The sequence below is a fragment of the Zonotrichia leucophrys genome, chromosome 7 (assembly GCF_028769735.1).
Source record: "Zonotrichia leucophrys gambelii isolate GWCS_2022_RI chromosome 7, RI_Zleu_2.0, whole genome shotgun sequence".
Taxonomy (NCBI): domain Eukaryota; kingdom Metazoa; phylum Chordata; class Aves; order Passeriformes; family Passerellidae; genus Zonotrichia; species Zonotrichia leucophrys.
This window is the reverse complement of record NC_088177.1, coordinates 781,987-1,050,667: the sequence shown is the minus strand read 5'-3', so window position 1 is coordinate 1,050,667 and position 268,681 is coordinate 781,987. Positions and strand designations below refer to the sequence as shown.

The window sequence follows — 268,681 nt, the reverse complement described above, 5'->3', positions numbered from 1 at the left end:
AAAGTTACAGTTATAGTGTATTTATATTTACAATTTATATATATTTATATTTATACTTATATTTATAGTTGCATTAACGCTTATTTTATACTTAATCTGTCCATAACATCACCATATTAAACATTTATTGGAAATGGAAAGAAGCTTTACAGTGTTAAAAAAATCAGGAATGTTCTGGAATCCTAAGTGTGCTTAGGATTGATCTCTCCTGGTATTATTTATATTTATAATTATTTTACATATACATTCATTTTATATTTAATCTGTCCATAATATCATCATATCAAACAATTGCTGGAAAAGGAAAAAAGTTTTACACGAGTTGAAAACTCTGAGAATTCCACTTTTTACCTAAATAAATGATGATATTTCCTGCCATAAGCTCCTAAACACCTCAATCCCTCCCCACACCTCCTCAGCCCAAACCTGTGCTAATTTTTAATTGCTTGGCTGCTCCTGCATTTTAAATCAGCCTCCAGAAATGTTCCCATTAACGTTCCCAGGATTTATTTCCGTGGACAGCAAGTTTGGGGCTGTGGAGAACACAGAGGCCCTCAGTAAATCTCATTTTGCAGGGGATGATGCACATTTTAATGATCTGTAATTCTCTGGAATGGCTGGGGCTGGCCGGGTCACTTATTCCAGGAAAAACTCCTGAGAGGAGAGATTCCATCAAAGCCTGGCTCTTCCTTGGCTCCACCCAGACAATAACACAAGAACAAACAGATTTCCCCACTAATTCCTCGCTGCCGTAAATTCCAGGAGGAATCCGTGAGGATTTATCGTGGAGGAGCTCCAGGATCAGGTTTGGCTGCAGCTCCTGGAAGAAGAAACCTGGATCTGGGTTTTCATTTTGTTTATCTCAGTTCTAAATGAGAGAGAGAAAATGAAATTTTAACTAAAACTAAAATTAAAATTAACGTTAAAATTCAAACAAAAATGAGAATGAGAATGAAAATAATTGAAAATGAAAATGAAAATGAAAATGAAAATGAAAATGAAAATGAAAATGAAAATTTGTTGGACAGGGCTCGGAGCACCCGGGGATAGTGGAAGGTGTCCCTTGGTCAGAATGGGATGGATTTTAAGGTCCCTTCCAACCCGAACCAGCCTGAAATTCCAGGAGAAAAGCCCTAAAATTTAATTCTCCTGGAAGTTTCACGTGCTGCCCACCTAAAGTGCAGCTTCATTAAAAGGAGTGATTAATTACAGCTCTGATTTTACCTAATTAGAACTCTGATTTAACCTAATTATTGCCGGATTTTACATTTTAATGCAGCTCAAAACCCCTTTAAAAAATTCCAATGAGTTCCTTAGAGATGGGGATGGTTCTCCCATCCCTGTGGGAATCTCCTGCCCGTTCCATGCAGTCCAATTGTTGGGATGAGATTAAAATAAAACCTAAATTAAAATTAAAATTAATCCTTATTAAAAGGATTCTTAAACACTGATAAAAGTGGGGGAAAGTGGCCACAACCATCCTGACCAGGCTTTTTGCAGGAAAAGTTTGGAATTTTCTGGAGCAGATGCTGCTGGTGATCTTTTCACACCTGGTGGCTCAGTGACAGTCGCCTGCTGGGATCCAATTCTCCCAGAAATCAACATTTATATGGGTTTTATCATGGAAATGAATCATTTTGAAGTGGGAATGGATTGTAAAGTTCCTCACGGATTTGTTTTGCAACACATCCACGAGAAACTTTACAATCCATTCCCACTTCAAAATTAAAATTAAAATTAAGATTAAAATTAAAATTAAAATCAAATCAATTTTCTGACAAATCCAGCGTGAGTTGTTGCAGTTAATAAGGCACGAAGGTGATTATATCCCATAAAATGGTGGAATTGTTGACGCTGGAAAAGCCCCCCAAGGTCACCAATTCCAACCTGTAACCAATCCCAACCACCCTAGTGCCACATCCAGGAATTCCCAAAATTCCTGGATCTCTCCACTGCCTCCCAGGCTCCAGGTGCTTGAGAGCTGTGGCTGCAGGGCGTGGAAGCTGGATGGAGAATTTGGAATTCTGGAATCTCCACCCATTGGAGCAGAGCATGGATCACCTCCCCAGCAATGGGGAGATCCATCATGGCCAGAGCTGGGAGATTCCCAAATCAGGACTTGTGGTAGATGGGAATGGAAGAATTCCCACATCCTGGAGAATTTGGGGGTGGAGTGTGTGTGTTTGTTGGGATTGTTGTGTCTGGTTTCATTGGGAAAGAGGATTGGATCACCTTTCCAGCAATGGGGAGATCCATCATGGCCAGAGCTGGGAGATTCCCAAATTTGGGGCTTGTGGTAGATGGGAATGGGAGAATTCCCATATCCCAGAGGATTTGGGGGTGGAATGTGTGTTTTGTTGGGATTGTTGTGTCTGGTTTCATTGGGAAAGAGGAATCTGCACCTTGGGAACGGAGTAATTCCCACATCCTGGAGAATTTGGGGGTGGAGTGTGTGTGTTTGTTGGGATTGTTGTGTCTGGTTTCATTGGGAAAGAGGAATGGATCACCTTCCCAGCAATGGGGAGATCCATCATGGCCAGAGCTGGGAGATTCCCAAATCAGGACTTGTGGTGGCTGGGAATGCAAGAATTCCCATATCCCAGAGGATTTGGGGGTGGAATGTGTGTTTTGTTGGGATTGTTGTGTCTGGTTTCATTGGGAAAGAGGAATGGATCACCTCTCCAGCAATGGGGAGATCCATCATGGCCAGAGTCAGGAAATTCCCAAATTTGGGACTTGTGGTAGATGGGAATGGGGGAATTCCCACATCCCGGAGAGTCTGGGGTTGGAGTGTGTGTTTGTTGGGATTGTTGTGTCTGGTTTCATTGGGAAAGGGGAATCTGCACCTTGGAGAACGCTGGGATTCACTCTCCAAGGAATATTCACTGCTATGGGCTGCAGCTGTGGGTGAAGGAGCCTGGAGAAAGTTCCCAGGTCTCTCCTGATGTCCAGGGCACTTGGAAAAGAGCTCCATTGACATCCCTGCAGAACTGTGGGATTCCCTGGAGCACAAACGGGTGCTTGGGCAGCCCAGCAGGGATCCAGCTCCATGCTTCCATGGATTTGCCATCCTTGGAGCAGCTCAAAGGACACCGGTGGGAAAGGATTGGGATGCTCCTGGCAGAACTCATCCCATCACATTCCTTACATTTCCTGGAGAGATCTCATCCCCTCTTCCCAACACACATTTCCCATCCTCTCCCAAGCTCTCAGGAGGACTCTGAGCGTGGAGGGGGTGTGTGGGGACATCCCAGCCTCAGCATTCCCAGGAATGGCAGCAGGCTCTGTGCTCCCTCTGCTCTGAAACCGGTGGGGGATTCAGGCAGAGCTGCCAATGGAGCAGGGACAAATGCAGGATAATCCCAGCGCTGATGAATATCCACCAATATCCCTCCCAAAGTGGTTTAGCCACAAATTAGGAGCCTCTGCTACCAAGTGAGAGCGCTCCCAGCCAAATCTGGGCTTTATTGGAAGATTATCCAAAGAATCAAAGGGATTCTGCCTGGCCTGTGGTTAACAGTTCATGTCTGGAGCAGCAGAGTCGCCTGGAGAGCGGGGCTGGGAATGGAGCACCCCTTTCTGGGCATCATTTCTTTGGGATTCCCCAAATAAACCCTTGATTCCAGCCAGGAACAGCAATTCCAAGCAGCTCCAAGGGCAGTGGTGGCATTTGGGATGGGTTTATGGCGCTTTTTCGCAGGCAGCAGAACATCTGTGGCTCCCTCTGTCCCTGCTGCTCCTTGAGCTCCACTCATCACCCTCAGCCTGGCACAAAGGAACTTTTGGAGCCATTCCCCAAGTTTTCTAAACTTTAGGAGCAGGGAAATAACGAAAATCCTGGCAGGTGCCAACTTCATTGGAGGATTTGTGCATCCTGTGGAGATGAAGGTGGGGGAGCAACCCTGAGGTGTTCAAACCCTTGGGATCTCCACACTTCTGTTCCAGGAGTATGGAACCTGGGGTTGCTGGGGATGAGCCTCCTCCAGCTGCTCCATCCCCAGGGAATTTCACAGGGATCCAAAACATTGGATTTATGGAGGAGCCTCAATGCTGCTTTTGATTCCAGAGGCAAGGAAGGACAAACCCAGCAGGGAAGTGACCTCTGTCACTCCCACACTGAGTCTGAACCCTTCCCTGATGGGAAATTCTTGGAATTATATCCACAGAGTGCAGTCTGGCTGGAGGGCACACGGCTGAACTCCAAGGATTTTGGCTGATGGGGTGTGGATGCCCTAAGGAAGTTTTTGAGGGATGTTTGTGGGCACTTCCAGGTTCTCCCATTGGATAATTCCAGCCTGGGAATTGTGGGCTTAAATATTCTCAGATGGACATTGGGAAAACTGATGGTTCACCCAGGGCTCCTGTCCCAAGGTGGGAATTGATCATTCTGAGATGGAATTTCGCTTCCAGCCATGGTGGTGGGAATGGCTGTTTGTCCATCACTGTTTGACCATGGAGCCATGGAATTGTTTGGGCTGCAAAAGACCTTTGGGATCATCGAGTCCAACCCAGCACCACCATGGTCACCACTGCCCCTTGTCCCCAAGTGCCACATCCACAGGTTTGGAACAATTCCAGGGATGGGAATTGTGCAGAGCTGGAAAACCCTTTCCATGAAGGAATTTCCCCAATATCCAGCTAAACCTCCCACAGCTGAGGCCGTTCCCTGGGAGCAGAGCCCAACACCTGCAGCTGTCCCCTCCTGGAAGGGAATGATGGAATGAGAGGCTCCCTCCTGATCCCCCTTTTTTCTAGGATAAGCTCCCCAGTTCCCTCAGGAAAATCAAACCCAGCAGAGCCCAGGCATGGAGCAGGCTGTGCTCCCATTTCCAATCCATCCTTACAGAGAATTCCCTGGAATTCCCAGTGCTCCTTGTGCCTGCCCCCAGGAGCTGTTTCCCAATCCAAGGTCCTGCTGCTGTCCTGTTGGAATTCAGGACATCCCTCTGGCTGTGCTGGAGTGCCAGGACCCTGCCAGGGGGCCCACAGACCCTGGCACAGAGCCCAACACACCTGTGGGTTTGATTATGACCCGTGGAGCAAATCACCAACCTTGTAGGAAGAATTACAAGCCACAACAGTTTAAGCAGAATGATAGTGGATTTGTCACAGGGTAAAAAATAGATTTTTGAGGTTTTTAGAGTGGGGTTTCAGGGGACAAGATGGAGGAATCTGGGCGTGTCCAGCCTTTCTCCTTCTTCTTCTTGGCCTCCATCTCCTGCTGTGATGGTGGCACTTTGGGATTGGTTTAGAGCAGAAGCTCAGTGTCTAACACAGGTGATGGGTATTGGGCAGTAATTGTAAATATTGCACAGGTAGTTTTTAGTATAAACAGATAACAGCACCCTGGGGCAGGCAGAGTGCCTCTGTCTGTGCTGCTGAGCAGAGCTGGGCTGGGCAGGAGAAAGAATTTTATAGATAAGGAACAATGAACAACCTTGAGAGCGAGAGCTGAAGAGCTCTGACTCCTTCTTGGAGCCAGGCTGGGAAAAGAGAATTTCTGACACATCTGGGGTCACTGTGAGCAGCAGAGATCCCTAGAGATCCCCGTGTGTGCCCTCCATCCTTGTCCCTCCCCGGGCCAGCTCCCCACCATCCCGTGGTGTTTCCCATTGCGTGTCCCGGGGTGACAGAACAAATCTCGCCCAGATGTGCAGCGTCCTGGCCTGCCGGGATTGCGGCTCTGCCAGATGTTGTGGCACATCCCAGGGCAGCAGAGCAGCTCCTCCCCTGGGATCAGCCCAGGATCGAGGGAAGGGAGCTGCTCCCACCAGGAAAGGGGGCTCGGGGCTCTCTGCACCCCGGCTTTGGGGCAGGACAAACACCCAACACAATTAGCGCCGGGCTGTTAATGAGCAGGGAGGGATCAGGGATGGGAAGGGATGGATGGGCTCTGGCAGCTCCAGCTCCTTGGAGCAGCCTCCACATCCCAGAGCCCATCCAGGGATCCATGTGGAGTTCAATGTATCTGCATTAATAGGATATTTTGGAATGTGATACATCTGTTTTAACAGGATATTCTGGAATTTCATATATCTGTATTAATAGGATATTTTGGAATGTGATAGATCTGTTTTAACAGGATATTCTGGAATTTCATGTATCTGTATTAATAGGATATTTTGGAATGTGATACATCTGTTTTAACAGGATATTCTGGAATTTCATATATCTGTATTAATAGGATATTTTGGAATTTGACATAGCGGCTTTAACAGGATATTTTGGAATTTATTCTGTATTAATGTGACATTTTGGGTTAAGTTCCCCTGTTAAATAAGAAATTTTCAATGCCTTTGCAATCAGTGGATGTCCAGTTAGAACCTGACTCCCTGCCTGGATCTTGCTTTGGAATCCCTGGGAATCCCAGGATTGTTAGGGTTGGAAAAGACCTCCAGGCTGACCTTTGGAAAACACCATGGGAAACAGAGCTGATGGAAAATCCACCCCGCAATTCCCAACTTGGAGCCAGCCTGGCACAGCTGCTGATCCAATCCAAGTAGTTTGTCCCAATTCCCAGTAGCCAAATCCCAAACTGGGAAGCCGTGCCTCAATCTGTGATGAGGCCATGGGGTGGGATCATCCCCCATGGGTGGGATCATTTTCCATCGGGTGGGATCATTCCCCATGGGTGGCGTCATTCCCTATGGTTGGGATGAGTCCCCCACGAGAGGGATAATTCTCCATGGTTGGGATCATTCCCAATGGATGGGATCATCCCCATGGTTGGGATCATTCCCCTGTGGATGGGATCATTCCCCCATGGATGGGATAATTTTGCATGGGATCATCCCCATGGGGTGCGATCATTCCCTATGGGATGGATCATGGCTGGGATCATTCCCCCAGGAGTGGGATCATTTCCTGTGGGTGGGATCATTCCCCCATGGATGGGATAATTTTGCATGGGATCATCCCCATGGGGTGCGATCATTCCCTATGGGATGGATCATGGCTGAGGTCATTCCCTCATGAGTGGGATCATTTTCTGTGGGTGGGATCATTCCCCCATGGATGGGATAATTTTCCATGGGGTGCAATCCTTCCCCATGGGTGGGATCATTCCCCATGGATGGGATCATTCTCCATGGGTGAGATTGCTCTTCATGGATGGGACCATTCCCCCATGGCTGGGATCATTCCCCCATAGGGTGGGATCATTCCCCCATGGATGGGATCATTCCCCCATGGATGGGATGAGTCTCCCATGAGTGGGATAATTTTCCATGGGTGGGATCGTTCCCCCATGGCTGGGATAATTTTGCATGGGGTGGAATCATCCCCTATGGGATGGATCATGGCTGAGATCATTCCCCCAGGAATGGGATCATTTCCTGTGGGTGGGATCATTCCCCCATGGATGGGATCATCCCCCATGGATGGGATATTTCCATGGTGCTATTCCCATGGGTGGAATCATTCCCCATGGATGGGATCATTCTCCATGGGTGAGATTGCTCTTCATGGATGGGACCATTCCCCCATGTCTGGGATCATTCCCCCATAGGGTGGGATCATTCTCCCATGAGCAGGATCATTCCCCCATGGATGGGATCATTCCCCCATGGATGGGATATTTGCATGTCTCCCCAGGAAGTGGGATCATTCCTATGGATGGTCGGTGGGATCATTCCCCCATGGATGGGATCATCCCCCATGGATGGGATAATTTTCCATGGGGTGCAATCATTCCCCATGGGTGGGATCATTCCCCATGGATGGGATCATTCCCCCATGGGGTGCAATCATTCCCCCAGGAATGGGATCATTTCCTGTGGGTGGGATCATTCCCCCATGGATGGGATCATCCCCCATGGATGGGATAATTTTCCATGGGGTGGGAGCATCCCCATGGGATCCCTGTGGGAAGGGAATGTTTTCTCTGCTCTCAGCACTCGTGCAAACCCAGCAGGGAAGGATTTCCTGGGCTCCGTGGGATGACGTAAGGATATCCTTGATCCCAGAAAGGATCTTTGCGCTCGGATCAGCTTAGCGCGACTTATTTTCCATCTGTGGCCTTTTTCACTGCTGGGCTTAACGAGCCATTAGGGCTGGCCCTCATTCCTGCTCCTCCTTCCAGGCCGCTCCAGGGATGTCTGGGAGCAGCACAGGGAGCTGCTGGGCTGAATTCCTCAATAAAACCTCGGGATCTGCCGCCTCCTTGGAGCTGCTCCCGCCCCTGATCCGTGAGGAACGTCCCGGTGGGCTTTGGGCCACCCAGCAGGAATCGCTGGCCTTGACCAAAGCCCAGAGCAGCTCTGAGGGAATTACTGAGGCCTTGGGAATGCTCTGGGGCATTTGAGACTCGGAGAATTTCAGGCAAAACTTCCCAAAATCAGCTCCGGGGTCTCAGAGGGCTGGAATGAGCCTGGAGGAGCCCCCAAGGGCTGGAGCCCCTCTGGAGCCGGGCTGGGAGAGCTGGGAATGTTCCCTGGAGAGGGGAAGGATCCAGGCAGAGCTGGGATGAATTCAACTTTTTTAATATTCATTTTTGAAATGAATTTTTTATATTCAATTGTATCTGAATATGGCAGTAGAACAGCAAAGTCCTGCTATAACTGCAGCTTTGGATTGTTGTGGCAATAAAAAAATAATCAAAATCAAAAGAATCAAAATAAATAAAAATATCAAAAAAGCAAATGTAATAAATAAAATAAAATAGGAACAAATAGTAGTGGCAGTAATAATAAAAATATAATAAAAAGAAGAAAAACATAATAAAGATAAAAATAAAAATAATTAATTTATAATTGATTTATAGTAAAGATACTATAGTTATATATTATACAAAATATATAAATATAAGAAAATATAAATATAGAAAAAGTTTGTATAATATAAATTATTTAAAATATAAATATAAAAATAAATATAATAAAGTAAATATAGATATATGCAAAGTAAATATAATAAATATAATAGATTAATAATAATTAAAGCAATAATGCTTAAAAGAATATACTAAATAATATATAAATATTTTAAAAAATAGTATTTAGGAATAACCCCATCCCCTGCTGTCCTGCCAGCTTTTAGGGAACAGGCTGGGGGATGAGCAGCTGCACCTGGTAGTAACTGCCTGGGTATAAATGAGGTTGGAGGGGGATTATGGCCCTGTGGGAAGGAGGGCCAATTCCAATTCCTGTGGAATTTGGCCTTCAGGAGCTGCAAAGGTAAAGCTGTGCTTCTGCTTTTGGACGTGTTTATGTTTATTGGACGTTAATTTTATTTATTGGGTATTTGTGGGCATTAATTGGCAAATGATCAGCTTGGAACGTATGGTGGATTTGAAGTGAGGTGTGAGGAAAGCAGGATGGGAGGAAGCCGCCCAGAGGGGTTTGTATTTTGGATTTTTTGTGAGATGAATGTGTGGGAGCACCCAAATCTTTGGGACACGCCCAGTTTAGCCTCTCTTTTCCAAAGTAATTCTGTCCTGGGCCTCCTTTCTTTGTGTTTCTGCATTAAACTCTGCCCACCAAGCTCTGGGAGCAGTTTTTAACTCCCTGCTGAGGATGGGAATTATCATTTGAGGTGGTTCCTGCCCTTTTTATCAATTCAATCAGAATTTGGTGACTTGGTCTGCCTTTGGGGGGCCCAGACGTGATGACATTTATTGATATTTATTGGATATTTATGGACATTTGACCATTCCTATATTGGGAACATGATCAGTTTGTGTGGGGGCCTGAATATATGTTGTATTGTAAGATCTGTGTGTGTCAATGTGGGGCCTGAATATATGTTGTATTGTAAGACCTGTGTGGGTCCGAGTTGCTCCAAACGAGCTGCAGCTGCAGGGCCCTTAGTTGGGCAGCAGCTGTAGCTCGTGAAGGTAACTGAGATAAACAGGGGTGGGTCAAGAGCCCAGGAGGAGCCCCTGAGAAGACAGGAAGGGCTGAGCTGCAGAGAATGGAGAAGAGCCCCAGCAGAGAGGCGAGAACAACACTGCAGTGAGGATTACAACTGGTGCCCCGTGTGATGAAGAACATGCAGTCACTCATCGAAAGAAGGTATGGAATCCCCCGGACAGCCGAGAGCTGTGGCAGCCTGAGAGCTGGGACTTTGGAATATCAGCCAGAGAGCTGGGACTATAGAAGATAGGACAGCTGAGAGCTGTGGCAGCCTGAGAGCTGGGACTGTATAGGGTATGCAATATTCTATGATGTATCTAGGACAGCTGAGAGCTGGGACTGTATGCATATTGTAATTGTATAATTGTTAAAGAAAGGGGGGAATGTAATGGGGGCCTAAATTTAATGTTGTATATTGTTAAGATCTGTGTGGTGTAATGTGGGGGCCTGAATATATGTTGTATTGTAAGACTGTGTGGGTCTGAGTTGCTCCAAACGAGCTGCAGCTGCAGGGTCCTTGGTTGGGCAGCAGCTGTAGCTCGTGAAGGTAACTGAGATAAATAGGGGTGGGTCGAGAGCCCAAGAGGAGCCCCTGAGAAGACAGGAAGGACTGAGCTGCAGAGAATGGAGAAGAGCCCCAGCAGAGAGGCAAGAACAACACTGCAGTGAAGATTACAACAAGTTTGGAGCACACACTGGGTGAAAAATGAGATTTGAGGAAAGCAGGATGGGAAGAATGCACCAAGAGGGGTTTGTATTTTGGGATAAATGTTTGTATTGTGAGATAAATGCGTGGTAGCACCCAAATCCTCGGGACATGCCCGGGTTACTCCCCACTGATCCCGGGAATTCTGAGCCCATGGATTGAGCTGTTTGCAGAGGTTTCCCATGAGGTTGAACTGGTTTGTCTCCACCCCACCCGTGGCATTTCTGAGGTGCTCTGCAGTTTCCATGGAGGATTCCTTTCCACTCCCTGCAGCACTCTGAAGATTGATGCCAGGTAATTAACGGGCAGATAACGAGGCAAGATTAATTGGGAATGCAGATGAAGCCCATTAGGGATGGAGTTTGTGCTGCTGTCACACAGTGAAATTTCCCTTTTTGTCCTCCCTCACAAGCTGTACCCGTGCAGAGGTGGAAAAGGAGGTTTGATGTTCCAAAAGATAAAACTGGGATTAATTCCACTCTGCTCCAGGCTGGGGGGTCCTTAATGGAAGAGTTCACTGGGAACTATGAAATTGTTCCTGGGAAAATCATAAAGTTGTCATGGGAAATTGGGAATTTATATCTGAGTGTGCTGCCAGTGCACAGGAATGTTGTTTTAATAACAGCATGGCCAAATCACTGGGATTTTCCAGGTTTGCTGGGTCCTGATTGAACTAATCCTGATTCCATGGGTTCCCTGCATTTGCTCTGTTGGATCAGTCCAGCATTTGGTGGAATTCCAGACTGGTTTGGGTGGGAAGGGACCTTAAATCCCACCCCATTCCATCCCCAGGGACGCCTTTCCCATCCCAGGGTGCTCCAGCCTGGCCTTGGGCACTGCCAGGGATCCAGGGGCTGCTCTGGCAATCCCAGCCCAGCCAGGAATTCCCAATTCCCAATGTCCCATCCATCCCTGCCCTCTGGCACTGGGAGCCATTCCCTGGCTCCTGTCCCTCCATCCCTTGTCCCCAGCCCCTCTCAGCTCTCCTGGATCCTTCCCTAAATGTTTTCCTGCATTCCTGAAAATACCCCAGCTGATTCCTGGCTGTTATTTTATTTTTTCCCATTATCTCCCATAACAATGAATCCCTGACATTTATCCTTCCTCTGCTGGAACACAAAGCAGCCCCACTTCAAAAACCAGGGAGGGAACGTGAGCAGGAGAGGATGGGAGAGGATCTGTGGGTGGTTTGTGCTCGCAGGGAAAGGTGAAATATGGATTTGGCTGAAGGTCAGGGAGGAGATTTCAGGGACTTCCTGGGTTTAAAATTGTGTTTTTTCCACATGGGAATGAAAATGGATTGAGATGATAAAATCCAGGATGCTTTGCTGTTGGTGGCTCAGGAAAATGGACACTTGGGCCTTCCCAAAGCTGCTTCCTGAGTGCCAAAAATCCTGGATATGAACACAGGATTGCCAAAAATCCCTGGATACCTGGATATGAACACAGGATTGCTAAAAATCCCTGGATATGAACACAGGAGAGGAGAGGGGGCACAATCCATGGGGAAATCTGGGTCCAGGACAAGGGGAGGAGAGCTGGGAATGGGGTTATTCCCAAATCTCTCTGCAGAGCTGGGAATGGGGTTATTCCCAAATCTCCTTTCCAGAGCTGGGAATAGGGTTATTCCTAAATCTCTCTGCAGAGCTGGGAATGGGGTTATTCCCAAATCTCCTTTCCAGAGCTGGGAATAGGGTTATTCCTAAATCTCTCTGCAGAGCTGGGAATGGGGTTATTCCCAAATCTCCTCTTCCCCAGAGCTGGGAATGGAGTTATTCCCAAACCTCCTCTCAAGAGCTGGGAGTGGGTTTATTCCCAAATCTCCTCTCCAGAGCTGGGAATGTGGGGTTGTTCCCAAATCTCCTCCAGAGTGGAATGTGGGGTTGTTCCAAATCCTCCTCTCCAGAGCTGGGAATTTGGTTTTCCCAAATCTCCTCTCCAGAGCTGGGAATGTGGGGTTGTTCCCAAATCTCTTCAGAGCTGGGAGTGCGTTTATTCCCAAATCTCCTCTCCAGAGCTGGGAATGTGGGGTTGTTCCCAAATCTCCTCTCCAGAGCTGGGAATGTGGGGTTGTTCCCAAACCTCCTCCCAAGAGCTGGGAGTGGGTTTATTCCCAAATCTCCTCTCCAGATGTTTATTCACTCCCAAGGGAAGCAGGAGGGAGGTGTGTAGGAGGTTTTGTTTAGTCACAAAACACGGCAAAAAAAATGATGGATTTGTGCAAAATCCATAAGAGCGAAAAAATATCCATTCCTGAGGGAGAGTCCTTTTCCTTAACACCTGGCTGTGTAAAATCCCTACAAATTCCAGGCTCCTTGAGCCGCCCCAAGTTGTCATTCCTCCCTCTGGTGCCCCTGCTCTCACCTGCTCTGATTTCCAGCCTCATCTCCCACCTGCTGGGAGCTGAATTGTTGGGAGGTTTAAATTCCAAAGGTTCAGCTCTGCTGGCTCCCATCTGTGCTGTCACTCACACCCTTAATTAGCTCCCAATTAAAATTGCTCTGGGTCTGCAGGGTCCAGAGCCTTTTCCTGAGCTGATTCTGAGCCCGAGTGGCTCAGCTGAGAGGAGGGGATGGATTTGGGGATGGATTTGAGGATTTTGGGGCTCTTTTTCAAGTTTGATCCCACAAAAATGAAGGATTTGGGATTCCTTTTCAACAGCAGGAGTGCCAGAGTTGGAGTGGGCACTTTTCCTTCTGTTTGGCAAGGAAAACTGCAATTCCAGGAGCCCAGAGAGGGAAAATGAGGCTCTGGGGTTATCCCAAGAAAAACTCAGCCAAGCCCTTAACCCTGCCCACTGAGAATGGGATTATTCAGGCAGGAATAGCTGAATATTCCAAGATCCAGCTGCCAGCAGAAGGATTTGGGCCTCAGGTCAATTAAAAGGATTTGTCTTTTTCACCTTCTCTGCTGCATCTGCTGGAGCCAGGAGCTGGCAAAACTGGAGGAGTTTAGGCAGGAAAATTGTCTTTTTTTCCTCCAGTTTTGTCTCCAGGGGGAGATGCCCAAATGTTTGCAGCACCAGGAACGGGGAGAGAGAGACAAAGCTGTAAATAGATGAATTTGGGGTTTGCTTGAGTGGCCAGGCAGTGCCAGAACATCCCAAGCCCCTTCCCTGGGATATCCTGGGGGGAACAGCTTAAATGGGAAGAGCAGGGATGGATTTGTTATCCCACAGATCCCCCCTGCTCTCAGCAGGGCCCTCGTGGCTGCTGCTGTTAAATGGAAGATGCTGTGGGATATTGGAGGCAGGGTTGGCTGCAGGGGGTGGAGGAGCCGTCAGTTCCCCTTTGCAGAGATGGATGGGGCTTTTGGGGAGCTGGGGCTGCATCCTGGGGTGTTTGCAGCCGCTGCAATGATTCCTGCGAGGTGATGAGGGGAGGGACAGCAGGGCTGGGGTTTGCCTTGGGAGGAGGCCAAAAAGGAGAAAATTTGGCTGCAGGCATCAAATCCATCACGGGCAGTGAAGGGGAGGCAGCGCAGCTCAGAGCTGTGCTCCATGGAATAGCAGGAGAAATCCTTGCTCACAAAAAAGGGGGAATTGATCCAGGGCTGCAGGGGATCCTGGGCTGGTCACATCCTCTGAAATCCCTGTTCCAACAAATCCCACTCTTTTCCCACGCTGTTTTCCCAAAATCCTGGAGCAGCTGATCCCTGCTTTGGGGTGAAATCCTGGAGCAGCTGATCCCTGCTTTGGGGTGAGATCCTGGAGCAGCTGATCCCTGCTTTGGGTGGAATCCTGGAGCAGGTGATCCTGCTTTGGGGTGAATCCTGGAGCAGCTGATCCCTGCTTTGGGGTGAGATCCTGGAGCAGCTGATCCCTGCTTTGGGGTGAAATCCTGGAGCAGCTGATCCCTGCTTTGGGGTGAGATCCTGGAGCAGCTGATCCCTGCTTTGGGGTGAGATCCTGGAGCAGCTGATCCCTGCTTTGGGGTGAGATCCTGGAGCAGCTGATCCCTGCTTTGGGGTGAAATCTGGGAGCAGCTGATCCCTGCTTTGGGGTGAGATCCTGGGATTAGCTGATCCCTGCTTTGGGGTGAAATCCTGGAGCAGCTGATCCCTGCTTTGGGGTGAGACCCTGGAGCAGCTGATCCCTGCTTTGGGGTGAGATCCTGGAGTAGCTGATCCTGCTTTGGGTGAGACCCTGGAGCCGCTGATCCCTGCTTTGGGGTGAGACCCTGGAGCAGCTGATCCCTGCTTTGGGGTGAAACCCTGGAGCAGCTGATCCCTGCTTTGGGGTGAAATCCTGGAGCAGCTGATCCCTGCTTTGGGGTGAGATCCTGGAGCAGCTGATCCCTGCTTTGGGGTGACATGAAGGGAAGGATTTTCCAGCTCCTTGTCCTCATTCCTGCTCCCATTCTCCCCATTCCATGGGTGTCCCTCACCCAGCCCAAAGCCCAAAGGCCTCCCGCTCCTGGAGGAAAGCAATGACATTTTATTCCCACCTGGAAACAGCCAGAGTGGGAGAAATGGAGCATAAAATATCCCTCAGCAGGTGGCAATGGAGAAATGAGACAAAACACAGAATAAGCACGGAGCTGCTGCTTGTTTTCTCTTTTTTTTTCCCTTTCTTTTTCTTTCCCAGAAGGGGAAAATGATTCAGGAGGTAATTTGGGATGGATGCTCGGAGCCTCGGTGGTGTCAATTTTCCAGGGCTGAGGGATGTGCCTCTGAATCCTCCCCCTCAGTGGGGAGCCAGCAGCTCTCACTCTCAGATTTTTTATTTTAATGAGCACATGGAAGCCAGCCCAGACGGGCTGGAATCAGGATATTCCCTGAAGATTTTCCCTCTAAACCCTGCTCAGGAGCTGGAAAAATCCGGGTGGAGGTGTCTGCTCAGGGAATTCCTGCTCAGAGCTTGGGAATGGGGTGGGGAAGAAGCAGTGGGGGCTGTTGGATATTGATAATTAAATAAATCTTGGGAGTTTTAGTGGTCAGTGTCCTTTTCCCAATATTCCTGCTGGGATTTGTTTTCCTCTGTCCTTGAGGAGCCCTGGGAAGCACCAAAGAGCCCTGGGAGCAGGTGAGGAAATGAGATTCCTCCTCTCCCAGCAGAAACTGCCAGGATGGAATAGAAATGTTGGGAGTTGAGTTGATCCCTGCATGAATGAATCCCAAATTCCAAGCTCTGCCCGGTGTCCTTTGGATTTGAAGCTGAATTCCGTGGGCCAACAGAATCCTGCTGGATTTTCCCTGCTGGAGTTCAAGGACAACACTGCCGGGCACAGGATGGGATTGTTGGGGTGTTTTGGGTGATTTGGGATGATTTCTTTAGGATTTCTCTGGAATTAAAGTCTGTAAGGAAGTTGTTACTGGTGAGAAATTGCTGCTTTTATCCTGGTATTGCAAAAAACCTGGATCTTTACGGAAATGGGGAATAATTTGTCTTAATGAAACCATCCTTGTGTCTGCTGGGGCTTTCACCTGGGAATTCCCAGGGATGAACAGACCATGGAAACAAAGGATTGTTCCCAGGGAATAATGGGAATTCTGCAGTTCCCTCTGCCTGCTCCTGCAGCTTCCCAGGAATCCTTTGGGCACTTTTTGGGAGCAATAAACCAGGATTTGGATCCAAGGAACAATAAACAGGAGCAGGGCTGACGTAGGAATTCTGGCTGGGATGGGGCTTTATTGGGATTTCTGTTTGATATAAAAACATGAGACAGGAATGTCCCTGCTGGGAAATCCCTGCTGGAAGTTCCCACCTGGATGTGGGTCTGCCCAGGGAGCATTTTGGGGAATTGGGGGTGCACAGAGCAGGGAAAACACTCTGGAAAATTCCAGGAATACAATGATGGATTTTGTGCTCCATGCACTCAGAGAAGCCTTTGCCACTCCAGCTGCATTTATTCCCATTTTTCACTTCCATCATCTCCACTGACAGGAAGTTTCCCAAGTTAATTGGATTCTTCAGCAGATTTTTGGGTATTTTTTTTCCCTCCCAGGGAAAAAAAAAAAAAGGCAGCAAATTGATCTTCCCCCACTGCCCTGAAGATGCAGAGCTTTGAAATGAAATCCGAGGTGGAATTTATTTTATGACAAAACAGGAGATGAAAAACAAATAGCAGGAATAAGCCATGAATTTTTCATGGGCAGTGGAATGTTCTGGGTGATCCCCTGGGGCAGCTCAGGGTGGGAGGGAGGGCTGGAGCCTTCCCCATCCCCAGGGATTCCTGCAGGAACTCTGTCCTGGGCAATCCCAAATGTGGGGATGAGCCCCAGCCCTCAGAATCCCACATTTCAATCCAAATATTTGTGCCAAGCCTGGAATTTTTTGCTTTAATATCCCAACCATTCCATGATCAATAACTCCCCCACCCCTCCCTCTGATTAAAAGGAATGCTGAATAAAACACTGGGAATGCTGGTGGCTTTATGGATCTCTGATTCTGTAATTAAGTGTCTGTTTGGCTGAGATAACTGCAATTAATCCAATTAATATTCTGGAGTGGAATCTTTTCAGAGATAAGAAAATTTAAATGTAAGGAAAGGTTTTCCAACTGTGAGAAGTGAGACCTTGCACTGATTCCCAGAGCATCTCCTGCATCCCTGGAAGTGCCCAAGGCCAGGTTGGAGCACTGGGACAGTGGAAGGGGTGGAATTCATGGTCAGAACCATTTCACTCCCATTTTTTCTGGCCCTAATCCCAGGCTTCATTCCCAGGTGTGTGAGGAGGTGAAGGGAGGGATGGGGCAGCTGTTCCAGCTGTTCCTCCTGCCCAAAGTCATCCTCTTCCTCCCTGGAGCTCCTGCTGGGTCCGATCCCTCTGAATGCCCTGGAAAAATGAAATATTTGGCCTTGGGATGGGCAGGGGTGCTGGGTTCCCAGTGCTGGGTGTGCAGGGGATTTGGGATTGTGCCCTGTGGGGCTGGGACAGCATTCCTGCCTTTCCTGGTGCTCGGAGCTGCGCCAGGGACTGTCCCCAGGGTGAAGGATGGAGGGAATGGTGCCAGGGTGGCACAGACGTTTTTTATCAAAAATCCTTTTCTCCTGAGAAGCTGGGAAGTTTCAGCTTCTCCATGTTTTGCTGCTTTGGAATGTGATTTGGAGAATTATTTACCCAACACGTGATATTATTTTTACCTGATGACCAATGGCAGCCACCTCTGTCGAGGCTGTGAGCAGCCACAGGATTTTATTATCATTCCATTCCTTTCCTTTGCTGGCCTTCTGATGAAATCCTTTTCTTCTATTCTTTTAGTATAGTTTTAATATAGAATTTTCATGTAATATAATATTATATATATAATATGATATATAATATAATATGATATATTATACATAATATGATATTATAGAATAGAATAGAGAATATAGAATATATAATAGAATATAGAATATATAATAGAATATATATTATAATAATCAATCAGCCTTCTGAAACATGGAGTCAAGACCCTCCTCTCTTCCCTCATCCTGGGACCCCTGTGTACACCCCCACACCAGGGAATGCTTAAAAACCCAGGAATGCCAGGAAAGCAGGGAAAAGCTGAAGGCCCAGCAGGCCCCGAGCTGCCAGGCCAGGCTCAAAATCAGCATTTGCAGCTCCATTTGTGTCCAAAATGCAGCTCTGCTCCCTTCTGGAGCTGTTATCCTGGAATGGAGCTGCCTCCTCTGCTCCTGGGTTGGATTTGTGGGGTGCCCAGGTGAAGGAAGGAATGATGACTCTGACTGCATGTTCTCAAAAAACTAATTTGTTATTTTTGATAATTTATATTTATTATGAATTCTGATTTTATAATATTTGTTATGATACTATGTTATATAAAAGAATGTTAAACTAATAATAAAGAATATTAAACTATACTAAAGAATGCAGAAAGGATACAGACAGAAGTCTAAAAAGATAATAATGAAAACTCTGATCCTTTCCAGAGTCTTGACACAGCTTGGCACTGATTGGCCAATAAGTTAAAACAATTCACATGAAACCAATCAAACATTGACCAGTTGGTTAACAATCTCCAGCCACATTCCAAAGCAGCAAAACACAGGAGAAGCAAATCAGATAATATTGTTTTCCTTTTTCTCTGAGGCTTCTCATCTTCCTAGGACAAAAATACTGAGCAAAGAGATTTTTCAGAAAACGTGAATATGGCACTCCTGGGTTTTGTGGGGGTGACTGAGGCTGCCCATGAATTATTGGGCTCTGGCTGTGGGGCTGCAGGGTTGGACATGGATCCTGCCTCCCTCCCTCCTTCCCTGCCAGCTGGGAATGCTGCATTCCCAAAGTTCTCCAGCCCTGCAGGGACCCCCAAGCTGTGGGAATGTGGCACTGGGAGGGACATGGGGCAGTGCTGCCAATGGTTGGGCTCCATCCTGGGGGGCTTTTCCAGCCTTGATGGTTTTACATTTGATTCCATGGATGCCATGGAATTCTATCCCTTGTCCTGGTTCCCATCACACCATGGAACTCCATCCCTTGTCCTAGTTGCCATCATTCCATGGAATTCCATTCCTTATCCTAGTGGCTGTCAGGCAATGGAACTCCATTCTTTGTCCTGGTGGCTGTCACATCATCTAATTCCATTCCTTGTCCTGGTTGCCATCAGACCATGGAATTCCTTTCCTTGTCCTGGTGGCTGTCACACCATGGAATCCCATTCCTTGTCCTGGTGGCTGTCACATCATCTAATTCCATTCCTTGTCCTGGCTGCTGGCCTGCCATGGAATTCCATCCCTTGTCCTGGTGGCTGTCACACCATGGAATCCCATTCCTTGTCCTGGTTACCATCATTCCATGGAATTCCATTCCTTGTCCTGGTTGCCATCATACCATGGAATTCCATCCCTTGTCCTTGTTGCCATCACACCATGGAATTCCATTCCTTGTCCTGGTTCCCATCACACCATGGAATCCCATTCCTTGTCCTGATTGCCATCACACCATGGAATCCCATTCCTTGTCCTGTTTACCATCAGACCATGGGATTCCATTCCTTGTCCTGGTGGCTGTCACATCATCTAATTCCATTCCTTGTCCTGGCTGCTGGCCTGCCATGGAATTCCATCCCTTGTCCTGGTGGCTGTCACACCATGGAATTCTATCCCTTGTCCTGGTGGCTGTCACATCATCTAATTCCATTCCTTGTCCTGGCTGCTGCCTGCCATGGAATTCTATCCCTTGTCCTGGTGGCTGTCACACCATGGAATCCCATTCCTTGTCCTGGTTACCATCAGACCATGGAATTCCATTCCTTGATGCAGGCCTGCCATGGGATTTCATTCCTTGTCCTGGTTGCCATCAGACCATGGAATTCCATTCCTTGTCCTGGTTACTATTATACCATGGAATCCCATTCCTTGTCCTGATTGCCATCACACCATGGAATCCCATTCCTTGTCCTGGTTACCATCATACCATGGAATTCCATTCCTTGTCCTGGTTGCCATCACACCATGGAATTCCATTCCTTGTCCTGGTTCCCATCAGACCATGGAATTCCATTCCTTGTCCTGTTTACCATCAGACCATGGAATTCCATTCCTTGATGCAGGCCTGCCATGGGATTTCATTCCTTGTCCTGGTTCCCATCACACCATGGAATTCCATCCCTTGTCCTGGTTGCCATCACACCATGGAATTCCACCCCTTGTCCTGGTTCCCATCACACCATGGAATTCCATCCCTTATCCCTGGGTGTTTCTAACTCCCCTTTCCCTGTTTTCTCCACCGTGGCTGAGGTTCCTCCTGGCTGCCTGGGGAGCCTGGAGCAGCCCTGAGGCAAAGCCGCTTCCCTGAGCTGTAAATGCCAAATAATTCCTGTGAAACATTCCCTGAGTGCTTTGGAAGGGCTGAGGAAAAATCCCTGAAGGATGTGGGATGGAGATTTCTGGCTTTGAAGGTGTCAGAGGAGTCAATCCAGGATTGAGTTTGGGTTTAAATGTGCCTGGCTGCCCATAACTGGTGACAGCCTGGGAAATGAATGTTCAGCAGAAGCCCATGGAGGAGTTTTAGTGGCATTTCAGTGCTGGCTCTGCTATTTTGTGGTGATTTGTTGGACTTGAAGAGCTCAAGGATCACCCCAGCATTTAAACAGGACAGGGTGAACGTTCCATGGGGGGAATGTGTGGGAATGCCACTAAAAGGCAAATCCCTCCAGGAAGGGAAAAGTTCCAAGGTGCACAGAGTGATTTGAAATGAATCCATTTTTTCAGCAAGAAAAAGTCAAATTATAAACCAGAAAACAAACCCTGGTTCTGTTTACTCCCTCCCAAAGCAATAAAGCACTCAGAACAAAAAAGCTGCTTATGACAGCACCTCCCATCCTGCCTTTTCTGCTCCCAGATGGAAATTCTGGAGTGGCAGGAATAAATCTCCATGTCCAGGCCTCTCCCAGCAGGGCAATTCCAGAGGAGCCGCAGCTCTCACAGCGCGCTGGGGGCTCTTGCTGCTCGCTGCAATATTGAGTTGTATTTACACATTTTTCTGTGTTTTCTCAGCAGTGGAAGTGCTAAAGCTCCACAGTAAATCAAACCCTGGCAGTGCAGTGAGAGCTGCCTGTCCTGCTGTTGGTTTTGCTCCCAGGATCCTCTTCCAGAGCATGTGGAGAAAAATTCATTTCAAACCCAAGCTGTGCTTGCTCTGCCTCCTTTTAGAGAGCTGGGAAGGAAATGGGGATTTATCCAAAATAAATCTCCTTTTGTGCTCTGCAGATCTCTTGGAAAACGCTCCTGGCTCAAATGTGGGTTTGGTTTTGTTGGAAGTGGGAATTCAGGGCAGAAATTCAGCTCTCAGGTGGGGAAAGAAGAGGGATGGGGAAGCTCTGCCCTCAGAGAAGCACCAGAAATCACTCAGGGTTGGGTAAAAGGCCAGTTCAGGACAGGAGTTGGTGGGGTCTGGTCTGGACATGGAGTTTTTGTAAATCCCAGAATCCCAGGGAACTGGAATCCCATTTAGAGGCACTCTAGCCATGAGGTGAAAGTTGGGAATGTGGGCAAGGAGTGGAGAGCAGCTCTTCCTGCCCTGGGCCTGGATTTTCCTGGGCCACAAACCCACAGAAAGAGGAAAAAGATGTGGCTTTGGGATTCATGGAATGAATAGCTGGGGTTGGAAAAGATGTTAAAGGTGATGCCATTCCACCCTGCCTGTTGCCTTCTGATCCAAGGCAGGCGGCCTGGTTTCAGGAAACAGCACGGCGACCCCCTTCCCCAGGGTCGCTCGGGCCTAAGAAACACGCGGACACCAATATGGTGGAGGATCAAAGGCCTTTATTCTCTCTTCCCGTGGGGTTTTATAGTCTAGGGGGCTTCTACGTCAGGTGAGGGTCTGTCCTTACCATCTATGGTTAGTAGGGGATGGAAAATTACCGGAATCCGGTTCAGGGGGCTGCATTCCTATGTTAATTTTCTTATCTAAGGGGGCAGGGGCCCTGTCTTCCCGTAACATCACGAGATCTTCCGAACGCCAGGCCCTATCTGCTACACCTGCCATGGCAGGGCATTCCCACTGTACCAGGTGCTCCAGCCTGGCTTGGGCACTTCCAGGGATCCAGGGCAGCTCCAACTTCGCTGGCAGAACATTTGGGCCCTTCCCTGGATGTTTAGGCTGTAACAATTCCCTTGGTCTGGCTCTTCCTGCTGCTCTGGCCGGCAATCATGGCAAAGTCTGCTCAAGGAGAAGTTTGTGTCTCACAGCCCTCCCTGCCCTCGAGGCGCCGCTTCCTCCTCAGCTCAGACAGCTCCAATAAAGCAAATTTCTCTCGTTATCATCTCCCTCTCCTTCCTCTGCCTGCCCTTTGTGCCTCGGCTGACAGTGTTTGAAGGATTTATTCCGACCTCTGGGAGTGCTGCCAGGTCTGAGCAGCTTTTTGTGGGCAGATGCTTCACCTGTCTGTGTGTCTGGGCAGCCTCCTGCTGCTGATCCCAGATTGGCCCTGGACTGGAGAATTACAGTGAAAGGCAAGATATCTGAAGTGTTTTTTAAAAGCACATCCCAATCCTTTCTCCACGTAAGCCTAAGGGTGGTGTGGTTCCTATTTTAGTCCTGGTTTAATGCCCTTTCTCCTCATAAAGCCAGGCTGGATCTTATCCCTGAAATCTGATTTGTGCCGTGGGCTGGGAGGCAGGAAAAGCATTTTCCAGAGCTGATTGTGTTTTATGAGGCTGTGGAGTTGTGTAACCCTCAGTCCAATAAAGCCATGGATGAGAGATGGACACAAATCCCTTTTCCATGTTAAGCCTCAGAACTGGGATTCAGTGGAGCAGGAATGGGGGTTAAATGTGGGATTGAATCACATTCCAACACCTTTGGGGCTCCTCAGCTCCAGGCCCCCAAATTCGGTGTAATTTGGGGCTTTTGGGTCCTATTGCCCCATTCCAGCAGGGCATTGAGCACGGAAAAGGAATTAAGCTCATCCTGGAAAAGCCTGAGGGCTGCAGGTGGAGGGGGATGTTGGGATTTGGCCGATTTCCCACCCCTAAGGAAGTGAAACTGGGAATGTGGGCAGTGTTTGTGGGCAAGGAGTGCAGAGAGGCCCTTCCTGCCCTGGGGCCTGGATTTTCCTGGGCCAAAACCCAGAGGGAGAGAGAGAAATGTGGGTTTGGGATTCATGGAATGTGAGAATAAGGTTGGAAAAGATGTTAAAGATTATCCCATTCCACCCTGCCATGGCAGGGGCACCTTCCCCATCCCAGGGTGCTCCAGCCTGGCCTTGGGCACTGCCAGGGATCCAGGGGCTGCTCTGGCAATCCCAGCCCAGGCAGGAATTCCCAATTCCCAATGTCCCATCCATCCCTGCCCTCTGGCACTGGGAGCCATTCCCTGGCTCCTGTCCCTCCATCCCTGTCCCCAGCCCCTCTCAGCTCTCCTGGAGCCCCTTCAGGCCCTGGAATGTTCTGGAAGCTCTGCCTGGATCCTTCCCTCTCCAAGGGAACATTCCCAGCTCTGCCAGCCTGGCTCCAGCCCTGGAGTTAAAGGGTTCTGTGGGATACAGATGCAGGTCTGGCTGCAAGTCCCAAATCTCCTGAATCCCATTTTTAGAGCTCTCCCCTGTTCAAACCCACTGGTGGCTGCTCCCCAAAAATCTGAAGGTCACCCTTTGTGGCAGAATCCTCTTTTCCCAAAAACATTTTGTCCCAAATCAGGTGCTTTGATGGAGAGCTTTGACAGCTGGGCTGGTTTTTAGGGAAGCATCCCCTTGCTCCTGGGTGAACACATCCCATTTCCTCCTGGGACTTTGGCTTCCACTGCCCAGAGAAATTTGGTTCAGTCACGGGGTTAAATCAAAATGAATCCAAAATAGAATGGAAGCCTTCCTTTTATTCCAACAAGTACTGGGATGATTTAAAGGAGAAAAGGAGGATTTTGGAAAGCTTCTCCTGCAGAAGAATGTTGGCCAGATAAACAGCAGCAATTAGTGCTTAATGAGGACACAGAGTCCCAACAGTTTAAGTCTACACTCCCACATTTATTTTTCCAACAAAGTGCATCCAGATCAAATAAAAAACAGCACAAAATTCATCTGTGCAGGGTTTTTTTCCCACTCCTAAACCAAATGAATAATTTGCATTTAAATCCAGCACTTCCATGCAGTGTTTTGTTCCTAAATTATTGAAATATTAATTATCCCTCTAATACCTCGTTGTTTATATTATTTAAGTTTTATAGAGGTGGTTGTTGTTGTTTTTCGTGCTGTTGGACAGGTGGGAACTGAGGCACTGAGCTAAAATCAGAGATTTCTGGCAGTTCCCAGCAGTTTTTGGTGTGGGATCCTCCCACAGCTTGGATGTGCAATTCCAGGTTGGATACTGCTGCTGGTCGTGACAATTGAAATTAAGCCTTCAAAAGAAATTGGCAGGAATTAGATTAAAAATTGGGAAAGTCATCCAAATATTTCCCCAAGTATGATAAGAGTTTGGCTTTATTATAAAATGAAATTAGGCTTGAAGTGCAGCACAAAAGCTGAGCTTAAAATAACCCCATTTGTTTTCTCCAGCTGCTAAACTGCTGCTTAGGCCCAAATTGTTTCCATTAAGGAAATATTCATGGAACCATGTTGTTCTTTAAATGGGAATTTTCCTTGAGGAGAAATTCCAGTAAAATGAGAAAATACTGATGGGAAAAAGGGGAATATGTGGGAAGTGATGGGGAGTAAAAAAAAATCAGTGAAAAGTGGGAATATTGAGAGTGCAAATAATGAATTTTCCCCCATATGCAGAGGCTGAGGAACTTCCCAGGTTTCCATGGATAAACCTCTCCCAAATTCCAGACAGAAACAAGTGGAGCCAAGGTAAATCCTGTTTATTTTTGGGAATGTTGGAGCTGGGAGAAGCCACTCCTGGAGTTCCTTCAGCTGTGACTTCATTGGTGTTCGAGTAAATGCAAAGGTTTTGTAAAAATACAATTTATTCTGAAAGTGCTGGGGTTGGCTGAAATGTCAGGAAAACAGGGTGGGAAGGAGGTGGGAGAGGGAAAATTTCCTGGAATTTTGGGCAGGAATTGTTCCTGGGAAGGTGCAGCTCCTGCCTGGGGTGGGCCTGGAACCCTCAGCCTGTCTTTCCTGTGGGAGAAGTGAAAATAATCCAATATAAATTTAACTTTAATATATAATTCCATATAAATAATGAATAATTCAATATAAATTTAACTTTTCCCAAGATTTCTGTGGCTGGTTTTGTCCTGCTGCAGTCCTGGGGTTTGTGTGGAAGTAAATGAGAGGGAATTCAGCTGTTCCAGGATTCCTGTTGGTGTTTTTGCTGGTTTTGCAGAGCAAGGCTCTGACATTTCAGTGAGACCAGAGGGGCAGCTGCAATTCCCAGTTTTAATGGGAAAGGTGAGGATTTTACATCCATTGGGATTCAATTGGGTTTTTCCCCCTTTTTTTCCCCTCGGATCAGGAGCAAACAAAGACCTTGGCCCGCCTTGGTGGCATTTTTCATTTTTTATTCCTTTTAAAACACAACTCCAGCAGTGCCAGCAAAACCATTCCAGGGAATTGATTGGTTTTCCCTGCAATGTGTAAACTCCTGAATTTGGAGTCTTTTTTCAAATTATCTTCTATGTTTTTTTCAGCCAGCCGTGCTCATTATTGATTTTATTTGCTGCTTTTTGCTGTAGAGTTGGAGTTTTAAAATCCCAAACCTGTCAAGGCATGAATCCATCCTGGAAAAGCAGCTTGGGAGCAGCAGAGGGATGAATCCCACTGGGCAAAAAAAGGTGGAATGATTGAAAATATGGGGGAAAAGCCCAAGCCAGGCTGTGGATGAGTCTGTTCTGCTTTTCCCTGCCAGGCTGGGGCCTCTTTTTATTAATTTCCACGTCTCAAATTCTACTCAAGGAGTAACTCAGGAGTAGGAGAGCCAGGGGTGCTCTCTGATCCTTCAGATGCCTTGGGAATTGTTGGATTTCAGGCCAGGAATGTTTTGCTTTCCCACAAAATCCCACCTTGGGGATCCAGGGAATACCAAAATCCATTGGAAGGTGATAACAGCTGAGAGCTGAAGCATTTCCCACCCAAATCTGGGTGATTTCCATGGAATTTGGTCACTTTTGGGTGCTGAGGTGCCTCTGAAATCCTAAATAAGCTCCAGCAGTTTTCCTTAAGGAAGGAGAGGGTTGGAGAATTGGGTGTGAGAAAAGGGTGGTGGTGGATTTCACCAAATTCCAGCGGCTTTTGGAATTGTGTTTTCCTCACACTGATTCCATCCCTGGCATGAAATGAGAGTGGGAACGTGGTGCAGGCACAGGAGTGTTGGGTGAGATGAGGCTTCACAGGAGAAGGATAAGGCAATTTAGAGTAAACCTGAGTGCTTAAAAATACAATAAATTTAAGGGATTACCAACAATTCCAAGAGGAATTTCCTTCCCAACCCCAAATTCTTGGGGGCAGCTGAGGAAAGGACAAAACCCCCAGCCCTGGGGGAGCTCAGAGCAGAATTTCCTGCAGTCTCTGTGGGGTTTTGGGGACAAAGGGAGGTGGGTGAGGGGTTCAGTGTTGGGTAATTTGGTTTTTTAAATAAAAGCAGGCACTGAGTGAGAGAGCAGGGATGTGACAGGAGAGTGGCCTGGAAAAACGAGCTGCCCTGGGGCAGTGTTGGGAGCTGATGGATTTTTGGTGTGGAATTTCAAGGCAGCAGGGCAGGGAAAGCTGTGTGCCCCTGATCCCGCAGGGATCTGCTGGGACACTGGAATTCTGTCAAATATTCCAGCACAAAGCCCATTTCTCGTATCTTTCAGGCTGGGATCAGGCTGTGGGAGCGGGGAGGAGCCGGGGTGTTTGTGCTGCACCGCTGGATGCCGCAGTTACATAACCCTGGGTTCTCTCTGCTCCAGAATCGATTGTCCTGGGCAGCGGGGACAGCACGGGGCAGTGCTGTGTCACACGGCATCAGGGCACGCCTCGATGAGCTCCGGGCCATCCATCCATCCATCCATCCATCCATCCATCCATCCATCCATCCATCCATCCCCTCGGATCCATCCATCCCCTTGGGATCCATCCCATCCCCAGGATCCATCCATCCCTCGGATCCATCCATCCCCTTGGATCCATCCCATCCCCAGGATCCATCCATCCCCTCTGATCTATCCATCCATCTCCTCCTGATCCATCCATTCCATCCCTGCCTGATCCATCCATCCCCCTCATATCCAACCATCCCCCTCAGGATCCATCCATCCATCCATCCATCCATCCCCTCGGATCCATCCATCCCCTTGGGATCCATCCCATCCCCCAGGATCCATCCATCCCCTCGGATCTATCCATCCATTCCCTCCCAATCCATCCCCTCAGATCCATCCATCCCCTCGGATCTATCCGTCCATCCCCTCCTGATCCATCCCCTCGGATCCATCCATCCCCTCGGATCTATCCATCCATTCCCTCCCAATCCATCCCCTCAGATCCGTCCATCCCATCCCTGCCTGATCCATCCATCCCCCTCATATCCAACCATCCCCCTCAGGATCCATCCATCCCATCCGCTCCTGATCCATCCCCTCAGGATCCATCCCATCTCCTCCCAATCCATCCATCCCCTCCTGATCCATTCCCTCTTGATCCATCCCCAAGGATCCATGAATCCCCTCCTGATCCTGATCCATCCCCCTCAGATCAATGAATCCCATCCCCCTCAGATCCTTCCATTCCCTGTTGATCCATCCCATCCCCCTCCTGATCCTGATCCCCTCAGGATCCGATCCATCATTCCCTCCCAATCCATCCCCTCGAATCCATCCATCCATCCATCCATCCATCCATCCATCCATCCATCCATCCATCCATCCGTCCATCCATCCATCCCCTCCTGATCAATGAATTTCATCCACTCGGATGCATGGATCCCATCCTCTCAGATCCATCCCATCTCGTCCTGACCAATCCCCTTGGATCCATCCATCCCCTCCTCTCCTGATAGATCCCATCCACTCTGTTCCATCCCCTCCTGATCCATCCCCCTCAGGATCTGATCCATCCATTCCCTCCTGGTCCATCCCATCCCCCTCGGATCCATCCATCCCCTCCTGATCTATGAATCTCACCCCCTTGGATCCATGGATCCCATACCTTCAGATCCATCCCATCTCCCTCAGGATCCATCCTCTCGGATCCATCTCATCCCCTGAGATTCATCCATCTCATCCTGACTGATCCCCTTGGATCCATCCCCTCCCCTCCTGATAGATTCCTTCCTTCCATCCATCCATCCATCCATCCATCCATCCATCCATCCATCCATCCATCCATCCATCCATCCATCCATCCATCCATCCCTTCCCTGGGATCCATTCCCTCCTGATCTATCTCCTGGATCCATCCCATCCCCTCGGGATCTCCGTTGGGATCCATCCCCTCCCCTCAGAATCCATCCCATCCCCCTTGGGATCCATCCCATCTCCTCGGATCCATTCAACCCTTCCTGATCTATCCCTCCCCTCCTATCCCTCCCCTCCTGATCCCTCCCCTCGCCCCCAGGGATGGGCAGAGGCTCCCCCTGAGCAGCTGCTGCAGCTCACAAAGGATGGGAAGGTTTTCCTGAGCTTTTCCAAGGGAAGGATGCTGTAAAGAGGAATTCAAATGGTTCATGGGGATGATGTTGGGAAGGGCTCTGTCCCTGCTCTGCAGCCAGGCTGGGAGAGCTGGGAATGTTCTCCTGGAGAAGGGAAGGATCCAGGGAGAGCTCAGAGCCCCTGGCAGGGCCTGATGCCATCCCATCCCATGGGCAGGGACACCTTCCCCATCCCAGGGTGCCCCAGCCTGGCCTTGGGCACTGCCAGGGATCCAGGGGCTGCTCTGGCAATCCCAGCCCAGGCAGGAATTCCCAATTCCCAATGTCCCATCCATCCCTGCCCTCTGGCACTGGGAGCCATTCCCTGGCTCCTGTCCCTCCATCCCTGTCCCCAGTCCCTCTCTCAGCTCTCCCTGGATGGATTTGATCATTCCCAAAATCCTGAGCACAGCTCTCATGAATTAAAATGAGATTTTCCCCCTATTTTCATAGGATACGAAAAGCCAGGCCAGTCCCTGTTTTGTCATGATTAATCCAAGGGTATGCAGGAAAATTTCCCAAAAATGGGATATTGAAGCCCTTCCCACCCTGAGAACAGCTCCCAGAAATTTGCCTTCCCTGGGAATGCTGCACAGCCACCTCCTGCTCCCTGTTCTTGGAGGGTCCCTTTTCCTTTTGGATCAGAATTGTTCAACATCCATTAAAAAAAATTAAATTTAAATATGCAAATCACTTGCTGAAAGGTAAATATTCCCCTAGCCGTTATTCCCTGTGTGGCAGGAATGGGATATTTTTAAACCAAAGGAAATATGTTTGGGAAAAGCTCCATATGTTAATGAGAGCTGATTGGTTCCCAACTTAATTAGGGATGGGAGCAGGGGAGCCTGAGTGACATCTGTTACTTCCTTCTGTAACTCCTGATATTTTCCATGGATGTCATTCCAGGAGAAGCTCATTCCTGAGGCCTTTCTTCACAGAGAAATGTTTGGATTAAAAATTAATAACAGGGTTGGCTCCTTTGGGCAAATATTGGAATATCTGAGATTTTTCTGGGTTTGTGTTCGGGGTGTCCATCCAGGTTTGTTTTTCATGGAGTGTCCCAAGGGGAGAAATGTCATCCCGAAAATTGGATTTAATGCCAGGATCTGTTCTGCTGCAGGGGTTTAACCTCCCTCTATCAGGCTGGACAACGCACACTCAGATTCCATGGAATTATGGGATGGTTTGGGGTGGAAAGGACCTTAAATCCCATTTATTTCCCATCCCATCCATGGGCAGGGACACCTCTCACCATCCCAGCTCCTCCAGCCTGGCCTTGGGCACTGCCAGGGATGCAGGGGCAGCCCCAGCTGCTCTGGGAATTCCCAATTCCCAATGTCCCATCCATCCCTGCCCAGTGGGAGCCATTCCCTGGCTCCTGTCCATTATCCTGGAGGATTCCCCAGCCTAAACCATTCCTCAGCTCCATGAAACCACAATAAATCCTCCTGATTTTGGAGTGATGAACTCCCTGAGCTCCCAGTGGGGCTGGAATTGCCTGAAACTGGAGGTGGCATGGGAGATCCATGCTTTGGAACAACATTTTCCCTCTCTCCCCTTCATTTCCATCGGGATACAAAGGGATGGCTGGAGTGGAGCTGCTCAAATGAGATCCCAGCTGGAAAATTTGGCACTGGGAGAATTTCTCCCACTTGGTCTGCATACATTAAACCCAAGAGTAGCTGGGATGTTCCCATGGAACATTTACAACTCTGTGTCTACAACTCCGTGCACATTAACATTCCTTTCCTAAGTGAGCCTTCCTCATTGGACAAAATAATTCCAGTTGGAAAAAAAAAAAAGAATTTATAGGAGTGTAGAGCTGGGAATCTGCACCCAAAGATTCAGGGCTTCCCCAAATCCCTGCTTTCTTCCAGGAATTTTTGGCAGAGCCCAACCTCCCTCAGATGGGAGGACAAATCTCTGGAAGAGAAATTTTTGTGCTGGAGAAAAATCTTGGAGTTGAAGAGAAATCCTTGATTTTTCACTAACCCATCCTTTTAGAATGTTTAATTTGCAGGGAATTTTTGCTGGTTTATTTTTAGGGAAAGAAGATGGTTAAAGCCAACCTCCCCTTATTCAGTGGGATGTGCATTTGGGATAAAAACTTGTTTTACTCCAAGATTTAAGATCCAGTGTTAAGTTTCTGGAGTTTAAGCTTTTGGAGTTTTTCCTCCTCCTCCTCCTTTTGGAGTTCTTCCTCCTCCTTTTGGAGTTTTTCTCCCATTTTTTGGTGCCCAGTGTTCCCTGGTTGTGCCCAAACCCAGAGCTGGCAGGGCTGCCATCGCTGTGTGTATCCCACACCATGGAATGGTTTTTGGGAATGATTTCTGTCCAAAGGCCCAGCTCACAGCTCAGGGACTTTCAGGAGCTCATTTCCATTGGAATAGTGGGTTTGGGATGGGGAATTCACGGAATATTATCTGTGAGGGAGGAAGGTCTGGCTGGAAGTGGGGAGCAGCCTCTCCCTCTGCTCCATCTGCAGCATTCCTGTTTCCTCTGCTGCCATTCCTGCTTTGTGCAGGAAAAGCTGAGCCTGGCTGGATCCCAGACTTCCATCAGGTGAAATTCCCGGGAGGAATGAGGCAGGAGCAGCTCTCAGCTCCTGCATCCACCTGGCAGCAGCTCCACAGGAGGGGAAGGGGCAGCGTTGGAAGGGGCTGGAACCAGGAGCCTGGGAAAGGGATTTGGGGATGAGGAGCCTGGGAAAGGCTGGGGCCAGGGATTCAAGGATTCAGGGATGAGGAGCCTGGGAAAAGCTGGGCCCAGGGATTTAGGGATGAGAACCTGGGAAAGGCTGGGCCCAGGGATTCAGGGATTTAGGGATGAGAACCTGGGAAAGGCTGGGCCCAGGGATTCAGGGATTTAGGGATGAGAACCTGGGAAAGGCTGGTCCCAGGGATTTAGGGATGAGAACCTGGGAAAGGCTGGGCCCAGGGATTTAGGGATGAGGACCTGGGAAAGGCTGGGCCCAGGGATTTAGGGATGAGAACCTGGGAAAGGCTGGGCCCAGGGATTTAGGGATGAGAACCTGGGAAAGGCTGGGCCCAGGGATTCAGGGATTTAGGGATGAGAACCTGGGAAAGGCTGGGCCCAGGGATTTAGGGATTTAGGGATGAGAACCTGGGAAAGGCTGGGCCCAGGGATTTAGGGATGAGAACCTGGGAAAGGCTGGGCCCAGGGATTCAGGGATTTAGGGATGAGGAGCCTGGGAAAAGCTGGGCCCAGGGATTCAGGGATGAGAACCTGGGAAAGGCTGGGCCCAGGGATTTAGGGATGAGAACCTGGGAAAGGCTGGGCCCAGGGATTTAGGGATGAGGAGCCTTGGAAAAGCTGGGCCTAGGGATTCAGGGATGAGAACTTGGAAAAGGCTGGTCGCAGGGATTTAGGGATTCAGGGATGAGAACCTAGAAAAGGCTTGTTTCAGGGATTTAGGGATAAGAACCTGGGAAAGGCTGGTCCCAGGGATTCAGGGATGAGAACCTGGGAAAGGCTGGGCCCAGGGATTTAGGGATGAGAACCTGGGAAAGGCTGGTCCCAGGGATTCAGGGATGAGAACCTGGGAAAGGCTGGGCCCAGGGATTTAGGGATGAGGAGCCTTTGCAGAGTTGATCCCAAACCACCTTGGACCTGGTTTTAGCTCCTGGTGCCACCTGGGAACTGCAGCAGGAGGGATCTCAGGGATTCCTTAAAGCAGGAATTGTGCTGCAGATTCCAGGGATGCTCCTGGAAATGCCTTTTTGGTGGGAAAGAGGCTGAGGACAGTTGGGATGTCCCAGCCCTGGTGTGACACAGCCCGGGAAAATATTGGGAAAATTCCTGCATGGAAAAGGCTGGGAGGTGGAGTTCCCATTCCTGGAGGGATTTAAAGCCCCGTGGATGTGGCACTTGGGGACCTTGGCAGGCCAAGGATTGGATTTGACAGCATTAGAGATATTTTCCAAGTTTTCAAACTCAATGAAAAGTGGGAACAAGGGCAGCAGACAGGTCAGGAACTGCTGATTCCCTCTGGGTTTGGAGCCATTAGGAAACGTGTTCAAAATGCAGCAGGAGCTGAATCCCAAACATGAAAATGGCACCTGAGTGGAAAAAATATTTCAGTTTTTCTTTTTATTTTGCTTTTTTCTATGGTTTTGTTTGTTTGGTTTAATCAGAAGAAGCTCACTCAGGCTCAGGGAAGGGAGTCCAAGTCCTTCCCATGGTTACAATCACCAAGGAAACCACTCTGGTGGTATCCAGGGCTGGAATTTCGGTTTTCCAGTTTTGTGCCTCTTGGAGAACTGATTAGAAGAAGGAAAACTCCTCCAGGCTTCATGGATTGCTCAATTCCTCATAGTTTTATATCCCTTTATCCCAGAGTTTCCCCATTCCTCCAGGGCTCCTTGGAGCTGCTGCTTTTCCTCTCTCAAATTACAGCCAAATTTTAAAATATGGATGGACATACTGGAAAGGCAGGAATTAAGGAATTCTCAGTATCCCAAATGTTTTCCAGCCATCTCAGTTATTTCCTAAAAGAATCATTTATTTTAAAGTTTTCTTGGAATCTTTATTTCAAAGTCAGTCGCTCCAAATTTCCAGAGCTTGAAATATTTTCCCAAGTCAAGCAGATCGTGGAAGATAATTGGAATCTATGGAAAAATGAGTAGATTTTGTGGAAAAGCAGATTTCTGAGCCAGGGAAAGTGTTGGGATGTGGTGCAAAACTGCAAGCAGCAGCTTTCCAGTTGTCCCAGTAAACTTTGGGATGCCTGGATCTGTTATTTGTGCCAACCCTTAATTTTCCCAAATACATTTCTTGAGGAAATCTTCCAGACCCAAAACCTTGGGAGAGCTGAGGGAATACTGATCCAAGCACTTTTGAAAGCCAGGAAATGAGGAGCAGAATTGGAGAATCACAGAAGGATTTGGGTTGGGAAAACCCTCTGAGGGCGTGGGATCCCAAAATTCCCAGCCCTTCCCCGGCCCAATCCGTGCCACATCCACGTGGATTTGAAATCCCTGCAGGAATGGGAGGCACTGGGCAGCTGGATGCAGGGGATGGAGCCTCAGGGGTGATTTTCCTGCTCCTTTGGCAGAGTTTGGGAATTACAATTGGAATTCCAGGGGTGGGATTGCCCTGGATGGAGATCCTGCTTCTCCAGCCTGGAATCCCAAGGGATTGGATCAGGTGAAGATTCTCTCCTTGGGCACTCCCTGCCTGCTGCAGGGCAGGAAAGCAGGGAGGAATTAGGGCAAGGAGTCAGGGAATCCCTGGAAGTTGAGGCTTCCAGAGAAACAGGGAATTCCAGCCTGGATGGGGACTCAGAACCTGAGAGGCTCCTGAAGTTAAAGCCGAGCTCAGAGTTAACCCTGGCTGCAGGTGTCCCTCTGCTTCCCAAAAATCTGCATTTGGGACGGGATTCCTGGGAATTTCAGGTGTTTTTCCCAAGGTGAATCCCCAATCCCAGAGGCAGCTGCACCCCTGGATTTTTGGGAATCAATCCCTTCCCAAAGGAGGCCGGGCTGGAGCTGGGAGAGCTCAGGGACAGCAGAACTTGGATTTGGAGGCTTCTCCAAACAATCCCTTTGCCATTCCCACCCTGTCCCTGTGCGGATGGGCTGTGCACCTGGATCCAGCATTTCTCGTGGGTGGGTTTTGTGTGGGAGAAGACAATTCTGGATAATTATCCCAGAGAAGTTGGAGGCCACGCTCCGTCTCCCTTCTCCTCCCTTGAAATGAGCCTTTCCTGAGCACACAGAATTTTCCCAACACAAACACTTCATCCCTGCTTATCAGACAGAAAATGCTGCAGAAATCACATTACACCCAGCAGAAAGCAGGGATTGGCCCTTTCTCCCTCGCAGATGGATTTGGGCTATTGTTCATTTTTCTCCTGTCATAAAATCTTCCATCCTTTATTTTCCCTTTATGTCCCGGACAGTTCCTAATCCCCTGCTGAAGCCTGGATGGCAGGAGGTGATTTTCCAGTTTAAAATGAGATGGAAGCAAAGCCTCTGGCTCTGCAAACCTCTCACTTTTCCTTTATTTCCATTTATTTCCCTCCATTTCAGGGGCAAACCTCTTTGTTTTCCCTTTTCCCATTTATTTCAAGTGCAAACCTCCCAATTTTCCTTTATTTTCCTTTTTTTTTTTTTTTTTCCCTTTATTGATGGTACAAATATCCTTGTTTTCTTTTTTCCCTTTATTTTCCAGTAAAAACCTCCTGGAAGGGAATTCCAGCCCTGGCACAGCCCTCAGAGGTGGAATCCCCATCCCTGGGAGTGTTCCCAGCCCTGTGGAGGTGGCACTTGGGGACAGGGTTAACGGGGATGGTTCATGGCTCGCTCAGGTCTTTCCCAACCCAAACAATTCCGTGGTTTCATATCAAGTCCCCCATGAATTCCCATGAATTCCCAGACCTTTTCCCTGTTCCACAGCCCAGAGCTGCTGTTCCAGGTCTCCCCAAGCCTTTAATCCAATTAATGCCCCAGCTCCTCCAGGGCACCACAGAGCTCCCTGGAAGCTTTGAGCTCCTTTTACAGCAAAGTTCATCATTTTTCCCGAAACCCTCACTTTAATTAATGTCTGGGTTTTCCTGCTGCGTCCAAGGATGACCAATGTCAGGGCTCATTAGCTAATTCCTGCTGGCCTCCATTTCCCAATAGCATCCTCTTATTTCCCAAGGGAATTCATTTCCCACTTCAAGGCTGTCCCATGGATTTGCTTTGTTCCAGCTGTAATTCCTGTGACAAAATGGGCCTGGGAGAAGATGCTGTTGGTAAAATTTCACCTTGGAGGACTCCTGGAATTTTGGGGTGAGAAAAACCAACCCTTAATTCCAACAGGTGTCCAAGAGTTCAGAATAATTCCTGCAACAACCTTTGGCTCCACAGTTTGGAATTAAAATTGGAAAAGAGAAAAAAGGGGTGGGAAGTGCATGGAATGTGCAAAGAGAATTAAGATGATTCTTGGCTCCCCCTCTGCTGATATTCCAAAGGGGTTTGACCCATGGAATTAGGGATTATTTGCTGCTGGGATCCCACATTCCACACTCCTTTCCATTTCTCTGGAAATCAACGTTTTTATTTAGTAGATTTATTTCTTCATAACTTTTCCAGATTCCTGGGGATTTTTATTGATGTTCCTCTCCCTTCCCAGTTCATTGGGGATTTGGAGCTTCCATTATCCAGGGCTAGGAATCCATCATTAATTCCAGGGCATATTCACAAGTACAGCCCCAAACACCCCTGAGAATTTCTGTGTCAGGGTTTAATCCACGTTTGCATTTTTCCCACTGTGAAATCATCCCTACATTCCTCTTGGATCCAATATCCATGGGTGAATCCTCATCTTCAGCTCCTTGGATGTTGCTGGAGACAGGGAGAAGTCCCCACTCCATCTCCTTCATCCTGACTCCATCTCCTTCATCAATTTCCTTTATTTCCATCTCTCCCATTCCCATTCCATCTCCTCTATCCCTGCTCCATCTCTTTCATCCTGATTCCATTTATTTCATCCCTATTCCATCTCCTTCATCCCCACTCCACCTCCTTCATCCTGATTCCATTTCCTTTATTCCCATCTCTTCTTTTACCACCCTGTCTCCTCCATCCCTATTCCATCTCCTTCATCCTCACTCCATTTATTTTGTCCTGATTCCATCTCCTTCATCCATTTCCTTCATTTCCATCTCTTCCATTCCCATTCCATCTCCTCCATCCCTGCTCCATCTCCTCCATCCTCACTCCATCTCCATATCCTCCATCCCCACTTCATCTCCTTCATCCTGGTTCCTTTTATTTCATCCTGATTCCATCTCCTCCATCCTGGCTCCATTTCCTTTATTTCCATCTCCTCCATTCTCACTCCATCTCTTCCATCCCTATTCCATCTCCTTCATCTCCTCCATCCTGACTTCATTTCCATCTCTTCCATCCTGACTCCTTTTATTTCATCCTGATTCCATCTCCTCCATCCTGACTCCATTCCCTTCATTTCCATCTCTTCTATTCCCTTTCCATCTCCTTCACCCTGACTCCTTTTATTTCATCCTGATTCCATCTCCTCCATCCTGGCTCCATTTCCTTTATTTCCATCTCCTCCATTCCCTTTCCATCTCCTCCATCCCAATTCCATTTATTTCATCCTGCTTCCACCTCCTCCATCCCCATCCCCATCTCCCTCCCTGGTTTCTCCAGCCAGGCTCCCTGGAGACACTTCCCAAACAGCAGCAAGGAGTGGGGAAGTGAAACCCTCCAGATTGTGATGGAATAACAGCCAGGACAGTGATGGATTGCTGCGTGTGTTTGTCATATCAGGTGCTCCTGGCACTGTTTTTCCACGGGCTAAAAATACATCCCATAACTGTGGAATAGGTCCCAAGCTGCCCGTGGCTGATTTGATGGATCTGCTCAGCCCTGGAAAGCTCCAACTTCCCTCAGCTTCCATCTTCAGTGGAAGTGTCTGGGCCCCAGCAATAAAAAATATTGGATTTTTGGCATGAAATAATAAAGGTGTCTATAAAAAAAAAAAAAAAAAACAGATCCCAGTAAATGCATCAGTGATCATTTTGATAAATCATGGAATTATGGAGTGGTTTGGGATGGAAGGGATTTTCAAACCATCCCATTCCACTGTCCCAGGGTGCCCCAATGTCCAGCCTGGCCTTGGGCACTGCCAGGGATCCAGGGGCTGCTCTGGCAATCCCAGCCCAGCCAGGAATTCCCAATTCCCAGTGTCCCACCCATCCCTGCCCTCTGGCACTGGGAGCCATTCCCTGGCTCCTGTCCCTCCATCCCTGTCCCCAGCCCCTCTCAGCTCTCCTGGAGCCCCTTCAGGCCCTGGAATGTTCTGGAAGCTCTCCCTGGATCCTTCCCTTCTCCAGGGGAACATTCCCAGCGCTCCCATATTCCAGAGGGAAGAAATTCCATATCCACCAATATTCCTTGGGCTGGAACTCAGTTCAGCAAAGGGAGAAGATGCTGTTGTTCGAATTTCACCTTGGAAGACTCAGGGAATTTTGTGATGAGAGAAACCAACCCTTAATTCCAACATTCCCCTGAACACTTCAAAATAATTCCTGCACCAACCCTTTCACTCCAGAGCTTGGGAATTACAGTTCCAGGCTCAGGGGCTGGGAGTTGCCTGCAGAAATTTGGTTCCAAAATTCCGATTTTGGAACAGCAGCTCCAACCCTTAATTCCGGAGCTGGCCCTGCTGGGCTGTGCCCCGGGGCTGGAGCGTTGTTCCCGCTGGGATCAATGGGAGCCGATCCATCCATGGGCACAAACATGAGAGCTCCTTAATGATCGTTAATGGGCTCCCGCTAATGAGGGACAGCTGAAAATCGGGATTTTTAAAGCAGGTCCCCAGCTGAACAGTGGGATTTTTAGGAGGGGTTATCTTCTGAATACTGGGATTTTTAAAGTGTGTTCCCCGCTGATTATTGGGATTTTTAGAGGAGGATCCCAGCTGATTATTGGGATATTTAGAGGAGGATCCCGAGCTGAATATGAGGAATTTTATAGTGGTGAATATTTTTCAGGTGATTATTGGGACTTTTAGAGGGATTCCTATTTGAATATTGGGACTTTTAGAGGGGGACCCCAGCTGAATATGAGGAATTTTATAGTGGTGAATATTTTGCAGCTGAATATTGGGATTTTTAGAAGGATTCCCAGCTGAATATTGGGATATTTAGAAGAGGATCCCGAGCTGAATATGAGGAATTTTATAGTGGTGAATATTTTGCAGGTGAATATTGGGATATGTAGAGGGATTCCCATCTGAATATTGGGATTTTTAGCGGGGGATCCAACCAAATACCAGGAATTTTACAGGGGCATCCCAGCTGAGTATCAGGAATTTTATAGTGGTGAATATTTTGCACGTGAATATTGGGATTTTTAGATGGATTCTCAGCTGAATATTGGGATATTTAGAGGGATTCTCATCTGAATATTGGGGTTTTTGGGGAACATCCTTTCATTAAGAGTTGCCAGCCCCAGGGCTGCAGGATCCAGGAACGGATTCCATTTGGAATAATAAATATTAAGGCAAACCAGGAAGCTGGAGCTGCTCTGTCCCTACAAAGATTTCACTTTTTAGCTCCAAATGAACTCCGGGTGCAGATTTTCCCTCATTACAGCCGAGCTGCTTTAAAAATCGTTGGGAATGTGGCCTGAACATGGAATTGGAATTAACCCCCTCGCTCCCGGTGTGGCTGAGCAGCCAAAGCGCTCCTTCCCCTCTGGGGCTGGATGAGGATTCCCAAAAAGAGGTGGGAGGCAGAGGATGAAAATCCCAAAGCCATTACCTGGAGGGCTCCGGGGCTGTCCAGAGGTGCTGGAAACTCCAGAAGTGATTTTAATGAATTTTAATGAATTTTAATGAATTTTAATGAATTTTAATGAATTTCTCCCGGCTGAGATCTCAGCCCAGCCTCTCCAGAGGGGCTCTGGGAGCACCTCCAGGATTGTCCAGGGATGGGTGCACAGCACTTTGGGGCTGGAAGGGGGAAATCCATCCTTGTTCTCCCATCCTGCATTCCTGGGGAAAGCAGGGGCAGCGGCTGGCCCCAAGATCCAGGCAGGATTTGGGGGCGTTTATTCCCAGCAAAGGATTTTTCTGGGATTTTCCAGCTGGAATACGAGCGCTGAGGGTGTGTGGCCTTGAGCTCTGTGCTGGAGCTGCTGGCACTGGGATTTAATCCATGGGGATGATGTCATGGCTGTGGAGACAGGAATTAGGAATTCAGGGAGCCTGGGGTGAGAGCATTCCAACCCCGGCTCCAGCAAAGTCACGCTGGAGTCTCGCATTGCTGGACTCCAGGAGAATTCCAAGTATTCCATCGGGGACCTGCCCTCCTTGGGAATTTTTGGGTGTTGTTCACCCCCAAAAAAGCCCTAAAAAATCCAAAATTTGTCAATCCCACAGATTCTTCCTGCAGCTTTCCAGGTGTTTTCCTAAAAATGGTGGGAGCAGCTGGAAAATCTCGGTTCCCCATGAGGTTCCTGCTCCTCCATCACCCCAAAAATGTGGGATTGAGGTGGTCCCAGAGTCTGAGAGGTTTTTCCTCGCCCTCCCTCTCCCAGCCCATGCTCAGGTTATAATATCCCATCTGTTCTCCAATTCCCAAATCCCATGGATGCACTGGATGTGTCCCAGCATCCCCACATCACCCCGCAGGAAAAACCCTTTCCCCAACACATCCCTGCCTAAAATGAGGAATATTTTTAGGGATTAGAGCCACAAACACTGGATTAGAGCGGGGGCACCAGGCAAGGAGAGATCTTGGATTGAGGCTGAAAATTCCACAATTTTAGGTCAGAACCAGGAGTTTGCCTTGGCTTGGAATTCCGGTGTCGGGAATTAAGGTTAATTAAAATGTGTTCCACTCTAAGCCTTCCCTGTAATTAGTGAAGGATTCCTGATGTATTAACTGCCAAAAAGTGCCCAAGCATTCCAGGATTCGGGAATGCTCGTGTTCTCCACCACACCACAAAGCATTCCAGTTCAACAGCTGCAAATGCTTCGGAGTGACTGAAACCTCTCCATTATTTCTCCCTCTTCCTGTGCTATCCTAAAATTCCCCTTTTCCCAACGTTCCTCCGGCACTGAAGGGTAAAAAAAGGGGAATTTTGGGTTCATCTCTGCAGCCTGGGGAACACGTCAGCTCTGTGATTCCCGACCCGGGGTGTGTTTGTTCCCGGGAGAACAGGCAGATCTGTTCTTTGTCCTGCCCTGAATGCGGCTGGAAATGAGGGATCGCTGCCGAGATTCCTGCCGGGCGCGGGGAATTGATTCCATGGGGATGCTCTGCTCTGCCTCAGCCTCTCCCACGAGCGCCTCTGGCAGCTCCGGCTTTTTCCACCCCTTCCAGCCCAGCTGTAAATGGATTTCACCTTCCCCATCCCCGCTTTAAACTCCCGATAACCTCTCCTAGGGGCGCCCATTAAATCTCGGCAGCTCGGCCATCTCCAGCCCCGGGATAAACCAGGAAGCTCCAAAAGCTTCCAGCACTAAAAACCACGGACAATCAATATTTCCCGGCAGGAATTTGGGTGTCGGGAGAGCGATTTTCCCGCAGGTTGTCGGAGCCTCTGTGTGCCCATCCCGCTGCCGGGATTCCCGGGAAGCGCCTGTGGGAGCACGGGTTTATCCAGGAGCCAGCGGAGCCCCCGGGAATGGGAGAAACAGCTCGGGAAGATCCCTGGGGAGGGAACGGACGGTGAAATCCAAATCCCGTGGGAGCAGCGGCTTCTCCCTGCCTGGGATGTGCCCGCGCCAAGTCACCTGTTGGTCCGGCTTGTGGCTGGGATAATAAAACCTGGGTTTGTGCTTTCCCAGAGCCAGAATTGCCGCTGTATTCCCGGGCAGCGGGATCCCGCCGGGCTGGGCTGGGTGCTTTCCCCGGGTACAGGGGCAGGAACGCAATTCCCGCATCTCCCGGCGCGCAGGGATGCGGGTCCCGCGCTCGGCCAGCCCCGGGGGCCGGGAAAGCGCTGGAAAAGGGCTGGGAAAGGGCTGGAAAAACGCTGGGAAAGGGAAGATGTAGCCCGGCTGGACGGGAAATCCCGGCCGGACGGGCCGCGGGGGCTCAGGGACAGATTCATCCCGGCCGCATCCCGGGACTGGCGGGTGGGAGGGAAGGGAAGGGGAAAGGGAAGGGGAAGGGATGGAGGCGGACGGAATAAGGAGCCCAGACCTGTTGCCATCAGAGCACGCTTTACTTCGGCAGCCGCGGGCGGCGGGACCGGACCGGGCCGGGATGGGCCGGGATGGGCGGCTCCGGCCACCCCGAGCATCTCCCGACCTCCGGCACGCCGGCATCCATTCGCCTGGGGTTTCTGAGTAGGAAAAGCTCCGGGCGGACCCCGCGTGTCCGCGGGAGGGCTGCGGACGGTCAGTCAGTCCGGCGGTCGGTCAGTCCGGCTGTCGGTCCGTCGGTCAGTCCGGCGGGCAGCCCGGGCTCGGCGCCGCGGTCAGTACGGCCCCACCACCACCGCCTCCACCTCCTTGGACGGGCGGCGCTCCTTGACCAGAAAGTTGATCATGCCCTCGGACTTGATGAGGAGGTTGCAGCCGAGGAAGAAGATGCCGAACACCACGGTGAGGGCCAGCACGCACATGACGGCGATCTGCACCACGCGCATGATGTACAGGCTGCGCTCGTCGGCCGCCGCGCCGCTGCCGTCGGTCACCACGGAGGCGGCGGTGCAGCAGCGCAGCGCCCGCTCCAGCTCCAGCGCCGCGCCCCCGGCCCCCGCCAGCAGCCCCGCCGCCGCCGCCGAGGAGCCGTTCGGGGCCGCCGGCATTGCCAGGGATCCGTTCAGTCCTGCCGGAGCCCCCAGGGATCCGCTCAGCCCCGCCGGGAGCCCCGCCGAGGAGCCGTTCATCCCTGCCGGCAGCCCCGCCGCCGCCGCCGCCGCATGCAGGCGGCCCGAGCCGGGCCGGGCGGAGCCGTGCCGAGCCCAGGCGAGCCCAGCCTGGCCGCTCCGCGCTGCCCCGCGCCCGCGGAGCCGCCGCGCTGCCCGCCCGGCACCGCCCGCTCCGCTCCTGCTCCGCCCCGGGAGGGACCGGGATGGGCCGGGAGGGAGGGAAAGGATGGAGGGGAGGGGGATTGGGATGGAGATAGGGAGGGACGGGAGAGGGGTTGGGATGGAGATAGGGAGGGAGGGGATAGGGAGGGAGGGGCAGAAGGGAGGGGAGAGGGGGTGGAGTGGAGTGAGGGAGAGAGGGAGGAAAGGAGGGCTTGGATGGGGAGGGAGGAAGAGAGGGAGCGGAGAAGATTTGAGGATGGAGGAAGGGGAAAGGGGAAGGGTTTGGATGGGGAGGGAGGAGGAGAAGGGAGGGGAAAGGGTTTGGGGCGGGAGGGGGAAAAGGGAGGAGAGGGATGGGAAAGGGTCAGGGAGGGGATTTGGGGTGACAGAGGAGGGGTCGGCGTGGGAAGAGGAGCGGCTTTGTGGGGAATGTTTGGGAATCGGGATGGCGGGTCAGGAAAATGGGGAGGACGGCGTTTTTGGGAAGAGAGTCCGGCATGGCAAAGGGTCGGGAGGGGAGCGGGTTCGGGGAGGAGGGAGGGGGCGTGGGCAAGTGTGGGGGCCTGAATATATGTTGTATTGTAAGATCTGTGTGTGTCAATGTGGGGCCTGAATATATGTTGTATTGTAAGACCTGTGTGGGTCCGAGTTGCTCCAAACGAGCTGCAGCTGCAGGGTCCTTGGTTGGGCAGCAGCTGTAGCTCGTGAAGGTAACTGAGATAAATAGGGGTGGGTCGAGAGCCCAGGAGGAGCCCCTGAGAAGACAGGAAGGACTGAGCTGCAGAGAATGGAGAAGAGCCCCAGCAGAGAGGCAAGAACAACGCTGCAGTGAGGATTACAACAGGCAAGGGGCTGGGAGGGGCTCTGGGTGTGCGAAGGGAGGATTTGGGGGTCAGGAGAATGGGATTGGGGCTTGCAGGGCTGCAATGGGGCTGGGGGGGATGTGAGGGACGTTTGGGGCATGGGTTTTGGTGGGAGATGTTCTGAGGGGAATGAGGAGGGGGATTCGGGGGAATGGGGGGATTTGGAGGAATGGAGGGACTTGGGGCAATGGGGGGATTTGGGGGAATGGAGGGATTTGGGGCAATGGGGGAACAGGATTTTTGCCCGTGGGATTTGTGCTGGGTTTGGGCAAAGGGGTTTCAGGGATGGACTTTCCTGAGAGAGGGGCCTTTGGGAAGTGGCTCTGAGGGAATGGGATTGGGAGTGCTTTTAGGGGAACTCGCAGGGAGCAGATTTTGTAGGATTTCTCAGTGGGTTTTAGCCGCAGTGAGCTCTGGGCTGTGCACTCCCAGGGAAGTGGGAGTGGGTTTTTTTTTTTTTGAGAAAACACATTTTGGAGAAGTTTCTGTGCCCAGGGGTGCAGGGCCAGTCCTGGGAGCCGCGGGAAGAGCCAGAGCAGCCCTTTGGGGCCCTGTGGGCTGGGGTGGTGGAACCCCCATTCCCAAAGTTCCCCCAGCTCTGTTTTCATGGCAGATCCAGCTCAGAACGTTTTGGAGCCCTCCTGTGTGTTGCCTTCTGATCCAAGGCAGGCGGCCCATTTCCCAGGGCCGCTCGGGCCTAAGAAACACGCGGACACCAATGTGGTGGAGGATCAAAGGCCTTTATTCTCTCTTCCCGTGGGGTTTTATAGTCTAGGGGGCTTCTACGTCAGGTGGGGGTCTGTCCTTACCATCTATGGTTAGTAGGGATGGAAAGTTACCTGGGCAAGTGGAAAATTACTGGAATCCGGTTCAGGGGGCTGCATTCCTATGTTAATTTTCTTATCTAAGGGGGCAGGGGCCCTGTCTTCCCGTAACATCACGAGATCTTCCGAACGCCAGGCCCTATCTGCTACACCCGTGTGCGTGGGGTGGTGCCAGAGGAGCGGTGCCAGCCCCGGGACCCCTGGATCCCACTGCCCATCCCTGCCCAGCCGCCCCAGCACCCCAGGGACCCAAATTCCCTGGGAATCCCAAACGCCTGGGAATTGCTGGGAATTCTCGTCCCACTCCGCTCAGGGTATTGCCCAGCCTGGGGCTGCCCCGGGCCAGTTTCCCACGGGTGATTTTGGAGGTTTGGGAAGAGCTGGAGGCTCCAGCAGCTGCCGACAGCAGAGCCGTGGGCTGGGCGTGTATCCCGGCACTGCAGCTCCCTGGCACTCCCAGGGATGGGCAGCGCGGCCAGGCCCAGCTCTGAGCTCCGGCCCAGCCGTGACTTGGAGATTTCCTGGAGGAGAGCGAGGATGCGGAGCTGCAGCTGCAGCCGAGTTTAACCCTGTGCTGTCCTTCCCGAGTGGAGATGGGACCATCCCAAACTGTGCCAGGGATCTGTGTGGGATCATCCCAAAGAGCCCCAGGGATCTGTGTGTGGAGTTGGGATCATCCCAAACAGCCCCAGGGATCAGTGTGGGATCATCCCAAACAGCCCCAGGGATCTGTGTGGGATCATCCCAAACAGCCCCAGGGATCTGTGTGTGGGGTTGGGATCATCCCAAACAGCCCCAGGGATTTGTGTGTGGAATTGGGATCATCCCAAACAGCCCCAGGGATCTCTGTATGGGGATGGGATCATCCCAAACAGCCCCAGGGATTTGTGTGTGGAATTGGGATCGTCCCAGACAGCTTCAGGAATCCATGTGGGATCAGAGGGGCTGGGACAATCCCTGCCCCCTGGGGCACCTGAGGATTTCCTGGTATGCTGCTCATGGGAATGACCCGGTGGAGAAGCCAAGGCCTGGAGAAAGGATGTTTTGTTTTCCAAACCCCTTCCAGCTGATTCATCCTGCTGTGGTGGCTTGGGGTGGCATTTGGGCCTCGGTGCTGGGGGGCTTTTCCAACAAAGGCATTCCGTGATTCTGCCATGAACTGGATGGTGGATGCCACCTGTGCCCCTGTCCTGCCCCCTGCACCTTTAGGGGTGACAGTCCCTTGTGGGGTCCCCTCAGTGCCGAGATCCCCCCAGCAGCAGGGCCGTGCTGGCCCTGCCTCGCTCCCTCATCCAGTGGGAACATTCTGTTTTCCTGCAGGAAGGAGAAGATGGGATTGGTTCTAAGGAGCCAAGGGAGGGCTGGCAGCTCCCGCAGCCAGGGGAAAAGCTGGAAGAGCTCTTGGAGCTCCACACCATTCCCCTTTGCAGCGTGGCTCTCTCCCTTCTCAGCAGGCACGTGGCTCAAGCTCTGTCCTTGAGCTCTTCACCTCCAGCTCTTGGCAACTCCATGGGAAAATGCTTCCCATCCCGGAGTTATGGCAGGAACAATCCCATCCCTCAATTAGAACAGGAACAATCCCATTCCAAAGTTATAGCAGGAACAATCCCATCCCAGAGTTATGGCAGGAAAAATCCCATCCCGGAGTTATGGCAGGAACAATCCCATCCCGGAGTTATGGCAGGAACAATCCCATCCCAGAGTTATGGCAGGAACAATCCCATCCCTCAATTAGAACAGGAACAATCCCATTCCAAAGTTATAGCAGGAACAATCCCATCCCAGAGTTATGGCAGGAAAAATCCCGTCCTCAATTAGGACAGGAACAATCCCTAAGTTATGGAAGGAATAATCCCATCCCTTAATTAGGACAGGAATAATCCCATCCCTAAATTAAGAGAGGAAAAATTGGAGGCAATAAGGCTCCTGTTCCCTCCCTGTCCCACACATCCCTGTCCCATTCCCACATCCCTGTCCCATTCCCACATTCCTGTCCCACACATCCCTGTCCCATTCCCACATCCCTGTCCCATTCCCACATCCCGGTCCTGTTCCCCCATCCCTGTCCCACACATCCCGGTCCTGTTTCCCCCATCCCGGTCCCGTTTCCCCCATCCCGGTCCCGTTTCCCCCATCCCGGTCCCGTTTCCCCCATCCCGGTCCCGTTTCCCACATCCCGGTCCTGTTCCCCCATCCCTGTCCCACACATCCCGGTCCTGTTTCCTGACTCCCGGAATGCGGAGCGGGATTGCCGGGAGAGCAGTGACACCTAGTGACACTCGGGATACCGGGATGGCGGGGTACCGGGATCCAGGCACCGGGACACGGGAATGAGCCCGGGAACGGGACGGGCACAGCCGCGGGCTCCGGGCAGCCCCTTCCCCGCCGCTCCCCTTTCCCAAGGGCACAAATCCCATTCCCGAAATCCCGGCAGCACCGGCCTGGCTCGCTGTCACTGCAGAGCTCTGCTGCCTTCCTTGGGCTGCAGATTCCTGGGAATTCCACGGCTGGAATCACAGACCATGGAAGGGTTTGGGACCGGGAGAACCTTAAATCCCATCCCATTGCAGCCTTTCCATGGACAGGGTACCTGCCACCATCCCAGGCTGGCAGGGAGCTCCTGCAGCCACCACACCTCCCTGTGGGGTAACCCTGGGAATCCCAGTGCCTGAAAAACCCTGGGGAGATCCACAGGGAAAATTTAGGACCCTGGCAGCTTTGATTTTTTTTTTTCCCTGTTTTTTCCCCTACATTTTCACTTCAGTTGTGATTGGAATTTGTTCCGTTCGAGCAGGGCAATGCATACAAAATTAGGGAAAGGATTGTGCTGGGATCCCTTTCATCCCAGGATCCATCTGGGAATCCACACTGCCAGCAGGGCCCACATCCCACTCCAGGATCCTCCTTTATGGGATGTAAAAAATCCCTGCTTGCTTCTGCTCAAGTGGGATAAGCAGGAATGAAAGGGTGGAGAACAATCCCATGGACAGGTGGGATGAGGAGCTGCTGAGTGACCCCAGAGGCCACGGAGATGTTCCAAGGCTGGGAGAGCTGGGAATGTTCCCCTGGAGAAGGGAAGGATGCAGGAAAACCTCAGAGCCCCTGGCAGGGCCTGAAGGGGCTCCAGGAGAGCTGAGAGGGGCTGGGGACAGGGATGGAGGGACAGGAGCCAGGGAATGGCTCCCAGTGCCAGAGGGCAGGGATGGATGGGACACTGGGAATTGTTGGGAATTGTTGGGAATTCCTGGCTGGGAGGGTGGGCAGGCCCTGGCACAGAGAAGCTCTGGAGCGAGTCCTGAGGAGGCCACGGAGAAGCTCCAAGAACTGGGGATTCTCTCTGGGGACAAAATGCAGCAAAATAATTGTTCCAAAATCTCCTTTTCTTACCCCTCCCTGCCTTCTCCCCATGGTGCCTCCCAAATCCTGATGCTGGGCCAGAGCAGCACATGGAATTGTGGATGATGGCTGGAGAAGGGAAGGCTCCAGGCAGAGCTCAGAGCCCCTGGCAGGGCCTGAAGGGGCTCCAGGAGAGCTGAGAGGGGCTGGGGACAGGGATGGAGGGACAGGAGCCAGGGAATGGCTCCCAGTGCCAGAGGGCAGGGATGGATGGGACACTGGGAATTGGGAATTCCTGGCTGGGCTGGGATTGCCAGAGCAGCTCTGTGCCCTTGGCAGTTCCAGGAAGGATCCTTGGGAATGCAATCCTGGTCTGGTCACTGTTATCAGTTTGCTACCAACAAATCCCCATTAGTATCAGACATCCAATCAATAGGGATTTTTGAAACTTCCCATAAGTTTGGGATCATGGGATAATGTAGGAAACTCTGGTCACATTCCCAGAGCAGCAGTGACAGGGTTTTATATAAAGAACAGCTACAATTCCAGTTAAAAAACAATTAAATGCATCAGCTGGTGCCATCCCCTCCTTTTCCCAGGGATGGAGCAATTTTCCCAGGGAATGGAACAGTTTTCCCAGGAAATCATGCCCATCCACGTTTACCATGGATAAGGAATGGGGGAGTGGCTTTATTGGAGTATTTGAAGAGGATGGAGAGGGCTCTTCCTGTGGGATTTGGGAGTGAAATCCCAGCTCCAGGTGCAGGGATCAGCCCTTGGCAGCCCTGGATATCAGATCCAGGTGTCCTGGGTGGGGAAGGGCCTTGGCAAAAGGGGAAAATGAGGCTGGGGGGGGTTGAGCCTGGCTCAGACAAAACAGAGCTCGGAGTTCGGCCTGGCCTTGCTGCCTGGCCCAGGAGATCTGGGGCTGAATTCCTCTCCTGGAATGCAGTGGGAAAGGAAAAGGAAAGGAAAAGGAAAGGAAAAGGAAGGGAAAGGGAAAGGAAAAGGTAAGGGAAAGGGAAAGGAAAAGGTAAGGGAAAGGAAAAGGAAAGGAAAAGGAAAGGAAAAGGAAGGGAAAGGTAAGGAAAGGAAAAGGAAAGGGAAAGGAAAAGGAAGGGAAGGGAAAGGAAAGGGAAAGGTAAGGTAAGGAAAGGAAATTTCAAGGAAAAGGAAATTTCAGGGAAAGGAAATTTCAAGGAAAAGGAAATTTCAGGGAAAGGAAATTTCAAGGAAAAGGAAATTTCAGGGAAAGGAAATTTCAAGGAAAAGGAAATTTCAGGGAAAGGAAATTTCAAGGAAAGGAAATTTCAAGGAAAGGAAATTTCAAGGAAAGAAAAGGAAATTTCAAGGAAAGGAAATTTCAAGGAAAGGAAATTTCAAGGAAAAGAAATTTCAAGGAAAGGAAAGGAAATTTCAAGGAAAGGAAATTTCAAGGAAAGGAAATTTCAAGGAAAGGAAATTTCAAGGAAAGGAAATTTCAAGGAAAGAAAAGGAAATTTCAAGGAAAAGAAATTTCAAGGAAAGGAAAGGAAATTTCAAGGAAAGGAAAAGAAATTTCAAGGAAAAGAAATTTCAAGGAAAGGAAAGGAAATTTCAAGGAAAAGAAATTTCAAGGAAAGGAAAAGAAAATTCAAGGAAAGGAAATTTCAAGGAAAGGAAATTTCAAGGAAAGGAAAGGAAATTTCAAGGAAAGGAAATTTCAAGGAAAGGAAATTTCAAGGAAAAGAAATTTCAAGGAAAGGAAAGGAAATTTCAAGGAAAGGAAAGGAAATTTCAAGGAAAGGAAAGGAAATTTCAAGGAAAGGAAATTTCAAGGAAAGGAAAGGAAATTTCAAGGAAAGGAAATTTCAAGGAAATTTCAAGGAAAGGAAATTTCAAGGAAAGGAAATTTCAAGGAAAGGAAATTTCAAGGAAAGGAAATTTCAAGGAAAGGAAATTTCAAGGAAAGGAAATTTCAAGGAAAGGAAATTTCAAGGAAAGGAAATTTCAAGGAAATTTCAAGGAAAGGAAAAGGAAAGGAAATTTCAAGGAAAGGGAAAGGAAAGGAAATTTCAAGGAAAGGGAAAGGAAAGGAAATTTCAAGGAAAGGAAATTTCAAGGAAATGGAAATTTCAAGGAAATGGAAATTTCAAGGAAATGGAAATTTCAAGGAAAGGAAATTTCAGGGAAAGGAAATTTCAAGGAAAAGGAAATTTCAGGGAAAGGAAATTTCAAGGAAAAGGAAATTTCAGGGAAAGGAAATTTCAAGGAAAAGGAAATTTCAGGGAAAGGAAATTTCAGGGAAAGGAAATTTCAAGGAAAAGGAAATTTCAGGGAAAGGAAATTTCAGGGAAAGGAAATTTCAAGGAAAAGGAAATTTCAGGGAAAGGAAATTTCAAGGAAAAGGAAATTTCAGGGAAAGGAAATTTCAAGGAAAAGGAAATTTCAGGGAAAGGAAATTTCAAGGGAAAGGAAATTTCAGGGAAAGGAAATTTCAAGGGAAAGGAAATTTCAGGGAAAGGAAATTTCAAGGAAAAGGAAATTTCAGGGAAAGGAAATTTCAAGGAAAAGGAAATTTCAGGGAAAGGAAATTTCAAGGAAAAGGAAATTTCAGGGAAAGGAAATTTCAAGGAAAAGGAAATTTCAGGGAAAGGAAATTTCAAGGAAAAGGAAATTTCAGGGAAAGGAAATTTCAAGGAAAAGGAAATTTCAGGGAAAGGAAATTTCAAGGAAAAGGAAATTTCAGGGAAAGGAAATTTCAAGGAAAAGGAAATTTCAGGGAAAGGAAATTTCAAGGAAAAGGAAATTTCAGGGAAAGGAAATTTCAAGGAAAAGGAAAGGAAGGGTAAGGTAAGGAAAGGTGGGATCCAGGGGTTTTAGATGAATTCCATGTTGGATTGGGGTGGGAGAGGCTCCTCAGGAGGGGTTCCAGGGCTGATCCAGGCCCTTCTCCAGGAGGGAGCTGCTGGTGCTCCCCAAATCCAGCAAAACCTCCCGGGGTTTTTGGGAGCAGTTGGATTTTCAGCTCTTTGAGCAGGGAATTCCACGAATCCTCTGGAGCGCTGCTCCATGCTGGGGATTTCCCCAATTTCCTGCCTTTATTCCCAGAGTTTTCTTGGAAAAAGGGGATAGTGGTGGCTCCAGAGGGAAATCAGGGAATGCAGGAACCTCCTTGAGTGCAAACCTGGCTCTTTTCCACCTCTTTTCCACACATTCAGAACATTTAAATGAAAGTTAAAATGTGCAAAGGATATTTCCCTGTGATTATTTTTTTCCCTGTGATTTTTTTTCCCTGTGATTTTTTTTTCCCTGTGATTTTTTTTTTCCTGTGATTTTTTTTTTCCTGTGATTTTTTTTTTCCTGTGATTTTTTTTTCCTGTGATTTTTTTTTTTCCTGTGATTTTATTTTCCTGTGATTTTATTTTTCCTGTAAATTTTATTTTTTCCTGTAAATTTTATTTTTCCCTGTAAATTTTAATTTTTCCTATTTTTTTTCCTTTTTAAATTTTAATTTTTCTTTTGCTGTATTTTCATTTTTTAAATTTTTCAACTCTCTAGCTGGGATGGGAAGTTCTCTTTGGGAGAGAGGAGGAAAATATTCTAAGGAAATATGAGGGGAAGGGGAGGAGCCTTTCCAGGCCTTGGACATCTCCTTCCCTCTCCCGATTTTCTCCTGCTTTCCTTTGTTGGGGATTGGCCAGGGATTCACTGAGATCTGAAAAATGAAGAAATCCTAAATCCTGGAATTATGTTGGAGCCTGGCACGTGGGAATCTGGAATTCGAAGAAAAGCTCTGGGACTGCCAGGCTTAAAATTTAGCATTTATAAATAGCATTTTTAATTAGCATTTTCCAGCTAATTTCAGAGTTTATTGTTCTCTCCTTGCTGATTCCAAAAGCTCCATGGATTTTTGTTGCACACAATTAAAAGAGATTTTTTTTTTTTTGGGAATATTTTTTTTTTCCTGTTTCCTGGAAGTTTTTCATTCCAGCAAAACTTGGATTTTTGGTTTCTGTACAAAACCCATTCCCAGTCTCTAAAGATCCAAGGCTTTTTTAGGAGGGAATTTCTTTTCCCAACTAAAACTTTTCTTTTTCCTTGCTGGAAAACCCAGGAATTTAAATATTCCTTTGTTTCCAGGCACAGGAGTGGTGTCCTGGTTCTCACCTCCAAAATCCTGGAATGCTCTGGAAGGGCCCTCCCAGCTCAGCCCATTTCAGGATTTTTCCATTATTAAAACAGAAGGATTTTCCTGCTGGGACTGGGATCAAAACCACCATTCCACCATGGAATTCTGCTGGTCTGCCCAAAGGCAGGGCAAAAACTCGGAGGAATTTTTCAGGATGTGCTGAGGAGAGAAAGAGGCCCCTAAATAATTTATTAAATATTTTAATTAGTGAAAAATGCCTTTATTGCTTGTTTTATAAGGGGGAAAAAAGATTTTATTATTAATTTTAAAAGGGAGAAATGCTTTTATTGCTTATTTTACAAAGGGAGAAAAAAACCTTTTATGAGTTACTTTATGAAGAAAAAAAGGATTTATTCCTTATTTTATTAAGGAAAAAATGCTTTTATTCCCTATTTTACAAAGGGAAAAATGCATTTATTGCCGACTTTATAAAGGAGAAAATCCTTTTATGACTTATTTTATAAGGAAAAAATTATTTTATTACTTGTTTTATAAGGAAAAATGCTTTTATTGCTTATTTTATACACAAAATGCTTTTATTGCTTATTTTATAAGGAAGAAAATGTTTCTATTACTTAACATTTAAGGGGAAAATGGTTTTTATTGCTTATTTCTTATGGCGGAGATATTTTAATTAATTACTTTTTTAAGGAGAACATTTTTTTTAATCGCTTCTGTTTTTGGACGAGGAGAAAAATCCAAAGTGTCAGGAGGTTTCTTGTGTCAAATAATTTCTGTTTGTGTGTTTGGTGTTCATGAAAAAATGTAACAACACTATTATTATTATTAATGTTATTTTTAATGTTATTATTATTGTTATTATTGTTATTTAATAATAATAATAATAATATTTAATTCCCAAGAACCAAGCGTGGGGAGTCTGGAATTTCTGGCACTGCTGGTCAGACAGGAGAGGAAGAGGAGGGCACGGATCCCTGGAAAACCTGACTAGATCCAGGCTGGGAGCTCTGGGAATGTTCCCCTGGAGAAGGGAAGGATCCAGGGAGAGCTTCCAGAACATTCCAGGGCCTGAAGGGGCTCCAGGAGAGCTGAGAGGGATTGGGGACAAGGGATGGAGGGACAGGAGCCAGGGAATGGCTCCCAGTGCCAGAGGGCAGGGATGGGTGGGACATTGGGAATTGGGAATTCCTGCCTGGCCTGGGATTCCCAAAAGCTCCAGTCTGGGCAGTCTTTGCCCCGTTTCTCCTGCACAGAGGGACGAGCAGCTTTTAGCGTTTGGTTTGCTTTCCCTGAGAGCGAATTTCCCTGCAATAAAAAGTCAGGGAACTCCACCCAGATGCCGGCAGGAGAGCTGGAGCCCCTGGGCCTGAGGGCTGGGAATCCGGAATGGCCCCGGGGGATGGGAGCGGCCCTGGGCACGGAAACCTGCTCTGGTGCGGGCCTGGAATCAACAGATGTGCTCCAGCGCCCGTGCCTGCTTCCCCTGCTCCCCTCGGCCCCTCCAGCCTAACCCTGCTCCCTCAGCACCTCATTCCACAATTCCCAATCCCCTCACAACCCCAGCCTTCCCCTGCTCCCTCAGCACCTCATCATCCCCCATTCCCCCATCCCCTCACAACCCCAGCCTTCCCCTGCTCCCTCAGGACTCCGTCCCACATTCCCAATCCCCTCACAACCCCAGCCTTCCCCTGCTCCCTCAGCACCTCATCATCCCCCATTCCCCCATCCCCTCACCATCCCAGCCTTCCCCGTCTCTCCTCAGCGCCCCATCCCACATTCCCTAATCCCCTCAGCATCCCAGCCTTCCCCATCTCTCCTCAGCGCCCCATTCCACGTCCTCCGATCCCCTGCTCTTCTCACCTCTCCCTCCCGCATCCCTCTGCTCTCCTCCTCACCCCTTCCCACACTGTCCCACCCCCCTCAGCATCCCAACCTTCCCCCGATCCCCTCGGCCCTGATCCCCTCTCCATCCCCGCCGCCTCCTCTCCCTCCCCATCCCCGCCTCTCCCTCCCTCCCGCGCCGCCTCCGCCCCTTCCCTCCGTGCGCGATTCGTGAGGCCGGAGCCGCCCCCGGCACCTGCCCGGCCCTCCCTCGCCATCCCTCCCTCCTCCTCCTCCTCATCCTCTCCCATCGCTCCCCGCTGCCCCCGGGCCCAGCTGCAGCATCGCGGGAGCCGCGGCCATTGCGGCCGAGGCGGGGCCGCTCCCGCTCTGCCCCGGCCATGAGGAGGAGGAGGAGGGCGGCGGCTCCGCGCTGAGCCCCCCGCGGGCCGAGCTGAGCCCCCGCCGGAGGCTGAGAGCCCCTGGATGCCGCTGAGCCCCCCCAGGACTGGCGGGGCTGAACCCCCGGACACTGCTGAGCCCCTGGACTGGAGCTGCTGAACGTCCCCGGACACTGCTGAGACCCTCCAGGATCCTGCTGATCTCCCGGACACTGCTGAGACCCCCAGGATCCTGCTGACCCCTCGGAGTGAGGGGGCTGAGCACCCCCGGACACTACTGAGCCCCCCAGGATCCTGCTGACCCCCCGGACTGACGGGGCTGAGCACTCCCGGCCACTGCTGAGACCCCCACGGACGCTGCTGAACCCCGAGACTGGAGGTGCCGGATCCCTCAGGACAGTGCTGAGACCTCCCCGGACTGACGGGGCTGAGCCCCTCGGACACTGCCGAGACCCCTCAGGATCCTGCTGACCCCTCGGAGTGAGGGGGCCGAGACCCCCAGGATCCTGCTGACCCCTCGGAGTGAGGGGGCCGAGACCCCTCAGGATCCTGCTGACCCCACGGACTGACGGGGCTGAGCCCCTCGGACACTGCCGAGACCCCTCAGGATCCTGCTGACCCCTCGGAGTGAGGAGGCCGAGACCCCTCAGGATCCTGCTGACCCCTCGGAGTGAGGGGGCCGAGACCCCTCAGGATCCTGCTGACCCCTCGGAGTGAGGGGGCCGAGACCCCTCAGGATCCTGCTGACCCCTCGGAGTGAGGAGGCCGAGACCCCTCAGGATCCTGCTGACCCCTCGGAGTGAGGGGGCCGAGACCCCCAGGATCCTGCTGACCCCACGGACTGACGGGGCTGAGCCCCTCGGACACTGCTGAGCCCCCCGGACGCTGCTGAGCCCTTCAGGATCCTGCTGACCCCTCGGACTCTCCGGGCTGAGCCCACCCCGGACACTGCCGCAGGTGAGGCCGGGGAGGTCCGTGCCGGGCTCCCCTCGCTCCTTCAGCCCCGGCTCCGTTATCCCTCGGGATCTCCCGGCTCCGCTCCCCCCGCTGTCCCTGATCGCGGCTTTCCCGGGAGCTTTGGTTAATCCGGGCTCAGCCGGGCTGGGCCGGCGGTGTGCGAGCCGCCCTGAGGCAGCCCCGGCGCCGGGCTCTGCTCGGCAGCTCCCCGAGGAAGGGCCGTGAGGGAGCGTCCAAATATTCCTGGAAAACCGCGCGGGGGCTGCCTATGGTATGGAGCGGCGGGTTATCCATTGCACCCCTGGGTTTTCCTGCGCTTAGGGATGTCAGGGCTCCCTGCAATAACGTTGTGGGTTCTGGATTTCACCCCTAGGTTTCCCTGGAATTCTGCTTTGGGCTGCCAGGATTCCATGGAATAGCGCTCAGGGCTGTGGATTTCAGCTGTGGGTTTCCCTGGAATGATGTTTTGGACTGACAGATTTCCCTGGAATAGCAGTTTGGATTGTCAGGATTCCCTGGAATAGCGCTCAGGGCTGTGGATTTCAGCTGTGGGTTTCCCTGGAATGATGTTTTGGACTGTCAGGTTTCCCTGCAATAGCAGTTTGGGCTGTCGATTTCAGCTGTAGGTTTCCCTGGAATCGCGTTTGGGGCTGTCAGGTTTCCCTGGAATGATTTTTTGAGGTACCAGGATTCCCTGGAATGATGTTTTGGACTGCTGGGATTCCCTGGAACCGCGTTTGGGGCTGTCAGGTTTCCCTGGAATGATTTTTTGAGGTACCAGGATTCCCTGGAATGATGTTTTGGACTGCTGGGATTCCCTGGAACCGCATTTGAGGCTGTCAGGTTTCCCTGGAATGATGTTTTGGACTGCTAGGATTTCTCTGGAATGATGTTTTGGGCTGTCAGGTTTCCCTGGAATGATGTTTTGGACTGCTAGGATTTCTCTGGAATGATGTTTTGGGCTGCTAGGATTTCTCTGGAATGATGTTTTGGGCTGTCAGGTTTCCCTGGAATGATGTTTTGGGCTGCTAGGATTTCTCTGGAATGATGTTTTGGGCTGTCAGGTTTCCCTGGAATGATGTTTTGGGCTGCTAGGATTTCTCTGGAATGATGTTTTGGGCTGTCAGGTTTCCCTGGAATGATGTTTTGGACTGCTAGGATTTCTCTGGAATGATGTTTTGGGCTGTCAGGTTTCCCTGGAATGATGTTCGGGCTGGCATTCCCAGCCGCAGGTTTCCCTGGCTGCTTCCCGGTTTTCCCGGTGGTTCCTCCCAGTGCTCGCACAGAGAGAGATGCCGGGATGATTCCAATTCTATTCCATTTAAATTCCACTTAAATTCCTCCCGCGTGGACCTAAGATAGGAACAGCCCGCACTGCTGGGAATGGGATTTGGCTCGGCTGTTAACAGCTGGGATTTTCCCAGAAAATCCTAAAGTTGGGATGCCAGCTGCTTTCTCAGGAATCGGGGAAAAGCCCCTTCCGAGCTGACGGAAAATCGAGTTTATTTTCCATTTATTTTCAATTTTTTTTGTTAGAAATTGAATCGGTCTGAATGGATAAAGAGAAAATAACTGGTAAAAGCTGTTTTTAGTCGGAAAATAAGGGCTGGAATTTACTTGGGCGCTGGGAATGGGGGGAGGAAAGATTAACGAGAGATTAAAGCACGCCGGGAGTGATGGAGGCAAAGATTATTTTAACTCTTGGTGGCTGCTGGGCTTGGAGGGGGAGATGAGGCCTTAAAACTTGAGGTTTTAAGGGTTTTTTTGGAGTTTTTAGGTTATATTTAGGTGGGTTTTTTCGGTTATATTTAGGTGGGTTTTTTGGTATTTTTAAAATTTTCCTCTTGTGCTGCGCATTTGGTGTTTTGTGTTATCAATGAAACCACGCTTTAGGAAAATAGCGGTATAAAAATCTATTTTTCTTGTGTAAAAATCTAATTTTTTTGAGTAAGCCCCTCCTTTTTTGGGTAAAAATCTGTTTTTCTTGTGTAAAAAAACTCTTTTTTTTTTAAGTAAAACTCTCCTTTAATTGTGTAAAAAACCTGCTTTACTTGTGCAAAAAAAAGTGATATTATTATTTAAAAATCTCCTTTTCTTGTGCAAAAAAGGTGGTTTTCTTGTCTAAAAACCTGCTTTACTTGTGCAAAAAAAAGTGATATTATTATTTAAAAGTCTCCTTTTCTTGTGCAAAAAAAGGTGGTTTTCTTGTCTAAAAACCTGCTTTACTTGTGCAAAAAAAAGTGATATTATTATTTAAAAGTCTCCTTGTGCAAAAAAGGTGTTTTCTTGTCTAAAAACCTGCTTTACTTGTGCAAAAAAAAGTGATATTATTATTTAAAAATCTGCCTTCCTTATGCAAAAAAAAAGTGATATTATAGTTCAAAAATCTGTGGGTTTTTTTGGGTCAAAATCTGCTTTTCTTATGTAAAAAGCTGCTTTTTTGAAGGAAAAATTTGCTTTTTTTTCTTTTTTTTTTCCCCAATTCAAGCCGGGAGGGGAGGGGCACGATCCCACACACGGCTCTGGGGTTTTCTGGCTCTTCCCACCTTCTTCCCACCTGCTCCAGAAACAGCTCCTGGTTTTTGGGAGTGGGAGCTGCCAGAGCTCTCCCCATTCCGTAGGAAATTTGGGAATGTGTGGAATGGGATGGGGTTCCTTCCCCCTCGTGTTTTAATGGGGGTTTGGGTTTGCAGGAATCAAACCCAGCTGTGGCTGACAGGAAAATTGTGGCTCATGGAGGAAATTTGGGAATTGCCTGCAAAGAAGGAATTGGGAATCTCTCCTTTATATTTTTTTTTATGTTAGGAAATTCCAGAGGGTTTTGTCCTTCAGGTGAATCCAAGGAAAACTTTGCCTGGGAATGTGGGAGATTGAGCTCCGTGTGCCTGCACCTTTATGGACACGGGAAAATAGGTTTGGGGTTTTTATTGTTTTGTTTTGAAATCCCACAGAGTGAGAGCCGATCAATCCCAACAAATCTTCCCTCAGAGAGCGGGAGATGGGGCAGGAATGAGCCAGGGATGGACAGAGGAGATCCCAGGCCTTTTGTGAGGATGGGTTTGGAGTGGGAGCCAGTGGGATTTAAACAATTTCTTGGTTGTCACGGGGGGCTTTTGGTGCTCAGAGGTTTGGGTTCTCTCCTGATCTGTTGGGTGGGAAAAACAGAGGGAATTCTGCTTGGGAACTGGGAGGGAATTCAGCTCTGTGGGGCCATCCTGTGCTCCATGGCTTCCTCAGATCCCAGAATGGTGGAATGTCAGGGCTGCAAGGGACCCCCAGGATCACTGATGCACCCCTGGCCTGACTTTCCTGCAGCTCCTGCAGCCTCAGGAATGTGCATTCCCTGATTTCCCTGCTCCTTGGGCTCTCTGCAGCGTTTCCTTGGGCTGGAGGAGCTGGAAAACTCCTGCAGGGTGGATGTGCCCGATGCAGAATTGCCAGCTTTCCCCTCTGATAAATTAAAGGGTTATTTCTCACAGCTGTGCCCAGAAAGCTTTGGGCTCACGGTGGGGTGTGAATGGTGTGAATGGCCCTCGTGGCAAACAGGAGATCCTTGTGCTGGAGGAGCTGGAGAGCTCCTGCAGGGTGGATGTGCCCGATGCAGAATTCCCAGCTTTCCCCTCTGATAAGGTAAATGTGGGGGCCTGAATATATGTTGTATTGTAAGATGTGTGTGTGTCAATGTGGGGCCTGAATATATGTTGTATTGTAAGATCTGTGTGGGTCCGAGTTGCTCCAAACGAGCTGCAGCTGCAGGGTCCTTGGTTGGGCAGCAGCTGTAGCTCGTGAAGGTAACTGAGATAAATAGGGGTGGGTTGAGAGCCCAGGAGGAGCCCCTGAGAAGACAGGAAGGACTGAGCTGCAGAGAATGGAGAAGAGCCCCAGCAGAGAGGCGAGAACAACACTGCAGTGAGGATTACAACAGGTAAAGGGTTATTTCTCACAGCTGTCCCCAGAAAGCTTTGGGCTCACGGTGGGGTGTGAATGGCAAACAGGAGATCCTTGTGCTGGAGAGCTCCTGCAGGGGGATGTGCCGAGCTGTCAGTGCCACTCTGCCTTCCCTGGAATGTGGGAGCTCTCCCAGCCCTGCAATGGGAACAAACAGAGGCAGCTGATCAGCCTCGAGGAGGCTCCTCCACAGGGAGAAATCCTGGGAGAGGTGGAGGTTTGGGAGTGGGAGATGCCAGGACTGCCTGGGAATGAGGAATTTGGGAAGGCGGTGAGCAAAGTGCTGCAATTTGCTGTTCTGGGTGGGCTGTGTTTGAGGGAAAAATCTGCAAAAAGCAGTGGGAGCAGGATTTGAGCGTTTAACATACAGGAAAAGGGGTTGCCCTCCAATGGTTGGGAGTTAATTCCCAAAATTTTGATTGTTCCAGAGGATCTGTGGCTGCTCCATCCCTGGACGTGTCCAGGGCTGGGTTGGATGGGGCTTGGAGCACCCTGGGATAAAAGAAAAGCTGTTCCTGCCCATGGATTAATATCCCTTCCCAATCAAACCATTCCATGGTTCTGCAATATTCCATTAAGATTTAGGGGCTTTAAAATCTTTATTTGAATTATCTGCAGCTTTTCAGTGCTTTGCAGCAGCACAGCCCCAGGACTTAGAAGGAGGGAATCAAGCCAGGTGAGCTCTTCCCAAATTTCCCACCTTGTGGCTCTGGAGCTGCTGGGGATGTGGGAGGATGGAATGGGGGGAGCCTGGAATTGTGTGGCTGTGCCTGAACCAGGCCCCCCAAAGGTTTTCCTCCCGAGGTCTGGGATGAGAGGAATTAATGAGGCTTTTCCACTTCAATTCCTGAGTCACAGGAATGAATTCCCAAGGGAAGAATGGGGCTATTAATAAATTTCAGGAGAGAGGAGAGGCAGAAAAAACGGAATTCTTAAAACACAAAACACTGCATGGCTCTGACTAAAGGTACCTGATTGCTTTTTTTCCCTTCCTCCCTCCCCATTTTTATTCCTTGCTAAATGTGCAAGAGCTTTCCTGGATTGATCTTGGAGTTTGACAGTTCTGCCATTAAAAGTTCTTCCTTATCCATGAATTAATGAGCTGCTCATGGAATTAAATGATGGTTTTTGGAGGGTGTGTTTTATATTCAGGTTTGCTTAGATCAGTGTAGCCCTAAGATCCAATTTTAAATTGGAAAGGGGGAGTTTCAAACCTTCCTGGCTGAATTTTTTTTGTGGTGAATCCCAGGACAGCTGTGAGAAATAATCCTGTAATTTATCAGAGGAGAAAGCTGGGAATTCTGCATCAGGATTCTGCTTTTCTTAGGTGGAAAAATGTATTTGTGAGTGATTTAATTCCCGCTTGGGAATTTCTCCTGGTGGGCTTCCCGAGCCCTGTGTGGCTCTGCCTGAGCAGGGCAGTCCTGGAAGCCTCAAACCCTTCTTGCTGTGGGGTTTTGGGGAGGTTTTCCCCCCAAATCTCCTAAAAATTCCATGAAAAATTCCAATTCTGCTGCTGTGGGCTGAGTGCTCATGAGCAGGAGCATCCCTGAGTGTCAGGTGCTGCTTTAGATTTGCCAGCAGGGATTGAAACCTGGATGAGCTGCTTCCAAACCTCTGGAATTCTGCTCTCTGGGATCCATAGCTGCAGGGATTGAAACCTGGGTGAGCTGATCCCAAACCTCTGGAATTCTGCTCTCTGGGATCCATAGCTGCAGGGATTGAAACCTGGACGAGCTGCTTCCAAACCTCTGGAATTCTGCTCTCTGGGATCCATAGCTGCAGGGTTTGAAACCTGGATTAAGGTGCTTCCCAAACCTCTGGAATTCTGCTCTCTGGGATCCATAGCTGCAGGGATTGAAACCTGGATTAAGGTGCTTCCAAACCTCTGGAATTCTGCTCTCTGGGATCCACAGCTGCAGGGATTGAAACCTGGATTAAGGTGCTTCCAAACCTCTGGAATTCTGCTCTCTGGGATCCATCGCTGCAGGGATGGAAACCTGGGTGAGCTGCTTCCAAACCTCTGGAATTCTGCTCTCTGGGATCCATAGCTGCAGGGATTGAAACCTGGGTGAGCTGATCCCAAACCTCTGGAATTCTGCTCTCTGGGATCCATAGCTGCAGGGATTGAAACCTGGATTAAGGTGCTTCCAAACCTCTGGAATTCTGCTCTCTGGGATCCATAGCTGCAGGGATTGAAACCTGGATGAGCTGCTTCCAAACCTCTGGAATTCTGCTCTCTGGGATCCATAGCTGCAGGGATTGAAACCTGGGTGAGCTGATCCCAAACCTCTGGAATTCTGCTCTCTGGGATCCATAGCTGCAGGGATGGAAACCTGGATTAAGGTGCTTCCCAAACCTCTGGAATTCTGCTCTCTGGGATCCATAGCTGCAGGGATTGAAACCTGGATGAGCTGCTCCCAAACCTCTGGAATTCTGCTCTCTGGGATCCATAGCTGCAGGGATTGAAACCTGGGTGAGCTGATCCCAAACCTCTGGAATTCTGCTCTCTGGGATCCATAGCTGCAGGGATTGAAACCTGGATGAGCTGCTCCCAAACCTCTGGAATTCTGCTCTCTGGGATCCATAGCTGCAGGGATTGAAACCTGGACGAGCTGATCCCAAACCTCTGGAATTCTGCTCTCTGGGATCCTTGGCAGAGCAGTGTCCGAGGCCATCCCAAGGATCCCATTCCTGCTTCCAGCCCAGATCCTTGCTGTGGGTGAGGTGGGAGGTGCTGGATTTGGGCTCTCAGTGGGTGTGAAGGCCCCTCGTGGCAAACAGGAGATTCCCTGGAAAGCTGACAGTGGAAGGGCAGGAATTCACCTCTGGAGTGGGAGCAGCAGTGGTTCCATCCATTCCCCATCCCCGGGATGTGCCTGCGCTCTGCAGGCTCACAAGGAAAATAAAGCTCAGCCAAGGCACTTTCCCAGCCTGTCCTTGGGTGATTTCCCCCTCCACGCTTGCAGAGGGATGTCAGGAGAGGAGCAGGAGTTCTGCTCTCCAGGGAATTGGGATAATTCCGGTGTTCCTGCAGGTAGGTTTGATTCTGTGTTTCACCAGAGCAGCAGCACAAACAGGAGCAGATTCCCAGGGATGTTCTGGGTTCCATTTCCATGGCTGAGCTGCAGACAGAGCCCTGCTGGGCTCTCATCCCCTGGGAAAGCCAGGCTGGGTTTTGGGATGATTTTACTTCTCTTCCTCCATCGTTTTGCTGTGAGCAGGGGACAGGAGGTGTGCTGGTCATTCTGCTGTGGGAATGGGCTCCTGGAGGAGCTGGGAGCCCCTTGGAGCAGGGAAACAAATCCCTGAGAGCGATCCCAAAGCTCCTGCAGCCTGGGAGGCTGGCCTGGGCTCCCCAGCTGCCCATCCTGCATCTGCTGGCCAGCTCACCCAGGTTTCCATCCCTGCAGCTATGGATCCCAGAGAGCAGAACTCCAGAGGTTTGGAAGCAGCTCATTCAGGTTTCAATCCCTGCAGCTATGGATCCCAGAGAGCACAGCCTGGTACCCAGGGCAGCATCCCTCTGTTGCCAGGCAACGGCTGGGATGTGCAGCTGGCTGGGGCTGCTGCAGATGTGGCCACATCTGGCAGGGGAGCAGGGAAATCCCTGTCCCATCCTGAGCCTGCTCCTGTCCCACACCTCGGGTTAAGCTGAGCTTTACCAGGCCCAGCTCATGGAATCCCTCCTTAGGGCTTAGCGTGGCATTAAAAGCAGTTTTGACTGGTAAAATGTTCAGCTCTGGTTTAGGTTTCATTCCTAAATTAGGTTTCATTCCATGGCAATGGGAATATGCAGGTTGGGAGCAATGCTTCCCTAGTAATAGTTGTGTCCTTGTATCCAAGCTCAGGGATGTGGGCACAGGTTTGGTGTTCCTGGGAATGCAGGTGGCCAAGGAAAGTTGGAGTCTTGCAGGTCTGTGGGGTCACACTGGGGTCAGAGCAGTTCTGATGTTAATTAACAAAGCTTTAATCACACGCCCAGGATGCAGCTGAATTCTGGAATTCCAACCTTGCTGAATCAAAGAGCTGGGTGAGAAACTGGTGCACTCCTCTGCTTTTCTCTGGGATTTTCTGTGGGAATTTCCATGGCCAGGTTATTCCTGTCCTGCTGAGGATTAGGACACTTCATCCGTGATGAGCCTGAGGGGTGCCAGGGGATTAAGGAGCAGCTCAGGGCTCAGCTGAGCCGGATTTACTGCAAGTGCCCATTTGGGAATGAAGGGCTCTGACCTGCTGGAATGAGGCCAGAAGGGCTGGGAGAGCTGGGAATGTTCCCCTGGAGAAGGGAAGGATGCAGGAAAACCTCAGAGCCCTTTGCAGGGCCTGAAGGGGCTCCAGGAGAGCTGAGAGGGGCTGGGGACAAGGGATGGAGGGACAGGAGCCAGGGAATGGCTCCCAGTGCCAGAGGGCAGGGATGGGTGGGACACTGGGAATTGGGAATTCCTGGCTGGGCTGGGATTGCCAGACAATAATTTTTTTGAGCTGTATTTTTGGGGACTTTTGCTGTATCCATGTTTATTTTACCTTGCGGGGTTATTGGGAAAGGGAATGAAGAGGTTTGCAGGGAGCAATGATGGATTCTGTGTCTCTGAGCCTCCAAAAATTCAATATTGGTCATTCTGGGCATGGCCTGGCTGTGGGGATAACCAGGGGCTGGGGGAGAAAATCCTGAGCAACTGGTTTATATCCACAGAAAATTGAGATTTTTAATCCAGGGAAAAGGCAAGTCAAGGATTGGAGTCTGGAATTGCCATCCACTTGGATTTGCAGCCTCCGTAATTCCCCCCCAGCACTGTGTGGGGTCAGTCCCAGGAAATGCTGGCAGGTTCCTCAGTTTGTCTCCTGCTTCCTACCCCAATTCCTGCTTTTCCTGCTGCCAGCCCTGCAGGGTTTGGGGCAGGAATTTCCCTTGCTGCAGGATAATGGGGTAAAATTCAGTTTATTCCAGGAAGAGGCAGCTCAGAACCTCTGGATTTTTCCCTTCCTCCTCCTCCTGCAAACCTTCTTAGGCTGAATTTCAGTTACAATAAATCTTATTTTGGGGAACATTCTTCCTTTTGGAGGTTTGGAGGAGGGGATTTTATGGAATCACAGAATCCTGGGATGTTTTGGGTAGAAGTGACCTTAAAGCTCATCCCCTTCCATGGACAGGGAATCCTTCCCCTATCCCAGATTGCTCCAGGCCCTTCCAGCCTTGGGCACATCCCAGGATGGAGCATCCACACTTTTGTTGGGAAATTTGGTTTTTTCTTCCTCATTTTTTTTTTTCCTATAATGAAACTGTTCCCCGTGACCACTGTGGAAATGGATTGTGTTACCCTGGAACAGCAATTCCTGGAATTTTAAATCAGTGTCCTGGGAATCCCTCAGCAGGAAGAGCCATTGGTTGGTATTTAGGACAGATGGAAATTGTTATTAATGAGGAGTCCATGCAGAAATGCTGCAAGAATAATTAAATAAATCATTTATTTAAATTATTTAAATCACTCCAGGTCTTCCATCCCTTTGGCTCAGATGGAAATGAATTAAAATGGGATGGAAAATGGAAAGATCCCACTTGGGAATGAGGAGCTGAGGTGGGGAGGATAAGGAAGTTAAAATGTGCATAAAACTGAGGAGGGATTTTTAATTATAAGAAATTTCTTTATGTTTTAAGAAATATGGAAAAATGATGGGATTTTCTTCTCTTTTTCTATTCCAGGCACTTGGAGAATTGTGCAGTGGTTCAGTGCTGAGGGAATTCTGTGGGAGCATGGCTGGAGCAGGACACGGAGTGTGGGCACGGAATGCAGGCAGTGATGGTGAGTGGGGGTCATTAATTACAGAGCCCTAATTACTGATTGCAGCCACAGGGGGGGAGAGCATGGTGTTCTGGAATGGTTTGGGTGGGAAGGGACCTGAAATCCCATTTGTCCCATCCACCCAGGGACACCTCCCACTGTCCCAGGGCACTGCCAGGGATCCAGGGGCTGCTCTGGCAATCCCAGCCCAGCCAGGAATTCCCAGTTCCCAATGTCCCATCCATCCCTGCCCTCTGGCACTGGGAGCCATTCCCTGGCTCCTGTCCCTCCATCCCTGTCCCCAGCCCCTCTCAGCTCTCCTGGAGCCCCTTCAGGCCCTGCCAGGGGCTCTGAGCTCTGCCTGGAGCCTTCCCTTCTCCAGCCATCATCCACAATTCCATGTGCTGCTCTGGCCCAGCATCAGGATTTGGGAGACACCATGGGGAGAAGGCAGGGAGGGGTAAGAAAAGGAGATTTTGGAACAATTATTTTGCTGCATTTTGTCCCCAGAGAGAATCTCCAGTTCTTGGAGCTTCTCCGTGGCCTCCTCAGGACTCGCTCCAGAGCTTCTCTGTGCCAGGGCCTGCCCACCCTCCCAGCCTGGAATTCCCAATTCCCAACAATTCCCAGTGTCCCATCCATCCCTGCCCTCTGGCACTGGGAGCCATTCCCTGGCTCCTGTCCCTCCATCCCTGTCCCCAGCCCCTCTCAGCTCTCCTGGAGCCCCTTCAGGCCCTGCCAGGGGCTCTGAGGTTTTCCTGCATCCTTCCCTTCTCCAGGGGAACATTCCCAGCTCTCCCAGCCCTGCTCCACCCTTTGGAGAACTGGGTGTGGAGGCCTCACCTCTAGCTTTGTTTTCCAAACTCCCTAATTCAGTCAGGAGCCCAAACCCACCCTGGATCAGTGACTCTGGTGCCTTTTCCAAGGCATCTTTGGTGCTCACCGGGTGGAGCCTGAAACATTTTGGCAGGATAAAAATTCAAATATTGAGAAATCTAAAATCATATATTTGAGGAAAACTAACATTTCAGTGTCAAGCAGTGTTGAATAAAAGCATGAATATCCACGAATCCATGAGAACCTGCTGTTTCTGTGTGCCTGCAGTGGGCTGCTGCTCCCTGCCTGCCTGGCAGCTCCGTGCCGCGGCGCTGTGACCCCGCTGCGCTCCCGCAGGCTGCCAGCAGCCATGAGGAGGTTTGGCTACTGCCGGGTGGTGCTGGCCACCTCGCTGCTCTGGGTGCTGCTGGACGTGTTCCTGCTGCTCTACTTCAGCGAGTGCAACAAGTGTGAGGACAGCAAGGAGCGCTCCCTGCTGCCCGCCCTGCGCGGTGAGTGCTGCTCCTGGCAGGGCTTGCGGGGGTTTGGCTGGCACAGACATCTTTTATGGAAAACCCTTTCCTTAGGATTGTTCCTCCTGAGAAGCTGAGAGGCCTCAGGAACAAAATGCAAACAATGGTTATCTGCTGCTGTGGGATGCAACAGGTGCATCTGGGATTGGTCAGTGTTGGTTGTTTTTAATTAATGGCCAATCACAGTCAGCTGTCTGCACTGTCTCGGTCAGCTACAAGCTTTCCTTTCTATTCTTAGCCAGCCTTCTGATGAAATCCTTTCTTCTATTCTTTTAGTATAGTTCTAATGTAATATATATCATAAAATAATCAATCAGCCTTCTGAAACATGGAGTCAGATCCTCATCTCTTCCCTCATCCTGGGACCCCTGTAAGCACTGTCACATTTCGCCTCACATTTGTGTCTCAGAATTGCTCTTCCCAGCAGAGGAAATGTCTTTATAGAGCACCACACAGCACAAAGTACCACGACTCCATCAGAAGGGTGCAAGAGACATTTATTACAGTGACATGTTGCTTTTATACTTTTTCAAGATATCCGCATTTACTTAACAAACACATTCACTGCCCATTGGTTACAAGAAAGAAACAAAGTTCTCAGTAGGTGACCAAGGAGCCATGCCATTCTGTGAGCCAGCTGGAGTCCCTGCCTCTTAACTTTCTCTCCTTCATCACATCTCCATGGTGACAACCTTGGTGTCTTCCTCAGGAGAGATATGGGGCTTTCCTTATCTTCAGTAGGAATTTGCTGGCTCACAAGAGCAGCACAGAATGCCTTTCCTACAAGGAAATCCCAGGATCTGCAGGATTTAGTGCTGCTTTGGTGTTGTCTGAGTTTGTGTTTTATGGGATGATTGGGGTTAAAATGGACCTTAAGTCCCATTCCATAGGCAGGGACACCTCCCACTAGCCCAGGCTGCTCCAAGCTCTGTCCAGTCTGGCTTGGGACATTCCAGGGATCCAGGGGCAGCCACAGCTTCTCTGAGAAACTGAGGCTGCCCCTGGATCCATGGAAGTGTCCAAGGCCAGCTTGGATGGGGCTTGGAGCAGCCTGGGATAGTGGCAGGGAATGAATCTGGGAGTTCAATCATCTTGGAATAAAACTGGATGTTCTTGGATGCAGAGAGAGATAAAAGCTCCCATGGCAGGTAGGATGGGGGTTGGATTTCCAGCATTCCTTGTGGAAAACCAGAAGCTCCCCCAAGGATAAATCCAGTTCCCAGGAGCTCACAGCACCTTTTGCCGTTTGGTTTCCCAGCCGTTATTTCCCGGAACCAGGAGGGCCCGGGGGAGATGGGCAGGGCCGTGCTCATCCCCAAGGAGGAGCAGGAGAAGATGAAGGAGCTGTTCAAGATCAACCAGTTCAACCTGCTGGCCAGCGACCGCATCGCGCTGAACCGCAGCCTGCCCGACGTGCGGCTCGACGGGTGAGGGGCTGGAATGGGCTGGGAATGGGGGCTGGGACCCCAGCCTGGGCTGGGAATGGGGGCTGGGACCCCATCCTGGACTGGAAATGGGGGCTGGGACCCCAGACTGAGCTGGGAATGGGGGCTGGGACCCCAGACTGAGCTGGGAATGGGGGCTGGGACCCCATCCTGGGGGGGAGTGGGGGCTTGTACCCCATCCTGGGTTGGGAATGGGGGCTGGGACCCCAGACTGAGCTGGGAATGGGGCTGGGACCCCAGACTGAGCTGGGAATGGGGGCTGGGACCCCATCCTGGGTTGGGAATGGGGGCTGGGACCCCATCCTGGGTTGGGAATGGGGGCTGGGACCCCAGACTGAGCTGGGAATGGGGGCTGGGACCCCAGACTGAGCTGGGAATGGGGGCTGGAACCCATCCTGGGTTGGGAATGGGGCTGGGACCCATCCTGGGTTGGGAATGGGGCTGGGACCCCATCCTGGGCTGGCACCGGGGCTGGGATCCCAGACTGGGCTGGGAATGGGGGCTGGGACCCCAGACTGGGCTGGGAATGGGGGCTGGGACCCCAGACTGAGCTGGGAATGGGGGCTGGGACCCCAGACTGGGCTGGGAATGGGGCTGGAGCCCCAGCCTGGGCTGGGAATGGGGGCTGGGACCCCAGACTGAGCTGGGAATGGGGGCTGGGACCCCAGCCTGGGCTGGGAATGGAGGCTGGGACTCAGCCTGGGAATGAGGGGCTGGGGGCTGAAATCCCATCCCAGGAATGCCAGGGATTGAGATGGGCTGAGGGCTTGAATCCCATCCTGGGAATCATGGGGATTGGGATGGGATGGAGACAGAAATCCCATCCATCCCGGCCCTGCTGTGGCAGGGACACCTCCCACCATCCCAGGCTGCTCCAGCCTGGCCTGGGCACTGCCAGGGATCCAGGGGCTGCTCTGGCAATCCCAGCCCAGCCAGGAATTCCCAATTCCCAATGTCCCACCCATCCCTGCCCTCTGGCACTGGGAGCCATTCCCTGGCTCCTGTCCCTCCATCCCTGTCCCCAGCCCCTCTCAGCTCTCCTGGAGCCCCTTCAGGCCCTGCCAGGGGCTCTGAGCTCTGCTGGATCCTTCCCTTCTCCAGGGGAACATTCCCAGCTCTGCCAGCCTGGCTCCAGGCTCAGTGGGATTCTGTGGGAATGGGATTTCTCCTCAGGACCCCAGGAATTCCCCATCCCGTTGCTGTATCCAAGCAGGACTGGCTCCCCTTGCATCCCTGCCCTGGGACTGATGGTTTAATTCCAGCTGATCCGTGGGATCTCACACACAGAATTTCATTTCGTTCCCTTTCCATCCTGGGTTTTCTGTCAGGGAATGTCCCTGGATTTCCAGTGTCCTGTTGGAAATGGCCAAGCTGGAGATTTCAATCAGAGCCAGCTCTAATTAGGAGCTATTGATAGACCTTAAACCCAGCTTAACTCACCAGGGAAATGCCTCATTTCATTCCCAAGGATTTTCTCCAGCGAGGGAAGAAATCCATCCTCAATCTTTTCTGGATGAGTGAGGCTGCAAGTGCCATGCCATGGATTGCTGGAGCATCCTAATTGGATTTTCTCCTGGAGATTGCAGCTGGAATTGGCTCCTGGGTGTGTTCAGGGCTTGGGAACATCCAGGGCTGAGCAGAAACATTGGGATTTCTGGAACAGCTGCCAGGGTTAAACATGGAGCTGGAGTTTTGTGGGGATTCTCCAAAGGAAAAAACACTGGGATGTGATCCTGGGTGGGGCAAAGGGCTTGGGGTGGAGCAGTGGCAATGGATGTGTGGGAAAACTCCTTTTAATTGGGAAAATCCTTCCCTCAGATCCATGTTTCAGGGCAGGAATTCTTGATTGGGTTTTGATTGTTATTCCTGAAATTCAGCCCTTAGGGGAGGGAAAACTGGTTTATTTTGGGATAGCCACACTTGATGCATTTGTTCTGCACCAGGACCTGTTGGATTGGAGGTTTTTCCAGCTCTCAGTTGTGGTGGATAAAAAATTCCATCCTCAGAGAGTGGGGAGATGCTGGCAGAACATTCCAGCAAAGCTGAGGCTGCCCCGGATCCCTGGCAGTGCCCAAGGCCAGGCTGGAGCAGCTGGGACAGAGGGAAGGGTCCCTGCCCATTGCAGGACTGGGATTTCAGGTCCTTCCATCCCACCCCATCCCTGATCCCATGGGTGAGTGATGGCATTCCTGTCACTCCGTGGAATATCCCTGGAATGTTTTCCATGGGCGTGGACGCCCTGGGATTGTTGCAGCTCTCCTTTATCCTGAGAACATGTGAACGTTTCCCTTGCAGAAGCACAGTCCTTGTTCTCCACCCCGTGTTTTCCACGTGGGCTGCAGCTGCCTTTGGAGCAGCCGTTTGCATGGGAGATATAATTGGAAAAGAGGAGCTGTCAGCTCCTTAATTAGTGTGAAAATCATGGAAAACAGATTTTCCTCCCTGGCAGCCTCGGAGGGGCCCCCAAGACATCCCTGGATGGAGGAGAAAACAGATTTTATTTAAGGAAAATTGTTCCAAAGGGGATTTTTTATTTCTTTTATCCCAGGTTTCAAGGGGCTTGGAATTGCAGGAAATGCTGGAACAGTTTGGTTAAAATCCCAGATATACTCAGGGTTATTTTGCAGGGATTTTTTTTCCAAGGGTGAATTTTCAGGCTGCCTTGGAAGGGCCCTCACCTCCTTCCCATGGGATCATCTCTTAGAGAATCTGCAGGGAATCTGGGATCCCACTTTTACCACAGACCTCTGGAAATGGGGTTTGGGAGGGGGATTTGAAGGCTTTGGTGTGCATGGATTAACTTTGAAAATCCATGGCTGTTTCCCATTTTTAAAGGATGTGCAGGTGCCCCACATGGCTGGTTTTCCCAGAAATACCCTCAACAATGGAATGGTGCTTGGTTCAGCTGGCAGGGTTTGTCCTTGAGTGGGAACTTTGGGAAGGCAGGCAGGGTTTCAGCATTCCTGGTGGATCAGTCCTGGGTTGTCCGGTTTTCGGCTGTTTGGATGGCCTGGAAAGGCCCGGGGTGGCCTTGGGGCAGCCGCGTATCAAAGGACGAGAAGAGGCTTCAGTTCTTTTCTCGGTCTCGGTGTTTATTAATTGTTTATCTAAAAGATTTTCTCTCGGCCCGACAGAGCTCTGCTCAGCAGCCAGCCATGAGCACACTCCCTGCCCTCCGGGCGGTCACCTATCTTTATACCCATGTTACGTGACAATATTTATCATTTTTCCCCAATACCTTTATTCTTATTGCCGGGTGCACTTTTAGTAATGACCAATCCCAAAGTGCCACCATCACCACAGAAGATGGAGGAGAAGAAGAAGAAGAAGAAGAAGAAGGACAGGACACGCCCCAATTCCTCCATCTTACTTCTCTAAACCCCCCTGTACAGAAATCCTAAACCCTGTGTTTCACCCTCTAATTAACTGATCCCTTCACCATTCACCCCGGTGAAACCCTCCTGTCCTCATACAGGTGTCGTCTCCTGTGTAGGATCAAAGTGCAGCCACCAGACACTTCTGGAACATTCCAGGACTCCCGAGCCCCCTAAGGGTGCTCTCGGTGACACCTCAGTCCTGAGGTGCTGAGATCCCACACTGGATCATCTCTGCCTTTCCTTGGCAGCTCATCCCAGGCCATTCCAGTTGCTCCAGACCTCCCTGGAGCCAGATCCACCTGGGAATGGCTGTACCTGGAATTCCTGGTTAAACAGCTCAGGGCTGGAATCGGATCCCTGCGGTGGAGCCTGGTCCCTGCTGGGAATGTCAGGAATGGGAGAGTGGGATGAGCCCCTTCTCCAGCTTGTGCCATGCTCAGAACAGCTGGAACGCCAATTTCTGGGTCTCCAGTTTGTTTCTTAATTCATCCCATCAGCTTGAAATGTGGCAGGTTCCTCTTGGAGCAGAGCCGTGGCTGCTTCCAGGGCACTTTTCCATCCTGCCTCGGCCTCAGAGCAGTTGGAATTCCAGTCTCTGGATCTCCCCTTTACCTGCTTAATTTATTTCTATAATTTTGAACCACCTGGATGTGGAAGCTGCCCCTTGAAGAGGTGCCATGGCTGCTTCCAGGCCCCTTTTCCATCCTGCCTCGGAGAAGTTGGAATTCAAGTCTTTGGATCTCCACTTTGCTCATTTAATTAATTCCTATAATTTTGTACCACCTGGATGTGAAACCCTCCCCATTGGAGCAGAGCCATGGCTGCTTCCAGGGCCGTTTTCTGCCTCTGAGCCACTGGAATTCCAATCTCTGCATCTCCACTTTGCCCCTTTAATTAATTCCTATAATTTTGTACCACAGGGATATGGAAGCTCCCCCTTGGATCAGTACCACGTCTGCTTCCAGGGCCCTTTTCCATCCTGCCTCAGAGCCACTGGGATTCCAGTCTCTGGACCTCCACTTTGCCTGCTTAATTTTCCTATAGTTTTGAACCACCTGGATCTGGAAGCTGCCCCTTGAAGGGGTGCAATGGCTGCTTCCAGGGCCCTTTTCCATCCTGCCTCAGAGCCACTGGGATTCCAGTCTCTGGGATTTTGCCCCCATCATTCCCTGGGAGTGGCAGCAGTGCCCTGGTGCCTCCCAAACCCCTTTTCCATGCCGGGAAGGCCCGGATCCCCTGCAGGCTGTCCCAGCTGCGGCCTGACCCCTTTCCCTGTTGGCTGGGTGTTTTGGGCAGGTGCAAGAGCAAGGTGTACCCGGAGGAGCTGCCCAACACCAGCGTGGTGATCGTGTTCCACAACGAGGCGTGGAGCACGCTGCTCAGGACCATCCACAGCGTGCTGGAGCGCTCCCCGCCGCGCCTGCTGGCCGAGATCCTGCTGGTGGACGATGCCAGCGAGAGAGGTGGGGCTGCCGCTGCCCTCCCCGTCCCACAGCCCATCCCAGCCCCTCCTCCTGCCCCTCAGGGACGGCTCAGAGTGGGGGTCCCACCCTGCTCATCCCGGCAGCGGTGGGTTCTGGAGGGGGGTGGAAAAAATTCGTGGAATCCGGGATGGTTTGGCTTGGAGGAGACCTTTAAAGGGCACCTAATGCAGCCCCTCACCATGGCAGGGACACCTCCCACCATCCCAGTTGGGATGCCACGAATGGGATGGGCTGGGATGCCCAGTTGGGCACTGCCACGGCTGCTCTGGGAATGCCATCCCAGCCAGGAATTCCCAATTCCCAGTGTCCCATCCATCCCTGCCCTCTGGCACTGGGAGCCATTCCCTGGCTCCTGTCCCTCCATCCCTGTCCCCACCTCATCATCCCTGAGCCCCTTCAGGCCTGCCAGGCTCTGAGCTCTGCTGGAGCTTCCTCCCACTCATCCACAATTCCATTGCTGCTCTGTCCAGCATCAGGATTGGAGGCACCATGGGGAAAGCAGGAGGGTAAGAAGAATTTGGAACAATTATTGCTGCATTTGTCCCCAGAGAGAATCTCCATGCTTGAGCTTCTCCGTGCTCCTCAGGACTCGCTCCAGAGCTTCTCTGTGCGGCTGCCCCCCTCCCAGCCAGAATCCCGTTCCCAACAATTCCATGTCCATCCATCCTGCCCTGGCACGGGAGCCATTCCCTGCTCCTGTCCCTCCATCCTGTCCCAGTCCTCTCAGCTCTCCTGGAAGGGGGTCTGAGGGGTGGAAAAATTCGTGGAATCCAGGATGGTTTGGCTTGGAGGAGACCTTTAAAGGGCACCTAATCCAGCCCCTCACCATGGCAGGGACACCTCCCACCATCCCAGTTGTCCAACCTGGCCTTGGGCACTGCCACGGCTGCTCTGGGAATGCCATCCCAGCCAGGAATTCCCAATGTCCCACCCATCCCTGCCCTCTGGCACTGGGAGCCATTCCCTGGCTCCTGTCCCTCCATCCCTGTCCCCAGCCCCTCTCAGCTCTCCTGGAGCCCCTCCAGGCCCTGGATCAGATCCAGCTCAGTTAATTTGATGTTCCTGGAAAGGTCAATCCTTTCCTTCCTGTCTCTCCACCCTCCTCATTCCATGTTATTCCATTTCCTGAATATCCCCACTAAATAATGTCCATAGAATCCCAGAATGGTTTGGCTTGGAAGGGACCATCTCATTCCAACTCTGCCTTTATTGCTCCTCTTTGTGCTTAATTTCCTTCATTCTTCACTTTTTTTTTTGCCTTTTCATTCCTGTTTTGACCCCAGACTTTAAAAAGCAAACTCTGCCTGTGGAACTGGGACTCCCCGGAAAAGGAATCCCATCGAGTTCCTTAAATGGAGTCAATGGGATGAGAAAGGATCCTGGAGCAGCCCAATGGGTGCTGATGGCAAACTCAACCCTGCAGCCACTCCATCCTTCAGTTCTGCCCCATGGAGCATTAATTGAACCCTAATTACTCTCTGAATTTCCCTGCTCATTAAGTGGCTTAATAATTCCCTGTGCCAGAAGGTGGAGGAGGATTTGAACCAAGTAATTCCCATTTTTCCTAAAAGCATGCAAAGAGCTCTAATGGGGAAATCAATCAAAAAAATTATTTTTTTTTTTTTTAATTGAACCGGCAGCAAATTGCCCAAAGTGTCTTTATTATGTGGTTGCTGGTTCATTCCAAGGACCTGATTGTGCTTTATTTAAAATTTCTGAGATATTATCCTGGAATCAGGGCATGCTTTGGCTTGGAAGGGACCTTAAAGCCCATCCCCAGGAGATGCCCAAGTGGGGAGGTTCTGTGAGCTCCAATAGGGAAATCAATCAAAAAAATTCTTTTTTTTTTTTTTTTAATTGAACTGGCAGCAAATTGCCCAAAGTATCTTTATTATGTGGTTGCTGGTTCATTCCAAGGACCTGATTGTGCTTTATTTAAAATTCCTGAGATATTATCCTGGAATCAGGGCATGCTTTGGCTTGGAAGGGCCCTTAAAGCCCATCCCCAGGAGATGCTCCAAGCAGGGAGGTTCTGTGAGCTCCAATGGGGAAATCAATCAAAAAAATTCTTTTTTTCTTTTTAATTGAACCGGCAGCAAATTGCTCAAAGTGTCTTTATTATGTGGTTGCTGGTTCATTCCATGGACCTGATTGTGCTTTCTTTAAAATTCCTGAGATATTATCCTGGAATCAAAGGGCTTGGAAGGGCCCTTAAAGCCCATCCCCAGGAGATGCTCCAAGCAGGGAGGTTCTGTGAGCTCCAATGGGGAAATCAATCAAAAAAAATTCTTTTTTTTTTTTTTTAATTGAACCGGCAGCAAATTGCCCAAAGTGTCTTTATTATGTGGTTGCTGGTTCATTCCAAGGACCTGATTGTGCTTTATTTAAAATTTCTGAGATATTATCCTGGAATCAAAGGGCTTGGAAGGGACCTCAAAGCCCATCCCCAGGAGATGCTCCAAGCAGGGAGGTTCTGTGACCACCTTGGAATAAAACCTCCCTAAAAAAAAAATCCCATTTTCCTTCTGTTCCGCCCAATTCTGGCAGAGTTTTTGAAGGCCTCCCTGGAGAACTACGTGAGGAAGCTGGAGGTGCCCGTGCGGATCCTGCGGATGGAGCAGAGGTCGGGGCTGATCCGGGCCCGGCTCCGGGGGGCAGCGGCTGCCAAGGGCCAGGTGCTCACGTTCCTGGATGCCCATTGTGAGTGCACCCTGGGCTGGCTGGAGCCCCTGCTGGCCAGGATCAAGGAGGACAGGTGAGCAATTCCCGGCTCCAGAGGCAGGGATCTGCTCCAGGCCCTTCCCTGCTGCTCAACAATGGGAATTTCAAGGATTCGCTGAGCTGGAGTGAAGATAACGTTGAATATTTTCTGAATTCGCTGCTGTTTGAATCAGAATCTCATTCCTGAATAAATGTGGGAGCAGCTTTCCCAAGGTCTGGATCTCTCCCATTCAAAGGAAGCTTTCTCCCTGTTTTTTACCAGGAAAAACTTCTCTCTCTGGCCCCCTGAACTCAAGGAAATTTGCACCCTTTTTATTCCTTCTCTTTTCTTCTTTTCCCTTTTTTTCACCCTTTTCCCCATTTTTTTTTCCTTCTCCCCTCTTTTTCTCCCCTCTTCCCTCCTTTTTTCCTTCTTCCCCTGCTTTCCCCCCTTTTTCCGCTTCCTTCTTTCCCTTCATTTCCCTCTTGCCCTTGATTTTCTGCATTATTCTCCTTTTCCTTTTCCCCCTTTCCTCCCTTTCCCCTTCTTCCTTTTTCTTCCTTGTTTTCCCTTTCCCCCCTTTTTTCCCTCCCTCCCCTACCTTTACTCTGTTTTCCCTCTCCTTTCCCTCTTTTCTTACCCTTTCCCTCTTTTTCCCCTCCTATTTTCCCCCTTTCTTTTCCCTCCTTCTTCCTCTCCCTTCCTCTTCCCCCCCTCTTTTCCCTTTCTGCCTCAGTTTATTTCCCCCCTTTTTCTTCCCCTTTTTCTTCTTTTCTTCCCCCACCTTTTCCTCCCATTCCTCCCTCTTTCCCACCTTTTTCCTTCTCTTTTTCCCTCCTATTTTCCCCCTTTTTTCCCTCTTTTCCCCTTCTCCCTCATTTTAGTTCCCCCTTTTTCTCCCTCTTTTCCTTCTTTTCTCCCCCTTTTCCCCCATTCCTCCCCCTTTCCCTTCTCTTTTCCCCTTCTCTTTTTTTCCCCTTCTCTTTTTTTCCCCTTCTCTTTTTTTCCCCTTCTCTTTTTTTCCCCTTCTCTTTTTTTCCCCTTCTCTTTTTTTCCCTTCTCTTTTTTCCCTTCTCTTTTTTTCCCTTCTCTTTTTTTCCCCTTCTCTTTTTTTCCCCTTCTCTTTTTTTCCCCTTCTCTTTTTCCCCTTCCTTCTCTTTTTCCCCTTCCTTCTCTTTTTCCCTTCTCTTTTTCCCCTTCCTTCTCTTTTTCCCCTTCCTTCTCTTTTTCCCCTTCCTTCTCTTTTTCCCCTTCCTTCTCTTTTTCCCCTTCTCTTTTTTCCCCTCTCCCTCATTTTTCTCCCCCCTTTTTTCTCCCCCCTTTTTTCTCCCCCCTTTTTTTCCCCTTTTTTCTCCCCCCTTTTTTCTCCCCCCTTTTTCTCCCCCCTTTTTTCTTCCCCCCTTTTTTCTCCCCCCTTTTTTCTCCCCCCTTTTTTCTCCCCCCTTTTTTCTCCCCCCTTTTTTCTCCCCCCTTTTTTCTCCCCCTTTTTTCTCCCCCCTTTTTTCTCCCCCCTTTTTTCTCCCCCCTTTTTTCTCCCCCCTTTTTCTTTTCCTCCCATTCCTCCCCCTCTTCCACCTTTTCCTTCCCTCTTTTCCCCTTCTCCCCCATTTTATACCCCCTTTTTCTCCCCTCTCTTTCCCCTTTCTCCCCCTTCCCTCCCTCCCTGCCCCAACACCCCCATAACCCCAAATTCCCATTGTTTTTCCCCCAGGAAAACCGTGGTGTGTCCCATCATCGACGTGATCAGCGACGACACCTTCGAGTACATGGCGGGCTCGGACATGACCTACGGGGGCTTCAACTGGAAGCTGAATTTCCGCTGGTACCCCGTGCCCCAGAGGGAGATGGAGCGCAGGAAGGGCGACAGGACCCTGCCCGTCAGGTCAGTGCTGCTTTTCTCCCAAAAATCCCCCCAGATCCCAAAATTCCACTGCAGGATCACAGGCAGGGAGAGCCCGGCGTGTCCTCGCTGCCCCAAGCTCGGGCCAACCCCATCCCGTCCTCTTCCAGTGGATTCCAAAGGATTCCAAAGATTTAGGGGGTCCAAAGATGGAGGAATTCCAAGGATTCCTGCCTGTTCAGCTCCCTCTGGTAATTTGCTGCAAACAGATTTTTAGTCCCAGCAGATATTCCAAAGGATTTTGAGCGTTATCGAGCTTTGAAGCCCAGTGATTTGCACTTAACCCCATCCCATCCTCTTCCAAAGGTTCAGGAATTCCAAGGATTCCTGCCTGCTCAGCTCCCTCTGTTAATTTGCTGCAAACAGATTTTTATTCCCATTTTTTTGGAATTTAAGGCAGATGTTCCAATGGATTTCTGAGCATTATCGAGCTTTGAACCCCAGTGATTTGCACTTAACCCCATCCCATCCTCTTCCCAATGTTCAGGAATTCCAAAGATTCCTGCCTGTTCAGCTCCCTCTGTTAATTTGCTGCAAACAGATTTTTATTCCCATTTTTTTTGGAATTTATGGCAGATATTCCAATGGATTTTGACCATTATAGAGTTTTGTACCCCAGTGATTTGCACTTAACCCCATCCCATCCTCTTCCAAATGTTCAGGAATTCCAAAGATTCCTGCTTGTTCTGTTCCCTCTGTTAAATTCTGAAAAAATGGGAATAAAAATCTGTTTGCGGCAAATTAAGGCAGATATTCCCAAGTATTTCTGAGCATTTTTGAGCTTTGATTTGCACTTATTCCTATGCCATCCTCTTCCCAATGTTCAGGAATTCCCAAGGTTTCTGCCTGTAGATCTCCCTTTGTTACTTTGCTGTTAATGGATTTTTATTCCTGGGTTTTTTTTGGGATTTAAGGCAAATATTCCAAAGGATTTCTGAGCATTTTTGAGCTTTGAACCCCAGTGATTTGCACTTAACCCCATCCCATCCTCTTCCTCTTCCAAAGGTTCAGGAATTCCAAAGATTCCTGCCTGTTCAGCTCCCTCTGTTAATTTGCTGCAAACAGATTTTTATTCCCATTTTTTTTGGAATTTAAGGCAGATATTCCAATGGATTTCTGAGCATTATCGAGCTTTGAACCCCAGTGATTTGCACTTAACCCCATCCCATCCTCTTCCAATGTTCAGGAATTCCCAAGGTTTCTGCCTGTAGATCTCCCTTTGTTACTTTGCTGTTAATGGATTTTTATTCCTGGTTTTTTTTGGGATTTAAGGCAAATATTCCAAAGGATTTCTGAGCATTTTTGAGCTTTGAACCTCATTGATTTGCACTTAACCTGATCCTGTCCCCTTCCACTTCCAAAGGTTCAGGAATTCCAAAGATTCCTGCCTGCTCAGCTCCCTCTGTTAATTTGCTGCAAACAGATTTTTATTCCCATTTTTTTTGGAATTTAAGGCAGATATTCCAAAGGATTTCTGAGCATTTTTGAGCTTTGATTTGCACTTACTCCCATGCCATCCTCTTCCCAACGTCCAGGAATTCCAAAGATTCCTGCCTGCTCAGCTCCCTCTGTTAATTTGCTGCAAACAGATTTTTATTCCCATTTTTTTGGAATTTATGGCAGATATTCCAATGGATTTTGACCATTATAGAGTTTTGTACCCCAGTGATTTGCACTTTACCCCATCCTGTCCTTTTCCAAATGTTCAGGAATTCCAAAGATTCCTGCTTGTTCAGTTCCCTCTGTTAAATTCTGAAAAAATGGGAATAAAAATCTGTTTGCGGCAAATTAAGGCAGATATTCCCAAGTATTTCTGAGCATTTTTGAGCTTTGATTTGCACTTAACCCCATCCCATCCTCTTCCAAAGGTTCAGGAATTCCCAAGATTTCTGCCTGTAGATCTCCCTTTGTTACTTTGCTGTTAATGGATTTTTATTCCTGGGTTTTTTTTGGGATTTAAGGCAAATATTCCAAAGGATTTCTGAGCGTTATCGAGCTTTGAACCCCAGTGATTTGCACTTAACCCCATCCCATCCTCTTCCAAAGGTTCAGGAATTCCAAAGATTCCTGCCTGTTCAGCTCCCTCTGTTAATTTGCTGCAAACAGATTTTTATTCCCATTTTTTTGGAATTTATGGCAGATATTCCAATGGATTTTGACCATTATAGAGTTTTGTACCCCAGTGATTTGCACTTTACCCCATCCCATCCTCTTCCCAATGTTCAGGAATTCCAAAGATTTCTGCCTGTTCAGCTCCCTCTGTTAATTTGCTGCAAATGCATTTTATTCCTGTTTTTTGGGATTTAAATGCCCTTTTTTTTTTTTGGAATTTAGGGCAGATATTCTAAAGGATTTTTGAGCACTTTTGAGCTTTGAACCCCAGTGATTTGCACTTAAATTCCTGGTTTATTGCTTGGAAAATGGGATTGATAACGGAGCACCCTGAGGGAAAAATGATCCGAGAGTGTGTCCTGACCTCTTCCATTTAATTGCTGGAATCACAGAGTGGAACAAAACCTCTTCCAAAATTGCAAATGGAGCTGAAAAGGGAACAAATGGAATAAATTCCTGGCCATGGGATGTTTGCTCAGCTCCAACAGCTGCTGGGGCTTCCTGCAAAATTCCAAAAGAGACCAAAAATGGTTCCTGAGTGGATGGAATGGATTGAAATGTGGGAAAGGGGAAGAATTCCAAGCCTGCAGGTGGAGGAGGGGGCAGCTCAGGGATCAGTCCAGGCAAGGGAGGGATGGAAGGGCAGGAAAAACCTTCCAAAATTGCTTTCAAAATTCCCATTTCTGTCCCTGATTGTCCTGGCCAGGCTGGAATATTGGGGAAGGGTGGATTTGGGGTTTATTCCCAGGATTTGGGGTTTATTCCCAGGATTTGGGGTTTATTCCCAGGAAAAGCCAGCAGGCCCTGCCTGTCAGAGCCAAGGGAATTGTTTTCCTCCTGCTCCAAAATCTCCTTTCCAGGCCAGCAGCTCTTGATTAAAGCTCAGGTGTGCATGGAAATTGGGAAAATGAATTATCCTAACGAGCTGCAGGGCCTTGCTGAGCTCCATCCATCCATCCTGATTTCCTTGCCTTGAAATGGAGCTGGGCTCAAAATTAATCCCAGCTCGCACACTGAATTGACTCTTAAAATTGATAAGGCAAAAAAAAATGGAGTTTTTCAAATTAATTTCCTTTTTCCCATCAGTTTGTGGCTGGAGTTTTGGGGGATTCTCTGGATAAAATGGGAGTTGGGAAGCGAAGGGGGCAGAGGGACAAATGTCACCTGTGCCACAGTTGTCACAAAAAGCTGAGGGTGAAAGGTTGGTGCTTTAGGCTGGATTAAGTCCAAAATCTCAGGTTTTAGTCCAGGAATTTCAGTCTTTGGTGTCAGGGCATTTCCAGGGTTGGCACAGCCCAGTTTTGTGATATTTCCATGCTTTTCCCTCAGTTTTCAAAGCTGAAGGCACTCCAGTCTGGAATTAGAAATACTAAAAATATGGATTGTGGTCCAGGAAATGTTTTGTATAAATTAGGGATTGAGAGGGAAAATATAGAATCAAATCCTAGGAAAAAGGCAGGATCAAAAAATAGGAAGAAAGCCAAGATTAAATATCAGGAATGTGTCAGGACCATGGAATTTCCTGAGCTGGAAGGGAAAGGACCATCAATCCAACCCCTGCCCCTGCAAGACATCCCCAAAATCCTCACCCCGTGCCTGGAAATATTTTCCAAATGCTCCTGGAACTCTGGATATTATAAATACTTATTATCTTGATATTATATTAATATCTTGATTATGAGTAATTAAACCTGGAGTTGATTGCAGTTAATTAAGCCTGCCTGGGTGATGAACAGCAGGGAGTGATGTTGATCCTGGTGGATCAGATAGACCCACAGTGGGATTTTGTGCTGCTGGGATTGATGTTGATCCTGGTGCCAACCCTTTATTCCCAGATAGACCCACAGAGGTCTGGTTTAGGGGATTTTGTGCTGCTGGAGCCCTTCCTAGGACAGGATTCCTTGGGAAAAGCAGGATGAGGTGATGCCACGAGGAGCTCCAGGGCTGGAATCCCTTTGCCATCCCTCTTCCTCTCCCATCATGAAATCCTGGCCTGATCTCTGGCTTGGCTGGGGTGCAGCAAACCTGGGATTGCTCCCGTGTTTTCTGTGCAGGAATGGGAATCCTGAGTCGATCACAGCAATTCCCAGGAGCTGTCTGGTGATTCTGCAGGGAAAAGATGCAGAACTGAGGAAAAAATTAATTATTACAGTTTAAAAAACACTTGGAGGCCTTTGATCTTCCCGATATTTTGGTGGAGGGGATTTTCCAAGGAAAGCTCTGCAGGTCTGGTTGTGTCCCATTAAATTCACATCCCAGGGAGCAGCCCTGCCTGCTGCATTCCCTTATCCCGGAGCTGGGCTGGGGATCAGGGCAGGAGTCACTGAATTTTCCAGAGTGAAACTCAGCTGAAACTCCCAGGTTTGTCAGGGAGGGATTTGGGAAGTGTTTGGTTTCAGAAAGCAGAGAACGTTTGGGGTCCTTTGGAAGAATCCAGGTCTGTGGGTCCAGTTCAGTTTTACCCTTCTGAACTTGCTTAAGGCTCATTCTGGGAAAAATGGGGAATTTTGTATGGAGCAAAGAGTGTCTGCACCCAGGGAAGAAAGAAGGAGGAATGAGAATGTTGGGATTGGGATGGACCTGAAATCCCATCCCATTTCACCCAGGGACACTCCCACCATCCCAGGCTGCTCCAGTCCCAATGTCCAGCTCTGGGAATCCCAGCCCAGCCAGGAATTCCTTCCCAAAATCCCACCCAAATCTCCACTTTCCTACTGGGAGCCATTCCCTGGCTCCTGTCCCTCCATCCCTTGTCCCCAGTCCCTCCCAGCTCTCCTGGAGCCCCTTCAGGCCCTGGAATGTGCTGGAAGCTCTCCCTGTGTCCTTCCCTTCTCCAGGGGAACATTCCCAGCGCTCCCAGCCCGGCTCCAGCCCTGCAGCAGCTCCAGAGCCTCCTCCCAGGGGTCACTGCCCCAAATCCCACAGGTTTGGGGCTGCTGGGATGGGCTGAGCCCCCAAACCCCTTTGGCTGTGCTGGGACATCTCAGAGGAAAGCTGGGATTTGGGATCTCAGAGGAGAGCTGGGATTTGGGATTGAGGTGTTGGGATCTCAGAGGAAAGCTGGGATTTGGGATTGAGGTGTTGGGATCTCAGAGCAGAGCTGGATTTGGGATTGAGGTGTTGGGATCTCAGAGGAAAGCTGGATTTGGGATTGAGGTGTTGGGATCTCAGAGCAGAGCTGGATTTGGGATTGAGGTGTTGGGATCTCAGAGGAAAGCTGGGATTTGGGATTGAGGTGTTGGGATCTCAGAGGAAAGCTGGGATTTGGGATTGAGGTGTTGGGATCTCAGAGGAAAGCTGGATTTGGGATTGAGGTGTTGGGATCTCAGAGAGAGCTGGGATTTGGGATTGAGGTGTTGGGATCTCAAAGGAAAGCTGGATTTGGGATTGAGGTGTTGGGATCTCAAAGGAAAGATGGATTTGGGATTGAGGTGTTGGGATCTCAGAGAGAGCTGGATTTGGGATTGAGGTGTTGGGATCTCAGAGCAGAGCTGGGATTTGGGATTGAGGTGTTGGGATCTCAGAGGAAAGCTGGGATTTGGGATTGAGGTGTTGGGATCTCAGAGCAGAGCTGGGATTTGGGATTGAGGTGTTGGGATCTCAAAGGAAAGCCGGGATTTGGGATTGAGGTGTTGGGATCTCAGAGGAGAGCTGGGATTTGGGATTGAGGTGTTGAGATCTCAGAGAGAGCTGGGATTTGGGATTGAGGTGTTGGGATCTCAGAGGAAAGCTGGATTTGGGATTGAGGTGTTGGGATCTCAGAGAGAGCTGGGATTTGGGATTGCGGTGTTGGGATCTCAGAGGAAAGCTGGATTTGGGATTGAGGTGTTGGGATCTCAAAGGAAAGCTGGGATTTGGGATTGAGGTGTTGGGATCTCAAAGGAAAGCTGGATTTGGGATTGAGGTGTTGGGATCTCAGAGGAGAGCTGGGATTTGGGATTGAGGTGTTGGAATCTCAAAGGAAAGATGGGATTTGGGATTGAGGTGTTGGGATCTCAGAGGAAAGGTGGGATTTGGGATTGAGGTGTTGGGATCTCAGAGGAAAACTGGATTTGGGATTGAGGTGTTGGGATCTCAGAGCAGAGCTGGGATTTGGGATTGAGGTGTTGGGATCTCAGAGCAGAGCTGGATTTGGGATTGAGGTGTTGGGATCTCAGTGCAGAGCTGGATTTGGGATTGAGGTGTTGGGATCTCAGAGGAAAGCTGGGATTTGGGATTGAGGTGTTGGGATCTCAGAGCAGAGCTGGGATTTGGGATTGAGGTGTTGGGATCTCAAAGGAAAGATGGGATTTGGGATTGAGGTGTTGGGATCTCAGAGCAGAGCTGGGATTTGGGATTGAGGTGTTGGGATCTCAGAGGAGAGCTGGGATTTGGGATTGAGGTGTTGGGATCTCAGAGAGAGCTGGGATTTGGGATTGAGGTGTTGGGATCTCAGAGGAGAGCTGGGATTTGGGATTGAGGTGTTGGGATCTCAAAGGAAAGATGGATTTGGGATTGAGCTGTTGGGATCTCAGAGCAGAGCTGGATTTGGGATTGAGGTGTTGGGATCTCAAAGGAAAGATGGATTTGGGATTGAGGTGTTGGGATCTCAGAGCAGAGCTGGGATTTGGGATTGAGGTTTTCCTTCCCAGCAGCTGGGCTGGGCATTCCATGGCATTTCCATTTCCAGGGACATTCAGCCATCCCCTGGGATTGCCTGGCTGTAAGGATTTTTAATCCTTTTAGCTGAGATTTTTCCTGCTCCTTTGATGCATTTTGGGCTCCCTCTGAGGCAAAGCCCAGCCAGGAAACTCCTCCCAAATCCATTCCCGATTGGATTTGAGCTGCTGCTCACTCAGGATGCCCAAATCCCACCCAATTTACCCTCACGATTCCCCTGAAATAATCCATGGAAATGGGAGCAACCCCGGAGTGTGGCTGTGGATTCTGGAGAAGAACAGGAAAATCCAATCAGATTTTTCTTTATTTCTCCCTGGCGTGTGGCTGGGCCCAAGCTCCATGGATTTTGGGGAAAAGCAGGAAAAATCCAATCAAAATTTTCTTTATTGCTCCTTGGAGTGTAGCTGAGCTCAAGGCTCCATGGATTTTGGGGAAGAGCAGGGAAATCCAGTCAAAATTCTCTTTTCATAGCTCCTGTTTGTTTTCCATAGAATTGCTGTGTGGTGAAATGTCCTGTAAATTCCACAGTGTCCTTCAAAAGTTTTTTTTTCCCCATTTAACTCCTGCCAAGCATTCCTGATTGGATTTGGGCTGCTGCTCACTCAGGAGGCCCAAATCCCACCAATTTACCCCCATAATTCTCCTAAAATAATCCATGGAAATGGGAGCAACCCCGGAGTGTGGCTGGGCTGAGCTCTGTGGATTTTGGGGAAGAGCAGGGAAATCCAGTTTAAATTGTATTTATTTTTCCTTGGGGTGTGGCTGGGCCTGAGATCCATGGATTTTGGGGAAGAGCAGGGAAAATCCAGTTAAAACTCTCCTTTTCTAGTTGTTTTCAGTAGAATTCCTGTGTAGTGAAATGTGCTGTCAATTCCAGAGCATCCTTTAAAAGGTCTTTTTTCTTTTTTCTTTTCTCTTTCCTTTCTCCCTTTTTTTATTCCTTTTCTTTTCTGTTTTCCTTTGTTTTTTTCCTGTTTGTTTCCCACCCAGGACCCCAACCATGGCTGGTGGCCTGTTTTCTATTGACAGGAGCTACTTTGAAGAGATAGGAACTTACGATGCAGGAATGGATATCTGGGGTGGCGAGAATCTTGAAATGTCCTTTAGGGTAATTCCTCTTTTCCTTCCTTTTCTTTTCCCCCCACTCCCAAAAAAAATTATCCCCCATTTGTGCTGTCATTCCTTCAGGGAGCTCCTGCTTTAGCTGGCCTGCAAGTCATGATTTGTCATTGTTCAATAAATAATTAAAAGATGGAATTTTTGAAATTTGGGGGAACCTCGTTGGGGTGTTTTGGGATTTTTTTGCTGCATGGAATATTTTAGTATTGAGGGTTTTATCCCTCCAAAATTCCATATATTTTGGTCATTCCTTCATGGAAGAAACGAGGTGCCCAGTGGAAATTTGATATGAATTGATGTTAAAAAATAAAATTAAAAATAAGTTTTGAGATGTTTTGGGAATGGTGACCTCATGCACTTGCAAGTTCCAGCTGGAATTCTGGGTCTGTGCCAGGGAAATTGCTCTCCTGCAGAAAATGCTGCTGTTCCTGCTGGGGTAGGGCTGAGCCACAGCTCAGGGAAATGCATCCACGCACTGCCCTTGGGATGGAAAAGTGGGAAATTGAGGAATGGTTGGAAGGGATGGTGGGAATGGCTCTGGACTCCTGGGATGTGTCCCAGTTTCTGGGCTCAGTGCTGGGAGTGACCCCCAGGACCCCTCTGGTGCCCCAGCACACCCTGGCAATGCCTTTCCCCCTTTTCCTGTCTGTTCCATTCATCCAGGAATGTTTTCCCTGCCAGGGAAACCCCTTTGAAGTTTTTTAGGGAACAGATTTTTCCAGGCAACACCAGCTGGGAATTTGAAAGCTTTCCCAGGCCATTCCTCTGAACTTTAATTGTTCCCTTTGCAGGAAAATCAAAGGGTTCAGTTCCCCTCCTGAGCCTGGATGCTTCCAATGAGGAGATTCCCACATTTTTGGCTGCTTTAAATCCTAAAATTCCTCCTAGGATGTTCCAAGGAACAGGAATTCTTTTCCTTGGTTTTCCATGTTCTAGAGGAGATCCCTGGAGTGCCAGGCACTGTTAAACCATTCCAAATGTGCCTTTCCACCCTAAACCAGTGAATTAATGGGGTCAGGGGTAGGGAATAAATTGGGATACTGCCGTGGGAAATTCAGGGAATCACCTGGTGCTGTTTATTGGGATTAATTAGAGCCTCTGGAATTAAAGCCAACTGAAAATCCGGGAATATTATGTGAGACTTTATCAGGGACATCAAATCCCAGCTGAGGGAACAAATCCATGGGAAATGGAGGGCCAGGAGAGCTGAAGGATCAGGGAGGTTCCTCCAGCTCCAGAGCTGCCTTTTTCCCGTGGGATTTGGGAATTTCTCTTGTCAGGAAAACTCTGGGAGCAATTCCTGCTGTGGGATGGGAGTGAGGCACAGGAGTGTTCCTGTTCTTACACCCAGGATTTTATCCCAAAGGCTGGGAGGAGATTTGGGACTGGTTCAGAATAATAAAAATAAATCCCAAAAATCGAAATCCCAAAAAATAAACCCTCCCTCCCATACTTTGTGAATTCCTGAATCCTCATAAATGTTATCCAGTGCCTTTGCTTTCCCTGGATCGCGTCTGTCTCATCTGCATCCAGCTCCAACATTGTCCCAAAGAATCATTAAGAGAATTTCCAGCTTTTTTGCTCTCAGGGGCATTTCCAGGAGGAGCATCCATGGGGTATAATTTGATTATTTTGGGAAAATCCATGTTTTTTTCTTTTAGCTGCTTCTTGTTGGTGATGGGTCTTTAATGACTCCTGTTAGGAATGTCTTTTAATTAGAGAAAAATAATGACAATTCCTGGCAGGAATCTCTTACAGCTCCAGGGGTTTGCTTTAGTCAAGGAAAACCTGATTTATTACTAAATTTTACTTTTATTTATGGAAGTACTGAAATGTTTAGTTTCCTGTTAAATTCTCCAAGTGGTTTTATCCTGCTTGGAGAATGCCCTGAAAACTTGAAGCTCTGAGAGGATTTCCTACAGGAATTAAAAATGATCTGTCCATCAGAAAAAAAAACAATTCCTATGAGATTATTCCTTAGGATTCCTTAGGTTGGGAAAGGGAATGTGAGCTCTGGGTGGCGTAGGATGGGGTTTATTTGGGATTTCTGGCACTGCTGGAAGTGCAGGGAAAAGGGGATTTCTCTGGATTTTCCTGCTGGAGCAGCCTGGGACAGTGGGAGTGTCCCTGGGTGGATGGGATAAATGGGATTTAATGCCCTTCCAACCCAAACTATTCCAGAATTCCTGACTCCCTGGGGTCACCACAGCAAGGGATGAATGGAATGCATCCCGTGTGCTGTGAGGGGAGCAGATCCCTGAAACCCCACAATTCTTAGGCAGGATGGGAACTTTTGGGAAGCAGTCACGTTCCCAGGGAATGTCCCAAGAAGGTGGCTTTGTTGGGATTTCAAAAATATTGAAAAAATATTGAAAAAATATTCCTTTTCCTGAGAAGAGGGTGCAGGTTCCCCCACATCCCATCCCAGCTGGCACAGGGAGCAGATTGCTCCAGGAGAGCCAAAAATGGGCTGGAAAAGTGTCCAGGAGCAGAGATTTTTAAAAGTGGCGCTGTGGGAGGAATTCCCTGCCAGCTGGAATGGGAAAGCAGCAGGGGAATGCTGGGATTTGGGATGGAGGGTTCCTCAAATTGTGTGTCCAGTTATTCCCAGATTGCTCCAGGAGCACATCCATGCTGAATATTTGGGATTTACTCCCAAATATTATATTTGTGTATATATATTTGTGTGTATTTGGGGTTTTTCCCAGATTTCTCCGGGAACACATCCTTGGTGTATATTTGGGATTTATTCCACACTCACAGGTTGGATGGGAATGCATCCTGGAGTTTATTGGGGGTTATTCCATGGATTTTTTTAGGGTTATTCCATGGTATTATTTGGGATTATTCCATGAGAGCATCCCTGGAGTTTATTTGGAGTTATTTGATGGAATTATTTGGGGTTATTCTGTGCTCCCAGGTTGCTCCATGAGCACATGCTAGGTGAATATTTGGGATTTATTCCCTGGGGTATATTTGGGGTTATTCCATGGAGTTATTTGGGATTATTCCATGGGGTTATTTGGGGTTATTCCATGGAATTATTTGGGGTTATTCCATGCTCCCATGTTGCTCCATGAGGACATGCAAGGTGAATATTTGGGATTTATTCCATGGAGTTATTTGGGGTTATTCTGTGCTCCCAGGTTGCTCCATGAGCACATGCAAGGTGAATATTTGGGATTTATTCCTTGGGGTATATTTGGGGGTATTCCATGAAATTTTTTGGGATTATTCCATGAGCACATCCCTGGAGTTTATTTGGGGTTAATCTCTGAAGTTATTTGGGGTTATTCCATGGAATTATTTGGGGTTGTTCCATGACCACATACCTGGAGTTTATTTGGGGTTATTCCATGCTCCCAGGTTGCTCCATGAGCACATGCTAGGTGAATATTTGGGATTTATTCCCTGGTGTATATTTGGGGTTATTCCATGGAGTTATTTGGGGTTATTCCATGGAGTTATTTGGGGTTATTCCATGGAGTTATTTGGGGTTATTCCATGGAGTTATTTGGGGTTATTCCATGGAGTTATTTGGGGTTATTCCATGGAGTTATTTGGGGTTATTCCATGCTCCCATGTTGCTCCATGAGCACATGCAAGGTGAATATTTGGGATTTATTCCTTGGGGTATATTTGGGGTTATTCCATGAAATTTTTTGGGATTATTCCATGAGCACATCCCTGGAGTTTATTTGGGGTTATTCCTGCTCCCAGGTTGCTCCATGAGCATATACTAGGTGAATATTTGGGATTTATTCCCTGGTGTATATTTGGGGTTATTCCATGGAGTTATTTGGGGTTATTCCATGGAGTTATTTGGGGTTATTCCATGGAGTTATTTGGGTTTTATTCCCTGGTGTATATTTGGGGTTATTCCATGGAGTTATTTGGGGTTATTCCATGGAGTTATTTGGGGTTGTTCCATGCTCCCAGGTTGCTCCCTAGGCACATCCCAGGTGTGTATTTGGGATTTTTCCATGTTCCCTCTGGAGTTCCTTGGCACCCCTGATCCCAAAGTTCCCCCAAGTCCCTGAGCAGATAACACAGGGATGTTTCACTGCTGATCCCACAGATCCCATCCCTCCTCATTCCAGTGGAATTCTGGAAATGGAGGGAGCCCTAATTAGCTAAATCTGCCTTGGTTGCCATGGGAACTCAGGTCTGTGTCAAGGAGCTTTAATTCCAAGATTGCACCAGAGCTCCTGTTTAAAACTCCCCAAAAACTCAGAGATTTAGCACCAGGAGGAGCCTGGAAGTAAAAGAATTGCAATAAAATAATTGAAGTGAAAAGTTGACATAATTAAAATATTTGAAATAAATAATGGAAATTTTAAAATGGAAAGAAATATTTGAAATAAGTGAAATTTTAAAATGGAAAGAAATATTTGAAGTAATGGAAATTTTAAAATGGAAAGAAATATTTGAAATAAATAATGGAAATTTTAAAATGGAAAGAAATATTTGAAATAAGTAATGGAAATTTGAAAATGGAAAGAAATATTTGAAATGAGTAATGGAAATTTGAAAATGGAAAGAAATATTTGAAATGAGTAATGGAAATTTGAAAATGGAAAGAAATATTTGAAATGAGTAATGGAAATTTGAAAATGGAAAGAAATATTTGAAATAAGTAATGGAAATTTTAAAATGGAAAGAAATATTTGAAATAAGTAATGGAAATTTTAAAATGGAAAGAAATATTTGAAATAAGTAATGGAAATTTTAAAATGGAAAGAAATATTTGAAATAAGTAATGGAAATTTTAAAATGGAAAGAAATAGTTGAAATAAATAATTGAAATTTTAAAATGGAAAGAAATAGTTGAAATAATTGAAATTTTAAAATGGAAAGAAATAGTTGAAATAAGTAATGGAAATTTTAAAGCGGAAAGAAATATTTGAAATAAGTAATGGAAATTTTAAAATGGAAAGAAATAGTTGAAATAAATAATTGAAATTTTAAAATGGAAAGAAATAGTTGAAATAATTGAAATTTTAAAATGGAAAGAAATAGTTGAAATAAGTAATGGAAATTTTAAAATGGAAAGAAATATTTGAAATAAGTAATGGAAATTTTAAAGCGGAAAGAAATATTTGAAATAAATAATGGAAATTTTAAAATGGAAAGAAATATTTGAAATAATTGAAATTTGAAAATGGAAAGAAATATTTGAAAGAAGTAATTGAAATTTTAAAATGGAAAGAAATATTTGAAATAAGTAATGGAAATTTTAAAATGGAAAGAAATATTTGAAATAATTGAAATTTTAAAATGGAAAGAAATATTTGAAAGAAGTAATGGAAATTTGAAAATGGAAAGAAATATTTGAAAGAAGTAATGGAAATTTGAAAATGGAAAGAAATATTTGAAAGGAGTAATGGAAATTTGAAAATGGAAAGAAATATTTGAAAGGAGTAATGGAAATTTGAAAATGGAAAGAAATATTTGAAAGGAGTAATGGAAATTTTAAAATGGAAAGAAATATTTGAAAGGAGTAATGGAAATTTTAAAATGGAAAGAAATATTTGAAAGGAGTAATGGAAATTTTAAAATGGAAAGAAATATTTGAAAGGAGTAATGGAAATTTTAAAATGGAAAGAAATATTTGAAAGGAGTAATGGAAATTTTAAAATGGAAAGAAATATTTGAAAGGAGTAATGGAAATTTTAAAATGGAAAGAAATATTTGAAAGGAGTAATGGAAATTTTAAAATGGAAAGAAATATTTGAAAGGAGTAATGGAAATTTTAAAATGGAAAGAAATATTTGAAATAAATAATTGGAAAAAAAACAGAATTAAAATAATTGAAGTAGATAATTGAAGCAATTAAGATGGAGGACAAGAAGAAGAAGAAGGACAGGACACCCAGATTCCTCCATCTTGCCTCTTGAACCCCCATTCTAAAACCCCAAAATTCTACTTTTTCACCCAGTGACAAATTCACTGTCACTCCACTCAAACCCTTGTGGCTGGTAACTCCTCACACAAAGTTGGTGATGTTTCCATGGGCTAAAATCAAGGCACAGGTATTTGTGACTCTGTGCCCAGGTCTCTGAGCTGCTGGAACCCCCATTTTAAATTCCCAAAATTCTACTTTTTCACCCAGTGACAAATTCAGTCATTCTGCTCAAACTTTTGTGGCTTGTAGGTCCTCACACAAAGTTGGTGATGGGTTAAAAGTTGTTTCCATGGGTTAAAATTCAAGGCACAGGTGTCTGTGACTCCATGCCAAGGCCTCTGAGCTGCTGGAACCCCCATTCTAAACACCCCAAAATTCTACTTTTTCACACTGTGACAAATTCACTGTCACTCCACTCAAACCCTTGTGGCTGGTAACTCCTCACACAAAGTTGGGAATTGTTTCCATGGGTTAAAATCAAAGCCCCAGGTGTTTGTGACTCTGTGCCCAGGTCTGTGAGCTGCTGGAACCCCCATTCTAAAAACCCCAAAATTCTACTTTTTCACCCTGTGACAAATTCAGTCATTCTACTCAAACTTTTGTGGCTTGTATGTCCTCACACAAAGTTGGTGATGGGTTAAAAGTTGTTTCCATGGGTTAAAATCCAAGGCACAGGTGTCTTTGACTCCATGCCAAGGCCTCTGAGTTGCTGGAACCCCCATTCTAAATCCCCAAAATTCTGCTTTTTCACCCTGTGACAAATTCACTGTCACTCCACTCAAACCCTTGTGGCTGGTAGCTCCTCACACATAGTTGGTGATGTTTCCATGGGCTAAAATCCAAGGCCACAGGTGTTTGTGACTCCGTGCCCAGGTCTGTGAGCTGCTGGAACCCCTGTTCTAAACACCCCAAAATTCTACTTTTTCACCCTGTGACAAATTCACTATCGTTCTACTCAAACCCTCGTGGCTGGTAACTCCTCACGCAAAGTCGGTGATGTTTCCATGGGTTAAAATCAAAGCCACAGGTGTTTGTGACTCCATGCCAAGGCCTCTGAGATGCTGGAACCCCCATTCTAAATCCCCAAAATTCTACTTTTTTCACCCTGTGACAAATTCACTATCATTCTACTCAAACCCTTGTGGCTGGTAACTCCTCACACAAAGTTGGTAATGGGTTAAAAGTTGTTTCCATGGGTTAAAATCAAAGCCACAGCTGTTTGTGACTCCGTGCTAAGGTCTCTGAGCTGCTGGAACCCCCATTCTAAATTCCCAAAATTCTACTTTTTCACCCTGTGACAAATTCACTGTCACTCTACACAAACCCTTGTGGCTGGTAGCTTCTCACACAAAGTTGGTGATGTTTCCATGGGCTAAAATCCAAGGCACAGGTGTCTGTGACTCCATGCCCAGGTCTCTGAGCTGCTGGAACCCCCATTCTAAATCCCCAAAATTCTGCTTTTTCACCCTGTGACAAATTCACTGTCACTTCACTCCAACTCTTGTGGCTGGTAGCTCCTCACACAAAGTCGGTGATGTTTCCATGGGTTAAAATCAAGGCACAGGTGTCTGTGACTCCATGCCCAGGCCTGTGAGCCCCTGCCAGGCCTGGAGCCCTCCAGGGCAGCCAGAGGGATGTCCTGGGTCCCAGCCGGTGTCCTGCAGGTTGGCCCCGTTGCCGTTGCAGATCTGGCAGTGTGGGGGCTCCCTGGAGATCGTCACCTGCTCCCACGTGGGACACGTCTTCCGCAAGGCCACCCCCTACACCTTCCCGGGGGGCACCGGCCACGTCATCAACAAGAACAACCGCAGGCTGGCCGAGGTGTGGATGGACGAGTTCAAGGATTTCTTCTACATCATCTCCCCAGGTACGCCTGGGTTTGGGGTGTTCTGGAGGTCCCGAGTGCTTCCTGGAAAAGGGAGATGGGAATGGGAGGTGTCCTGGAGTTGGTTGGGTTGGAAAAGTTCTCTGAGGTCTTTGAGTCCAACAGCAGCACTGCCCCATGTCCCCAGTGCCACATCCACAGGGCTGTGAAATCCCTGCAGGGATGGGGGCTCCACCTGAGCACCTTTTCCTGCAGGAATTGCCCCAAAATCCCCCCTGAGCTGCCCTGGGCCGGCCTGAGGCCGCTCCCTCTGCTCCTGTCCCTGTTCCCTGGGAGCAGAGCCCGACCCGCCCGGCTGTGCCCTCCTGGCAGGGAATTGCAGAGAGGGAAAAGATCCCTGGGGATCCTCCTGTGCTCCAGGTGAGCCCTGCCCGGCTCCCTCAGGGATTGTGCGGCCCCTGCCCGGCTCCCTCAGGGATTGTGCAGCCCCTGCCCGGCTCCCTCAGGGATTGTGCGGCCCCTGCCCGGCTCCCTCAGGGATTCTCCAGCCCCTGCCCGGCTCCCTCAGGGATTGTGCAGGCCCTGCCCGGCTCCCTTCCCTTCCCTGGACACGCTCCAGCCCCTGATCTCTTCCCAAGTTATTAATATCTGCATTAATTAATAGATAAAATATAATGAGGTTGTTCCCCAGCATTGAGAAGCAAATGGACGAGAGAGGGAAATAAAATGAACGTTTTCATGGAAGTTCTCCATAAAAAGATGTAGGAAATCACAGATTTTTTTTTTGTTTAATAGGGCATTCCTAAATATAAAAAGATATTTTAAAATATTTTTAATCTGCTTTTTGATCCTTTTCCCTTCCTATTAATGAGGAAAATGGGGATCTCTGGATAATTCTCTGGGAGAACAAAGGAATTTGCCTGTTGGTAATGAGGGCTCTGTTGTCTGGCACAGCCTCATCCCCCAGCTCCTCTGGGAGCTGATTCATCCCGTTCCTGAGCTGAGATCCCAGGAGAGAGGAGCCAGGGGCTGCTCCCAGTGGGAAACAGAATTCTCAGCATAACGAGGGGCACACCTCACAATTACATCCCAAATTAAACGTCTGGAGAGATCCGCTTCCCTGGGAAAACAGAATTCTGCTGGAGGAGAGCTCAGCTCTCATTTTTGGGATATTGAGCCTATTTTTAATTGGTGCCTTCTCCTGTTTTTGTGTGGATAACAGGAAAATCTTTATTTGTGATGAGATGAGTCAGGAGCCAGAGTTTTTAATAAAGCCAAGCTGGGTTTACGAAAACCATTCCAGGGGTGGTGAAGGTGGATTGTGAAGATGTTTGGAAAGATGATGGAAAACCATGAAGGGGAGCTGGGGTGACTCTGGGATTTTCCCCAAATATTTGATGGGCTGTTCTGTCCCCATTGCAGGGGTGGTGAAGGTGGATTATGGAGATGTTTCCATCAGGAAAGCCCTGCAGTGGATTTGGGGGTGGCTCTGGGATTTTCCCCAAATGTTTGATGGGCTGTTCTGTCCCCATTGCAGGGGTGGTGAAGGTGGATTATGGAGATATTTCTGTGAGGAAAGCCGTAGAGTGGAGCTGAGGTGGTTCCAGGATTTTCCCCAAACTGGGATGTCTGATGGGCTGTTCTGTCCCCATTGCAGGGGTGGTGAAGGTGGATTCTGGAGATGTTTCCTTCAGGAAGGCCCTGCAGGGGAGCTGGGGCAGCTCTGGGATTTTCCCCAAACGTTTGATGGGCTGTTCTGTCCCCATTGCAGGGGTGGTGAAGGTGGATTATGGAGATGTTTCCTTCAGGAAGGCCCTGCAGGGGAGCTGGGGCAGCTCTGGGATTTTCCCCAAACTGGGATGTTTGATGGGCTCTTCTCTTGCCATTCTAGGAGTGGTGAAGGTGGATTATGGAGATGTTTCCATCAGGAAAGCCCTGCAGTGGATCTGGAGATGGCTCTGGGATTTTCCCCAAATGTTTGATGGGCTGTTCTGTCCCCATTGCAGGGGTGGATTATGGAGATATTTCTGTGAGGAAAGCCGCACAGTGGAGCTGAGGTGGTTCCAGGATTTTCCCCAAACTGGGATGTCTGATGGGCTGTTCTGTCCCCATTCCAGGGCTGGTGAAGGTGGATTATGGAGATGTTTCCATCAGGGAAGCCCCCCAGTGGATCTGGGGGTGACTCTGGGATTTTCCCCAAACGTTTGATGGGCTGTTCTCTCCCCATTCCAGGGCTGGTGAAGGTGGATTGTGGAGATGTTTCTGTGAGGAAAGCTGTAGAGTGGAGCTGAGGTGGTTCCAGGATTTTCCCCAAACTGGGATGTCTGATGGGCTCTTCTGTCCCCATTCCAGGGCTGGTGAAGGTGGATTATGGAGACGTTTCTGTGAGGAAGGCCCTGCAGGGGAGCTGGGGCAGCTCTGGGATTTTCCCCAAACTGGGATGTTTGATGGGCTCTTCTCTTGCCATTCTAGGAGTGGTGAAGGTGGATTATGGAGATGTTTCCTTCAGGGAAGCCCTGCAGTGGATCTGGGGGTGACTCTGGGATTTTCCCCAAACGTTTGATGGGCTGTTCTGTCCCCATTGCAGGGGTGGATTATGGAGATGTTTCTGTGAGGAAAGCCGCACAGTGGAGCTGAGGTGGTTCCAGGATTTTCCCCAAACTGGGATGTCTGATGGGCTGTTCTGTCCCCGTTGCAGGGGTGGTGAAGGTGGATTATGGAGACGTTTCTGTGAGGAAGGCCCTGCGGGAGAGGCTGGGCTGCAAACCCTTCTCCTGGTACCTGGAGAACGTGTACCCCGACTCGCAGATCCCGCGGCGCTACTACTCCCTGGGAGAGGTATGGGATTCACTGCCGGGAGGGGATGGGATGGGAATGGAGGACAAGGGGAGGGCAGGAAAGAAAGGAAAGCAGGAATTGCAGGAAACCAGGAAGTGAAGCACACCAGGAATCGCGGCAAAACCAGGAGTGGAGGAAACCAGGAATGAAAGGAAATCAATCTGTGCAGGAAAACAGGAATTAGAGAAAATCAATCCATGCAGGAAACCAGGAGTAGAAGAAACCAGGAATTAAAGGAAATCAATCTGTGCAGGAAACCAGGAAGGAAAGGAAATCAATCCGTGCAGGAAACCAGGAATTAAAGGAAATAAATCTGTGCAGGAAACCAGGAAGGAAAGGAAATCAATCCGTGCAGGAAACCAGGAATTAAAGGAAATAAATCTGTGCAGGAAACCAGGAAGGAAAGGAAATCAATCTGTGCAGGAAACCAGGAATTAAAGGAAATCAATCCATGCAAGAAACCAGGAATGAAAGGAAATCAATCCGTGCAGGAAACCAGGAGTGGAGGAAACCAGGAATTAGAGAAAATCAATCCATGCAAGAAACCAGGAATGAAAGGAAATCAATCCGTGCAGGAAACCAGGAATTAGAGAAAATCAATCCGTGCAAGAAACCAGGAATTAAAGGAAATCAATCCGTGCAGGAAACCAGGAATTAAAGGAAATCAATCCGTGCAGGAAACCAGGAATTAGAGAAAATCAATCCATGCAAGAAACCAGGACTGAAAGGAAATAAATCCATGCAGGAAACCAGGAATGAAAGGAAATCAATCCATGCAAGAAACCAGGAATTAAAGGAAATCAATCCGTGCAGGAAACCCGGAAGGAAAGGAAATCAATCTGTGCAGGAAACCAGGAATTAAAGGAAATCAATCCGTGCAAGAAACCAGGAATTAAAGGAAATCAATCCGTGCAGGAAACCAGGAATGAAAGGAAATCAATCCGTGCAGGAAACCAGGAATTAGAGAAAATCAATCCGTGCAAGAAACCAGGAATTAAAGGAAATCAATCCATGCGGGAAACCAGGAATTAGAGAAAATCAATCCGTGCAAGAAACCAGGAATTAAAGGAGATCAATCCGTGCAAGAAACCAGGAATTAGAGAAAATCAATCCGTGCAAGAAACCAGGAATTAAAGGAGATCAATCCGTGCAAGAAACCAGGAATTAAAGGAGATCAATCCGTGCAAGAAACCAGGAATTAGAGAAAATCAATCCGTGCAAGAAACCAGGAATTAAAGGAGATCAATCCGTGCAAGAAACCAGGAATTAGAGAAAATCAATCCATGCAAGAAACCAGGAATTGGAGAAAATCAATCCGTGCAGGAAACCAGGAATTGGAGAAAATCAATCCGTGCAAGAAACCAGGAATTGGAGAAAATCAATCCGTGCAGGAAACCAGGAATTGGAGAAAATCAATCCGTGCAGGAAACCAGGAATTGGAGAAAATCAATCCGTGCAAGAAACCAGGAATTGGAGAAAATCAATCCGTGCAGGAAACCAGGAATTAGAGAAAATCAATCCATGCAGGAAACCAGGAATTAAAGGAAATAAATCCATGCAGGAAACCAGGAATGAAAGGAAATCAGTCCGTGCAGGAAACCAGGAATGAAAGGAAGTCAATCCATGCAGGAAACCAGGAATTAGAGAAAATCAATCCATGCAAGAAACCAGGAATTAAAGGAAATCAATCCGTGCAGGAAACCAGGAATTAGAGAAAATCAATCCATGCAAGAAACCAGGAATGAAAGGAAATCGATCCATGCAGGTAACCAGGAGTATAAGAAACCAGGAATTAAAGGAAATCAATCCGTGCAGGAAACCAGGAATGAAAGGAAATCAGTCCATGCAGGAAACCAGGAATTAGAGAAAATCAATCCATGCAAGAAACCAGGAATTAAAGGAAATAAATCCATGCAGGAAACCCGGAGTGGAGGAAACCAGGAATGAAAGGAAATCAATCTGTGCAGGAAAACAGGAAGGGAAGGAAATCAATCTGTGCAGGAAAACAGGAGTGGAGGAAACCAGGAATTAGAGAAAATCAATCCATGCAGGAAACCAGAAATGAAAGGAAATCAATCTGTGCAGGAAACCAGGTGCAGAGGAAACCAGCAATAGAGGAAACCAGGAATGAAAGGAAATCAATCCGTGCAGGAAACCAGGAATGAAAGGAAATCAATCTGTGCAGGAAACCAGGAATGAAAGGAAGTTAATTAGTGCAGGAAAACAGGAGTGGAGGAAACCAGGAATGAAAGGAAATCAATCTGTGCAGGAAAACAGGAGTGGAGGAAACCAGGAATGAAAGGAAATCAATCTGTGCAGGAAAACAGGAGTGGAGGAAACCAGGAATTAAAGGAAATCAATCCGTGCAGGAAACCAGGAGTAGAAGAAACCAGGAATGAAAGGAAATCAATCCGTGCAGGAAACCAGGAATTTGAGGAAACCAGGAATTAAAGGAAATCAATCTGTGCAGGAAACCAGGAATGAAAGGAAGTTAATTAGTGCAGGAAAACAGGAGTGGAGGAAACCAGGAATTAAAGGAAACCAGGAATTAAAGGAAATCTATCTGTGCAGGAAAACAGGAGTGGAGGAAACCAGGAAGGAAAGGAAACCAATCTGTGCAGGAAACCCTCCATGGGTCACACAAACCAGTAAGTAAAGCAAGAACTGCAAACCAGTAAGGGAAGGAAACCAGTACAAGGAAGTAGGAAGTCTAGGAAAGCAGGAGAACCAAGAAATAAAGGAAACCAGTAAGAACTGGAAACCAGTAAGCAAAGGAAACCAGTAACTACAACAAACCAACAAGTAAAGAAAACCAGTAAATCCAGGACACCAAGAAGGGCAGCAAACCAGTAAGGAAAGGAAACCAGTAACTACAGCAAACCAGTAGTACTGGAAACCAGTAAGTAAAAGAAATCAGCAGTGCAGGAAATAAAGGGAAACGGGAGTACAGGAAATCAGTGAGTAAAGGAAAAACCAGTAGTAGAGGAAACCAGTAAGAACTGGAAACCTGTTAGTAAGGAATACCAGTCGGTACCAAAAACCAGCAATTGCAGGAATCCAGTAAATACCACAAACCAGTAAGGACAGAAACCAGTAAGTGCAGTGAACCAGGGGGTGTCCAGAGCCAGTGGATCCATTCCCAAGGGGCTGAGGTGGCTTTGGGGCCAAGACTCAGGTCCTGGAGTTCCTTTCTTATCTCTTTTTTTCTCTTGATTCCATTTTTTAAAGTCCTTTTTAAGGAGAAGTTGCTGTTCCAAACATATTCCCTCTCTTTAAAAATCTCCCTTTAAATCAAGTGTCTATTCCAAATGTTCACCAGAAAAATTTGTCTCCCAAGTGGAGCAGGAGATTGGAAAAGTGAAGTTTGGGATTAATATTTTGACACAATGAATATGCAGCCCTTGGGGGAAACCTTCCATCATCATTAATTGCTTAGAAAGAGACTAGAAATGGCTTTTTTTTTATTATTTTTTAAAGAAATGTTTGTTCACTGAGTGTTTTCCAGCCTGGAGCTGAGGGTCAAGGACATTCCTGGTGATCACCAGGAGCTGGAATTCCTTTCAAATCCAACAAACTCACAGTTAAAAATATTACATTGAGTTGTACCTACACTGCCTTTTAAATGCTCCGGAATGGGTTGATTTGAGATGATGGAATAACAATCAAAGGATTTGGTGATGGAATAACAATCCTGGAATAACACTCTGAGGAACAAATGGCTTTTTTTTTTTTTTTGACATCCCAGGGAAGTGATTTCCCACTGAAATTTGCCATTGTAGGCAGGAATAAAAGGCACTGGAGGATTCAGGGTTTAATCCTGCCAAAATAAAGGGAAATGGGGGTTTCCAGCAAGGAAAGGACTTGTCTAGGGAATGTCAAATAAAGTGGGATTGTGGCGCGTTGTCAGGCTGGAAAATGGGATGAGAAAGGCAGAAAGGAGTGATTAAAACACCTGATGTGTGCAGGGTGGCCTCAGTTCCCATGGAAACAGCGGCTCCGGCAGGAGCTGGGAATTCCAGCCCTGCCTGGTGCTCCCGTGCAGCAGGAAAAGGGAATTGCAGCCTCAAAGCCCAGGGAGCAGCGGAGAAATGGGGGATTTTTAAGGCATTGGAAGGGCGTTTTTTGGACGTTTCCTGTCGGATCTCAGGATCTCAGTCCTGAGGTGCCACCGAGACCACCTTGGGGGGCTCGGGAGTCCTGGAATGTTCCAGAAGTGTCTGGTGGCTGGACTTTGATCCTACACAGGAGACGACACCTGTATGAGGACAGGAGGGTTTCACCGGGGTGAATGGTGAAGGGATCAGTTAATTAGAGGGTGAGACACAGGGTTTAGGATTTCTGTACAGGGGGGTTTAGAGAAGTAAGATGGAGGAATTGGGGCGTGTCCTGTCCTCCTTCTTCTTCTTCTTCTCCTCCATCTTCTGTGGTGATGGTGGCACTTTGGGATTGGTCATTACTGAAAGTGCACCCAGCAATAAGGGTGAAAGGTATTGGGGAAAAATGATAAATATTGTACACGTAACAATGGGTATAAAGATAGGTGACTGCCCGGAGGGCAGCACAGTGTGCTCATGGCTGGCTGCTGAGCAGAGCTCTGTCGGGCCGAGAGAAAATCTTTTAGATAAACAATTAATAAACATAAAAACCGAAAGAAGAACTGAAGCCTCTTCTCGTCCTTTGATACGCGGGCTGCCCCAAGGCCACCCCGGGCCTTTCCAGGCCCCTCAAACAGCCGAGAAACCCGGACAGTTTCCCTGCCTTGCAGAAGAGATTTGGGCAGGATTTGATGCATCCAGGCTGGAGCAGCATCATTAGCCCATAAATGAGCCTTAAATCCTGCCCTGGATGGCTCCTCCTGGGCTCAAAGCCAAGGAAAAATGGTGTAAATGAAAGGTGAGCAGCACCAGGCCTCAAAGTGCATTTCCCAAGTGGATGTTTTGTTGTTTTCTGGGAGAAACAGGGAGAAAATGAATGGAGATTCTGACAGATTTGGGATAATCATCCTGAATTCCCTCATGGCTTGACATGGAATAATGAGAGGTGTCCCTGGCCATGGATGAGCTTTGGGGCCACTTCCAGCCCAGACCATTCCCTGATTATTTGGGAATGGGATCTGTTCACAGATTGCAACTTTCTGCACAGATCTGGCAGGTCCAGGAAATATTTTAAGGAATATTTCCCCTCTTTCCTTTCTCCAGATCAGGAATGTTGAAACCAACCAGTGCTTGGACAACATGGGCCGCAAGGAGAACGAAAAAGTGGGATTTTTCAACTGCCATGGCATGGGAGGGAACCAGGTAAACAAAACCAAGGAAAAGTGGCTTTATTTGTCCAAGAATTCCTTTGGAATATTTTAAATATCTCTTTCAATTCTTTTTTAGATTTTGTGTGAAGGTAATATCAAAATAATCAATGAAAATTCCAAAATACTTTCAGTTTCGAGCTGAAGGATTTTAAGAGGACTCAGCCATTTTTTTGCAATGTCAGCTCCAGATTTTGGGGGAATATTGGTGCACATCCAGTGAATATATTTAATAGAATCCTGTTTATATATATTTAATATATATTTATATATATATATATTATAGTGAATATATTTAATAGAATCCTGCTGTCATTTAATAATAATTTTAACATTCTTTAACATGAACATTCATTAACATGAACTTTAGGAAATGCGATCAGGAATTTGAATTTATTTTTGTAAAAATGAAATGGGCAGGAATCTCCATGAATGTGGCTGGGTCTATCTGTTCTGAATGTGTGCAGGAAAATAAATATCCAGGATATTAATGGAAATTATTTAATGGAATTCCAGTAGTGGGAGCCTGGGGAGTTCCATTCAGAGGGGTGGAAAGGGAGTAGAAAAGGGGATGGAATTCCTGGTCTTGTGACCAACAACACTGGGTTAATTAGGACAAAATTTGCATATTCCAGTGGATATTCAAATTAGCATGGCTGCTCCAGATGAGGTTTGGGATGTAAATTATAATTAAGGGACTTTTAAGCATATTTTAAATTACCTGTATTTTAATTAATTAGAATTTATTATTTATGTGCAGAATTTTCCAGGGGTGGTGCCAGCCTGGCACGGTCACAATTCCCTGGTAGCTCTGGTGTTGCAGACACCTGCTCCTGGCCACATTCCTGCTGGGAAAGGCTGGGATGCTCCACGTGCCCATCCCTGATTTATCCCGGAGCTTCATCCCAGCTCCTGCCATCTCCTCCATCCTCACTGGAGCTTGGCCTCGTTTCCCTGCTTTTTGGCTGGGAAAAGCTTTCCCTTCCCCTGAATTCCCATGGATTTTTCCAAGGGAAAACCTTTCCCTTAGTTCCTATGGATTTCTCTAGTGGAAAACCTTTCCATTTCCCTGAATTCCCACTGATTTCTCCAGTGGAAAACCTGTCTATTTCCCTGAATTCCCACTGATTTCTCCAATAGAGAACCTTTCCCTTCCCTGAATTCCCACTGATTTCTCCAGTGGAAAACCTGTCTATTTCCCTGAATTCCCACTGATTTCTCCAGTGGAAAACCTGTCCATTTCCCTGAATTTCCACTGATTTCTCCAGTGGAAAACCTTTCCCTTAGTTCCTATGGATTTCTCTAGTGGTAAACCTTTCCCTTCCCCTGAATTCCCATGGATTTCTCCAGTGGAAAACCTTTCCCTTCTCCTGAATGGGAAAACCTTTTTTTTCCCCTGAATTCCCATGGATTTCTCCAGTGGAAAACCTTTCCCTGAATTCCCATGGATTTCTCCAAGGGAGAACCTTTCCCTTCCCCTGAATTCCCATGGATTCCTCCAGTGGAAAACCCTTCGCTGAATTCCCATGGATTTCTCCAGGAGAAAACCTTTCCCTTCCCTGAATTTATGTTGAAAACCTTTCTTTCCCTGAGTGGGAAAAGATTTCCCTTCCCCTGAATTCCCATGGATTTCTCCAGTGGAAAACCTTTCCCTTCCCCTGAATTCCCATGGATTTCTCCAGTGGAAAACCTTTCCCTTCCCCTGAATTCTCATGGATTTCTCCAGTGGAGAACCTTCCCTGAATTCCCATGGATTTCTCCAAGGGAGAACCTTTCCCTTCACATTAATTCCCATGGATTCCTCCAGTGGAAAACCTTTCCCTTCCTTTGAATGGGAAAACCTTTTTTTTCCCCTGAATTCCCATGGATTTCTCCAAGGGAGAACCTTTCCCTTCCCCTGAATTCCCATGGGTTTCTCCAGGAGAAAACCTTTCCCTGAATTCCCATGGATTTCTCCAATAGAGAACCTTTCCCTTCCCCTGAATTCCCGTGGATTTCTCCAGTGGAAAACCTTTCCCTTAGTTCCTATGGATTTCTCTAGTGGTAAACCTTTCCCTTCCCCTGAATTCCCATGGATTTCTCCAGTGGAAAACCTTTCCCTTCCCCTGAATGGGAAAACCTTTTTTTTCCCCTGAATTCCCATGGATTTCTCCAATAGAGAACCTTTCCCTTCCCCTGAATTCCCATGGATTTCTCCAGGGAGAACCTTCCCTGAATTCCCATGGATTTCTCCAAGGGAGAACCTTTCCCTTCCCCTGAATTCCCATGGATTTCTCCAGTGCAAAACCTTTCCCTTCCCCTGAATTCCCATGGGTTTCTCCAGGAGAAAACCTTTCCCTTCCCCTGAATTCCCATGGATTTCTCCAGGAGAAAACCTTTCCCTTCCCCTGAATTCCCATTGATTTCTCCAAGGGAAAACCTTTCCCTTAGTTCCTATGGATTTCTCCAGTGGAAAACCTTTCCATTTCCCTGAATTCTGGTGGATTCCTCCAGTGGAAAACCTTTCCCTTCCCCTGAATGGGAAAACCTTTTTTTTCCCCTGAATTCCCATGGATTTCTCCAAGGGAGAACCTTTCCCTTCCCCTGAATTCCCATGGATTTCTCCAAGAGAGAACCTTTCCCTTCCCCTGAATTCCCGTGGGTTTCTCCGATGAAAGGCTCCAGCTCCGCAGCCCGGGGTCCCTCCCAGGGCCGGGGTTGGTTCCCAGCCCTTTCCCAGCCCTTTCCCAGCCCTTTCCCAGCCCTTTCCCAGCCCTTTCCCAGCCCCGCTGTGTTCCAGGTGTTCTCCTACACGGCGGACAAGGAGATCCGCACGGACGACCTGTGCCTGGACGTGTCGCGGCTCAACGGCCCCGTCCTCATGCTCAAGTGCCACCACCTGAGGGGCAACCAGCTCTGGGAGTACGATGCTGAGGTACCCCGGGCCTGGGGGGTGGTTCTGGCACAATCCCAGCAGCCCTGAGGCTGGAAAAGCATTCCAGGGTCATGGTGTGCCAGCTGTGCCCACCCTGTGCCCAGCCCTGAATTCCTGGGACACCTCCAGGGATGGGCACTGCAAACCCCCCTGGGCAGCTCCAATCCCATGGGGAAATTCCTGCTGCTGGCCACACACACACCAAGGTTCCAATTCCAAGCCAGTTTCTGGGGAAATCCTCCTGGGATTTGCCCAATTCCATGTTTCCATCTCGCTTTAAGCGATTCCCACAGGGATTTCCGTTCACACCGAGTGCCACCTCCAGGGATGGGCACTCCAAACCTCCCTGGGCAGCCCCTGCCAAGGCCTGAGCCCCCTTTCTGTGCTATTGGTGAGGTTCCCCAGATGGAAGAGGAAAGCATGAATCCAACTCCATGTTGTTAGAAGGCAGATTTATTATTTTATGTTACTATATTATATAAAAGAATGCTGTACTAAAACGATACAAAAAGAACACAGAAAGGATACAGACAGAAGGCTAAAAAGATAACAATGAAAATTCATGACTCTCTCCAGAGCCCTGACACAGCTGGGCTCTGAAGAGAGTAATGAATTTTCATTATAATAAATAATGAAATGGCCAATAAATAAAAACAATGGCCAATAAATAAAAACAACTCACATGAAACCAATCAAACATTGACCAGCTGGTAAGCAATGTCCAAACCACATTCCAAAGCAGCAGAACACAGGAGAAGCAAATCAGACAATTATTGCAAAAAAAAAAAAATTGTTTGCATTTTTCTCTGAGGCTGCTCAGCTTCCCAGGGGCAAAGCCCTGGGCAAAGAGATTTTTCCAGAAAATATCACAGTGACACCCTTTCCATGGGGAAATTCCTGCTGGTGTCCACCCCGAGGCTGGAAAAGCCCTCCCAGGTCATCAGGACCGAGCTGTGCCCCATCCCCACCTTGCACTAATTTTTATAAAATCTAGTATTTTTCCCATAGAATTTTCATATAATTTAATATAATTTTTCCTATCAATTTTTCATTCAGGAATTCCTTGGGCACCTCCACCCTTCCTGCCTGGAAGGCTGGAATTCTTCCAATAAAATACAGGGAATGTGCTGGTTTTTCCCTTAAATTGAGCAGAATTTCCCAGGAATGGTGTAAAACCCAGCTCGGCCATGAGATGGAGCTCCTAAAACAGGAATACTCCGTGTTTTTATGGCATCTCCAAGGATTGGCTGCTTGTTCTCCTGGAAAACATCCCATTGCATTCCCTGTCCCTGGATTTATTGGGCAAAGCTTTTTATTGCCAATTTTCCTTGGAATATTCAGATTTCAGCTGCCGATTTTCCCTTTCATTTCATTATTGTCATTATTATATATTTGTTCCTGTATTATTAACCTCCAAACATTCCTAATATCCAGGACTTTTTTCCCCAAGAAAACAACCAGTTGTGATATTCCATTTTTTTTTTTTCCAAGAGAAACAATTGCAGGATATTTCCTGAATCCCTTGTATTCATTAATTTGATTTTCCAGTGGAATTACACTGACTTTTCCTTACCTTTGCTTGTTCAGGCATTGCATGGAGGGATTTTGGAGGGATTTTGGGATGATTCCCGTTGTGACATCTGGGGAAACCTCTGGATGTGGAGAGGGATGAGATCCCTCGGGGTTTATTCCAAGGCTGCCAGAGCCCCAGGAATGTTTGCACAACGCTCTGAGGGACAGGATGGGATTGTTGGTGTATCCTGGCAGGGCCAGGGTTGGGATCAGTGATCCCTGTGGATCCCTCCCCGCTCAGAATTCCATGATTTTTTTCCTGGATATTTGCCGCTGTTTGTCCCCGGTTGTGATGTCTCCCTGCAAAGTTGTGGAATTTCCATCCAGGGAGAGCTGAGGGGCTGCACAAAAAATGTTCCTTGGATCACTGACTCCGCTTTCCTTCTGTGTTCCCTTCCCCTCAGTATTTTGGGAAATGGGAGTATAGCTTTGAGGTAAGTCTGGTGCAATCCCTGTGCCAAATCCCAATCCCTGGAATAGCTCCTGTGGCAGTGCCCTCACCCAGTGCTTCCCCATAGCTGCTGCTCCAATTTCCAGAGCTTCCCTCTCCCTGAGCCAGCCTGGGAGAAGTTTTTGGGATATTTCTAGGAAAACCCCATCTGTGGATCTTCCCAATGGGGAAGGGCAATCCAAGCATAGGGAGAACGGGATTGGGAGCCACACTCTGGATCATGGGAATGCTCTCAAGAGCAAGGCAGAAGTTTTGGGATATTTCTAGGAAAACCCCATCTGTGGATCTTCCCAATGGGGAATGGCAATCCAAGCATAGGGAGAACGGGATTGGGAGCCACAATCTGGATGGTGGGCATGCTCTCAAGAGCAAGGTGGAAGTTTGGGGATATTTTTATCCAATAGAAGGATGGATAGAAATATCCCAAATATGTGGATCTGTGGATCTTCCCAGCAGGGATTTACAGCAATCCGAAGATAGGGAGAATGAGCCACAATCCACTCTGGTTCATGGGAATGCTCTCCAGAGCAAGGCGGAAGTTTTGGGATATTTCTAGGAAAACCCCATCTCTGCCTGGATCTTCCTAATGGGGAATGGCAATCCAATAGTAGGAAGAACAGGACTGGGAGCCACAATGTGGATCACGAGAATGCTCTCAAGAGCAAGGTGGAAGTTTTGGGATATTTCTAGGAAAACCCCATCTGTGGATCTTCCTAATGGGGAATTGCAGCAATCCAAGAGTAGGAAGAACGGGATTTGGAGCCACACTCTGGATCATGGGAATGCTCTCCAGAGCAGGAGGAAGTTCGGGGATATTTCTAGGAAAACCCCCTCTGTGGATCTTCCCAATGGGGAATGGCAATCCAGGCATAGGGAGAACGGGATTTGGAGCCACACTCTGGATCGTGGACATGCTGTCAATAGCAAGGTGGAAGTTTGGGGATATTTCTAGGAAAACCCCATCTCTGCCTCGATCTTCCCAATGGGGAATTGCAGCAATCTGAGAGTAGGGAGAACAGGACTGGGAGCCACAATGTGGATCACGAGAATGCTCTCAAGAGCAAGGTGGAAGTTTGGGGATATTTCTAGGAAAACCCCATCTGTGGATCTTCCCAATGGGGAATGGCAATCCAAGCATAGGGAGAACGGGATTGGGAGCCACACTCTGGATCATGGGAATGCTCTTAAGAGCAAGGTGGAAGTTCTGGGATATTTCTAACCCCATCTGTGGATCTTCCCAATGGGGAATAGTAATCCACAGGTAGGGAGAACGAGATTGGGAGCCACAGTCTGGATCATGGGAATGCTCTCAATAGCAAGGCAGAAGTTTTTGGGATATTTCTAGGAAAACCCCATCTCTGCCTCGATCTTCCCAATGGGGAATTGCAGCAATCTGAGGGTAGGGAGAACAGGACTGGGAGCCACACTCTGGATCATGGGAATGCTCTCAAGAGCAAGGCGGAAGTTTTGGGGTATTTCTCGGAAAACCCCATCTGTGGATCTTCCCAATGGGGAATGGCAATCCAAGCATAGGGAGAACAGGATTTGGAGCCACACTCTGGATCATGGGAATGCTCTCAATAGCAAGGCAGAAGTTTTGGGGATATTTCTAGGAAAACCCCATCTCTGCCTGGATCTTCCTAATGGGGAATAGCAATCCACGGGTAGGAAGAACAGGACTGGGAGCCACAATGTGGATCACGAGAATGCTCTTAAGAGCAAGGTGGAAGTTCTGGGATATTTCTAGGAAAGCCCCATCTGTGGATCTTCCCAATGGGGAATGGCAATCCAATAGTAGGAAGAACAGGATTTGGAGCCACACTCTGGATCATGGGAATGCTCTCAATAGCAAGGCAGAAGTTTTGGGATATTTCTAGGAAAACCCCATCTGTGGATCTTCCCAATGGGGAATGGCAATCCAAGCGTAGGGAGAACGGGATTGGGAGCCACACTCTGGTCATGGGAATGCTCTTAAGAGCAAGGTGGAAGTTCTGGGATATTTCTAGGAAAGCCCCATCTGTGGATCTTCCCAATGGGGAATAGCAATCCAATAGTAGGAAGAACAGGATTTGGAGCCACACTCTGGATCATGGGAATGCTCTCAAGAGCAAGGCAGAAGTTTTTGGGATATTTCTAGGAAAACCCCATCTGTGGATCTTCCCAATGGGGAATGGCAATCCAAGCATAGGGAGAACGGGATTGGGAGCCACACTCTGGATCATGGGAATGCTCTCCAGAGCAGGGAGGAAGTTTGGGGGGTATTTCTTGGAAAATCCCATCTCTGCCTGGATCTTCCTAATGGGGAATAGCAATCCAATAGTAGGAAGAACAGGATTTGGAGCCACACTCTGGATCATGGGAATGCTCTCAAGAGCAAGGTGGAAGTTTTGGGATATTTCTAACACCATCTGCGGATCTTCCCAATGGGGAATGGCAATCCAAGCGTAGGGAGAACGGGATTGGGAGCCACACTCTGGATCATGGGAATGCTCTCAGAGCAGGGAGCAGATTTTGTGTGCGATTCAACCCCAGCCCACGAACCCCCTCCGCCCATCCCCGTCTGTCCCCATCCCGCTCTCCATGAACGATTCCCGGTTTTCCGCGCCATTCCCGCTTTTCCAGAGGCACACGTTCCTGCACATCATCACGCAGTCGTGCCTGACGCTGGGCAGGCTGGAGGACGGCTCGCAGGGCCCCACGGTGGAGGCCTGCGACGGGAGCCCCCTGCAGACCTGGATTCTCAGGAATTACTCCCGCCTGGAAGTCTTTAGGAAGGTTTACTCCAGCCCCACGGATTACTTCCTGTAGGGGCATCGGGACTGGGAGCGGAGCTGGGATGGGGTAAGGAATTGCCAGGGAATCTTCCTGCCCCGGGCTCTGCCGAGTTTCTGTCTTGTTTTACTTTGGGGTGGAGTTTTTGTATTTTTGGAAATTTTTTTGGCGGTTTTGCGAATGTTCATTTTTTCATGGAATTCGTAGATCTTCGTGGAATGCTTCAGGGAATTTTACGAGAATTTTTGAAACACTTTTTCACACAGTTTTCATTATTCCCTGAAATTTTCCCTGACGTTTTCCATGAAATTTTCTATGAAATTTTCATGGATCTTTTGTAGATTTTTCATAGCATTTTCTAGCAATTTTTCAGAGAATTTTCTAGCAATTTTTCATAGATTTTTCATACAACTATTTCATAAAATTTTCATACAATTATTTCATAAAAGTTTCATACAATTATTTCATAAAAGTTTCATACAATTATTTCATAAAAGTTTCATACAATTATTTCATAAAATTTTCATACAAATATTTCATAAATTTTTCGTACAAATATTTCATAAATTTTTCGTACAATTATTTCATAAAATTTTCGTACAATTATTTCATAAAATTTTCGTACAATTATTTCATAAAATTTTCGTACAATTATTTCATAAAATTTTCGTACAATTATTTCATAAAATTTTCGTACAAATATTTCATAAAATTTTCGTACAATTATTTCATAAAATTTTCGTACAATTATTTCATAAAATTTTCGTACAATTATTTCATAAAATTTTCGTACAATTATTTCATAAAATTTTCGTACAATTATGTCATAAAATTTTCGTACAATTGTCATAAAATTTTCGTACAATTATTTCATAAAATTTTCGTACAAATATTTCATAAAATTTTCGTACAATTATTTCATAAAATTTTCGTACAATTATTTCATAAAATTTTCGTACAAATATTTCATAAATTTTTCGTACAATTGTCATAAAATTTTCGTACAATTATGTCATAAAATTTTCGTACAAATATGTCATAAATTTTTCGTACAATTATTTCATAAATTTTTCGTACAATTATTTCATAAACTTTTCGTACAAATATTTCATAAACTTTTCGTACAGTTATTTAATAGAATTTTTCATGGAATTTCCACAGAATGTTGATTTAATTTTTGGTAGAATTTTAATAGAATTTTGATCAAATTTTTATGAAATCTAATATTTTTCCCATAGAATTTTCATATAATTTAATAGATTTCTTCATATCAATTTTTTTCTATAAAACAAGACAGAAGTTTATTTTATAGCTGTAGGATAGAACAGATGTTTAGTGTTAGCTCTTAGTTTTTAATAATTATTAGTTACTAGTAATTATTAGTCTTACTAGTTGTTAGTTTTAATTAATTTTGGATGAATTAAACTCCCTTGATCTCTTGCTGTCACAATGATTGTTCCAATCTGCAGGAGCTGAAGATTTGGTTTCTATTCCCAGACATAAAAATTATTCCAGTTGCAAAATATTTTCTCAAAAAGGTTCCACTTTTCCTAGGATTTTCCATGGATTTTTCCTAGAATTTTCCTAGAATTTGTTATTTTTTATAGATTTTTTTTTTCCCTTGTACTTTTCATGGAATTCTTCCCATTTAGTGAAACAGCACAAGGAGATGGGTGGTAGGAAAACCAAATTCCTTGTTGGAATTTCCCACCAGTTTAGTTGGAACACTAGAAAAAAGTCTTTCTTTATATCTACATATATTTAATATTATATATATGGATGTGTATTTATTTTGTAATTTTTATTTCTATATAAAATTAAAAAATATAAAACTATAATAGTTATAAATTTACACTCATAAATACCCATATTTTTATTATGTAATATATAAGCATTATGCTATATTTTTCAGTAAATATAATATTACATAGAAATATTATAAATAATGAACATAAATGGTGTTTATGAGCCCTGAGAGCATCAGACTCTTGTGAAAATAATTCCTGATTTCCCTTCGGTTAGGAGTATTATTATATTATTTTATTTTAATTTATATTTTATATTCTCATCTGCTATTATTAGTATATTATTTTATATATCTCATATTTTATACTATTCTAGATTATATTATTTAATCTATTTTTAGTCCCTTAAATTTTGTATTCTGTATTATTTTTTATATTTGTTTATATTGCACATAACATATTATAGTAATCTATATTATTTAACGTATTATTTTTATATTATCTATAATCTCATCTTTTATATTAATTTTTTTCCTATAATTTATTTATTTTATAATTTTTTAATATTATATCAATATTTATCCTCCTGGGTGAGCCCAAGACCTCAAGCAGCTCCCACATTCCAGCCCCTCTATCCTGAGGAGATCCCAAGGTTTGACATCAGCCTGGGCTGTTTGGGATGAATTTTGGGATTAATTCCTCCTTTCCTGAGGGCTCCAGGATTTTCCTGCCCGTCCTGGTTTTCCCTGTTTATTCCCTTGCCATAAAACCGGGCTCTGCTGCAGTGGATGATCTGCAGACAGGATTTCCACCCTGAAATTCCCCATTCCCAGGGATCTTGGGAGAGCTGGGAATGTTCCCCTGGAGAAGGGAAGGAGCCAGGGAGAGCTTCCAGAACATTCCAGGGCCTGGAGGGGCACCAGGAGAGCTGAGAGGGGCTGGGGACAGGGATGGAGGGACAGGAGCCAGGGAATGGCTCCCAGTGCCAGAGGGCAGGGATGGGTGGGACACTGGGAATTGTTGGGAATTGGGAATTCCAGGCTGGGATGGGTGGGCAGGCCCTGGCACAGAGAAGCTCTGGAGCGAGTCCTGAGGAGGCCACGGAGAAGCTCCAAGCACTGGGGATTCTCTCTGGGGACAAAATGCAGCAAAATAATTGTTCCAAAATCTCCTTTTCTTACCCCTCCCTGCCTTCTCCCCATGGTGCCTCCCAAATCCTGATGCTGGGCCAGAGCAGCACATGGAATTGTGGATGATGGCTGGAGAAGGGAAGGCTCCAGGCAGAGCTCAGAGCCCCTGGCAGGGCCTGAAGGGGCTCCAGGAGAGCTGAGAGGGGCTGGGGACAGGGATGGAGGGACAGGAGCCAGGGAATGGCTCCCAGTGCCAGAGGGCAGGGATGGATGGGACATTGGGAATTGGGAATTCCTGCCTGGGAGGGTGGGCAGGCCCTGGCACAATCCCAGGGAATGGTGGTGGGAATGCTCCCGGCTCAGCTGGGACTGAACCTCTCTGGTGTTGTTTAAGGACAGAATTTCCTGTTGAACTTTCTGGGATTTCTGCGGGAATTTGTTCTCCCTGTGGAACAGGTGGTGTTTTGTTCCTTCCAATACATTTTGTGTCCTCCTAATTCTCCCATCCCTCAGAAATGTGGGATCACAGGAGGTGTCCCAAGGAGGAAACAGCAGCATATCCATGGAATACTGAGCAAATCCATTCCCATCAGCAACAAAAAATCCCCGCTCTGGTCCCAAACATTCCACATGTCCATGGCCGTGGAGACCAAACTCCTCCATCCAGCAGCTGTGCCTTGGAAATACAAGATTTCCTTGGAGTTCTCTTCCCTTTGCTGAGGGTTTGTTGGCTCAGCAGAGGGAGGAGCAGGGTGGTGGGGCTGTCCTGGAGCTCCAGCAGGTTTGCTCCAGTGACCAAACCAGGCTGAAATGCCAGAAAATTGCAATTTCCAGGGTGGAATTCTGTGGTGGTGCTCACAGGGGTCCCAGGATGAGGGGAGAGATGAGGATCTGACTCCATGTTTCAGAAGGATGATTGATTATTTTATGATATATATTACATTAAAACTATACTAAAAGAATAGAAGAAAGGATTTCATCAGAAGGTTTGCAAGGAATAGAAAGGAATGGAATGATTGTGACTGACCAGAGAGTCTGAGCCAGCTGACTGTGATTGGCCATTAATTAGAAACAACCAACACTGACCAATCCCAGATGCACCTGTTGCATCCCACAGCAGCAGATAATCATTGGTTGCATTTTGTTCCTGAGGCTTCTCAGGAGAAAAAAATCCTGGCAAAGGGATTTTTCAGAGAATATCGCGGCTACAGGATTCCAGCGGAACGCTGTGTTCTCAGCAGGAATTCTCTGTCCCCCCTTGCAGAAGCTCACCCTGAGGCACCTGAACAGCAACCAGTGCCTGGCGGAGCCGTCGGACGAGGACCGGCTGGTGCCCACCGTGCGCGACTGCGGCGGCGGCCGCGCCCAGCAGTGGCTGCTGCGCAACATGACCCTGCCGGCGTGATCCCGCCGAGCCCCGCTGCTCCCGGGGAGCCCGCGGAGCCCGGCCCGCTCCCGGCCCCGCAGAGCCACCCCCAGCTGGGGCTCCTGCTGCCGCCGGGCCCTTGGGCTCCTCCGGGGATCCAGGTGATCCAGGAGCGGCTGGTACTGACAGCAGCGGGCTCCAGGCTCCAGAGGCAGCGGCTGACCCTGGAGAAGGTGGGATAAGGAGGAGTTGCATTCACTCCTGAGATTCCAGAGGCACCTTGGAGAGGTTGGGATATGGAGGTGTCACTGTCGCCCCAGAGATTCCAGAGGCACCATCTGACCTTGGAGAAGCTGGGATAGGGAGATTTCATTGTCACCCCAGGGATTCCAGAGGCACCTTGGAGAAGTTGGGATATGGAGGTGTCACTGTCGCCCCAGAGATTCCAGAGGCACATCTGACCTTGGAGAAGTTGGGATATGGAGGTGTTGCTGTCACTCCAGAGGCACCAGTTCACCTTGGAGAAGTTTGGGATATGGGGGTGTCACTGTCACTCCTGAGATTCCAGAGGCACCTTGGAGAGGTTGGGATATGGGGGTGTCACTGTCACCCCAGAGATTCCAGAGACAGCAGCTGACCTTGGAGAAGTGGGGATAGGGAGGCATTGCTGTCACTCCAGAGATTCCAGAGGCACCTTGGAGAAGAAGTTGGGATATGGAGGTGTTGCTGTCACTTCAGAGGTATCATCATCTGACCTAGGAGAAGTTGGGATATGGAGGCATTGCTGTCACTCTGGAGATTCCAGAGGCACATCTGACCTTGGAGAAGGTGGGATAGGGAGATTTCATTGTCACCCCAGGGATTCCAGAGACACCTTGGAGAAGTTGGGATAGGGAGGTGTCACTGTCACCCCAGAGATTCCAGAGGCACCTTGGAGAAGTTGGGATATGGAGGTGTTGCTGTCACTTCAGAGGCATCATCGTCTGACCTAGGAGAAGTTGGGATATGGAGGCATTGCTGTCACTCTGGAGATTCCAGAGACAGCAGCTGACCTTGGAGAAGGTGGGATAGGGAGGCATTGCTGTCACTCCAGAGGCACCAGTTCACCTTGGAGAAGTTTGGGATAGGGAGGTGTCACTGTCACCCCAGAGATTCCAGAGGCACCTTGGAGAAGTTGGGATATGGAGGTGTCACTGTCGCCCCAGAGATTCCAGAGGCACATCTGACCTTGGAGAAGTTGGGATATGGAGGTGTTGCTGTCACTCCAGAGGCACCATCTGACCTTGGAGAAATTGGGATAGGGAGGTGTCACTGTCACTCCAGAGGCATCATCGTCTGACCTTGGAGAAGTTGGGATAGGGAGGCATTGCTGTCACTCCAGAGATTCCAGAGGCACCTTGGAGAGGTTGGGATATGGAGGTGTCACTGTCACTCCTGAGATTCCAGAGACAGCAGCTGACCTTGGAGAAGGTGGGATAGGGAGGCATTGCTGTCACTCCAGAGGCACCAGTTCACCTTGGAGAAGTTTGGGATAGGGAGATTTCATTGTCACCCCAGGGATTCCAGAGACACCTTGGAGAAGTTGGGATATGGAGGTGTCACTGTCACTCCTGAGATTCCAGAGACACCTTGGAGAAGGTGGGATAGGGAGGTGTCACTGTCACCCCAGAGATTCCAGAGGCACATCTGACCTTGGAGAAGGTAGGATAGGGACGCATTGCTGTCACTCCAGAGGCACCATCTGACCTTGGAGAAATTGGGATTTGGAGGTGTTGCTGTCACTTCAGAGGCATCATCTGACCTTGGAGAAGTTGGGATAGGGAGGTGTCACTGTCACCCCAGAGATTCCAGAGGCACCTTGGAGAAGTTGGGATATGGGGGTGTCACTGTCACCCCAGAGATTCCAGAGACAGCAGCTGACCTTGGAGAAGGTGGGATAGGGAGGCATTGCTGTCACTCCAGAGGCACCAGTTCACCTTGGAGAAGTTTGGGATAGGGAGGTGTCACTGTCACCCCAGAGATTCCAGAGGCACAGCTGACCTTGGAGAAGTTGGGATGTGGAGGTGTCACTGTCACACGTCACCACGGAGCGGTGGCCCAGTCTGAAGGCCCTGTGGCACCAGCTGGCACTGGGAGCCGTCCTGGGAGGTGTGGCCCGAGCTGGGGGGATGTGCTGGGCTCTCCTGGAGGAGATCCTGGAGAATATCCTGGGGAATCCTGGGTGTTCTCTGGTGCCCAGTGGGATTTGGCAGCACCAAAGCTTCTTGGGTTGTGCTGGGAAAAAAAACAGGATCCAGTGTTGGGAAAACCAGGCCAGGAGTGCACTTCACCAGGAATTCCAGCAGATGAGGCCACAGGAGACGCGGGAATGCCGAGGGGAAGGAGTGGCACTCGTGGGACCTCGGGGTGGCACGGAGGGAGCTGTCCCCTCCTTCCATGGACACGGAGCTGGAGCTGGGGCTCAGGGGACACCTGGAAGGACCAAAATTGAGACCTCTGGAGCTTGGAGGGTCTCCATCCCTCCATCCCAACGCATCCATGAGTCCCTGCATCCCAGCCCTGGCCCTGGATCCGCTCCCAGCTCTGCCTGCAGGTGTTCCTGGAATCACAGGGGCTCCTTTCTGGTTTCAGGAATTCGGGGGCTCCCTCCTGGTGTGGGTGTGGGTGTTCCCACAGCGCTGCTGGCCCTCAGGAGCTGCTCCTGCTGGCATGTGGGGACAGGGACATTCCCGTGGGAGCCACCCCAAATGCAGCTGTGGCCCTCTGGGCTGGGATTTTGGGAATTCTCACTGCCTGAAATCCCAGGGCAGCGGGATCCCAGCACGGGTAAGTGGGGAAATATTTCCCAGGATTTCCCTCACAATTCCCCAAAAATCTCTGTAAATGCACTGGGTCATTAAAAATGCTGGTATTTTCTGTACCTGCTGTGGTGGTCCTGGATTCATCCTGGGGTTTATGGATGGTGTAAATGACAATATTTGCTGGACACTGAGCATTAAAGGGGAAGCAGGAGGGGGTTCAGCTGGCAAAGGGATTGCTGGGCATCCATGGAGCTGGAATATCCTGGATTAACCTGGATTGGGGCTCATCTCCAGCCTCCCGCCCAAATATTCCTGCTCCTCATCCTCCAGAAATACAAAATGTGATTTAAAAATCCCACAGAAAAGGGGGAGGTTTTATTCTTTGTAAAAAGAACAGGAGAACACCAGGATCCACTTTAACCAGGGATTTCCATGCAGACAAAGAGGAACCAGTCATTTATTTCACCTCCTTCCCGAGGGTTTGGCTGCAGCACAGCGCTGGGTGGGTTCTGGGGTGGGAATTGGGGTGGGAAGGGGGAGGTGGGGAATGTCCTGGGGACAGTGGGACAGGGCGGTGTCACCTCCCTGGCTCCACATCCCCAGCCCTGTCCCACCCCAAGGCTCCTTGGCGTTGCAACCAGAGCTATTTACAAAATTAGGATTTTATAAATAGAGCTTCTATATTAATACATAATTCTGTAATTCATCCTACACTGCTGCAGTGCCCTTCAATCAACCAAATCACAAAAGGACTAATTAACAACTCGTTTAATGAGATTCCCCACACCCAGAGTTGCTTCCTTGTCCAAAACCCATGGAAAAACCCCAGCTAAAATCCCTTTTCTCAGTAATTCCTGTTCCAGGTTGTCCCTGCAGGTGTCTGGGGGGTTGGAGCTGCAGGTGACACCAAACCCTGGTGAGGCCCAGCTGGTAATTAGCGCCTTTGGAGGTAATTAACTGCTCCTGTTAATGATGGGCTGCGGAGCCTGGGAATGAATCACCCAGTAATCCCTTTGGGAGGGATGAATGCAGGCACCGAGGTATTTCCCCTTTTTTTTTTGGGATTTCTCAGAAATGGCAATAATTAGGATTGACAGAAAATTACAGAGAGGGAACCAACCTCCATCTCATTTCTCTGGAAATATGATTTATCCCTTTTTTTGGGATTTATTTAAGGGATTTAGGGATTCATCCAGAGGGATATTAGGATATTTTTGAGGAATATGCTGGTACTGGTGCCATGTCTGCCTGCTCCAACTACCATTTCAAACTGGAAATTATTTTTGTGAGGAAAACCAGCAGGATCTGCCCTCAAATCCACACCCAGGCAGTGGGATTGGCAGAGAGGGGTTTGGGAATGTCTCTGTTAATTCAGGGAACACATAATTAATTTCATCATTTCATTTGTCATCATCCCCACATCAGCTAAAGCCTGGGAAAGCCTCCAGGTACTGAAATCAGGGAATTGCTGTGTGGCTGCTGTGGGGATCTAAACATCTCAAAAACTTAAATTTAATGAAGGTAAAAACGGGATAAAAGGGAATGGAATGGAATGGAGAAATGGAATTGCAGGGAAAGGAGGCCCAGGGGGAACTCCTGCCCAGGTGGGTTTAAATGGATCTGGGATGGGAAGGCTGGGATGGCAGCAGGCAGGGAGGGCTGGGTTTGTGGGATAATCGGCACAGGGAGGATGAGGAGCTGCTGGGGAGTCCAGAGGAGCCTCGGAGCCAGGCTGGGAGCGCTGGGAATGTTCCCCTGGAGAGGGAAGGATCCAGGGGGAGCTTCCAGAACATTCCAGGGCCTGAAGGGGCTCCAGGAGAGCTGAGAGGGGCTGGGGACAGGGATGGAGGGACAGGAGCCAGGGAATGGCTCCCAGTGCCAGAGGGCAGGGATGGATGGGACACTGGGAATTGTTGGGAATTGGGAATTCCTGGCTGGGAGGGTGGGCAGGCCCTGGCACAGAGAAGCTCTGGAGCGAGTCCTGAGGAGGCCACGGAGATGCTCCAAGCACTGGAGATTCTCTCTGGGGACAAAATGCAGCAAAATAATTGTTCCAAAATCTCCTTTTCTTACCCCTCCCTGCCTTCTCCCCATGGTGCCTCCCAAATCCTGATGCTGGGCCAGAGCAGCACATGGAATTGTGGATGATGGCTGGAGAAGGGAAGGCCCCAGGCAGAGCTCAGAGCCCCTGGCAGGGCCTGAAGGGGCTCCAGGAGAGCTGAGAGGGGCTGGGGACAGGGATGGAGGGACAGGAGCCAGGGAATGGCTCCCAGTGCCAGAGGGCAGGGATGGATGGGACACTGGGAATTGGGAATTCCTGGCTGGGCTGGGATTGCCAGAGCAGCCCCTGGATCCCTGGAGCAGCCTGGGACAGTGGGATCAGCTGGGAATTCCATCATTCCAGGAGAACAGCTCTGCCAGGGCTGCCTGGAGCAGCCTGCTGTCCCCTTTGGGTGACACTGTTCCGTGTCCTCCACTCCTTTCCCACTCCCACTATTCCCTCATCCCACCCTGCCTGGCAGAACACGCTTGGAATCTGCTCATGCCCCTAAAAAGCAATGAGGATTTTAATTGCAGTAATTACAGGGAATGGCTCCCCTTGGATTGTCGCTGTCACATTGGGATGGATCACAGGGAATCTTTGCCCAGTTCCAGCCCGGGAGAGGCCTCTGGGAAAACGGGAGGGATGGAGGAAGGAGAAACAGGAGAGGGGAAGCTGGCAAGGCTGCTGGATCTCTGAGCCAGGAGGGTTCTGGCAGCGTGGCCCGAGTTTGGGATGAATTCCATACAAAATTTCCTTTAATTGGGTGGGAAAATTAGCAGGCATTGTGTCAATCACAGGAAAAAAGGTGGGGAACAGGAGAAATTTGGAATAGAAAACAGAAAATGGAGAAACTAAACTAATTTTATGGCAAAAAAAAAAAAAAAAGGAGTAAAAAGGCAGTGGCGAGAAAAATCCTTGAGAATCAGTTCTGAGGAAGGTGATGGTTAAAAAGTGAAGTGTGGCTGGGCTTTATCCCATGGTTAAAGCTGCCAATCCAAGTTTTTTCTGGAGCTGATGGCAGCAGTCCTGCAGCAGGAGTGAGTGAGGAGGACCCTTGGATACAGCCCGGCCCTTTGGAGCATCACCAGCCCCCTTCCCACCCAAACTGCTCCGTGATTCCCTGGGCATTTATCCACATTTTTGGGCTGCTTTCCTGCTTCCCACCCGTCCTGGATCAGGGCTGAGCTCTGTGGTTTCTCTCAGGGAAATTCTTCCCGGGTGGAAGGGGCTGTGTCCCCTGTGTGTGCTGGCAGTGCTGCCTGGCTGCCGTGGGGATCTAAACATCTCAAAAACTTAAAATCAAATGCAGTGAGGGTTAAAATGGATGAATGGATGGAATGGAATGATGGAATGATAGAATGGAATGAATGGATGAATAGAATAGAATAGAATAGATAGAAGAATAGAATAGATAGAATAGATGAATGAGAATAAAAGGAAGACTAAATCGAATAAAAAAATAAATGGAATAGAATAGAATAGAATAGAATATGAAAAAGGAAGACTAAAAATCAGAATGAAACAAAATAATGGAATAGAATAGAATAGAATGATGAATAAAAGGAAGACTAAAAATCAGAATTGAAAACAAAAATAAATGCAATAGAATAGAATAGAATAGAATAGAATAGAATAGAATAGAATAGAATAGAATAGAATGGAATGGAATGGAATGTAGGGGTACCCGACCTCCTCGGCCCCTCCTGGTTGGTTCTGTGGGAGCTGGAGCCGCTCCGAGAGAGGAGGAGGAGGAGGGATGGAGCCCCGGGGGAGGAAGATGAGGAGGAGGATGCCGGGGGGGAGGAGGATGACCGAAGGATGCGGAGGCATGAGGGTCGCTGAGACGCGCAGCCGGGGCGGTGCGGAGGGCGGTGGCGCGGGTCGCTGAGACGGCGGGACCCCGGGGCGGTGCGGGATCCAGGGGCGGTGCGGAGGGAGTGGTGTCGCTGCGCGGGGCGGTGCGTGGGGCCGCGGGCGGTGCGTGGAGGCCCGGGGCGGTGCGGACGCGGGGGGGCGGCGGCTGCGCGGGGGATGCCGCCTGCCGGGGCTGCGCGGACGGGCCCGGGTGGAGGCGGCGGCCCCGGGTGCGGGAGGCTCGCGGCTTGCGGCGCGCGCGGGGACTGTGCGGATCTTGCGCGGGGTTGCGGGCTGAGCGGGTTTGCCGACTGCGGTGTGGGCTGCGCAGGGTGTCGGTGACTGCGCGGCTTTTGCCGGCTGCGCGGTTGCCGGTGACTGGGGATTTCGGGCTGCGCGGTTCGTCGGCTGCGCGGTTGTCGGTGCTGCGCGGTTTTGCCGGCTGCGGGTGTTGGTGGCTCGCGGATTTTGCCGGCTGCGCGGATTTTGCCGGCTGCGCGGGTGTCGGTGGCTGCGCGGGTTTTGCCGGCTGACGGGGTGTTGGTGGCTCCGCGGATTTTGCCGGCTGCGCGGGTGTCGGTGGCTGCGCGGGTGCTGGGGACTGTGCGGATTTTGCCGGCTGCGCGGGTTTCGGTGGCTGCGCGGGTTTTGCCGGCTGTCGGGGGCTGCGCGGACCGTGCCGGCTGCGCGGCGCTGCGCGGCGCTGCGCGGAGCATGTCGGCGCTGCGGCGCAAGCTGGGCGATGAGTACCAGGTGGTGAGCACCTCGGCCAGCGGCGGAGGCCTCCCGCCCCCGCGCAGCGCCCCGCGCGGGAAGCGCCAGCGCTTCGTGGACAAGAACGGGCGCTGCAACGTGCAGCACGGCAACCTGGGCGGCGAGACCAGCCGCTACCTGTCCGACCTCTTCACCACGCTGGTGGACCTCAAGTGGCGCTGGAACCTGTTCATCTTCATCCTCACCTACACCGTGGCCTGGCTCTTCATGGCCTCCATGTGGTGGGTGATCGCCTACATGCGCGGGGACCTCAACAAGGCGCACGACGACAGCTACACCCCGTGCGTGGCCAACGTGTACAACTTCCCCTCCGCCTTCCTCTTCTTCATCGAGACCGAGGCCACCATCGGCTACGGCTACCGCTACATCACCGACAAGTGCCCCGAGGGCATCATCCTCTTCCTCTTCCAGTCCATCCTGGGCTCCATCGTGGACGCCTTCCTGATCGGCTGCATGTTCATCAAGATGTCCCAGCCCAAGAAGCGGGCGGAGACGCTGATGTTCAGCGAGCACGCCGCCATCTCCATGCGCGACGGGAAGCTCACGCTCATGTTCCGCGTGGGCAACCTCCGCAACAGCCACATGGTGTCCGCCCAGATCCGCTGCAAGCTGCTCAAGGTGGGCGCTCCGGGGGGAACGCGGGGAAACTCCCTCATGGAAAGGCGCCCGGGGCAGTGGGGGAGTCCCCATCCCGCGTGGAGGTGGCGCTTGGGGACGTGGGGGCCTTGGCAGTGCTGGGAATGGTTGGGGTGGTTGGACTGGATGGCCTTGGGGGGCTTTTCCAACCTCAGTAATTCCATGGGGGCCCTGGCAGTTCAGGGATAGTTGGACTGGATGGCCTTGGGGGGCTTTTCCAACCTCAGTAATTCCATGGGGGCCCTGGCAGTTCAGGGATAGTTGGACTGGATGGCCCTGGGGGGCTTTTCCAACCTCAGTAATTCCATGAGGGCCCTGTCAGTGCTGATTAATGGTTGAATTCCATGGTCCTGAAAGGCTTTTTCAACCTCAGTAATTCCATGGGGGCCTTGGCAGTGCTAGGAACGGTTGGATTCCATGGTCTTGGAGGGCTTTTCCAACCTCAGTAATTCCATGAAGACCCTGGCAGTGCTGGGAATGGTTGGGATGGTTGGACTCCATGGCCTTGGGTGGCTTTTCCAACGTAAATTCCATGGTTCTGTGGCAGAACCATGTCCCCACTGCCGCTCCCCTGGGGACATCCCACCCCCTCTCCGTGTCCCTTGGATGTCCCTCGCTCCTGCCCGTGGCTGTCCCCTCGTCCCTGGGGCTCGGAGCAGTCCATGGAAGGTGGCCTTGCCCGTGGCCAGGGTCGGACTGGATGATCCCAGATCGTGTTTTGTGTCCTGCTGCCATCCCAGCATCCCTGCCCTGCTTTCCTGGCGCAGGGAACATCTCCGGGAGCCTCGGGCTGCGGGCTCAGCCATCAGCAGCGCATTCCCTGCTCCTTGGAGATAATTCCTGCATTCAGCGCAGGATTGGGATGGATATTTATAGATTCCTATAAAACGCTCCATTTCCCTGACAAGGAAATCAAATCCTTTGTAGCTCCCAGCCTTCCTTCCGTGAGCCGGGAAGGAGAAATCTCTGGGCATAATCCAGAGCTTTTTGGGCAGGCTGAACTTTATTGACATGAGCTCTAAGGAAAACGGAGTGCCGGGGTTAGAGCTGGAGCATCCCTGTCCCTGGAGCATCCCTGGCCCTGGAGCATCCCCGGCCCTGGAGCATCCCTGGCCCCGGAGCATCCCCAGCCCTGGAGCATCCCTGTCCCTGGAGCATCCCCGGCCCTGGAGCATCCCCGGCCCCGGAGCATCCCTGGCCCCGGAGCATCCCTGGCCCCGGAGCATCCCTGGCCCCGGAGCATCCCTGGCCCCGGAGCATCCCTGTCCCCGGAGCATCCCCGGCCCTGGAGCATCCCTGGCCCTGGAGCATCCCTGTCCCTGGAGCATCCCTGTCCCTGGAGCATCCCTGTCCCTGGAGCATCCCTGTCCCTGGAGCATCCCCGTCCCTGGAGCATCCCCGGCCCCGGAGCATCCCCGGCCCCGGAGCATCCCCGGCCCCGGAGCATCCCTGCCCCCGGAGCATCCCTGTCCCCGGAGCATCCCTGTCCCTGGAGCATCCCTGCCCCCGGAGCATCCCTGTCCCTGGAGCATCCCCGGCCCTGGAGCATCCCTGCCCCCGGAGCATCCCCGGCCCCCGGAGCATCCCTGGCCCCGGAGCATCCCTGGCCCTGGAGCATCCCTGTCCCTGGAGCATCCCCGGCCCTGGAGCATCCCCGTCCCTGGAGCATCCCCGTCCCTGGAGCATCCCCGGCCCTGGAGCATCCCCGGCCCTGGAGCATCCCCGGCCCTGGAGCATCCCTGTCCCCGGAGCATCCCTGTCCCCGGAGCATCCCCGGCCCCGGAGCATCCCCGGCCCCGGAGCATCCCCGTCCCTGGAGCATCCCCGGCCCCGGAGCATCCCCAGCCCCGGAGCATCCCCGGCCCTGGAGCATCCCCGTCCCTGGAGCATCCCTGTCCCTGGAGCATCCCCAGCCCTGGAGCATCCCTGTCCCTGGAGCATCCCTGTCCCTGGAGCATCCCTGTCCCCGGAGCATCCCTGCCCCCGGAGCATCCCTGTCCCTGGAGCATCCCTGCCCCGGAGGGTTGGGGAGGGCCGGCACTGCTCTGGGGCTCACCCGGCGGCCACGGATCCAGAGGGGATCGGGAATGGGGATGGGGAATGTGGAATCGGGGATGGGGATGGAGCAGGTGGGAAGAAGGAGCCGGCTCGGGGGGCTTTTGATGCACACAGAGCTTCCCACAGGGACCCCCCGGGAATGGGGATACCTGCAGGGGGGTGTGGGCAGGGAACGGGGTGTGCTGTCCTTGGGATGGGTGTCCTGCAGGGAACGGGGTGTCCTGTCCTGGCAATTGGAGTGCCCTTGGGATGAGTGTCCTGTCCTTGGGATGGGGTGTCCTGCAGGGATTTTAGATATCCTGCAGGGAATGGGGGAGTCCTGCAGGGATTTAGGATATCCTGCAAGGATTGAGGGTGTCCTGGTGGGATTGGAGGTGTCCTGCAGGGATTTAGGATATCGGGTAGGGAATGGGGGTGCCCTGTCCTGGTGGGATTGGGGGTGTCCTGCAGGGAATGGGGCTGCTGATTCCATTGGAAGGGTGTCCTGCAGGGATTTGGGGTGTCCTGCAGGGACTGGGGGTGTCCTGCAGGTGCCCTTCCCTCGGGATGTGGGTGCTGTGCTGGGCAGGGCAGGTCCCCATTCCCAGGACAATCCCCTTGGGAATCTCCCCAGTTTTCCTCCCTGTTCCCCCACAGCCCCAGGGACAGAGCTCAGCCCATGGGAGGCTCCTGAGGTTGTCCCGTTCTCCCAAATCCCTGTGTCCTGTTCTCCTAAATCCCTGTTTCTTTTTGTCCCAAATCCCCATTTCCCACAGGATTTCAGGATCAGGACTGGCCCAGTGTTGGGGTCCCCTAAACCCTGAGGGAGTCTGTGCCTTAAAGAGGGAAAGAATTCCTAAAAATTTCCCAAAATAACCCTTTAATACCTTTAAAATGATGGAATATAATTTATAAATATTATAAATATTATTTATAAATATTATTTATAAGGATAAATATATAAAATAGCATTAAAACATAATACCATAGGTTTATATAATATGCAATTATAAATATTTATATTTACCAATATATAATTTATACAGTTTGTTTTAAAGTATTTAATAATGTGTAAATATGTATTTGCATACTATATCAATATATTTAAATAATTTCATATATTTCAAGCTATAAAAGATCAAAAATGAGTAATTTCCAGTGCAGCATTTGAAAATTACTCATTTTTTTTGGCTCTGGAAGTCCCAGAGGAGGAATTGTAAAAGATGGAGCTTCAAACTTTGTGTGGCTCCAAAAGAATTGCCTGGATCTGAATTATGGGAAAAGAAAGGTTTGTGCTTGGAAGGAAAGCAGTGCCAGGCCAGGCCACCTGGGGAAAAAAAAGGGAAGGGAAAAAAGGGAGAAAAAGGGATAATTAGAAGGAAAAAATGGGGGAAGAGCAAAATAAAAGGGAAAAGTAAAATGAAAAAAGCAGGGCAAAGGAAAATAAGAGGAAAAATAAAATTTAAAAGGGGAAAAAGGAAAATAAAAGGAAAAATCAAAGAAAAAAGGAAAATTGAAGGAAAGGGAAAATAAAAGGGGAAAAGGGTAAAAAAAACCAAAACAAAGGAATAAAAGAAAAAGAGAAGAAGGGGAGAAAGGGAAAATGAAAGAAGGAACAAAGAGAAAAGGAAGGAGGGAAAATAAAAGGGAGCCCCATTCCTGGGAGGATTGCAGAGCCTGGGATGGAGCCCCATTCCTGCAGGGATTGTGGAACCTGGGATGGAGCCCCATTCCTGCAGGGATTGCAGAGCCTGGGATGGAGCCCCATTCCTGCAGGGATTGTGGAACCTGGGATGGAGCCCCATTCCTGCAGGGATTGCAGAGCCTGGGATGGAGCCCCATTCCTGCAGGGATTGTGGAACCTGGGATGGAGCCCCATTCCTGCAGGGATTGTGGAACCTGGGATGGAGCCCCATTCCTGCAGGGATTGCAGAGCCTGGGATGGAGCCCCATTCCTGCAGGGATTGCAGGGCCTGGGATGGAGCCCCATTCCTGCAGGGATTGCAGAGCCTGGGATGGAGCCCCATTCCTGCAGGGATTGTGGAACCTGGGATGGAGCCCCATTCCTGCAGGGATTGCAGGGCCTGGGATGGAGCCCCATTCCTGCAGGGATTGTGGAGCCTGGGATGGAGCCCCATTCCTGCAGGGATTGCAGAACCTGGGATGGAGCCCCATTCCTGCAGGGATTGCAGAGCCTGGGATGGAGCCCCATTCCTGCAGGGATTGCAGGGCCTGGGATGGAGCCCCATTCCTGCAGGGATTGCAGAACCTGGGATGGAGCCCCATTCCTGCAGGGATTGCAGAACCTGGGATGGAGCCCCATTCCTGCAGGGATTGTGGAACCTGGGATGGAGCCCCATTCCTGCAGGGATTGCAGAGCCTGGGATGTGGCACTTGAGGACCTGAGTGCTGGGAATGGTTGGGAATCGATCTTGGAAGGCTTTTCCAACCCAAACTTTCTGGGATTCCATGATTTCCTTCCCTCCCCATGAAGCTCACCCTGTTTCCCTGGCTTGGCCGTGTCCCCAGACTCCCAGTTCCACCTGGTGAAATCCCAGAATCCTGGAATATTCAGGCAGGAAGGGCTCTCAGCCCCCTCCCTTGGGCAGGGATTCTGCTGTCCCAGGCTGCTCCAAGCTCCAAGGGCGCTCCCAGGGCCCAGGAGCTCCAATGTCCCCTCCTTGTGCCCCGCAGTCCCGGCAGACCCCGGAGGGAGAATTCCTGCCCCTGGACCAGCTGGAGCTGGACGTGGGCTTCAGCACGGGGGCTGACCAGCTCTTCCTGGTGTCCCCCCTGACCATCTGCCACGTCATCGACTCCAAGAGCCCCTTCTACGACCTGTCCCAGCGCAGCATGCACACGGAGCAGTTCGAGATCGTCGTCATCCTCGAGGGCATCGTGGAGACCACGGGTGAGTGGGGCCGGCCTGGTGGAGTTCCCTGCTGGAGCTGCACAGCTCGGGGCTCCCGTGGCTCTGGGCAAGGCTGGGGAGCTGGGGGGCAGCTGGAGCTGGGGCTTGCTGCAGAGGGGTTTTGGTGTTGGGGCTCTCTTCAGGGCATGGATTTTGGTGTTCTCTCCAAGGGGATAGATTTTGGTGCTGGGGTTCTCTCCAGGGGATGGATTTTGGGACTGGGGCTCCCTCCAAGGAGATGGATTTTGGTGCTCTCTCCAAGGGGATGGATTTTGGTGCTCTCTCCAGGGGGATAGATTTTGAGGCTCTCTCCAAGGGGATGGATTTTGGTGTTCTACAAGGGGATGGATTTTGGCACTGGTGCTCTCTGCAAGGAGATGGATTTTGGTGCTCTCTCCAAGGGGATGGATTTTAGTGCTGGGCCTCTCTCCAAGGGAATGGATTTTGGCCCTGGGACTCTCTTCAGGAGAATGGATTTTGGTGTTTTCCAAGGGGATGGATTTTGGGTCTTTTTCCAGGAGGATGGATTTTGGCACTGGTGCTCTCTCCAGGGAGATGAATTTTGGTGCTCTATCCAAGGGGATGGATTTTGGTGCTCTATCCAAGGGGATGGATTTTGGTGTTCTATCCAAGGGGATGGATTTTGGTGCTCTCTCCAGGGATGGATTTTGGTGTTCTATCCAAGGGGATGGATTTTGGTGCTCTGTCCAAGGGGATGGATTTTGGTGTTCTCCAGGGGATGGATTTTGGTGCTCTCTCCAAGGGGATGGATTTTGGTGCTCTCTCCAAGGAGATGGATTTTGGTGCTCTATCCAAGGGGATGGATTTTAGTGTTCTCCAGGGGATGGATTTGGCACTGCTGCTCTGTCCAGGGGGATGGATTTTGGTGCTCTCTCCAAGAGGGTGGATTTTGGTGCTGGGCCTCTCTCCAAGGGAATGGATTTTGGCCCTGGGACTCTCTTCAGGAGAATGGATTTTGGTGTTTTCCAAGGGGATGGATTTTAGTGTTCTCCAGGGGATGGATTTGGCACTGCTGCTCTGTCCAGGGGGATGGATTTTGGGACTGGGGCTCTCTCCAGGGGATGGATTTTTGTGCTCTCTTTGGGGGATGGATTTTAGCACTGGGGTTCTCTTTGGGGGATGGATTTTGGTGCTGAGGTCTCTGCAAGGGATGAATTTTGGGATGCTCCAAGGAGATGGATTTGGGCACTGGAGCTCTTTTCAGGAGGATGGATTTTGGTGCTGAGGTCTCTCCAAGGGATGGATTTTTGTGCTCTCTCCAGGGGATGGCTTTTGGCACTGGAGCTCTTTCCAAGGAGATGAATTTTGAGGCTCTCTCAGGGGGGTTGCATTTCGGTGCTGGGGCTCTCTCCAAGGAGATGGATTTTGGTGTTCTCCAAGGGGATGGATTTGGTGTCTCTCTCCAAGGGGAATGGATTTTGTTGTTCTCTCCAGGGGGATGATTTTGGGGCTCTATCCAAGGGGATGGATGTTCCCAGGATATGGGGTTGGGAATGTGGAGCTCCTGGCTGGGATGTGGGGCTCCTGCCCAGCACAGGGAATGGTCAGGGTACCTTTGATCTGTTTTGGGCCGTGTTGGGGGGTCCCAGTGCTCCCACCCTGCTTCCCCAGGCAGGAGAGCACAGCCCAGAGAGAGGGAGGTGAACCCTCTGTGTGCTTTCCTGAAAACTCCTTGATATTCCTCTAAAAAATTCTTGATATTCCTCTAAAAACTCCCTGATATTTCCATAAAACCCCCCAGATACTTCCCTAAAAACTCCTTGATATTCCTCTAAAAAATTCTTGATATTCCTCTAAAAACTCCCTGATATTTCCATAAAACCCCCCAGATACTTCCCTAAAAACTCCTTGATATTCCTCTAAAAACTCCCTGATGTTTCCCTAAAACCCCTCTGATACTTTCCTGAAAACTCCTATTGATATTGATATTCTTCTAAAAAATGCTTGATATTCCTCTAAAAACTCCCAGATATTTCCATAAAACCCCACAGATACTTCCCTAAAACCCCCTGATCTTTACCTACCAATCCCTTGATAGTTCCTTAAAATCTCCTTGATATTCCTCTAAAAACTCCTTGGTATTGTCATAAAGACTCCCTGATATTTCCCTAAAAATCTCCTGATATTTCCCTAAAAACCTCTCTGATGTTTCCCTAAAAAACTTCCTGATATTTCCCTAAAAATCTCCCTGATATTTCCCTAAAAATATCCTGGTATTCCTCTAAAAAATTCCTGATATTTCCATAAACCCCCCTGATACTTCCCTAAAAACTCCCTGATATTTCCCTAAAATTTTCCTGATGCTTCTTTAAAAACCTCCTGGTGTTTCCTTAAAAACTCCTTGATATTCCCTAAAAAAAAAAAAAAAACCCTGATATTTTCATAAAGGCTCCCTGATATTTCCCCAGAACTCCTGGATACTTCCCTGATATTTCCCTATAAACTCCCTGACATTTCCCTAAATATTTTGTGATATTGCCATAAAAATTCCCTGGAAAAGCTCATGGAAAACTTGCAGGCCTGACCTTGCAGGTTTCTTGTTTTTATTCCTCAAAAAATTAATTCCAAACAAAACGAGGGAAGAAAAGCTCTTTTGTAAATAACTCTTGGAATTTAAAACCCTGGCTTTGTTTTGGGAAATATTATTAACCTGGAAATTATACAGGGAATGGGCAAAAAAAAAAAAAAGGGAAAAAGGGAATTTCTGGGTCTTTAAAGCCTAACTGGGATAAGGTTCCAAATGTTGTGACCTACTTTTGGGAGCTGAGCTGAAAATTGGGCAAAACAGAGCAAAATGTGCTGGATCTGGATAACACAGGAGGGAGTGAAAGGGCTGGGAAAATGTTCCAGTGGGAGCAAAGGGAGGAGGAGGAGAGGGCAGGGCTGGATTTGAGGGAAGGGAGAGCTCATCCAGGGATGCTGAGGATTTTAGGGAAGAGGGGACACCTCTGTGGGTTCAAACCCTGCAGGAATTCCAGATTCTCCTCTCGGTTCCAGGCTTTTCCCAGCAAATGCTGCATTTCCCCTGCCATCCAAAGCTCTGGAAAAGCAGAGGTTTTCCTGGGGGAACGTGCAGTGATCCATCAGCAAACACTGCCAACATCCCTGGATATAAATGGGCATTAAATATTGGGAATAATGGGATGCATTTCCCGTGGAAAAATGGGATTCATTCAGGGGGTTTGGAGAGGATGAGTGTGGTACTGGGAATGTCACCCTGGAGTTGGGATGAAGGCCTGGAAGGCCGTCCTGATCCTTCCTGGCATTTCTGATCCTTCCTGAATTCCCTGGGAGCTCCTGACCCTCCCTGGAATTCCTCCCGGCTTTAGGCAAGGGTCTCCTCTGGGAATTTTTAGGAGTCACAGGACAGGTCCCAGCCCAGGATGGTGGAGGTGATTCCTTGGGATGGTTTTAACTAAAAAAAAAAGGAATATTTAGATGGATGTTGGGAAGGAATTCCTGGCTGGGAAGGTGGGGAGGGCTGGGCTGGAATTCCCAGAGCAGCTGTGGGATCCAGGGAAAAGGAAAAAAGGGAAAAGGAAAGAAAAAAGGGGAAGGGGAAAGGAAAGGAAATTTCAGGAAAGGAAAGGAAATTTCAAGGAAAGGAAAGGAAATTCAAGGAAAGGAAAGGAAATTTCAAGGAAAGGAAATTTCAAGGAAATTTCAAGGAAAGGAAATTTCAGGAAAGGAAAGGAAAGGAAATTTAAGGAAAGGAAATTTCAGGAAAGGAAAGGAAAGGAAATTTCAGGAAAGGAAATTTCAGGAAAGGAAATTTCAGGAAAGGAAATTTCAGGAAATTTCAGGAAAGGAAATTTCAGGAAAGGAAATTTCAGGAAAGGAAATTTCAGGAAATTTCAGGAAAGGAAATTTCAGGAAATTTCAGGAAAGGAAATTTCAGGAAAGGAAATTTCAGGAAATTTCAGGAAAGGAAATTTCAGGAAATTTCAGGAAAGGAAAGGAAATTTCAGGAAAGGAAAGGAAATTTCAGGAAATTTCAGGAAAGGAAAGGAAATTTCAGGAAAGGAAATTTCAGGAAAGGAAAGGAAATTTCAGGAAAGGAAATTTCAGGAAAGGAAAGGAAATTTCAGGAAAGGAAAGGAAATTTCAGGAAAGGAAAGGAAAGGAAATTTCAGGAAAGGAAAGGAAAGGAAATTTCAGGAAAGGAAAGGAAATTTCAGGAAAGGAAAGGAAATTTCAGGAAAGGAAAGGAAAGGAAATTTCAGGAAAGGAAATTTCAGGAAATTTCAGGAAATTTCAGGAAATTTCAGGAAATTTCAGGAAAGGAAATTTCAGGAAAGGAAAGGAAATTTCAGGAAAGGAAAGGAAATTTCAGGAAAGGAAATTTCAGGAAAGGAAATTTCAGGAAAGGAAAGGAAATTTCAGGAAAGGAAAGGAAAGGAAATTCAGGAAAGGAAATTCAGGAAAGGAAAGGAAATTCAGGAAAGGAAATTCAGGAAAGGAAAGGAAATTTCAGGAAAGGAAATTTCAGGAAAGGAAATTTCAGGAAAGGAAAGGAAAGGAAATTTCAGGAAATTTCAGGAAAGGAAAGGAAAGGAAAGGAAATTTCAGGAAAGGAAAGGAAATTTCAGGAAAGGAAATTTCAGGAAAGGAAAGGAAATTTCAGGAAAGGAAAGGAAATTTCAGGAAAGGAAATTTCAGGAAAGGAAAGGAAAGGAAATTTCAGGAAAGGAAATTTCAGGAAAGGAAAGGAAATTTCAGGAAAGGAAAGGAAATTTCAGGAAAGGAATTCAGGAAAGGAAGAAAGGAAATTTCAGGAAAGGAAAGGAAAGGAATTTCAGGAAAGGAAGGAAATTTCAAGGAAATTTCAGGAAAGGAAATTCGGAAAGGAAAGGAAATGGAAAGGAAATTCAGGAAGGAAGGAGAGAAGGAAAGGAAAAGGAAAGGAAAGGAGAAAGAGGAAAAGGAAAAAGGGAAGAGGAACTCTCTGGGATCACCCACAGGAAAGGGAGAAGGGACCCCTGGATCCCTGGCAGTGCCCAGGGCCAGGCTGGAGCACTGGGATGGTGGAAGGTGTTGGGGATGGGATTTGAGGTCCCTTCCAACCCAAACCATTCCATGGTTCCATGAGCTGAAATTCCTGCCTGGGGAGTGCTCTGAGTCCTCCCAGCCCCCAGGAGCGGAGCAGCCCCAGTCTGGCACTGGATTGTTCCCAGTTTTTGGAGCCTTTCCCAGTGGAGATGCTCCAATGGAGCTGGTGGCGATTCCTGAGGGTCAGTGCTGATCATTCTGGGGTTTTTTGGATTTCTCTTCCCCCCCTACATTTTGGATATTTGGATATCTCTTCCCCTCCCCCATTATTAGGATAACCTGGAACTGGGAAGAACATTCCAAGGGTTTATTTCCCAAACCTTTTGTCCTCCTTTCCCATTGCTGGGATGCAGAATTGGAAGCTCCTTTGTCAGCAGAGCTTCCTGGTGCTGTTCCTGTGCAGAATTTCACTTTCATCCTGGATTGTCCTGCTGGGATTTGCCTCTGGGTGTGTTTGGGATTATGTAACCCTTTATTATTTTGTGTTATCCTGCAATTTATTGATAAGCTGCTAAAATTCCTGAAAAAAATGAGTCATTAATGGGAATCTGAGGCAGACAAAACCCTGCAGGAATGGTTTGTGCATCCGTTTTCCAAACTCATTAAATTTATTTTGGAAACCTCTTCCCGTGATTTGCTGATTAAAGAACTCCAGAGCCTGCCAGGCTTTTTAATTAAAGAAACAGGGATGGCATCAAAGGCCTTTTCCTCTGGTTTTGCTTTTAAAAACATGAAAAAAAGCTGAAATTCTGGAGCCACAGGAAGGGTTCTCTGAGATCTATGGGGGTGAGCTCAGAACCCAGAACCTTGAGGGAACAAAGAGCTGGGACAGATCTGAAAATTACCAGGATTCTGATAATTGCAGTTAAAATGGGATTGTTTTTGTATGTCTGTTCTGAGGACCAGTGAGAAACATCAATACAAATTCAGCAGCTTTAAAGGTGGAACATAAAATACGGGAATTGTGGAATGGTTTGGGTTGGAAGGGACCTTTAAAGGTCAATTTATTTGTGGGGGTTTTTTAATCTTTTCCATTCAGATTTTGGATTTTTTAATGTGTTGGATGAGAGGGCGACAGGAAAAGAGGACTCAGCACTTCACATATTGGCAGTAGCTTTGAAATTGCATTTTATTTTATTTTAAACACTTTTAAGCACAGCCTGAGCATGGTAAAATATTCCTTTAAAACTCTCAGGGCCGAACATCCCGCAGATCCTTTCCCTGTGCTGCCGTTATAGGAAATCTGTCAGTGGAAAATCCAATATTCTTTGGTCGTGTGGACAAACACGTTTGGCCCTGGCAGAGCTGGGATTTCCTGGGGTTGGGACCTTCAGTTCCAGCTTCCTTCTGGAGCTGCCGGGCTGGGAAAGGGGAAAAAGGGATTTTTGAAGCTGGGGAAAAGCTGGAATGTGCTGGGAAATGCAGGGAAGTGTCTGGGAGAGGAGAGTGTGGAACAACAAATCCCTGATGTCAGTATAGGACACGAAATAACACGCCATGGACATACTGCTCTTTTCAAGGTAAAAGGAACTTTTTAATTTCTGACTCCAACCTTTATAGATTTCCAAAAGTGCCCGTGGATTGGAGGGTGACAGTGCCACCTCTCCAATGACACTGGGCAAACCAACAGTTCATTAAATTTCTCCTCCTCCATAAAAGAATGCAAAACAATGTTGCTTACAGAAAGTGTGTGAGAAAGTTCCTTATAAAAATATAAACACCAGAAGGCTTAGAAAATCCTAAAAAATCAAAAGACACCCTGGAGGTGTCCCGGGCCAGGCTGGAGCCCTGGGACAGAGGGAGGTGTCCCTGCCATGGCAGGGCTGGACTGGGATGGGGTTTGGGGTCTGTCCCAAGCTGGAGCAGCCTGGGATTCTGGGATCCATCCCTTACATAACTTTTATCTTGGATAACGCTCCCTCCTCCTGCCTGAGGCAGCAATTCCCCACATCCCCCATTTCCCTGCATCAGGCCTTCCTGCCCCCTCCTCTTCTCCCTGAGATCTCTTTGGAGCCCCAGGGCAGAGAACTGGGAGTGATTTTCACCTGGAGCTGGGCAGGAGCTTCCCTTTTCCCTTATTCCCTTTTCTTTTCCCTTTTCCCCTTCCCCTTTCCTTTCCCTTTCCCATTTTTTTCTTTCATTTTCCCTTTTTTCCCTTTTCTTTCCCCTTTCCTTTCCCCTTCCCCCTTTTCCCCCTTTTCCTTTTCCCTTTCTTTTCCCCTTTTCCCCCTTTTCCCCTTTTTCCCCCTTTTCCCCCTTTTCCCCCTTTTCCCTCCCCTTTTCCCCCTTTTCCCCCTTTCCCCCTTTTCCCCTTTTTCCCCCTTTTTCCCCTTTTCCCCCTTTTTCCCCCTTTTCCCCCTTTTTTTTTTCCCCTTTTTCCCCCTTTTTCCCCTTTTCCCCTTTTCCCCTTTCCCTTTTCCCCTTTTCCCCTTTTTCCCCTTTTTCCCCTTTTCCTTTTTCCCCCTTTTTCCCCTTTACCCCCTTTTCCCCTTTTTCCCTCTTCCCCTTACCTTTCCCCTTCCCCTTTTTCCTTTCCCTTCCCCTTTTTCCTTTCCCTTCCCTTTTGCCTTTTTCCCTTTTGCCTTTTTCCCTTTTCTCCCTTTCCCCTTCCCTTCTCTTCCTCCCTTCCCTTTTTTCCCTTGCCTTTTTCCCCCTCTCCCTTTTTTCCCCTTTCCACTTTTCCCTCTCCCATAGCTGATCCCAGCGAGCAGGCACTGAGCAGAAATCGCTGAGATCTCTGCCAAAATTCCCTGCTCACGCCTGATCAGGCCGGATTCCTTCTGCTTGAGCAGCTCCCTGTGCTGAGCTGCTGCTCCCACGGCCTCTGGAGCAGCAGGAGCCCCGTGGAGCCCCGTTTTCCAGGGATTGCTGGGGGAGACTGAGCAGGAATGAGGATTTTGAGCCCCATTTTTCCAGGGATTGCTGGGGGAGACTGAGCAGGAATGAGGATTTTGAGCCCCGTTTTCCAGGGATTGCTGGAACGGTGATTTTGGGAGCACCAAAACCCCATCTCTGCTGTGGCTCTGCACCTGCTGCCAGGGGGTAGAGCAGGGAAAGGGGAATATTCCAGCTCCTGCTGCAGCTGGAGGGGAAATTGGGAATGGTGGGGTGGGAAAGGGGAAGGCAGAGGGCTGGAATGTGTCCTGGGGATGCTGCTGGCTAAGTACAGCCCCCGACTGCTCCTCCTGCAGAAATTGATGGGCAGATAAAACCCTCCCTGCTCGAGTGGTGCTGATTCACAGGATCCTGGAATGGTTTGGGATGGAAGGACTCAAATCCCATCCCATTCCATGGGCAGGGACAGCTCCCACCATCCCAGGTGATCCAGCCTGGCCTTGGGCACTGCCAGGGATCCAGGGGCAGCTCTGGGAATCCCAGCCCAGCCCCTCCCCAGCTCCCAGCCAGGAATTCCTTCCCAATATCCCACCTAAACCAACCTCAGTCCTTCCATTTGAAGCCATTCCCTCGTGTCCCTGTCCTTGAATCCCTCACTGCATTGCAATCCGAGCCATTTTTTCTCTGTAGCAGCTCCTTCCCACTCCTTATTTCCCTCCTGGATGCTCTGGCAGCCCAGCTTTCCCTGGATATTTGCCCTCAGTGAGTTATGGATGCTGCTGCCCGAGGTTTTTGTCAGCAGCCCCCGGATCCCTCCTCAGTGTTGTTTATTTATTTATTGTCTCAATAACCTGCAGCAGGTCCGTGCCTCGGGCAGGTGTGCTGCTCCAGGAATGCCCAGCTGCCTTTTCCATGGATACCCGTTCCTTGGCCTGGATACTCTGCTGTTTGTTATTCTTCATTTCCAGCTCTGCACAATGGGGAGGTGTTAAATATTAAATATTCCAGCTCCCTCCCAGCTGCTTCCTCACAGGCTCGCTCTCCTGAGGGATCCTGGCTTGGGAATGGCCTTAGGCTGCCCCAGGGGAGGTTTGGGTTGGATATTTGGGAACGTTTATCATGGGTAGGGCTGTCCAGGCCTGGCAGAGCCCCCATCCCTGGGTGTGGCACTGGGGACACTGGGCAGTGCTGGGGATGGTTGGACTCGATGCTCTGAGAGGCTTTTCCAGCCTAAACCCCTCTGGAATTCCATGATTCCAGCTGAACTGGCCTTCCCAGAGTAGTGGATGCAATCCCTGAGCAGCCATGCTCAATGTCTCCTTTTGGAAAGGCACAAACCCCTGAGCTCTCCTGGAATTCCAGGTTTGGAACCCCTGGAATTCTCTGGGAAATGGGATGTGCTGTGGGGTGAGGGACACAGGAAAATCCCTGCAGGGATGGGGGCTCCACCTGAGCACCTTTTCCTGAAGGAATTGCCCCAAAATCCCCCCTGGGCCGGCCTGAGGCCGCTCCCTCTGCTCCTGCCCCTGTTCCCTGGGAGCAGAGCCCGTTGTTTTCCCAGTCTGACCCTTTGCAGCCAGGTTTGTCCAGCTGGGCACTCCCAGTTTACGTGTTACATAAACCAGTTGTAGTTCAGGCCTTGCTTCGTGGCTGCTGTTGGTTCTTGGGGTGATTTGGAGGTGAGGCTGAGGAGGAAGGCGCTGGTTTAGCTCCTGCTGTGTTACACAATCCAGGCTGCACCGAGGCTGCTGTGAGCTCAGTGATGATAAAAGTGCTTGGCAGGAGAAGGGGGAGAGGCCTGGCGTGGGTAAAACGCTGGGACATTCCAGGAGAGTCATCAAAAACGTCAGGAGGGATTGGGAATTCATGGAGGGGAGAGCTGTGCTCGGGCTGGAGAGAGCCTGGAGGGCTGGGGGCTGCTCCTGCCTCCCTTCCCTGTGCTCTGGGCTGGCTTTGGGGGGTTTTGGGGTTTTTGTGGGGGTTTATGGGGTTTGGGGAGCAGGAGGAAGGAGTGAGGGGCTGCAGCCCTGCCCACTCCTGGCTGATCCTTCCTGGGGATGGAGACAGAGCCTGCTTGTCACAGACATCTTTTATGGAAAATCCTTTCCTTAGGGTTTTTTCTCCTGAGAAGCTGAAAGGCCTCAGGAACAAAATGCAAACAATGGTTATCTGCTGCTGTGGGATGCAACAGGTGCATCTGGGATTGGGCTCATGTGGCTGTTTCTAATTAATGGCCAATCACAGTCAGCTGGCTCCAACTCTCTGTCCAACACACAAGCTTTTGTTATCATTTTTTCTTATTCTATTCTTTGCCAGCCTTCTGATGAAATCCTTCCTTCTATTCTTTTAGTACAGTTTAATGTAATATAGATCATAAAATAATCAATCAGCCTTGTGAAACATGGAGTCAGATCCTCATCTCTCCCCTCATCCTGGGACCCCTGTGAGCACCCTCACAGCTGCCCCTTTTCATTGAGCACTGAGCTGCCCTCGGGGACAGCCAGGGGAGATCATCATGAGCAGGGCCCTGGGTGAATCTGGGAGCCCACACCAAGCCCATTAGTGACCTCAGGGACAGGGCTGCCAAGGTTTGGAGCTGTCTGTGCCATTCCAGCACCGGGAGAGGCTCTGGGGATGCTGGGAACAAACAGCTCCCCCCTCTAATTGCAATATTTATTACAGGCTCCTTGTCCTTGTTTTCCAGCCTTAGTGATTCTCTGCAGCTCCTGAGCAAATGCCAGAGCTCCCAGCAGAGCAGGCTCAGTGCTGGCAGTGCTGGGGATGGACCCCAAATCTGGATTTCACACCCAATCTGGGATGGGGCTCCAGGAGCAGGGCACTGGATCAGGGTGTCCAGGTGCCTCTGGAGTCTGGGACCTGCAGGAAAGGGGGGATTCTGCCCCTGTGCTCAGGTGAGACCCCACTGCAGAGCTGCCCCAGCCCTGGGCTCCCACATTCCAGGGCCCGAAGGGGCTCCAGGAGAGCTGAGAGGGGCTGGGGACAAGGGATGGAGGGACAGGAGCCAGGGAATGGCTCCCAGTGCCAGAGGGAGGGATGGATGGGACATTGGGAACTGGGAATTCCTGCCTGGGAGGGTGAGCAGGCCCTGGCACAGGGTGCCCAGGGAAGCTGTGGCTGCCCCTGCATTCAGCACTGGCAGGATAAAAAAAAAGAAAACAACAAAGAAACAAACAATTGGGCCCCCAGACAGGGAAATGCTCCATGGAGTCGATTTATCTGGAGATTTATTGGCTGTGGAGCAGAGCTGGGTCAGCCCTCACCTGTGTGGGTGCAGCCTGGGCTGGAATCCCCCTGTGCTTTCCCAGCTCCTGGATCTGCTCTGAGCCTCTGCCCTGCCCCTCCTGCTGGAATTCCTGCTGTTGTTATGCATTTATTCCATTTATTGCCTACAAGGATTCGTTCTGCTCAGGCTTTGTCAGGAGGGATAATGATTCAAGGAGCCACTGCTGACAAGAACAAGAGGGAATGGCTTTTAGCTGAAGGATTGGGGGGGATTTAGCTGGGATATTGGGAAGGAATTCCTGCCTGGGAGGGCGGGGAGGCCCTGGCGCACATTCCCAGAGCAGCTGGGGCTGCCTTGGAAGTGTCCAAGGCCGGGTTGGAGCAGCCTGGGACAGGGGGAGGTGTCCAGGGGTGGATGGAATAGGATTTAGGGTTCATTCCCAATCCATGCCATGTTCTGGGATTGGTGGCAGCGATGACTTTGGGATGCTCCGAGGTCCCACAGCTGCTCTGGGGTGAGTCAGGCACCCCAATCCCCTCAGGAATCCCCTCCTGCTCCACTGGGACAGGTTTAGATAAAATGATAATCCCGAGGTGCAGAGATGAATGGAGCCTGAGCCAGGAGCAGCAATTTTCCTGCTGAGCTTTGCTCTGCTCGTTCAGATATTGATCTGTGGCTGCAGGCCCTCCCCCAGGCCACAGCTCCGGGATAAATAACCCGGGACAGGCAGCACTGATTGTGATTTAGGAGCCGGGGTCTCTCCATCCTCCTGCTCTCTGTGCCCCGGGTTTGGCTCCTCAGCGGCTGGAATTGGGCACGTGTGGGGCTGGCTGTGGCTTCTGGATGGTTTTGGGATTGGTGTAACCAGGAATAAGAATGTTTAGATTGTTAGAAATAGAATGTCTGATTGTTAGAAACAGAGTGTTTAAATTGAAAATATGTTGTGAGTGCAAGGGCAGTAAAGATCAGGGAATCAGGATCATGGATTGGATTGGAAGGGACCTTAAATCCCACCCAGTGCCACCCCTGCCATGGCAGGGACACTCCCACTGTCCCACAAGCCCTGTTCCAGCCTGGCCTGGGATATTCCCAGGGATCCAGGGGCTGCCACAGCTGCTCTGAGAATTCCAGCCCAGCATCCCTATGGGTGATCCATCCCTATTCCCTTTTTATCCCACAGCATTACTCTTCCCATATTTTTTCCCGTGGTGCTGAGCACATTCCCAGTGTCCCTCTGGAGCCTCTCCTGCTCCTCTTTGTGCTGCAGACACTTTAAATTCCCGGGGCAGGGAGCTGGGGGTGGGATTTCCCCAGTGGAACATTGCTGACTCCGTGTTCAGAGCTCTGTGTGATGGAGGAGCTGGGATTTAGATTTAATATTGCCCACGATTTCCTTGCCCGTGGCTGCTGCTCAGCAGCCAGATGCAAGCAGGGCTGGGAAAATAGGAAAAATTCTTGGGAAACTCAGAAAAATTCATGGAAAACTCAGAAAAATTCATGGAGTGCTTTGTGCCAAGGACCTCTGCCAGGAAAAAAAAAAGGGAGATTTCCCCTTTTATTTTATTTTATTTTTTTTTTAGCTGGGAGAGGTTACAAGTTTAAAAGCTGCATGCCTGGAGTTGTGGCCTGGTCCATGATGCCTGTGGAAGCATCCCAGGTTTGCACCGTAGGTGGGATATTGGGAAAGGGTTTCTGGCTCTGAGGATGCTGAAGCCCTGGAATAGAATTCCCAGGGAAGCTGTGGCTGCCCCTGGATCCCTGGAATTGTCCAAGGCCGGGCTGGAGCAGCCTGGGATGGTGGGAGGTGTCCCTGCCATGGCAGGGGTGCAATGGGATGGGATTTGGGATCCATGGCAGGGGATGTGATTTGGGATCCTTCCCACCCAGCCCACGCTGGGGTCGATGTCCGTGTGTCTGTCCCCCCACAGGAAGGTTTCTGCAGGAGCAGCGCTTGGGCAATGCCATTCCCTGGCTGCCGAGCTCACCTGGTAATTAATTCATCAGCAGAACCGCCTGGAATTAGAGCCGTGCTCCGAGAGAGGCTCCTAATTGGGAGTTAATGGCTCATTAGAGCTGAGCAGATCAGCCTGAGCACCCCGACAACACAAACAAAGCAATTAATGATGTTCAGGGAGTGGCTCCGCCTTTCCAGCGCTGCTGCTGCCCTGCGAGCAGAGAGGTGCTGTGAGTCTGGGGGTGCTGCTGCCGAGGGAATTCCCTTTGGAATGTCCTTTGGGGTGTGGGAGGGCTGGGATGGTGCGGTGGCTGTGGCTTCCTGCTCTGGGGCTTGTTCATCCCAAGCTGGGCACCTGGGAACGATGGGGTTGGAAAATGATGGGGGAATGAGCAGCAGGGCTCCTCCTACTCAAGTAAATCACAGAATTTCGGGCTGGGTTGGGTGGGAAGGGACCTTAGAGCCCATCCCTGACCCTTTCCACTGTCCCAGGGTGCTCCAAGTGCTGTCCAGCCTGGCCTTGGACACTTCCAGAGAGGAAAAGGGGCTCCAGGAGAGCTGGAAATGACAGGGCACAGGGAATGGCTCCCACTGCCAGAGGGCAGGGATGGATGGGAGGTTGGGAATTCCTGGCTGGGAGGGCTGGATGCCCTGGCACAGGTTATTCCATGGATGGCTCTGGATCCCTGGCAGTGCCCAGTGCCAGCTGGAGCAGCCTGGGACAGTGGAAAGTGCCCCTGCCACGGCAATGGGATGGGATTTAAGGTCCCTTCCCACCCAAACCAGGACCCTGGGAAGGAGTGGCAGCACCTCTGCAGCCCACCAGGATTTTTCCTGGAAGCAAAGCAGTGCCCTGAGATCTGGGATGGGAAAAGGCAAAGAGCCCCAGCCAGAACTGCCGGTGTCATAAACACCAAACGCTTCTGAAACCTGCAGGAAATAAAAGGCATCGTTTTCCCTAAAATGGCAAAAATGCTCCAGACTTAGAGGCTTTAAAGCCAGCCTGGGGAGAGCTAAATCAGCACGATGGGCATGGCAGGCAAGGCTGGGATGTAAAATTAGAAACCCCTGGCAGGCATGTGGGTATTTGTGCAGCTCGGGCTGGGATGTGGCAGATTGATCCTCCTGGGAATAACTGACATCACATCCCCGGAATGGGGGCCCTAATTAACCTGCCTGATTGTGGGGTGGGATCGGGATCAGATTGATCCTCCCGGGAATAATGAGCCTGCTGGATGGTATCATATCCCCAGGAATGGGGGCCCTAATTAATGCAGGATGGGTTTGGGATCAGATTGATCCTCCTGGGAATAATGAGCTGCTGCATGACATCACATCCCCAGGGATAGGGGCCCTAATTAACCCCCCTGACTGGGGATCAGATTGATCCTCCCGGGCATAACGAGATTGATCCTCCTGGGAATAACAAGCCTGCTGGATGACATCACATCCCCAGGAATGGGGGCTCTATTTAACCCCCTGACTGCAGGATGGGGTCGGGATCATCTCCCTCCTGCAGGAAATGATCTCCCTGTGCCACCTTCAGATTTAAACCGTGGGGAGGGAGCAGCATCCACCCCCTCTGAGCCTCCTCTTCCTCTGCTGCAGCAAGTGTGGGGCCTGTGGGATTTGGGGATTTGGGGATCCTTGTCCCAGGTGTTCTGGGATGTGGGATGTTCCTCGGGAGAGGTGTGAGGATGCTGAGGATGGAGGAGCAGCTGGGAGATGCTGAGCACCTGGGTCACCTGGAGGGGCAGGAGAATGTGTCACCAAGGGGGAGAATCCAGCATGGAGTTGCTGAGGGTGTGGAGGTGCTGTTGGGGAATTTTTTCCTAGGGGAAAAGGATTTCTAGGTTTTCAATTTGGGGAGATCCCAGCGAGATGTCTGCTCACTGCAGGGGAATGGGGAACTGCCCCATCCCTGGGAGTGCTCCAGGCCAGGCTGGAGCAACCTGGGATAGAAAGAGGGATGGGATGGGATTTACTGTCCTTCTACCCTGGGAGTCTGTCATTCCGTGATATTTGCATATATTTGTATATCTATGGCCCAGCAAGGAGCGTGTGGATTCCTGAAGAGCCTCTTGCAGCCCCAAATCCCAGCTGGCAGGGCTGCCAGCGCTGATCCTCCCTTTCCAGGGAGTCTGTGTGCTCCTGCTGCCAGGCAGGGAGTGTGTGCCAGCCCCTCGTGCCAGCTGTGTGCCACAATCCGTGTTTAGCTCACAGATGTGGTGTTCCAGCTGTGCACACTCTGAGGTGCAGGACAGGAGCTGTTCCAGCTGTGCTGAGGTGCAGGACAGGAGCTGTTCCAGCTGTGCACACTCTGAGGTGCAGGACAGGAGCTGTTCCAGCTGTGCAGGGCTCTGAGGTGCAGGACAGGAGCTGTTCCAGCTGTGCAGGGCTCTGAGGTGCAGGACAGGAGCTGTTCCAGCTGTGCAGGGCTCTGAGGTGCAGGACAGGAGCTGTTCCAGCTGTGCACACTCTGAGGTGCAGGACAGGAGCTGTTCCAGCTGTGCTGAGGTGCAGGACAGGAGCTGTTCCAGCTGTGCACACTCTGAGGTGCAGGACAGGAGCTGTTCCAGCTGTGCTGAGGTGCAGGACAGGAGCTGTTCCAGCTGTGCAGGGCTCTGAGGTGCAGGACAGGAGCTGTTCCAGCTGTGCACACTTTGAGGTGCAGGACAGGAGCTGTTCCAGCTGTGCACGGGGCTGAGGTGCAGGACTGGGCACAGGAGTTTGGGATTGGCAAGGCTGCTGATCTCCTTTGGGGATCATCCCCTGCATCCAGCCCTGGGAACATGGGAGTGCAATCTGTGTTCTCCAGGAGTTTTGAGTATTGGGGGATATTGATTTATAAATATTGGTTTTAAGTAGGAGGGGATGCTGATGTTTGCATGGAATTGTGGAGTATCAGAGCTGGAGGGAGCCACAGGATCATGGATCCAACCCCTGGTCCTGCACAGACACCCCAAAATCCCACCTGGGCATCCCTGGAGTGCTGTCCAAACCCTCTGGGGGAAGAGCCTTGCTCTAAACCCATCCCAGCCCCTCTGGCACAGCTCTGGCTGTTTTCCCTCTCCCATGATGGGTCTGGGGGGGTCTCCCGTTGAATTCCTTGGCCAAGCTGAGGCTGCAGGAGAGGAGCAGGAATCACAGAGCAGCTGTGTTGGAAACAGTTCTGGGCGTGAATTGATGGCCTCAAAATGCTCAGTGTTTTAAGAGACTCAACAAATCAATCCCTGTGTTAAACCAGCAGCACTAAATCCTGAGAGGTTATTCCCAAACACAGCTCCTTCTGTAAACCATGGAATCCCAGACTGGTTTGGGTGGGAAGGGACCCTAAACTCACCCTGCAGGGGCACCTTCCCCTATCCCAGGGTGCTCCAAGCCCCATCAACCCTGGACACCTCCAGGGATGGGGATTCCACACCTTCTCTGGACGATCAGAGGCAGATGATCCCTCTCTGTACCAGCCCTGACGTGGATACAGATTATTTTCAGCTCAGAAAGTGGCTGCTGACTTTGTGTGCTATTTCAATCAGTCTCCCAGCCATCCCTTTTCCATGGGGTGGCTGCAGGCAGGGATGCTGGCATGGAGCAGGTCTCCCTCTGGGGATCATCCCCAGGCCCTGGAGCCCAGGAGTGCTCTGCCTGTGTGGCCCTGTGTCCACCCCAGTAAATTGTGCCTTTCCACGTGAGGAGAGCTGGATTTTCCATGCAGGAAGGCGTCTCTGGATCCCTCGGGGTGTTTTTGGGGCTGCAGAGGGAAGCTCTATTCTGGTGCTGAGCCCATATGGCCGGGTGGGTGTTTGAGGAGTGGCTGTGAGAGGGGAGGGAGGGCTGGGCTCAGCCTCACTATGCAAATGTTCTCGTCTGGAGAGCAGAAATTATTGTAAACATCTTTTTTATTTTTTTCCCTTTTCTCACTGATCCCCAGACTTGCCTCAGGTGTTGCTCTGACCTCCACCACTCTCCTGGGATTTAACAGAACATTCCTTTCTCCCCATGGCTCTTCCCCACCATTCCCAACATCGAGCTACAAATGAATCCCCTCATTTCCAGCTGCACCCAAATTCCATGAAAAGCAGAACCAGGTTTTTTTTTGTTTTTTTTTTAGGAAAATCCCTGTCAGACCATGGAGTCCAACCATTCCCAGTCTGCCCAGGCCACCACTGCCCCTGTCCCCACATCCACAGGGCTTTGGAATTCCTCCAGGGATGGGGGCTGCCAGGCTGGACTGCCCTTTCCATGAAGGTGTGTTTTCCTGGCACAGATTCCCAGAGCAGCTGTGGCTGTCCCTGGATCCCTGGAATTGTCCCAGCCAGGTTGGATGGGGCTTGGAGCTGCCTGGGACAGTGGAAGGCGTTCCCTGCCCCTGGCAGGGGTGGATTGGGATGATCCTTAATTTCTGTTCCAACCCAAACCAGTCTGGAATTCTCTGTTCAGCATAAGGAATGTTTCCATGCTGTCAGGAAAAATCTGGGAATACTTGGGGCTGGTGGGAGCTCTGGAGAGCATCCACTGCGTTTTTCCAGGGCGTGGATGGGCAATTCCAGCTTTTATCCAAACTCCACTTTGCCCATGTCCCCAGCTGCCTGGGACTATCCCCACCCCAGGAGAGGGGTGTGACGGGGTTCACAGGGGTTCTTGGATGAGGCAGGAGACGAGAATGTTGACTCTATGTTCAGAAGGCTTGATTTATTATTTTATGATATATATATATATTACATTATGGCTATACTAGAAAGAAATAGAAGGAAAGGTTTCTTCTTAAGGCTAGCTAAGAATAGAAAAGAATGAATAACAAAGGTCTGTGTCTCAGACAGAGAGTCCAAGCTATCTGGTCTGTGGTTGGCCATTAACTGTAAACATTCAAGATGGCCCAATCACAGATCCACCTGTTGCATTCCACAGCAGCAGATAACCATTGTTTACATTTTGTTTCTGAGGCCTCTCAGCTTCTCAGAAGGGAAAATCCTAAAGAAAAGGATTTTCACAAAAAGATGTCTGCGGCAGAGGGGATCCATTCCCATTCCCATCCCATCCCATCCCATCCCATCCCATCCCATCCCATTCCCTTCCCATCCCATCCCCATCCTATCCCATCCCATCCATCCCCATCCCATCCCATCCCATTCCCACCCCATCCCATTCCCATCCCCATCCCATCCCATCCCATCCCCATCCCATCCCATTCCCATCCCATCCATCCATCCCATCCCCATCCCATCCATCCCATCCCATCCATCCCATCCCATCCATCCCATCCCATCCCATCCATCCCATCCCATCCCATCCCATCCCATCCCATCCCATCCCATCCCATCCCATCCCTCTCCCTGCCCTTGCTCCCAGCAGGAGCTGCGTGGGGCAGGCAGGGAAGTGCTGCCCTGCTGGCGCTGCTGAGTCAGTGCCAGGCGGGTGGGAGGCAGTGATGCAGGCCTGGGAGGGTGGCAGATGGCTCTGGGAGCAGAGCCTGCTCCCCGGCAGGAGCTGCAGGGGCTGGGCTGGGCCCTGACGCATCCCGGCCGCGGGGAGCGGGAGCGCAGCCTGGGGTTGGGATTAAAAACAAAATCTAATCAGGAGAGGCTAAAAATAGCAGGGCAGATTTCTCAGCCAGGATTAATTATTGCGTGGAATGTGTGTTATTGCAGGGAATGTCTGATCCAGATAACTGCTCCTGCCTCTGCTTTTCCAAAGGGATGGACAGCCCTGCTCCAGGCCTGGAAGGGCAGCTCTGGAGGCTGCCAAACTTTTGTTTTCCCCTCTTTTTTTGGTACAAAAAAAAAGGTTCCCGACCTGCCAGCAGCATGTTGCATCCCTGGATATGGGGGCAGGAGCAGGACATGCTTTCCTGTGCTGCTTCCATGGGATTTTGGAAACCTGCCGTGATTTGGGCTAAGGATGGTGCTGGCAAACACCAGGATGAGCTGCTGAGGGTGCCAGGGAAATCTGGGGGTGTGAGGATCAAAAAGTGCCCCTGGAAGAGGCCTGGCTGATAAGGAGCATGCCTTTGGTGTCATGGCTCTGTTTAAATGTCAGGAATGCTCCGTGAGGACAGTGGGAATAACGCAGGAGGTATTTATGGAATGGAGATAAACAGCGTGGCTGAACTGAGGAGCAGGGCAGGAGCCTGGATTGCTCCCCAGGGTGAGGAGAAATAAAGTGTTAGGGATAAAAGCATGTCTGACAGACAGGAGTGTGGTCTGGAGCCACGGGAGCATGGAATGGTTTGGGTTGGAAGGGATCTTGGAGATCATCTTAACTCCCTTTTGCACACAGACTTCCTGTGTTAAATCTGTGTGTGTTGGAATTCCCAGGGATTCGAATTCCCAGAGCAGCTGGGGCTGCCCCTGGATCCCTGGAAGTGCCCAAGGCCAGGCTGGACGGGGCTTGGGATAATGGAAGGTGTCCCTACCCATGGGGTTGGAATTAATTGTCTTTAATCATCTTCCCAGCCAGATAATCCTGGGATTCCGTGGTATTTTCATGGATTCATAAAGGGTTTTTGTGGTTGGTACCTTTAGGACACATTTTGTGCCTTCCATTTCAGGAAATGCTGTATTTTTTTCTCTTTAACCAAAGTGGGTTTTTATGAAAAAATTGGCTCAGCATCCTTTCAGGGAGGATGCTGAGCAATTCCCAGTGTCCCATCCATCCCTGCCCTCTGGCACTGGGAGCCATTCCCTGGCTCCTGTCCCTCCATCCCTGTCCCCAGCCCCTCTGCAGCTCTCCTGGAGCCCCTTCAGGCCCTGCAGGGGCTCTGAGCTCTCCTTGAATCCTTCCCCTCTCCACAGGAACATTCCCAGCTCCCTGGCCAGGATTGCCAGAACATTCTGGAGCACTCCAAGCCATCACCACTGTAATCAGGGACCAGCCTTGTGCCGGTGCTGGGGAAATGTGAGTGCCAGAAATAGCTGCTGCTGCTGCTGTTCCCAGGGAGCTGGAGGTGCTGGGGCTGCAGCCCCACGCTGTCTGTGCTGCTCAGGAGCCCTCCCAAAGGGCTGTGCCCTTCCCAGTCTGCCAGCTGAACTTCCATGGACAATACAGGGGGACAGGGAGAGCCTGGGAGCTGAAACCCTCCTGGGTTTGGGGGCTGAGCCCCGTTGGCGTCCCCATTTTCTGGCTGATTGCAGATCTCAGCCATCTGTTGTGTTGTGAGGTCCCCAGGATCAGGTGAGAGATGAGAATTTAACTCCATGTTCTCAGAAGGCTGATTTATTATTCTATTCTATTCTATTCTATTCTATTCTATTCTATTCTATTCTATTCTATTCTATTCTATTCTATTCTATTCTATTCTATTCTATTCTATTCTATTCTATTCTATTCTATTCTATTCTATTCTATTCTATTCTATTCCTATACTAAAACTATAGTAGAGAAAGAGAAAGAACACATCAGAAAGCTAGAAAGGAATGAAAAATAAAAGCTCGTGACTGACCAGGGTCCTGACACAGCTGGACTGGGACTGGTCATTAATTAAGAACAATTCACATGGAACCAATCAAAGATGCACCTGTTGGTAAGCAACCTCCAGACCACGTTCCAAAGCAATCAGGTAATTATTGTTTATGTTTCTTCATTTCTTTTCTGTGGCTTCTCAGCTTCTCAGGAGAAAAATCCTGGGCAAGGAAGATGTTTCAGAAAATATCGTGGTAACAATCTGTCACCATTGCAGATGTGAACATCAGGATATCTTGTTTATCAGTTATCCCATTTATCAGTTTTCCTTAGCTAAATGGGATGAACCAGCTGCTGTCCCTGTGTTTGGGGTGAAGCTGTGGCTGCCCCTGCATCCCTGGGATCATCCCAGGCCAGGCTGGAGAGGGCTTGGAGCAGCCTGGGATGGTGTCCCTGCCCATGGCAGGGGTGGGATGAGCCCTGATTTCTGATCCTTGATTTCCCCCATGACCCAGACCATCCCAAGATTCCCTAATTTCCCCTGCTCTCCTGGAAGAGCAGAGGTTGCTGTGGGAATCCTTTTCCCTGCTGCAGCAAATCCTCCCTCAGTCCTGCAAGAGCAAAGGGCAAGTGTTGTATGTCTCTATATCAAGTCCCAATCAGGCTTTACTCTTCCCTTCATGGGCCTTACATTGCAGTTCTGAATTAGCTCAGTTATCAGAAATTCATCAAACTTTGCTGTGTGATTAATTTTTCACTGGTATTTTGGAGGTTTTACAGGTAAGCTGCAGGTTTAAGGCAGATCATCCCCCCAGAGTGCACATGGAAGAGCCCCTGACTCAGCTCTGGGGATTTTAACCTGCAGGGCAGCAGCTCTTCCTAAGGAAAAAGGTAAAAACCTGACAAAAAGAAGGGTATTTGTGCTTTTTGGCCAGGAATTCCTGCTGGAGGTTCCTCTTCCTCCCAATGCTAGGACACAGAGATGCCCTTTTTGTGGCTGTTGGGACTCCATGCCGTGAGATGCTGTAATTCCCAATTAATTCCCTCTTTCCACTGATGAGAATGAACTTTTCCCCATTGGGAAGGACACCCGTGTGTCCCTGTGTCCAGCTAACTGCATTCCAACGGCTGAAGGTGACATTTCTGGCATTCCTTTGGAGAGAGAAAGAGCCAGGGAACCTCTGGGTGCCAGAACTGCTTCTGAGGCCTCTCCCAGGCCAGGGGGAAGCTGTTAAAAGCTGATTAATGATCCGTGATTTCCCAGGCAGCGGCCAAGCTCGGGGATCAAATGGGATAAATAACAGGGCTGGGATTCTTTTCAAGGCAATTTATGATGAGTTCTAGAAAACAGCCAGCTCCATCTGGGCCCTTTGGAAATTTGGAAGTAATTGGAGGATTATTAGAGGGTGGAATTAGTCGAAGCATTTATTTACGGCTTTTTTTTTTTTGGCCTCCATCTGCCCCCTCATTAATCTGGGAAAGCAGCAATGAGCTGGGCTGACAGCGAGTCACAGAGTTGTGGAATGGCTTGGATTGGAAGGGAAATTAAGGATGATCCTTAATTGGATGGGTGGGACACCTTCCACCATCCCAGGTTGTCCAAGTGGCCTTGGACACTTTTAGGGATGGGGCAGCCACAGCTCCTCAGGGTTCCCCACATGCACAAAAAGCACTCCCTGGTTTTGAAGCAATGGAGAAGGGGTTTATTGGATATTTTGGGGTATTTCTGCTGGAATTGTTACACTTGCTCAGGTGGGATTTGTGTGCAGGCAGAGCTTTGCTGGTTCCCAGAGCCCTCGGTGAGGGGGGCTGAGCTGGGAGCAGGGAACAAAATGCTCCAAAGGCTTTTCCTTTGACAAACACTGCTTAATTCCATAATAAATAATTCCACTGCAGGCAGCTCCCAAGCTGGAGCTGGAAATTTATCCTGCAAATGGATATTAATTGTGGGGAGAACTTGGGGAGATGGGAGCAGGCCTGTGGTTGGGGTGGAGGCCTCAGAGCAGTGCAGGCCACAGGCCCTGCTGAGGGGAAACTCCTGAGGGGAAAAAGCTCAAAAAATGAAAACCCTTCCATGCCAATCGCAGGAATGGAACACTGGGAACCAGGAGGGAGGGATATCCATGAGAAAAATTCATGGAAAATAATTCTGGAGTGGTTATCAGAATGGCTGGCAGAGGTGGGGAGCATGCAACTGATCCTGCTCTGTCTGTGGGAAAACGTGGAAATGTTCATGGATTTGGGGTTGGATGGAGCCCCTCTGCTCTGGGAGAGCTGGGAATGTTCTCCTGGAGAAGGGAAGGCTCCAGGCAGAGCTCAGAGCCCCTGGCAGGGCCTGAAGGGGCTCCAGGAGAGCTGGAGAGGGACTGGGGACAGGGATGGAGGGACAGGAGCCAGGGAATGGCTCCCAGTGCCAGAGGGCAGGGATGGATGGGACATTGGGAACTGGGAATTCCCAGAGCAGCTGGGGCTGCCCCTGGATCCCTGGCAGTGCCCAAGGCCAGGCTGGATGGGGCTTGGAGCACCCTGGGATAGTAGAGGTGTCTCTGCCATGGCAGGGATGGGATGGTTTTGTTTTTAAAATCCCTTCCCACCCAAACCATTGTGGGGTTCTGTTGTTGCTGGAATACAAGTGTGGAACAGCAGAACAACAGTGAGAGCTCAGGGCTGGGGCTGAGGCGTTGCTGAGAGAACAGAACACAAAGGAAAAGCTGGAAAATGCAGCAGAGCTGGAAGAAAAGCTGGGAATTGATTTCTCGTCCTGGCCATGGTAGCGCCTCTCAGCACTGTCTGCTGGCTGACACGTATTCCCAAGGACGTTGGGAATATTGGCTGCTGCTCTTCACCCTGAGAGGCTCTTAAATAATTTGTGCCCTTGGGTTTGTTGGGAAGGAGATAAATGGATCTGAAAGACAAATTATATTCCTGCAGATATTTTCCCCTCCAGTGAGCTGATGTGGGAATGAGACAGAATCTGTGGCTGATTTTTCCAAGATTTTGCTGATGAAGTTTTCCATGGTAATAGTGGGTACAGAATTCCTCCTTGGAAAGCCTGCTGGCAGAGGCAGGACCATGGGGCAGGAGGTGGAAATAGCCCTTGGGACATTGCCATGGGATTGCCTGGGGTGGGAATGGGGATGCACAAGGGACAGGGCATGGGAATGCTGGTGCAGATGAGAATGGGGATTGGGATTGGAATTTGAATGGGAATTTGGGTGGGAATGGGAATGCAGGTGGATGTGCGTCTGGAGATATGGGTGCAGAAGGGGATGGGGATGAGAATGATGATGACAGGGGTGTAGATGCAGACTGGGATGGGAATTTGGGTGGGAATGTGAGTGTGGATGGATCTGTGTCTGGAGATGTTGATACAGAAGGGGATGAGGATGGGGATGGGATGGGAATGCTGGCAGGGATGGGAATGCAGATGTGGATATGGAAATAGGTGTGAATGGGAATTGGGATAAGAATGGGAATACAGATGGGTCTGGAGATGCAGAAAGGGATGTGGATTCAGATGTGGATGGGGACACAGATGTGGAATGCCACATTCAGTCCCTGAGGAGGTCCCAGTCAGGGTCAGCGCTGAGGCTCAGGAGGGGAAGCTCTGGGATGTGCTGATGAAGCTGCTGCTGAGCAGCTGCAGAGCGAGGGGCGCAGCTGGAAGAGGAACTCACTCAAATTGCCATTTGTCTCAGAACTGCAGGTTTTTCCTAAGCCCTTTAGGAACAGGATTGCTTCCACTCCACTTCATAAACAGGAGCACCTGGGCTCTGGGTGAAAATTCACTGGGAAGTACAAAATGTGTCCTGGGTGAGGCTGTGGGGTGGCTCTGGCTGTGCTCCTGCAGATGTGAGGCCTCCCTGGCAATGGGAGCAGCATCCAATGCTAAAACCCCTGGATTCATATTTTCCTCCCAAGAGATAAAGTGGGCAACGGTTTTGTCTTGTGATCAGCAGCAAGACCAGCACTGATTCCATCAGCAGCAGCATGAGGTGGGATAAACTGGAATTTTCCTGGCTGTGTGTCACATTCCATCCCACTCCCCCCCGCTGCAGCCCCGCTGTTGTTTTTCCTGTGCCTTCCCAAGTTCCCTTCCTTTCCTCCTGGCTCCTGGTGAGCCAGGCAGGGGATGTGTTTGCAGAGGTGGATGGAGCTTCCTGAAATCCAAATGTCACATTTCCACTTGGCTGCGTGAGGAGCAAATGGCAGCGTAAATCTATTTGCAGATTTCTACAGAGAGTGGTTAAAAATAATAATAATAATAATAATAATAATAATAATAATAATAATGATGATGATGATGAAAAAAAGCAGGATTTCTTCTGGAAGCCTCCAGCAATCCATGAGCATCATCTCCCTCTGATTCCCAGGGGTCACCAGGGTGGCCATTTCTGATGCTTGAGGGGACTTTTCTCCACAGTGGGAGGAAGAGGAAGGGCAGTATTTTTTGTGCCTCTTAGTCATGGATTTTATTCCCTGTTAATCTTTTGGAGCTGGATCCCAGCCTGGCAGTGATGGGTGTGGGAGCAGATTGCTGGTGAGGCCTTTGAGGAGGAATAAATGTATTTTGTAGGACTTGCTGATGTGTTGGAGTGTGCTGATGAGGGGCTGGTTTTGTGTGCGTTCATGGATATGAGGAAAATGTGGAATGACTTAGGAAGACTTTAGGATCTGACAAGTCCCATTTGCCCTTACAGCTCCTGCTGCTGCAGTCCCAGGGTTCTCAGGTAGCCCTGATGTCCCTTTAGCAGCAGGACCTTCAGAAAGGGTCTGTAAATGTAGGTGGGAATTCCTCAGTTCTGCCCCTTGGGAATGATGAATTAATGCCTGTAGAATCCTAAAATCATGGAATCCTTAGGGTTGGAAAAGACCTTTAAGGACATCAAGTGGCCCACCTCCTGAGGTGCCACATCCACAGAGCTTTGAAATCCCTCCAGGGATGGGGACTCCACCACTGCCTTGGACAACCCTTTCCATGAAGGAATTTTCCCTAATATCCAACTAAACAAGGGCAGGCCAATGCTTTTTTTTTTTTTTTTTTTTTATTAATACATTTAGACTCACAAAATCCATTTCATGGAATTGCTGAAGGATTTCTGTGCATCCCCAATTTCCTGGGACTGCTGGAAGCTTTTCCTCCTTTCTCCTTGCAGGGATGACGTGCCAAGCCAGGACATCCTACACGGAGGACGAGGTGCTCTGGGGCCATCGCTTCTTCCCGGTGATCTCCTTGGAGGAGGGGTTCTTCAAGGTGGATTATTCCCAGTTCCACGCCACCTTCGAGGTGCCCACCCCGCCCTACAGCGTGAAGGAGCAGGAGGAGATGCTCCTCATGTCCTCGCCCCTGATCCCGCCCGCCGTCAGCAACAGCAAGGAGAGGAACAACTCCGTGGAGTGCCTGGATGGGCTCGACGAGGTGGGCACAAAGCTGCCCTCAAAACTGCAGAAAATCACCGGGAGGGACGACTTCCCAAAAAAACTGCTCAGGATGAGCTCCACCACCTCGGAGAAGGCCTACAGCATGGGCGACCTGCCCATGAAACTCCAGCGCATCAGCTCGGTGCCCGGCAACTCCGAGGAGAAACTGGGCTCTAAGACCACGAAGATGATGTCGGATCCCATGAGCCAGTCGGTGGCAGAGCTGCCCCCCAAGCTGCAGAAGCTCTCGGGGGGCGGCGGCAGGATGGAGGGGAACCTCCCGCCCAAACTGCGCAAAATGAATTCCGACCGCTTCACATAACACGGCCGGGACTGCCAGGAGGGCAGCGGGGGCTGCCGGGGGCTCGGGGCCGCCCAGGGGCCGGGGTGGGCTCGGGGGAGCCGGGGGGAGCCGGGGTGGGCTCGGTGCTCCAGGAGCTGGGGGCGTCCCGCGGGGTTCCGAGCGAGGGCCGCGTCCTCGGCGCGTCCGGTCCCAGCGCATGCAATAACCGTGTGCAATCTCTGCATCTCGTCCGTGGCATGACCTCTCCTGTATTTATACTCTGTACCCCCAAAAACACCCAGAGGGGCCTCCCTGCCCCTGCATTCCCCAGGGAATGGGGACAACACGGAGTGGGGAACGTGCAGGGGAAGCTGAACTGGAGTTGAAAGCGTTTGGGGTTTGTTTTTTCCCTGCCGTGGGTCGTGGTTTGCTCACCCAAGTTGTTTGCTGCATGTGGGTTTTTTCCTCCAAGGAGGTGTTTTAGTTCACCTTTCACATCAAATCTGCTCGCCTTAAATCCACTGCTGGTTTCTAGTTTGCTTTCAAGTTTGTTTTTTTTTTTTTTTGTGGGGGGGGATTGTTCCTTGTGTCAAAGCCACCAGGAAAAATACCGGGGGAAAAATAAAAATCTGTATTTCATCAGGCTTTGTTTAGAAAATAAACTTGTGTTCTTAAGCCTGGGGCAAAGTGATAAATAAATGACTTGAGTTCACACTTTAGGTATAATTAGTAACATTTTTATAAAATCTTTGTGATTTATATGTGGATGAAAATCAGTAGGATGTGTTTGATTTCTCTGGTTGCTGAAACAACCAACCATGAAAAAAGCTGAATGTACCCGTGGTGCCAAGCAGGCTCCTCTGTTGGAAGAACTGCACCCCAAAAGCAGAGCCGCGATTCCCCCAGTCCCTCTGGGCCTGGATTTCCCTGCCAGGCAGGGCAGGGTGCTCCCAAGCCTCGTTCCTCGCTGCTTTTTGTGCTGTTTGACCTTGTTCTGAGCTGCAGAATGAGGACCCCAAAGAGTGACCCAAACCTTGGATGAATGTTGACGTGCTGGGGTTGATTTCTCTGGGTTTGGGTTTCCTTTGCCCACTGGATCAAGGCAGGGTGGGCTCTGTGATGAGGAGGAGGACACACCTGGAGGACCTCCAGGAGCACCTCCACCTCCAGGTGGAGCACCTCCCCAAAATCCAGAGGGCTGAGGTGCCCATGGACCCCTGGGCTGTGTTTGGGGCCTTCCTCCCCAGAGGCTGCTTGGGGGAGGTTTGGGATAGAAGGAGGGATGGGTGGGACAGGCACCCCACCAGGAACAGGGCTCCGAGTGCCATCCTGTGGGTGAAACCCTTGGGATCACATCCAGGTGCTCCCAGGTGTGGGCAGAGGAACATCCCTGGATGGGCACCTCTGGCTCTCCCTGCAGCCATGCCAGCATTGCTGGGTAATAAATGACAGAGCTGATGGGTTCTGAGGGAAAAACTGGGATTTTGTAGATGCTGGCATGGAACGAGGACTTGGAAGTGCAGCCCTGCTGGAGCTGGCTCAGCCACCAGTGTCCCTGGAAGTGTCAGTGTGTGACTGCCACTGTATTCCTGAGCATGCTGCACAATTCCCAGAGTTCCTTCCCATGGTTTATCCTGATCTTACTCTCATTCTTTTCTTATTCTATTCTAATTCTATTGGTTTTCCATATTCTAGTTTGTTTCTTAACTTATTCATATTCGTGTTCGTATTCATATTCGTACTTGTATTCTTCCTTCTATTCTATTCTATTCTATTCTATTCTATTCTATTCTATTCTATTCTATTCTATTCTATTCTATTCTATTCTATTCTATTCTATTCATTATATTTATTCAATTCTGATTCTATTCATATTCCTTTTTATTTCATTCTATTCTATTCTATTCTATTCTATTCTATTCTATTCTATTCTATTCTATTCTATTCTATTCTATTCTATTCTATTCTATTCTATTCCATTTATTTTTTTTTTCAATTCTGATTTTTAGTCTTCCTTTTATTCATCATTCTATTCTATTCTATTCTATTCTATTCTATTCTATTCTATTCTATTCTATTCTATTCTATTCTATTCTATTCTATTTATTCCATTTATTTTTTTTTTCAAATTCTGATTTTTAGTCTTCCTTTTATTCATCATTCTATTCTATTCTATTCTATTCTATTCTATTCTATTCTATTCTATTCTATTCTATTCTATTCTATTCTATTCTATTCTATTCTATTCCATTTATTTTTTTTTCAATTCTGATTTTTAGTCTTCCTTTTATTCATCATTCTATTCTATTCTATTCTATTCTATTCTATTCTATTCTATTCTATTCTATTCTATTCTATTCTATTCTATTATTTTTGTTTTCAGTTCTAATATTTAGGCTTCCTCTTATTCTCTATTCTATTCTATTCTATCTTCTATTCTATTCTATTCTATTCTATTCTATTCTATTCTATTCTATTCCATCTTTATTTTTTTTTTCAATTCTGATTTTTAGTCTTCCTTTATTCATCATTCTATTCTATTCTATTCTATTCTATTCTATTCTATTCTATTCTATTCTATTCTATTCTATCTATTCTATTCTATTCTATTCTATTCTATTCCATTTATTTTTTTTTTAATTCTGATTTTTAGTCTTCCTTTTATTCATCATTCTATTCTATTCTATTCTATTCTATTCTATTCTTTTCTATTCTATTTATTCTATTCTATTCTATTCTATTCTATTCTATTCTATTCCATTTTTTTTTTTTAATTCTGATTTTTAGTCTTCCTTTTATTCATCATTCTATTCTATTCTATTCTATATTTATCTATTCTATTCTATTCTATTCTATTCTATTTCTATTCTTATTATTCTATTCCATTTATTTTTTTTTCAATTCTGATTTTTAGTCTTCCTTTTATTCATCATTCTATTCTATTCTATTCTATTCTATTCTATTCTATTCTATTCTATTCTTTCATTCTATTCTATTCTATTCTATTCCATTTATTTTTGTTTTCAATTCTGATTTTTAGTCTTCCTTTTATTCATCATTCTATTCTATTCTATTCTATTCTATTCTATTCTATTCTATTCTATTCTATTCTATTCTATTCTATTCTATTCTATTCTATTCTATTCCACTTTTTTTTTTTCAATTCTGATTTTTAGTCTTCCTTTTATTCATCATTCTATTCTATTCTATTCTATTCTATTCTATTCTATTCTATTCTATTCTATTCTATTCTATTCTATTCTATTCTATTCTATTCATTTTCTCTTTTCCATATCCTATCCCATCCTATCCCATTTTATTCCATTGTATTTCCTGACTCTGGACAGCAGCCCAGGTGCAATTTGGGGTTCCCCAGGGGTTTCTCCACAAATGGAAAACATTCCAGGGAGAAGAGCTGGAGGTGGCAAAAACCCTCCAAAAACCCTGGAAGTGGGGCAAAAACTGGAAAGGGAGCCTCGCTTAATGCAATAAAATCATCAAGTTGGGATCAACTGGAAAATTCCGATTTTTAAATGAAAATGTGCCAAAAAAAGCTAATATTAAGGGAATTATTGCAGTGGTAATATGCAGTCTGGGTACTGGGGGGTGCTGAGGTTGTTGGATTTTCAATCCATCCTTGCTGGATGCAGAATTCCCGAGGTTTGTGGCCAGGATTGAGGTACAAGCACAGCCACCTGTCCATATTTATTTATTTTAGAGACTTCCTTGTGTTCATATTTCATTTTTATGGTGTGTTCACTTTATTTTAATTTATTTATGAACATCTGAACCCAGCCCTTGCTTCTGCTCAGCAAAAAGAACTGTAATTAACAGTGATTGATTGATTGATTGATTGATTGATTGCACAGCCGGTCTGTGTTCTCTCCTGCTGAATTCCCGCTTGGATTCTCCTGGAAATTGTAAATATTTCAATTAAAATTAAAGAAATAAAAGAAATCAAAGCGTTTTTGGGCATGCAGTGTCTCCCTGGATAAATGTTCAAGTCTGGTTTGAGTTCTACAGTAAACCCAAGTCTTGGATGGAGGCTGCAAAGCTCGGCTTTATCTCCAGCTGTGTTAAACTGGCCCAGACTGGGGTGGTTTAAGGCATTTGTCACTTATCCCCCCCTTTTGTCACTTTAATAAAATTCCCAATAATAAACTCCTCAATTTCCTCCTCTCACCTTTGGGGCGGGGTAAAAATCAAAGTCTCTTTGCTCTAAAAAGCAGCAAAAAATAAAAATTGGGTTGGGCTGAGCTGTGTTTCGAGGTCTTTTAATTCCTTAGGGAAAGGCCTTTCCCTGTCCATGGAAAAGTGGGAATTTTCCTTGGGAGCTTCCATATCCAGCCCCAGGAGTCACCCAGAGCTGGCAGATCCCAGCCAGAAATTCCTCTGGGCTTTTCAGGGAAATTCAGGGTCAAAGTTGGGGTTCGAGGGGAAATTTTAGTGCTGGGCACCAGCATTTGGGGAGCAAAACAATAACAATAATAAAAATAAATGAAACAAACTATTATATACATCAGTATAAACAATAATATAAATATAACTTTTTATTAAAAAATAAATAAGATAGCATATAATATCATTATATATAGTGGTAATAATAATACAATAATATAAAAATTAATAACAACAAAACAACAATAATAATGATGATAATATATAATTAGGTATATTAGTAAATATAAATATATAATAAAACATATACAAATATTAAAGAAAGAAATAAATATACAAATATAAAGAAGAGATATAAAATAATATATAATAATATATAATACACATATATTATTTAATAAATATATAATAAAACATATTAGGAAAGTATTATTAATATAAAATATATTCATATTAAATATTAAATTATATATTTATTATATTAGTAAATTATTATTATTAAAATATATTAGTAAATATATAATGAAATAAAATAATACATACGCAATAAAATAGAAATAAGAAAATATATTCAAGAATATATAAAGTAAAATATATTACAATGTATTACAATATATTAGAAACTGATATCCAACTGTGACGGACAAAACTCTCTAACAGTTTAAAGTTAGAAAGTGGATGTTTATTGTGGGATAATTCCCAAATACACACTGTGATTTACAGGTGATTGATTACAGAGTCCTTTTATCTGTACAAGTATTGAGTACCCAAAATACAAACCATATTCATAACTTTGGTACCTCTCATTCCCAACATAGATATTGATCTAGTACCAATATCCAAAAACCCTCTAACAGTTTAGAGTTAGAAAGTGGATGTTTCTTGTGGGATAATTCCCAAATACACACCTCAATTTACAGGTGATTGATTACAGAGTCCTTTTATCTACACAAGTATTGATTACTCAAAATACAAACCCATATTGATAACTTTGGTACATCCCATTCCCTGCTTCCTATGGTAATTGGTTCAAAAGCCATTAAACATGTGTAGTTTGTCCCTTGAAATGGGTCGGTGGTCCCTTCCATGGGGAGGGGTCCTAAAATGAGGAAGTAAATGAAGTCTTCCTCGTTCTGACCTTTCTACATTTTCAATGCAAATCTGACAAATGGACCCTTGGTAGAACTCCCATTCCTGTCTTCAATTGGTTTCAGAACAGAGGAATTTGTCTTATGTTCCTACAATTGTCTTACATTCCTAAAAGCTATTTACCATTTCCTATATTCTTCATTAGAAACCCAGCTAACCAAACATTGTGCTGACAAGCAATCAATTATTAGTTAACTACAAACTCTAACTTCATCAAGGCCCACCCATTTACTTTAATTAACTCCAATAAAGCTTATCTCTAACTAAAATCTTAGCTCCTCTAAAATCTCAAAAATTCCTTAAAGTTTATGTCTCATCCTTGCCCTCCCCAATGGACAATAAAATCCTCCTGCTCCATCCCAGAGCTCAGCTGCGTCACCCACCAGGAATGCTGGGCTGAGCTGCAGATGGAAACATCTTTTCCCACCTTTCCCCACCTTTCCCCACCTTTCCCCAGCTTTCCCCTCGGTGCTCTCACAGGAGCTGTTCCAAAGCACCGCTGAGATCTGCTCGGTATCCATGGCCGTGTGTGGATCTCTGTTTCCATGGCGATGGAGCACAGGAGCTGCTCAGGTCTCCCTCATCCACACTGAAAATCCAACACCCAATTCCCCACGTGCGAACAACACGATGTGGACTCGCTGCTCTTCCTAAAGTAAAAAGGGAAATTTATATTTGGACTCGAACATTTATAGATTTCCAAAAGTGGCAGTGGGTTGGAGGGTGACAGTGCCACCTCTCCAATGACACTGGACAAACCAACAGTCCATTAAATTTCTCTTCCTCCATAAAAGAATATAAAACAATAAGTTATTTACACAAAGTGTGTGAAAAAATTGGTTACAAGAATGGAAACATCAGAAGGCTTAGAAAATCCTAAAAAATCAAGACAACACCCACAGATCACCTGTGGTGATCCATGGAGGAAACCATGGGATGCATCCATGAAAAATCCCTCTGGCAGCACCTCATGAGGAATTCTGGGCTGTGCCAGCACAGAGAACAATTCCCCAGCCCTGGTGGCAGGAATTCCTGTGAGGAATAGGGAACAAAGGAAATCCAAGGTGTTTTCCAGTGTTAGTCCTGTGGAACCAGAATGATCCCACTGCCATGGACAGACCAGGAGCTGGAAAATCCAGAGGTGCCCTACACAGCCAGGAAAGGAGGCCAGGGAGGCAGGAGGCTCCAGAGCTGGAATATTATTTGGGAGAGAATTTAATTTTAAAAAGAATATTAGTTGGGAGAGAATGTTTCCAAAATATTCCCCTTTTGTCCTTAGCTCCAGAATCCCCCAGTTCTGGTTTGGCTCCCACATCCATGGGAGAGCCCAGTGGGAGCTCTGCACCCACCAGGAGAGCTCTGGAGTCAGGAGATGGTGAAATGGGAATATTATCAAACCCTTCCACTGGAAACACTGCCGGGAGCTGAAGTCATTCCCAACTTCCAAAATCCTGCAATAGAAATTTTTCCACAATAAAATCTGAATTGTCATCCTCTTACCCTGCCATGATTCCCATCCCAGCTGACAGGGCCTCATCACCCCTCTCCTAAAACTTTACCATCCCAAACTCCTGTTTGGGTGCCTCTTTTCCGTGGGGATTTTGGGATTCCAGGGGCTGGGAATTGTGAGGGATGAGGGGATCCCAGCCCAGGGCTGCCCACGGTCCCTCCCAGCTCCGTTTGCTTTTAAAGCCCTCAAACAGCAGCACCTGATCCCCACGGATCTGGGAGGGCCCCAGCTGAGGAAAAACTGCCTTATCCCAGGAATTCTGAAATGTTCCTGCTCCCATGGGGTATTCTGGATGGGACCTGCCCCGTCCTGAAGATTCCAGAGCATCATTCCAAATAAAAGAGACCACAAGGAATGACTTCAGGTTGTCATTCCTCCCCAGAGTGATCTTTAGCTGAATATCTGAAATATTTACGCTGCTTTACCTGAGACATTCCTGCCAAATCCTGAAAATCTGATGGAAGATCCTGCTTCCAGCAGGAGACAATGCTTGGGAAAGGTGTTTTGGGATTATTTTTTTTTAAATTAGTCATTTCCAGCAGCACAAACCTCCTGGGTTTTATTCCCCTTCCCCACTCCATTCAGGAGTGGCTGTGTTTCTGCACAACACTTCCCACACAGCCCTGCTCCTGGCAGAGCTGGGATGCTGCACTGCATTCCAGGCTTTTTCCAGGATATTTTGGAAGTGGAGGCTGCATGAGCACGGAGGAGAATTTCCAGCACTTGCTAAATCATGCACTAAAAAAAGATTAATCCAGCCCAAAGTCACCTTTTGGAATTATATCCTTGGAATTTCAACCAGAGGAATGGACATTCACATAGAATCTGCTCCCAAAGGAGGAAGAAATGAGGGAACAGTCCTGTGTTACCCTGGGAGCTCCAATTCCCATGGAATTGTGATCCAATTCCCATTGGAATGCAGCCCTTGCTGGGAATGGGGCAGGAATTCTGTCAAGGATGGTTCTCCAAATAACCCATGGGATAATAAACCTTAAATAATGACAAATATATAAAAAATTTAAGATTTCACCAAAGAAGCGCCTGGGTTCTGTCTTCAGAGAGAGGAAAACTCCAACAGGAGGGAGGTCAATCTGCATGGGGCTGATGCTCCTAGATAAATACATTTGTGTTTATTTTCCACCCAGCTCTGGTTATTTGACCCATTTTTGGGTCAAAAGCAATTTGAATATTCCCATTCTTCCACGTAAATTAAACATCAGTTCAATCTACAAAACTCAAAATATTTTTCCTCCTTTCCCCTCCCTCTTAGGGCAAAACAGCGCCCAATTTGTGCATTTGAGCCGTTCCCAAGTGCTCCTTCCCTATCCCTCACTTTCTCCCCCTCCTGCCGTTAATTTTCCGAGCGTTTGTGCAATGGAGCCCTGGAGAAGCGGCTGCAGCAGAGCCCGGGTCCCGTTTCTATAGAGACGGAGCTGCTGCATCCCGGAGAGCCTCGGGAAAGCGGGGACAGGAGCAGGACAGCGGCAGCGCCACCGAAAGGTCCTGCGGGCGCCACGGCTCCATTGTTCCGCCATTAAACCCGCTGGGGAATTGCAATCCACGGCGATCTGGGGCTTGGAGCCGCTCTAATGAGGGAATGAGGGTTTGGAAAGGGGAATTGCTGCTGGACCCCCACTTCTCCCAGCACCGTGTCCCAGCTTCCCCCTCCTCCTGCTTCCCTGGCCCCTGTCCCAGGTTTTCTGTCCTGCTGTTCCCTCCATCCCCTATCCCAGGTTTTCCCTTCTGCTGTTCCCTCCATCCCCTATCCCAGGTTCTCCTTTCTGCTGTTCCCTCTATCCCAAATCCCCCTTCAGGCCCTGCCAGGGGCTCTGAGCTCTGCCTGGAGCCTTCCCTTCTCCAGGGGAACATTCCCAGCTCTCCCAGGCTATTCCACAGCAATCCCATGGCAAGCTGCAGCAGACACTCCAAGCCCGGGATGGGGCCGCAGCTTTTCCACCCAAAATCCCTGCAATTCTCTCCCAGGGCATGCGGGAGGAAAGTTCTGGAGCTGCAGGGTTATTCCCAGCCCTGCCGTTCCTGGGGAAAGGAGCGGAGCCGGTCCCGGAGCTCCCGTCCGGTTGCCATGGAAACAACCTTGCCTGGAAAGGGCATCCCTGCATCCCGGAGCGGCTGCGGCTCCCGGAGCATTGCGGAGGCTTGGAGAGCCCTGCTCCCACCGCCCGGCCCGGCACAGCAGCATTGCCAACCCCTGCCCGAAAACCTCCCTCTAAATCCTCTGCTGGCACCCCTCGTGCCTCTGTCCCTTCCCATGTTCCCAAATCCCCCAAATCCCTCCCAGAGCAGGGCTGGCAGTGCCTCTGTCCCTTCCCATGTTCCCAAATCCCACCAGAGCAGGGCTGGCAGTGCCTCTGTCCCTTCCCATGTTCCCAAATCCCCACCAGAGCAGGGCTGGCAGTGCCTCTGTCCCTTCCCATGTTCCCAAATCCCTCCCAGCCGGCTCCATCTGGCACAGGTGGGAATGTTTAATTAAGGAGCTGTTTTTAGCCCGTCCTCACACCTTGGAGCAGGTGGGCAGGGATGGGCACCTGCCCCAGGACCCTGCAGGACAGGCTGGATTCCATGGATTCCTGCTGGAAAAGGGCAGGAAATGGTTGCACTCAGCATCCCCAGGCTCCTCATGGTCCACACGTAAATCCCACCAGCAGCAAAGTGGGAATTTGCTGGGATGGGCAGGAAATGTTCCCAAAATCCAATCTCCAATACTCCAAAATCCACCCTGGGCCAGCCTGAGGCCGTTCCCTCTCCTCCTGTCCCTGTTCCCTGGAGCAGATCCCAAATCCCCCTGGCTGAGCCCTCCTGGCAAAGAATTCCAGATTTTTGGAGGACATAACCTCCTTTTTATCCCAATTTCCCTCTCTTTCCCCATTTCTGAGGTACTTGAGAGGTTCAGACTTCAGAACACCTGATCCCAGAGATTCCCCTCTAACGTAGAACCCTCCCTTTTAATTTTTAATTCATATGGAATTTAGGGGTTTTCCCCCATGGTTTCTTTCATATTTCAATATTCAATTCCATTTATCAGCAAACCTACAGTTTATTTGTAAAAGCCAATCTCTTTTTCCATTCATCAATCAGTGGAATCCTTCCCATTGTTTCTTTTCTCTCCCAGTGCTGGTTTTACCCACCAGCAGCCCCACAGCTGGTTTGGAAAGACAAATCCACCATTCCTCTCCATATTACCTCATGCCATTGCTCCCTGGGTGTTTATGCAGAGATGTATAAAAATGTCACCTTAAAGTTCTGTCTATTTCTGAGGCCAGTGTATTTTTAAACCAAGGTTTTAAAGGGAGTGACATTAAATAAGGTGGGAAGGGCTGTCAGAAACAGAGGCAAAGCTCCAGCCTTGCCCTGCTCCCATTGCTCAGCCCTGGATGGATCCATTTGTTCTGCTCTGCCCTTTCCAGGCTGTTGTGAGGAACAGGGAGCTGCCCTTGGAACTGGGATTCACTGGAATCCCCTGCCTGGATCACAGGACATCCCCTGAGAACCTCACTGCTGAGAGCAATGGGGCATTTGTCTTTCCAAACCAGCTGTGGGGCTGCTGGCGGGTAAAAGCAGCACTGGGAGAGAAAAGAAACAATGGGAAGGATTCCACTGATTGACGAATGGAAAAAGAGTTTTGCTTTTACAAATAAACTTTAGGTTGGCTGATAAATGAAATTGGACATTGAAAGATGAAAAAAACAATGGGGAAAAACCTCTAAATTCCATAAGAATTAAAAATGAAAAGGGAGGGTTGTACATTAGAGAGAAATATTTGCCAACAGGTGTACTGGGGAGTCTGAGCTTCTCAAATACTTCACCCAATGGGAAAAGAGAGAAGGGCAATGCAGCTGGGAAATTGGGACAAAAAGGAGGCTGTGTCCTCCAAAAATTGGAGAGACCAATGGCCTATGGCCTCTGCCTTTATTGGAACAGAGTTCCAGGACTCCTCTGTGTCCCTTTTGGACACAAACCTCTGGTGTTTGTCATTAATTTTCCCAGCACTGGGGACATCTGGAAGTCATTACTGGAAGAGCCCTGGGTGCCACCACTGCTGCTCCCCAGAGAGCCCCTGATTTGTCCAGCAAAGTTCCTCCTCCCAGGGATCATCCCTCAATCTCTGGGATCACTGGGGCAAGGTGTTAAAAAACAAACCAGGATGCAGAAAAACACTCAGCAGCCCTGAAATGAAAGTGCCTTCATTCAGCAAAGAAAGGGATTATTATTAGAAGCTCATTTCTTATTTATAAGCAGCAGCAAATGTTAATAAGGGGAAAGTCAGCAGTTGCCTAATGAAACCCAGAGCAGCTGGGTCAAAGCACAGAGTGCAAGGGAAAATAAAACTCCAGCAGCTCCTGAGCAGCAGGGATTTCAGATTGGGCTTGGAACGAGGAGGAGGCAAAGCTGCAGAGCTCAGAAGGGTGAGATGGCCACCCCAGGGAGGGCTGGGATCAGCCCTGACACCACCAAATTCCAGAATCCCTCAGGCTGGAAAAGCCCTCCAGGATCACCAAACCCATCCTGTGCCTCATCCAGAGTCATCAAACCCATCCTGTGCCCTCTCCAGGGTCTCCAAATCCTTCCAGTACCCACTCCAGGGTCACCCAACCCATCCTGTGCCCCCTCCAGGACCATCAAACCCATCCTGTGCCCCCTCCCCAGCCCAGAGCACTGAGTGACTCCATTCCCAAACTCCACTCTCAGTTTTTTCCTGGTTTTCTATTTCCAGTTGTCAAAACTTTTAGGGAAATGTGTTTTTAGGAATTACCAAATCTAAAGGTTATTTTTTCCCCCCCTCAAACCACGAATACCTGGATCAGCTGAGGAGGCTGGGCAGGGGCTGCAGAATCCCTGAGGATTCTCCATCTGGAAAGGGCTCAGCCTGGAGAAAAAGAGGATCCAGAAGGGAAAAGCTCTGCATCAAAGCCTTCCCCAAACTCCCCTCACTTCTTTTTTCCCTCACATTTTCTCCCACTTTTTGATTTTCCCCTCATGGCAGGAGACACCCTGAAGGGAACCCAGCTGGGGAAGAGGCTGGAGAATTCCTGAGGGAGCTGGGAAGGGCTTGGCCTAGAGAAAAAGAGGATCCAGGAGGGAAAAGCTCTGCATCAAAGCCTTCCTCAGACTCCCCTCATTTCTTCCCCCCTTCATGTTTTCTCCCACTTTTTGATTTTTCCCTCACAGCAAGGGAGACCCTGAGGGGCTGGAGCAGAACAGGGAAGGAAACGGAGGTGGAAAGGGCCTGGAGAATCCCTGAGGGAGCCGGGCAGGGGCTCAGGCTGGGGCAGGGGCTCAGCCCAGCACTGAGGTCACCCCCAGAGTGTCCCCAGAGCCCCCCAGGGCAGGAGCAGGGATGGGGAGAGGCCTCTGCCCTCAGAGCTGATTTCTACCAAGGCAGATTTTCCCTGTTTTTGCAGGGCTGGCAATTATCTGCTTGACCACGAAATTACAGGCTGTTAGGAATCATTTCATTCATCTGATAATTACAAGATTAACCAAAGCTCTCTATCTAGCAAGAGTTCATCTCGCACATGGGGTGGGCTGGAGCTCATTAGCTGGAACTGGCTGGTGTTAATTTAAAGGATAATAGCCCTGTGCACCCTGAAAAACCCCCAATTTCCTCTCCAGCACCCATTACCTGTGTTTTTCCATGGCAAAGTGGCTCTGCCTGGGGTAAATAGCAGTTCAGGGTTTGAGCTGAGCTCTGTGCAGCCCCTGCAGGCTGTTGGGAGCCTCAAAACACAAACCCTACAGGGGGAAAGGACAGAAATCCTATAATGGGGAAGGAAACAGAAACCCTAAATGGGGAAGGGCACACACAAACTCTAAAGGGGGAAGGCACAGAGTGGAACGCTGTGGATTCCCATGGTGATGGAGGAGGAGGAGGAGGAGGGCTGTGCTCTGTGTTTTCCAAGCCTGCAGAGTGTCCAGAGCACTCCTGTCCCCACTGGCAGGGCCCTGCAGCCCCATCAGCCCCTGCTCCCTCCCATTCCTTCCAGGTGAACCCAAAGCAAGCAGGATGGGGCTCAGCAGGGCAGGGAACACCTGGGGACACCAGCAGAGCCTCAGGAGCTCTGGGAGGCTGCCCTGGAGCATCCCTGCAGGCCAGGATGGGATTGTGATGGGCAGGAGGATCCAAACCCAGTCCCAGAGCCAGCACCCAGCTGGGGATGCAGCTGCAGCAGCTCTGAGCATCCCACGGGATCAGAATTATTTGGGTTCTCAGCCCAGCCTGCTCACTGGAGCTCCCACTTGCACCTGGGACTGGCAGCAGATATTCCAGAGAATCTGTTTTGGCTTGGAATGGTTCCATGTACTACAAAATAATGAGGTTGGGCACTTTTTAGGGGCTGTGCATGTGCAGAGTTGTGACGGTGTTCACAGGGGTCCCAGGATGAGGGAAGAGATGAGGATCTGACTCCATGTTTCAGAAGGCTGATTGATTATTTTATGATATATATAACATTAAAACAATACTAAAAGAATAGAAGAAAGGATTCCATCAGAAGGCTGGCTAAGAATAGAAAAGGAATGATAACAAAGGCTTGTAACTGACCGAGACAGTCTGGACAGTTGGGCTGTGACTGACCATTAATTAGAAACAACCACATGAGACCAATCCCAGATGCACCTGTTGCATCCCACAGCAGCAGATAACCATTGTTTACGTTTTGTTCCTGAGGCCTTTCAGCTTCTCAGGAGGAAAAAAATCCTAAAGAAAGGATTTTTCATAAAAGATGTCTGACACAGAGTGAGCCATTTCTCACCACAGGTTGGGGGATTAGCAGGGCCAGGCACATTTATCTGGTCCCAGAGGCTGGGAATGCTCAAGGGTTTGATTTATTCCCCCTTTGCCTGGCTGTCCCTGTCTCTCCAGAGGTGCTGAAGCCCTGTCCCCAGGCAGGGTGGCTGCTCCAGGAGCACATTGCATCCCGAGGGGTGGGAAGGGACAGAGCTGAGCTCAGGTTCCCAAACCCTCCCCGGCAGCCCTGCCCGGCTCTCCCCAGGCTGCGGGGCCGGCAGGGACAGCCCGGGGCAGGGGGACAGCCCCCAGGAGCTGCGGCTGCACTGGGACCACCCTGAGCCACCACAGCCCAGCTCCAGCCGCACCCCGGGCTCACAAAGCGCTGCCCAAAACAGCAGTGACACATACCTGCACCCCACAGGGACCCCACAGATATCCACACATCCTTGCACCCCATGGGCACCCCACAAATACCCCACACACCCACCTGCACCCCACAGATACCCCACACACCCACCTGCATCCCAGGCCAGCAGCAGGGACAATTCCCAGAGGGCGTCGGGACCATCCCAAACTCCCCTTCCACGGCAGCTCCAGCTGGATCTCCTAATGAGGAGCAGGGTGCCCCTAATTAGCACTGCAGCTAATTAGCACATGAGCTGTAACCCTTTCCTGGCCTTGCAGGAGGAGCTTGGGTATTGGGGTACACAAAGCAGAGAGTGCTTGGAGATCATAAGAGATTTGATAAACAAAGTGCCTTGGCAAGAGCAAGCAGAACTTGGAGGATTAAATCAGGATTGCAAGAAGATTCAATCACACAGATTTACCTGAAAAAGAAAATTGCATCAAACTCTGCAAGCAAGAGATGTTGTAAAATGCATAAGTTTGTTTATGTGATTTTTAACCCAATCATTACTGGCCTTCCTAGAATGCTGCATAAGCATTTGTATCCCACAATAAATTGGGATTCTTTGACCATTTCAGTGAGTTCTGGTCTCTCTCTCCATCACCAACCCTTGGGGTGGTTCCCTCACTGCAGCTCTGCCCCCTCTTCCCCCAGGCAGGTTTTGCACTGAAATCCCAAATGATTTCCCTGGCCCTGCTCTCCCTGTGTCCCCAGAGCAGCTGGGTGTGCCAGCCCAGGGAAGGTGCCAGGAGCCTGGCACACACACAGCCCACATCCCACATCCCACCCCGGGGATGGAAACAGATCAGAATGGGGCTGGGAGGAGGGAGAGATGGGAGGAGATGGAGGGAGGAAGGAAGGAGGTTGAAGGAGGAAGGAAATGGAAGGAGATGAAAGGAGGAGAGAGGAGGAGATGCAAGGAGGAGAGAGATGGAAGGAGGAAAGAAGTGGAAGGAAGAAGGAGATGAAAGGAAGGAGATGGAAGGAGAAAGGAAGTGGAAGGAGGAGGAAGGAGATGGAGGGAGATGGAAGGAGAAGGGAGACAAAAGGAGGAGGGAGATGCTCAGTGGAAGGAGATGGAAGAAGGAAGGAGATGCTCGATGCTCTCTGGCAGATGGTGGGCAGGGCCTGACCCCTACCTCGTGCCAGGGACTGTCCCCACCCTGCAGGGCATCCTGAGCCACACATGTGGCATTTGGGGCCATGGAGAGCAGGGATTCATGGAGAGCTGGGCACCTCTCTGCCCTCAGAGTGTTCTGGAACATTCCAGCCCCGCTGGATCCATCACTGCTGGGAGCCAGGGCATGGCTGGGGCTGGGGACAGCCTGAAGGATGCCACCCCTGCCTTGTTCCCTGCACTCCTGCTGTGGGAGGCTGAGTTATGAATGGCACCTGGGAGCTCAGCCAGGGGAGGGGTGTGCAGTGTTCCTGACATCCTTTATGGAAAATCTTTTCTTTAGGATTTTTCCTCCTGAGAAGCTGAAATGCCTCAGGAACAAAATGCAAACAATGGTTATCTGCTGCTGTGGGATGCAACAGGTGCATCTGGGATTGGTCTCATGTGGTTGTTTCTAATTAATGGCCAATCACAGCCAGCTGGCTCGGACACAGAGCTGAGCCACAAACCTTTGTTATCATTCCTTCCTATTCTATTCTTAGCCAGCCTTCTGATGAAATCCTTCCTTCTAGTCTTCTAGTATAGTTTTAATGTAATAAATATAATAAAATAATCAATCAGCCTTCTGAAACATGGAGTCAGATCCTCATCTCTCCCCTCACCCTGGGACCCCTGTGAGCACTGTCACAGAGGGGTTTGCAGTTTTCCATCCTTTTCCTGTGGGCCACAGCTCCATCCTGCTCCATGAACCATCCCTGAGTGACTCAGCTGTTCAGGCTCTGCTGCAGCCCCTGTGTGTGCACACACCAATTAAACAGCCCTCTGAGCACTCCTTTGGAGCTGACAAGTTATTAATGAAACACTTTCCTGTCTCCAAGTGTTCCCTCCAGGGAGAACAGGCTGGGGTAGGGCTGGCAGGGGAAAATTCGAGCCCTGAGAAGAGCTAAACCACCAACTTGTGAAAGATCTAAACACCATCAGGTATTTATAACCCTGTCCCTCATTACCTATGGATGAGCATAAAAGGTTTTTACCTCCAGAGAGGGGCTTTGCATATGGATGAAGCACGGAGAGAGGAGCCAAGCCCTGTTCCCTCAGGAGAGCAGCACTGCGAGTGCCTTTCCGTGTTAGGGCTGCTGTGACGTGTGCCCTCATCCATAATGCACAATATTCCCACCCTAAATATAGCTCTGCTCCTCGGGAGCTGCCACGGCACTGGGATCCAGGGGTGCCAGGGTGGGGATCCTGGAGCTGCAGCCCCCTGGGCTGGGCTGGGGGTCCTGGGGCCATTGGGATGTGGAGCTGCAGCCCCTCTGGAGCAGCCCTGTGTGGGGTGGAGATCCCAGAGCTGCAGGGGCTGGGACACCGAGGGTCCCACTGGACCCCCTTCACTGGAGGCACAGGGTGGGAAGGAGCTGAGGGACAACCTGGGGGTCCCATCCCATCCCATCCCATCCCATCCCATCCCATCCCATCCCATGGATGCAGTTGTGGGGTTTAAGGACCCGTTTTGCCCTCTATTCCAGACTGGATTGGGTTGGAAGGGGCGTTAAACACATCTCCTTCCACTCCCTCCATGGGCAGGGAAGGGAACCTTCCAGCCATGCTTGAAGGCACCTTTAATTGGGCTTTTTGCGCCCCTTAAATTGGGCTTTCTGTGCCCCTTAAATTGGGCTTTCTCTGCCCCTTTAACTGGGCTTTCTCTGCCCCTTAAATTGGGCTTTTTCTGCCCCTTAAATTGGGCTTTCTCTGTCCCTTAAATTGGGCTTTCTCTGTCCCTTAAATTGGCTTTTTGTGCCCCAAAATGGGATCCCAGGACCCAGAGCAAAGCGTGCCTGCTGAGAGCTGCCAGCCCAGGGAGTTGTTCCCTCCTGGAGCACCCTGGGCTCTGCCCTGGCTGAAGCCCAAGGCCCTGGCACAGCTTCCAGGTGCTCTTTGCCAGGAGCAGCAGCCGTGCTGGGCCCCATTTCCCTCTCCAGCAGCTGCCCCAAGGAGTGCCAGCCCAGGTGCTGGAGATTCACCAGCCTGGGGGAGCCTCCAGCCCTGAGCCCTGCACAGGAGGGACACAGAGCCCAGGGAAATGCTGCATTTCCATCTGTGCCATGGAAGGGTTTGCTCTTCCTCTCTGCACAGGGAAGAGATTATTTAATTATTTCAATATTTAAGTATTTAAATAAAATCAAATTAATTATCCAATTAATTAAATTTGATTAATAATTCTTTAATATGTTAAAATCTTCCTGCTCTGAAACACCTCTTGGGGTTGTTTTGGGAGAAGATCCCAATCCCATTTCACCCTGCCAACTCCTTGTTGCTGTTTATCACCAGCCCTGGCATTAAGCAGGTGATGGATGAGCACACTCTGCTTTTCCCTGGGAATATGTGCAGGGAATGCTTGGATAATTACCTGTGAGAAGAGAAGAGCCTCCTGAGCTGGGCTTTAAACGAGCTGAGGGGCTGGAATGGTTCTGTCTTTAATTAAACTCCTGACAGATCCCATATTTCACCTCTCTGTTAGCCTTGGCCCTCTCCAAGGCTTGTCAGGAACCCCTGATTCCAAGGGCTGAGGAAGAGGAACATCCTGGGTGGAGCTGTGGCCTTGTGACTCTCTGTGATTCCATTTCCCTCCCAAAATCTGGGAATTGCAGAGCCCAGCTTCCCCTGGGAGCTGTGGGAGTGATCCCTCCCAACCTGACCAAGGATCCATCCCAGTAGGGTAATGATTCCCCACTTTCAAGGAAATGATTCCCCAGTTTCCAGGCCCAGGGAACACTGGTTTTCCCAGGGAATGGATCCCCAGTGCATTGGGATTTCCTTCACTCTGTTTTCTCCAGCCTCACCCATTCCTCTCCTCCTCATCCTCTTCTGATGGTTCACTCCTCCTCTTCTTAAAAGGTTTCCTGAAGTTCCCGGATATTTGGGAGACAACATGACTGAAAATAGAAGTGAGATTGTTCCAGGTGTTGTTCTCAGTCTCACCAAAATCTTAAATAAGCAGAGGAAAATTTATCCATACACATTCCATAGAATCCTAAAACCTCGGGATGTTTGGGTTGGAAAGGACCTTAAATCCCAGTTCCACTCTGCCATGGCAGGGACATCTTTCACTCTCCAAGCCCTGTCCAGCCTGGCCTTGGGCACTGCCAGGGAATGGGGAACCCTCCCAAAGCTCCCCCAAATCCTATCAAAAGTGATTTTCCATAATTTAAATATTAAAGTGATTTGCCATAATTTAAATATTAAAGGGATTTCCCATAATTTAATAATTAAGTGTCCTCTTCAGCCTCGTGGTGGCTGCACCAGTAGAACACCAGCAGGTCTGGCCCTGGCTCCCTTTGCAGAGCAGCAGGGTGATGGACAGCACAGCAAACATGTTTTCTTTGGCTGGGAGAATTCCTGCTTTCCCTGCATTCCCTGCAATCAGTGGAATCTGTTTAAGGAGCAGGACCATCCCTGATGATCTCCTTACCTTGTTTGGGGTGTCATCAACGTCAGAGCCACAGAGCCAAGGCCAGACCTAAACCATCCCTGGCCTGTGCTAAACCCAGCTCAGCCATTACAGCAATCAGAGCTCATTTTCCTAGGGAAAAACCAGCTCCAGGTTTTCCTGCTTCCCTTTAACCAAAACAGCCTGGAATGGGGCCAGGCAGAGGGACCTGGTGCCAGCAGTGACAGTGGGGCTGTGCCTCCCAATCTGGAGAGGGCCAATTAGCACTCCAAACACGCTAATGAGGCAATTCATGGGGGAAAAGCAATAATCAATCAAATCCCAATCACAGAGAGATTGCTCTGCTGCATAACAGCAAAGTTTCATATCCAGGTGGAAAAACTGAGGGGGAAGACTGAGGGGGTTGGAGCCAGGCTGGGAGAGCTGGGAATGTTCCCCTGGAGAAGGGAAGGATCCCAGGAAACCTCAGAGCCCTTCCAGACCCAAAGGGGCTCCAGGAGAGCCTGAGAGGGACTAGGGCAAGGGATGGAGGGACAGGAGCCAGGGAATGGCTCCTGCACAGGAGGAGCAGAATCCAAGCCTGAGATGTTCCTGGGATTTGCTCTCACCCTCTGCTCTACCCCATCCCCAGGTTTGGAATTTCTTCTCCCTGAGAAGTAGTTTTTCTGTAGCGAGGAATATCGATGGATCTCATCTGACTGTGCCCAAAATAGCCTCCCCAATGTGCTGAGTGTGGATTTTCTGTCAGCAGCTACCACACAGAGCAGGGACAAGCAAATTAAACCTTTAATGGTTTCATTGTGTTCGTTGTGAATGGTGAATAGTCTCAGAAAAATAGTTACATCCATTCTCTAATTGAAGATGGTGCCAAGTTTCATATGTTAAGTGGACTATTAGATTGTACAAACAAGTTAGTTCATGGGATTTTTTAATGTCCAAGTATTTGAACTTGCAGCCTTTTAAAAGGCACGTGTATGTTCATGACTAAATGCAAAATATGCAGTTATAATTTAGTGAGGGAGCAGGGATTTCACTGATCCCCACTTTGGGCACAGGGAAATCAAAGCTCACCCCAACCCCATGGGCAGGACCAATTCCCAGGATCCCAGATGGCTCCAGACCACCCAAGCCTGCATGGAACCCCCAGGGCAGGCACAGGCACAGCCTGGGGCCAGGAGTGCTCCAGAAACCCCTTTGAATCCCGGGTGAAATCCACATTTCCCCATGGCTGGGAGTGTGGGGAAGCTCTCAGTTAGGATTCCCCTCAAAGCCAGGCTCCAGGCTGCAGCTTTCACTGCCAAAGCCAAGCTTTGGGTGCTGCATCCATTGGAATGAGGCCTCACAGGCCCAGGGAAGAAGGGGGACATCCCGTTTTTTATGGGGTGGAGGCAGTGCAGGGAGGTGTTTGATGGCTGAGTTTACATCCAGCTGCTCTCCTTTTCCACAGGGATTGTGTTCAGGCAAGGCCCAGGGATGCACAGGCCCTGAGGCCTCACAGGCCCAGGGAAGAAGGGGCAGATCCCATTTCTATGGGGTGGAGGCAGTGCAGGGAGGTGTTTGATGGCTGAGTTTACATCCAGCTGCTCTCTTTTTCCACAGGGATTGTTTTCAGGGAGGGCCAGGGATGCTCAGCCCTGAGGCTCACAGGCCCAGGAAGAAGGGCAGATCCCATTTCTATGGGGTGGAGGCAGTGCAGGGAGGTGTTTGATGGCTGAGTTTACATCCAGCTGCTCTCTTTTTCCACAGGGATTGTTTTCAGGCAAGGCCCAGGGATGCCCAGGCCCAGCCATTGTCTCCCCAAACCAGAATCCTGCAGTGGTTGGGGTGGAAGGGACCTAAAATCCCATCCTGTGGGCAAGACAGCTCCTCAAGTGTCCCAGGCTGCTCCAAGCCATGGCCTTGGACACTGCCAGGCAGGGATGGGACAGAAAATCTGGAATTTTTCTGTGTAATAAACACTCCCAAGAGGGAACAGCCCTTCCAGCACCACTGAATCCCTCAGGTGGCTGGAGAAAACCAGGGTAAAACACAAACCTGACAGAACTCACCCCTTGAAAGGCTCTGCCACCATTCCTGGGGATTTCCTGCAGGGAAGGGGAGAAAACCAGGATAAAACACAAACCTGACAGATCTCCAGATCCCCCCTCGCTGAAAGGCCTCTGCCACCATTGATGGGGTTTTTCCTCCAGGGAAGGGGAGACAACTCAGGATAAAACACAAACCTGACAGATCCCCTCTCTAAAAGGCTCTGCCACCATTCCTGTTTTTTTTCCGGGACAAAACCAGGATAAAACACAAACCTGACAGAACCCAATCTCTGAAAGGCTCTGGCACCATTCCGGGGGTTTTTTCCTGGAGAAAACCAGGATAAAACACAAACCTGACAGAACCCAATCTCTGAAAGGCTCTGGCTCCATTCCGGGGGTTTTTCCCTGCAGGGAAGGGGGGAAAACCAGGATAAAACACAAACCTGACAGAACCCAACTCTCTAAAAGGCTCTGCCACCAGTGCTGTTTTTTTTTTCTGGGACAAAACCAGAGTAAAACACAAACCTGACAGAACCCAATTTCTGAAAGGCTCTGCCACCATTCCTAGGGTTTTTTCCTGGAGAAAACCAGGGTAAAACACAAACCTGACAGAATCCCCTCTCTGAAAGGCTCTGCCATCATTCCTGGGGTTTTTCCTGTAGGGAAGGGGGACAAAAATGTGGTTTTGTTCTCCCTGGCTGTCCCACGTGCTGGAGGAGCAGCTGACCCTAAGCCATGGAGGCAGCTATTTCTGGGCTGTAATTAAACATTGGCAGAGGGGGAGGCACAAAAGCAGCGCCATCTGCCACCCTCGTGGCACGGAAATAGAGCTGGAGCTGCCGCCCCTTTTGTCCTTCCCACAGCATTTTGTCCTTCCCCAGCATCCAAAGGGTTTCTGGAGCACTCCTGTGTTGCTGTTCTATTTTTTGGAAAAATCTCTCTGTTAAGATTTCTTCTTTTGGGAAGCTGAGAAACTTCAGAAAATGAAAATTATATTATCTCATGTATTTCTCTTGTGTTTTACTGCTTTAAAATGTGGTTTAGAGGTTGTTTATTCAATAAGTAATTTTTAAAATTTGTTTTATGCGAATTGTTTTCATTTATTGGCCAATAATGGCCCAGCTGTGTCAGTGTTTAAAACAAAAGTCAGGAGTTTTTCATTAGTATCTTTCTAACCTTCTGTCTGTATCCTTTCTGTATTCTTTAGTATGGTTTAGTTTAGTATTCTTAAATATAATATAAATAATATTTAAAAATATTTAAAATAATTATTAAAATAATTAATAAAATAATATTTTATAAATATTTATGATTTAATTAATTAAATTTATAATAATTTAAATATATAAATAATTTAGTTATAAATTTATAAATAATTGAATTTATAATAATTTAAATAATTAACTAATTACATAATATATTATTAATTCTTCATAAATGAATAATATGTAATGAATAAAATATATTTAGAGATAATAATAAATGTAATAATAAATATTAAATAATATTAAAATATTTAAAATATTTAAAATATTAAAATTTAATATAATAATATATTATTGTTTACATATAATATAAATAATATTTATCCTATAGAATATAATAATATTTATTATTATATAATTAGGCATATTAGAAATATATAAATAATAGATATAATTATATCATTATATATATTATTTATATATAAGAATTCAAATAATATATAATTCTATATATAATTGAAATAATTATATAGTAATATTTATTTAAATAATTAAATTAGCCTTCTAAGAACATAAAGTCAAATTCACCACTTCCTTCTTAGCATGAGGCACCTCACAAATACCACACTCCTGGCCCACCCCGTGCCTGTGCCTGCCCTGGGGGGTTCCACCCTGGCTTGGGGGGTCTGGAGCCATCTGGGATCCTGGGATTTGGCCCTGCCCATGGTATTGGGGTGAGCTGTGCGTTCCCTGTGCCCAAAGTGGGGCTCAGTGAAATCCCTGCTCCAGTTGCTGACAGAAAATCCACGCTCAGCACATTGGAGAGGTTATTTTGGGCACAGTCAGATGAGATCCATCGATACTCCTCACTACAGGAAAGCTATATTTGGCCAACTCCAACCCTGCAGAACAGACTCAAATCCCAGCACTTTGGGGTATTTTGGGGGGTTTGAGGTTCTGGCTCTGCTCCCCTCCCATCCCAGGCAGAGGGAGGGCTGTGGGTCCTTGTTCCAGGGGGAACAGGAGTGACCAGCCCCATCCCTGGGCCTGTCCCAGCTCCCTCAGCCCTGCTGGGTGCCTCTGGCATGATCCTTTCCATTTCCCCATCCTGGATTGCTCTGAATTCCAGCAGGATGGGGCAGTGTCCTGGGACAAGGCAGCTGGGATGGGAGTGTGCCAGGAACTGGGCACTGCTCTCCAAGATTCCTGTTCTCCTGGTGGAAATAAAATAAAACCACATTAAAGTGGTTTCCAGCACAGGATCCACATTAAAGTGTCCTCTGGGGCCAGAGCAGCTTCCAAGGGGAAACTCCTGATTTTGGGACAAAGGGGCTGGAGAGGGGAGGGCCCTGTGCCACCTCCAGCACCTGCAGAGTGCCCAGGGAAGGGTTTGGATTGCCCAGGGAAGGGTCTGGATTCAGGGAAGGGGCTGGATTGGTCAGGAAAGGGGTCTGGATTGCCCAGGGAACAGTTTGGATTCAGGAAAAGGTCTGGATTGCTCAGGGAATGGTCCGGGTTGCCCAGGGATGGGTCTGGGAGCTGGAACGGCTTTCCATGGATGCTAGGCCTGAGGGCAGAGGAGGCAGAGCCTCCACTCCCCATAAATTCCTTTGGGGAGTCACTGGAAGCTCCTGCAGGAGCTGGGAAAGCAGAGCTGGGGCTGAGGCTCATCAGCCGATGGATGAGGTCCCTCCCATGGATATCCCCACAGCAGGACACAGATCCCCATGGAAGAAATGTCCCCAAATCCACGTCCCCAATCTATGAAATGCCCTGCTGGAGCCCCTGCCAGGCCCTGGGAGTGTTCCTGGCTGCCCTGGCACCTCTGCTGTGCCCGTCCCTGGTACCCATCCGCTGCCACCCCGGAGCTGGGAGTGCTGGCCATGGATAAGGATCCAGAAATAGCCCAGCCCCAAGCATGTGATGGGCACAAATCATTGCAGAGCTGCTCTTGAGCATCTCAGATAAGGGAGCTGCCAGGAGACACAGGGCACACAGAGCCTGCTGCAATTCCTTCCAATGATGGAGGGAAAATCAACCTTGAATGTGGGGTAAGGCCAATGCCCCACAGCCAAGGCATGCCTTAGGTGCTTCCAGGGGCAGATTTGTCCTGGGTGACATTTTTGCCACCCTGGGCTGTCAGCAGGAGCTCTGGAAATGGGGTGACATTCCCTAGGTTTGTTTTCCTGCTCTGGAGGAGCACAGCTACTTTCAAATTTCAAAGAAAACCTGAAAAGATTTTGTAGAGCTGAATGGCAGCCATAGAAGAAAGGAGTTACCTGGGGTTAGATGTGGTTTCCATCCTTCAGACAGGTCCTGGTGAGGCCAGAGGGCCTTGGTGGGGCCAAATCCACGTGTAGTCAACAGGAACTGTGTGGTTTGCAGAGAACAAGAGCTCTTCTTGCTTTTTAGAAAGTCTGGAATCACAGATGGGTTTTGTTTGAGTGACCTTCAAAATCTCCCCAATCCCCCCCTGCCATGGCAGGGACACCTTCCCCATCCCAGGGTGCTCCAGCCTGGCCTTGGGCACTGCCAGGGATCCAGGGCAGCCACAGCTGCTCTGGCAATCCCAGCCCAGGCAGGAATTCCCAATTCCCAGTGTCCCATCCATCCCTGCCCTCTGGCACTGGGAGCCATTCCCTGGCTCCTGTCCCTCCATCCCCTGTCCCCAGTCCCTCTCAGCTCTCCTGGAGCCCCTTCAGGCCCTGCCAGGGGCTCTGAGCTCTGCCTGGAGAGGCCCTGCAGAACAAAAATCCCATTTTTAGGACACCTAAGGGGAGGAATGTGCCATTTTAAAGATTTTTCAGCAGAACAAACGTGACTTTCAGCTACAACCGCTAAAACTATTTATTGTGCCAAGAGTTCCCCACCAGGACCAGGCTCCCAAGGGGCCGGCACAGAATTCCCAGCTCTGGTTCCCCCTGGAGCTCAGGGTACCAGGAGCGTCCCAGCCCCACAGCCAGGCTGCACAGACCCTCAGGAAGGGCTGGACAAATCCCAGCCCCTGCACACCAAGGGCTGCTGGAGTTTGTTCTGTGGCTGCTGGAACTGAGGACATCCAGCATTGTGTGCCAGGTTCCTCCAGCCACGAATTCCACTATCACTGTCACCATGCACTCGTGGCACTGAGGGGACACCAAGGGGACAGTGTCCCTGTGAAGGCAGAGTGCATTGTTCTCGGAATTACTTATATAAATATAAACAGAAATATAATCATACACCATAAATATAAATATAAATATAAATATAAATATAAATATAAATATAAATATAAATATAAATATAAAGTTACTAACATATAATATATAACATAAATATATAACATATAACATATAATATATAATATATAATATATAATATATAATATATAATATATAATACAATATATATTATGTAACATATAAAATATTTATATATATTACATTATATATTATATAATATAAAATTATATATAATATATAAATTAATATAAATATGCATCATATATATTTATATGTATACTTCTGTAAATATGCCGTTGTATTTATAATAGTATTTATTAATATATTAGTTTTTAATTATCAATGTCATCATTAATGTTATTAATGATAGATAATAATATTAATGTTATAACAATATATTCATATTTATATTTATATGCATATGTATATTTATATTTACACTTATATTTACATTTATATTTACACTTATATTTATATTTATATTTATATTTATATTTATATTTATATTTATATTTATATTTATATTTATATTTATATTTATATTTTATAAATCCTGGATGTAAAAACCCCACAAACAATTCAGTTTCTGCTATCAGGCAACCCAAGAGGCTTCCAAGGACTGACAGAACAAACCCAAGCACCAGATATAAAAAATGGTAAATAATGATAAAAATGATAAATAATGATAAAAGCGGTGAATACCGAGCGTGGGCATGCTGAGGGCTCATTGCTGGGATTAGAGCTCCCCTCAGTGGGATGCAGGGAGGGGACAGCCCCGAGTCACCGTCCAGCCGGGCCTCGACACCTCCGGGGATGGCACAGCTTCTCCAGGGTGTATTCCATGAAAATTCCTGTTGGGAATCTCCTAGGGAATTCATCCCGAGCATGTCCGCGCAGATTCCTGCTGGGAGACACAAGATTATGGAGGAGAAAAATGGTCTAACACCAATATTGCAAAGAAGCACCAAAGGGATCTGTCAGGGAGGCAGCAGCAGTGCCAGGAGCTGCTCCCAGCCTGGAACCCCAGGAGTGGAGCCTGGAATCCTGGAGCAGCTCAGAGCCACACAAAACAGCGCCCAAGGAAATCTGGGAAAAGCCTGATCGGGGGATCTGAGTGCTCTGAGTGCAGTTCTCCAGCTCTGGGGGGATGTCACCCTGATTTTTTGAGATTTTCCGAGCCTTCTGATGTTTACATTCTTGTAATAAACTTTGTCACGCACTTTCTGTAAATAACTTATTGTTTTGTATTCTTTTATGAAATAAAAAAAATTGTAAACGGTTGGTTTGTCCAGTGTCATTGGAGAGGTGGCACTGTCACCCTCCAATCCACTGGTGCTTTTAGAAATCTGTAAATGGTAAAGTCAAAAAATAAACTTCCCTTTTTACTTGAGGTTGGTTTTTCCAATGTCATTGGAGAGGTGGCACTTTAACCCCCCAACCCACTGTCACTTTTAGAAATCTATAAATGTTGGAGTCAAAAATTAAACTTCCCTTTTTACCTTAGAAACAGCAGCATGTTCACATCATGTTATTTCATGTCCTATAGTGAGAGGTGGATGTTGGCCTCCAGCTCTGTCCAGGGGGTTCAGGTGGATGTGAGGAAAGGAGTTTTCATGGGAAGGGCTGGAAAGCACTGGAAGGCAGTGGGGGAGCCCCTGTGCCTGGGAATATTCAAGGAATGTGTGGATGTGGCACCTGGGGACATGGCTCCGTGGTGAATGCTGTGGGTGATGGTTGCTCTTGATGACCTCAAAGGTTTTCTCCAACCTGAGCAATTCCCTGATTTTATAATGCAGCATTTTCCAAGGAAGCCTCAAACAAAGAACCTGTCCCAGCTGTGCTCATGTTTCCTCCTCTCTTCTGAGCAGATCCAGCCCTTCCCAGGCAGGAATATCCCCAGGCAGGAGCTTTTCCATAAACCAGGTGCAAGCAAGGAGCAGAACCAAGCCCAGAGCTGCCAGCAGGGCCCAGTCTGGGTGTCCTGGTGCCCTGTCCCAGCCACATTCCCATCAGGGACATTCCTGGGCAAAGGCAGCAGGACAGAGCCAGTCCTGAGCTGGACAAAGCAAATCCTGAGCTGGACAAAGCCAGAGCTGGACAAAGGCAATGCCAGAGCTGGACAAAGCAAATCCTGAGCTGGACAGAGCTGGATGAGGCAATGCCAATGCCAGGGCTGGACAAAGGCAAAGCCAGGGCTGGACAAAGGCAATCCCTGAGCTGGACAAAGCCAATCCTGAGCTGGACAAAGCTGGACAAGGCAATGCCAATGCCAAGGCTGGACAAATCCAATCCTGAGCTGGACAGAGCCAAAGCCAAAGCCAGAGCTGGACAAAGGCAATCCCAGAGCTAGATAAAACCAGTGCCAGAGCTGGACAAAGCCAATTCCAGGGCTGGAAAAAGCCAATCCCAGAGTTCTTCCACATTTTTGGCCAAGGGCAGGCGATTCCCAGGCTGGGGTGCTGGGTGGGCTCAGCCCCCAGGGCCTCTCTGTGCTGTTCCCCTGCCCTGCATTCATCACTGCTGGTTCTTGGTTATTAATTACACAAAAACACCCAAACCCATGGGGAAGAAGGTGAAGAAGAAAGAGAAGAAGAAGGTGAAGAAGGAAAATAAGAAGGTGAAGAAAAGGAGAAGGTGAAGAAGAAGGACCAGCCTCCACCCCAAACCCTCCACCTTGCTCTATATACATTACCATATTCTAAACCCTTAAACTCTGAGTTTCCCACCCTGTGATATCACACACTTCTATCCAACTCCACACCCACAATCCCAGTTCCACCATTCCGTTCTGGAAGCTTCTCCACAGCCTCAGGTCAATGCAGTGTTCTCCTGGGGGTCAGTACCTGCCAGCACAGAAATCTGAAATTCCCAGCACAGAAAGCCTGAAATTCTCAGCAACCAGAACTCCAGCACATCACCTTCCATGGATCAGGAACTCTTTGTGGTCTCTGGCAGGGGGCTCCTGCAAGTCTCATCCCAGGTTTTTGTTATCCTGGCAATCCCTGGGCACACATTCATTGTGATTTCCACCTGGGCCACCCCAGCCCCCATTCCAGAGGCAATGCTGAGTTTCCTCACCTGCTCATCCCAGCACTCACCTGAGCTCTGGGGCTGTGTCACTGCAGCTGCAGCTCAGGGCTTGCCTTCACATTCCAGCAGGGAGCTCAGCATCCCCAGCCGTGCAGTCCCAGGCTGTCTTGGTGACAATGTCTTGGGCACCCATTTAATTCTGTTTCTTCTAAGTGAGCAGAAGATGCCTGAGAGTGAGGACAGCAGGAGGAGGAGAAATGAGGAGTTAATTCAGGAATATCTGAAGAATAATCACAAATGGAAAACGAGGAATATCTGAGGAATAATCACAAACATAGGGATGTCCCTGCCCCGTGTTGGAGTGGGATCACTTTAATGTCCCTCACAGGTCACTCCATGGCTGCTTTCCCAGGGGTTTCTCCCTCCTGTGCCGCTCCCTGGGGTCTCCAAGGGTTCTTACTGGGATTAAACAAATCCAAGGGTTTGTTTCTTTTCCCCAGGGAAAGGAAATTGCTGCCCAGGGGAGAGGAGAGGGCAGGGCTGGATGGGACATTGGGAATTGGGAATTCCTGGCTGGAAATTCCCAGAGCAGCTGTGGCTGCCCCTGGATCGCTGGAAATGTCCCAGACCAGGTTGGATATTGGGGCTGGGAGCAGCCTGGGACAGTGGGAGGTGTCCCTGCCATGGCAGGGCTGGGCTGGGATGGGATTTAAAATCCTTCCAACCCAAAACAATCTGAGAACCCGTGACTTTCTCCTATAATTGATTTTTTTCTCTAAGGAAAACCCAACAAGCAGCTTAGGAAGAATCCCTGAGTGGCTGGACACAGCTGGAGCCATTCCCCCCTTTAAAGCAATTTCCTGTTATCACATCCCCATCAAAACTCCCCAGCAAGCTGCTGAATGAGACCAAAAACTTTTCCAGACAATGCCTGGGAGATGATCAAATTAGAGCAGGAGAAAATATTTTCTCTGGCGAACAAATATTGAAATTTGTTTGAAATACACCATTTCCACAACGATGCCATTTGAGTTAATTACTTTACTGTAAATGTACCTCTTAAATAATTGCTAAACCTCAAGAAATGCTTTCAATAATTGACGGAGTTTTCTGAGGGAAAAATGGTGTTATTAAATCCAAATTAAATGCACATTTGAGACACTTCAGTAGAGTGCTGCCAGAGCAGAGCTTTTCATGCTGTATGAGGAATAACTTTGGGAATTAATGGCAGGAAACCTTCACTCTGCAGCCATCCATGAGCATCTCCTTTGCTGTTTTTCCCAATTCCCACATGAATTTCAGCATTTTGGGGAGGTTTGGGAGCAGTCCCAGGTGGGGATGTTCAGCACCACCTCAAGGGGGTCAAGCCCAGCCCTGGGCTGAGTTTTTAGGGGTTGTTTCCATCCAGAACTGGGTGGAAATTCGGGAGAGCTCAGTTTCCCTCCAAGAGCAGCCCTGGGTGGGCTCCACTCCCAGGGGCAGCAGGAGCCCCCAGCCCCAGGGCCAGCCCTGTGTCCCCAGGGAGAAGCTCATCAATGGTTGGGGGCTCTGTACAAATCACAAATGGGACGGGACTGCTGGGAACGTGCCTTGATCTGTTTGATTCTCAGCATCAGTCTCATTCCATGGTGATGACAATGGGAAGGTGCCACCAGCTCACATCCCAGGCAGCAGACCAAGAACTTAATGCTACAACTCACTTTATAAGTTTTTTTGACCAATCACACAAAGCAAAAGCACATTGACAGCAGTTCCATCCAACCACTATAAGCACAGGTGCCTTTGGTTAAACAATGCTTGATTATTTCCAATACAATACCTGCTTGTGAGCCTTCAAACACAATGCACAGAGCTCCAGTATTAAGCTTTAACGTTCCTAATATCTTGCTAGATAAACTTTTCTGCAGCTTAGAGAGTTATTCTAGACAAGCGTTAATACACAGACCATTGTTCTATTTGCCCTTGCTTTTCTACATTCTACATAATTTTTCTGCTGACCGATCTCATGGCTGCTGCTTGGCTCTGCTCACAGTTCTGCTGTCTCTGAGGCCTGCCTTTTGCAGCTTTCCCAAACCCTCTGATTTTGTGGATTCCCACAAAGCTCATCTGGAGCAGAACAGCGATTCCCACAGCCCAGGTTTCCCCTGCCTGTTAATTTTGGGGCAGTTAATTTTGGGGAGTCTCCCCCGAGCCTCCCTCACTGCCCATCCCTGCAGGGCGAGGGGTTCGCTCCAAGGAGCCCCAGCCCGACCAGGGAATCCGCAGCCCCACCCTGCACCCTCCAAATCACCCCAAAACGCCCCAAATCGAGCCCTGCGCCTTGGCAAAGATGGAATGTTCAATTCCAGACACAGCCCGGCCTGCAGCACTAGAGGGAAGCATTTCCCCACAGTGCCGGCGCTCGCTGGAACCAGCGAGCCCCAGCAGCAGCAGAAAGGTGCCCGTGCTATCAAACTCTGCTAATCAACGTCAATTAACGAGCGAGCTGCAATCAGCTGCCCCCGACAAAGGCACCGAGCGGATAACGAGTGGGTATTTGGCTGAAATTCGGTGTACAGAGGGTGGCAGTGCCTCCCCGAGCCGGCCTTATTCCAAAGGGGACAAGGAGTGCCGAGCTCGGCCGGGTCAGGCTGTCCTTCAGCCCCCCAGAAATTCAGGGCTTTGTTATCCCCCTTGGTCCGCTGGGGATCCGCTCCTGCCCCTAATTAGGGGCGTTAATTACATCACTAGAGACAGCCAACACTTGACACTTGTGATGGGCAGGAAAAGGGCTTTGAGCGCCTCTTCCCACAGGCGGGAGGAAAATCCTTCCGAAATTCCTTAGCAAAGGTCCAGGGCTCGGTCCTGCCCAGCACAGCCTGGTGCGCCAGAGAACGGGGATGGAGCTGGAAAAGGGCTAAAGGAAGGAGATCTCGATTAATTCGAGGTGTTTGTGGTCCCAGAGAGGTGGGTGATGAGCTCTGCAGGGAGGAGGATGGAGGTGGAGGCGCGCTGGGGTGGCCAGGCTGTATCCCATATCCTGCATCCCATATCCCACATGCGACATCCCATATCCCATATCCTACATGCATTCTGCATGCCATATCCCATATCCTGCATCCCATATCCCACATGCGACATCCCATATCCCATATCCTACATGCATTCTGCATGCCATATCCCATATCCTGCATCCCACATGCCCTATCCATATTTCACATCCCATATCCTGTATCCTATATCCCGCATCCCATATCCCACATCCTGCATTCCACATCCCATATCCTGCATCTCATATCCTGTATCCTATATCCTGCATCCCATATCCCCCATCCCATATCCTATCACTCATCCCACCTCTCCTATCCCACATCCCATATTCCACATCCCATAACCCATATCCTACATCTCTCATCCCACATCTCATATTCCTTATCCCATATCTCATATCTCCTATCCCGCACCCCATATCCCACATCCTGCATCCCATATCCCACATCTCATATCCCGCATCTCATATCCTGCATTCCACATCCCTCATCCCATATCACTCATCCCACATCCCCTATCCCACATCCCATATCCCGCGTCCCGCATCCCACATTCCATATCTCATATCCCATATCCCACATCCCATATCCCGCATCCCAGGCCGTTCCCGGAGCCGCTGGTAGATGGAGCTGCAGCCCCAGGAATGCGGGCTCAGGCTCAGCCCCGCTCCCTCCAGCCCCAGCGTCCTTCAGGATCGCTTTTATGGGAATTCATGGAGGCCAGGAAGAGATATCCCTGTGGGGAAAAGCGGGGCTGCTCCCCAGAGTTCAATAACGCTTGATGGGGGCAGATATCCCGGGATGGGGGCAGATATCCCGGGATGGGGGCAGATATCCCATGGGAAGCGCCCACCCCAGTCCCACAGCAGCCTCCCCAGCACACCCTGTGTGCTGATCCCAGTGCTGGGCATCACTCTGATCCCAAAGGAAGGAATTGCAGATCCAGGTCTCGGCACTGGGCAAACGGAATCCATGGATCCCAGCAATTAGTGAATTCACAAATGCCCAGGAATCAATAAATTCACGGATCCCAGGGATCAATACATTCATGGATCCCCAGGGATGGGTGAATTAATAGATCCCCAGGAATCAGTGAATCCATGGATCCCAGCAATTAGTGAATTCACAAATGCCCAGGAATCAATAAATTCATGGATCCCCAGGGATCAGTGAATCCATGGATCCCAGGAATCAGGGAATTCACTGATCTGCAGGAATCAGTGAGTTCATGGATCCCAGCAGTCAGGGAATTAACGGATCCCCAGGAATCAGTGAATTCACAAGTCCCCAGGAATCAGTGAATTCCCAGACCTGCAGGGATCAGTAAATTCCCAGATCCACAGGGACGGATGGGATATCAGGATATTGGGAAGGAATCCTTCCCTGTGTGGGCAGTGAGGCCCTGGCACAGATTCCCAGAGCAGCTGTGGATCCCTGGCAGTGCCCAGGTCAGGCTGGCACATCCTGGGACAGTGGAAATGTCCCTGCCATGGCAGGGTGGGTGGGATGGTCCTTCCTGTCCCTTCCACCCCAAACCATTTCAGGATTTGATCATCCTTCCCTCTCCGAGGAAGCAGCACCTCTGGATGTCTCCACAAATTAATAAAAAATAACAACACGACCCCTGATTTCCGGCTGTTCCCAGCTCCTCCAAGCTAAAATTTCTCTGGGATGTATCCAGAGCACCAGGATTCATTCCTGCCAGGAACATCCCTTTGAACCCAGTGCCCCAGTTGTGAACAGTTCCCAATTTCCCCTGCTGGAGCTCGGCAGCACACACGGGCAGCAAGAGCTCCAGGGAGCTCAGGAACGGCTGCTCCTCACAGGGCTCCTCAGATTTTTAATTATTATTTTTTAAATGGGTCCTTTTTGCCAGCTGGGAGCGATAGAACCACGCTGCAAGGACCTGCTGGTTTTTTGTTGCTCCTTCTGACAAAAGCCAGGCAGGTTTCCCAGGAAAACCCTCCGAGCTGCCCAGCTCTGCCCCCAAACCCTGGAGCATCCCTGGATTTGTGTCCCAGGCCCAAAATGTGCAGGGAAAGGGAAACAGCACCAAAAAAATAATCCCAAATAAATTTCCCGGATTCCTCCATATGGAAAAGTATTGGAGTGTAAAACCCTTCCTGAGATCCATGATGTATTTCTGACGGAATATTTGCTTCAGATGCTACAGATTTAGGCAAAGAAAACCCCAACAACAACAACAAAAAACCCAAAAAACCAAAAAAACACCAACCAAAAAAAAAACCCAACCAAAAAAACTCCCACTGAAAAACCAAAACAAACCCAAAGTTGTTTCCCAGATTTTCAAGGCATTTGAGAATCACGACTTCTGTTAAAAACTGAAAATTAAAAAATGACTGAAAGCTCGGAGTTTCCACTCTGCTCCCAAAATCCACCCCAGAAGAAGGACATGGTTGGCCCTGGAGGCCGGGATGTCAGATCCTGGCTCCCACCTGCACCCAGGTTCACTTTGGGAATGTTCCCCTGGAATTTACTGCCCCAGGGATGGTGTTGATGCTCCTCCTTGGAGGCACAGGAGCCTCTCCATCTCCCACGGGAGCTCATTGCTGGTTTCCAGCTCTGTGCAGCCTGGATGCTTTATCAGAAAGTTTCCAGCACTGAGTGGGAGCAAATAAATTAAAAAAAAAAAAATCAGATAATCTAAGCTAATTTTTAAAAATAATGAGAAATATAAACCTTGGATGCCCAGCCCTGTGCAGCTCTCAGGTTGCAGCTTGCCTTTGCTTACTCCTGTGGTAATTCCTTCCTGCCAGCCCCAAATGAAGGGGAGCAGCCACCCCAATGGCACCTGAGCCCTCATTCCATCGTTATCCCTCCTTTGGAGCCTCCCAGCCCCGGGCAGCCCCGATCCCACCCATGCCCGGCCCTGGTGGCACGACCTTCCCATGGGAACCCCCCAAAAGCAGATTTTCAACAACTCCGTGCAGGGGAGTTTTCTTTTCCAGCTCAGGAAAGGCAGGCGGGGGCAGATCCCAGTTTGGGGTGGGGGCTGGGATTTGGGGACAGGTCCCAATTTTGGGACTGGGGCTAGGATTTGGGGACGTGGGGTCAAATCCCATTTCGGGGTCGGGGCTGGGATTTGGGGACAGGTCCCGATTTTGAGGTCGAAGTTGGGATTTGTGGACCCAGGGCCAGGTCCCAATTTTGGGGTCGGGTTTTGGATTTGGGGACCCGGGGCCAGGTCCCAATTTTGGGGTCAGGCCGGGTTCTGGGGACAGGTCCTGATTTTGGGGTTGGAACTGGGATTTGGGGACCGGGGGTTAGGTCCCGATTTTGGGGTCGGGGTTGGACTCTGGGGACAGGTCCCGATTTTGGGGTCGGGGCTGGGAATTGGGGACCCAGTGTCAGACCCCATTTTGGGGTTGGGGCCAGGCTTTGGGGACCCAGGGTCAAATCCCATTTTGGGGTCGGGTTTGGAATTTGGAGACCCGGGGCCAGGCCCCTATTTTGGGGTCGGGTTTGGGATTTGGAGACCCGGGGCCAGGTCCCAGTTTTAGGGTCGGGTTTGGGATTTGTGGACCCAGGGCCAGACCCCAATTTTGGGATCGGGCTGGGTTCTGGGATCAGGTCCTGATTTCGGGGTCGGGCCAGGCTTTGGGGACAGGTCCCGCTTTTGGGGTCAGATTTGGGCTCTGGGGACCCGTGGCCAGGTCCCAGTTTTGGGGTCAGGTTTGGGATTTAGGGACCCGTGGCCAGGTCCCGGTTTTGGGGTCAGGTTTGGGATTTAGGGACCCGTGGCCAGGTCCCGGTTTTGGGGTCAGGTTTGGGCTCTGGGGACCCGTGGCCAGGTCCCGGGTTTGGGGTCAGGTTTGGGATTTAGGGACCCGTGGCCAGGTCCCGATTCTGGGGTCAGGCTCTGGGGCCTCGGCCAGCAGCACTAGGTGGCATTGTGAGACCGGCGGCTGCCCAGCCCCAAATTAGTGACAATTATCCCTCCTGCGCCGCTCTCCGCGGTGGAACCGGTTCCTCATAGCCTGCAGGATAAATTCTATAGGGTGCCTGCCTCAGTCAGGGCTGTTCCTTCCCAGGCTCTCCCTTCCCAGCTTTCACCTCAATCTGTCATCCAGATTTGACACTGCCTCGTTCCAACAGTGCTCAGGAATGACATGTATATAATGTGGAATATTGTGCACATTTACAGCCAGCGCTTTTGCCCCTTCAAACATTGCTCATTGCTGGCTTCTGGCAGCCGCCGTGCTGGAGAGAAAATAAAATTACCGGGGAAAAAATAACAAAACCTACCAAACAAACCGAACCCTCCACAACAGAGGGTTCTGTTCTGATCGTCGGGAAGGAAAAGTTTGATTTGGGTGCTGGACAGAGCGGGGTTGGATTTTCGGGGCTTCGGGGCTCGGAATTGTCCGGCAGCTCGGGGCTAATTAAAGAGGAGCTGCACGGCGAGCTCCCCGAGCTGGCTGCTTTACGATTCTCTTCCATTAACACTCCGGATTATAAATCAAATTAACTGGCATTTCTATTAATAATAAAGAAAAAAAAAAAAAGAAAAAAAAAGGAATTCTTTCAGGAGAGCACCCAGCCCGGCGGGCTGAGCCCCTTTTCCCGGGAGGATGAATCCCATTCCAGCTTTGTTCCCACCGCTGCCACCACCACCCTTTTCCTGCCCTCCCGGAACAATCAGGGCGATTATTCCCTTGGAGAAAACAAAACAAAAAGTCCCAATTACACAGGGATGCCTTCCCGGCTGGGCTCGGGGAGCCCCGCGCTGATCCCGCTGCTTCCAGCGGGAATTCGGCAGCAGCGGCACCAATCCCTCTTTTCCCAAAGCGAAAACACACAAATATTCCCGAGCACACAACGCTCCCAAAGCCTCTCGGCACCCCAGCCCTGCGGTTTCACAGGGATTTTAAATCAAGGCTCTGTCCCCTTCCCTCCATCCCGGAGCCGCTCAGCCGCGTTCCCGGCTTTCCCCAGGCTGGGCATTCCTTTGGGATGGGTTTTCTTTCCTTTGTGTGTTTTGGGCTGGAATTTGGGATCTGATCCCGCAGCACCGCCGCTTGCAGCTGGTGGATGGGACGGGGGACAGCGCGGAGTTAAATCTTTGGAATAAACTTAGGAATGATGGAGCTGGAGAGGGGAGAGAAAAATTCCTGCCCGAGGCTGCTCCCGTGAAGGAAAACCCGGGCTAGAGCCGAGCTCCTGGCACGGGGAGCAGATCCAGCCCGGATTCGGGAGGAATCATCGGAGGAAAAGCCCCGGAGCTCGGATTTATTGTCACTGTCTGAGAGCAGAACGGCAAAAGGAGATTGTCACTGGGCTAACAACTGCGCTGCCAGGAGAAATAAAGGTGCCTCTTCCAGGGATGCTTTTTTGTGATGGGAATGTCCCTGCAGAGCTCAGCACGGCGAGGGAGACTTCAAACGGAAATCTCTGCCTAAATTCCTTCTTTTAGTCATTAATTTGAACACTCAGAGCAGGGTGGCAGGCCGGGAAGGGGCGGCAGGAGCTGCTCCAGCCCCGCACGGCGCTGCCTCTGCGGGATCCCTGCGGGAATAACCAACCCAGGAATAACCAACCCCTGGAATAGCCAACCCCGGGAATAACCCACCCCCGGAATGGCCAACCCGGGGGATAACCAACCCCGGAATAACCAACCCCGGAATAACCAACCCCGGAATAACCCACTCCGGGAATAATCCACCCCCGGAATAACCAACCCCGGGGGATAACCAACCCCGGAATGAGCAACCCCGGGAATAACCAACTCCGGAATAATCAACCCCGGAAGACCAACCGGAAACCAATCCCGGAATAACCAACCCCGGGGGATAACCAACCCCGGAATGAGCAACCCCGGGAAGGACCAACCCGGGAATAACCAACCCTGGGAAGGACCAACCCGCCATCCCTCGCTGCTCCCGGACCTGCATTCCCATCACAACCGGGATCCACCCCGAGCTCGGGGTTTCGCTTTCTGTTCCAGAGGATCCGCGAGGATTTAACCCTGGCTGGGCAACACAGCCCCAACAGAACTTTTCCCCTTTCCCAGCATGGCTGGCGCTCTGCCTGCAGGGAAAACGATCCAGTGCCCTTCAAACCACCCCAGCCCCTGCTCTTTAAAATCGGAAAATAAAAATTGGGTTGTTTATGGACAATAAACAACCTCTCAGGGAGGGCTGTGCCAGGCCAGGGCTGCTCCTGCGGGATCCCGACCCCAATCCCAGCCACAACAGCCCAGAAAGGGCAGAACTGCTCCTGCTCCAGTGACCCTTCCCTGATTTTCCTGATTTTCCAAGGAATTGCCGCAGCTGGGACTGTGATTAGCCGGGCCCGTGGCTCTCCCCGCTGGCCAGAGCTTCCCTGCGAGCCAGGGAGGGAAAAGGGAGCGGGGCTGGATCCAGCACATCACCCTGGAAATCCTGGAAAAGGAGGGGGGAAAGGATCCTTCCAGCACGGGATTTATTGATGGGCTTTCCTGGTCACAAATGGATCAGCTGTGATCCCTGAGCTCCAGGAATGCTGCACATCCAAATTCTCCTTCTGCGCCAGGCAGGGGCACCTCAGCCATGCCCAGCTTTGCTCAGACCTTCCCAAATAATTTATTTTTAACTCCCCCACTTGCTCTGGGCTGCAGGGAAGGAATGGCCACGGATGGATTGATCCCGGCTGAGCTGGGCAGGGAATTATTGTCACTGGAAACGTGGAAGGGCCTCTGGCAGCTCTCTGCTCTCCGTTAGAAACTTTGTTCTGCTTCAAAATAATAGGGGGGGACTAAGGGAGGAAATGGGGGATTGGACACAGGAATCCTCACTTAGGAAAAGTGACACATCCTCGAGAACTTCCCAAAATTGTCCTTTTAGTGTAAAAGCTTGAAATTCCTGAAGGCTCCTCCACAACAGGAATACCTGAGCTGGGATCCTCCAAAAATAAACCCTGAGGAAGGCAGGGGTGGATTCTCTGTGCAGCTTGCAATTCCTTATTCCAGGAATGTGATTGCTGCTAGCTCCTAAAAATCCCAAATCCCATCTGGATCAGCCGGGAAATTATTCCTACAGATGTCAATTAAATTCCACCACCCTTCACCAGTGCCATTTTTGGGAGCCCTTGGAGAGAGGACGTACAGAGGCACAGCAGAGGATCACGCACGGCAATGAATACACCCGGAATATCCATGGGATATCTATGGAATATCCATGGGATATCTCTGGAATATCCATAAAATATCCATGGAATATCTCTGGGATATCCATGGAATATCCATGGACTATCCGTGTCTTGCCACAGGCAGCGCATCCCCAGATCCAGGCACGAGTCGCAGGGACGTGGGGGTTTTTATTTTTTTCCAGGAATGAGGATCCAGGGAGGATGCAGGGAACAAACCCCCCTCGCCCGTGGCAGCCCCGGCGGAGCGCCCTGCCATCGCCATGGCAACCGCGAGCCAATTACAGCAATTAACATTCCCGCGGAGCTGGCCCTCATCAGCGGCAGCCGCTCCTCCAGCTCCTCATTTATCCCCCCGAGCTGGATCGGGAGCTGCAGCAGAACCCGGGCTGGGATGATCCCAAATGGGAGCAGGGACGGTCCCAAAAGGGAACCGAGGATGCTCCCAAAAGGGCCTGGGAATGGTCTCAAAATGGAGCCAGGAATGGGCCCAAAAGGGCCCCAGAGGATGGTCCCAAATAGGAGCAGGGATGGCCCCAAAAAGGCCTCGGGGATGGACAAAAAAGGGCACTGGGGATGGCCCCACCCTGACACAGACAGTCCCAAAAGGGCACAGGATTCCATCCCAAAAGTCACAATATTCCATCCCAAAAGTCACAATATTCCATCCCAAAAGGGCACAGTATTCCATCCCAAAAGGGCACAATATTCCATCCCAAATTCCAACCCTTCCAGACAGCGCCAGGCAGTGCAGCTGCATCATTCACAAAATCACAGAATTAGAAATTATAGCAATTATTTCCAGCTGGGTTTTTTCCTGGAATATTTTGGTTGGTATCAAGACATTGAGGCTCAGCATTTGAGCCCATTTTAAGTCCCTGGAAATGAATTAGAAAAGGGGATAAACCAGAAAAATGCAGTGACTGCCTAGGTGTTTTAAAAACTTTTACTCCATTTCCAGTCTCATGAGAAGGGGGGAGACAATACAGATGTTGTAATTCACACCATCACAATCAGAAACCAAATATTTCCTAATTACAGGACACTATAAGCATTTTTGGCCTATCAGCTTTTGCCCCACCATGCTGTAAATGCCTTAAAGCAAATCATCTAAAACTTCAAAAGCAATCCTGCAGTTCAACCCCATGTCCCTTTCTGTGTTTCCCAGCAAACTCCAGCTCCAAGCTCACTGTCCGCAGCCAGAGGATGGTTTGCTTATTTATTTAATTAATAATAATTAATTTAAATAAACCTTTCCTGCCAGCTCATCTCAAATCACTGAGGCTGTTCAGTTTTATCTGAGCCTGTGACTGCAGAGGTGCCAAAGACAAGAGCAGAGATGTGGTTTGACTTCAGCTGAAGGGCTGCAAGTGAAGGCAGCTGCAGGTTTGGGGTTGTCATTTCAGGTTCAACCACAATTCAAGGAAAAACCCTCAAAACCCAAAACAATCAAACAAACAAAAAACAAAGCAAAACAAAATCACTAACAAAAAAAGGAAGAAAACCCAGCACACCCTCCTCCCCCAAATGAAACTCCTATTTTTTTACCTTAATAAAAATGTGGGATTTTTTGATTACTTGGCTACTCTGCAATTTATCTGAAGCAGTAATAAATGTAAAAAATCATCCAACTCCTTCCATTTTGTGGCCCAAACAGGGACTCACAGCACTGCCCCTGCTCAGTCCAGACCTCCTGTGTGCACTCAGTTCACACTTTTGGGACAAATTATCCCAAACTTCACTAAAAATAAAACCCAAACGAGCAGTTTCCCTTCAGAGAGTAAATAACAGCAAGACGCAAGTGCCACTGAATGCAGGAGTACTTCCAGAGCCAGAGCAGAGTTCCAAACCACCAGCTCCAGAACCATTCCCATTCCCTTTCCCTTTCCCAGCTTCAGACCCAGTTTAGGAAAGGCTTACCGAGCACCAAGGGCACAACTCCCTGCAGCAGCAGCAAATTCCCTGCCCAGGAATGTTAAAAAACAAATAAAAATAGGGATAAGAACCACCTGGGCTGGGTCAGCCCCACCCTGACCGGGTCAGCCCCACCTGGGCAGCTGCAGATCCTCAGGGCTGGGATTTGGGATTCCCTTTCCCATTCCTGCAATCCCTGACAGAATCCAGGGCTGGGATTTGGGATTCCCTTTCCCATTCCCAGAATCCCTGACAGATCCTCAGGGCTGGGATTTGGGATTCTCTCTGCCATTCCCAGAATCCCTGACAGATCCCAGGGCTGGGATTTGGGATTCCCTTTCCCATTCCTGCAATCCCTGACAGATCCCAGGGCTGGGATTTGGGATTCCCTTTCCCATTCCTGCAATCCCTGACAGATCCCAGGGCTGGGGTTTGGGATTCCCTCTGCCATTCCCAGAATCTCTGCCAGGTACAGGAATTTTTTCTGTTATAGGAGGAGCTGCAAACCCTCAGTGCTGTGCTTTGATCTCTCATTCCTGGAGATCCCTGACAGGTACAGGAAGTTTTGAGGTCCAGCCACAAAGTCCATCTGGTAATGGCGAATGGTTTGGACTCCTAAACCCACCTTAAAATGTTTTAAAAAATAATCCAAGGATAAGAATAACAGAATGCTAAAATATTTGGGTTGGAAGGCTGAAAGTCCATCCCATCCCACCGCTGCCATGGGCTGGGACATTTCCCACTGTCCCAGGCTGCTCCAAGCCCATCCAGGCTGGCCTGGGACACATCCAACCATTTTTGGCTGGGTTTTCCCAGCTACAGGTGTGATGGACATTCCTGATCTCCTGGAACGTGGGTTTTTTTCCCAGAATTTGCCGGTTCATTGCACAGAGTCTGGCCCAGGGACACTCCAGGGACAGCCCATGGACACTTTGGCCACTTTGGGAGCATCATTTGTCCCCTGCAGTTGGGAGGCAGCTGCTGAGTGCAATCTGTCAGAGCAGATTAAAGCAGCTCAGGGCTGGCTCAGGCCCTCCCAGAGCAGCAGCCTCTCTCTTCACAGTGATTTTGCCCAGCCCCAAAATAATCTGTGTGGAAAAGGTTGTGGAGGCCGGGCAGCCTGGAGTGAGTGCAATAAATGCCAGGGCTGCTCACACAGCCCAACGTGTCTGCCCGTCCCACAGGCTCACATCTCAGCAGCTTGATTTGATTGTCTTGATGATCAGCATCTGCTTTGGAGCCTGCTGCCATCAGAGAGGAGACTTCAGCTCGAATCAGGGCTGCTGTCTGTCCCCCGTGACAGAGCTGTCAGGGCCAGGCTCAGAGAGCAAACCCCAGAGCCTGGGGGTGCCTGGGGAGCTCCTTCCTGCAGGGACAGGGGAGAGATCCTGGAGAGAAGGGGATCAGGGGGACCCTGTGGCTCTGCACAAGGGGCACAGCCAGGGGGATTTGGGATCACCCAGGAACAGGGACAGGAGCAGAGGGAGCGGCCTCAGGCCGGCCCAGGGCAGCTCAGGGTGGGCCCAGCAGGAATTTCCCCATGCAAAGGGGGCTCAGGGACTGGAGCTGCCCAGGGGGGTTTGCAGTGCCCATCCCTGGGGGTGTCCCAGCAATTCTGGAGGTGGCACTCAGGGCTGGGGACAGCTGGGACTCTGTTACCTTCGAGCACTCTTCCAGCCTCTGGGATCCTGGGATTCATTTTTCAGCCCCTGTGTGGGGCCAGTTTTTTATTCCTTTTCCTCTTCTTTTTCCCCTTTGTGGGTTGGAATTGGAAGCAGGAGGTGCTTGCAAAACCTTCCTGCAAATTTAGTCTGACCCTGAACAAGTGCACTCTCCTTGGTAAACCAATTTATCCTTAAAAATGCATTTACCTGAAAAAAAAATAGACATAGCCTAAGGAAATGAACTTAGCCTAAAAACAAAATTAAAGAAATGCACTCACATCAAAAACCCCCAAATTTATCCTAGGGTGTAAATCCCTACGTGAGGTGTATTAAAAAATACACCTCACCTAAAACATTACGCTCACCTTAAAAATGCAACTTATCTAAAAATCCAACACTTGATCTTACCCCTTCCCAATCCCAGTCCTGTTTAGATCCTGCTCCTGCAGGATCCTTCAAGTGATATTGATATTTCAGCATTGAAAACAAAGCCAACTTTCCATATCTCATAATTATTATTATTGCTGTAATTATTATTAACACAAAAATGTATACAATAATAATTTATACATTATATATTTATATATTATTTAGATGTGATATACATGATATAAAAGGGTATAGAACAAATATTATTATTGCTGTTATTAACATAAAAATTATCCAATAATAATTTATATATTATATATCTTTATCTCATATAGATATTATGTACATTATATATAGTGGTACGTAAAAATTATTGTTATTGCTGTTATTATTATTAACATAAAAGTTTATCCAAGAATACTTTATACATTGTATATTTTTATATAATATAGATACGATATACATTATATATAGTGGTATGTAAAAATTATTATTAAATTATTATTATTGCTGCTATTATTATTAACACAAGTTTATCCAACAATCGTTTATACATTATATATTTATATATAATAAATATTGTATACATTATATTTCATTGTATGTAAAAATTATTATTGCTGTTATTAACATAAAAGTTTATCCAAGAATAATTTATACATTATATATTTGTATATAATATAGATATTGTATGCATTTATGCATTATATATTTATATATAATATAGATATAAAATGCATCTATAATATAAATATAATACAATAGTATATCTCAATATTATAATGATCAATAATAAGAATCATTGCACAATAATAGTAATACTACTACTACTACTACTAATGATAATAATGATAATAATGATAATAATGATAATAATAATAATCCTTTCCCGGGTCCCCAGGGCACAGCCAGCCCCGGGAGCTCCCGGCTTTCCCTGTCCCGGTGTTCCCGGCTGGCAGCTCCCACCCATTCCCGAAGGAATTCCATCCCCCGGAGCCTTTCCCAGCGGGATTTTGGGATGGAAATTGGAATTCCCATCCATTTTCCAGGGAATTCTCCCCCCGAGCCTTTCCCAGCGGGATTTGGGACCGGGGTCTGCCCCGCCGCGCGGCCCGGCAGCACTAGGTGGTGTTGCAGGGTAGTTTTGTGGGGAATTGGGGAAAAGGCAGGAATTCTGTGCTGATACCCCTTCCCGAGGCTCCAGAAGTTCATCCCGAAGGTGCTGCGGGTGCCTCCGGCCAGGGAGATGTTCGAGATCCCTTTTCCAGCCGCCCTCTCCAACGGAGGAGGAGGTACCCGGGCATCCTTCATCCCCACACCTGGAAATCCAGGTTCAAACATCCCTGGAGATCACTCATCCCTCCGGGAAATCAGATTTCCTACAGCCTCAGAGGGGTTCTGATCAGGTGTTTCACATCCAGGGCTGAAAAAAATCCAGGGACCATTCCTATCACTCCAGGACATCCCCAAATCTCCAAATTTCACTTTATTTTCTCAGTGGATGGATAAAATATTGGATCCAATTTCCAACCTGGATTGTCACTGTCGGAACTCAACCCCCTGAAAGAAAGGAAGGAAATTTTCAATCAGATTTTTTGGTTCAACACCAAAATATTTCAAGCAAGAAAATATTTCAGGCATCAAAAACATTTCAAGCATCAAAAATATTTCAAGCATCAAAAATACTTAAAATCAAAATATTCTGAGCATTCAAAATACTTCAAATAACAAAACATTTCAGAATAATTCAGCTATTCTGGAAGTTGGAAACACTGCCAGCTCCCAGGGGAATTTGTGTTTGGATGGATCCAGAAGGAATAGAAACAGATAGGGGAAGTTTGTGGTTATCCCACATTGCACACAAGTAGAGATATCATAAAGAAAGGCTTTATAAAATGTGGTTCAGGCCCTGCTGCTCTGGCTAAGCCAGCAGCCAGCTTGGAACCTCCCATGTGAAAACCATGAGAGTGGAAGCAGTTAGCACAACAAACTGCTCTGGTAAGAAATATAAATGCACCTGTAATAAACAGGAAATCTGTCCCTTGGGAATCAGGGAACAAAACGTGTGAACTAACCAAAAATAGAGAGAATTGACAGACACACACCCTGGCCATTTACAGGGCAGTAAACCCAGTGTCAGGGTGTTGTTAGCCACCGTGCCTTCTGCTGTTTCCTAGAAATAAGAACTTTGTGAATTAAGAATTGGCTTTTCTGCCCGGAGAACCTGAGTCCTGGCAGCTTCCCTGCAGCATCCCCAGCCCCTGCTCACAGAGACCAAACAGGGCCAAGAATTCCAGGCCCAGGGGGTTGGGGAACATTGGCAAGGGAAGTTTGGGGTGCCCATCCCTGGGGGTGTCCCTGGAGGTGGCACTCAGGGCTCTGGGCTGGGGACAAGGTGGGATTTGGTGATGGCACTCAGGTGGCACTCAGGGCTCCGGGCTGGGGACAAGGTGGGATTTGATGATCCCACAGGGCTTTTCCAGCCTCAGGGATGCTGTGCCTGAGCCAGATTCAATCCTCCTGCTGTAAAATCCCCAATGAACCCCAACATTTCCAGCCCTGTCCCCCTCCCAGCCCCAGGAATTCACCTCCCCACATGCCAAAGTGCTGCTCCTGCCACCCCCACCCAGCGAGCCAGAGGTTCTCCTGCATTTTTCATTATTCCAGCCCTGAACGAGCCGGGAAATCCTTAATGAGACATTTCCCCAGCCTCTGTTTTACATTCTGCCCGTGGCATAATGAGGCTGGGCCGGGAGGAAACGTCCCCAGCACTTCCAGCACCTCCCACTCCCCACTTCCAGCCCTGCTGCTGGGGTTTTTCCCTGCTGGATGTTGGGAATTTATCACAGCCAGCAATAACCCCCGTGGCAAAGGCAACTCTGCCATGCTGCCTTTATTTTGGCTGGGAAGGATTCCTGCCCGTTGATCCTCAGGAATACTGGGGGATGATTGCAGCCTGATAAATCCAGCAGCAATTTCTCCTTCTCTCCCAGCCCCTCCTGCAGATCTTTCCCACTTTGGAGTTGCTCAAACCTTTATCCAAACCTTCCCGGGGAGGTTTTCCATCCTGCCTCTTCTTCCCACAGAACCCAGCCCTGAAAGTTTCATGCCTTCAGCTTTCCAGGGATGTCCTCATTAAAGAGAAGCGAGATTTATGGGGAGATGCAGCTTATTAGGCTAATTTGGGCAGCTGAGAGGCAGCCACCGTGTTGGGCTCGTTTAAATCCCGGGAGCTGATGGCTCTGCCTGGGAATTTGTCTCTCACCTGACTACTTTTAATGGCATTGCTGTGGCCTGTGCCAGGTGCACTGAGGAAGGTCAGAGGATGCCCACGGATCCATAGATTTCCCTTCCAGGACATCCCCACCTGCACAAAGAGCCCTGGCATTTTCCTCTCAGTGAAAAATGGCTCTAGGCAATCACAGCTGGCTCTCAATCCTTCTCAGTGGCAAAATTTTTCAAAGTGTGCCCCAAAATCCTCTTTTTTCAGCCTGTTTTCCTGTTGTGTTTTTGTTTGGGACAGATGAATTTGCTGGGGTCATGGAGAACTCTCTGTGTGCCCTGCAAACCTCAGGGATTTATTCTGAATTTCACAATCTCTGCTCAGTTGTCTGCAGCCCTCCTGAACTTTCAGCACATTTTTAGGGTACACCAGCCATTATTTAGGAATTTATTCCCTGACAGATCATTAATTTCTGAGGTTGAGACCCAAAATCTGGATCCCAAGTGTGGCAAAGGCAACCAGAGGCACCAGGAGGGTGAAAATCTTTTTTCTCCTTGCACTGACCACAGGAGCAAACTTCCCCTCTGCCCCAATTCCAACACAAATGGGAGCTGCTCCCCATTACGAATAGATATTCCCCACCCTTCAAACCCCCTGGGAGAGCATAAGGAAGGACTCACACCCACTGGAGTCTGTATTAAAAGAAGTCAAATTCTCTATGGAAAATAAGGGAGATTTTAACATTTACCGAGTTTTGTTCCTGCATTCCTCCTGCACAGCAATATTCACACTAAACTCCTCCTCTCTTTGAAAATTCTTGGGAGAAAAGAACTTTTTTTAAAGGGGAGAAGTGTCTGATTAGCAGAACCGAGCTCCTCTAACATCCCACTTGTTTTCCATCCTCCTGCCCTTTGGGAATGTTCCCCAGCCTCCTCTCCTGAGTCTCCCTTTTTTTCCCCAAACATCTTCTCCAAATATCAGACTTGTTTAGTGCTCGCTTTCCCCTTGGGAATCCTTCCTAAGCCTGTGCAGCCTCGGGGTGCCCCTGTCCCGGTGTAATCCCATCCATCCATGAAGTTCATCCCGTTAATCCCATCCAGAGCACGAGGGGAGGGCTTTGGGAGGAGCTGCTGAGCCCTGGCAGGATCCTGGGAGTGGGATATCCCAGGAAACGCTGGGTCAGGAATGAGGGAAAACCTCATTGCCATCCCCAGGGGAGCGCTGGGTGATGGAGGAACCGGCTGCTTAAAGCTGCTGGAGGCACTGAGCACCTGCCAGGGCAGGAATAAAAATAAAATAAAATAAAATAAAATAAAATAAAATAAAATAAAATAAAATAAAATAAAATAAAATAAAATAAAATAAAATAAAATAAAATAAAAATAATATATAAAAATTAAAACAAAATATAAAATAAAATAAAAATATAAAATATAAAATAAGATATAAAAAGAAATAAACAATAAACAATCCCATCCCATCCCATGGATCCCATCCCATCCCACTGATCCCATCCTATCCCATCCCATTATCCCACTGACAGATGGGGAAGACCTTTGTGACCGTGTTTGGGATAAGCTCCCATCCAATGAATTCCCAATCCCAGCTCCCCCAGAGATCCCAGCACCCCTGGGCTGTGCAGATAAAAACAGGAATTCCTCTGCTGGATGCAGAGATTTAGGAGTAGCGCTCCCATTCCCTTGGGTGCCACACCCCAATATCTGCGGTCCCCGAGCCTGGTGGCACAGGGACAGCAGTGGCACAGGGACAGCGGTGTCACAGGGACAGCGGTGGCACAGGGACAGTGGTGGCACAGGGACAGCGGTGGCACAGGGACAGCGGTGGCACAGGGACAGCGGTGGCACAGGGACAGCAGTGGCACAGGGACAGCGGTGGCACAGGGACAGCGGTGGCACAGGGACAGCGGTGGCACAGGGACAGCGGTGGGGCTGCAGGACGTCCCCTCCTGCTCATCTCCATCCCGCTCCCCTCCCGCCCGGCCGTGCTCGCAGTGTTTGTGCTGATCCAATATTTGCCTCATCCCGCTCTCCCGGCTGTGTTTGCCTCATTCCCGAGCGGTTCCATGCTGTGTTTGCTCCTCTCCTGCTCCTTCCCTTGGAAACGCCTGGCACCACCCGGGATGTGCGGCACTGAAAATCCCGGAATTCCGAAAAACAGGGAATTCTGTGCTCCCCTTTGCCCGCAAGGCCAACAATTCCCTGCCCAAATCCAGGGGGAAAGGGCTGAAGGGCTTTGGGAAGGGTTTTAGCACCATTCCCAATGCCAGGGTTGTGCTTTCCATCCTAATCGTGAGCAATTTCACTGAGGAAGGGACAAACAGCACCCCAAATATGGGATAGGGGCGGGAGGCAAGGAATGGGGGCACCAGGCAAGGAATGAATGGGGAAAGAGGGAAAAGGGATAAAGGGAAAGGGGGAAAAGAGTGGGGAAAAGGGAGAGGGAGAGGAGGATGCTGGAAAGGAAAGAAAGGAGGAAAGAAGAGGAGAGAGAAGGGGAAAAAGAGGGGAAAGGAGGGGGAAAAAGGGGGGGGAGAGAGGAAAAATGGGGGAAAAAGAGGGGAAAAGGAGGGGAAAAAGAGAGGGAAATGAGGGGGAAAGAGGGGGGAAAGAGAAGGAAAAGAGGGGGGAAAGAGGGGGGAAAGAGAGGAAAAGGAGGGGAAAAGAAGAGGAAAAGAAAGGAGGAAGAAGAAGGAAAATAAGAGGAGAAAACCAGGATTTCCCCCTTTGGGTGTCATTTAACACCTTTTACTCTCTCTTTCCCTTCCTCTCATGTCTCTTACTACAAATCATGGCTTGCCTTTCATGCTGAGGGCCAGGCTGGAAGGTGGATTCCTGGGCAGAGATGACAAACAGCTTCTCTCTGGATATCTAAAACACTCCACAACGTTCCTGAGCTGGAAGTTCTTTCCGGAGTTTTGCTTTAAATAAAAAAAAAAAAAAATTAAAAACTGTTCAAAATCAACGGTGACCTTAAAGCAAGGAAATGGTGCCCATCCCTCCCTCTCCTGCTAGGGAGGAGCAGCCCTGGCAGCACGGAGCCCAGGACGTCAGGAATTCACAGGCACCAGCACTTCCAGAAGCCTTCTTGGACAAGGTTTCTGTTTAATTGGCTTAAAAAGCCACTCTTCTCCCACACAGGCTCCTGCAGAGCCATCTGTGCAGGGAATTGGCAATCTGGAGAAGGAGTCTGTGAAGGAATTTGCCCTGCTGGATGCTGGGGGGAGGAGAATTCCAGAGGTGCTGCCCAGCCGGGACAGCCAGGGCAGGGCCAGGGCTCCAAGGGGCACTGGGAAATCCAGGTGTACTGGGAATTCCAGGGGCTCTGGGAAATCCAGGGACATTGGGAAATCCAGGGACATTGGGAATTCCAGGGGCACTGGGAAAGGCGCAGGCCCATGGGCCAGGACAGAGAGGAAACCCACAGCGATGGAGGAGTTGGGCCTTTCAGGGTAATTGTGGTGAGGAGGTGAAAATTTGTGTTCCTCGTTTTCTCTGGAGAGAAGGAACTTGGGAAGAACAATTAGGGACTTGGGAATTAAGGATGAAATAGGGAGAGGAGCATGGAGGGTTGAAGGAAATGCTGCTGGAGGGCTCTGCCTCTCAACTGCCTCATTTTCAGCATCCCCAGGTGCAAACCTCTGCCAAGCAACCATGACCTGCTTGGGTTGCTGTGGGAATCATTACAGGAAAAGGTGAGGAGCAGGAAGGGTTAATTCCTTTAGAACACAGTCAGAATCCTGGGTTCTAAAGGAATTAACCTCAGCCCAGAGCTCTGAGTGCCACCTCCAGAATTGCTGGGACACCCCCAGGGATGGGCACTGCAAACCTCCCTGGGCAGCTCCAGTGCCTGAGCCCCCTTTGCATGGGGAAATTCCTGCTGGGCCCACCCTGAGCTGCCCTGGGCCGGCCTGAGGCCGCTCCCTCTGCTCCTGTCCCTGTTCCCTGGGAGCAGAGCCCGACCCGCCCGGCTGTGCCCTCCTGGCAGGGAATTGCAGAGAGGGAAAAGATCCCTGGGGATCCTCCTGTGCTCCAGGTGAGCCCTGCCCGGCTCCCTCAGGGATTGTGCGGCCCCTGCCCGGCTCCCTCAGGGATTGTGCGGCCCCTGCCCGGCTCCCTCAGGGATTGTGCGGCCCCTGCCCGGCTCCCTCAGGGATTGTGCGGCCCCTGCCCGGCTCCCTCAGGGATTCTGCAGGCCCTGCCCGGCTCCCTCAGGGATTCTGCGGCCCCTGCCCGGCTCCCTCGGGGATTCTGCAGGCCCTGCCCGGCTCCCTCAGCCACTCTAATCCCCACTGACCATCTCAGGATTGCTGGCAGCATCCTGGATCAGCACCCCAGGCTGGCCAAACCCCCTGAACACAAACCTTGAGCCACAGGGAACAATTCCCAAAGCCCTCATGCCCCTGGAGCTGGTGGCTCCTGCTCCTAAATCAGGGCAGATCCAGCCCCAGCTCTGCCTGTGGCACACAGGACAGCTGGGCTGTATTTTCCTCAGGTGCCACATTTTTGCAAAAGCCCAACCAGGAGATAAATAAAGCCCCATTAGTGGCAGGCTCAGCCCCTGGATGAGCACAGGTTGAGGTGCCTGAGTTCCAAGGAGATAACAATTACCAGCAAGTCATTACTTACAAACAGGATAATTTTTCAAGCAAGCCTGAATGAATCTGCACATTCCCAGCCAGCAAATAGCTTTGAGAACCCTCTGAGCTGGAAAAAACCATTGTGAATCCCCAGCATCTGCTCTGCTCTGAGTGTATTTTAAAAAATATTTGTTTAGGCCGATAATGTGGAGAGGGAACTGCGGCTCTGAGTGTGGCTGAGATGTTTAGCCCGTGGCTAAACAGGATTTTCCTGTTCACAGTTATGATTTCGTGTTTGGCCATAATAAAAAGCCTTGATGAAAAATATAGATGTTCCCAGCGTGAGCACTGTCACATCACTGGTTTATAAATAAACATGGATTACGTTCAAAAGCCTCCCTAAGCACGGTGACCTGGCAGTGCAACGCCTCCCTCAGCATCCCTCAGCTCCCAGGGGATGCTGCAGCTGCTCCAGGGAACTCCAAGCTCCCCTGCCCACAGCAGGGGCTTGGAACTGAGGGGTCTTTATGGTCCCTTCCACCCCAAACCCTTCTGGGATTCTGCTGGGGAGGGGAACAGCTTTTCTTCCCAAAGAAATAAATCCTGGAAATAAAACCTGGGGGTTTGGGAGGGACAGAACACCAGGGATGGTGGAGCTGTCCCAGACTCTGCAGCACTGAGTGTGCTCCCACAGAAATAAAAAAATGGGGCTGATGGAAATCAGGGGGAGTGACTTTTTATATGGGCAGAGAGTGATGGGACAGGGGTAATGGTTTTAAACTGGAAGAGGGCAGGGATGGGTGGGAGATTGGGAATAATTCCTGGCTGGGATGGGGTTCCCAGAGAGGCTGGGGATGCCCCCGGATCTCTGGAATGCCCAAGGCCAGGTTGGAGCACCACGGGACAAGGTAAGGTGTGCCACCATGGCAGGGGTGGCACAGGATGGGATTTCTGTTCCCTCCCACCCCCAACCCATCTGCAGCCCCTGTGCCTGTGGGGCTTTGCTGCTTTGCCTGCACAGCCCAGGGAGCCCAGCACAGCATCCCCACCGCTCCTGGAGGAGAATTCCCAGCTGTGGAGGAGAATTCCCAGCTCTGGAGGAAGGAATCCCAGCTCTTCCTTCCCTCCCTCCTTCCACCTCCCACCGCTGCCCTGGCCCAGCTCTCTCCCCCTGGCAGCACAGCCCCATCAGGACTCATTCCCACATCTCCCATCCCAAATCCCACCTCCCAAACCGTTTCCCCTCCTCCTTCAGGGCAGCTGCTCTCTGCTTGTCACTCCTTTGGCTGGGAAGTGTCATTTGTTTACCTTCTTTTCTTCCCCCAGTGCTGTGAGATGATGGCTGCAGCATCAAGGTGCTGGTAAATGACAACCTAATGGCCAAGCTGAGTGTGCTCTAACAGTAAAAGAAAGAAATCACTAATCAAAGTCTCTCAAATTATATGGAATACTGACAGCTTTTTATGCTGTTTTAATTAAGTACACTGTAATTTAAACCACTGAACCATAACAACCCAACGTTTAGTGTTATATCCCTGGGAGAACTTTAAAAATATGCATAATTCTGCCTGCGAGGTAATTGAGGGATATTTTTGGGGTGGTGGGGGTAATTAAAGGTTATACAGGAGAGTAATAGGAATTTTACTCGGGTGCTGATGGTGTCAGCAGCTGTGCTGGAAGCTCCTCGGGAAGGTGATTCCTGTGCCCAGCTGAGTTCCTCACGGGGTTTTGGGGGCTCCCAAGGGCCCTGGCAGCTCCTGTGCTGAGGGGCATCTGTCCTGTCATTGTCACCTGTGCTGGCATTGTCACCTGTGCTGGCATTGTCACCTGTGCTGGCATTGTCACCTGGGCTGGCCCCAGGAGCAGGGAGAGGAGGGGAAGGGATGGATTCACCCCCAGGGGAAGGGCAGGGATGGCTCTGTGCTAGCTCAGGGCCCTGTGATGGGCAAGGACAGAGTGGTTGGGGTGATGAGGATGGAGGAGCAGGAGGGGAGGAAGGCAGCCCTCAGTTATCCCAGAGCAGCATGGGTCTCTCCAGCCCTGTAGAAGTGTCCTGAGGGATTCCAGAGCCACCTGGAGAGCTCTGGGTGCAGAGGAGCCTCCTGGGGAGGGAGGGACAGCAGGGCTGGGATGATGAGGATGGTGAGGAAGGAAACCAGCCCCGGCTATCCCACAGCAGAAAAGGCTGATCCAAGCACTTTTTTCAATGGCACACCAATACCACAAGCAAGGCTTCGCCTTAAGTAATGAAACCAACTAAACCACAAAAGGCTATCACACCACACCACGTCCAAGAAAAGGACTAGCTAGCGTGGCAGAGCTCGGAAAATGCAAAAGGCTTAAGTCCTTTAACTCAGAGGTTCAAATCCTCTCCCTAGCTTAACCCAAACCTCCTCAAATGACCAACCACCCCCTCCTAATTAACCTCATCATAGCCCTCTCCTATGCCCTCCCAATCAAGTCGCAGTAGCCTTCCTTACGCCAGTAGAACGCAAAATCATAACCTACATACAAGGCTGAAAGGGCCCAAACATTTTTGGCCCTTTGGGGCTTCTACAACCTCTAGCAGATGGAGTAAAACTATTTATCAAAGAGCCTATTTGACCATCAACATCCTCTCCAATCTTATTCATCACAACCCCGATACCAGCCTTACTCCTAGCGATCTCAATCTGAACCCCATTGCCCCTTCCATTCTCCTTAGGGGCAATGGGGTGCAAGCACTGGTGGGGAGTCCTGGGACATTCCAGAGCCTCATGGGGACCCTGCCTGGGTGCAGAGGAGCCAGCCCAGCCCTGCTCCCCGTGGGGAGGAAGGCACAGCAGGGCTGGGGTGATGAGGATGGTGAGGAAGGAAATCAGCCCCAGCTATCCCACAGCAGCAAAGGGTGATCCAAGCACTGCTGAGGAGTCCTGGGACATTCCAGAGCCACACAGGGATCCTGGCTGGACGCAGAGGAGCCAGGCCAGCCCTGCTGCTGCCCCTGGGCAGGAAGGAGGGATGCTCCAAGCTGGGCACCCCTGCAGGGGCAGCGTTTGCCCCCAGAGCTGCCGGGCTGCAGAGCTGCAGCTGCCACGGGATGTACAGGGAGATTCAATGTGAAAAGTGGAAGATAATGTGCTCACACACTAATGGGCACTGAACTAGACACAGGCTCATTTTTCACATCATGTCATCTCTAAGGTTTGAATAAAAAGCAATGGCGAGAATGAGCCTGGATCTATCTCAGACATTATCATTTGCCTCCTCAGTTTTATTTGTGTTGACTTGTACAGTCTCAGGAGCTGACAGAGCGCGGGCCCCCGGATCAGAGTGAGTGATAATACACAGCACATTACACTGCTGGTGACAGCTCCTGTTCCCCGCGCTGGCATCTGAGCGCGCGCATCTCCCTCTGCCAGCTGACAGCAGACAGCCCTCACCGAGGGGACAGCACAAACCCTGCCTCTTATCATCTCACCACATAAACTGCACTTTCCAGGGGATCTTGTTCGGGAAATTAGTGTCAGTCAAACTTTGGGGGATTTTTTTTATTTTTTTTTCTCCTCCCTCTCTCTTTTCCTTCCCGCTCCTTTTTTATTTTTGTTTTTTTATTTTATTTTTTTTCCTTTCAGAAGATAAATAGCTCCGGCAGAGGGGCTCCGTTTGTGCTGCTGCACGATCAAAGCCTAATTTGAAATTGTGGAGGGGGGGAAAGGAAGAAAAAAAAATCACCATTTTAAAAATAATAATCCTCTTTTTGTGGCGAGGATAAAGGCAACGCTTCAGCCTTCATCTGAGCATGACTAAACAGCCCCGTGGCTCGCAGCACTTCCAACGCAGCAATACAATAATTTTTTACATCAGATCAGTAATTTTTTCCCTCTCAAAACATCTTAGATTTCCTCACCAGCCAACAGCCTGAATCCAAAAAGTTGCTGAAGCCGTCGCATTGAAGGATAAATTCCCATAACCTGAGACTTCTCAGCTGAACCCTGCACGCTCGGCCCCACAGGCACAATGCTTAATTAAGTGTAATATCCTTATTTAAGGCAGGCAGACTCTGTAAGCCTGGTAAGTGTTCCAGAAATTATTTTCAGAGATTTCTCAGCTACAGGAATGTACAGGGGAGGAAAAAAATATTACCAAGATAATCTACAGTCTCCAGAGGATCCCCACCTTCCCGAGATATGCAAAAAGGCCCAATTCTTTTGTTTAACCTGGGAGATAATTCGAAACCTGCAGCTAATGAATCCCAGGGGGTCACAGGGGGTTTGGATTAAGCTCCAATTTGCTAATCCTGCTGCTGGAGGTGGGGGAGGACCCTGGCAGCCCATCCGTCCATCCATCCCCCTGGAGCAGAGCACGCTGGAGCTGCTGTTGCTGCTGCTGCTGGGGGGTCCTGCCTGAGCCCCTCGGGATGGGACAACAGCAGGGCAGCTCCAGTGCCAGCCTGTGACATCCCAGTGACAGCCCAGAGATATCCCAGTTACAGCCAGTGCTAGCCCAGTGACAGCCAGTGTTAGCCCAGTGACACCCCAGTGCCAGCCTGTAACAGCCCAGGGGCATCCCAGTGATATCCCAGTGACAGCAGTGCCTGCCCACTGCCAGCCTGTGACAGCCCAGTGATAGCCCAGTGACAGCAGTGCCTGCCCAGTGACACCCCAATGCCAGCCTGTGATATCCCAGTGACAGCTAGTGCTAGCCCAGTGCCTGCCCAGTGACAGCCCAGTGACAGCCCAGTGACAGCCCAGTGACATCCCAGTGACAGCCCAGAGATATCCCAGTGACAGCAGTGCCTGCCCAGTGCCAGCCAGTGACATCCCAGTGACAGTCCAGTGACATCCCAGTGACAATCCAGAGATATCCCAGTGATATCCCAGTGACAGCAGTGCCTGCCCAGTGCCAGCCAGTGACAGTCCAGTGACAGTCCAGTGACAGTCCAGTGACAGTCCAGAGATATCCCAGTGACAGCCAGTGCCTGCCCAGTGCCAGCCAGTGACATCCCAGTGACAGTCCAGAGATATCCCAGTGATATCCCAGTGATATCAGTGCCTGCCCAGTGACACCCCAGTGCCAGCCTGCGATATCCCAGTGACAGCTAGTGCTAGCCCAGTGCCTGCCCAGTGCCAGGGATGATGTGGGGATGGTCCCACCTGGGACAAGCAGCAGGGCAGCTCCCAGTGCCATCCCAGCCCCTTCCCAGTGCCATCCCAGCACCAGGGATGGAGTGGGGCTGTTCCCAGCTGGCTGCCAGCGCCCAGCATTACAGTTCCCAAAGCTGCTGCACTTCCCCAAACCCAGTGAGCTGCTTGCCTTGCATGTCCTACAAATGCCCCTTCCAGATCCACCACCATTCCCAGGCCCTTGGACCACAATCGGCCAGTCCTGGCAGCTGTTTCCCTTGGAATTTTGGCTGCTCCTGCTGTAATGAAGGTGCCTCAGTTGGCTGAAGTTGCTGGGAGGGTTTAACCCCCAGTGTCCTGTTCAGACCCTTTGCGTGCTCTGAATTCCCTCTGCTCCCTGAGTGAGAAGATGCCACAAGCCATGAAAAATGGGAAAGACACCCAAGATTCACTCCTGGCTCTGCTTTGGTGAGATTTCTCCCTCAAAGCTGCTCCCAGGATGCCCCCAGCCTAAGTTCTGGCTTCCCAGTGCCAGAGGGGGGAGATGGGTGGGATATTGGGAATGAGGAATCATTCACTGGGCGGGCAGGCCCTGGCACAGGGTGCCCAGAGCAGCAGTGCCCTGGGAGTGCCCAAGGCCAGGCTGGACATTGGGCTGGGAGCACCTGGGACAGTGGGAGGTGTCCCTGCCCATGGCAGGGTGGATGGGATGGGATTTAAGCCCCATCCAGCCCAATCCATTCAGGATTCCCTGCCTGTGAGTGTCTGGATGAGCTGCTACAATCCGTGCCCACACCATGACAGACAGGACAAGGATATCAATTCCAAATCACTCAGAACCACTCGCTGTGCCTGTTGGCTTCCCTCATGCAGCTCCTTCACCCATTCTGCCTGCGGCTCCTCCATCCCAGCAGGCTCACCCAGACAAAGAGGGAGAAGCCCCAAACAGCCCGGAGTGGGATTCCACGAGTCCCCGTCCCTGGGGGAAGCTCTGCTGCTATTTAGCTGATTGCAATTTCTCATCACAGCAATTCTCCCCATCATCATTATCAGTACAGCAATCAAACACAAACAGGAGCTGGGGCTAAATGAGACGGGGCTGGGTAATGAAATAATTGCTGTGCTCGGCAGCCCAGGGACACTCCCAGCCCCCAGATCCCGCCCTGCTCTGTGCCAGGGACACGGAGCTTCCCTGTTTGGCACCAGCCTGGGCACTCTGCAGCCACCAGCCCTGCCCTGCCCACGGCACCGGGGGGATCCCAGCTCCTCTCACATGGAATTTCCTTTGGAGCCTTCAGTTTGGAAATATCTACCAGCCAAAACTTATTATTATTATTATTATTATTATTATTATTATTATTATTATTATTATTATTATTATTATTATTATTATTATTATTATTATTCCTCCCTTCCCCCTGAGGTAGCAGCCCTCCTGGACAATGCTCACACCCAAATGTCTTGGAAGTGGGATAAATGGGGAAAAGAATTGTTCATGTTTCTGGAGGGTTTCAGGCAATACAGGATTTAGCACTGCAGCTGATTTTTAATTTGATATATTTGCATGTATATAAGTATATATACATATATATATATATATAATATATTTATATTTCCAGTGGTCCCTGTGTTCATTCCCTGCTCTTCTCAAGGAGTTTGTTCCACCCAATCTCCTGGGGTGTTCAGTGTCCACATAAACTATTTTTATAAATTAAATGTCTTTGACCAAAGTGGGATCCACTGGGATCTCCAGAATCTCCCTAGTGCTGTTTACCCTGGTGCATCCCAACATTTCCATCCCCATCCCTACCTCAAACACCCCAGAGCCCCCTGAGGCTCCCAGGATGAGGGATTAAGGTGGATTTCATGCTCTGATCAACAAAGCACTTGAGGAAATGCTTTCCTTCCCAGAGGGGAGAATCCATCCTCAGCAAATTCAGGAAATGTTGTGGGTTTGGCTTTTTGGGGTGCTGGGAAGCACTGAGTGGTTCTCTCTGTGTGTATCCACAGAGATGTGTGGGGATAGATAATTCCTGGAGATGAGAGGCAATTGAGAGCCTGATGAGAGATAATTGACAGACCGATGAGAGCTAATTGATGGATTGATGATAGAGTACTGATGGGTCATCAGCTGTCTATCAATTGTGCATCAATTGATAGATAGACAACTGATCCATGATTGATAGATGGATCATCTTCCCTCACAGTGTGTGATTTTTCTCCCACCTTTGAGAAGAAATTCAGAGTGAACTCTCAAACCCATATCCCAATTTAATGAAAGAGAAAATTTTGGTCCTTATTTCCAGAATTCCTGTTTTGCTGCCAGGTGGGATCCTGCCCCCCAACAGCACAGCACCTCAATGAGGTGGTTTGGCAGCAAAGCCACCCTGGTGCTCCTCTGACCCAGCCAGGCAAAGGTCAGCACGAATTCCCAGGAGCTGAGCCACAGGACTGTGCTGGGACATGGATGGATCAGGAATGGAGCACCTGGAGAGCCCCTGGCCTGTGGTGGCACCTCTGGGCACGGGCAGGGACACGAGGGGTGCTCACAGCATGGCCAGGCGGTGCCCTGGGTGATTCAGCAATGAACACATCCTAAACAGCAATACAGACACGTGTCCACACCCTGCAGGACAAAGCCTTGAACAAAACCGGTGTCACCAACCCGCCAGCGCTCTGTCCCTCCTGCAGGGAATTTTCCAGCCCAGATTCGCTGGGAACACCCAGCCCTCGGAACGGGGCTGGAAATCGAGGCTCAAGGCAGAACATCCCACCCGGAGGGGCCTTTCCTCCCCGGGCAGCCCGGGTAAACACGGGCGGCGTTGGTGCCCCGGCGCTGACAGCGTCATTTCCAGAGGCAGCACGGCTCAATCAAACCTGAAACCCCCGCACCGCCGCGCCGAGCCCGGCCCTAAACCCCCAAAATTATATAACACACATGTTTTTATGCTTTGCCAATTACAGCTGGAATAGGGACTGTTTGTTTCAGCCCCTCTCAAAATGAGGCGAGGATGGGAAAACAACCTATTTTCCTTATTAGGTTCAGGAGTCAAAGGACTCAGCCAGGAGCCGCAGGCTTCAAGAGCATAGAAGATTAAGACATATATTGGATTCATGATGGAGGGCACAAAGTTCATTTTCAAAATAAAACAGAATTTTATTCATATTCCTTTTAAAATTCAGATTGCCATTTGCCAGCTGACCTGTGACATGGCAGCAGTGTATTACATTTTCAATGAGCAGCCTGTCTGGAGCTGGCAGGAGAGGAAACTGCTTCCTGGTGGAGTTTTTTCACCACCCTTAAATAGTAAGAATTTGTCGGGATTGTTGTCAGTAATGGGAGACGGTGCAAACAGGGACAGGGCAGCATATTTATTTTTAATAAGGCAACATGCAGAATAGCAAAGTCCCTGGCATTATGCACCGAGGAGGGCTGAAAAAATAGAAAGAAAGGAGAAACCAGAGCTCGGTTGCAATTTGTATGTGGAAATCAGGGGTGGAAATACTTGGCAGATACATTGAAAATCAAAACAAAAGCAGAGCAGGGGGGAAAAAAATCCGCATCTATATTAAAAACTGAAATGCAAACGCAGTCGGCAGCGAGTTTGCGGAGAGCGCGAGTCAAGCCAAGGGTTTCTCTAGCGAGGAGCGAGATTTATGGAGCTCGCCATCTGTCAAAATTAGATTACAAAAGGCACATATGCAAAGATACACCACGCCTGATTTTCATATATATTAAACCCTGCAACTCCTGCGGAAAAATGAGGCTCCGCACGCGGCGGCGCCCGAAAGCTCCCGCGGCCAACTTTGGGGCTTGGCTGGGATTGTGCCTCCACAGGGACACGGGGGGATGTCCTGCGGGCTCTGGAGATGCAGCCCCACGTGGGCCTGGCTGTGCAGCTCCAGGAACACCCGAAATGCAGCACCTGGGCTGGAAGGTGCTCAGTGGAGGGAGGGACGGAAAGGGGACGTGGCGCACGCTCAGCCCAGCCAGGTGGTGACGCCGCTTTGGGGTGTGAGCCAGCGGAGAGGAGGATGACACAGAACCCTCTTCCAACCCATTTTCCTTCATGGCAGGCTCCAAGCCCCCATTTCTGGGTGACACAGCAGGATTCCCAGTCCCACACCAATTATTTGTGTATGAGGTGCCTTTTGTCCCTGCAATCAAAGCCCGAGTACAAACCACGCCGCTCTCCTGATAACTTAATCAAGGACTCTCTGCTCCAATCTACCTGTAGATAAAACCCAGGGTGTATTTTGACACGGAGAAACAAATCCACTTAGGGCAGGTGAATTAGCTAATCATCATCTCAGCCCCGGCACGGCTCGCGCTCGGCGCTGCTGCTGAATATCAATTCTGCCGCGCCGGATCGCAGCCCGGCCCTGCCCCGGCTCTCTCATGTGAGCCATGTTAACCCGCACTGGGGAAATCCTCTCCTGTTGACAATGGAGGAGCAGGAGAAGCAATTTTGTTGGCAATCTATTTCACTTTGGAACAGCTGAGCTCCGAGGCGGAGCGCTCCGGAGAGAGCCGGGGTGCAGGGCAGGGATGCTCAGCCCCGCTCCCGGCTGTGGGCAGAGCTGGCATCGGTGCCCGAGCCGTGCCAGGGTGCTCAGGGGTTTTCCATAGGGGACAACACATGGCTGTGACATTTGTCATCGATTTTACCCCAATTCCATTCAAGGGGAGTGAAAATATATATATTGGGGTAAAATCGATTGACCACAGCATCACCTCACAGCTGCCCATGAGATCCACAAGCAGGGAGAAACACCAAGTTCTAAAGATACCAAAAATATAAAAGGAAAAAACGCCCCTTCTCTTTTTTCTGCATTTCAGATCCTAATATTTTTTAATTCCTGTTGGTCCTCATTTCACGTTTAGTCTCAATTTAGAACATAAAACATTTTGAAACACCAACCCGCAAAGCAGTGCGTTTACTTTGTACCTTAATTTATGAAACTGCCTGCTGCAAGGTGCTGAGGCTGGTTGGGTATTAAAATAATAATTAATATTAACATTGTTACACCACTGCTCAATGCCACGGCCACTCTTTGCATTAATCATAAGAAGAAATCCAGGCTGCTCGGGCCATTCCCAGCATTTCAATGGATAACACTGCGCAGGAAGGGCCCCGGGCTCTGCAAACACCCCCGGCCGTGGGTGGGCACCGTGGGTGATGCCAGCCCCGTGCCTGCTGCTCCTGGGAGGAGCCACACCTTGGGGACGTGGAGGAGAGGAACCCAAACCCCAGAGAGGAGCCTGAGCAGCCGCCAGGGCTGAGCGAGGAGCGGAGCCGCCGCTCGCTCGGCTCTCGCTCCCAAACCCGCTCCTCGTTGGGCATAAAATACAGGCTCCTTAATTGGTGTGTGCTTCTCCAACATGTTTTTAATGAAAAGGCGGCACATAACTCTCGGTTTGTTGGCTGGCAGAGCCCAATTTACAAAAGTGGGAGTGCGAGATAAGAACAGAGTACATCTGCAGCGCAGGCTGTGCAATGAATCACGCCGTGCCAGAGTTGAGCAGAATATAATTGAGTCCAACATCTCTGAGCACTTTCACCATAATTAATGATAATCTGTAACAGAGGAATCTGAGATTCCAGTTCAGAGAACTGTTTAATTAGGCCAAGTAATGAAAGCAGCAGCAGTACAAGAATATGGCCTGCCTCATGATTAATGATTCATGCTAGCGAACACAAAAGTGCCGCGCCGTTAACTCCAGCGGGGCTGCGGCGCCCTGGCATTTACTGAGCGGGGCTGGGATGGAGCTGCCACGGCCCTGCCCCGCCTGGCACAGCACAAACAAGGCTGCAAAGGCAGCAAACAGCATCCTTGGTTCGGGGGCTCAGCCTGGACATCGGTGTTAGGGCAGATCTCCCTGCTCAATAATGAATATCCTCACTTCCAAAGTTCGGCACGCAGCATTGTTTTCCCTCCCTGCGTGGCTCACACAGACAAGCCGTGCTCTGGGTGCAGCTCCAGACACACTCACAGACCCATAAAGAGACACATTCTGCTCGTGGGGAGGAAAAACAGTTCAGTTCACAAAGTATGAGAAAGGAAAATGAAAAGGGGGAAAGGAAAAGGGGGGAAGGAAAAGGGGGAAAGGAAAAGGGGGAAAGGAAAAAGGAAAGATGAAGAGTGGCAAGTTTTCTGCAGGCTTCCACTTTTGCTGGGTCAGGGTGCAAATTGTAGAGCAATTTGACACTGGAATTGCCCTGGAAGTGTAAGGGACATGACAAAAGAAGTGATAAGACTGCCTGGGGCTTTAACTTACAAGCCAGCAAATTATATGGGTTTTATGTGACTATTTACTGCTCCTTTCCATGAAACAAGGAGTCCTACTTATCGTGGGCCCTGCAGAAGGCCCGGTACATATGCAAGGTGTGAGATAAGGCCATTTTCCAGAGGGCCATGTTCCCTAATGTCTCCATTCCCCCCCAGATTAGGGCTCCTCGGGTGCCTCTTCAGCGCTGCCGCGGCTCAGCACCCACGGTGACAAATGCCCCTGCAGGGACATTATCTGCTCTCTGCCATAATGGGCCAGCATTTCCACCATCCTCCCTGCCCTTCAGCTTCCCCTCTCCCCCTGCCTGGCACACACAGGCTCCTTCAGCTCCATCCATCACAGCTCAGGACATCGGGGATCCAGGGGGGCTTCAAAGGGGGGTGAGACTGCTGGGGGAAATAAGGGTTGGAATCACAACATCCAGAGCTGCAAGGGGGCCATGGCATCATGGATTCCTGCCCAGACACCCCAAAATCCCACTCTGGGCACCCCTGGTGTCCAAACCCTCCTGGAGCTCTGGCAGCCTTGGGAATTGCCCATTCCCTGGGGATTCTGGGCAGCGCCAGCACCCTCTGGGGAAAAACCTTTCCCAAAATCCAACCTGAAATTCCATGGCACAGCTTGAAACCAGCGACCACTATGTCACAGACATCTTTTATGGAAAATCCTTTCCTTAGGATTTTTCCTCCTGAGAAGCTGGGAGGCCTCAGGAACAAAATGCAAACAATGGTTATCTGCTGCTGTGGGATGCAACAGGTGCATCTGGGATTGGTCTCATGTGGTTGTTTCTAATTAATGGCCAATCACAGTCAGCTGGCTCGGACAGAGAGCTGAGCCACAAACCTTTGTTATCATTCCTTCCTATTCTATTCTTAGCCAGCCTTCTGATGAAATCCTTTCTTCTATTCTTTTAGTATAGTTTTAATATAATATATGTCATAAAATAATAAATCAGCCTTCTGAAACATGGAGTCAGATCCTCATCTCTTCCCTCATCCTTGGACCACTGTGAACACTGTCACACCACTACAAGATTTTATCACCACATTTCCCTGAAAGAAAAAAAAAAGCTTAAAGAAAACCCCACCTAAAAATGGAGGAGAACAGAGGTGCTTAAATTATAACGTCAAACGATGAGCGTGGCAACTTGTGAATCTTTAATGGACATTTTAAAGAGCTCATAAACTTCGGGGCGAGATTCCAGAGGCTCTGGAGCTGTCAAACACCCCTCAGCTGCTTTACACAGACACACTGGGAACCTCAGAGCAGGGAGTTCCTTATCTGTGGAAGGAAAATCCCAAGGGAGGCAGGGGGAGGAAGAGGAGGCTGTGATGGGGGCAGCAGCTCCACTGATCCCTGGTGCTCTTTGAGGTGTTACTGCCACAACAGAGAAGGGAAATTCAGCACATGCTAAACTAAAGTTAAATTTTCCAAAATACATTCGAGGAGGTTTCCCTGAGTACAGGTCTGCAGATGCACCCAGGGCCAGCCCAGGCTGGAAAGTTGAGGTGATGCCAAGCAGGGCAGCTCTGGACAGCAGAGGGGCAGGGAGGGGGTTTGGGGCAGATCCCAAATCCCAGAGGGGCTGCCTGCAGAGCCAGCAGGGGCACAGGGACAGCAGGAAGGGCTCCAGTGAGGGGACAGGGCCATGAACACAGGCAAGGTCCCACCAAAGCGCTCAGTCACTGCTCAGCTTTGCCCTGGATGGCATCTCCCCCATTCCTGCAGCAGCACAAGGGGATTTTTGAGGAGTTTCTCTCTTTTCCCATTCAGTACTCCAGGGCACAGGGAATGTGGCCCATTTGTGGCTCCTGCTTCCCTTCTGCTAATTAAAGCAGGGATCATCATCACAAGAGATCAGAAATGAAGCAGCAGCCCCATCCTGGAACGTCCAAAGCTGCCACAATCTACCCTGTTTTATAACCTCCTCTGCATTTCATTAGCAAGTTACTTTATTATTTAAATTAGAGGGGCTTTTCCCCCTCATGGAAATATCCCTGTGCTCCTCATCATGGTCAGCACCAATCCCTGCACTCCCTGCAAGTTTGCCATGGACATTTCTGCAGATGGAGCTCAGCTGCTCCAGGGTTCAGGAGGGAAATGTGGAGATGATATTGCTGCAGGAAGATTTGCCAGCTAAAGTTAGCATCCCTAATTTTTTCCCATCATCAGCCCGAGAAAAATTAGCCTGGTGACGTCTGGCCCCGCTGAGGAAATAAACAGGGAAGGAAGTGTTGAAATCAGACAGTGCTTTCCATGCCCTGAGCCAAACACTGATTTATTTTAGGGCTCTCCACAAGTCTCAAGCAGAGTTTGAGGTTAAGACCAGTGGGAGATGGGGACAGGGAACCTGTCTGGGCCCTGGGTGGAATTCCAAATGTGGCCAGGGCTTTTTCTTTGAGGTTCCTTTAAAAGTTATGCAGAGAGGGGAAAACTCCACAAAACCTAATAGCTGAAAATGTTATCCCAAAGCTCTGGCACATGAGGAGGGAGGGAATGAAATCCTGCTCTCCCTAAATACCAGTGAGGGCTGCTCTAGAAATGGAAATTACAGCAGAGAGAGAGGCTGAGGAGCACTGAAATGCTGAGCAAACCTTGAGGCTGCACCTTAAACCTGGGACAAGGGAGAGCCTGGGGAGCTGGAGCTGGGCCAGGGAAGGGAATGGAGCTGGAAATGGTCTGGAGAATCCCTGAGGGAGCTGGGCAGGGGCTCAGCCTGGAGAAAAAGAGGATCCAGAAGGGAAAAGCTCTGCAGCAAAACCCTCCTCAAACTCCCCTCACATTTTCTCCCACTTTTTGATTTTCCCCTCATGGCAGAAGGGACCCTGAAGGGAACCCAGCTGGGGAAGAGGCTGGAGAATTCCTGAGGGAGCTGGGAAGGGCTTGGCCTAGAGAAAAAGAGGAGCCAGGAGGGAAAAGCTCTGCATCAAAGCCTTCCTCAGACTCCCCTCATTTCTTCCCCCTGTCATGTTTTCTCCCACTTTTTGATTTTTCCCTCACAGCAAGGGGCTGAGGGGCTGGGGCTGGGCAGGGAAGGGAACGGAGCCGGGCAGGGGCTGCAGAATCCCTGAGGGAGCCGGGCAGGGGCCGCACAATCCCTGAGGGAGCCGGGCAGGGCTCACCTGGAGCACAGGAGGATCCCCAGGGATCTTTTCCCTCTCTGCAATTCCCTGCCAGGAGGGCACAGCCGGGCGGGTCGGGCTCTGCTCCCAGGGAACAGGGACAGGAGCAGAGGGAGCGGCCTCAGGCTGGCCCAGGGCAGCTCAGGGGGGATTTTGGGGCAATTCCTTCAGGAAAAGGTGCTCAGCTGGAGCCCCCATCCCTGCAGGGATTTCAGGATGTGGCACTGGGGACATGGCAGTGGTGGCTGAAGGAACTGTTTGAACTCAGTGGTCTGAGAGGACTTTTCCAACCCATTCCATGCCACAGTTTCACCTCCCTAACCAGGCCCTGAGCTCACTTCTCTGGTTGTTTCTCCAGCCTGTCCCACCTGAGCCTCACAGCAGCTCCAGGAGAGCCCAACCAGGGAATTCTGCACCTGGCCCTGGAGCAGGGGAGACCCTGGAGCCAGGATTCCATCGGGCTTGGTGGGACCCTGATGCAGGATGGGCAGCTCCTCCTCTCCTGCCCAGCTGGGCAAGCAGCAGGGGCTGCAGATCCATCTGCAGGAGCCAAACAAACTCCAGCAGTGCCTGGGACTGACTAATGCCACCCTCGGAACAGCTGGATTTATTGACTTTGCAGAATCAATAGCTATTTTTATTAATCATCTTTAGATAGCAGGATGCTCCTACTATATCTCTTTCAGTGACTAATACAATAAATTTCCCCTTTTGATGTTCCCTGACATTTGAGCAAATTAAATGGAGCATTAAATATGATCCTCTTTGGGACAAAAGTGGGCAGAATCATTTGTGACTACTTTATTAACTGTTCTGAGAGCACTGGCAGCACCTTCCAAAGTGCTGTTCAGCATGCCATGTTTATTATTATTTAAATTTTCCCCAGCACTGCTATATTACTATGGATCAAATGGTTTTAAGTTGGGTGAAATGGAAATATTTCCATATTTCCTTTTATTTTGAACATGGTGCCAGCTGAAGGACAGGAGTCCATCTTTGCTTGGTGCATTACAGGCAATAATGTAAATCTTGGTGCATTACAGGCAATATTTAGGGTATTTTTGCTCCTAAAGTGGATGATAACCCTTAAAAAGTTCACACTTAAGTAATTTTGTTGTGAAATGGTGAAAATAATCTTTTTAAGAGGTGATTGCATAAGGATCATTGTTTTATGGTGAAAAAGCGAGCCTAGTTTTCACATTTAGTGAAATGATCAATTAAATAGTGCAGTTTGGAAAGCTGAACAGGGGCAAGTCCCCAGAGTGGGGTCCCAGACCCCAGAAAGGTCCCTGTGGCTCCTGGGGTGTTTTCCATGTGCAGACAAAGCTTTGGCAGTGACTATCAGCTATTCCTGCGTTCAAACCTCCAAATAACAGTAAAACTAAAGCAGCCCAATGGTCCCACCTGGGCATTCCCTGGATCCATCCTCCAGGGGAGGCATTCCAGAAAGAGGAGGGAAGAGGCCAATTGCTGAGGCCAGGGGTCCCTTCTGTCCCTCAGCTGGTGATGGATTCCTGCACAAACCATCCCTGCACTGTCTCCCTTCTGTCCTGGAGCCAGACTGGTGCTGCCCAGCAAACTGGGAACACAACTCCATCCGCTCCCAAACTGGGAGCCCCTTGGAACCGAGCAAACATTGGAGTTTCAGGTTAAGGAGATCAGAACCCATTGACACAAAATAAGAACCCCCCAGATATTTACAGCCAGGCAGGAGCTCGGGTTGGAGCTGGAACATGAGCAGGAATTGCAGCTCCCCCCTCCCCAGCGATGCAGGTGAGTTAGCACAGAGCTCAGCTCCTAATTAGCCCTGCAGAGGAGCTAATTAACCCAGGCTGAGCCTTGTCTCAACACGGCTCTGCCTTTCCCAGCATCCAGGAGTGCACAAGGGGAGCGGGCAGTGCTGGAGTGGGTGGGTGCCCCTGAGGGCTCAGCTGGGCTGGCACAGGGCACTCCTGGTGCTGTCCCTGCATCCCAGCCTCTCTCTCTGCCTTTGGGGAGCATCCAGAGGCGTTTCTGGGAAGAGATGTCCCACAGCACAATCCCAGGATTACTAGAAAAGCCCTCCCAGCCCATGGAGTCCAGCCTGTTTCCAATATCCCACCTTGTCCCCACCCAGAGCCCTGAGTGCCACCTCCAGAATTCCTGGGACAGCTCCAGGGATGGGCACTGCAAACCTCCCTGGGCAGCCCCTTCCAATTTTAACAACCCTTTCCATGGGGAAATGCTCACCCTGAGCTCCCCTGGCCCAGATGAGGCCATTCCCTCTCACCCTGTCCCTGGCTACAGCAGGCCACAAACCAATTTTTTCTACACATTCCCCACTGATGAAATATTATTGCAGGAAACAGGAAATGATAACAATAAACAAAAACCAGGAAATAATAATAATAATAATAATAATAATAATAATAATAATAATAATAATAATAATAATAATAATTTGCCAAAATTTATTCCTTATTGGGAAAAAATAGTGAGGGAAAAAAACCTGTCCCAAGTGAATGGGAATTATCTATGCAGGTCCCATTTTTTTTTAATAAAGCAATGTTACTTTTCCCGAGTAATTCCTTTTATTATTCCCTTCATAATGTAATTTGAAATAAAAGAATCAGATATTTGGATAATAAAATAGGAGACTGAAACCTCCGCTCTTGCCTGCTGCAGTTTCCTTCCCTAGGACAGACCCTGAGCCAAGTGGTCCCAAGGATGCTCGGAACTGGTGATGAGGGCAAGAGCCACACTCAGCACCATGAGAAGGTAAAAGTGCTTAGACACTCTAAGAGTTCTCATTTCCATGTGGTTTTTCATATTTTAGCATCGGGAAAGGCAAAAAAAGAGAGGAAGAGCTCGTTCCTGCCTGTTGGAAGAGGACGGGGAGAAGGACCTGAGGCTCTTCCCAATATGAGAGTGCCTGAAATGAGCTTTGTGCAATAAGCCCAGCCATGTCACCAGGCTCCTCTCAGACCATCTAAAGATTAAAGGCTCTATTCCTGGAGGGCTCCCGTGGCATTTACTCAGGGATTTTGATCAAGCTTTATGTGATGGGCTACCTAACACACCTCTCCCAGCCCTAAGAGCTAACAGGAATTTGGTATCTCTCAACATGGATTTCTTGCTGTACTGGGGGATATTTGGCAAACATCTCGAGACTGTAGCCAGGCACAGGCAGGAAGGAAAATGAAGGAAAGGGAGAAAAGTGGCCAAAGAGTCAGAGCAAACACTGAGATTTGGAGGCAAAGTCTGTGTGAATACAGAGCAAGGGTGGCTGTTAAACCCCAGTTTAACTGAGGGGGTGGAATTTTCCAGGCAGGGGAAGATTTTCCATGGCTCATGTCCATGGTGTGCCCGGCCTGGGCACCAAAGCAGCCCAAGGGGCACTGCAGGGCCATGGCAAGGGTGGGACGTGATGGAAGTCCAGCAGTGGGCTCAGATATCCCTGTGCTACAAAACTCCACAGAAATCCACCAGGAAATAGAGGACAGTGTTCACAGGGGTCTCACAATGAGGGAAGAGATGAGGATCTCACTCCATGTTTCAGAAAGCTGACTGATTATTTTATGATATATATTAAAACTATACTAAAAGAATAGAAGCAAGGATTTCCTCAGAAGGCTAGCTAGGACTAGAAAAAGAAAGAATGATAACAGAGGTTTGTGTCTTGGACAGAGAGTCCAAGCCAGCTGACTGTGATTGACCATTAATCAGAAACAACCACATGACACCAATCCCAGATGCACCTGTTGCATTCCACAGCAGCAGATAACCATTGTTTGCATTTTGTTCCTGAGGCCTCCCAGCTTCTCAGGAGAAACAATCCTAAGGAAAGGGTTTTCCATAAAAGATCTCTGCGACAGAGGTGGGACAAAGAGTTGAGGTTACCAGAACATCAAGTGCTTGTCACAGCCTCACCCAGCCCTGCACAGGGCCCACAGCAGCCCCAGAAACTCCCCTTCATGTTGGGGTGATCAAAAGCCACCCCAAACTCCAAACCCACTCCAGAGGTTTGGAACAAGGTGCTCTCAAAGGTCCTTACCAACCCAAACCATTCTGTTTCCATGAACCTCCTCAAAACAACACAAAGACCCCAACTCAAACCCCAAACCAAAACAACCAACCCCACAACAACAACCACAACAATCCGTCATCTGGCACTTGGCACTGGTGCACAAGGAAAACAATCCAAAGGATGCTGAATAACACAATCCAAAGGATGCTGGATAAAGAACCAAGAGCATCAGCAGTAGGAAAAGAGATTTCCTGGCAGTGACATTTTTCCTGCCTCTGTGTCACCAGAGCTGCTGTTTGCAAATAAATACTCCAATTTTTTGTCTTCTCAGCATGGCTGTGAACCACAGGTGGGTGTGGGCAGGCTTGGGGCACAATCCCCTCCTGAACAGAGCAAAAACCCTTCCCAGCACAGGGATAACCACCCTAAAGTCCTAAAACCACTGCAGTTACAAAGCCATCCAGGAAAATGCAGCACAAGAACTTTGAACTTTTACCTTGTCCCTTGGAGCAGGCTCAGGAAGCAGCAGAGGCAGCTCCAGGAGGCAGAGATGGAGCAGCTCCTGCTGCTGGAAAAGCCCTGGGAAGGGCAGCACCAAACACCCAAAAGGGTGGGGAGGGAAAACATCAGAGCTCATCAGAGGGAATCCAGGGGCAGGTGATCCCTGAGAGGGTGGAGATGCAGGAATCTCCCCCACCTGTGGCTGAGAGATGCTCTGGGATCACCCCAGCTGGAGAGGGGAGAAGGGGGAAACTGCAAAGGGTTGGGGGAGAGTTCCTGGCAGAGGAAAAAGAGAGGAGAAAGGGATGGAAATGGATGGGAGAGAGCAGGAGAAGAGCTGGGCCACATCAAAGAGAAGCACCGGCCCCTGGGGACTCGTGTGAGGTTTTATTCAAGTCCCTGTTAAAGAGAAAAAAATCAATTAAATTAACAAAATGGTTTGCATTAGAATTCATCAAAAACGCCCTGCAAAGAACAAAACAAGCTTTAGGCAGGGTGCTGTGTCTGTAAGTCTGGCTGCCATGCCCGATGCCATTCCAGCATCTGACCCCATGCCCAGGAAACCCTCCCTGCAGTGTCTGAGAGCCTCTGGGACCCACAGGGAATCACACCCAAGGTTTGGGGGCGCCTCCCTTTTTTAACGCCCCCAGAGAGAACTGCAGCCTCATTTTGTCAAATTCTAATTTATCGCCAATAGATGTTTTCACGGTAAAAAACCTTGGGGTTTTTTTTGACTTGGAAATTCTGAGCTTCAGGACAGGCTTAAATTGAGGGGCAGCTTCCCAAAATGTGTGTCCTCATGGAATTCCAGGATTTGGGTTGGGAGGAACCTTAAGGATCCTCTTGTTCCAACTGTGTGCTTGCCCACTGTGGCTGGGGATGGGAGAGAGAGGAGGAGCCCCACTGCTCCCACCAGAGAGAGCTTCTCACTGCCTCTTTTATTAATGCAGGTGTTAAACGAGACCACACATTCCTGACAATTTACATTCCCCTGCCTGAGCTGCATGGACAGGTGGACAGGGAACAGGGAATTAAACCAGAGGACACCGTGCTTGAACATGCACCGGCGTTTGTGTCCGTGTACGCCTAAAACACAGGGCTGGCAGCTAAAAATACCCAGGCAAGAGCGGTTCCTCACATCCCAGCCTGGTATTTCGTGGCAGAAATGTGAGAAAATAGACTTATTTTTTTATTGACTCGGAAGAAAGTTGTTTATTTAAAAATCTGCCTGTGTAGGGGATGGCACAATCTGCCCAAAGCCGTGATTCTCTCTGGGATCACCTTCCTCCAGTGGGAGCCTCTGGGTTTGGGGAGCACCTGGAGGCATTTCTGGGAAGAGATGTCCCACAGCAGAATCCCAGCACCCCTGAGGCTGGAAAAGCCCTCCAAGGTCACAGAGTCCCAGCTGTGCCCATGCCCACCCTGTCCCCAGCCCTGAGTGCCACCTCCAGAATTGCTGGGACACCCCCAGGGATGGGCACTGCAAACCCCCCTGGGCAGCTCCAGTCCCTGAGCCCCCTTTGCATGGGGAAATTCCTGCTGGGCCCACCCTGAGCTGCCCTGGGCCGGCCTGAGGCCGCTCCCTCTGCTCCTGTCCCTGTTCCCTGGGAGCAGAGCCCGACCCGCCCGGCTGTGCCCTCCTGGCAGGGAATTGCAGAGAGGGAAAAGATCCCTGGGGATCCTCCTGTGCTCCAGGTGAGCCCTGCCCGGCTCCCTCAGGGATTGTGCGGCCCCTGCCCGGCTCCCTCAGGGATTCTGCAGCCCCTTCCAAGCTCCGTTCCCTTCCCTGGCCCCGCTCCAGCCCCTCAGGGTCCCTCCTGTCCTGAGGGTGCCAGAGCTGTCCCCAGCCCTGGAGGTGTGAGCCCAGCAGTGCCAGCACAGGGGGAAGTCAGTGCCCTTCATCCAACAGGGGGAAGAGAGGGATCTGGGATGGAGAGAGAGACCTGGGATGAAGGGAAGGACATGGGATGGAGAGAGGGACCTGGGGATGAAGAGCAGCATCTCAGCTGAAGAGGCTGAGGAACAGCAGGAATATTTTCCCACATCCAAATGCACAGAGTGATGAATCCCACCCCCAAAGAACCTTTCCCCAGGAAGTGGCAGCTGCCCAGGACCCCTGACAAACCCCACGGTGGTGCTCCCGTCTCTCCTGCCCGGGATGGAAGGGAATCAATCGGCGGCTGTGGCTGGCTCGGCAGCACGGCAGCATTTGTCATTGCCACGGCAGCAGAGCTTAATTAAGTGCTGTGAGCAGCCTAGTGAGACACGCGCTTTAAATGAAACCCGCACGGCGGCTCCGTCCCTGCGGAACGCTCGGGGCTGGGCAGGGGTGCCGGGAGCGCCGTGCCCGCCCCCGGCCCGGGGACAGCGACACCGGCCCTGCCGGGACACGCAATGCTCGTCACCGTGCCCAGCACCCTGCATGGCACGTACCCTTGGTATAGAGCCATAATAGAATATTGGATTTTCGCAAATATTAAAGTATTAAAAAAAATATAATATAATATAATATAATATAATATAATATAATATAATATAATATAATATAATATAATATAATATAATATAATATAATATAATATAATATAACATCATATTAATAATTACTATATTACTCGTAATTGAATAATATTAATTAATATTGTACTATAATAATATATTAATTAATAGTTGCATTAATATATATTATATCAAATATATTGTTATCTATAATAATATGATTATATTATTATACATACAATATATGATTATTATGCATATACAATATATATATAATTGTGATATAATAATAGTATAATATAATATATAATAATATTTAATGATATCATATATAATGATATGATATAATATGATCTATATAATATATAATAATATATATATTATATTATATTATATTATATTATATTATATTATATTATATTATATTATATTATATTATATTATATTATATTACATTATATTATATTATATCATAACGTATAGTGTTAAAGTAACTTTGTAATAAATATATAATTTTTATTTCTGTTGTTGTAAATAAGCTTACACACAGTAGTAAAATAACTGATAGAAGTATACTTGTGTTACAATACCTACTTAGAGAACATCCAATAAATATATCAAAAAACCACCCACTACAAATATACCAACTATCAACACTCACTGCCTAAAGACAGTGTAGACCAAACCCCAAAAAGCAGAAGTAATAAAAATAAACTAAAGCCACAACCAAATAATACACATATTCTAAAAAAGTAAAACCAAAGAAGAACAACACTAAACAGTTCTTAGAATATATAAACTAGTTTAGGAAAAAAAAGTTTATTAAACAGAATTATTTCTAAATATATAATAAGCTACTATAATAAAAATGGTATATAAGTAGTATTTCCAAAACAACAAGTGTAGTCTTAGCTGAGTGCCAAGATACACCCAGCCATAGTAACCTTTGCTCCATGATCCTTGTCTCCTATCCTCATTTATTAAACTTTTTACATTCTCACAAGAGCCTGAACGTGTTTTTCCCACTCTCCATGAATTGATGTATCACCAAGAAAATGCCCCAGGGTTCTGGGTTTAACCAAATCACCTGGCAAATTCTCTCTGGGTGCATCAGGAACTCGTTAGGATAATGGGATCAATTATTTTAACCCCTCGCTAGTAACCAGTGGGCACAGGTGCATCAAGATTTGGGTTTTCAAAATGTGTGTACAATTTCTTTTTTACAATCTTAGATTACGGGAGGCTTTTAAATTAATGATGCAGGAGTGAGAAATAAGATGGAAAAATATCCCAAGCTGAAAAGGATTTAACTGTGGGTTTTCCATGGGAAAGAACTATTTCAACCTACCTGGTCTTTCCAGGAAAAAGGATCCTGATACCTTTTTTCACTGCACACAACATTGTCAGAGGTATTTTTATCACCCCCCATGATGCTTTTTTTCTGTGCAACGAAAGCACAGTTTCTCACCAAAATGAAGTTTTTGCAGCAAAAATATTTCTGGAATTATCCCAGTAAATAAGTCAGGGGCATTTTGTTATATTAATTAATGGGAATCTTGAGATTTGAAAATTAAAATTTCCTGGATATTCCAAGTAATCTCCAGATAAATGTCCAAGCTGTGGATCCCTGGGGGTGTTCCTGCCCAGGATGGGAGAGGATTTAAGGTCCCTTCCACCCAAATCTGGGGTTGATGTGCACAAAGGGGTCCTGGTTGTGGGGTTTTCTCCAAATTCCAGGGATCCCTGTCCCTCATTTCAGTCCCTGTGCTCCCCGGAGCCTCAGGAACAGCAGAGAGGAAAAGCAATGAAACCATAAAAATGAACCAATTTTAGTATTCTTCAAGGACTGCATGCAAACAGAGCTGGAAGAAAAACAGAGGGAACCAAAGTACTTCCAACAATGGGAAGGCTCAGAGGAAGGGATGCAGGGGCATGAATCCATCCCTAGATCATAAATAAAATAAAATAAAATATAAAATAAAATATAAAATATAATAAAATAAAAAATAAAATAAAATAAAATGAAATCTTTGGATCCTTAAATAAATAAATAAATAAACAAATAATTAATTCAATAAATAAAATCTCCGCTCTGCAGAGCCAGCCAAGCCAGCACTCGAGCAAAATGCTATTTTAAAAAGCACTGAAGCATTTTCTAACTTATCCCCAGGGATTCACACTTAAAAAAAAAAAAAAAAAATCACATAATTCAGTGGTTTCCTTTGGATGCTTGCAGCAAAGCCCAGCTCTGTGGAAAACAGGGCCAGGGACGGGTCCCCAGCTCCTGCTCTCCCAGCAGAGAGGGAGCATCACCTGGGTGGGTTGGAATTAGGGAATATTTGATATTATTGAAGGGGAAAGTAGCTCCGGTGAGTGGAGAAAATAAAAGTGATTGTTTGATTCTCTGAGCATTTGTGTGAAGAGGGGGTGATTTCTGTCTGCTGGCCACTTTGTTTGGGCACTTATATCTATATTTCCTCTTATTGTGGCTCTGTCAAGTGTTTGATAGACCAAGATGGAGGCATTAATTGAATTCAAGTGTAGACACCTGAAGTATTTTTATTTTTATTTTTAGTTCTCTCACCTTTTATTTTCCATTAGCGCAGCAACGTGGTCGCGGTGGGGATTTCTGCCTGAAGGACACAAACCGAGCTGCTTGCAGTTATTAAAATAAAACTATTTTACCTGGGAATAAAATGGGTTCCCAAACCACTTAAGCTTAAAAAAAAAAAAAAAATATAACAAAACCTCTGTGCTCTGTATTTTCCCAGCTTTCAGAGGTCCCAGTTTTCCCAGTGCGTCCTGCAGTGTTGTACCAGACAAAATCTCATCCGCGTAGGAACGCCTGAATGTGGCATTCAGGTCTGACAAAGGGAATCGGTCCCAGCTTGGATCCAGTGATCCTGCAGGGTTTTCCAGCCTCGGTGATCCCTGGATTTGGTGATCAGGGCAGGGTTCAGCAGCTTTGCCTTTCAGGGATTGAATTCCTCCTTTGGGAGGGAGAGGTGAGGCACAAAGGGTTCCCCAGAGCAGCCCCACACACCCAGAATAGGGACACAGACTCTGGAATTCCATCTTTCCACGCCTAAAACAGAACTCCATGCTCTGAGAGGATGCACAGGACAAGGCACTGTCAGTGGAGAGGGAAAAAGGGAAAGATGGAATAAATGTGTGTGTGCCCATGCAGGGCACGGCTTCACCCTGAGTCCTGACACCAGACACTTCTGCTCTGCTTTGGGGGATCAGGAAAGTGAGAAAACCAGCACAGGAAATCTGTGTTGGTTCCTTTTCAGGCAGAAGAGGGAGGAAGATTTAAGGGAGCTTGGAATCAAGTACTTGGAACCCCACAGCTTGTCAGATTTAAAATGAACTCATTATTAGATGAAAAATCAGGTGAGTGACCAAGAACCCTCTGTCCTGCTGTGGGATCCCATTTTCTGACACTCTGGGCCAGCTCTGGAAATGCTCTGTGTTCTAAAATCTCAAGCAATTGAGCAACATGTCATAAACATGAAAATATAAATATGAAAACCAGGGCACAAGAGCCCTGTGTGCCCTCTGAAGCGAACAGGCAGCTCTCCTAAATATGAATGTTCTACACCTACAGGCTGACATTTTGTGCATTTCTGCAGAGTGTTTATCATCTGATCATTTTTCCTATCCCAAATCTCCTAAACAGCATCGCCCTGGATGTTCCTGAGCATCCCAGAGCTCCCTGAGCTCTCTGCAGAGCAGAGCTGCTCCCTCCTGGGGCTGGGCACCACAGCCTCCCCAGCACCTGCAGGAAATCCAGGATGTGCCCTGCAATGGGATCCCAGCTTCCTCCCACCCTCACTCCCAGCTTCACCTCCCAAACAAGCTCAGTGCAAATCATCGAGGTTTTGGTGGAGGAAAAGCAAAAACACACTAAATAACCACACTAAGCCCCAGTTCTATATTCAGAAAATAAATAATTGCTATTAATTGATATAAAACTCTGTTTTCCCAGCTCTTTTGCCAGGCTGGGCCAGGTTGCAGAGCAGGAGTGGGAATGTGAGCACCACAAGCAGAAGGCAGCGATGGACACAGAAAAATCACTGCAATTCCTGCTGCACACACTGCACCCTCAGCCTGGGCGAGGGTTGCATTCTCTTACCATCTCTTTTATTGCCTATTCCTTCTAGGAAGACACTGGGGTTTTTTCCTGCAGATATTCTTTAAAAAGAGAGAAAAAAATAATGCAGTATAGATCAGGTAATATTGTCACACTGAGCAATTTTGCTTCACACTGCAATAACTTGTATTGCTCCTAACTTAGGTTTGTGTAAGGGATGAAAGGATAGCCTTTAAAAAAGTAAAAATACCCCATTAATTATACTATTTTCATATATATAAATAAATAAATAAATAAATAAATAAATATATATATATACACACACACACATATAGTATGACACCACAGAAAAGCAGGTCTGAACAGGACCCTTTGGGAGGGGTTTTATACCACAATGCACAGACACAGGCTGTGGGGGAGAGGGAATTCCAGTGGGATTCTGAGCTCCGGGCGAGATTTCCAAGGAAAAGACACGAGGAGCATTTCCCAGCCCAGCACCCAAGTGCAGCCCCTTGTGCTGATCCCAGTTTGGGATTCAGAGAGCAGACAGGAGCCTCCAGAGGGCAAATCACAGAATCCAGCCCAGACAGCCCCAGTTTGGCTGCTCAGGGGATGGGAATCCATGGCACGGGAAGGAAAACTCCAGCACCTGTGTGAATTCCACTCCTTAGCTGGAAAACGATCCATTCTGCTCCTATATTTCTATTATTTACCATTAATAATTTCCCTCAGCCTCTGTTTTTGGTTTTTTTTGTTTTTGTTTTTGTTTTTTTTTCTGTGAGTTTATGGTTTAACCAAGAGGTTGTCTAGATTTTTCTTTTCTTGAGATATTTTTTCACCCCTTGGGATGAGCTTTGAACCCTTTCCTTGACCAAATAAGCAGCCAATTTAAGACTACTTCAGCTTTTAGCAAAAAATGCTGGATTGGCAGCTTCACTACAAGGTACTTTCAGCTACAGCTCCTGAAATAGGATTTCTTTATGGAGACTTTATAAAAAAGAGGGAAAAAAGTGTTTGGGATGGGAGGGGGGAAAGGAGGAGAAGAGCAAGAATTAGGGCCAGATTATGGCCATAATTAAGATCTAGAAAAGACTTAGGGTTGTAGGACAGGCCTGAATTTTTCTTACCAAAAGAAGCAAAATTTTGCTGCACTGACAAATATCCCAAATCCAGGATGGCTGGGATGGGCTGGTGGGGAGAGGAACACCAGGCACAAGTTGTTGGGAAAGGTGTAGAACTCAATCGCAGAATTCCAGACTGGCTTGAGTTGGAAGGGATCTTAAAGTTCATCTTATTCCATCTCCTTCCATGGGCAGGGACATTTCCCTGTCCCAGATTGGTAAAATGTCATGGATCAGTTCCCATTTTCTGAGCCACACTTCATTTCTAGAGGTTACTGAGGGATAATCCCACCCCTTCTCACCTTCCCTCAAGGAAATAAATTGGGAATTAAATAAAAATATAGGTAAAAGGCTTCCATGTAAATGGAGAGAAATAATCCAGCAGGGAACAGCTGGCCCTGGCATTTCCCTCCAGGTGCATGGGAAGGGTGTGCAGGATGTGTCCCATCCCACAGGACACAGCGGTGGCCTGAACAATACCAGAAATTACAAATTACAAATTACAGGGTCTCCTTCCTTCCATCCAAACCCTCCCTGTGCTTTCCCACAGAAGCAGCTCCCAGCTCCCAGCCCAGATGGGCTCTCTCAGACCTGCCCAGCTCTGAGGGAGATGCCCAGGGGGCCCTTCCATCCCCTCATCCCTGTCCTTGTCACGGTCCCACACCCAGGGATGCTCCATCCCCACGCGCAGGGGCAGCAGAGGGGTGCCAGGTGTGCCAGGTGGGGTGTGCAGAGCGCAGGTTCTGCTGCAGCAGATGCAGGGAGCTCAGCCCGTGACCCCGGGGCGCCTCAAGGCCCCGTCCACATCTCTGTGCAGCGTCCGAGCCCCTCTGCAGCGGCCGCTCTCTGTGTACTCCTCCCTTTCCCTCATTAACATCCCAGCACTGTTAATTACTGCTGCTGCGGCCCAGTCCATATTGCCAGCTCGATTACCCGGGCTGCCCTTCCCTTGCCCACAATGAGTTGTGCCACGGCGCTTCAGAAGCCGCCAGCGCTCGCCCTCCGCGGTGGCGCTTGGCAAACGCGAGGTGACACCGGGACTTTGCTGGACAAAGCAGGGACAGGCAGAGCTGGCAAAGCCCGGCCCAGCCCAGCCCCAGCCCAGCCCCAGCCCAGCCCCAGCCGCCGGGGCCGCGGCAGAGCCGGGGTTAACGCGGGGAGCGCAGCCGTGGCCGTGAACCTTAAACAAACTTCCAGCAGCATTTTCCTCGCGGCCGCCTGACATTTTTCTTTATGTTTCGTCAGTCATATCTGAGCGATCAGACAGCCGCCACACGTGGTACACCCACCAGGATTATTATCTCGAGCAGAGGCCCAGAGCTCATTGTAGCAGGCATGTAATTCTTTACAATGTATGCCACGTTAAGTGTGTTGGGTTATCTATTCAACAGCTGACTGAGCCGGGCTCTCAGCTCTCCTCAACAACCATGTAAGAAGCGATGACAATTGTACTACTTCATAAGGGCTGCATGCAACTCTGACACACACTTCACAGCAACCAGTCATCTATATAAACCAATTTCAAGAGCAAAATTGCATGGTGCCTCCACTCTGTTATAAACACAATGATATCCACTCAGAGCTGATAAATGCGCTGCATTTCTGGCGAGCTTTAAAGAACCGCTTCCTTCCCTCCGCGCCCGGCGGCACGTGGGGACAGCGAGGCACAGGGACCTTCCCTGCATCTGAGCGCTGGCAGAGAAAACAACGCCGGGCCTCATTAAGGTTTTTAAATACTTCTCGACTCCGGAGCAATTTTCAAATTAATTACGGTATCTTTTTGTAGGATTAATGCAATGTAATCCTTGTTACGGAGAAAAATATCTATAGCAACCACCAAGTCCTTGAAAAAATACTTCAACACCAAAGGCTCCAGCAAAGGGGGAGATTAAACACTGTCAGAGAAATTAAAGCCACTTTTCCTGGATGTTATGGCTGGGTAAAAGGGTGTGTGGAACCAGAAATCCCAGTTACGGATGTGCTGGTAACGTGTGAGGCTCTAATTTTGAGAATTTTGCAAATTCCCACCAGTTTGAGGTGGCAAATGTCATTTCTGGATGCAAGCAACAACTGAGCCTCCTGCACCAAGCATGGAACCCCCCTCAGAGTCGCAGTGCAATGAAAAGATGAAATATGGCTACAGCGATCTTGATTTAATGAACCCTGTAATTGAATACCCAGCCAAATAGACATCCTGATAAAACACAACAAGGAGTGTTGTTTTTTAAATTCAGATAAAGAATAGGATCCATCTCTGTTTGTTTGCATTGTTCAGCAGTCCTACAGGAGAGTTAGCAAAGTGATCGAGGACCATAAAGAGGTGGTCCTGTCTTGATATGTGCTGTAGAATAATTTAAATATAATAAAAACTAACAAACACATTTTAAAATTAACATTCCTGCATTGCTATCACACTGCCTTTTTTTGGTCCTGACCATTGGAAAACACCGCAAGGTTCATCCCAAGCCCATGGTGCTGACTCCAAAGGGTGTGGAGGAGTGCCAAGGCTGTCCCTCAGAGCTGGGATGCTCTGGGACAAATTCCCAGTGCTGTGCCTGGGAATGGTGGCAGGGAACAGTGGCAGGGTGGGGAAATGGGCCCAGAGAACCCCCTGGGGCTGTGACCGTGGGCACAGGACAGTGACACACAGGGACACAGGACAGTGACACTCAGGGACACAGGACAGTGACACTCAGGGACACAGGACAGTGACACACAGGGACACAGGACAGTGACATACAGGGACACAGGACAGTGACACACAGGGACACAGGACAGTGACACACAGGGACACGGGACAGTGACATACGGGGACACAGGACAGTGACACTCAGGGACACGGGACAGTGACACACAGGGACACGGGACAGTGACACACAGGGACACAGGACAGTGACACTCAGGGACACAGGACAGTGACACTCAGGGACACGGGACAGTGACACACAGGGACACAGGACAGTGACACACAGGGACACAGAACAGTGACACTCAGGGACACAGGACAGTGACACACAGGGACACAGGACAGTGACATACGGGGACACAGGACAGTGACACTCAGGGACACAGGACAGTGACATATGGGACACAGGACAGTGACATATGGGACACAGGACAGTGACACACAGGGCCAGGGACACAGGACAGTGACACTCAGGGACACAGGACAGTGACATACGGGCACACAGGACAGTGACACACAGGGACACAGGACAGTGACACACAGGGACACAGGACAGTGACACTCAGGGACACAGGACAGTGACATACGGGCACACAGGACAGTGACACTCAGGGACACAGGACAGTGACACACAGGGCCAGGGACACAGGACAGTGACACACAGGGACACAGAACAGTGACACTCAGGGACACAGGACAGTGACACAGGGACACAGGACAGTGACACTCAGGGACACAGGACAGTGACACTCAGGGACACGGGACAGTGACACACAGGGACACGGGACAGTGACACTCAGGGACACAGGACAGTGACACACAGGGCCAGGGACACAGGACAGTGACACACAGGGACACAGGACAGTGACACACAGGGACACAGGACAGTGACACACAGGGACACAGGACAGTGACACACAGGGACACAGACAGAGGCTGAAGGTCCATGAGTCTGCAGAGAGTCCCCTTCTGTCCCCCTGCCTCCTCTGCTCTGCCCCACTCAGAGCCTCCCAATGTTTGTTCTCTTTTCTTTCTGCAAATCCCCCAAATTCCACCCTCCTGCAGTGCTCAGAAAATAAAGTTTGGTGCAAGCCTCGCACCGTCCTCCCTGAGAGTTCCCAGCCCCGACTCGTCTCCCCTCACCCGAATTTATTTTTCAGGAAACAATTAACGGAGATCCCCATGGAAAAGCTTCCCAACCCCGAGCTCTCCATGCAGTCATGGCTGAGAACGGCGGGCAGAACAGGCGCCGGCTCAGAGCTGACTTTGCTTCCTAGATTGGTCTACAATCCTCATTTTACTCTAATTTAACCTTTCCTAGTTAATTTATATCGGTTCAGCTTGCCAGCCTGTACCTGCCAGAGCGATCATCTCCCATCAAGGGGCTGGGCGTGGACAGGGCTGCTCTCTGTCGGCTCCCTCACCACCACACCTAATTAAAGTCCTTAAAAACCTTTAATGTGACAAGACGAGACAGGAACGGCCAGGGAAAATAAGAGAGGATCTTTCAATTACTCTAATCACGCTGACTTTCGAATCCCTATCAAAACACGGCGCGGGCTGAAACTTTGTGCACTTTTGCCTTTTCCAGGAGGCTCCCGGTGCCCGTCCCGGCCCAATCCCTTTTCCCTCTCCCTTAATGACAGGGAAGGGAGAGGGAAAGGGAAAGTAAATACAGCGAGCGCTTGTAATAAATGATTAAATTGTCCTCCAGGCACGTTTTGCATATGAATATAAAAGTTGTGATTAATAGGTGATCTCGCACATTACCCAGGGCTGCGGCAAACACCGGGCAGCTCGGGCTTTGCCAGCCCTTTCTGCTTTCAAAGGAGCCGCGGCCAGGCGTTCGCTGGAGTCCCAAATTCCGGCCAACAAGGCCATCAAAGCCGGCCAGATTGCGGCTTTCGCACCCCGGGGGCTCCCTGCCCATTGTGAGCCTCAATGCCCCCACCGCGCCGCCGATTAAAGCGATTTAACCAAAAACCGAGGGGAAACAATGCGCGGTGCCAGGGGGAGCGGGAATGGCTCCGAGCGGGGGGACAGTGTGGGGACAAAGGGGACATCTGGAGTGCGGGCACCGCTGCCCTGCGCTGCTCCATCCCTGCCCGTGGTCCCCGAGCCCGACCCTTCCCTGCCTGAGCTCATGGATGGATTTTACAGCCCCAGAGCAGCGCACAGCCCGGTGCCCAGCTGGCACTGCGGTGGCACCGGGTGATGGTTTCTGTCACCAACCCGTGCCAGGCCCCCAGCTCGGGATGCTCCCCTCGCCCCAAGCAAAGCCCAGGGAAGGCAGGCAGAGCCCTTCCCACTTAAAGAACTCCCAAGGAAACAAGACGGAACGAGATTCTGGCCACCAAAAATGCACCGCCGCAACAAACGCTTCGTATCCATCCCATTTCCTACTGAAAGAACTCCCGAGGAAACAAGACGGAACGAGATTTTGGCCACCAAAATTGCACTGCCGCAACAAACGCTTCGTATCCATCCCATTTCTTCCCGCACGCAGATTTTTAATCCTCTCTTAAGCACTTTCAAAGTGCCCAATTTTTGTCTAATTTGAATTTAAATCAGCTTGTATGGAGAACTTGGAGAACTTCTTTTTTTTTAAGCGAGCTTGTTTGGCAGGTACATTTTCCCAAGATCACCCAGCTTTAATTTTAAATTTCAAAAGCCTTGCGTTTAATCCCTTGAGCTGGCCTGGTACCTTGCACCATCTGTTCTGGGGTTTTGTTATAACCGAGAGCACCTGCAGAGTTTTGCAACATTTCAAGCTGTCTGTGGACTAAAATCAAAATAATTATAATTTTCATAAACTAAAGGCGGCGATTCAGGTGCTGCAGCCCCGATTTTCCACACCAAGCCTGTGCACTGGGAGGGGAGTTTGTCCCTGCTGCCCCCAGGTCCAGGGACAGGCAGGATGTCCCTGAGCATCCCGAGCCATCCCACCCCACCACTGCTGCCTGCTCCAGGCTGGGAGAAGCTCCCACAGGTGGGACAGGCCCAGAAGGAGCAGAAATTCCCTTTTCCAGCTGCTCAGGGAGGTGCTGAGAAGGGTTAAGGCCATCCCTGCCCACCCCCGTGTGCTCCAAAGGCATTCGGGTGTTTGGTGGGTAGGGAAGGGTTTCTGCTTCACTGGGCAAGCTGAAAATCCTTTCAGGAGTAGGAGTTTGTTTGGATTTCATTGCCCAGAGCTCTCCACTGTGGATAAACCCCTCCTTAGGGCGTGCTGGATAAGTTCACACAGAGCAGGGATCATCCCTGTGAGGATGGGGAGGGCACATCCCAAACTGCCCAGAGTGGATCCATGGTGGATCTGCAGTTCTGCCTCCCACAGAGGCTCAGCAGGACCTTGAGAAAAGGGAGGAGAGCCCAAATTCCTGCTGGCCGTGTCCCCCAGGCCCTCTGGTGGTGCCCCTGTCTGAGGAGAGGTGTGAGCTCCTCATCCTCACCTTCATCTCCCTGCTGAGGGGGGAACGCTCAGCCTAAGCTGGGAGTCCTTGGGTGCTTGGTCCCGGCTAAGAAATGGATGGATAAAAAAGGTGGAAATGAGTTTTACAGAATCCTGGAATACCCTGAGTGGAATAGCCAGATGGGGACTTCTCTTCTTGCAGAAGCACCTGAGCCAAAGCCCATCTTTGAGAGAGCAGTCCTTCCTCCTGCACTCATACCTGGAGCCTTTCTCCTCTGGCAGCTGGATTTGCTCAGGAAGGGCAGATCCTGCTAGAGAGGGAAAAACCCTTTAAAGAAAAGGTGTTTGTTTGTTTGTTTGTTTGTTTGTTTGTTCCCTTGCCCTCACCCAGCATCCCCACCTTCCTGTTTCCATGAAAATGAAACACAATGAAATGGGCCAGGGCTGTGTCCCCATGGAGCAGCACCTACAGCCCGTTCCCACCTCCCATTCCTGGGAAAAGCCACCAGGCTGTGCCTGCCCCAGACATGGCTTGGGCTGAGGCACACTGATGGGGGATGGCAACGAAACCCAAGGAAACTGAGTGGATTCCTGGGCAGGTGGGGGATCCCAGGAAATGGAACATTCTCTCATATCCAGGGGTACCTGGGCTGGGCAGGAGTGGAAGAGCTTGGATTCACCAGGAGCCAGCAGAGAGTTGCTCCGTGCCTTTGAAATTCCTTTGGGAGACCATGGAACCCTTAGCAGGGGGGAGAGGGAGCAAACCCTACAAAATCCTATAAAAACCCCACAAAACCTCTGCAAAACACTAAAAAAAACCCCTACAAAACCCTACAAAAATCCTAAAAAGACCCCTACAAACCCCATAGAAACCTGACAAAAACTCCCACTATAACCAACCCTTCAATGCTGGGCTAAAGAAAACCACAACCCCAAAGCTGCCTCAGGGCAGCTCAGGGTGGGCCCAGCAGGAATTTCCCCATGCAAAGGGGGCTCAGGGATTGGAGCTGCCCAGGGAGGTTTGCAGTGCCCATCCCTGGGGGTGTCCCAGCAATTCTGGAGGTGGCACTCAGGGCTCTGGGCTGGGGACAAGATGGGGATCAGGGACAGATTGGACTCTGTGATCCTGGAGGGATTTCCCAACCTAAAAAGACTCTGGGATTCTGTGGAAATTCCAGAAGGTTCTGGGTTGAGGCAGCACAAGAAGGGGAGGTGAGCCTTCCTGGGTCCACTGTGGTGGCATCAGTTGTCACCTGTGGTTGGCACGTGGGGTGGAGGCCACTAAAGGTCCCTTCAGTAATGGTTCCACAGGGGAGATATATATATATATATAATATATACAATACATTCTATATATAATACTTTATATACATATATATACATATATATATATAATATATACAATTCATTCTATATATAATACATTATATATATACACATGTGTATATATATATATACACATTAGTACTGTTTACCTTTTGTACAATAGATTTAATATATGATACGATATATATATATATATATATATATATATTCGTATTGTTTACCTTCTAAATCCTGCTGGAAAATAAAATAAAATACAGTCCAAGAACCCGGGAATGTTTTAAACCCAGTAACAGTTGTGCAGTTCTCAGCTACAGAGCCAACACTTCATCTTTTCTTTTTTATTCTCCCAGAAAATCAATTTATGTTTTCTTTATCTCTTTTATTTGTATTTTATATATTTCCTACAGATTCTTTATTTCCCCATTTTGCTTTTATCCCTTCATTTTTTCCTCTCTGAATACAAGGGAGAAATTTCAAAATTTTAAAGACTAAAATCTCTTTTTCTTTTCTAGATTACTCTCTAAGCCTAGGGTGCATAAAACTGGCATTTTAATATTTTTAAATCAATAACCGAATACTGAAAAATAATAACAAAAATCTATTTAAAAGAACAAATAATCTCATTTTTATATTCTCATGAAAGGCACTGTGCACTGTATTATCCCTCTTGCAATTTTGTGATTTATTTCTGGCCACTCTGGGCTGCTGGGAAGAGAAGCAAATGGGATTAGGATATCAAATGTTGGGATGTTTGCTGCATTTATCTGCCTGGCAAGGGGCTGGAGCCGAGCAGGGGCTAATGGAAAGCGTGCACCCCAAAGCCAGCGCAGCGGCTTCAAAGGGAAACCCTTTTGCTACGTGGATCCCATTTGTGTGGGGAAACCCAATTACTGCGGGGTTCTTGTACCTCCCTCGTGCCTTTTATGCTGCTGTTTGCTCCAAGTGCTTATTCTGATTTGATAACCCCGGCACAAATAAAGTGTCACCCCCGGCTCTTATCTCCCAACTCGCAGCTTTCCAATTTGTCTCAGTTAGTTCAGAACTTGACTCCTTATTAATTACCCCCACGGGGTCCTGGGGCTGAGCACCAGCTCTGCCCCCGGCAGGTATCAGGGAAGGGCTTGGAAACCAAATCCCAGAGAGACAAAAACCCCAGCAGAATAACCCAAAACCTAATCAAAAACCCCATAAAATTATCAGCAATATCAAAAAAACCCCCACAAAAACAACAACAACAAACAACAACAACAACAAATCCCCAAACAAAACAAAAAAAAAAACAGAAAAAAGATGCCAAAACAACAACAGCAATGAAAACAAACCAAGCAAAATAAACCCCACAAAAATACCAGTAACTACAAAAAAACCCCTAGAAAATACCATTAACTACAAAAACTAAGAAATATCACTAACTACAAAAAACCCAAAAAACTCAGAAAGAAAAACTCAGAACAGCACCAAGATAAAAACAAGCCAAGCAAAAAAACCCCCACAAAACCGCAACCAGCAACCAAAAAAGCCACAGAAAAAAGAACCCCAAACAACAAAATGAAAACAAACCAAACAAAAACAAACAACAAAACCCCAAACAAACAAACCAAAAGAAAACAAAAACCACCACCAAATGCAAGGAAAAAAAAACCACCAAAAACCCACCCCAAAACAAAAAAACAAACCCAGGAAAAAAGAACTCAAACAACAACAAAAAACCCGAATATTTCAGCTGTATTATCCTGACTAGATTTGAACAGCAGATCAAAGGTGAGAAGATCTCCCAGGCATCATCAGATATTTCAGCCCCAGCTTTTTCCAGAGCAGTTTTGGGTCCATCCCTCCCATGCCCTGCCCATTCCGGGGCATCCTTTGGGGTTGTTGCTCTGCACCCCAGAGATTTTCTCCCTGTGATTTCTGGTGCAGGAAAATCCTGCACATTCCCAGAGCACATCCCAGCTCTGAGCCCCGAGGAGCTGCTGCAGCTTCTCCAGCTCCAGAGCCCAAATCCAGAGTGGCACAGGGGATAAAGCCGAGGGTGAATTCCTGGTTTGGCTGTTCCCAGCCTGTCCCAAACTGGGGTGAAAACGAGCATCCCAATCCCATATTCCCTGACAGCTGACCTCCCAAAGTCCTCTTCAATACAGGAACTTTGGAAACCCTCCCTGCTCAGGAATCTGCTGTCCCTATGCAGAGATATCCCCTGGAACAGGCTCTGGGAACACACACACCCCAAACACCATTTCTGGATGAAACAGACATTTACCCCCAGGTGTTTCACAAAAAATTACTGAAACAATACAGCAAAAACTGCCCCAAGTCTTCTAATGAGAGAGCCTGGCAAAGGAATCCCAGGGATTATTCCTGGCATCCATTAATTAGGAGCCACATTTCCACAGCCCAGTGAGGGAGGATAAATACTCAGCCAGCGCCTAATCTGAGTGACCCAGCCCCAATTCCCGAGTTAAACAAATAGAATCTGATTTGCAAAGTACATTATTCAATATTTTAGCCATTAACTGCTGCTAAAATAATTCAAGGCTCCAATTGGAGCTGTCTTTATTTGGATTATTTCCAGCACTGTCAGAGAACAGCACTCGGCATCAATTAATGCCCAGTTCCCATCCTGAACTTCCAGCAGGAATTTGTGATGCCCAAACCAGCCCTCCCTGTATGGGGGATGAACTCATCCCAGCCTGGGTACATGTGGCTGTTTTATTTTGGGCATTTTGCTTATATTTTAATTAATGTCATCAAGAAGAATCTATTGATTTTCTGAGCTGATTTTTTAATGAATTATCACACCTGGAGCCTGTGGCTTTTGAAAAACCTTTGCTGCCGTGTGCAGGAGGGCTTTGAAAGCTTAGGAAAAAAATAAACTAGAATAAGAAAAGAGAAAGCAAAAGGAACGTTTCACCCAGTCCTAACGCTCCCAAAGCCCCGAGTAGTTAATTTATGGAATCTCCTGTTAGTGAGTGAACAAAGGTAAAAATAACAGGCCAGTTATAAACTGGTGCTGTGATGACATCGTGAATTATTTAAAAAGGGCACGTTGAGTGTGACCAGCGAGCCATCAATCAGAGCAGACAGTGATGAGAAAAAGAGGTTTCAGTCACTTCCTCTCTGGCAGCAGAACAATCCCCTCGCAGGTACCGCGGCGCCGCTGACCCGGTGTCACCGCATTGTCACCGTCCCCTTTGAAGGGCCGGAGCGGCTCCTCTCAATATTGGAACGCCAGGAGTAAATAAATCCCGGCCTGGGCTCTGCCTTCCCTGCACACTTCAATTTGTCTGACAATGGGCAGGACACGGACGCACAAATCTCTTCAAGCCCCGATGAATTTTTTATGGCAGCTCCAGTCCAGCGGCAAAGGATGGGCTTTAAATGGGAGCGATGCTGCTGGGAGCAGGAGGCCCCGGAGACAGAGCCTGGGAAGGGTTTTGTGGGGTTCAGCCCAGGAAGGGTTTGTGTGGGGTTCAGTCCTGGGAAGGGTTTGTGTGGGGTTCAGCCCTGGGAAGGGTTTGTGTGGGTTCCCGAAGGTTTGTTGGGGTCAGCCCAGAAAGTTTGGGTTCAGCCGGAAGGTTGTGTTAGCCCTGGGAAGTTTGTGGTCAGCTCTGGAAGGTTTTTGGGTCAGCCCGAAGGTTTGTGGGTCAGCCCAGAAGGTTTGTGGTTCAGTCCAGGAAGTTGTGGGTCAGCCCAGAGGTTTGTGGGGTTCAGTCCCAGGAAGGGTTGGGGTTCACCAGAGGTTTTGGTCCCCTGGAAGGTTTGGGTCACCCTGAAGGTTGTGTGGGTCATCTGGAAGGTTGTTGGGGATCACCCTGAAGGGTTTGGTTCAGTCCAGAAGGTTGTGTGGGTCATCTTCTGCTCAACTGCTTGCTCAGCTGCAAGCACTAGTGGTCATCCTATAGGGAATGGAAACTCATCCTATAGGGAATGGAAACCCATCCCATAGGGAATGGAAACCCATCCTATAGGAATGGAAATACATCCCATGGGGAATGGAAACCCATCCCATAGGGAATGGAAACCCATTCTATAGGGAGTGGAAACACATCCCATAGGGAATGGAAACCCATCCCATGGGGAATGGAAATCCCCCCAGCTGCCACTGCTGCCAAGCACTAGAGGAGCAGAAAATGCCACTGGAAACCTGGCTTAATCAGCCAAATCCCAAACCTGGTTCAAACAGTACAAATCCAAAACTGCTAACACCAATCCAAACCTGTTCAATCAGTACAATCCAAACCTGCTAATCACCCAATCTCAACCTGGCCACAGTACCATCAACTGGCTTAATCAAACCAAACCCAAAACCCGGCTTAATCAAACCAACCCCCAAACCTGGCTTAATCACCCAAATCTCAAACCTGGCTGAACCAACACAAACTCTTTGCTGTCTTTCCAAGGAAGCAAACCTTGCAGCTGAGCCACTGAGTGTGGAGGAAGTGGGGAGAGAAAAATGCACTCCAAGTTTGAATTTGTGCTGGATTAACGTAGGAGAGGCTCCTTCACCTGATGCCCCCTGGAACTGTATCCCAAACCTTCCCTCAGATCCCAGTTCAGGTACTGGATGCTCCTAAGGAGCCCCTGGACTCCTGCATGCAAGGACAGCACCAGGAGGAATAAACTGTGCACAATTCCAGATTCAAAGAACAGAGCTGCTCCCAGCAGCCCAGGGATGCAGGGATGAGAGGATGAGGGGATCCAGGGATGCAGGGATTTGAGCATGAGGGGATGCAGGGATGTAGTGATGTAGGGATGAGGGGATACAGGGCACACAGGGAGAAAAAGATAAAGGGACACAGGAATACAGAGATATAGGGATACAGGGACACAGGAATAGAGACACACAGGAATAAAAGGATAAAGGGACACAGGGATGAGGAGACACAGGGACACAGGGATAAAAGGATAAAGGCACACAGGGATGAGGGGCTGCCTCCCCTCCTGCCCTGGCCCCTCTCAGCCCCGAGCCCCCCAGCCCTTCACCCACTCCTGCTCCTCAGCCCCGCTCCAGCAGCACTTCCCAGGGATCCATTCATCTCCAGGGAACCTCGTACCACTCCAAACCTCTACTCTGCCACTTAATTGTTCCTAACAGGTAAATCAAAGGTAAAAGAGAACTAATTAATTTTCCAGCTTGGTTTTATTTTACTGTTACTGTTTGGAGAAAATAGAACTAAACCCCATTAGTGTTAAGGTAAGACCATGAAACAACATAATATAATGCAAGAAAGACATTTAATAGCGTGGAGGAATGTTAAATTACTAATTAACTCCAAGTTCCTGGATAAAAAAGCCGAGTAATTTACAGGATTATTGCAACGTGCAGCTCAGATTGCCACGAGGGTCAGCTCGGGAGCATTTCCTGCTATTTCCTTCACCGGGGTGGTTATTGTAGAATTCCTCTCACATTAAAATCCACTGTCCTTACCCACAGTTCAGTGCTGCTAATTAGCAGCCGCTCAGCTTCCCCAGCAGTCATTTTTTTCCATGTGAAGCTGCCAAATGTTCCCAACTGCTCAAGATGCTCCCCAGCCCCACTCGGAGTGTCCGGAGCCCACCCGGCCCAGCCCTGCTGCCCCCCAGGCCCAGCCCCAGCCGAGGCTCAGCCCGGGCAGGTCCCTGCTCCTGCCCTTTGTGTCAGCCAGGCAGGTTGGCAGAACGCTCCTGGTGCCCTTGGCTGAGCGACAGAACTTGGGAATGTCTATTTTTTCCCTCCTCTCTCTTCCCAAAGACGCAAATCCTGCTCAGGCGCTCGACACCGCGAGCTCTCCAAGCTGTGGGATTTTTTCCCCTTCAAAAGCGACTGTTTCCACATTCTATTTAAACTTTTATTCAAACAAGAAAGCCAGGAAAGGCATCTTTTAGTTTTTCCCTAAATATATAAGAAGAATGCCCGAACTTTGATGAATAATTGATTAAATAAAGCATTGCCCATCAAAGGCAGGAAGAGGAGCTGCTCCACAGAAAGGCTCCACTATCAAACGGCACTTTGTTGTCTTAAACGCTGCTCAGATCTGCAGCACTGCAGAGCTCGTGGCACATTAATGCTGGAGGTTAGAAATGGCAGTAAAGAGATTATTATTACTATTATTATTACAATTATTATTATTTTTTTATTATAAAAGGGAATTAGAATTCAGCTTTTCTTGGTTCTAGTTATCCCCCAGCAGTTTGAAAAGGCAGAAATTTGGCTGAGAATCGCTGAGCCTCCTCCTTTCCTCTCCCTTTTGTTGGCTTTATGACTAATTTATGTTTAACCTTCTGGAGAATCCATGGTCACAAGACACTTTCTGAAAAAATTCAAAGCAACTTTGGCTGTGTCCAATAGGAGGGCAAAAGGTCTGGGGAGCTGGGGAAGGGCTGGGAATTGAAAGAGGCGGCACGATCTTCTCCACCTCCTCTTCACGGCTCTGAGAGCAATCAGGAAACAGCCACTAATTGCTTCATCAAAATTAAGCTTCTCCAGCTTCATACCAATTATTTCCCCGTGGCTGTTTAGAGTTTCGTGTGCCTCCCATCCACACGAAGGGGGAGAAAAATAAACCAGGGATGTCAACGGCAGCGCGTTTCCCTGGATGGTGAGAGTGGGATCAGGATTCCAGGGCTCACCTATGGAATTCCTGCTTTAAATTCCCAAAGCTGCTCGGAACACGAAGCACCTGAACGTTCTGGTGCTGCATTTCCACATGAGAAAGGGTTGTAGAATTTACTTAGGACGAGAGTGTGAAATTCCTTGTGCTGACAGGGATAAATCCATTCAGTCGAGGATCAAAACAGTAGCCCAAGGGTAACAAAGAACAAGTGTCAACCACATTTGCTCTGAGTGCCACAAAAATCCCCCCCGGGAATTCCACTCATGATGCTCTAGAACTATATTTATATAAGGAGTTTTTTTTAAAAAAAGGGAATGTAAAGGGCAAAAGGGCTGCATTAGGAGGATGAAGAACTTTTAAATTGGTTTAATTTTTCTTCCAAATATGATGATGGAGTATTTAAACATGAATTTAGAAAGTATTTTAAAATATTTAAATATTTGCTCAGTGCTCAAAAAGACCTTTCTTATTCTATGAGATATTCAGGGACCAGCATTTAATACCTATTAGTGGATATATACAAATGTATAGACATTGTATACATGATAGACATATAAATACACTAATATAACACACATATGTGTATCATATAAATACACACATATATATAATGTAAACATACACACATATACATATTATTTTTTACATATTGTGTATCTATGCAGCAATTTGAGCGGTAATGCTGGAATTTTGTTTCTTTTTGGGAGCAAGATGCTCTCAGTGCTCCTTAGGGATGACAAACACCTCCGTGCACATCCCAACAGGAGCAGCATTCCCTTCCTAATCCCGTGCTCCAGACTTCCCAGAGCCCCTAAATGTGTTTAACAGGGAGCTGTTTGAGCACATTTATCTGACAGAAATGGCATTGAGCCCTCCATGGGTGCTGGAGCCAGGGGAGCCCAGCCCAGGTTTCTGTTCATGGGGTTTGGGGTTGCTCTGACTTTATTGTGCTCTTTCACTGCTTTGGTTCCATCCACTAATTATTCCAACATCATTTTCACTCCATCCTTTGCAGTATCTTGGCAGAGAGCAGAGTGATGGGAGTTTGCCACAGAAATATCCAGATATATTTTTAATATGAGCCGCATATTTCCGTGTCATTGGGGAAGTTAAACTGCAGATGGGCAGAGGAGTTCTCCCCACGAGACTCCAAAAAGTCCTGGGTGCAGCTGAGAAAGCTGAGAATCTTTGGTTATTTTTCCAGAAATGGGATTTTTTCTCCTGCTAGCTCGCAGAGGCAGCCCATGAGGAGCCTATTTCCATACTGGCAAGGGTTTCTAGCACTGGGAATTATTAAATCAGCCCACGTTAAACACAGATCCTGTGTGTGCTCCTCACACCCCCAGGCACAGACTCCCCATGGGTCTGGAAAGTGACGCAGAAGGATAAAAAAGACCAGTGAGCAAAAATAAAGTATTTGGTTGCTACTTTTCATGTCGAGGGAGTACAACAGGCCACGGCTCTCCACTTTTCCCCCATTTTAAAATAAACTCAATTTAAAAGACAGCAATACTGATTTCCTAGAGTTCTGTACAGCTTCAGCTATTTGTTCACTTTATGAACTCAGATCATCCCAAAGTATCCCAAGGCAGCATCACAGGCTTGTGTGAGCCAGGAAACAGAAAACTACCCCTAAATGCTGCTTAAATCCTGGTTGGGCTGGTTTTCCCCTACATTTCATAACCTGAAATGCTGAATTTCCACAGATTTCTGCCCATCCTGCAGGGCTCCATCCCGTTGGGATGCTCACACTGATGGGTCTGGGAGAGCATCCCGGCCTTTCCCTGGCACCGGGCACGGCAGGGCTCATTCCTGGGGCACATCCCTGTTCTTTCCTGGGCACTGGGCACGGCAGGGCTCATTCCCAGAACACATCCCAGCCTTTCCCTGGCACCGGGCACGGCAGGGCTCATTCTCAGAACACATCCCAGTCCTTTCCTGGCACTGGGCATGGCAGGGCTCATTCCCGGGACGCATCCCGGCCTTTCCCTGGCACGGCAGGGCTCATGCCCAGGGCCGTGCCCCTGCCGAGCCCGCTCCGCTGGGCTCCCGGCGCGGGCAGGGAGCGGGGTGCGCGGGATGCTCGGGATGCGCAGAGCCGGGAGCGGCTCTAATCGAAGTGGCAGAGCCGTCACCGTCCATCCATCGCCTGCCGCGCCGGGAAGTGCCGGGATAATCACCCCGAAGCCGCTGAGAGCTGCCCGGACCATCACCCCGGTGCCGCGCACTGCTCCCTCAGTCGCGTCTGGCTGTTCCAGCCGAGAATTCCCTAAACAACCCCTGGCAAACAGCTCTGCCCACAGCTCCCCGTGATTCACCCCGGTTCCCGCATGGAAAACCCACAAAGGGAAAGGCGACACCGACAGCGAGGGCTCAGGGCGAGCGGCATTGTTATTCCCACATTCCTCATTAACGCTCGCATTCCAGGAGTGGGAAGCAAATCAAGCGCCGGCTCCAAAGGCACCGACCCTGCCTGCAGCCCCGGAGAAAGCAGGAATTCATCCTGCCCATAACCTGGAGAAGGCAGGAATGTATAGTGCCCATAACACGGGAGAAGGCAGGAATCCTGCCCAAAGCCTGGGAGAAGGCAGGAATCCATCCTGCCCATAACCTGGAGAAGGAATCCATCCTGCCCATAACCTGGAGAAGGCAGGAATCCATCCTGCCCATAACCTGGAGAAGGCAGGAATCCTGCCCATAATCTGGAAAAGGCAGGAATCCATCCTGCCCATAACCTGGAGAAGGAATCCATCCTGCACATTACCCAGGAGAAGGCAGGAACCCTGCCCAAAGCCAGCAGGAATTGCGCAGACTGATACTGGGAACAGGAATCCATCCTCCCCCGGGCAGGAGGAATCCACCTCCCCGAAAGGAAAAGTCATCCAATGCGCTTAGGAGAAGCTGGATGCTGCTTTGGAGAGGCAGTGGCAAGGATGCTTTGGTTTTAAATTCCTGCTGAAATGCTGCGTTCAAACAACACCCAGAAATCCAAAGCATCCATTTCTCTGTTTTGTTCACTAAATTTAGCTCAGTTTTTTGAAAACATCCTTGCTGTACAATGGATTTATTTGCAACATGAGCAAAGTAATTCCTTCCTGTAAGGAAAATCCAGATAAAATTTATCAAACTGGAAAAGCCCCTGATGAAGGTGAAGCCTGTGTGCCATGGGGAGGAATCCTCTAACCCAGGGCACAATTTATGTTGATTTTTAGAAATGCTCAAATAACAGATAAACCTCGATAACTCCAACTTCCACACACTCTTCTGGAAGGAAAAGGAAAACTTCTGAGAGTTTTACAGACTATGTTTCCTGCCTGTGGATTCTCTGTGGGAAAAGATGCTGTGAGTGTATTTCTGACCTCTGCCATTCCCTGAATGTGAAGAGCCACACTTGCAGGAACACACTTCCAGAGCCCGCAGGAAAACAGGGAAATGCAGGGAAATGAGCTAATCCGGTTCAGGTTGGAATCACATAATTATATATCACATTAAACAGAAAAATGCAACTAATTAGGTTTTAAACAAATAACCTGTTGTGCCTTGTAAAGTTAAAAATTCAATTGCTTGTTCTATTTGAACATACTGAGATAATCTGAGCACTTCAAGGAGAATTCCTGGTATTTCATGACTTAACAGCAACCGAACCACGCTTGAATCACGAGCAGCTCAAGTTGGAGAGGACACTGATCTCCAACTCCAGCAGCTGCTGCCTTTGGGAGCTGAAGGATTTTAATTTCCCTGCTGAATCAGAGCCCCAGACGCCTGCACTCGTTTCACCACTAATTAATGCACCCGTGGAGCTGCGCTAACTAGACCAGGACATATTTTTTGGGTTGCCTGGGTTGTCTGCACTGCAGCAATTTTCCTCACTGACTGTCTGTAATTATCAAAGCCCAACTCCTCTGCTTCCTGAAACCCTAATTTGGGGATTGTGGGGAACCAGGGTTACTCCAGTCCAGGCTACCAACCATGGGGGACACCCAGCTCCTTCCCCTGCCGGGCTCAGGGTTTGCTGGTCACACCTGGCACATCACTGGTCAACCTGGCCACTGCTCTTCCAAGAGAAGTCATGGAACCTCTCACTGAGGCTTTGAACAATTTGTGCTTTGAGCTTCCCTTCCCTTCCCTTCCCTTCCCTTCCCTTCCCTTCCCTTCCCTTCCCTTCCCTTCCCTTCCCTTCCCTTCCCTTCCCTTCCCTTCCCTTCCCTTCCCTTCCCTTCCCTTCCCTTCCCTTCCCTTCCCTTCCCTTCCCTTCCCTTCCCTTCCCTTGATAACTCATCCAGCTCTCCTGAAATCCCACAAACAACACCCAGAGCCGCTGCTGTGCCAGGCTGGCAGGGGCACTGGTGAGGACCACCCAAACCACCCAAACCTGCTCCTTCTGCACCATCCAGCCACTGCCAGGAGCTGAATGGACCCTCCCAGACCCCTGGGTGTCACCTCATGGCCTCTGCTGATGGTCCTGTCCCATTGGGGCATTCCTGGAGGGAAGGTCCCACCCATGGATTGTCCTTCCCCAAGCCAACACCAAGGTCTCCCTGAGCCTGGGATACCCCAGATCCTGCAGTTCCTGCCCAGAGCAGGAATCAGAAACACCCACATGGACAATTCCCACCGGGTCACCAAACCCAGCTCCACAGCAGCAAATCTGGGTCTTGTCACCCTTTAGGCTTGCCCAGGCCTGGCCAGGCTTTGGCCTCACTGAAGGTCCCAAGCCCAATGTTCAAGCCCAGATTATTTTGATTTATTCCACCCCTGACATCCAGCTCCTTCTCCACGTTTTAATCCTCTTTATGCCCAAATCACCATCATTTTGGTGCATCTGAGTAATGAATTTCAAGTATTGCATTTTAACTCTTGGCTCTCCCAGAGAAACCAGAGAAATGTCATGTTCTGAGTTCCTTCTAAAAGCAGTAGAGCAGAGAAGGAGCTGTTTTTTGACTCCATTTATCTGTGATTGGGAGTTTCTCTGCTCCAGAAAACCCCTCCCAAGCTGCCAGCAAGCACAGGTAGCTTTGCAGCCCAGCAGCTTCTGCAGAGTGTCATAAATAGAAGGGAAAAGAGCAGGGAAGAAGGGAAAAATGCCCCCAAAGGGCCGAGCCCGCTCCCCCTGCGCTGCCTCAGCTGCACATCAGACATGCGGAACATTGAACCGTCCTCTTAAATATTATGACATGGAGAAAATCACATTGTGCTTTAACCTATCAACAAAGGAGCAAAGCAATTACACGGCTAAACACAGTCGAGGAAGACCCAATAAAGAGAAATCCAAGAAAATTTGGTGAAAATTCTTAAGGGGCCTTACAATGTTTAATCATGCTTCAGGCCTAAATTAATATTCTGCTTCTAATTCAAAAGCCTGAACCACCAAGGTACATCTTTTGGGTATTTTTAATAACCAGAGTACAACACTCGGTGAATTAGCAGCTGCTCTGACTGGTATTTTACTTTTTCTTTGCTTGCTCAAGTAAAGCAGTTAATATTGGTATAATCATCAAACTAACATTAGTCAGACAGAAGGACAGATCTTTTCCGTATTGTAATGCAGAACACAAAAAAAATTAAACCAAGATTTAGAAATTCCTTTGTGCATTAAATAATTTTTCTTAGGTGGTTTCAATAAAACAAAAAATTGTTATATTCACCCATTTTCTAAAACAAATAGTGGATTAAAGAGTACATAAACACATGGAAGAGAGGGAAAAATCCCCTCATGTGCTGCAACCCACTGCTATCCAAGGGGTGGGAGAAATATTTCTGGGAATTAATCCATCCTGTTGGAATTGGTGGGAAAATGCCCTCCATAAAGGTGAAAGCCTTGGTCAGCAGGTGTAATTCTGTTTGGTTTTTTTTTTTCCTTCAAGTATTTGCAAATGTGTCACTGGAGGAGATTCCTGGCTTTATATCTGGTTTGTGGAATAACCCAGCCAAGAATATTGATTTCCCCAATCTTGAAATAATCCCTTCAGTTGTCGGGGAGAAAGAGAATTTTCCCTCAAAGAGATGAGAGGCAGAGCTTGGAAAGCTCAAAACTGTGAACAAAGGACATTTCAGCTGCCTCATTTGTTACTGCTGCTCTGGGGCTGAGGAACAGCCCAGGAGTTCCTGTCAAGGGCACAGGGGATGTCACAGGGACAGGGGATGTCATGGATAGGTGATGTCATGGGGACAGGTGATGTCATGAGACAGATGATGTCATGTACAGGTGATGTCATTGGGACAGATGATGTCACAGGGACAGGTGATGCCACAAGGACAGATGATGTCACAGGCACAGGTAATGTCACAGACACAGGGGATGCTGTGGGGCAGTGGGTTTGAAAATGTCATTTCTCTTCGGGTGGTTTCAAGGCCTTGTTTTGTTCACTATATTTTCTGCATTTATTGGAGTTTATTTCATTGCAGAACCACCAATCTGCAACGAGCTTGGTGTGCAACAACAATTCACAAGGAGTGGCTGAATCTGTTTATAAAAATATTCTTGAGTGTTTCCCTGCCCCCTGTTCCTGCAAATGTTGAAATCGAAAAGAGAATAACCCTTGTATTTTTTTTCTTTCCTTCTCTTTTTCAGGAGATTTTGGAATCCCCTCCTTCCCTCACCCATTCCTGCATTTTCCCCACACAGACCCCGCTGAGCCAAGCTGACCCCATCAACTCCTGCCCTCACCAGAAGCAGAACCATAAAAAACACAGTGAGCCCCAGTTTTCCCAGCAATTCCAGCCTTACTGTGCCCACATCACACTGGGGAAATGAGTTGGAAAGCACCTTTGAAGTGGAAGAACTACAAACACCTCGCACATTTCTTTACTGCGCTGATTGGTCCCACAGAACCCCAGAATGGGTCGGGATGGGAGAGCCCTCCAAGCTCATCCCATTCCTTGGGCAGGACATTTTGCCCTGGCCCAGGACGCTGATGTGACCCACAGCAGGTTGTAGGAGCAGAAAGGGCTGGATTTGGAACCCCCAAACCCCTTCTTTGCTGGGGACTGACCAGCTCAGGAGCCCTCCCCAGCTCTGCAGCAGCAGCTGATAAACCTGAGAGGGATTAAAGGAGATTTCCAGAGATTCCCAGGCTCTGATCCCCCATGGGACAGCGCAGGACACAGAGGGTGCCCAGGCCCCTGTGCCGGCTCCAGTGAATCCCAGCCCTCCCCAGTATTTTCCTTGGATAAGAGTATTTGTAAAACGCTCAAACCTTGCATATAATGCGTAATGCTATTAAGTAGAATATCTAAAGTACTTAAACTAATTATGCCTATTTTGTAAGATTAATTATAATTAATAATTTAACATATTTTATCATTTAAGTCAGTATCCGTTCTGATCTTTAACTTTAGAGAGCACACTGTATACGTACTACATAATTAGGGCTTATGTATCACATAATTAGGGCTAAATACTAGGAAATCAGGCTAATTAGACCAAATCAAACTGAATTATTTAAGCTTTTTTTTAATTTTAGATGTAGAATATTTAGTAATTAAATACTGATTTCATTTTCTTGTGCTGACACATGGCGCTTGTCTCTCAGCCGTACACAATGGAGCATTATCCAAGTGTTTGTCACCCAGGGAGCGGGGACAGGGAGGGACTGGCCAGGGAGGGCTCTGAGCCAGGCACAATCCTGGAATTCAGGAGGAATGGGAGCATCACCCGAGGCACTGAGGGTGTTCCCACAGTTCTCCTTCCTCCCTGGGGATTGCAGCCAGCCCAGGAGGAGCTGCAGCACAGCCTCCCTCAGAACTTCCATCAGAGCTCCCTCACAGCCTCCTTCAGAGCTTCCCTCAGAGATCCCTCAGAGCCTCCCTCAGAGCCTCCCTCAAAGCTCCATCAGAGCCTCCTTCAGGGCCCCCCTCAGAGCTCCCTCACAGCCTGCATGAGAGCTCCTTCAGAGCCTCCATGAGAGCTCCATCAGAGCTCCCTCAGGTCTCCTTCGGAGCTCCATCAGAGCTTCCCTCAGAGCCTCCATCAGGGGCCTCCCTCAGAGCTCCCTCACAGCCTCTCTCAGAGCTCCCTCAGGGCCTGGTCCCGGCTGGGCCGGGCCAGCAGAGCCCATGGGGTCACCGGTGCCACTCCAGAGCTTGGGGCACAGCAGTGTCCGGGCTGTGTCCGGCTGGCTCTGGGATGGTCCCCAGAGGAGACTCCAGCCCTCCTTGGGCTCTGCCTGGGGCAGGAGCTCTGCCTGCTGTGCCGGGAGCTCCGGGGATCATCCCTGCCCGTGGCTCTGGAGCCATCACTGGGCACCGAGCAGAGCCTAGGCCTGCTCCAGCCTCCCTGCACAAGGGGACAGACAGGGACAGACGGACACACAGGGACAGATGGACACATGGGCACAGCCAGGGCTGAGGCCCCAATCACCAGGGCTCCTCTCTAGGCTGAGCAGCCCCAGCTCCCTCAGCCTCTCCTGGGCACAGAGCTGCTCCAGGCCCTTGCTCAGCTCCAGGAGCTCCAGCTCCTGTCCCTGCTGTGCTGAGGAGCCAGAGATGGACACAGCACCCAGAGGTGCCTCAGAGGGGCAGGATCACCCCTGAGGTGCCTCGGAGGGTCAGGATCTCCCCAGAGGTGCCTCAGAGGAGCAGGAGCAGCTCCCTCAGGGTCTCTGCAGCAAAGCATCCCATGGTGTGTGGGGAAGCAGCTGTCTGAGCAGCCTGTGCCTCCCCACAGCTCCCTTCCAATACTGAGCTGGATTAGTCAATACTAACCCTTGTAACACCCTGCTAACAACACCGAGAGATGGAACCCATCTTTTTGGCAGTGGCTCAAAATCTCCCTGCTAGGAAGCGCTCAGGACAGATGTTGTTGGCCATATGACATCCACACAAACATCAGAAAATAAAGTCTTTCCAACAAAGCCTGGTACTGGCAAAAGCAGCAGCAGCATCACTGAACAGTAACAGGGCTGCAGGCAGAGCCCTCAGAGGGAGCAGCACCTGCTCCACCCCAGCCTCTGTGAATTCCCAGTTCATTTACAGATGTACATGCACAGCTACAAAACCTCCTGCTTTTCTGTGCAGACACATTCATTTCAGCATAATTCACCAAAAAACACAAGTTTTGTTATTTTGCATCAACCTTCTCTGCCAGAGCAGAGCCCATTTACCACAGCTGGTAGCGACAGCACAGAGAGCTTCAGACTGGAAGTGTGGGCTCAGATCACAGTTTAGGGTCCATCCTCCAACACTCCAGCACTGGTACTGCCTGCACCAGCCCCCAGAACAGATATATTTAAATATGAACACAGCTCTGGTGTGAAACACTGGAAATACTACTCCTCTTTAGGTAAATGTTAAATGAATCCACGGGAGATCAAGGGCCCTGCAATGGAAATCATCCCATGCCAGGGGTGGGGTCCCTGTGTGCGTGTGGCACTGGCTGATCCAAGCTCAGCCAAGTTAATAAAAGGAATCCCACGGACTTCCAGGGGCTCAGAGGGAGCCCACGGCTCTGGCACGGGGGCTTTGGGAAGGGAGTGATCCTTGTGTTTACAGTGCTTCCTGTGAGATCTGCACACTTTGGGTTTTGTCAACACCAGCCCTCAGATCAGAACCTGCTGGTTTGGGGTTGATGGTTCCAAAATCCACCCAGCAATGGGCATGAGGGAATGGGGAACGTGGGCAGAGCCAGAGGAGCAGGAGGATCCCAGACCTTCCAGTGAGACACAGGACACAGGGGAATTGTCCCCGAGGCTGTGACAGAGGGAGAAGTTCTTTGGGGAAAGCAGCAAATCAAAATTCAAATGTAAGGAAAGGCAGGGGATGTGGGGAGCAGCCCTGCAGCACCTCCAGGAGCATCCCTGTCCCTGCTCCATCCCCAGCTCACATCCATCACTCCCAGATTCCCAGCTGCCCAGTTTTTATGGACACAGCAGCAGAGCCCAGCCCGGCTGTGTGGGGCTGATGGACACTCTCAGCTTCATTTTCCTGGTGCCCTTTATGGTGCTCGTTAAAAGTACTTTTTTATCTGACCTTGTTCCATGCAAGGAATTAAAATTCTGAATGGAATCCTCTGCTCACACCAACTCCGTGGTGAGTTTGTCCCAGCAGAGAGGCTCCTGCTCCTCTCACAGCACAACCTCCTCGCTTGGTAGTAAAGCACAGAAAATAAACAGAGCTCCAAGTGCAAATAAACAATTAATAAACATTGATTTTATGGATTTCTGTTCCCGTCCTAGCCCTCTGAACAATATCTGCCACATGCAATTCAGGAAGTGAAGCTGTTTTAGTTATGTTTTTAAGTAGTGTTTTCTAAATGATTCTTTTATTTGTAATTTATTATACATTTGAATTGGCCTGGAGACATCAGCTCAGCATCAGCTGCACACGAGTTGTTTTAAAAGTCAATTTTCATTTACTGCCAGGAAAGGAACAAGGTTGTTTTTATGTTTTTCTCTAACAAATTTTTTAATATTTGCCTTGATCTTACACAGAGATTTAGGCAAAAAGGTCCAATTTCAGTTCAAAAGAGGAATTATTTAGGAAACGTCCAACATTTGCAAACAGGCAGCTGTCACTGAACCTGCAACATAGAATTAGTCAGATTTGTGGCTAATAATAATTTGGTAAATTGGTATCATATAGGGATGCTTAACATGGAATTCTATAGGAATACCCTCAATCCACATACTCCATGCAAAAAAATTAACTCACCTGATATAAGAAAAAAGGGGCTTAATGAGCACAGAAGAACCGTAGATTGCCACTACAAATTTTAATTTTGAATTTAACAGACCCCTCTCTGTTTCCAGCTCAAAAAAGACAATAAATATTTGTTTCAGATTTCAGGCATTTCCCAGCCATTGCCACCCCAGTAGCAGCTCCAGAACTTCACGTGCAGCACAAAGAATAATTTAACACCCATTAATAAAGGAATTTTCAGAGGAGCTTGCGCTCAAATTATATCAATCTGCTACTGTTCCAAAATAAACGCATCAGGTGGCATTTAAATGCAGGTGGCTAACCATTTTATCAGTGCACATATTTAAGCTATTAGAAATATAATTAGAAAAATTAAATTAAACACACTTAATGCAGATTCTAATTCGAGCGACACTGTCCTTATCATTATGCCATTTTTATAGCAAATTATAAAGGATGTCTAAATTGTCCGGGTTTGTTGCTGACTGATAGCTGAACTCAGATAATTAAGTTGTTAACCAGGTACTTCAGTGGTCAACACGGTTATATATCTTTGTCTGATCACTCCCCCTCCTCCTGCGTGCGCCGAGCTCAGGGGAAGCAGATGGATGGCACTTGACACTGCCCACCTCCGCAGCGGCTGATTAGACACAGCCCCGTGCCACAGGTACACTCAATTATCCTGCCCCGCACCCCGCAGCCTCGGCAGCTCCGGATCTGCTGCATCTGCTGCATTCCCAGCCCGGGAAAATGCACCGAGCCCTCCGTCCGTCCTGGCGGCTGCCCGGGCTGTGCTTCGTTCACCCTGAGCCGGCGGGCACGCCCTGCAGCTCCCTGCGATCCCACAGCGATCAATCCTCTCTGCACAAGGAGTTCGAGCCTTCCGGGGATTGTTGGTGTCCCTGCGCTGGCACCTGGATGGGCCCGTGTCCCACTCACATCCCAAAGCCATCCAGGATCCTGCCAGAGGGATGCTTCAGCCCCTCACCTGCCTGCCCAACTAACAGCACCCCAGGGAAATCCCAGTACTCATTCACCAATAAACTGCAAAACCTGGGCACCAGTAGAGGTGTGCCAAGGAAAACGCGGCTCCCAGGGGCTAATGATGGATGCTCAGGTAATACAAACTCATTGCAGCCCATGCTGAGGGCTGGGACAGCAGAAATATCTGTAACTTGTTTGAGGTTAAAGGATTGGGGTTCCCTGAGTGCTCCGGCTGCATACCAATATTCATTCACCAACAAACAGCAAAACCTGGGCACCAGTAGAGGTGTGCCAAGGAAAACATGGATGCGGCTCCCAGGGGCTAATGATGGATGCTCAGGTAATACAAACCCATTGCAGCCCATGCTGAGGGCTGGGACAGCAGAAATATCTGTAACTTGTTTGAGGTTAAAGGATTGGGGTTCCCTGAGTGCTCTGGGTGCATCCCAATACTCATTCACCAATAAACTGCAAAACCTGGGCACCAGTAGAGGTGTGCCAAGGAAAACGTAGATGCAGCTCCCGGGGGCTAATGATGGATGCTCAGGTAATACAAACACATTGCAGCCCATGCTGAGGGCTGGGACAGCAGAAATATCTGTAACTTGTTTGAGGTTAAAGGATTGGGGTTCCCTGAGTGCTCTGGGTGCATCCCAATATTCATTCACCAATAAACAGCAAAACCTGGGCACCGGTAGAGGTGTGCCAAGGAAAACCTGGATGCAGCTCCCGGGGGAAAATTATGGATGCTCAGGTAATGCAAACACATCACAGCCCATGCTGAGGGTTGGGTTGGTGACAGCAAAAATTATCTGTAATGCATTTGAGGTCAAAGAATTTGGGTTCCCTGAGTGCTCACAGTGCATCTCTGCAGCTGTGACTGAGTGTGTACAAGCTGTCCCTGAATTTACTGGAAATCACTTGGCCTCAAGGTCTCCTGGTATCCCGTTTCCATCAAAATAACAGAAAATGAATGGAAAAACTTCCTGGCTTTCAAATTTCCTCTAAGTTTTGAGCATTCTAAACCAACTTTAGACAGTTCTCCTTATCCCACCGGAAACAAGGGGTACCACCAGCTGGTTTGATCCTTTTTTGGATATAACCCCCCGTGCAAAAACCTGGAATGTTACAGAGAGAAGCAGCTCTGGCCATCACAGAGATGGGCATGAACCAGAGCTGGATTCATGTCACAAAACTGACTTTTTTTCCACCAGATTGTTGCAGTCACTTCTTCTCCCACTTAACCTGCACCGAGCAGCAGCAGAGTGGCCACAGACCTAATGGAGTTCCACTCCAGTGCTCCCAAATGATGACAAACTAAAAGTCCTGGTCACAAACTAAAATCCTGGTCACAAAATAAAAACCCTCATCACAAACTACAGATCATCATCACAAACTAAAAATCCTCATTACAAACTCCAGATCCTGGTCACAAACTAAAGATTCTCATCACAAACTAAAATCCTGGTCACAAATTACAGATCATCATCACAAAGTAAAAATCCTCATTACAAACTCCAGATCCTGGTCACAAACTAAAGATCCTCATCACAAACTAAAATCCTGGTCACAAATTAGAGATCCTCATCACAAAATACAGATCATCATCACAAAGTAAAAATCCTCATTACAAACTCCAGATCCTGGTCACAAACTAAAGATTCTCATCACAAACTAAAATCCTGGTCACAAATTACAGATCCTCATCACAAACTAGAGATCCTCACTTCAGGACAAGAATGTGTGGGGTTTTCCCATTTCCACATGAAGAAGTAACGCACAGGGTTATTCCTGCAATGTCACCAATAAAGATTTTGAGTTTGTTACTCAGTTACAAAAATCCCATTTCATTGAGGGGTTTGGTTTCACTCCTCCTGCTGCAATTTGGTGGAGAAATAAAAAAAAAAATCTGCCATGCTCTCCATATTTATTAACACATTCACTAGGATCTGGTGGCTCCCTTTTAAACTTCTGAGCGCAGGGAATATTTCAAAAGGCGCCTCCTGAAAGGGAAAGGAGCCACTCTGCCTGGTGGGGGGCATCCTCCTTCCCTGGAGATCGTTCCAGGAGAGCAAACCACACACATCCACACAGGCTGGGCAAGCAGGATTAAAGGAAATCCTTCCACAATGCATTTTCCTGCTTCTGTCCCTACGTGATCTGACTCCACTATCTTTTCCAACAAATATGTAATTATTAGCATATAAATTTAACACCTAGCCATGCTATAACCACAATTCCTGCCTTTATTTCCTTTACTTACTTCATATGGAAAGTTATTTCTGTGGAATTATTGTTTTCTGGGGTTTTTATTGCAGAGTGTTATTTATTCCTCAGATTATCATTAGCTTTCATGCACCTGTCAATGCTATTTTTTTTTGATCTCTTTAAAATAATGTTCAAAGACTGAGGATAATTGTCCAAGTGATTTTTTTAATATCTTACTGTATTTTAGTAGAATATTTGTGTCCTGCTTAATTGTTAACTCTTGGAAACACAAGTGGATTTAACTGAGTGTAGGTTTAGAGTAGAAACTGGGGACAAATCCTTTCCTGGGAGGGTGGGCAGGGCTGGCACAGGTGCCCAGAGAAGCTGTGGCTGGCCCTGGATCCCTGGCAGTGCCCAAGGCCAGGTTGGAAAGGGCTTGCAGCAGCCTGAGACAGTGGAAGGTGTGGAATGGGATGGGATTCAAGGTCCCTTCCAACCCAAACCAGTCTGTGATTCTGTGATGATTCCATGAAATTCCGTTTGTTGGCTACAGGGACATCATGGCCATGCTTAGATATGGAAGGTGCAGTACAAACAGAAATAAGAGGAAGCTCAGTTTGGAAGTGGGAAGCGAACTCCAGCTACTGCTCCATGTCCATCCTTCCCTGCTAAGGAGAACTCTGTGGAGGTGTTACAACAAAACTTGATTTAATGAGCGGTGTAAGAGGCAGTGAGGAAGCTCCCTGCTGGGGCCACTCCTACCCTGGGCGTCCAAAATGAACCTGGAAAAAAACTGGGGCTGTGGGAACAAGGAAAGCCCAGCTGCTCTGCAGTCCCCAGGTGAATTCCCTCTCTTCTGGTTAATTCAGAAGGGCCTGCTCTGCCTTCGTGATGGATGGATGGATGGATGGATGGATGGATGGATGGATGGATGGATGGATGGATGGATGGATGGATGGATGGATGGATGGATGGATGGATGGATGGATGGATGGATGGATGGATGGAGAACTCCCATGGATGAACTCCCCACCTGAACCGCACCAGGCACTCAGGGACAGCCCCAAGCTCCAGCAGCACACAGACACCATGGACACCTCAATATCTTTAATGGATCTCAGATTTCCAGACTGGTTTGGGTAGGAAGGGACCTTAAATCCCATCTAGTGCAACCCCTGTGTCATGGTTTGGGCCTGGCACAGAGCCAGTGCCCCCCATGAAAATGCCTCACCCTGGTGTCTGCTGTGAGATGTGACCAGGAATAAGCAAAACAGGCTCTAACTTAAACATAAAGACCACTTTATTACTTAAACTACAGGAAAATAGGGAGAGACTATAAGGAAAAAAAAGAAAAGAATTGAAAACCTTACAAAAAAACCATTTTCCTCCTCCCCCACCACCTGACTTTCCCAATCCAATACATTCTCCCAAAACAACTGCCCAGCCCGGCACGACACTTTAGTATACTCAAACTGCAGTTCATGAAGAGGAAAGGAGTCCTTCTCGTTCCATAGGCTTCTCGTGGAGACACACTGAGAACCTCGTGTGCTTCCCTGTCACTTCGGCACCGCCCGGGGGAAAAAAAAAGTCCTTTTGCCGCTTGTGACATGTTCCTTCCATGCTCAGTGCTCTCACCACCGAGACATGGCCAGAGCTGCTTTTAGGGTGGTCTTTCAAGGATGCCTTGTCTCACTCCAAAAAGGCACAGTCTCTGCTTTTGGGACAACTGTCCCCCCCATATTTTTCCAACCCCCTGGGGCCGGGGGGTCCTCACGAATGAACCCTCCTGGTTTTGAGGCACTGCCTCCCCCTAAATGCAGTCTGTGTCACAGGAACAACTGAGTCCATGGCTACAAGAAAAAGTCCAGCCAAAAGGCCACTCCAAATCATCTCTCCCCATCCAATCATCTCCACAATCTCCAGGCCAAGTCATCTCATCTCTCATCTCCCTTCTTATTCAGCTTCGAGGAGGATTAGCATTTTTGTAAGGCCCCAGTCATGCAAGAAAGGGTTAAAAGTTTTCAGTCTCTCTGCTGTCGGTCCCTGAGCGACTCCCACGCACGCTGCCCACACGCTGCCGCTCCGGCCGGGCAGTCCTCCTCCTTCTCCTCCTGGCTGGCTGCTCTCCTGGGGGGGGGGGGGGGGGGGGGGGGGCTCGCTGCCCGAGGGCTGACTCTCTGGGACCTTCCACCCTTCCATCCTCGAAGCCCCCCTGAAGCCCCCTCAAACCCATCTCTGTCCAGGCCCAGGGCCTACCACGTGGCTGGCCCCTCCCCCGCCCAGCAGCAGCGGGCCGGACGGGGGAGAGATCTGACCTCTTCGCTGCGATGTCCAAAAGAGGAAGTGCCAGGGCAGTGCCTTGCTTTTAACCCCTGTGTATTCTCGGAGGTGTGTCCAAACCCCACTGGCTACACCAGGTGTCAGTATGAAACCCAAAACCTTCATTGGTTTGACCACAGCTTCCCAGAATTCCCACTCCTTCCTGGTCAAACCATGACACCCTGCCATGGCAGGGACACCTTCCACTATCCCAGGGTGCTCCAAGCCCTGTCCACCTGGCCTGGGACATTCTGAGGGATTCAGGGTCAGCCATAGCTTCTTTGGGAATTCCATTCCAGCCCCTCCCCACCCTGCCAGGGAAGAATTCCTTCCCAATATCCCATTGAAATCTCTTCCAGCCAGCACCAACACATGATCCCCTCTGAGCAATAAAGTCCCGCTGATCTCCAGGTGGAAATTCCCTGTTTCATTGAACACCACCTCAAACAAAGCACCTGCACCCCAAATGTCACATCCCACACACTCCACACTCCCAAACTGGACCATTCCCTCATGTTCAACACTTTGTGTGACCTGGCCAATGGCCAGGGTCAACTTAGAGATGGCCTTTTGCAAATTAATTACTTTTCATTACATGACATCAAAATGAAAACAAAGTCCACAATCACCACTAAGTGAAACCCTCTCCAAAACTCCCTCCAGTGTGAGGGACTTCTGCTCCACCACCTAAAGCATGTGGGTTACTGTCTACAACACACAGTCTGATTTTACTTTAACTTTTATGAAGTCTTCAATATTTAAAGGTTCATTACTTGAATTTTTATACCAAGAGGAAAATAAAATAAAATACATCAACATGGGGAGGCAGGGTGATTCCAGCATTATTTTCTAGCATTATTTGCTCAGCAATCTCAGTTTGTATTGCACTCATTGCCATAAAGCACTGAGGAGAAATCTGCATAACAATGGAAGAGGCTGGACAACAGACACAGGCCAATATTGGCTTTTTATTCCCTGAGTAATCTGCATTTTACAACTGACTGTAAATATTAAAAAAAAAAAAAGTCGCTTTATCTAAAGTTTCAAGGAAAGGAGACAATGAGCAACACTTGGGATTTTCTGTCAATTTGCCCTTTCAGAGAAACAATTGTGCTGTGGAATCCAGAGGAACAGCCTCTCTCTTTTCTGGGGCTAAAAGCTCTGAGTTTTTATGGCTTTTAAGGTGCTGCACTTCAAGCAGGTCAGCTACAAAAGGTTATTCTGAAAAATTCTAAACATTAATTGGGAAGAAATAAAAATAAATAGTCCATGAAGACCCCTTCAATCTGATGATTTGGGGAAGATCAGATAATCCTAAATGAAAGGAATCACCAGAAGGAAAAACTGGGAAAGCCCTGGGTTTGCAGCACGCTGATTTCATAATGCATTCACAATTGCCAATAAACAGAATTATTGCTGCACGGGAGAACCGTGTGGTCTCTACTCTATCACTACAGAGGGCAGCAACAGACAGCAGAGCTCTTTAGCATGACAGAGGGAATGTTTAACATTCCCAGTAAACAAGGGGGCCGGGAGAGGCCGGGCTGGCATCTGCCTGTCCCACATTCCAGCCTCCTTGGGATGGGAACAGGAAGGCTGGGAAAGCCTTTGGGATGCTCAGCGAGCCAAGCCCTGCAAGGCCAGATACTAAAAATTCTCCTAAACCATGATGTACAACATAGAGCCACGAGCTGGATCCACTTGGTGCTCTCTGCCCCATTCGTGCCCTCACACCCAGACTCCTGCTCAGCTCCTGGGACACGGACCAGCAGAAAGCCAAGAGCTGGGAAGGGAGTCCTGTCCAGCCCAGAGACCAAGGCACAGCACGACATTCCCTGCGAGGACACAAGGATGGGACTGGGGGGAAGTTGCCACTCTGGATGTATGTGAAGGACTTTCTGTAGGATTATTTTGAGCAGCAAAGCCGTGCTGGGGGCAGGGTGAGGCTCAGGCACAGCTCGAGCACTGGGCACAGCCTCCTCCAGCTCCGGCTGCAGATGCAAAGGAGGGCAGCAAAGGTCTGATGATCAAACGGGGAGAAAATGACTGACAACACGGAGCCCGTTCAAAGGAACTAATGGAATAATTAGTTCCAAAAAGACTAAAAAGACTGAAGAATTCATGATGTCATAAAAAGCAGAGCTACTTAAATTGGATTAGAAAATAAAAATGACACGAACATTGTAAATATTCACAGATCACATCATTGACGTGTAATGTGCCGTTAAATGATGTCAAATTAAAGGGGAAATTACATGTGTAAGAACTAGGAAGAATAAAGGGAAGACATTTTAAAGATGCACAGTCCTTCAAGTGAAAATCCCTCTCGTATATCAGGGCTGATCACTGTGGGGATGGGGAAACTATGAGAGATGAATAAAATAAAATATGGGAAAGAAAACAGAGGGTAAAAACATCTCAATTTAGGGCTGTGGTGAAAGGCTGTTAACTCCCGAGTGCTTCCCTCTGCGTGGCCTTGCCAGGTGCTCCCAGCCACAGCCATGCCCAGGCTCCATCGCTGCTTGAACCGGACTAAGATCACTCCTAATTTATCCCAAGAAGCCGGCAGTCAAGTGTGCTTTCACACGGGAGAGCTCTGAGTGGGGCCAAGGGCTCGGCTCAAAGGGCACCTCGGGACCCTGTGAATTGGGGTGCAATTAACACCGAGCTGCTGGAGCCAGGGGCACGAGGCAGGGATGGCACTCGTGAGTCCTCTCCTTCCCATGGGAAAAAGCCTTCCTGGATCCCTCAATCACACACGGCACCCGGAGAGGCTCCCAGCCCCTCAGCCAGACTGAGATCTCATCTCAGCAGAGTTGTGGCAATTAATTTACCTCTAGCTTGCTCTTTCAAGTGAGCTGGGAGAGCAGGGGGGCCCCCCAGCTTCTCCCCCTTCCCTCCGCGCGCGATCGGAATCTTCTGTTCCAAAGGTGGCATTTCAAGCTCCCGAAAATACCTGCATAATAAAGGGTAAGAGCTCCTCTGCACACAGATATATGTACATATCTTTCCCTGCCTCGTGGGCCCTTCCGCCTCCAAACTCCGTGAGGTGTTAGCAACACGTCGCGCGATGGGAACTCGAGATTATCGGCATTATCTCACCCACCCTGCTGATAAGATGGGCTGATGCCGGCGCTGTTGTGATAACAGAGCTGACTCTGCTCCTCAGCAGCGCTGCCAGACTGCTGGCGGCATTTCCTCAGCACTGCGGCCTTTTCCACAGGACATCCTTGTCCCCCGGGGTTTGGAATGGGTTGGGTTGGAAGGACCCTAAAGCCCATCTCATCCCACCCCTGCCATGGGCAGGGACACTTTCCACTGTCCCAGGGTGCTCCAAGCCTGGTCCAGCCTGGCCTTGGGCACTGCCAGGGAGCCCACAATCCCTCTGGGAAGAGAGAGCATTTACACTAAGCACACATTCACCATACTGGTGGAGGTGACCACACCATTTGGGCTGAATCCCCCAGTGATGCTCTTCACTGTCCAGCAGATCCCAGTGCTGGCATGGGAAGGAGCACTGGGCACCATCAGGAAGCCCCTGGCACATCCCAGGATGGCTCATGCTGGAATTACCCTCGTGTTCCCCCAGTTCAGACATAAATGTCAGCACCTGCCCTGCTACAAAAACGCCAGGAGATCCATAATGATCCCCACATCAGCCTTGTCTGGGAGCCAAAAGAGGAATATTTCCATCCCGGGGACTCTCACACTCAAACACGTGGAAATGCAGAAAAATTTGCGTGAGAAAAAGAGCAACCTTTTCTTTTTTTCTTCTCTGAGTTGAAATAGCAGCACTTGAGTTCCTCAAGGCTTGAGTGATGTGTGCGCCCGCACCGAGGCACTCGGCACCTCCCGTCCCCACCTGCACTCCCTGGCTGAGCCAGGAACCCGCAGGGCTCTCCCTGCCAAAGGCACAAAGCCTACAAGGGTGCTGCGAGTCTGGAGATCTGAGAGCGCAGAGAACAACTGAAACCTTTACCTCGCTTTAAAAGGAGGTAAAAGAAATGCCTTTTGATCACTTCTGAGAGCCTGTTTTAGTGCTGTCAATGCACAGAATGAGGAAGGGCAGGTAGGACATGAGGCAGGAAGGCAAAGGAAGGGACAGCACAGGACATTTAAAACCCTGGGATATTTAAGCTGGTTCAGCCCCCAGCCCTGCCTGGGGTGTCAGCAGCCCCCTGTGCCTGGGGGACACAGAGGGGACAATGTCTCCTTGTCATTTATGTAACTCCAACCCACAGCCAGCAGTAATTTCCGAAGTGGGGTTGTCTGAGCCCTGGGAGCAAACAAAAGTATTCCGAGGTCTTTATTTGTGCAATGGCATTTCCACTCTGACTGCAGGGATCTGCTGGGTGCGCTTGCATTGTCTCTCTAACAATCTGAAAATTACACTGATAATTATCTCTGGGGTATTTTCCAGCCTCGATTGCTCTGTGAGTCTCAGCTCAAGAGAATGTGTCACTCTTTTGTTCCACTGACTTTTCACATGTCCTAAGTGCACGCATGGAACAGGTTCCCAAACCCAAAGGTTCTGCCAGGGAGGGCTTTGCAGCCATGACCCAGAATCTCTCAGACACGAGAAGCCCTGATCTAACAGGAGCTCTGTCAGGGCTGAGGATCCAATATATCACGAGTCTCCAGGAAAAATAGAGCCCAGCTAAATAACTTGGGAAATATTCCACTTGTAATGGCATTGCAGAGTCAATCAATTTAAACCTAATAAAGACGACGACAGACAATGAATAGAAAGTTCAAGGACTTTTCACCCAGGGCTTTGCTATGGCTGGGAGTCAACCTGCTGGAGTCTGGGGGACCCTACAGACCCTGGGAATCAGCTCCAGGGATCAGGATCATGAAAAAAAGACACCTTCCATTTCAGGGAACAATGCTCTAAAAGCCCTGGAAAAGCAGTAGGAATTAGAACATTTTTGGAGGCAAGGACAAATTTTCATATTTTTTTCAGCCATAACTCATCCTTTCATCCCCTGGCTTTATCTGTGAGCTTTATCACAGACCAACATCACGGGCAGGACGGAGTATTTGCCTTGACTTTGCTCTGTGCTTCCACTGGTACTGGGAGGTTAATGCAGCTCATTAGCCATGCATCTCATTCCAGGACTTATTCCTTTCTTCCACATTTATTTCCCTAACTACTGTTTGTTCTTCCACAGAACCCAGGGAAGGACCAGTGCAGCAGACACGGTTTAACGGCGGGGCTGGTTTACAACTCACAATCATGGAATCCATTAAGTGTTTAAAAACAGGTGACAGTTTGCACCCTTCCCTGCTCAGAGTGACAACTCCCCTGGGACACCGGGAGCAGAGGCTTTCCAAGGAGATGCCGTTGTTTGCTGCCTTTGCTCCGGGTGTGGAGCGAGCTGCAGATTGCAATTGGGATTCAGCGCAAGATGAGCCTTGGAAGCACGAGGTGGAAAAACCGTATCGCGTTTCTTCCTGCCAGGTGCTAAGAGACTGGGATCCAGCAAGTCAGAGACTTTGTCCCCATTTCAGCCCTTGGAACTGCCAAGTGAGCTTTGGTTGAGCTCCAGGAGTTCACAGGGATGGGGATGCAGGTTCAGGGGATGCCCAAAGGATGAGCTTCGGCCATGGCAAGGGCCAGGAGCTCCACGTGATGGACACAGCAGAGCAAAATTTGGCTAAAGAAAAGGAGGGCACAACCAACCTGCTCTGCGGGGAAAGAAAGGTGGGAAAGAAAAGTCTGGGGGAAAAAACCATGTTTGAAAGAAAAGGGGGAAAACTCAAAGGTTCTGGAGAGGCTGTGTGTGAGTGAAGATCTGAGGCTGATGAAGAGAGAGCAATCACAGAATCATTAAGATTGTAAAAGACCTTTAAATTCATCAAGGCCAACTCTCTTCTGGTGCTGGACCTTCTCTCACACTGTCCATCACAGGCACCTTGGAGGAGAGAAGGGCCAGAATGTCCTGAGACAGTCAGGTCAGGGAGAGGGGCTACAGAGAAGACCAGTGATAATTAATGGTCTGACTGCACAGCTAGAGTGGGAATGAGAAAATTAATAGATGGGAATTTGGAAAGCCTCATGGTGAGATGGTGATTTTTTACATTGAGATTTGGTCTGTATTAACCCACTAGCATTGAGCTGGGTCCTCCAAAATCCAGCTCTGCCAAAGACAGCAGCCACCACCTTCACCAGGAGGAGCAGCAGCCTCTCCCAGTCACCCAGATTTCCAGAGTGATGCCTTGGTGAGCCCATGATGATGGACCCAGTCATGCCAAATAAAACGCTCCTCACAAAAGCACCCAATAAACCCTGCAGTCTTTGCATCCCACAATATCAGGAGAACTTCTAGTTTGGGGAATTCCACAATTACCACAGGAACTGACAACATCCCTTGCAACTGCACAGTGCCATCATTAATATTCCCAATGAGGGGAGCACAGCAATGCCAGGCCTGGAGCAATGATATCCCTGTGCAGAGTGATCCAGCACAGTTTAATTAAAATATGCACAGGGGTTTTGTTTGTGGAAAGCAGGACAGAGGCCCAGGCATCGATCACCAGTGCAGGCCCTGCCTCAAGGCCAGACCAGGAACCTGAGAGAACAGAGCCACTCCTGCCACACAACAGGCCTGCCAGCCAAAACTGAGGCTCTCTCTTTTCCTGACATTCCCAACAGGGGCTGATTCCCAGAGAAAATCCCCTCCAGAGAGGTGGATCCCATTCCAATGCAAACCATTGCTGTACCAGTGTGCTTTTAAAATAAAAGCTACAACAACCCCAAACAACACAAAACTCAAAGTTCTCTTATTTTCAGGCATTTCCTGGGCTCTGTTGCTGAGACATGGATGGGACACATCTACACACAAACACTGATTTTTAGGAACTGCAGTTGTGGGGGTGTGGAATGAGAGCTCCAACCCAAACCATTCCATGATTATAAGTGGGAAGGGAGGGATGAGAGCAACAAGGAGCTTCACACAGTCCTATGTTATTGAAGGTAAAAAGATTCTCCTTCTGGGTTTTACAATACCACAGAATCATGGAATATCCTGAGCTGGAAGGGATCATTGATCCAACAAGGATCATGGATGCAGCTCCTGGTCCTGCACAGACACCCCAAAATCCCACCCTGGGTATCCCTGGCAGTGCTGTCCAAACCCTCCTGGAGCTCTGTCAGCCTCAGGGAGCCTGGGGAGCCTGGGCAGAGCCTGACCCTCTGGGGGAAGAGCCTTTCCCAAAATCCAACCATAATCTGCCCTGGCCCAGCTCCAGCCATTTCCTTGGGGCTGTCCCTGTCACAGAGCAGAGACAGGAGCTGTCCCTGCACTTCCCCTCATAAGGATGTTGAAGACCACCATGAGATCTCCCTTCAGTCTCCTCCTTCCTGTGCTAAATGTAAAAGATTTGTATTCTTTAAACTTGAAACAGGCCCCTTGCTCCCCTCCATGCTGCAAACTCAGTCCCAGTATTTAATACCCACTAGATCAAATATTGCTACCTGCAGGAATAAATTTCACCAGAATTAAACCATTAACTGCTAAATCAGCAGCTAAGGAGCCCATATTCCTTTTAATACTGGATTCTTCATGCTGGATTGAAAGAGCAGACATTTGACAAAGCTTATTCACCATACTGGAGTGACTGGGAGCGCTGAGAGCTCCAGGCTGCTGCTCCCTGAAGTTTATCTGGGAGCCAGATCCAAACAAAGGCTGCAACAGGAGCCAGCTGTTGACACTCTGCGTCACGAGCTGCATATTAAATGATTCATCAAATGCTGTGTCACAACCTGGATAAAGTCCTTAAAGCACGGGGCCCTCCTCTGTTCCTTTTGTTTTTAGCAGCAAAGAATATCTGGGTAAACCTACACTTGCTGGAACAGCCTTCCTTTCCAGAAACCACTCCCCGTTTAATGCAAATATTCCGCCTAAATCGTTATTAGGGAAAATGCCAGTCGCCAAATTTCAGTAAATAGTACTGAAATAAATAAGCAAAAATTGTTATTTATCCAGGGTAAAATTCAGTAAATAGGACTGAAATAGATAAATAAGTGAAATTAAATGCACCCAGAACATTTTGGAAAATGAAATAATAGATGAGTAAATAATTTCCCTGGCTGCTGTGGAACGGCAACGTGTTATTGTAACCTGCCTTGTATGCTCCGTGTAAAGCACTGTAAATTATGATTTGAAATTATCATGTTAGATTAGGTTTTCTGCAGCTTAATATATTGTAATATAATATAATTGCTCAATGCAAATGAGCTACTGTACAGCTTTGGCATGGGGCTGTTCTGGAGCCGAGCATTTTACACATTACGGTGAAGTGCGGGTTATTAAGAAACAAATTATAACGAAGCTAAATTTAGTTGGGAGCCAAGATCCTGTCAGTGCCTGGTGCTGCCAGTGCCAGGAGGTGTCTCAGGGAGCTCTGACATCAGCTCTGGGGCACCTCAAGCAGCTCCACACACACCTGCCCAGGTAAGAGCTCCCTGCCCACGAGTGCTCATGTTGGTCTCATTACCTGGAAGTCAAGGATGCTGTAAAGCCACTGCTGTGGCTCCAGATCCTGACTGCCAAATGCCCTTTCCAAAATAAACCACCCAGAGCTCACTGTGCTCCCACGCTGCTCCCACAGAGGGAGGTTTGGGCTCACATTGCCATTGGGGGACACGTTAAAACCACAAGAATTAAAAACAATAAAATGAGTCTCCACACTCTCCAGAATCAGCCACAGAGTCCTGGGACCGTTTGGGCTGGATGGAGCCTCTGGATCACCCAGTCCAGCCCCCCACCAAGGCAGGGTGACCCAGCGCAGGTGACACACAAACACACCCAGCTGAGTCTGGGATGTCCCCAGAGACTCTCCATGGCCACCCTGGGCAACTGTTCCAGGGCTCTGCCACCCTCAGTGGGGCAGAACTTGTGCTTTATTTTATGGGCATCACTCCTTGTCCTGTCGCTGGGCAGCACTGGAAAGGCTCTGGCACCCTCCTGTGCCAGCGCTGGGAGTTATTTGTGTGGATTGATGAGATCCCCTCTCAGCCTCCCCTCCCCTGGATGCAGCCACCCTTCGTGCCCGTGACCCTGTGACCCACCCAACAGGCACGGCCTTCCCTCCTCATTTCCATCCACGAGCCACGAAAAACAAGAGTTGCCGGTAGATGTGCCAGGAGAATGCACTTCCTAAATAATACATTGCCTTGTAAATTGTCCATCCAACTGTAAATTCCAGAAGAAAAATTAAAATGTGTTTCTTCAGCCCTTTCCGCGCGGCGCTCGCTCCGCACGGCGGCATCCCCGCGTCCCCCCAAAAGCATGGGCACCGATGGGTTGGGTCCAGAGCAGGAAAAACCTGCTCCAAAGCAATTTATTATTAATGCCAGAATATTCTTGCTAAACAGTTCTGATTATTTCACAAGAAAGAGGTCAAGGTATTGGAGAAAGGGATTTAATCAAATAAACTCTCAATCTCTCTCCAAATAGCATTTTCATCCGGCTGCATGTAAATTCATCAGCTGACTCGCCTCCCAATGCCCAGGCAAGGTTAATCTGCTATGACTGTTAAAACTTCTCGGAGACGCCTTTGGAATAACGATTTACACCGGGAGGAGCTGTGCCAGTCACCCCAAACTGGTTCCTCATCCTGTTCCTCCAAATCTGGCCCAACTCCTGACATCTCCACTAGCAGAGCTGGAGCTGAACCCCCTTCTTGGGCTGCACACTGGGGACCCCACATGAGCTCCGTGTTTCTGCCCACCTCCCTGGGTTCTGATGGCCATCAACCCAAGCTGCCCCACAGTGAATATCCTGCCCTGAGCAGAGCAGGAATTGTGGGTTTTCAGGAATATTTCCTGCATCACCAAAGCAGTCCTGCCGGGAAACAAAGCAGTGTGGGCATAGCCAGAGAGGAAATGGAATTTCTCTGGTACTCTGAATTCAATATTGCCCTGCTTTGCTTAAATAAGGAGCCAAGGAATTTATCCCAGCCGTATCCCAAGGTGAATTTCGTGGCAAACACTAATAATCCCTCCTGGCCACTCCACACTTATTAGGCAAACCCTGCCTCCTATCAGTGCAAATCTATGTGTGTTTTTAAAACGGATCTTTGTGAACTTCATGTTTAAACACAGGATTATGATATAGCTGTAAACTGCACATTTGGTCAGAAATGGAGAACTGCAATTTTGGGGTTTGTTTTAAAAAAAAAAAAAAAATCTCAAATGCCTTTTGATCCAGAACTGAAAAGGAA

At 49.0% G+C, this 268,681-nt stretch overlaps 3 protein-coding genes and 1 long non-coding RNA gene across 10 annotated transcripts; 2 read left to right on the top strand and 2 right to left on the bottom strand.

The window, feature by feature from the left end:
• Positions 1-41,233: 41,233 nt before the first annotated feature.
• RPRM (reprimo, TP53 dependent G2 arrest mediator homolog) lies at positions 41,234-42,172 on the bottom strand. The gene has a single exon (XM_064718354.1). The coding sequence runs from the start codon at positions 41,921-41,923 to the stop codon at positions 41,510-41,512; it is 414 nt and encodes a 137-aa protein (XP_064574424.1). The 5' UTR covers positions 41,924-42,172; the 3' UTR covers positions 41,234-41,509.
• Positions 42,173-53,640: 11,468 nt separating this feature from the next.
• GALNT13 (polypeptide N-acetylgalactosaminyltransferase 13) lies at positions 53,641-115,018 on the top strand. 6 transcript variants are annotated; one of them, XM_064718990.1, is made up of 15 exons: positions 53,641-54,036; positions 54,209-54,401; positions 64,054-64,153; positions 65,237-65,460; positions 66,740-66,908; positions 71,600-71,766; positions 74,335-74,542; positions 76,200-76,370; positions 84,150-84,267; positions 91,870-92,050; positions 94,707-94,846; positions 100,045-100,143; positions 102,928-103,062; positions 111,997-113,423; positions 113,482-115,018. In XM_064718990.1, exons 4-14 carry the CDS (start codon positions 65,319-65,321, stop codon positions 112,135-112,137), a joined length of 1,671 nt encoding a protein of 556 aa, XP_064575060.1. In that variant the 5' UTR covers positions 53,641-54,036; positions 54,209-54,401; positions 64,054-64,153; positions 65,237-65,318; the 3' UTR covers positions 112,138-113,423; positions 113,482-115,018. The 6 variants fall into 6 exon arrangements, with proteins under 6 accessions (XP_064575060.1, XP_064575063.1, XP_064575061.1 ...); XM_064718993.1 differs by having other exon boundaries at positions 53,641-54,401; positions 111,997-112,926; positions 113,161-113,423; XM_064718991.1 differs by having other exon boundaries at positions 53,641-54,401; positions 111,997-113,285; positions 113,349-113,423.
• A 4,278-nt stretch (positions 115,019-119,296) lies between these two features.
• Positions 119,297-152,074, top strand: KCNJ3 (potassium inwardly rectifying channel subfamily J member 3). Its single transcript, XM_064717915.1, has 3 exons — positions 119,297-120,189; positions 124,939-125,155; positions 150,813-152,074. The coding sequence occupies exons 1-3, from the start codon at positions 119,512-119,514 to the stop codon at positions 151,397-151,399; spliced, it is 1,482 nt and encodes a 493-aa protein (XP_064573985.1). The 5' UTR covers positions 119,297-119,511; the 3' UTR covers positions 151,400-152,074.
• Positions 152,075-157,393: 5,319 nt separating this feature from the next.
• On the bottom strand, positions 157,394-166,472 carry LOC135450245 (uncharacterized). 2 transcript variants are annotated; one of them, XR_010440981.1, is made up of 6 exons: positions 165,683-166,472; positions 163,232-163,302; positions 160,936-161,008; positions 159,448-159,527; positions 158,257-158,358; positions 157,394-157,557 (listed from the first exon to the last, which is right to left on the bottom strand). It is a non-coding gene; the product is annotated as an uncharacterized LOC135450245 (long non-coding RNA). The 2 variants fall into 2 exon arrangements; XR_010440980.1 differs by lacking the exon at positions 160,936-161,008.
• Between the last annotated feature and the right edge of the window lie 102,209 nt (positions 166,473-268,681).

Bases quoted from the DNA above. Each gene is read 5' to 3' on its own strand.
- KCNJ3 (XM_064717915.1), top strand. From the start codon at position 119,512: ATGTCGGCGCTGCGGCGCAAGCTGGGCGATGAGTACCAGGTGGTGAGC. The intron at 120,190-124,938 runs GTGGGCGCTCCG...TGTGCCCCGCAG, and splicing joins TCCGCTGCAAGCTGCTCAAG to TCCCGGCAGACCCCGGAGGG. The intron at 125,156-150,812 runs GTGAGTGGGGCC...TTCTCCTTGCAG, and splicing joins GGGCATCGTGGAGACCACGG to GGATGACGTGCCAAGCCAGG.
- GALNT13 (XM_064718990.1), top strand. From the start codon at position 65,319: ATGAGGAGGTTTGGCTACTGCCGGGTGGTGCTGGCCACCTCGCTGCTC. The intron at 66,909-71,599 runs GTGAGGGGCTGG...TGTTTTGGGCAG, and splicing joins CCCGACGTGCGGCTCGACGG to GTGCAAGAGCAAGGTGTACC. The intron at 74,543-76,199 runs GTGAGCAATTCC...TTTTTCCCCCAG, and splicing joins GCCAGGATCAAGGAGGACAG to GAAAACCGTGGTGTGTCCCA.
- RPRM (XM_064718354.1), bottom strand. From the start codon at position 41,923: ATGAACGGCTCCTCGGCGGGGCTCCCGGCGGGGCTGAGCGGATCCCTG.